This window comes from Thamnophis elegans, chromosome 2, assembly GCF_009769535.1.
Source record: "Thamnophis elegans isolate rThaEle1 chromosome 2, rThaEle1.pri, whole genome shotgun sequence".
In the NCBI taxonomy this organism is placed as follows: Eukaryota; Metazoa; Chordata; class Lepidosauria; order Squamata; family Colubridae; genus Thamnophis; species Thamnophis elegans.
Genome location: NC_045542.1, coordinates 152954150 through 153206393, shown reverse-complemented (window position 1 = coordinate 153206393; position 252244 = coordinate 152954150). Strand labels below are relative to the sequence as shown.

Here is a 252244-nt window from a genome sequence, read left to right as displayed (position 1 = left end):
GATCTAAGCACTCATTGGCCTTTTGTGATACAGGAAACTGCCTTATACTAGACACTGAACAGTAAATGCTTGTTCCTCCCTTTTCAGCAGTGTGAAATTAAGAATTACTGTTATTAGGATTGCTCATTCGTTATACAACTTCATGTGTGCTTCCACTGAGTCACATGTATTGTGCTCGTGTTCATTTTTCCCATCTGGAGAAATCGTTTTAACAGTCTTTGCAGTTTCTAAGATGACCCCACCCTGTGGTTTACTACAATCTAGAAATTTCACCCTATTTCCTCACTCCTAGCCCCAGCATTTTAAGTCAATAATTAGAAAATGTCACCTAAAAAAAAAAAAAAAAACCTTGGGAAGGACACTAAGAACCAGTTATTTAATGCTGTGTTATTTTTTACACTTCAATTTCCTTAGCAATCTCCGGGGGTGGGGGGATCATTGTTTTAAGGCTGGACTGCTAGGTTTCATTATTGATACATCCCCCAATGTCAGGCAATTCATTATGAAACCACATCCTTGTCAAACTTCTCTTTCTCAAAAGAGGATATTAATATCACAGAAAGGAATCTGTCTTCTGCCCGCCGTGTGTCTTTCCACCTCCAAACAGCTGATTCACCCCTTCATCTTTCTGGCTTTTGACAGCCAAAAAATCCCTTTTGTCAATTATTATCTTCCCTTGCCAATCTAAGTTCTTTTTATAGTGTAGGGTTCAGTTTATTGATTTAGTAAAATATCTAGCTCCAGGTATACGAACAAAATCAAAAAGAATTATATTAATCGTATTAATAGGGATTCAACAAAATCTGCAGGACTATAATATAAAGGTTCCCCTTGCATATATGTGCTAGTCGTTCCCGACTCTAGGGGGCAGTGCTCATCTCCGTTTCAAAGCCGAAGAGCCAGCACTATAAGACATCTCCATAGTCATGGCAATGCTAAATGCCAAAGGCGCATGGAATGCTGTTACCTTCCCACCAAAGGTGGTCCCTATTTTTTTACTTGCATTTTTTTTACATGCTTTCAACTGCTAGGTTGGCAGAAGCTTAAGATAAGTAACAGGAGCTCACTCCATTGTGCGGCGCTAGGGATTAAACCGCCAAACTGCCGACCTTTCTGATCAACAAGCTCAGCATCTTAGCCACTGAGCTACCTTCATCATTATAGCAGGACTATAGACATTGCAAAATTCCTAAATGGAGCTCACCAAACCTCCATATTAGGGTTCGAAGTAATAATCCCATAGCAAACAAAACTCCAAGGCAGGTAGATTCCTCAAAGAACAGTTTTATTGGATATAGCATATTGGCACAGTTCTGGTGAAAACTGACACTGAAGGTTCTCCCAGTTTTCACCTAATTAAAAGTAAACGTTTTTCCCCATGTACCAATCACATGGTACAATGAGGTTGCCATCCGGTTGCCTGGTAATGCCCCCTCCTCTCTCTGACAAGGTGAGAGAATGACCTTGGTTCCCAGGAGAACGTATTTTGTTTTGGCTACAAAACACCAGCTATCTCTATTCTCCCGTCCCTATACCTCAACTCCAATGTGGCAACACTGAAGCTTCAAAATGGCTTCGGTCAAGTCAGCTTCAGGATAGACAGGCAGCCCCCCCCCCCTTAATTGAAAAGGACTTCCTGCAAAGAAAAGAAAGCACAGAGAGGTTACTCAAGGTTCAGCCTAACTTCCCCTTCCTCCCCCTTCAGGGTTGCCACTCCATATAGTAGGAGTATAGTAGGCCGAAATCACACAGGTCTCTAAATCCCTAAAATAGCATGGTGTTCCAACCATATATTTTAACATTTCATTTTGGGGACATCGAGCATACTTCGGGCATCTGGAGCTGTGGGTTACAGGACTTTAATATCTTCAGTGCTGGATGGGAGTGGACTACCCCAGATGGACGAGACGTGCCACTTAGGTATTCTCTTGGACTTGAAACTTCTGCCCAGTGAGCAGGTGGCGGTCATGGCTAGGAGAGCCTCTGCAAAAGTTTTATTTTGTGCCAGTTGCATGCTTTCCTAGGTCAGGAGTCCTTTTGCTCAGTCACTCCAGCCCTGGTCTTCTCCCAGTCAGACTACTGGAATGTGCTCTATCTAGAGCGACCCTTGAAGAGTATCTGGAAGCTTCAGATGGCACAATTCTTGGGGCCCCTCCAGTGGTCTATGTTACACTATTGTCCTGCATGCTACACTGGTTGTCAGTTTGTCACAGCCATGGGTAGCTGAGTATCACCAGTGCATTGAAGTGAGTGCCTCTCTGCAGTTGGATGGTCGGGGACTTAAGAAATGAAGAAATGGAGTTCTCCTGTCTTGTGCATAGTTGGGCCAAGGGGCAGCCTAGAGAAATATGGTTAGTAGCTTAAGAGTTTGAGACTAGGGCAGTGTTTCTCAATTTCGGCAACTTGAAAACTTCAGTTCCCAGAGTTCCCTCAACCAGCTCTCATTCCCAAATGAGCCATGGTGGCACAGTGGTTAGAATGCAGTATTGCAGGCTAATTCTGCTGACCGCTGACTGCCAGCAGTTTGGCAGTTCGATTCTCATCAGCTAAAGGTTGACTCAACCTTCCATCCCTCCAAGGTTGGTAAAATGAGGACCCAGATTATTGGTGGGGCAATATATATATGATGACTTTGTAAACTGCTTAGAAAGCACCGTGAGTGGTATATAAGTCTGATTGCTATCGCTATCGCTTCCAAGTTCAATTTAAGATGTTGTTTCTCATCTTTAAAGCCCTTCATGGTGTCAACTCTCTGTGTTGACATTCCACGCATACCGTCGGTGGAGCCGGATCTCAGATTACAGTAGGTGGTTTGAGATGGGTGTATCTATTGGGTAATGTGATTTATGACACAGACTGAGGAGAGGAAAGGAACGGGCAAAGTTCAGAAGCACATAAACAAAGCAAAGTAATGGCTACAAATAAATCTTGCCTAATGAATAATGCCTAATGAAGTTGTTAATAAACCACTGTTTTTTGTATTAAACCATTAGCTAGATTATTATGAATCAATTACGGCATCGTTAGGAAACTTTACAGACAGCCATTTCTGGATCCAGATTATCTGAGGAATTGTCTCACCTTCCTGGGATTACCCTTTCCCACCTGTGTCAGCCGAAGAGGCCCCTGTTTGCCCCTGTCACTCAATTTTATCTGGTGTGGTCAGGGGTGGGTTCCTGTACTGGTTGGTACCGGCTCATGTGGCGCGTACTTTGCTCATGCATGCTCAGTTAACTGAAAATTCTTCTCTGCACACGAAGAAACATGCCGGCAATGGCAGAAGAGACCAGGGAACCGGTTTGGGGGCATGGCCAGCCTGGGTTGCTGCCGGTTCTGCGATCCAGGCCAAATCACCATGAACCGGATTGAACCAGAAGCAACCCACCTCTGGCTGGGGTCCAGGAAGAGTCTTTCCTGCCATGACACTTTCCCTCTGGAACATCGTGCCCCTTGAGGGAAGTTCCATGCCCACCCTTTGACTCTTCCAAAAGAGCCCGAAGATGGCTAGGGGTCCCAATGGGGAAGTGGCAACTTGGAAGTGGTTAATAGATTAGACAGGCTCCCAGCTCTTCCCCGTGCTCACTTCCTCATCATCATCATGGTTAATGGGATTTTTAAATTATAGTTTTATTTATCATTTTAAATGTTCTCATGGTAATTTTATTATAAGACAACCCAGAGTTGTCTCGGTGACATAGGTGGCTTAGATATTTATAAAGAAGACACATAAATACTTATGCTTCAATTTGACACTTGCTCCAGTGCTTAATATCAGTAAGTTTCTTTCTTTGCTTTCATCTCTCTCTGTCTCTCTCTCTCTCTCCCCCACCCTCCCTCCCTCTCTTTTTCCTTTTACTCAAAAGTTGATGGGAGAGAAGAATGCTATTGGGTACTTGTTAGTGGAATCCCAAATGAAGTACTTGTTTGTTGCCTAGTTGGAGTGTTGTTAGTTTATACCCTCAAGGAAGCAAGAAGGAAATGTATAAAGAGAACGCTTTGAAGACCTTGAAAATATAAATACCATCACCCTGACTACACAACTAACAAGAATCTCCTTTGGGATTCCTCAAAGAAACAAAAAAGTGATTTGATGAAATCATGTTTTGGCCACAACAAAACTGAAAGAACCGTAACAGAATAACAGAGTTGGAAGGGACCTTGGTGATGTTCTATTCCAACCCCTCGCTCAAGCAGAAGACCCTGTGCCATTTCAGACAAATGGCTGTCCAATTTCTTCTTGAAAACCTCCAGTGATGGAGCACCCACAACTTCTGAAGGCAAACCATTCCACTGATTATAGACTGAGTTATTTCCATTCATTCATAATGGCAGTGTTCCAATATCTGAGGGCCTGCTATAAAGAAGGGTGGGGGGGTCAACCCATTCTCCAAAGCATCTGAGGGTAGGACAAGAAGCAATGGATGGAAAGAATCAAGGAAAGAAGAACTAAGGAGAAATTTCCTGACAATTAGAACAATTAATCAGTGGAACAACTTGCCTCCAAAAGTTGTGAATGCTCCAACATTGGAGATTTTAAAGAAGAGATTGGACAACCATTTCTCTGAAATGGTGTACAGTCTCCTGCCGGTTCCACCACAAAAGCGCGCCTGACTAAACCGCGGTGTCTAAAGCGCGGTGACAAAACCGTGCGACGAATGAGTGACTAATTAGCCCTAAAGCGCGCCAACAAAAGCGCACCGACAGAAGCGCGCTGTAACGTAACCCTAAACCTAACCCTAAACCTAACCCTAAACCTAACCCTAAACCTAACCCTAAACCTAAATGTAAATCTTACCTTAAATTAAATCGCGCTTCTGTCGGCGCGCTGTTGTCGGCGCGCTTTTGACATCACGGTTTTAGCGCCGCGGTGTTGTCGGTGCGCTTATGACGTTCGCGCTTTTGTCGGGTCACGCTCCTGCCTGATCAGGGAGATGGACTAGAAGACCCCCAAGGGTCCCTTCCAACTCTGTTACAGGTAGTCCTCAACTGGTGACCACAATTGACCCCAAGATTTCTGTTGTTAAGTGAGACACTTATTAAGTGAATTTTGCCCCAATTTACGACCTTTCTTATTAAGTGAATCACTGTGGTTGATAAGTTAGTAATCCAGCTGTTCAGTGAATCTGGCTTCCATTGACTTTGCTTTTCAGAAGGTTGCAGAAGGGGATGGAGTGACCTCGGCACACAGCAACGGTCATAAATATGAACCAGTTGCCAAGCATCTGAATTTTGATCACATAACCATGGGGATGCCGTGAAGGTCAGAACTGTGAAAAATGGTTGTCAGTTGTATTTTTCAGTGCCGTTGTAACTTTGAAAGGTCACTAAAGGAATTGTTGTAAGTTGAGGACTAGCTGTATTCTGTTATTGAAATGAAGAGAAACAAGAAAAAGGGCAGCACCCAGCCAGGATGGATCCTATATGTTAAATATTAAATTTAATTGATCACTTTTTTTCTCCTTTTATGTACACTATTTTTTGTTGTAGTAGTTCAGGTAGTCCTTGATTTAAGACCACAATTGAGCCCAAAATTTATGTTGCTAAGTGAGACATTTGTTATGGGAACTTGCCCCATTTTACAATGTTTCTTGCCACAGTTAAGTGAATCACTCCAGTTGTTAAATTAGTAACGTGGTTGTAAAATGAATCTGGCTTCCCCATTGTCGGCTGTGACCAGGGGGGCCTTTGCCCAGGTTCGCCTGGTGCATCAATTGCGGCCCTATTTGGATCGGGAGGCACTTCAAATGGTTACTCATGCCCTTGTCACCTCAAGGCTGGATTACTGCAACACGCTCTACATGAGGCTACCCTTGAAAAGTGTTCGGAGACTGCAGCTAGTCCAGAATGCAGCCGCGCAAGCGATATTGGGTGTACCGAGGTACACCCACGTTACACCTATCCTCCGCGAGCTGCACTGGCTACCTATTGGTCTCCAGACGCAATTCAAGTGTTGGTCATTACCTTTAAAGCCCTACATGGCTTAGGGCCAGCGTACCTGCGAGACAGTCTACTGCCACATACCTCCCAATGGCCGGTGAGATCCCACAGAGTGGGCCTCCTTCAGATGCCGTCAGCCAGACAATGTCGGCTGGCGGCTCCCCAGAAGAGAGCCTTCGCTGCTCCGACCCTTTGGAATGAGCTACCCCCAGAGATCCGGACCTTACCCACTCTCATGGCCTTCAGAAAAGCCGTTAAAACCTGGCTATTCCGCCAGGCCTGGGGCTGTTGATCTCATTGTTGAGGTCCAGCCCCGATCAGAACGAATGCATATGTTGTGATTTTAAATCTGTCTTTTTATTTTTATTGTTATTATTTCTTTCCTCTTCTTTTTGTAAGCTGCCCGGAGTCCTCCAGGATTGAGTGGCCTATAAATTTTATTAATAAATAAATAATAATAAAATAATAGACTTTGTTTGTCAACAGGTCGCAAAAGGGGATCACGTGATGCCAGGTTTTTGTACTTGTCATTAATGTGAGCCAATTGTCAAGCATTCAAAGGTAAATCAAATGACCATGGGGATACTACCATGGGGATAAGCATGACAAATGTTCGCAAGTCACTTATTTTTTCAGTGCTGTGGTAACTTTGAACTGTTGTAAATTGAGGGCTACCTGTATGAACCAATTGATGCCAGGTTATTATTACACCCATCATAAGTGACAGTCGGCCCTCCAAGGTCTCTTCCAACTCTGCTATTGTATTGTATTGTATTGTATTGTATTGTATTGTATTGTATTGTATTGTATTGTATTGTATTGTATTGTTCTCCAGTGCAGAGAAGAGCAACCAGGGTGGTTAGGGGAATGGAGACTAAAATATATGAAGAACGGTTACAGGAACTGGCCATGGCAGGTCTAGTGAAGAGAAGGACCAGGAGGAACATGATATCAGTGTTCCAATATTTGAGGGGCTGCCACAGAGAGGAGGGAGTCAAGCTATTTTCCAAGGCACCCGAAGACCGGACAAGGAATAATGGATGGAAACTGACCAAGGAGATTCAACCTGGAAATAAAGAGAAGTTTTCTGACAGTGAGAACAATCAACCACTGGAACAGCTTTGCCTCCAAAGGTTGTGGGAGCTTCATCACTGGAGGCTTTCCAGAAGAGACCAGACTGCCGCCTGTCAGAAACAGAATAGGTTCTCCAGCTTGGGCAGGGGGTTGGACTAGATGACCTATAAGGTCCCTTCCAACTCTGTTAATCATCTGTTAGTTGTCTGTCTCCCTGTATTTTATTTTCTATGATGAAACAATACATTTCATCATAGAAACCCATCAATAAATGCCTGAAAAGAGGAAAGGGGCAGGGCCTCGTCCACCCACTCAGATACGGTTTGGAGGACAGGGGAAAAAAAGGAAAAATAGCAGCCAGCACAACAGCAACAGCAGCAGCAGCAGCAGCCTCCTCCTTCCATCGGCCTTGATCGTCACTTCCGCCCAATACACACACAAACACACAGAGAAAGAGAAAGAGAGAGAGAGAGAGAGAGAGAGAGAGAATGAAGGCTGGCTGCGACTTCCCGCCGGGAGCGCCTTCGCGGGGCGGTTCGGGCTCTGCCCGGAGGAGACCCTCCGTTTGGGGGCTCCTGTGCCTGGGGCTGTGCTGGTGCCAGATCTCCGGGATGGTCACTCCGGATCAGGTAACGCCGGCGTGGAGTCGCTCGACTTTGAGGGGGGGGACGGGGACAGATGCCCGCTTTGGGCGCTGGGATCGTCTGAATGAAGAAGTCCCCTTCGGGCTAAGCGAAGCCCCCCCTGACCCAGATGCCTCCTGCGTGCGGGAAAAGGTGGGGTGGGGTGGGGTGGGGAGGTGGCCGGGCAGAGGGGCTGCCTTGGAGGAGCAACCGAAGCCGCGTCCCTTGGCTAAGCTGCAAAAGGACCGAAGGAGACAGGAGGTCGCCCGGGGAAGGGACTCCCGCCACTCGGGTGACTCACAATAGCAGGGCGGTTGTTGTGGTGTCGGTGGTAGTTGAAGTTTAGCCGGCTTGCTTCGCTGCTCCGGATTGTTGGGTGGTTCACACGCGCGCGGCGTGTGTGGACCGGTTCACATCCCAGCCGGCGAAGGAGCAACTTAGGACGCCTTTCGGGGCTGGAAAGGGACCCTGGAGGTCTTCTAGTCCAACCCCTTGCTGAAACAGGAGACCTTGCCCCATTGCAGACAGATGGATGTCCGCTCTCTTCTTCTTTTTTCTTTTTTTTTCCAATTCAAACCGTTATTGTCAGAGTACAACGTGTAAAGAATAGAATAGAACAAGAGTTGGAAGGGACCTTGGGAGGTCTTCTAGCCTAACCCCCTGCTGAGGCAGCAAACCCTACACGGCTTCAGACAAATGGTTAGCCAACATCTTTTTGTGTGTGTGCATTTCCTTGCTCTTTTTTAAAAACACAAATAATGCAAACAATACATATAAAACTGAATTAAAAAAAAAAAGACGGCAAACCGTTACACCAGTTGTTTGTCCTCACTGTCAGAACATTTTCTCCTTATTCTATGTTGCTTCGTTACTTTCCACCTAGTGCTTCTTATCCTGTCTTCAGGTGCTTTGGAGAACAGATTGACACCTTCTTCTTTATGTCTATGGAGATTCTCAGTCATCCAGGTCACGAGTGTGCTTTTTCAAGAGGCAACGGGACTTTCTGTTTTTTTCTTTGAGGACAAAGAAAAAGAAACTTATTGGATGAGAAGTGAAACAACTTCAAAGAAAACCCAGAAAGTCCTGTTGCCTCTTGAAAAAGCATCTTTGGGACCTTCTTCTTTATGGCAACCCCTCAAATATTGGAACACTGCTATTCTGTCACCTCTTCTTTTCACACATACCCCAGTTCCTGCAACTGTTCTTCATATATTTTAGCCTCCGGTCCCCTAATCATCTTGGTTGCTCTTCTCTGCACTCTTTCCAGAGTCTTAACATCTTTATATTGTAGTGACCAAAACTGAATGCAGTATTCCAATGGTGGCATTTCCAAAGCATTATAAAGCAGTACTAACACTTCATTTGCCCCAATTATGGGAGGAAGCTAGCTGCTTCCATTCTCTGTCAATCGGCTCGTCACAAGAGTCCATCACGACAGAAACCCAATATTTTTACTGTTGCCTTTGTTGCACAAATAAAACACACACACACACACACACACACATATACATACATACATACACACACATACATAAACATACATACACACACATACACACACACACACACACACACAACACATACTAGCAGGATACCTGTGCTAACAATGGTCATAAACTATGTGATCAGGCTAAGCAGGAGGGATTTGATTACAGTCCATTGGCTCAGTGGTGATCGGTGATTGAAACATCTAAGGGAATATCGCTCCCACCACCTTGAGTCCGGAAGCAGTTTCATAGGTGGAAGGTGTAGACATTTTGATGAGGTACCGATGTTTAGTACTGTAAGGAGCCCCAGAGCACCCCAGAGTGAAGGAGTGGAACATCTGCCAGTTTGAAGTGAGGTAACGGAAAGTGAGACTTCTTTTCAGGTGGGATGGAGGAGTAGAATGTCTAACTCCTTAGCATCTGAGCATGTTAATATAAGGCAACTGGCAGTTGGAATAGAGTTCTTTTCAGGTGGGGAGGGGGAGTAGAACTCCTTAGCATCAGAGCGTGCTAATTATTTTATAAGAAATATTAATGATCTGATGGTCGTTTCAAAAAAATCCATTCTTAGCGAGCACCTAGAAGCCAAGGGGAACATATGTGCCAAATTTCAAGTTTGTAGGCTTTACGGTTCTGGAGATTTCGTGATCAGTGAGTGAGTGATACCAGTGAATGCATTTGCCATTTTTTATATATCTACAGTAGACTTGAGACAACTCTCTTTCTCCTGAGACTACTGTAAATGATATGATTAGTAAAGAGAATGAATTGAAATTTTGCAGTTGGTAGCTGAGGGAGATCTTGTTTGCTTGTGTTTGTCTATTAAGCTATCCTATTTTGATTGGGCATAATTAGGGCTTATGTATAGGACAGTTTTAAGCAGTTCTCAGACTGGCAGCTTCTGAGCCCTGTGTGGGAGCATAGTACTCGGAATTGTTAGGTTTAAGGTTTGTAAAGCAAAGTTTTACAAATCAATTTGTACATCAGTAAATAAATAATGGGCATTACAACCTCAACACATCTAAGGGACATCAGGCTCAGGATGGCTTTTCTAGGAAATTTAGGTATTTATTAAATGTCTCAGACTGCAAAATTCCATGAAGACCATTCAGGCAGTTCTCAACTTATAACCATTTAGCAACTGTCCAAAGTTACAATTCCCCCCCCCCCTTCAAAAAAAAGCTACTTACAACCTGGTTCTGAAATTCGGACAGCCAGCTGCCCCTCACCCTGCGGTCACGTGACCAAAATTTAAGTGCTCAGTAACCATCTTGAATTTACAATGTCTCACGTTCACATTCTCAATTAAGTTCAATTACAATTATGGCTCAATTAAGTCAAAACATTACCTGTAATTAGCAAGATCGTTTGCATACAGCTAGTCCTTGACTCACAACACTTTGTTTTAGTGACCATTCAAAGTTACCCTGGCACTGAAAAAAGTAACTTATGACCATTTCTCACGCGATCACTGCCTCATTCCTATCGTCGCTTGATCAAAATTCAGACGCTTGGAGACGGATTCATATTTATGACAGTTGCAGTGTCCTTGGGGTCATGCGACCACCCTTTTGCAACCTTCTGACCCTGTTACTAATTTAACAACTGTACTGATTCACTTATCAACTATGATCAGAAAGATCGTAAAATGGGCCAAAATTTAATATCTGTCTCCGTTAGCAACAGAAATTTGAGGCTCAATTGTGATCGTATGTCGAGGACTACTTATATATAATGTCTGAGTGATGGGTCCCTTTTTTGACAATCACAGCTAGGTGTGTGTACAGTTTCTCTTGCAAAATGTTTTACATTCTTTTCTGTGCAGAGCAGTGGTGGGATTCAGCTGGATCGCACCTATTCGGGAGAACTGGTTGTTAACTTTCTAAGCAGCTTGTTAACTTTCTAAGCAGTTTAGAGAACCGGTTGTGGGAGGAAATCTCCTTTTGTTTTTTCCCACTTTGCAGGGCTAATCCTGTAAGGAAGGCAGGAAGGAAACACTCTGGTGTTGTCTCTAGCCTAATTTTATTGCTCTGCTTACAGAAACTGCCTCTCCGGTTAACCCTTATTACATTCTAACAGCTAAGGTGAAGCGCCCATTGACCTGAGCGACATTGAGTTGGCCACGCCCATGCGGTCACATGACCAATGAGCCCCACCTACCCAGATGGTTATTAGGGCAGAGAACCGGTTGTTAGATTTTTTTGAATCCCAACACTAGTGCAGAGCCTAGCAATGTCTGTTGGGCTTGTTTATTTCCCCATCACATTTTTCACTCTTTGGTAATCTCCTTCTTGTCCTGTGCTCTGATCTTTGTACCTTTTGTCCCTGACAGCTGCACTTACCTGCATGTTTCCCATTCTTGAGTGGGCAGAAAAAAAGACTGGGATATTTTTCACTGTCTCTTTGTCAAGTCTTGGTTTGTCTGTGATGAAACCAGAAGGCACTGCTGTTCCTGCTGTCACAATTTTGACACAGGATGAAGTTAAGGAGAAGTTAAGCCTTGTTTGAAATAACTTTGCTCTCCCACTTCCAAAAGGGTGTATGACAACTCACACAACCACAGTCAACTTGCTCCGGCCAACTCACCATGGCTAACTCATCGCAGCCAACTTGTCACGGCCAATTTGCTGTGGCCAACTCTCCACAAGATAACTCACTGTGGGACAAGAATTACACTAACATCAAAGAAATGGTAGAATAGAATCACTAAAGGAAGGATGTAACAGGAGTGACAGAATGAAATGTGAATGACATTTTTTTAAAAAATATTCAATAATTAAATTGAATTATTAAATTGTTCTGGCGTGAGTTGTCCTGCAGTGAGTTAGCCATGTTGAGTTGGCTATGGCGAGTTTGCCGCAGCAAGTTGGCTGTGGCGAATTGTCCTATTCTGATCCCAGAATAGTATTGAATAGTGATGCTTGCAGTGCAAAGGAAAGGTTAGAGTTAGGAAAACAACAGAAACTACCAAGACTTAAAAATATCACTGGGAACTGGATAGATTTCAGCCCTGATTGTATCAATGAGATGCTGTAATATGTAGTGCTAGCTGGATACCCGTGCCTTGCGATAAAACTATGTGATCAGGCAATGCAGGAGAAATCCGGTTCAATCCGTTGGCTCAGTGGTGGTCGGTGATTGAAACACATAAGGGAATATTGCTCCCGCCACCTTGAGTCCGGAAGCAGGTGGAAGGCGTAGACATTTTGGTGAGGTACCGACGTTTAGTACTATAAGGAGCCCCAGACTGCTCCTGAGTGACGGAGTGGATCGTCCGACAATTTGAACTGAGGTAATAGACTGTGAAACAACTGGCAGTTGGAACAGATTTCTTTTCAGGTGGGGAGGGGAGTAGAATGTCTAACTCCTTAGCATCAGAGCCAGGGGTGGGTTGCTGCTGACGTTACTGGTGGTTCGTTTCACGCGCGTGCCTGATACGCACTGCCGCACATGCACAGTTGCCTGTAAAATGTTCTGTGCATGCAAAAGGACAAAAATCCATGCCGGCAATGCCAGCGGCGACCAGTTTGGAGATGTGGCCAGCCTGTGTCGCTGCCAGTTCTGCGACCCAGACCAACAAACCACTACCGATTTGGCTGAACCAGTGAGAACCAGTAGCAACCCACCTCTGATCCGAGCTTGTTAATATAAGGTAACTGGCATTTGGAACAGAGTTCTTTTCAGGTGAGGCAGGGGAGTAGAACTCCTTAGCATCAGAGCGTATTAATTACTGTATAAGAAAAGAAATAATGGCAAGCCACTTCTGAAAAAAACCTTGCCAAGAAAACTGCAGGGATTTGTCTCTACGCAGTCTCTGAGAATTGGACAGGATTGAACGAATGGGCGGGCGGGGGGGAAATAACACCATCCCAAAACTGGTTTTGCTTGAAGATCTTGCATGGATGCTTTCAGAGGGAGTCTGTCCATCAGCTGATAGTAGGGCTGCTTCGGGTATGGGTGTAGGGGGAAGGACAATTCAAGGACAATTTAAAATAATGTTATCAGGTGTGTGTTTACCTTGCTGAGGAGAGAAGGATTAGCTTAAAGTCCCGGGACCAGCTTTTGTGCCAAAGGGAGTGTGATGTCAGCCTAGAAGACAATAAGGAAAAAAAGATAGGATTCCTGCATTGTGCTAACCCAAGATGTGATTTTATTTAGTTTAAGTTTACAACTACATGAATCACTCTCCTTTGTTAAACCCTGGTTTTATTAAGTTATTGCTACATGTAATCGTTTTAAGGGAGAGGGCTGCCTCTGATCTTCGAGTGGGGAGTCTAGGGTTGCAATTCAAGATGTAAGCTAGGCTAAAATATTAAAAGGGGCAGTTTAGTTCACTGGTTAAGATGTTGACCTAGAAATCAGGTGACTGTGAGTTCTGTGAGTGCAGGAAAATGGCTGGGTGACTTTGATCTGTCACACTTAGCCTAGTGTGGGGAAAATAGAAAGTGGAAGGAATATTAGTATATTGGCCACTTTTAGTTGTCTATGAAATGCAAGATAAGAATCTAGAGCAATGTTTCTCAACTTTGGCAACTTGAAGATGTCCGGACTTCAACTCTCAGAATTCCCCAGCCAGCGAATGCTGGCTGGGGAATTCTGGGAGTTGAAGTCCGGACATCTTCAAGTTGCCAAGGTTGAGAAACACTGATCTAGAGAGTTGTTAATTGCAGGAAAAAAAATAATTAACTATAATATAGCAGAGAGCCAGTTAGCTATAAAAGACACAATGAACTCTGAGTTCTAGTCTTCCCTTAGACATGAAACCAGCTTGGGCCACTCCCTCCCTCTCAGCCCCAGGAACGGAAAAATGTGCAAGGCACTTCCAAGCTGGGGAATTTATCCATATATTCACCAAGGGTCAAGACTCAAGATTGACTTCGAGGCACAGGAGGGGAGGAAAAGCTGTACAGGAAGTCCTCAATTTAAAACCAAAATTGAGTCTGGAATTTTGGTCGTAAGTTGTTGCGTTTGTAAGTCAAGTCACCATATGACCGGAGTCATTTTTACAATGGTCATTAAATGTGATATCGTGGCTTTTTTGCAGATTACAGGTCATAAATCCAAATCCAGCTTATCCAATGGGTGTTTTTTTGCCAGAAAATGGCAACAACAATAACAACACAAAATGAAATTATATGACCTCAGGATTCTACAACCTGTTGTAAATACGAGCCAGTTGCCTAGCACCCAAAAGGTGATCATATCACTGCAGGGACAGTACAGCAGTCATAACTTTAAGGAGAAGTCATAAGTAACTTTTTCTTAGTTCATTGTAACTTTGGTCATTAAGCAATTGGTTCGGAAGTCAAGTCTATTAAAAATAACAGTTAAAAATCGATAATTATTTTGGAGGGGCTGCTGACTGCCCGTAAAACTTTGGAGGGCAAAATATTATCTGAAAGGCCTCTTAATGTACACCCTAGTTTACTTTTGAAAAAACATAGTTAATATTTTTTGGGTGGGAAGGAAAGTACAAATCTCCTATGTTTTTAACTCCAAACTCATAATAGAACTAGATGAGGTTTGCGGTCACTGTGAGTGTTTAGGAGTCAATAAATATTCTGCTGTTTGCAAAATGATTCATCTTCACTTCTGATCATGTGCCCAGCAGTTAACAGGAAATGTCAGGGATATGTAAGAAACAATGGAAATTTGTTTGAAGGTTTTGTCCGGTTTATAATATTTAATATCACGCTTTTCCTTCACGGAGCTCAGCATTTGATCCTCTATCCCTTATCTTTTATGAAATCTGAAATGTTATCATTTCTGCAACTACTAACAGAGTGTTAGATTTGCTTTGTTACAGTATATATTTACCTTGAGTGTTTCTGGGTTTTTTCTTTTTATTTGTGACTTCTAAATATGCTTAGTTCTGATTGGGATTTTTGGCAGACTGAAAAGCAGAGCCAACGACGGTGATCAATACAGGTAGTCTTCAACTTACGATCACAATTGAGCCCAAAATGACGGTTGTTAAGTGAGACGTTGAGTTTTGCCCCATTTCACAATCTTTCTTGCCACAGCTGTTAAATGAATCACTGCAGTTGTTAAGTTAGTAACCTAGCTGTTAAATGAAACTGGCTTCCCCATTGACTTTGCTCATCAGAAGGTCGTAAAAGAGGATCCCATGACCTTACGACACGGCACCGGTCATAAATATGAACCAACTGCCAAGCATCTGAATTTTGATCACATGATCATGGGGCTGCAAAGGTTGTAACTGTGAAAAACAGTTGCGTCACTTTTTTCAGTGCTGTTGTAACTTTGAATAGTCACTAAATGAACTGTTGTAAGTCAAAAACTACCTGTAACGAAAAGCAGGTGAGTAGACCAGCTCTTCAGAACTTTTCTGGACCAGGAGAGGACAGGAGATCGCCCACATGAACTCTGAACAGTTGTTACTTTCAAAGAGACCACAAGACTGGTTCCCACTGGGTTTTGACCACTGGGAGACAACAGAAATAACCATCTTGTTCACAACCACAGTCAGCACCTTTTAAAAGCCACTATGTTCGTAAGCTTCCTCTTCCAATCACATTTAGAAATTGTTAACTACTTTTGAGATATTGTCTAAAATACACAGCTAATTAATTGAGAATATAAAATGACACAAACTCTTTTAACATTGAAAATACCAAAGCATATGTGGAGAAATAGAATCCGAAGTTAGTAATGTCCATATCAAAGTTTGCTCCTATGGCTGGACTGTGCCTAAAAAAGATGTTACAAAAGAACCAGCAAATGAGGAACATATTTTATTTGACAAGACAGAGATGGCATCGAAAGTGGATCTGCAAATAGCTGCAAGAATGACATGAAAGAGGATCTTACTGTACATATAAGAGATGATGCTTTAAAAATCTAAGGAGAAATACAAATAATAAACCAAAATTCAGTCACACTTTTGTTGCATATAGCATCAATCTCATGAACTCTCAAGTTTCCTATTTCCGCTACATAGTCAAAATGGATAGTGATTAGTCTGTGGGTGGGTGGGTGCAGATATATCTTTATGTATGTATATAGAACGTGTGCTCAGGGACACAGTGGTTCAGTGGCTAAGACGCTAAGCTTGTCAATTAGAAAGGTCGGCAGTTTGGCGGTTCAAATCCCTAGCGCTTTCTATTCTTTCTCTTAACTATATTCTTTTCTTTTTTTTATATTTTCTGTGCTTATTTTTCTCCACCATTTCCCCTCTCTTTTTTCCGACCTTTGCATTTTCACTTTTCCTTTTCTTTCTTGTTCTTAGTTTGTATGACATTTGACTATTGTAACTGAAATCCTTAATAAAAATTACATTTATTAGAGGGTTTTTTTTTCTTTTTTGCCTTGTGGTTAGGTTGTTACTCTCTTGCACATTTTTGGGTGAAGTTGTTCCCTAAATTTCAAGATTCTGAAAACTAGTTCCCTCTTGGTATTTTCAGTGCTTCTGCTTCAGTTTCTGTCCTACTTGTTCACTCACTTAAGGACGTTCTTACTGCATTCCATCACGATACGGCCTTAAGAATACAACTGTGCAGTTGGAAGAGGGTTAGCTTTGTTGTTGTTAGTCGTGAAGTCGTGTCCAATCCAACATGGCGCCATGGACAACGTTCCTTCAGGCCTTCCTGTCCTCTACCATTTAAGTTCACACTGACTCCATCCAGCCACCTTATTCTCTGTCGTCCCCTTCTTCTTTTGCCCTCCATCTTTCCCAGCATTTGGCTCTTCTCCAGTGAGTCCTTCCTTCTCATTGGGTGGCCAAAGTACTTGAGTTTCATCTTCAGGATCTGGCCTTCTAAAGAATAGTCAGGGTTGATCTCCTTTAGGACTGACCGGTTTGATGGCCTTGCAGTCCAAGGGACTAACAGGAGTCTTCTCCAGCACCAGAGTTCAAAGGCCTCCATTCTTTGGCGCTCGGCCTTCCTTGGCCTTCCAACCTTCACAGCCAAACATTGCAACTGGGAAAACCATAGCCTTGATTGTACGCACTTTTGTTGGCAGGGTAATGTCTCTGCTTTTTAGTATGCTGTCTGGATTTGCCATACCTTTCCTCCCCAGGAGCAAGCGTCTTTTAATTTCTTGGCTGTAGTCCCCATCTGCGGTGATCTTGGAGCCCAGGAAAATAAAATCTGTCACTACCTCCATTATTAGGGGAGAAATGTTATGATACAGGATATAAAAATAGGAGGGATAAGGATAACAACATATATATAGGTATGGGTACAACATAAGGAAACTGGGTGTAAATTCTAAACAGTGATTTGGAAAGGAGGATTAGAAAATTTTGTTACTAAATATTATGGATGTTTAGCTAGAATAGGACATAAGAATTCAGTGTTAATGGGGGATTTTAGAAATAGTAAATGAAAGGCCAGTATGTGGTTATGTATTAAATCTTGGTATACTTTATGATGAAGGACATTTAAATAATTATAGTCAAATGAAAATGGAGATATGATGGTGGTAACATGTATAAATATCTGAGTTAAAATACTGAGTTAATAAGAATTATGTTTGTTGACTGTGGAAGAGATGCACGAGTCTTTTTGTAACCAACTGATACACTTTCTACAGCCTGTAAAGAAGGATGTGTTGTGTTTGTTTTGAAAAATAAAAATAAAAAAAATATTTAAAAAAACAAGGACAGGGGTCAGTGGTGAGATTCAAACATTTTCACTACCGGTTCTGTGGGTGTGGCTTGGTGGGAGTGGCTTGGTGGGCGGGGTGGGGGAAGAATACTGCAAAATCCCCATTCCCTCCTGATCACCTGGGACTCAGGAGGCAGAGAATAGATTGGGGGCGGGGCCAGTCAGCGATGGTATTTACTGGTCCTCCGAACTACTCAAAATTTCCGCTACCGGTTCTCCAGCACTGATCAGAACCTGCTGAATACCACCTCTGGCAGGGGTCCATGTGGAGGCCAAGCCTCATGGATAACAGATAAGCTTATGATTTCTCCACCGCTTCTTTGCAGCCAAGGCCTGATGAACTTCCCCGGTTTGTCTCAGCAGGTGAAGCCTCGTATCGTCATGGAGCAATTGCTCTGGGTCAGTGGCGGCGCAATCGGGGAGGTAAATACGTTCAGGGTCCCTCTCATCACAGCGACACCTTCTGGCACCCTCTTGGCCTTTTCAGAAGCCAGGAAGACATCTGATTCTGACAGCGGAGCTAAATTCATAGCCCTTCGCAGATCAGTAGACAAAGGTTTGTGAGGCTGAAGAAGCAGGAGGGGCGGGAGTAGGCGGTGGTTTCTGTCTCAGGGGGCAGATGTCTCTAGGGCCGCGATGGTGAACCTATGGCACGTATGCCAGAGGTGGCATGCAATACCCTCTCTGATGGCACACGGGCCGTCGCCCCAGTTCAGTTCCACTGCACATATGTGTGTGTCTCCCACCAGCCAGCTGGCCTTGGGTCTCTGCGTGGGGAGCGGGGCGCACAGGGATCTCGCACAAATCTGCAGAAGTGGGGCATGTGCGGGGCGGGGGGGCATGTGGGGGGTTGCATGCACAGTGTGTTCTGACCTAGGCTTCCCCAAAAAGCAGGAAGCAAATTCCTGGTCCCGACAAAACCCCTTTTATTAAATGAATCTGAATTCTTCTCATTCATAATCAGCAAAGGCCTGGTAAACAGTCTTTCCAAGGTGAATGTATGACCACAGACCTTAGCTATATTGGAAAGCTGCCATGTAAATATTTTCCAAACGCAGTGCTGTGCAAGGAAAGACTTGGCACAGAGTCTGTGAGATTCATGGATAGATCTCCACTTTCCTGAAACGAATGAACGAATGCCCACTCCCCTGTTGCTCCTCTTTTATTTCCCATGGGAGGGGCCATTCATCGTCCACCTATGGCCTTACTCCCAAGTCAACCCTGATTTCTTAGCTGCTCTCTTCTTCTGGCAGCTCTGCGCATGCGCACACTGGAAACAGGTTCCTGCTGTTCCTCTGCTTCACTGCTGTCTACCTCCAAAGGCAGCTGAGAACTGCCAGACTGCCTTGGCCCCCTTTCTGCCTCCGATGCAGAGCCCTCATCTGCGCCTTCCCCATCCTCTAGAACTGGCCCATGTTCCTCCCCAACCTCCTCACTATCCGACCCTGCTGACAGCTCCACTGTCCGCTGGCGGGCCACAACACAGCGCAACTCTTGCTAGTAATCCAAGAGGATTACCAGACTGGTATCAGACTGAAAAAGCCGAGCAGAGAAATTTAATCCGTGATCTGTCTGTCCTCCTAGGTGCTAACTGGAGCCCAACTTCATTCATAGTTGATGATGGTTCCCTCACAGACGGTCTCAACCTTGGAGCTGTGGTGATAGATTGGGAAGAGAAGAAGGTGTTCTTGATATATACTCTCTGTGCACACTACCGGGGATGTTCCACTGCCAGCGTCATGATCATTCGCAGCTCGGATGACGGGGTGACATGGAGCCGTCCCCGGAACCTCTCTATGGAAGTTGGCACAACCATGTTTGCCCCTGGACCGGGCTACGGCATCCAGGTAAGCCTACACCTCAAACATAGAGGCGGTAAGAATGATTGCGCTGAATTATTCACTGTTTTTCTTACTTCACACCCTCCCACCACCCACCACCCCCATTTATATGTGTCATGAGGAGGAGGATGTGGGACTGGAACAGAACAAAGCCTGTAGCAAGCATACTAGTGTTGATCCTTATCAACCGCCATTTTTACAAACGAGCAAATTTCTGCCTCTTCCAGGTAAACAAGTCAGCAAATAGGAGCAGATCAGTGGTGGGTTCTGGCCGGTACACCCCGGTTCGGGTGTACCGGTGGCAACTGGGAGCAATGGCTACTGTACCGAAACGGTGCTTTGGTGGGCCCACTCACCCGCCCGAGTTCCTTACCTGTTTTTAAGCCAACCGGGCCATTTGCGCACACACACACGTGCAGCGTACGGCCCCTGCACAACCTCCGCCAAGCAGCTGGAGCATCACTAGGTGGTGGGTGCACATGCATGCGCAGCGTGCATGCCCATGGTAGATGCCCGGCCCCGTCGCAGCGTACCGGTTGCGACGGGATCCGGAACACACCATTGGAGCAGATGAACTAATTCTACTTTATTGTAAGGCTACATTAACAAAATCTGCAAGTCTGAAAATAGAAGCTTTCCACTACTACTTTTAACTGCTTGGAGATCCATTGGGGCAGGTCCGTTCTAAGTTTCTTCCTCTGACCGTTAAGCCATTGCGGCTGCTGCCTCTCTTGTCTGACTGTCTGTAGAGATTCTCAGTCATCCAGCTAATGGTTGTTCCAAAGGAGCTTCTTCTGGAGGCAACTGGACTGCCTTGTTTCACGGTGTTCCAAATCTAAGCAGAGGTAGCATTTTCATGGAAGAATGAAGTGCACCCTCTTGTTCCCTTTTAAGAAAGGGATGGAGGAGAGAAGCAGTGCAGTGCAACGGTGAAGGAAACGACAATTAAGTGCTCACATTTCTAGCTGTCAGACCCAATAAACCAAGAAAAACACCTAGTACTGTTTCCAAGCAGAGTTCTTTATTGTTCCACACCTATAGACAGAATCTTGCCAAACTGGAATACAGTGCTATCTACATCAAGAATCCACTCTGAGAATATTAGTGTCGGAGAGAGACTGGCTGAGCCAGGGGGAGAAATCAAGTGGGGAATTAGTCTGGAATCTCTAGGCACACATGGGCAAGGTCCGACTCTCCCATTGAATGCTGTTGAAACTTATCCAGAGAAGATTCCTGGATTATGGGGATAAGCAACAAAGTAACTAATTGAACTCTTCGTATGTGGATCTGATTGTTCATACCTGAGAATTAAAGAGTTGCTGTCTTCACCTTCACACAACATTCCTGGCAGTGGTGGGTTCCGGGAGGTACGGCCCAGTACCGCTGTACTGGTAGTAGCCAGGAGCAGCGGCCACCATACCAGTACGGTGGCTCGTTTGGCCCACCCGCCTACCCGCATTCCTTACCTGTTTTTGAAGCAACCAGGCCAATTGCGCACGCGCACACAGCGTGCGGTGCCTGCACGGCCTCTACCGAGCAGTTGGATGTCACAAGGCGGTGGTGTGCGCATGCACTTGCGGCGCGCATGCCCAACAAGGACGTCGGCCCCATGTGTAGCGTACTGGTTGCGACGGGAGCTGGAACCCACCACTGATGCTTGGCCTATCTGTTATTCCTCTGAAATGCACTTCCTCCCAACTTACTATATTCCATCACACTAACCAATCTTGTCCTGGTTTGCAGAAACGCTACGAGCCCAAGAAGGGACGCTTGATAGTTTGTGGTCATGGGACTTTAGAGCTGGACGGGATCTCCTGCCTCCTCAGTGATGACCACGGCATGACCTGGTATTATGGGAAACAACCTTTGCATGGCATCCCATATGGACTGCAGAAGAATTACAGTGACTTTACTCCTGACGAATGCCAGGTCAGTACAACTGCGAAGTTCGAACCTTGTCTCTGGAGTTTTACGTCTCAGAAAAAAATCAAAGGAGTCACTGCTTTAGAATGTTATTTGCAGATGAGGGACGTTTATACTTACAATACAATACAATACAATAGCAGAGTTGGAAGGGACCTTGGAGGTCTTCTAGTTCAACCCCCTGCCTAGGCAGGAAACCCTATACCGTTCCAGACAAATGGCTATCCAACATCTTCTTAAAGGTTTATCTGTATTAAAATGTATGACACCCAGGTGTTCATGCATTTATATGTACATGTAAAATAAAATTAAAAACTTGAATATTTTTTTTAAAAAAAAACATGCTGTGTATGGCTTAGCAGGGCTTGGGAACCTAGTCATTGTGATTCACAAACCATGGCAATAGAAAGTGTGAGGTCCTAGCCAAATATAGAGAAAAAGAAAGATTGGAATTGCTTATCCCAAATCTTCTCAGCTTCTCATTGGTCTCCTTTTCGAACAGCCCTATGAACTGCCAGATGGCTCCGTAGTGGTGAATGCCCGGAATGAGAATTTCTACCATTGCCGATGTCGCATCGTGGTTCGCAGTTACGACGGTTGCAATACCCTTCCGCTGGAGAACGTCAGATTTGATGAGGGTTTAGTGGATCCCGCAGTGGCTGCAGGAGCTCTTTTCAAATCCGGCCTGGTTTTCTTCACCAATCCAGCCCATCGCGAGTTGCGTGAGTAAAAATAATTTTTAAAAAGTATGGGATTTTCTCTCTGTTTATATATTTGTACCAGAGGTGGGTTGTTCCCAGTTCGGCCCAAATCGGGCGAACCGGTAGTAGCGGTGGCGGGATGCTCCGCCCACCTGTCCAGACGCTTCTGCACATGTGCAGAAGTGCTGCACATGTGCGGGAGCACACCCAAACCTGTAGTACCAAAAAGTGGCAACCCACCTATGATCTGTACCCAGGCATACAAGTTGCACAATGCTACTGTTTGCTTAACTTTGGTGTATTATTGGTGTATTATTATTATTGTTATTATTATTATTATTATCGCAACAACAGAATTGTATCACAGCGGCCAGTTGTTCCGCCGGATTTGGCATTGATTACTAGTCGGGCCCCACCCAGGGGCCTAGGACGTCGTAATGTATTTTCGTAATATGCGTGCAGATCCAAGCAGTGCGGTTTTTTGCATTTGACTGATGGTGATTTTGTCAATTTTTGTCAATTATTGTTGTTGTTGTTGTTGTGTTGTTATTTGGCCAATTGGCCAAATTCATTCAAATTGCTGGGGGTGGGAATTTTTTTTCCTGATTCTTTTTTTTTGATACACAACTCTCTTCTCCCTACAGACATTGAACAGTCTGCAATTGACACAAGATATTTTTGTGTCCGTAGTACTTCTATTTGTTCTGCACTTTGCTTAAGCTGCCGTTAATTCTGTTAATTTCTCTATTAAATCTTGGAATCAAAATTACAGGTAAAGACTATTATGTATGTGTGCGGAATACAAGCTGGCATGCGCGCACCGGAAACCAGAATTTCATTTCCTGATGCGCGCATGGCCACTTGGCAGATTCTCTTCCAGGTTGCATCCCGATGAGTGCGCACACGCAGTCCCTTTTCGGCACTTGGTGCCGAATAGGTTCGCCATTACTGAAGTACGAGGTACTGCAAAAACTGTCTGGGTAACATTGTTATTTATAACATTTAATGCAGAATGTGCTGCATTAAATACAGCACAGGCTGCAGCAGTTAAAAGATTTTTTTTCCCGATCTTAAAACAGCAGGCTTAACTAGCCAGCCAGCCAGGTGTCACCTAGGATTTCCTGAATTAAATTACCTTGATCACCAGGAAACTAAAGCGTCCTCAGGGTCACCTGAATAGTGCAAATGGATGCAGATCCTTCTTGGAACTGTTGAAAGGACTGTGTTGTAAACAGGAGATAGGTGGTGCCCTATCCCCCCCGCTCCTCTGTGGAGAATGTCCAGAATATGGACTTTCTGTCTTCAAAAGAGTGAAACGTCTTGTTAAAATGTGCAAATATCTCAAAACTGGTTTTTCTCAACCTTGGAAACTTGAAGATACTCGGACTTTTTAACTCTGCTGGTTAATCCTGGGAGTTGAAGTCCACACATATGAATATTTGCAAGTTTAAAAAATTTAGGTGACCCTCAACTTACAACCATTCATTTAGTGACCATTTAAAGTAACCGACTTATACCATATTTTTGGAGTATAAGACGCACCGGAGTATAAGATGCACCATGATTTTGAAGAGGTAAATTTTAAAAAAAGTTTTTACACTCTGCAGGCCTCCCAAAGCCTCTGCACGCCTCATTTTTTTGCAAATAAAATAAAATAAAAATGGACGTGCAGAGGCTTTGAGAGGCTTGTAAAGTCCTCCTGGGACCTGGCGAGGGGCAAAAACGAGCAAAAAACAGACTGTTTTTTGCAACAAAAAAAAAACAACAAAAAGGGCATGCAGAGGCTTTGGGAGGTTTGTAGAGTGCTCCTGGGGGCTGGGAGGGGCAAAAACGGTCTGTTTTTTGCTCATTTTTGCACTCCCCGGCCTCCAGGAGCACTTTGCAAGCCTCCCAAAGCCTCTGCACATCCATTTTTGCAAAGAGGGCAGGGTTTCGGGAAGCCAAAAATTCTGTATTCAATGTATAAGATGTACCCAGATTTTTACCCTCTTTTGAGGCAGAAGATGCGTCTTATAGTCCGAAAAACACGGTAAGTTGCACACTGAATTTTTTTCCTTTCCATTGCAGGGGTCAACCTGACGCTGCGCTGGAGTTTCACCAATGGGTCTTCTTGGTGGAAAGAACCTTTCCTTATCTGGAGAGGTTCCAGTGGCTATTCCTCCATGACTACCCTGGAGGGAAATTCTCTGCGGGACAATCACTGCCTCTTTATCATTTACGAGAAGGGCGAGGTCGATTATACAGAAAGCATCTCCGTGGCCAAGATTAGCCTCAATGGGCAGCTCTGACCCCTCTTTTCCGGGGCATCTTAAACATTCCCCAAGTTTGTCATGGCAAGGAAAGGAAAATGTGTGCTTGAACTGGGGAGAAGCCAAACGAACGTGTTTTGGGGATCTGAAGAATGCAATTGAAGGACATGGGTAGCGAGCTTGGGCATATCCCAGCAGAAGTTGGGGTAGCTAAAGAGGACCACATATTTATTTTTCAATCGTGCCCTGCACTTCTCTTTGTGCCTGCCTAATAGGCAACACACACACACACATGCGCACACAAACCCCTCCTCAAACCTCTCTTATTTCTTTCTGACCTTCTGAGGTTGAATCTGTTTTCCTGTGCTTTTCCTCACATTTATGAATGTGTACAGATTTATAGAATTTGTGGGTAGATCGGGTAAGGATGGGCGGATCCCTGGAACGAAACACAAAGGCAGACTCAGTCAGATTTGTGAAGGATAAATTTATGCACTTTCTACTGACTTTCTGAACAATAAACTGGAATCAAGAGCAGAAGATGTCACCTAAAACCTATGTCGACATGCCTGAGGGAGGACAAGCCAGTTTTTCTTCTGCGTTGCCAACTCCTGTGATTTCAAATGAATGTATTTAAAGCCTGTTTCCCAATTTTTTTGATAGGGCAAGTTGCCTGTACGGCTTATAAAAACGTTGGACCGTGAATTTTAAGAGCACAAAAGAAATGGGGTAGGGGGCAGAGAGGCGAACAAGCAGGGGATAGTTTTGAGATAAAAATACTTACAGAGGTTCTCAGTCATCCAGGTCATGGTTGTCCCCAAAGGTGCTTTTTCAAGAGGTAACAACTGAAGTTTGTTTTTCCTTGAAGACATTTTGCTTCTCATCCAAGAAGTTTCTTCAGTTCTGAACGTCAGTCGAGCGAAACGTCTTCACGGAAAAAAAACAAAGTCCAATTTTGCCTCTTGAAAAAGCAACTCTGGGTTGTAAAAATATTTTTGTAGAAGTCATTGAAACGGCCCCTCTACATCTGCTACTTCTCTGCTGATGTATTTCAGGAATGCAGAATCCATGGGCTCTATTGAGCCCCCCACCCCCCAAAAAAACCCTTAGTTTTTACTCCTCCTGTACCTCAAGATCAGCAAAATGGCTGCATTTTGGTGGCCTGTATTTTAAGGATGGATTGGGGGTGATTTGTACCCCATAGATTTTGTTCCCATTTCTAGCCTTAAGTTTGCCAACCTAAAGCTGCTAAGCTTGAGAAATGCTGCTGTAAACAGTTGGAGTGCTTACCCTGGTTTATATTTTAATGATGACTCTTCGTGGCTGGGTTTCTTTATGCCATAAAGTTGTGGCCCCTTTGGGCTAGAGAGGATAATCTGAACACATTTTGCCTCTTTTCATTCACACATCTCTCTGTTGTTTTTTAGAACTCCAATTATCACATGTCCTCTATAAAGTCCATATTGTGACTGTTTGAACCAGTTTAGCCCTCCAGGGAATTATTGTGCGATCTTGTTTGATGGGCCAAGTTTTGGGAAATTGATTTTTTTTTAAAAATTGTTGCTGTGGCAGTCATTTTATTTTCGACATTTTTTAATTGACTATTATAAAGCATGAAGTCCTTTTCGACGTGGGTGTTAAGGAGTCGAAAACAACTAGATAGCAGATCATCATTCAAGCAATTCTAACACCTTGGTGGGTGGCCAGCTTGCTTCCAGTCTCCGAATTCTTTTCATGCATTTAAAATAAGATAAACCGGTAATTCCTGACCCCAGAACCACCCATACAAGAGTGGATGCAGTCAGTAAAACTACAGAGCTCACCTTGAGCTCCAGGCAACCGTCAGGTAGCATAATTGATATCGTGAAGCTAATTCTTGGAAGAAGAAAAGAGATCTGAGCTCAAGGTCTATATGCCATAGATTTTATGTACGCTTGTCAGAAGCATCATTTTACACACGCTTGTCAGAAGCGTCATGGAATAAAGCTTTAGTGGTTGATAATTCGAGCAAGGTCTTTTTTTTTTTTCATTTTGAACATGACAGATTTAAGTGACGTGTGCTGAAAAACTAAGTTACAGGGTGGGAATGGCCTATTTTGATCCAGGTGTGCTAACCTTTACATATTAACACTACCATGTCCTATGAGGTTTCAAGGCACAACTAATAAAAACAAATCCTTGCAAAATGTCCTCCGAAGAAACTACGACACATCATAACTTGTCTTAAGGAAGAAAAACTCAAAAAGGAGAGGGGAGCGAGCCATTATTTCTACCGTAACCGTTTTGTTTATTTATTTTAATCTTGATTTTTATGTGGTTTGCCTTTTCAATGTTGATTTTTATGAGGAGTGCCTTTATCCAGATGTTGGAAGTAAACTCTCTTCAGTTACTGGAAGATTAATAAACATGAAAACAAAAGATGAATGAAATTAATGAAATGTGATTCCTTTTATTAAATAAGCAGAGGTTTATCTCAGATTTCAGCTTCTTGAGCCATAACTTATATTGTATATATCTGTCTGTGTATAAACCACCCCTTTGAAGAAATTAATTAAAAGGCTTAGTATTTATTTTTTTTTAAACTGTTTTACTGCTGACTGGGAGGCCTTTACAGACTTTTTGGTGAAATGTGAAAAAAATGAACATTCCTTATGGTTTGGATGATTAGGAAAGGTAGATAATAGAAAAGAAAATAAGTTTGTTTTTGTAACCATAAAGTATGAGGTAATTTTGTATGTGTTGTAATAATTGTAAAGAAAATTAGAAACTACTTTTATCTTTTTCTTCTTTCTTTACTTTTGGATTTTCCTCTGTTCTTTTTCCTTTTTACATTACATTAGTTCTTGTTAGTTTTTATCCTCTGTTTAAAATAACTAATTAAAAAAATAATGTGTATTTTTTAAAGCCTAAGTGCATCATTATTCCCACTTGGGTGGAAACTAATCAAGGAGAGAAGCAACCTAAAACTGAGAAGAAATTTCCTGGGGAACAATTAATCAGTGGAACAACTTGTCTCCAGAAGTTGTGAATGCTCCAACACTGGAAGTTTTTAAGACGAGATTGAACAATCATTTGTCTGAAATGCTATAGGGTTTCCTGCCTGAGCAAGGGGTTAGGCTAGAAGACCTCCAAGGTCCCTTCCAACTTTGTTGTTCTACTCCTACCCTATTCTACCCTATTCTAAACTTCAGCCTTTTTCAGGATACAGGCATCCAAGCCCAGATCACCTTCCGTCTTGACTACAACAATGCATTCATACTGGGCTGCACTTGAAAAGTATCCAGAAACTTCAATTAGTTCAAAATGCAGTGGCCCACATGGTTGTGTGCAAGCTTATATTTGCACATGTATCACAACTTTTGAGGGAGCTACATCGGCTGCTGATTTTGTCTCCTGGTCCAATTCAAGGTGTTGGTTGTCACCTTTAAAGCCTTACCCCAGTTATTTGAAAAGCCATCTTTTCCCAATTATATCTGACCCACCAGACCAGAGAGAGGGTATGCTACTTGTCCCCCTTTTTAAGGAGTTCCACCTGGTGGGATCAAGAAAAAGGGCCTTCTCCATGGTAGCCCCTTCCCTGTAGAACATCCCTCCAGAATGTCCCAAGGGTACTTTTTTTCAAAGAGGCAACTGGACTTCCTTGTTTTTCTTTGAAGGTGTTTCGCTTCTCATCCAAGAAGTTTCTTCAGCTCGGACAGGATGATGGGGAATGGAAAGATTTATACTCCTTGCAGACATCTGGTTATTTGCATTTGCTAGAGAGTCGTTGAGGCCACTTGGAGGTTTATCCAGGGCTGTGTAGTAGATGAGATCGATGGCTACTCAAGATAGATGGCGGGTACAGTACATTAAACACAAGTATTCAAAGCCCTAGAGGGAAGCAAATTTGTACAGGTAATCCTCGACTTATAACAGTTCAGTTAGTGACTGTTCAAAGTTACAACGGCACTCAAAAAAGTGACTGATGACCATTTTTCACACTTAACGACCTTTGTAGCAGCGCCATGACCATGTGGTCCAATTTTAGATGCTTGTCAGCTAGTTCATACGTATGACCGTTGCTCTGTCCCCAGGTCACCTGATCGCCTTTTGCAACCTTCTGGCAAGCAAAACCAATGGGGAAGCCAGATTCACTTAACAACCGTGTTAACAACTTCAGTGATTCTCTTTTTTTTAAATAATTCTTTTTATTTAAAACAAAGACAACACATCCTTCTTTACATGCTGTAGAAAGTGTATCAGTTGGTTACAAAAAGACTTTCGTCCATCTCTTCCACAGCCAACAAACATAGTTCATGTTAACTCAGGTGTTTTAACTCAAATATTTATGCATGTCACCATCATCATATCTCCATTTTCATTTGACTATAATTGTTTAAACATCATCATAAAATATACCAAGGTTTAATACATAACCACATACTGGCCTTTCATTTACTATTTCTAAAATCCTCCACTAACACTAAATCCTTATGTCCTATTCTAGCTAAACATCCATAATATTTAATAACAACATTTTCTAATCCTCCTTTCCAAATCACTGTTTAGAATTTACATCCAGTTTCCTTATGTTATACATACATACATACATACATACATACATACATACATACATACATACATACATATATTTAAAGTCACAACCCCTGGTATGCCCAAATATGGGAGGAAGGTCACACTTCCACTCTCTGTCTTCGGCTCGTCACAAGAGACCATCCAGACAGAAACCCAATATTTTTTACTGTTGCCTTTTTGTTACATTATTTATTTATCAGCATAAATATAACATACATACATACATATATATATATATATATATATACATACATACATACATACATACATACATACATATATATATATATATATATATATATATATACGTTGCTATTCTTGTCCCTCCTTTATTTAACTATATCCTGTATCATAACATTTTCCCCCTAATAATCAAAAGTTTAACTGTATCTAACTTAGTTCTTTTTTATTAACTTTTATATATAATCCAAAGGGATTTCTAATCTTCCTTACATTATACTCATCATAACACTACACATTGTATACACTAGTAACATTATCCTCACTTAATCACTTATGAACTTAAGTGAGTCTCTTAACAACTGTGGCAGAAAAAAAACCTGGGTCGCAAAATGGGGCAAAACTCACTTTAACAAATGTCTCGCTTAACAACAGAAATTTTGGGCTCAATTATTTTTGTAAGTCGAGGACTACCTGTAACTTGGCAACCACTAAGCTGCAGAAATGCTGAAGTAGTCAGGCACTAGGACCTTGAAGTGCTTTGCTCAGAAGTGGTACCCACTCTTGCTGGGAGCAGAAGGCATCACCAGAGTCGCTTGCAGCATCGTTGCTACGCATCTATTGCTGCAGAAATATGGCCAGCCAGACCCAGGGAATTCAGCAGCTGCTGCAGGCAGAGAAGAGGGCTGCAGAGAAGGTGGCAGAGGCTCGAAAACGTGAGTTGGAGCTCCCGGTTGTTAGGGAAGATGCTGGAAGTAGGGTGGAGGCTGACATGCAGTGGAGAATGGCAGCATCAAGTGGAGAATGGCAGCATCTCTGGCAGCTTCTTGTGGAGAGGAATGGCGGAGATATTTTTGAGGAATTCTGGGGCCTTGAAAGGTCATTTCTGCCTTGTCCTTGGACTTCTTTGTCTCCACCCCAGGAAAGGCCAGGCGGCTGAAGCAGGCCAAGGAAGAAGCCCAAGCTGAAATTGAGCAATATCGCTTGGAACGGGAGAGAGAATTCCAGCAAAAACAACAGGCGGTGAGATGAAGGGGTTTCAGCTTACTTAGCCTTTTTTGGGGGAGGAGGGTGTTGTTTGATGAAAAACCGATGATGAAACCCAGAGGAAAGGTGGGGAGATGAATAAAAGACGAGAAGGGGATGTGGGTGATGGAGTCGGAGTTTTAAGAAGCCTGATAGGAATTTGGGAGAGGAGGAAGAGAGAAAAGGTGGCACAGGAGTCTGGATAGCTGAAGGCTGCAGTTGGCCTTTACAATTTCCACTGCATTTTAGGATAGTTTAGTTTAGTTTAATGAAATTTGTATGCCGCCCACTCCCATTGGGACTCTGGGCGGCTCACAGGCAAGATAAAAGCATTTTTAAAAAAATTTAAAAAAGAAATACAATATTAAAATTAACACAACATCCATTCCGTCCAAGAAGGGCTGGATATTAATCAACAGCCCCAGGCCTGCCGGAACAGCCAGGTCTTGGTGGCTTTATGGAAGGCCGGGAGAGTAGTGAGGGTCTGGATCTCTACGGGTAGTTCGTTCCACAGGGCCGGCGCAGCTACAGAGAAGGCCCTCCCCCGAGATAGGGAGTTTTGCATCAAGATCAAGGTTTCTGAGACATTTGGTGAGCCCCAAATGTTTTGCTTCTTATTGAAGTCAAGGTATGTAAGACCATAATCTGGCCCCCTTGAAAACAAAATACAAATAAGCCAGGGGTGGGTTACTGCCGGTTCGGTGTGCAAAAATGTTTGCTGTCACCGATGCGGATTTTGGCCAGCAGACATATTCACATTGTGCCCAGAGAGAAAAATATCTGCCTCTACCTAGGATCAAACTCACAGCCTTCTGATTGTGAGGCAAGAGCACCACCTCTAGGCCAACACATCACTCTTTGAACTGTCACTAAATGAATTGTTGATATTCGAGGGCTACTTGTATTAGTGCTTCATTCCTTATTATTTTGGAACAACCTGGATTTTTTTTCCCCGCCCTCTCTAGGCGCTGGGCTCGCAGGGGAATCTGTCCGCAGAGGTGGAGGCTCAGACCCGCAAAAAACTACAAGCTATGCACGGAGGGCAAGCTCGGGGCAAGGACCAGGTTTTGCGCCACCTTCTCACTACTGTATGGAATGTGCAGCCCCAAATTCACCCCAATTACCGCCTGGCTGTCTAAAGGGCCTAGTGCCCCTGCCTGCAGTTGATTGGTGGACTTCTGATGTGCTCCTTATTCTCAACACGATACGCTTTAGATGCCCAAATACCCAAGTCCCCTATTTCCTCCCTATATCTTCACTGAATCCTACAGGTCTCACAAACAGCCTGTTCTCCCTGATGCTTCTCATTCATCCTTTCTCCTTCTCTTATTGTATCTTGGATCAAGGCTGTGAATTGCATCTGATAGTCAGAGTAATCAATCATGCCCAAAAGATGCAAAAGCAAGCAATCAACTTTCTATTCGTTACTGGACACTGACCGCACGCATACATAGAAAGACACACACCAGTTTTCAAAGTACATCTATAGATTATTCTCTATTCCCCAGGATTACAGGTAGTCCTCAATTTACAACCATATTCGAGCCTGCAATTATGGTTATGTAACTGTGATGGGTCATTAAGTAAGTCATTATGTGACCGCTTCTGATTTTTTTTTTTTTTGTGGCGGTCATTATGCAAATGCCATGGTCATAAAGTAAACCCAATATTTGTTATCTCCATTTTTTTTCTGGAAGTAAACTGGAAGTAAATGCCGGTTTCCAACACAAAAAAAACCATAACTCGTGCTTAAGCACCCACAAGCACACTGCAATGAGCTATAAGCAAGCCAGTTGTGAAGCATCCAAAATGCAATCATGTGGCTACAGCTGTGTGTATGTGAACTTTGAATCTGGATTGTCACTTTTTCAGGGTCCGTTGGAATTTTGAACAGTCGTTAAGCAACTGGACGTAAGTTGAGGACTACCTGTAGTTGTTTTGATTTTTGGTTTTTTGGCTTAGTTTTCATTTTTAAAGGGGCTGTAAAATCCAAATAGCTGATCCCTATAAAACAGATCCACTTCCTTTCACAAACCCAGTGCTGGATCTTTCCTTCTGTATTGCACAATCCTATGGCACGGAAAGATATATCCGGAAATGTGAAGGTTGCAAGATTACCCTTGTGTTACTTGCTACGTGCATTTGTGTGCTGACACTGAGAGGTTCTATTTCTACTCTGCTGTACCCTGCTTAATTTGTTTCCCTCCTATGATCAATCATGTTTATCCGCAATTGAACACTTCAATAAAAGTGGCAGGCAGTAAAACGACGGGGGGAAATGTAGTGTTTTGTTTTTCTTTGACAGTTCTGCGGGTACAAATATAGTTTTTAACTTACGACCACAGTGGAGCCCAAAATTTATGTCGTTAAGCGAGAAATTTGTTAATTGAGTTTTGCCCCATTTTACAACTCTTCTTGCAATATTTGTTAAGCGAATCACTGCAATGGTTAAATTAGTAGCACGGTTGTTAAGTGAATCCGGTTTCCCCCTTGGATTTTGCTCGTCAGAAGTTCGCAAAAGGGAGTCACGTAACCCTGGGACACTGCAAACCGTCATGAGCGTGAGTCAGCTGTCAAGCATCCGAACGTAAATCATGTGACCGTGGGGATGCTGCAAACGGTCGTAAGTGTAAAAAATGTTCAGAAGTCACTTTTTTCTGTGCCACTATAACTTTGGTCACTAAACGGACTGTTGAAAGTCGAGAACAACCTGTCGTTGTTGGTTTAAACTTGTGATGGTGAATCTATGGCACAGGTGGCATGCGGAGCCATTTGTCAGGGCACGCGAGGCGATGCCCTGTCAGCGGGCCAGCGCGCATGCTGACTTCGGCCTTCTTTTGAGGGCGTTTTTTGCCCTCCGGAGGCTTCCCTGAAGCTTGCAAAGTGCGAAAAACCGGCCCTACGGGCAAACCGGAAATTCAGGAACACATTTCTGGTTTGCTCATAGGATCGTTTTTTGCCCTCCGGAGCCTTCAGGAAAGCCTCCTGAAGCCCCCTGAAGGCTCCGGAAGTTGAAAATTGGCCCTATGGACAAACTGGAAGTCACTTCCGGTTTGCTCGTAGGGCAGGTTTTTGAGCCCCAGAAAGCCTCTGGAGCCTGGGGAAGGTGAAAAAACCGCAGCAAAAGCGGGGTAGGGGTGTTTGTTGCTGATGCGCGCACACGCATAGCAACCCCCTTGTGCTTCCCACGCTTTTGGCACGGCAGCCAAAAAAGGTTTACCATCACTGGTTCAAACCATGTGAACTCTTAAAAAGAGCCGATGTGGCGCAGTGGTTAGGGTGCAGTACTGCAGGCCACTTCAGCTGACTGTTATCTGCAGTTCAGCGGTTCTAATCTCACCGGCTCAAGGTTGACTCAGCCTTCCATCCTTCAGAGGTGGGTAAAATGAGGACCCAGACTGTGGGGGCGATATGCTGACTCTGTAAACCGCTTAGAGAGGGCTGAAAGCCCTATGAAGCAGTATATAAGTCTAACTGCTATTGCTATTGCTAACTGGCTGCTCCTTCCAACAGTACAAGATTTCTCTTTCCTAATCTGGCATCATCCAAACATTTTTGCAATTCATCTCTCATTGTTTCCTACTAGTATACGTCATGGAGTTGCGCGGCAAATGCGAAGTCAGAGACGCTGACATAAACAGGTGGTTTTATACAAATAAATATGTTTTAAGCCGCTTAGAGAGGGCCGTAAAGCACTGTGAAGCGGTATATAAGTCTTAAGTGCTATGGCTATTTTCCATCAATATGTACAGCAGACATGATAGTTGCGACCATAGAGCATAAAAGGCAATCAAAAGAAAAGGGCGAGAAAAACGGGAATATCTCCCCGTCCACAGAAACCAATTACAATGCAGTTTGCCTCACACAGGAGCCACCCCTTTTCCCACCGATCAAACACAACTGTGTGTTTCGACTCACTGCACAAACCCCCCTTTGCTCCAGCTATTAAATTTAAATATCTCAACAATATTAGATATTCTCTGGGCAATGCAATTTGGGTCACCGGATTAGGGAATTCCGCCACAGACATCTTAGGCAATTGAAAAGCTTTTAAATACCTACACATAAACCAACTGCAAAAAGAAAAAGAAAAAAGGATTAATATAGCCAAACAGAGGAAAAAAAACAATCCAGATGTTACAACAAGGCAGGTTTTTTTTTTTTAATACCCCCAATTAGAATCTGTTTTAAAATGATCCAGCCTGGTAGGAATCCTTCAGACAGAACAAAGGAGGAGGAGGGAAAGGCAACTGTGATGGAAGAATAACAGAATAACAAAGTTGGAAGGGACCCTGGAGGTCTTCAAGTCCAACCCCCTGCTCAAGCAAGAAACCCTATACTATTTCAGATGAATGACTGTCCAATCTCTTCTTAAAAACTTCCAGTGTTGGAGCATTCACAACTTCCGGAGAAAAGTTCTTCCACTGATTAATTGTTCTCACTGTCAGGAAATTTCTCCTTAGTTCTAGGTTGCTTCTCTCCCTGGTTAGTTTCCATCCATTGCTTCTTGTCCTGCCCTCAGGTGCTTAGGAGAATAGGTTGCCACCCCCACTTCTTTGTGGCAGCTCCTCAGATATTGGAATAAAGCTATCATGTTACTTCCAGTCCTTTTTTTTCATTATGTTGGAAGAAATGTCCTCCTGGGTTCAGTTCCAAGTGGGGAAAAAGACACTGGAAACATGGAGGCTGCTTGGAAAGATGGTTTTAATGGTGGACAGGACCGCATGGCTTGAGTTCCTGAACAGAAAAGGGGGATCACATGCTTCCAGATGTCGGGTGAAGAAGAAAGGAGAAAGAAGAACTTGCTGAGAGTTCCTGGGCGTTTTATACTCTCTGTTCGGCCCCACCTGTCTCCTGTTCCTGTGTAAAAAATGTATTCTGATTGGTTGTCAGACTCCCAGGGGTGGGGGTGGGGGGTCTTAGCTAACTCTATAGGTTTTGTGCCTTTTGAGTCCCAAGCTTGGTTGAGTTCCCAGATGTCATGTGATGAGTTTCCATAGGAGGCTAATCCCACCTTTGTTATGTAAAGTAGACTAGCTCAGGCTTTAATAGCTCATTGATAGCGGGGAGGTGCAGGAAGCTGCAAACATGTTTCTCCCTTTTCACATTCAGGGAAACATAATATTCTGCCTTCTTATTATTTTGCAGGATATTTCAGTTTTCAGAGGGGTGGGCTTTTGACTTCCTACAATTAGACATACCCAATTCCTGCAAGATATGCATTTTGTGTATTTGCAGCTGAATTGTGAGCTGAATTCAAGAAGAGTTTGTAGGCTATATTGGGATTGTGTCTTCAGGCAGAAGGAAGGACATAAAGAAAACAACATGTGGGAAGAAATATATTTTGTTGCTAACAGATGAGATTAAATACACACCTGCAAATTAATGGGAAAAGGTAGATAACAGCTGGTTAATTTAAACAAAACTTCCCTCAACTCAGTGCTCTCTGGTGAAATGAACTTGATGAACCTGTTCAGAAATCATTAGAAAAACACAATTTAGAGCCCAGAAGAAGAAAATATTAGGTTGGATCCTTCCTGATTCTTTGGATTGTAAGGAGGGGAATAAATATGCAATTGGGCATACAGGATTTTGTTACTGTAGCCCAGAGATGTGCTGATAAATGTTTAAAAACCGGCTCTGCCAACTTCAGTGCCACCATGGCGCCATGCTGCTAGCTAATGGAACAGCCGATTGGCATATTAAGGATTGTCACTCAGCTCTGCTTTCTTCCAGCTTGCAAAATTCCCAAAATTGTGACCATCTGCTCTTGCAAGAAGATACAGACCAGCTGCAGCACACAATTACTATAGTCTAACTTCACAAAGTATAGTTCTAGTATTCTTCTGTGTTGGTTTCCTACCCTGATTCTTGAAGGGCTGTCAGCTCTCTGGATGTGTAAGACTACCCATAATTTGCAGCTAGCATGCACACTGTTTTTATGACCACATCTCAATACAAGTTATCATGCAAGTCTACATCTAGGAGTCCTTGAGTTGTCAAAGGACCACATAAAGAAGATAAATTAATTTTTAATGGAAAGAGAGAGAGAGAGGGGGAGGGAGAGAGAGAGGGAGAGAGGGAGGTAAGGTAGTTAAGTATGGAATATATTATACAAATACCAGCTCTCTGATATCACATATATAATTTCCAAACATGTGTTTGTAGCTAAGTAGCTGTCCCTATTAACAGAAAATGATAAGAAAATTACCAGTATGGTAACGTGTCCATAGTAGAGATAATTTGAGTCTAGTTATTTGAGTCTCGAGGAAGATTGGATTAATAACTCTACGATTTATTGTTTGGGGCAGAGGTTCAGCATCATGCCGGATTGCTGTACTCCAAAGTCACAGCCAGTGAGAATGGAAATAAAATGCCAATAGGCACTGATAGAAATCCCAAGGGTGCTTTTTCAAAAGGCATTCAGACACTTGTTTTTTTTCCCTTGAAGATATTTTGCTTCTCATCCAAGAAGCTTCTTCAGTTCTTAATGGGGGGGGAGGGGGAGGAAACTGAAGAAGCTTTCTGGATGAGAAGCGAAAGGCCTTCAAGGAAAAAATGAAGAAAAGTCCAGTTTCCTTTTGAAAAAAGCATTTTTGGGACAGCCACAACCTGGATGACAGAGACTCTCCATAGATACCGGTAACTATTATAAATCTTTATATTTTGCTTTAGTTCCCAAGTTCTTGTACCTTGAACAAGCTGCTATTGGAAATACAAAGGGATGAAGTAGAATAAACAATCAATCCATAGATTGAGCCAAATATTTTAGATTTTAGCAAGAAATTTAAGCATCTCTATTCTGATTGACTCGACAGCTACTTGTCAGAAATCCTATAGGGTCACCCGCTTGATTAGGGGGTTGGACTAGATGACCTACAAGACCTCTTCCAATTCTGTTTTTTTAAAAAAAAAATATTATAAGATTAGGGTAGAAATTTAACTGGTGCTTTCTGCAGAACCACCGCCGTTGAGTTATTGGCCATAATAATGTTGCACAAGAATTACGTAATTCTTTTTCTGAGAACCAGCTACTGGTAGAGGACAAACTTTTTCACATGATATAAATACAATGATTTAAAAGTGAACCACATGGTTTTACTGACCAATTGTGAGCCAGCACCAGTTTACTCCCATTGGGAGGACGCCTTCAAAAATCCATCCCAAGAATCCTGTATTAAAATAGGATCGAACGAAAACTCACGAATAATAGCATCATTTACAAATTATTATTTTAAAGTATGATAGATGTAATCGTCTTTTTAAAGTTTATTTTTTATCGGGCACTCAGTTAGACAAAAGGCGCCAAAAAAAAAACACCCCAAGAACCGCGCGGGGTCCTCACCGCAGGTCCCTCCAGTCGCTTCCGGTTACGCCCATCACCTAACGGAAGTGGCTTTCTTTCCGCTGTGATCGCGTCTCGGTATTAACTCGTCGAGCTCCTCCCCTCCGTGTAAGGTAAGCTGCTCTTTGATAATCGCCCGTTTATAGGCGCTGCGGTTAGCCATCCGTCGTATATCGAGGCAGGTAAGGTTCCTTCGGGCATTTGCCTTTCCGATTCTTCTTTTTTGGATGGTCATTTCTTCATCCCCGAGCCCAAATTTTACAATTGGGAGCGTGCGCCGTAGACCCTGTCATTGTAGTAAAAGCCTGAAATTAAAGATGGCGCCTTTTTTTGCGCGTTGGGTGCATTTCTTGGGCCGATCGTAATCGAGAAACATCGGCCACCCGCTATTACTCTCGTCTTTTAGGCCTGGTTCGTTAGATCGAGATATCTCTTGTGCTCCACTCCAGAAAAAAACTAGTCGACAAACTAATCTTATAGACACACACTACGGCAGTTTTTGTAACGCCTTCCCCCTCCATTTTTTTAAAAATGGGCCCTTTATCTGTAAAGGAAGAAAAATCTGAAGTATTGTCTAACGAGGCGAATGCAATGATTTCTAGAGCCTCCCCCAAAAAAACTGACTTTGCAATACATGATTACATATTTTTACTGTAGTAATTAAGAATTGTTGCTAGCCTGAGCATCCTGCAGTTGCTTCCTGTTTATCGTTGGGATTAAATAGCTGCATCTTCTCTTAAAGAACGGAAACATCCTCATGCATTCATATAGATCAAGTGTGCGGTCCAGGGTTAAATGGATGTAAGGAGCTTAATTCATTAGTTTAAAGGTTAAACTCCCTGCAGGATTTCTTCTTGGCTCCAGGAAGTGGTCAGAAAAGACAGGAGATGGTTTTCCCTACTGACCTTGCTTTGATAGCTGATTTCAGAGTGAGATTTAAGGGAGGGGGGATTTGCAGATTGTTCTTGAATCTGCCTGTTTCACGGAAACATGGAAGCTGAGGTGCGCCCCATGCAGCTGAACTGTTGCAGTACAGTACTTCCAACATCTTTGTCATGCTTTTTGCAAATATTAGGACTTCAGGAGTACTTAGACTTGCAAAGGTTGCTTATTGGTTATCCCTGTCTTAAGACAAAGATTGTTACTTAAATCCTATTTGCATAGCGTTTACACTTTCATATGTATTACAACACTTTGATATTTCCTACAAAAGGAACATATAGGCAGTCCTTGACTTACAACTATAATTAAGACCAGAATTTCCATTGCTGAGCAAGGTGATTATTGAGTGAGTTGGATGTTAAGTGAGTTATGCCCAGGTTTACAATCTTTTTGCCATGGTTGGTGTTAAGCAAATAACTGCAGTTAAATTAATCCTGTTATTAAGTGGCTTCCCCCTGTGATTTAGGTTGTTGGAAGCCAGCTGAAAGATAGCAGTTGGTGATCACATAACCCTGGGAAGCTACAATCATCTTAAATACATGCTGTTTGCCAAGTGCCCAGATTTTGATCATGTGACACTGGGATACCGTGGCAGTCAAAAGTGTGAGGACAGATTATAAGTTATTTTTTTCGGTGCCATTGTAACTTTGGACTATCACTGAATGAATGGTTGTAAATCTGTGTACAATAGTAGTACTTATGCCAGCACAGTTATTTGGTATAATAACAATGGATGATTGATAGTCTGCGGCATATTGATTCCATTGTGACTAATCAGATCTTATGTGCAAAATCAGGTAGTTATTGGATGGCAGTAAAATTAAACTGGATCTCACTTCCCTTTGGTGGCTGTCTGGATTTTTGCAGACCAGATCTAGGTTTCCAGCTTACAAGTACTCAACGGATAAACCAGAATTCATTTTTTTTAAAAAAATTATTAATAGCAAAATCAAGTAACAGTTGAATCCTTGTTTGCAAAAATGTTTGCACGTAATGGTAAGCCACGATATAGCTTCCTGCAACCAAAGATAATATATTCCTGAGGTGACCTCAGATACTTTCCTTTGTATTTCACCTGGCTTTTTAAGAGATTCTGGGAATATGAAGATGGCATCAATTGCTGAAATTATTTATTTGCAGGAACAAGTTAACAAAGCTCTATGCAATGGGAGTATATCTTGGTTAAATTTATTTTTGTGGTAGAATGGTTTAATGTGGTAGCCATTTTGTGAATAGGCAAGTCTTTTGTAACAGCCATTGTGTGAGTTTGCTTATCACTTGCTCTCGAAACCCCAAATGTGCCCCTAATCCTTGTGAAATGAACTTAAATCTTGTGCCATAATAACTTGGAGTAGAGTTATACTGCCATGCAATAGAAAGGGCCTTGGGCTAAGTTATGAATGTAGAAGTCTTAGTTTGCAGATGCCTCATAGGATGGTGCTTCAACATGACTGCTCTCTTGAAAGGGTTAGAGATCACTGTGGCTTGTAATGCTTTTTTTATTGGTGCTCTGCAGTATATTGATAATGTTGGGAATTTCCTTTCTAAAACACTTTGGCTCATTTAAGCCTTTATCCCAGTTTTTAGAGAGGGAGGCATCACCATGACCGAGAATGATGTTGACAATGAGCTGCTGGATTATGAAGATGATGAGGTGGAAACCCAAGCAGCTGGAGAAGGGGTAGATGTCCCATCTAAGAAAGACGTCAAGGGATCCTATGTCTCCATCCACAGTTCTGGCTTCCGTGATTTCCTATTAAAACCAGAACTCTTGCGTGCCATTGTTGATTGTGGCTTTGAGCACCCTTCAGAAGGTGAGTTGAGTGACTTGTTCTGTGGAGAATGTAGGCTTCTGCGATCTCAGTGGCACCAGGTATTAATTCTGTCCTTATTCTCAATGCAGTGCAACACGAGTGCATCCCACAGGCAATCTTGGGCATGGATGTCCTGTGCCAGGCCAAGTCTGGCATGGGCAAGACTGCTGTCTTTGTTCTCGCTACACTTCAACAGTTGGAACCAATAACAGGACAGGTATGTCAATGAAATATAGACACCTCCCCCCCACACACATACACGCAGATGCTAGAGGGGCACAGATGTTTGAAGCTTGATCACACAGGTGGGCTAAGAATAATCACAGGTAATAGGAGAAATTACAAATTATTTTTGCCCTCTTTCACAGGTTTCTGTACTGGTGATGTGTCACACGCGTGAACTGGCCTTCCAGATTAGTAAAGAATACGAACGGTTCTCCAAGTACATGCCCAGTGTCAAGGTAAGAGACAGGAAGTTGTTCCTATTCTGAATTGTCAAGATTTTGCTCTTATTTACCATCATGGGAGTGAACAAATCCAGATAATTATTTCTTTGCATATGCCAACTTGTGAGCCTAGGCAGCTCACAAATGCCATATGACATGAATTATTATTATTATTATGCTCATTAAATAAAAAAAAACCACATATAGTGATGTGACCTTAACTTCTTTCCAAAAATATTACAGGGAAAGAGCCATTCTAACCTCAGGAGGGAGGATTAACATTGGGCTGCTCCTAAAAAGGAGCATCTTCCCCTTTAATTTCTCACAGGCTAGAGATTTTGAGCCGCTTCTAGCTGCCATTGTTGAGTGGGAAGACAGAATGTACCTGGGTTAGAAGGTAGCAGTTGCCTTGGTGAGATGGGTGGCATAGAAGTTTGATAATTTTTTAAAAAAGATATGAACCATAGAAAGAACTTAACGGGTGTTAGTGCCTGAAGCTTGGTCCTGCAAAACCAGTGTTGTTGTTCTGTACTATGTTGACTACAGCAAGGGAGCAGCTGTACTCAACGATTGTAGCTTCTGAATTGACTTTGAGAGCAGCCCTCAGCAAAATAGATTGCAGTATCCAAGTTCAAGTTAAGGACACATTACTGATACCATAGTCACCCAGTCTAGAGAAGGCTGCATTGGATAGCAGAAGGGTTTCCCAACCTTTTCTATAACCCGCACCCCTAGAATGCTTCTGATATAGTCCCACACCCCTTACAAAAGTAAAAAAAAATGCATATAATTATGCATATACACTATGATTTTGAAACTTCTAAACCCAAGTTTCTACACCCCCTAGAATAACACCTAGCACCCCCAGCAGGTCCTAGCACCCCCGGTTTGGAACCCCTGGGATAGCATAACTACCATTTACTGTTCCACCAGAGGACATGAGTCCTAAACAATCCAAGTTGTTAACCTGCTATTCTAGTGGTAGTATTAGCTTGTCAAGAGGTAAAGAAGCATTCTGGAAGCTGATGGATTCTAAACAAAACAGCATCTCAATCTTGCTATGATCCATCTTCTTGTCTGTTCCATCTCATCTGTCATCTAGGCCAGTGGTTCTCAACCTGTGGTCCATGGACCTGGGGGGGGGGGTTTCAACGTCGCAGGGGGTCAACAAAGGTTTGAAGAAATGTAATGATTTAAATTTGAGTTAAGTCTTAGCTGTCCGTGGCCGCACAATGCATTTAAAAGGAGTCCATGGTAAAGAAAAGGTTGAGAACCACTGCTCTAGGCACTGGAGAAAGACTTAACATCTCTTTCTTGGCCTGGAGCAAACATATAAAAATAGGAAAGGATTCAAAAATTGTCTTGGGCTGTGTCAGATTTAGCACAATATTCTGCTAGTTGCCACCCCTGAAAACTCAGGTGGTTGATTAAGCCGAAGACAATATTCTTTCATTCTTCCCTCCCATAGGTAGCAGTGTTCTTTGGGGGCCTGTCCATCAAGAAGGATGAAGAGGTTCTGAAGAAGAACTGCCCCCACATTGTGGTGGGGACCCCGGGCCGCATCCTGGCTTTGGCCCGCAACAAGAGCCTTAACCTCAAACATATCAAGCATTTCATCCTGGACGAATGTGACAAAATGCTTGAGCAGCTTGGTGAGTGTTAAGGGTATTGTGGAATAGAAAGAAAAGTCAGCTTTACAGCACTCGGAAATCTACGTTGTGCCCTTTGTAGTTCTATGAAGGCAAGGAAGAATAGGAAGTTTCTCCCTTCTTCTTAGACCTTTGTTACCTTATTATGGGTATTTTATGACTTTGTGTAACTCAATATAATCTGTAGAGAAGATAAAATTTAAAAAATATATATTTTAAGAGCAATAGCATTTAGATTCATATATCGCTCCATAGTGCTTTATAGCAACAACATAGATATATCCATTAATAATAGCAATAGCACTTTGGCTTACCGTATTTTTTGGAGTATAAGACACACTGGAGTATAAGATAAGATTTTGAAGAGGCAAATAAAAAAAATGTTTTTGCACTCTGCAGATCTCCCCAAAATGGTCCATTTTTTTGCCAAAAAATGGGCATGCATAGCCTTTAGGAGGATTGTAGAGTGCTCCTGGGGGCTGGCGGGAGCAAAAAATGGCCCGTTATTCAGTAATTTCTGCCCTCCCCAGCCTCCAGGAGCACTCTGGAAACTTTCTAAAGACTGCACGGCCATTTTTGCAAAGGGGCATGGTTTCGGAAAGCCAAAAATGTATTCAGTGTATAAGACGCACCCAGATTTTCACCCTCTTTTTGAGTGGAAAGGGTGCTTCTTATACTCCGAAAAATATGGTATATACTGCTCCAAAGTGCTTTCACTCTGAGCAGTTGACTATTGTGGGTCTGTTGCCCCAACAATCTTGAGTCCTCTACCTCAGAAGGATAAAAAGCTGAATCAACCTTGAGCTGGTCAGGATCAAACTGCTGGCAGTGGGCAGAATTAGCCTGCAATACTGCATTCTAACCACCACAGCACCAGGGTTTGCAATAGCAATTAGACTTACATACCACTTCACAGCCCCTTCTAAGCGGTTTTACAAAGTCAGCCTATTGCCCCCAACAATCTGGGTCCTCATTTTACTCACCTCGGAAGGATGGAAGGCTGAGTCAACCTTGAGCCGGTCAGGATCGAACTACAGGCGTTGGGCAGACTTAGCCTGCATTCTAAACACTGTTTTTTCAAGGCTTTGAGATATGTTTGTGTAGGTTTAACCCAAGTAGCTATTGTTAACCTGTTGGCCCTTCTTTCCTCCCAGATATGCGTCGAGATGTCCAGGAGATCTTCCGCATGACCCTGCATGAAAAGCAGGTCATGATGTTCAGTGCTACTCTCGGCAAGGAAATCCGCCCCGTGTGCCGCAAATTCATGCAAGACGTAATTAAAACCCTTCTACCTTCTTTACCCACCTGGCCGGTCAGCCTACCTCTCTCCCTCCCTCTCCCCATCCAGGGAAGGAGAAGGGGGCCGGCGCGGAGAACACTACCACTCTTTACAGCTCATTGGGCTGCACCCTTGCTGCCCCTCACCTAGCCAGTTCTGCTAAGGCATCTGTAGGAGACACATATAACTTTCCGGAAGATCATTCGGGTGACGCTAAGAGCCTCCTTTGCACACACGAGCGACAGCACCTTTCCCAATAGGGTCAGAGCAGCACTTCAGCTATGATCTTGATTTTGCCCTTCTGGCACACTTAGCTTAGAGATCATCTACATTGTACTCAGGGCGGATCCGCCCCAGAAGGGATCCTCTTTATGCTTTCCCACCTGGCAAGCGGCGCAACATGGGCAGCACTCCCTTGCTGCCCCAGTTCCCTCCTCTGCGTGGAATTTGCCTGCTTGTGTCAGCACCGTGCACAGAAGATCCTGGCCCACACACGCACCCACGTTCAGAAGATCCTGGCCCACACACACCCAGGCAAGTGGTAGCCTTTTTTTTTCCTCCACCACCCCCACCCTGCCCCCTCGTTGCCCTGCGTTAACCTGATACACACATTACGCACAAGACACAACCGCGGCCTGTGTGTTCCTGATCCCGCCCTTCCTTGCCCCGCCCCTCCCTGCCCACGCATTCTGGAGACCTGCGGCGAAAAGACTCCCCGAGGGATCCGAACAATCGGAGGCAGCCCAGTGGAGCGGACGCCTGGTGACCCGGAGGAGAAGTTTTATCCTTTTTTTGGAACGGGCAAAAAAGCGTTATTTTCTGTAACCCTCTTTTCTCCTTCCTCCCCCTGTGCCATGTGGGAAAGGGATTTATTTCAGAGCCTTCGCAGTAGGGAGGGCAATAATCTGGGCATTTCCCCTAGAGGAGTCCCTAAAATCATGAGGCAGAAAAGTTAACTCTTTAGTGAAGGGGTGGGGAACTCTGGCCCCTTTTATGACTTGCGGACTTCGACTCCCAGAATTCATGCTGGCTCGGGAATTCTGGGAGTTGAAGTCAGGAAGTCATAAAAGGGCCAGCGTTCCCCACTCCTGCTTTTAGGGTGCCTTAATTAAACCTGGAATCAGTTGGCCAGGGGCCTTTTGAGTTCAAAATCAGGCGATTTACTGGTCTGATAGGAGCAGATCAAAAAGGATGTCTTCTCTTAGAAGGAAGGAAAGGAATGGCAGCTCCTTTTCTTTGTTGTCCAGATCTTTCTTATCCCTTTAGGCCAAGCAGGCTAAGATGCAACCCTCTGCATAGTTAAATGTCTTGGAGAAGTGACAGGTGGCAGTTAAGGTAGCTGGAGTATTTCAGTAAACCTTTTTTTCCCCCTATAAGTAGGTGTTCTCCATGTGGTTGTTTTTTTTTAATTTCAGGCAGTGAAAAGGGGGTTATTGAAGCTTTGAATCCCTATTTGGAAAAGGGATTATTTGAAGACCATACAGAGTCCAGATGTGACTCAAAAATTCTTTTAAGACAACAATATTAATGTCTTGTAACAGAGATATATTTTAAAAAGGTGACGTTAGCTTTCATTCACAGAACGTTTTGCAGGATAAACCCTTGGCTGAGAAGGGAGACCGCTGCTTCCCAGTGTACACTGCTTAAGACGCATGCGGGACTTTTTTCTTCTTTTTTTTTTTTTGAATGTTAATTGTTGGAAGGAGTTAGCCAGCCTTTGTTTTCTGGGCCTGTTCTAAGGAACAGGGCCCTTGTGGTAGAGAAAGTTGCTCCCGTGCACATCTGTGCTGCCTGTCCTCCCCCTGTCCCCGCCAAGCCCAGGTCAGTCTTAACCTTGGTCTAACTGGCCCTGGATTTGCTTCTCAGCCTATGGAGATCTTCGTGGATGACGAGACCAAGCTGACGCTGCATGGTCTGCAGCAGTACTATGTCAAACTGAAAGACAACGAGAAGAACCGCAAGCTGTTTGACCTGCTTGATGTGCTGGAGTTCAACCAGGTGCTTTCTGGAAATAAGAGCCTGTCTTGGGGGCTGGTGTGGGGGAAGGGTGGATGCGGGAGGGCCCACAGCTGACTAGACCCAGTACAGGTGGCCGTCGACTAATAACCCGCTTATTTAGCAAGCATTTGAAGCTATAATGAAAGGTGACAAGTGGTCCTTGCTTACAATCATGGTCACATGATCAAAACTCACCAGTAATCAGCATTTTACAGGTCCTTGACAACAGTTCATTGATCAAAATTTAGCAACTGACCCTTGACAGTTGCAGGGTCCCATGATCATGTTTTTGTGACCTGGCAAGCAAATCTGGCCAGAGCCAGATTCATTTAACAACCATGTTACTAACGTAACATCTGCAGTGATCCGCTTTTCACAACAATCATAAAACGAGGCAAACATCACTCAAGAAATGTTTCACTTAGGAAAGTTTGGGCTTAATTGAAAGTCAAGGGCTGTCTGTGTTTATGACAATTGCAGTCCCTAGATCATGCGATCCATTTGGGACCTTCCCAGCCTGCTTCCAACAAGCAAAGTTAGGTGAACCAGTTTGCCTTAATGGCATCATTCTCCTAACAACTTCAGTTGCTTAACTATGGCAAAAAACAAGCTTGATTCACTTAACAGCAGTCTGCTGGGCAAGGAAAATTCTGCTCTGGTTGCGATCAAGAACTAAGTATCCTGTTTCCCCGAAAATGAGACCTATCTGGAAAATAAGCCCCAGCATGTTTTACACATGTGCCTAATATAAGCCCTACCCCCCAAATAAGCCCTTCTTAAGACTTGTCTACACAGCTGCCCATTCCACCTGGTTGCCCACAGTACCATGGCTATCAGGCGAGGCAGTGTGGTGGTGGAACTGCCTCATGTGCCACATACTGACTTCAGGGCTCCTGCAGCTAGGCCACCCATGCCTTGGCACCTGCCTCACGGTGGCAGCACCAACAGCCATTGCAGCAGGAACCCATGTGGCCACTGGCCCACTCCTGCTTGCTCACGGCCGCAACGGAGCAGGAGGTCAAGTGGTGTGTTGCTGCTGTGGCTGCGAGGCAAGGCAGATGTTGGGGCACAGATGGCCTGGTTGCAGGGGCCGTGAGGTAAGTCGGTGCAGAGTGCGTGAGGCAGGTCCCCCACCCCTCAGCGGCAGCACTGGTTTATCACATGGCCTGCCCTGCCGTGAGGAAGCAGAAGACATGGGCTTCCCATACATGGAAGAGGGCGAGGAACAAGATACCCCCTGAAAATAAGCCCTAGAGCTTATTTTGGGGCGCAAAAGAAAATAAGACCCAGCCTTATTTGGGGGGAAAACCACGGGTATCTTCATTTTTAAAGACAGTTTGAGGATCTTAATTGAACTAGGAGTTTACTACTGCTGCTGCAACTGTCGTATCTAAATTTTAGGCAAAAAAGTAGCCTTGTCATACAGGAGTTTTGCTTACGTTGCTCTGAAGAATAAAATCTACCTGCCACTTTTTGACAAACTCCGGAGTTGTCTGAGGAGGCTTCAAAAAAAAAAACCCTAAAGAAGCTTGATTGGTGTTCCTTAGGGTTGACTTTCCTCTTCCTTTGCCCAGGTGGTCATCTTTGTGAAGTCCGTGCAGCGTTGCATAGCTCTGGCTCAGCTTTTGGTGGAGCAGAACTTTCCAGCCATTGCCATCCATAGGGGCATGCCGCAGGAGGAGAGGTGAGGCTGTGGCGGGAAGGGGCTCTGGGTTCAGCTCTGCCTGCGGGGTCCTTTTGCTGTGATGAATTTGCTCAGACTAGAGTCTCTGACTTCTTCAGTGATGATGCTTTTAAGCCCTGAGCAATGGCCCCTGCCGAAACTCTTGTAAATTCTCTTGCCAAAAAAGTTGATTTGTACGAGAAGGTAACTAGACAAAGAAATGGGTATCCCGGGGAGAAAAAGCCTGTTTCTCATTTGAAATGTTCCAAAAAAGATGTGCGCTTTTAGCATTTGTTGCTTTTCACATGCGCATCAAGATGAGCAGTGTTGGATCCTGAATTTTAGGGGTTTGAAACACATTTTTTCAGAAGTCTGGAATGTTGCATTTTCTGCTTTGGGAAACAAGTTTAATGATTCCCAGAAGTAGATTCTCTGAACCAGAAGCAGATTAATGTGTTCCACAAGTAACCTGCTCCTGAGATGAGCGTTTTGTCTGGAATGCCATATCTGGGAAATTTCAGATCACCTCCAGTACATTCATAAATATTGAAGCTTTTCAAAAGAGATTTGAGATATTCCATTCTCAAATTAATGACTTTTAAACACCCCACATTTTGCGTGTGTATAATATGTGTAGAAAGAAGAAAAATCGGGGGGGGGGGGTTAGATCACAGTAATGGGAATTGAACATCTTATGAAGCAAGGGTTCAAAAAGTGTAACCCATGGATGAGGGATCATCAATATCACTTTATAGCCCATGGACAATTTGGGACAAAAAAGTCCCCTATTTTAATTATTTAGTTGGGCGAAGCTTAGGATGCCAATAGGTTTTTTGTGGCTCAGTGGTAAGATGCTGAGCTTGTTGATCAGAAAGAACGGCAGTTCGAATCCCTAGTGCCGTGTAACAGAGTGAGCTCCCGTTACTTGTCCCAGCTTCTGCCAACTTAGCTGTTTGAAAGCATGTAAAAATGCAAGTAGAAAAAATAGGGACCACCTTTGGTGGGAAGGTAACAGCATTCTGTGCACCTTCGGTGTTTAGTCATGCCAGACACATGACTTGTAGAGAATGTCTTCAGACGGCGCTGGCTCTTTAGCTTTAAAACAGATGAGCACTGCCCCATAGAACAGGGAATGACTAGCGTGTATGTGTGAGGCGAACCTTTACCTTTATATATAATATTTACCTTATAAAAGATCTAGCGAATCTTAAATTGGGCTCCTGATTCCACCTTTTCAGGGTGGGCTTTGGAATGTCTGCCAAAGACCAGCATGGCGTTCAAAAACTAAAATAAAAAATAAATAATTTCATGCCTCTGACTGAAGTATGGGTGAAGTTCCATAGTGAAGAACACTACCATATATTTGCTGTCTTGCAGATTGTCGCGGTACCAGCAGTTCAAGGATTTCCAGCGTCGTATCTTGGTAGCCACCAATCTCTTTGGCCGTGGCATGGATATCGAGCGAGTCAACATCGCTTTCAACTACGATATGCCAGAGGATTCGGACACTTATTTGCACCGGGTAAGCTGAGCTGTCTAAAAAGCAACCCCCTAAATTTCCTAGGTTTGGGTGCCCAAATTGAGCACGAGCACGAAAGTCCAAGGTGTAGTTGCAATGATGAGTTGCTCAGACTAGAGTCTCTGACTTGTTTTCTGATGTCTCTTTTCAAGCTCCTGAGTAAGTGCCCTTGGTTGAAAGCACTTTGTTTTTTTAGTCGTGTACTGACCTTTGGCTGGGTTTGAATCCTACTTGGGGCTCCTGTGGGGAAAAAATTCACTCCTATCCTCTCATTTCTGGATTCTAGGTGGCTCGTGCTGGCCGCTTTGGCACAAAGGGCCTGGCAATCACTTTTGTGTCTGATGAGAATGATGCTAAGATCCTAAATGAAGTGCAGGATCGCTTTGAAGTGAACATCAGCGAACTGCCTGACGAAATCGATATCTCCTCCTACAGTGAGTCTGTTTTACCGATTTCTCCTCCACTGACGATCACAACAACAAAAGTTTGTGTTAACTAAGTGAGTTTTACCTATCTAAGCGGCTTTTGCCCCATGTTACAACCTTTCTTGCCTTAGTTGTTAAGTGAATCACTGCAGTTGATAAGTTGGTAACCTGGTTGTTAAGGGAATATGGCTTCCCCGTTGACTTTAATTGTCAGAAGGTCACAAAAGGTAATCCATAGGACCCTGGAATACAGCAACGGTCATAAATATGAACCATTTGCCAAATGTTTGAATTTGAGGTCGTGTGAAAAACAGTCATAAGTCACTTTTTTCAATGCTGTTGTAACTCTGAACAGTCACTAAACGAACTGTTGTAAGTCGGGGATTACCGGTACTATGCTTTAGCCCAGCCCACCGCATCCTCACAAATAGGTATGCCAGAAAGAGGATGTGGGGTGAAACCGATTGCTGATGGCATAATAGTATTGCTCGCTAAACATTTTGCAGAGTAAAGCTTTATACTTTCTAGATGAAAATAAAAAGTTGATGTTAATACATACAATGTAAACATCCCCACTTCGTCTGTATAGAAGAGCCACTTTCAGTATACAGACAGTCCTTGACTTATGACCAAAATGGAATCCAAAATTTGTGTTGCTAAGTGAATTCTGTCTCATTTTACAACCTTTCTTATCACAGTTGAATGAATCATGGCAGTTATTAAGATGGTGGCTGAGTGAATCTGGCTTCCCCGTTTTCTTTATTGGTCAGAAGGTCTCAGAAGCTGATCAGATACCTTGAGACCCGGCAACCATCTTAAATATGAGTCAGTTGTCAAGCGTCTTTAATTTTGATTACATGACCATGGGGATGCTTCAACGGTCACAAGTTAGAAAAAAATGATCATTAGTGACTTTTTTCAGTACTGCTGTAACTTTGAATGATCACCAAACAAAATTGTATGTCAAGGTCTACCTGTAGTCTCCTCAGACCTTGGTTTAAATTATAAGGCTTACTTACATTCTAGTGATTTAATATGGTGACTTAAAGAAGACACCCTTTTTGTGCATTGGTTCTTCCTTAGCTGATTTTTGTTCATTTCCATCTTTATATTTTATCATTTGAATGTTTTATATCAGGGGTGTCAAACTCAATTTCATTGAGGGCCGCATCAGGATTGTGTTTGATCTCAGGGGGCGAGGTGGGTGTAGCCAGCTCAATGTCATCTGTGTTGGGGGGGTGCCTGTGGCGACCTGAGCACTGCTAGCGAAAACGGAAGCTCGGGAGGGGCTTGGGCAGCCCTCCCGAGCTCAATTTTAGGTTCCAGGAGGGCGTTGCAACCGAAAACGGAGCTGCCTTCCTGAGCTCCGTTTTCGCTGGCAGAGGCATCACGGGGCTCTTCCTTCACTGTTTTCACAGCAGCCCTGCAGTCTGGATCTAACCATCCCGCTGGCCGGATCCGGACAACAGGCCTTGAGTTTGACACTCCTGTTTTATATTATGCCTCCCGGGGTTGCTTGATAGATGGGTGGCATATAAATTTAATAAATAAAGAAATGAAATAAAACCAAATTATTATTTCTGAGGAATATAGTTCTTCTTTTTATGGTTTTTATCCACTTTTATTAGCTGGGGGAGCAATGGCATTGGGTTTTGAGTGAATATAAAAGAAGTTGAGATGTAGCTTAAGGGACGACATTGCGAAACGAGTGAACCATAGAAAAGGGATTTTCTGCTCTTCAGTGAGAGTTTAATTTGTTTCGCTATAATGACGTTTTCATTTTAGTCAGGAGGCGTTCACTTGCCCTGTCCTTACCTGACACCTTCTCTCTTTTCAGTTGAACAGACCCGATAAAAGGGGGGGCTCGCCTCTCCATGTTGACCTTGGTTTTAATTCCTGACCTCTGCCACTTTCCTGAAACTTCACATTTAATTTCACCTGATGGAGAAAGAAGTGACTTGACTGTCTGGAATACAAACCCACCCCAGTCCTGTGGCAGGGACAGAAGAGCTTCTGTCACTTAGCTACGTGTAGTAGTGGAAAAAAGGCCGATCACAGCAAACCTCCATTGCTCATTGAGGTTGGAAGCCTCATTGCTCGACCGGCACCCAAGATGAAAGCAGCACCTTCCTGTCGATGCTTTTAATACAAAAAGAGACTTGACTTTCAGTTGGATGTTCACTGCCTGCCTACCAGCAAGGTTTTTTGGGGGGGGGGGATTCCACATGTTGCATTGCTCCTCTCTGTTCTCCAGTCAGCATGTCATCTTCCCCACTGCTCTGACAGGAAGCACAAAAGAAAAGGGGGAGGGAGCTGAGATGGGAGGGTTGCTCTTGTGAATTTGTGGCATTCAAAAATTGTGTTTTGTTTTAAATGGTGTGTCTTCCTCGAATGGGAGAAACTTAAGAAAACAAGCTTCCTTTTATAACGCACTCTCATGCCATTTTAAAATCCGTTTTTAATTTTTTTTCCCCCTCCCCTGTGTATTCCTCATGGCTTTGAACTTTGTCTGCATGTTAACATTACTTCCATCCCTGCTGGTATCTTCTGGCGGGAAACTAGTAGTGAAAGTTAGTCATGTTTTAGCTGTGGCTTGTTCTCTCTTTCTCTCTCTCCCTCCCTTTGAGACCCTCTTATTATTATTTTTGGTAATAAAGGAGCCCAGCTCTTAAGGGTGACTGATTAAACTAGTCTTGTGAATAAACATTTTGCTGGTGTTTCATTTTTTAGGATTATGGCTCCATTGTACCTAACATAACTGTCTTTTTGTTTACTGTAAGCACACTGGCCCACCTTAAAAATGAAATTCTGTTGCGTGCTCTCAAGAGAGTACAGATCTACTGTCATACATAACAGAGATACACGTGCTATATACATAAATAAAATATACCTGCACACACGCATATATATATATATACATACATTAGTACATTTGTGTGTGAGAGAATGTGAGAGAATCACTTCTCTTTTGAATAAATAGTAGAAAGGAAACTTGGGAGTTGATGCTATATGGAGCAAAACTGACTGAATCTGGATGTTCTTCAGATACCTTTGGAGCTGGTTCTGTAGGCGTGGCTTGGTAGGTGTGGCAGGGGAAGGATACTGCAAAATCCCCATTTCCTCCAGATCAGCTGGGACTCAGGAGGCAGAAAATAAAGGGGATGGGGCCAGTCAGGTGGTATTTACAGGTTCTCAGAATATACTCAAAACTTCCACTACTGGTTCTCCAGAACCAATCTGTACCTGCTGAATACCACCTCTGCTGTGAAGTATTCATTCAAGTCGATATAAAGCCAGTAGTAAGAGGACCAAGTTCAAATTTGGATAGTCACTTGTACACAAAGGCCTGAGTGATTACAACTGGCCCTGTAATGGTGAATACCTATTTAATAACAGCTATATGATTTGATGCCTGATGGATTCATCTGGGCCATGTACAAGTAGTCCTTGATTTGTGACTTTAATGGAGCCTGCTTACCGCAGTTGTATTTGCGGCAGTCATTAAGTAAATCATCCCAGTTTGTTAAATGAAGATGGTTATTAAATGAACACTTGCATTAATAAAACCAATGACTTGCTATGAACATTAAGCAAACCAATGGCTATTGCCAAAACCTTGAAGTGCAAGTGTTCGATAAAACATTTGTGAAACATCATGTGACTACAGGACACGAAAATTATAAATGACCATATGCCTGAACTCTGGTCACGTGACCATGAGAGGAGAACAGGACTGGGTCATAAGTAGCCTCAAGGTAGGTGGTTGTAATTTTGAGCTCTTGCTGAGCAAGCAGTGTAAATCAACTCCCTGTAGAAAGTTTAATGGAATGTGTTATTTGACACCTACAATCTTTCCAGAGTTTGGTGAGAACATGGCTTCCTAATAAAGGTGCCTCTTGATTCTCTCTCAATTAAAACTTGTCTGCCACATAAAGAACTACCATATTTTTCAGACTGTAAGACGCACCATGATTTTGAAGAGGTAATTTTTTTAAAAAGGCTTTCCAAACCCTCTGCATGCCTCATTTTTTGCAAAAAAAGGGGGAGCATGCAGAGCTTTGGGAGTTTTGTAGACTGCACCTGGGGGCAAAAATGAGCTTCGAAAGTATCTTGTGTACAGTAAAAGATTAACAAAAGGCAGTGCAGGATTGCAAAAGGCCTCAAGAGATTGGCTGCTGTGATAGCAACAGCTGTGTGTCTTCTCCCTGAATTGTGCCTGTGCAGCAGCTCAATGGCTGTTAAGGCCTTGATTTAAGACCACAACAGCCCAAAATTTCTGTTGTCCAGTGAGACATTAAACTTTTGCTCCATTTTACACCCTTCTTCCCACAGTTATTAAATGAATCACTATAGTTGATAACCCGGTTGTTAAGTGAATCTGGCTCCACCATTGACTTTGCTTGTCAGGTCACAAAAAGGGATCCCATGACCCTGGGACATTGTAACGGTCGTAAGTGTGAACCAGTTGCCAAGCATATGAATATTGATCACATGGGGCTGCTACAAAAGTCATAAGTGAAAAATGGTCATGTCACTTTTTTCAGTGCCGTTGTAACTGGTCACTAAATGAGCTGTTGTAAGTTGAGGACTACCTGCACATTCTTTCCATGCCCTAAACACACAATCTAACCATGATGCAGTTCATTTTTCAGGATTTTCCCCTTTAAGGGACTCTAGGTGAGCTCCAGGCAGGCCTTGGGAAAGGTAATGTAACTTGATTCTCATCCCTACTGATACTTCAAAGACTTGGGAGTTTGATCTGGTAGCCTGATACTCAGCCTGGTAGCAGGTTACCCATACCTGCCTGTTTGCGTTTGGAGATACTTGTAAACCTCAAAGATCTTCCCACATGTGAGAACCATTGTGAGGGATAGGGTCTTTCAGAGCATAGTTTTGTATTTTTTTTTCCAAATTGGCAATTTTAAACAAGATTTCAAACTTCCCCAGTTGGCTGGAGAATTCTGGGAGTTGAAGTCCACCCAGCTTAAAGTCACCAACTTTGAAAAATCTCTCCCATAGGCAGAAACTTAATTTTTGTTGCAATTTTTAAAAAAAACCAGTTAGTAGAGGCGCTGGTCACCAATGCTTCTGACCACGACCAAATTGGGTTCCCGACCAAAAACAAATCACTTTCAATTTTTATTTTTTGCCAATTGCATTTGTATTATTCATCTAGCAACCGTTAAGCCACCATTAATCGGTAACACGTGTCTTGTTTTTCCTGGATTTCAACTTCTAGATTTGAAACGTTGGCAACCCAACGTCATCATAATGGTGCATAGGGCACAGCGTGCCTTACCCTACCTGTCCTAATAATTCCCTTGTATTCGTATTCATTTCATGTATTCATAATCATGTCTATACCTATATCTGTTATTTAATTCATGCTTGACGAAATAGATAAGAATGATAGATTAAGATAGAGAGATAGACAGATCCCCGGGGGGGTGTTGAACCTAAAAAAAAGCAATTCCAACTATTTTAATAACACACTTTCGTTTTCAATCCTGCGGGGGGGAACTCCCCTTCCTTGCGGATACCCCCCCCCCCCCCAATCCCTTTGGTTGGAAGGGGTGATGGTGGCGGTTTAAGCAAGCTCTTTTTGTCTGCTACTCTCCAGAAGTTCGGCCGGGTCAGAAATATTTAATTTTTTTCCCTAAGGAGCCTCGAAAGGAGAGCCCAGCTGGAAGGCAGCGAGAAAAGCAGAGGATAGGGAAAGATCGATGCTGGTTCTTGCACAGCGCGCCTCTCCATCAAGGGCGCAATCCCCAAACGCAGCCATACAAACCCACACACGATTCTCCCCGCCGCCCTCAGGCCGATCTCGCCTCTCCGCTCAACCCAGCTGGCTTCTTCATTCCCTCCCCCGCCTTTCGCTTCTCAACCCCCACAACTGCAAGCAGCGGCCGGTTGGGAACTGCAGCAAACGAGGAGGGGGAGGGATAGAAGTCCGCAAGCCCCTTGTAGAGCCTCCCCCAAGTTGGGTAAAGGCTCTTCTGCCTCTCCGAAGCCAGAGATCCAAGCCTGCTCCCGGGCTTTCCTCTTCGACCTTGCCGGCGTCCTGCGCTGGCTCGGAAACGTGCGATCCCCGAAGCGATCGCGCCCTAGCCCGCCCTGCCAGATCCCCGATCGTTCCAGTTCCTGGGCCGCCCAGATCCAGAGGCTGCCTCCTCCTCCTCCCCGCAAAAGCCTCCACCTCTTCGGGTGGCGCCTCTCCCAATCCGGTCGGGCCAGAAAAGCCAAACAAGGAGGGTAGCTCGCCTTCCTCTCCTCCTCGCGCCTCCCTCTCTGCGTCGAAGGCTGGGCCGCTTCTCCCTCTTTCTTTCCTTTCTCCCCCCCCCCTCTCTCTTTCTTTCTTTCGCTCCTTCCCTTCGGGCTCCCCTCCGTTTTTTCTCTCCTTTGCTTTTTGCTGGCGCTGTTGCTGGAAGCGCCAAGAAAGAGGCGAGATTGCAAATGAAAGCTTCCTCCCGTTCCCACCGCCGCCCCACGTTGGAAAGTGAGGAGTGGGGGGCGCCTCGACCCCTTTGAGAAGCAGAGCGGTCCCGGCGCGTCGAGAACGCGCCTTTTCCGAAAGGAGAAAAGTTGGTCCGGAGACCTTCGCGCGCACTTGCGCGCTCCCGCCCCGGTTGTGTTGTCTGTGCGTTTGTCGATCAGGTGGGTCACAATACCGTGCGGCCTCTTCTAGCTGCGGAAGGAGGGTTGTGGATAGGGAGGAGGGGTCTGCCTATTTGGGGGTGGGGAGTTGGTGATTGGGGGGTTACAGCTTCGTGGGTATCGATCCTTTGATTCGATGCGCGGACGAGGAAAGGGAGGCTGTTCCTTCCAGGTTTGAATTGGGGGGAGGGGAAGGGGGTTGGATTGGAGAAGGGAGGGGGGCTAAAATCGCCCCCCCCCCAGATCGAAGCTTGCTCGGGATGGCCAATTCAGGCCTGAAAAGGCAGTTCCAGCAAGCGCAGGATGCTATAAATAGATCATATAATATCAGTCCGCCAGCACCCCACTCCATTTTTCATTCATTGCTGAGCTCAAAACATTTTCTCCACTTGAAGTTGAGTGTGCAAATTCCAGGTAGGGGTGTTTATTTGTTTTTTTTTAATCTAGTGCTTTGCAGAAACCTGCATATCCAACACAGACATATATATAAACAATGGCAGCAGATTAGATTTTGATTTCCCTCCTTTTGAAAGGCCCACGATAGGAATTGGGGTGTTTTGGCACAGGTTTCATTATGCACCTTCAAGTAAAGTTAAAATGGTAAGGTAAACCTTGTATCTCTGGTTTATTTATTTTATTTATTCCCTCTCTCCAATTTGGTCTCTTTGAAAATTCCTTTCTGTGTGAGGTGGCTCTTAAAAATTCCTTTTTATGTGAGGTTGCTCTAGCAAACCTCTTCTCTGTTGCTAAGGAAGCGGAAAAGCTGAAATTAACAGCTGGAATAGGCCAAAAGAGCTGGCGTGGAAGAGAGCAAAGTTCAAAGAGCCATCACTTTTGGTAGCTTGGCTCTCAAAACATCCTGGTGCCTATCTGATAAGCGATGTTTTGAGATGGTTGTTTGCAGAGGTATAGATATGAAAAACTGTAAACCAGTGAGCCGAAAACTTAGTGAAAGGGTTCCAGGTGAACAGGGAGTTCTATGAATAGGTGAGATGTCCCTTCGGATAAATGTCTGAGGCATTTATCACTACAACATTGACAACTTTAAAATGTGGATTTCAACTCCCATAATTCCCTAACCACTGGGCACTTCAACCCCAGGAATTCTGCAGTCGGCATGCTGGCCGGGGAATTCTGGGAGTTGAAGTCCACATATATTAAACATCCCGAGATTGAGAAACATTGGTTTAAAGAATATTGGCAGTGAGACCCCCAAAGAGTCTTCCCTCTAACTTTAAGGTAAGGATGCATCACAGATTCTCAGTGACAAGGAGAAAAGAATTTGTGTCTGTTTATAGCACTGTTTCTCAACCTTGGAAACCTTAAAATAACTTGTTAGAATAGAATAGAGCTGGAAGGGACCTTGGAGGTCTTCTAGTCAAGCAGGAGATCCTACAATCTGAGACAAGTGACTGTCCAGTCTCTTCTTAAAAGAGTGGGTGCTCTAGTGATGGAACACCCACAATTTCTGAAGACAAACTGTTCCACTGGTTAATTGTCCTCACTGCTAGAAAGCTTCTCCTTAATTGCTTCTCTCTTTGATCAGTTTCCCACCATTATTTTTTGTCCTGCCCTCTGGTGCTTGGGAGAATAATTTGACCCCGCTCTCCTTTGTGGCAGCCCCTCAAATACTGAAGTACTGCTGCTATGTCACCCCTAATTCTTCTTTTCTTTAGACTAGCCGGACCCAAAATCTGCAGCCATTTTCATATGGTTTAATCTCCAGGCCTTTGATCATCTTAGTTGCTCTTCTCTGAACTTTTTCCAAACTTAAAAGACTTCAACTCCCAGAATTCTGGGATCTTGGCTGGCTGGCTGAGGAATTATGGGAATTGAAATCCACAGGGACTTAAGAAGCCCTGGTTTAGAGAAACTGCTTTCATTATTAACTTTTCATGCATTCTCCACCACCACTACCACCAAATTAGAGGTAGCTAAGATATCTAACTATTTCCCTTAGGGCAAAGTCTATTTATCTCAGTGGGAGTTAGTACTTCTGAATAATGATGAGCACTCAAAATTTCACAAGGAGATCTTATAGTTGCTACACTTTGGGAATGGTGTTCTTGCATTTTGAGGATTGAAGAGATGGTTGGGGCAATCCAGTGATGCCACAGCAGGAGAGATATGGCCAAGATAAAAAACAAACAAACAGGTTTTGACTTGATGATTTCTTATGCTGTGAGAATATTCCTTTGTGCTGAGTTTATGCTATTCCAAAAGAGTTGTTCTGTCCCGAATGCAGGCTTTTATGCAGGGAAGAAATATGTTGCAGACATAAAACGGTTTCTGCAATTTTGGAACATCTTGGAAGTGGTGCTGAGTTCCCACATGTGGCTAAATCAGGATTGTTACATTATAATTTCTTGAGCAAGTCATAGTAGCCAAATTTGGTTCAGTGCTAAATCAAAATAGATGGATTCACAGGGTATGTTAAATCAAAATCAAGAACATTAGGATTCAGTGGGAAAGAAGGAGAGCAAATATGCAAAATAAGCAAATCAGGATATAGGTTAAATTGTGAATACATTAAGAGACAGAAAAAAAGAGACAGGAAGACAGACTCTTAATTCCAAATTTAGCCAAATCTCTGCTTTTTCTGTAAAGTGAAAATGCAATTTTGTTCTTTTGGGGGGGAAGGGAGTGAGAATTATGTGTGGGAATATTTGAACACTCTTTCCCACTTCCAATATTTCCTCTATTCAGAGAGTAGGTTAAATAATTATAGAATTACAAGCTGTCCATTTTTCTGTATCTCACTGCATTCAGAAATTCAACTTATAACCTGCATTCTCTAACACATCTCAAGGAACACTAGATCAAATTGAAAACTGACTGAGTAAATTGGATAGAAAAGAATTGGTATGAGATGAGTGAAAATGTATGGATATACAAAATTATATAAAATATATTTGCCCTCACAGCAAACTTTTTGGAGTAAGTCATTATTATTCCTGCTGTTCCAGACACAAAGTAAAATAGGTCACAATAATTGAAGTGAATGGTTATATTTTCACTAATGATCTTCAGAGAACCTGTTGTGCCCACTTACCCTATAACTTTTAAAATGACCAAAAGCCATTTAAGGCTTTCTCTTATATGTTTCTTATAGTTGAGTCCAGTGGTTCTCAACCTTGGTGGACTTAAAGATGGGTGGACCTCAACTCCCAGAATTCCCCAGCTAGTATGGGCTGCTTGTAGAATTCTGGTAGTTGGAGTCCACACATTTTCAAGTTGCCAAGATTGAGAAAGTGTGATCCAGTCCTTGCCGCACCCCAACTTTTCCCCCCTTGCTTGTTCTCTTTTAGGCAATTAGTTCATCAATTTAAAACTGCCTCCTCCATTTCAGAAGGGGGCAAAGGCTGGAATTAGCCTGGTGTGATATTTTGGAGTGCCTGAATGATGGAGAATACCGTACTGTGGCTTCCTTTTCCTATTGAAGCAACAATATGCTTATTTGTAAAAACACGGGAGGGTAAATTCCCACCTCTTCTTTTATCCAGTTTGTCCATGATGCTAGACCCGTGATGGCGAACCTATGGCACGTGTGTCAGAAGTGGCACGCAGAGCCCTCTCTGCTGGCACACATGCCATCTCCCCAGGTCAGATCTCTGTGGCGTTTCTTTCATGAGGTTCTGTTTCCCTGCAAACAATGAAACAGAAGCTCACAAAAGAAAATGATCTCAACTCTTATCGCACTGCCGGTGTTGGGATGCCCTGCCTCCTGCTGTCCAGTTGGTCTTTGGGTCTCTGCTGCGCATGCATGCATGCCCGCGCATGCACGGGCATGTGCGTGTATGTCTTTCAGTTTGGGCATGCGCACACCCGTAGTTTGGGCACCCAGTGTCTAAAAGGTTCGCCATCACTGTGCTAGAAGAAGTTGTATGATGTGGCAGTCAGTTCTACTTGCCCTTACGTAAAGTGCTATCACCATCTCTATTTTCCTGAACAGAGAAAATTATATTCCCCGACAGCCAACGTCCCGAACAACCGTAAGCCTGGATGACCCTTAATTTATGGACAAGCTCAATTGTGGTGTACTTGAAGAATGAGTCAGAAACTTCAGGATTTGAAACACTACTAATCAAGCCAAAAGCAGATGCAGAGAAACCCACCAAGTTAAGCAGCATATTTTGCAGTGGGAATCCTTTTCCGGGGAAAATTTCAGCCGAATTGACTTTTAATCTTCACTTTCCACGACGCTGGTAAAATAGACATCCTGGGCTGGAGGCCTCCTTTGGAGAGAACCAGGATTTATTCCCCGTGAGATGTTCTTAACCAGAGCCAAGTCGTGGCTCCCTAAACTGTCCTGGTGGAGAGGAAAGCAGGACTTCAACCAAGAGGAGCGTTTGAAAGAAAAACCGGAGGTTTCCGTGAAATGCACGGGGCCTCCCAAGGCAAGATGGTGGAATGGCCGCTGGCTTTTGGAAATGATTGGATGGGGCCAAGGCTCAGCGGTGGGAGGGCACTCGCTGTTTGCTGGGATACCTCAATATGTTGCTCCTCACAAACCATCGGTGGAGACTCCCGAGCACTTCCAGATTTGCTTCAACTTCACCCGACATCTCTTTGACCTGTGCGTGGTGACCCTGCTCTGTGCATCCTCTCCAGCTTTCCGGTTGGTTATGGATATCCTGGGATTTGGAGGACCCGTGAAGGTGTGGCTCCATGGCTTGGCCTGTTTCTTGGTCAGCGCCTATGGGATGTACTTGGTTCTTTGGTTGGTCCAGGAGTACCTGTTGCAATTTGCCTGTCTTTATGGGTTTTTACAGACCATGGTTTTGTGGGTCAGCATCCGGGCTGGATCGCCAGAGCCTCCAGAGGACAAACAAATTGCCGGACTCGATGCAGATCAAGAAAGTGAGCAGCCCGCAGCTAATGGATGTAAGCAAGAATCACCACTATGAGGAGAAAAATTGTGTTGACCCACCTTGTTGTGTCAGGGCAGGGACTCAAGCCCAAGAGATTGACTGAAGTGGGCCTTGGAGGATCAAAAGACTAACATTTTATCTTGTATTTAAGATGGCTGGACAGAAATTGGGAGAAGAAAAAGGTAACGAGGAGAAACAGTATTTCTCAAAACGAGCAATGACTTAAAAATAAGGACTACATCCGCAGAACTTTCCCACATCGGTTGTTTTAAATTCCACTTCTCAGTGCAGAAAAGAAACTTAACAGATGGGATCCATCCAGAATTATTATCATCTAGCGGGGCTCAGCCAAAATCACAAGAGGGAAGAGGTGTGAGATTCATCTACCTTAAAGATATAAACCAATCTCAGCCTGGTTTGGGGGTGTTATGGCTACCCCTAGAGGATTCTGGGAACTGTAGTTTTTGAAGGGGAGAGGAGACAGAAATTATTAACTCTCTTTATGGGGTTCTTGATGGGCGTCATCTTTACCTCTGCTTTGAACCTGTAGTGCCCAGGTAAAATATCTTTACAAAAGAAAGCAAATAACATCCACAGTGTAGCCTATTCCTGCATATTTTCAAGGGCCTACGATTTTTCCCTGCTTTGGCCTCCTATTGCTTCCTGGGTGGCAGTGACCTGGTGAAGACCATCAAGAACAGGCAGCTGAAAATAAAAAGTACCTGCTGTTCCTAAATGTATGGTTTAGCCCCTGACGATCTCCCAACTTGGCAATGTAAAGACTTGTGGACTTCCAACTCCCAGAATTCCATGGCTGGCTGAGGAAATCTGGGAGTTGAAGTCCACAAGTCTTAATGTTACCCAGTTTGGAGACTTGTGGTAAGAGCAAATGGTTGCCTTTTAAGATAGGTTGGATGGACTAAAAACAATGGCTCATTTAAACGTTTAGAGAAGAGCCAATAGTTGAATTTCCTGGGGATAAAATCCAGTGTATCCAAAGATCTACCCTCTTTTGCCAAGGAGAAGTAAGAGAAGGCATGATAGTTGTATCCATATCTGCGCCATGGAAGATACGTACCCCAGTGGATGGGAAGGAGAGGTCTACCTTCCAGAGGATTGAGAAGTGGACATCTGAAAGGCAGATGGTTTTAGTGCAGTTGGCAAGAAGGGTAGAAGATTTACAGGAGTCTTAATTTGTGGGTGACAGGGAATCCAGGAAGATTAAATATCTGGCACCCCTTTGCAGAACACCAGCAGAAATAAAACCCCTGAATTCATTCCTGAGCTGGACCTATTGCTGCTTTTTATGTGGGGCGAGTTGACTTTCCCCAGCTAATTCTAGTAGAATTGTTGATGGGTGGGGGACAGACGTTTAGAATAATATTCTGTTTCTTCCACCCCATATCTCAGGGAGAAGCAGTTCTGAGCCTATAGTTTCAATATCCCCAATTGCCCAGGGCTCCCCTTTCACCAGCAACAAGATTTTTACCCAGTTTTGAGAAGCTCCGGCTCTTCTCATTTTCTTGACTCCTTTCTCACTTTGGGGCAATATTTGGATCACTGAACCAGGGTCCACATCTCCTTATGGAAAAGAGCTGTTCTGAGCCAAAGACTTCGTGGCTTAGTTTTATATTGTCCAGGCAAACATACAGAATCGGTGGCTCGCTTATATTTCCCTTTCTGCAGTCTCACCAAGCGTACAGAATGGTGAATGGCAGCTAAGCTGTTTCCAGGATAATGCAGGTCCATCACTGATATGTCTTTGTAATGTGATTTGTTTTTGATTCCTCAATTGCCTTATCTTAAAGCAAGCCGCCCTCGCAAAGGTCATTTCAACTATCCATGCACAGGTTGTCCTTAGAAGCAGGACAAATAGAAAGTACATGTTGGACACCAGGTAGAGGCCAACAGAGAAGTTAGGAGGCTGGTATTTTGGGAAAAATCCAAATATTCTGGGTTTTTTTTTGAGGAAGAATGGTGAGGAAGCTGATTCTGGTAAGGTATGTAGATTCCTAATTGCAGAAGTTTGTTCTTCAATTAAGGTTGGCATGTTTCGTTTCCTTTAAAATGTTTATACCACAGAAAACCTTCCTAGATATTTATGACTCTAATCTCCATGGGATTTGAAATCCAAAAAAAGAATCCAGAAGGAGGGCATTAGATCCCCTGCTCTTGGTCCAGATTCTAGCACAAAGTCTGTGCCTTCATCTAAAACGAAGGGGTCTCCAAATTCGGCAACTTTAAGACTTGTGGACTCCAACTCTCAGAATTGTGGACTTTTAACTCCCAGAAATCCTCCACCAATCATGCTGGCTGAGGACTTCTGGGAGTTGAAGTCCACAAGTCTTAAAGTTGCTAAGTTTGGGATTTCCTGTTCTAGAACAAGGATGGGTCAACCTGTGGCCTCCCATGTGCGAATAAAAATTACCATTCTCAGCCTTTTCCATCACCGTGACCCAAGTTATCAGGCAATGGTGGGGGTGGTCCAGATTCGACATTCCTCTTCTATCAGCAAACCATCCCATGAGAAGGTTCAGCTTACCTTCCTGCAGATCCTTTTTTATGATACATGATGTGTCACTTCCACAGTCCCAGATGCTATGAAGTCTTGACTCAAAATGATCTTGTCATTTGAGCAATGCTCATTGCATTCATTTCCCTAGAGGCATCTACCCCCACTTCCCTCTGCATATGGAATCCAGTGGGGCCCTTCTATTATCCCATGGAGGACATCAGCTGGGGAAACCTCGAGAACCTGGCGGGGTTGAGTATTATTTCAAAGGCAGTGATGCCTCATGCAGTGTGGCGGCTGACAGCCGTGCCGTTTCAAAACTAAATTTGGCACGCAAGAGCTGGGAGAGGGAAGGAGGCCTCATGACACGTCAGCTAACCTTGGGAAAACATAAGTAAGCAAACCCTCTTCCCAGAGGCTCTGGGGCTTTGGCAGCTGACTGTTCCAATGGATTGCCAGAACAGTCGTATCCACAGCGCTTCTGGTGCTGTGCCTTCAGATGACTCATTTTAAAACTCCCCTTTGGCAATACCCTGCAATACAAAAGAGCCTTTCAACTTCTTCCTCTTTTTCTTTTTCTCCACAATGCACATCTGGAGCGCAGGGCAGCCACTCAACCAGCATATCTTCGCTCCTTTTCCCAAATAGCAAAATGGGTGGAACTGTAGCTTCAATGAAAACTACGGGGGCTTTACAACTCTAGGGCAAAAATCACCAGCATCTTCCTCCTCTCCTTGAGCGCAAAGGTTTGTCCTCCCAGCCCCAGCCAAGCCCTCCAAAATTAGGGAACGACTATATTCCATCAACTCCCACTCGCGGGCTGGGGGCTGAGGTGATGTAGTCTAGTCCAGGGGCCTCCAAACTTGGCAATTTTAAGACTGGTGACCTTCAACTCCCATAATTCCTCTATGCCCGTAGTGGCAAACCTTTGGCACATGTATCCAAAGTGGTACATGGAGCCATGTTTCCCGGCACGCACGGCGTCTCCTGTTCCTCTTCCGGGTTTCTGGCGCTCATGCTCACACAGTGATCAGCTGGGCTTTGTGCGTGCGGAAGTGCCGGAAACTAGAAGAGCTGGTCTTCCATTTCCCGGCGTGAGCATGGGTGCCGGCCAGCTGATTGCCACGTTTACATGCTGTGCATGCGCAGCAGTAACTTGCTAGCCGGAAGTTCCAGAAGTTCATTTCCTGGAGCGCGTACATGCCCCTTGGGCAGCTCCTCTTCCTGGTTGTGGCCCAGATAAGCGCGCACGCGAAGTTCTCCCTTTTTGGCACTTGGTCGGTGCCAAAAAGGTTTACCATCACTGCTCTAGGCTATGTTAGCTGAGGAATTTTGGGAGTTAAAAGTCCAGAAGTCCTGGCCTAGTCCAAAGACGGGCCAAGCTGGAAGAAGGAAGGAAGGGAATTAAGATGTATCTTAAGAACACAGTGGCTTTTAATTCTTTTTTTTTTAGTAACCTCTTCCCCTTCCCTCCCCCCTCGTTTTTAATAGAAGAAAGCAGATCAAGACTGTCTCTTCTTGAGAGGGATTTGTATTGGCAGGTGGAGAGAAGATATGTACTTTCCCCCCCCCCAAAAAAAAGTCCTGTTAAAAAGAAATTGGAGCTTGTTTTTCCTGCCTTTCTGATTCTCTCTTAACATGTGTCCTAACCTCACACCCATAGAAGGAAATTACAAGCTTATTTTCTATCTCGATTATTCTCTCTGTACATAGATTATTTTTTTAAAAAATCTTTTTTATAGGCTTTAGAAGTATTGACATGGGAAAACTATGACATCCTCACTCTTTGCCAAACTCCCAAGTACATATGTTTTTTTTGTTATTTATATAAGTAACACCTCCAAAATGGCATGTGTTGAAGGTGTTACAAATTTACTGTGACGTGCCATGCATTAGCCAAAAGGTACTGTGACATTCACACCAAAACATGCCATTATACCAGATCCCTTACAGTACAGTATTGTTATGTTCACCATTGGTGGGCTAGTAGGATTAGACGCATAATGCAATCCTGGATCATTTATTAGGAAAACTGTGAAAAAAGCATTTGCCAGTTGTGGAAGTGCAGAAGGGGGAGATAACACATGTGATGAAAAGGATTCTTCCCATTCCTTTGATTGTGCCACCTCTTACACACGGAGAACTGAACTACACCTCTTCCTGGTTCCTGATGTTATTTTGCACCACTCTAGGAGTCTAGAAGTTCTCTACGGCCTTTTTGAAGGAGAACATTGCTGTCTATGGGGTATAGGATACATGGCTTTTTTTGGAAGAAATGTTTGACGGATAGGGGAAAGATTGCATGGAATAAGGGTGTGTGGATGAGAGAGGTATATGAATTAGCCTGCATATGTTCCAAGCCCTGTTTGTCATTAAATGCTTCTGTTCTGGATCTGGTTATTTTTCCAGTATGTTAAAATATATCTATATATTTAAATAAAAGGAAAATTTTAACGAGTATGGTAGCTTATATCTAGTCACAGCCAGATGAATTCGTTATATCTAACTAGCTGGATACCTGTGCTTCGCTATGAAACTATGTGATCGGGCTTGATAAATTGACACTTAAAGCTTGAAAATTAATGTAGAATGTAGAATGTGGAACATCAGAGCATGTTAATATAAGGCAACTGGCAGTTGGAACAGAGTTCTTTTCAGGTGGGGAGGGGGAGTAGAATGTCTAAGAACCAGAGTGTGTTAATATAATACTATATTAAGAAATACTAATGATCCAATTGTCATTTTGAAAAATCCTTTCTTAACGAGCACCTAGAAGCCAAGAAGAACATACAGTATGTACCAAATTTCAGGTTTGTAGGCTTTACAGTTCTGGAGATTTCATGAAGAGTGAGTGGTATTTGGCATAGGTAGGTAGGTAGGTAGGTAGGTAGGTAGGTAGGTAGGTAGGTAAGTAGATAGATAGATAGATAGATAGATAGATAGATGGATGGATGGATGGATGGATAGATAGATAGATAGATAGATAGATAGATAGATAGATAGATAGATAGATAGATAGATAGATAGATAGATATAGATTACAGACAGATGAATCAATGAACTTTGTGCAGCTAGTCCTCATGACAGTTTGGATAAAGGCTTTGGCATACGGGCAGCTTAAACCATCTTTTCAACATGTCTGAATGAGGGTTCCAGCAGCCAGGATCTTGACTTCTATTGTTGGGGTTGAAATGTGTAATTCTTAAGATCTGCATTGTCATTGTTCCAGAAACTGAGGGAAAAGGAAAGTGAAACTGGGGGAGAGATGTTTAATTTCTGAGTTCTTCCCCGTTCTCTCTTGCAAAATGCCGCCGCAATGCCGCCTGGTAGTTTTCACATTCATTTCTACTCGATCTCTTTTGAGCTGGGAAAAGCAAATTATTTAAAGAGAGTTGAGACAGGAGATGATGAGGCATTTGGAGTGCAGAATTGGCAGATGAGGGAAAGTTTTAACTGCCTTTGGGTTTTGCTCTGGAAAGCCACAAGAAATGTTTCAGAGTCTACTTGAAGACCAACAAAAGTTCTACGACAAGAATAGGGTCCTTTTCATCTATTTCTGGGCTCAGTTCTTCATACCAGTCCTAGCTTCAGGGCCAGCAGTACAGATCGTCCTTGACGTGCGACCACAATTGAGCCCAAAATTTCTGTGGTTAAGTGAGACATGTGTTAAGTGAGTTTGACCCATTTTATGACCTTTCTTGCCACAGTTGTTAAGCGAATCACTGCAGTTGATACGTTAGTACAGTGATGGCAAACCTTTTCGGCACCAAGTCCCCAAGCCGGGAGGTTCGTGCACGTGCGCATATGCTGGAGCCCTGGAAACCTGAAGACTAGCTGGCTGATGCGCATACACGCACTGGCCACCTGGTCTTTGGGTTTGTGGCGCATGCATGCACATTGGCCAGCTGGTATTCAGGTTTCCGGGGCTCCGGCACATTCAAAGACCAGCTGGCATGCACTGAAAACCAGAAGAGCAGCTGGTGATGGCCCACGTGCCCAGAGAGAGTGCTTGGTGTGTCACCTCTGGCACCCATGCCATTAGCTCGCCATCAGAGATTTGTGTTAAGTGAGTCTGGCTTCTTCATTGACTCTGCTTGTCAAGAAGATTGCAAAATGTGATCCTGTGACATAGCCATTGTCACAAGTATGAACCAGTTGCCAAGCATCTGAATTTGGATCACATGATCATGGGAATGCTACAAAGGTCGTTGCTGAAAAATAGTCAAAAGTCATCCCTTTTTTTCAGTGCTGTTGTAACTTTGAATGGTCCCTAAATAAACCGTTGTTAAGTCGAGGACTACTTGTGCTGACTAAAATCGCACAGCTTGATAAGTCAGCCTGTGGCCTGTTTGTTTTTGTCCTATCATGTTATAAACTAACTGTTGCAGTTTATATGTGAAGAATTATGGTGTAGTGGGCAGCTTGAATCCAGCCAAATGCGTTTTTCCCCCCCTAAATCACAATTAAAAATGATCAATTAATGTGAGGTCCCACTCACAAAATCTGCAGTGCTGACCCAATGAGTTCAATGTTGTTTACACCACTTTCCCCAACATGGTGCCCTTCTGATTATCTTGTGTATAGTGTGGATGACAGGTTTTCAAGGCAATGTTTGGCCCCATTTTAGAAGACCGATTTTAGCTTATTGCTGAAATGAAGCTGCTCTTTGGATCTTGCCTTTGGTGGCACATATAGGCTACAGGTAGTCCTCGAGTTATGACCAAAGCTGGGGCAAAAATGTCTATTCCTAAGCACGGTGGTTGTTAAGTCAGTTGCTTCCAACTTTACAACTTTTTTTGTTGCAGTTAAGGGAATTCCTGCAGTTGTTCAGGGAATCGTGTGGTCATTAAGCGAATTTGGCTGCCTTCACTGACTTCGCTTATTGGAAGCTGGCTAGGAAGATCATAGATGGGGGAATTACAGGATTCTGTGATGCTGCAGGCGTCCTAAATACATGCCGGTTGCCAGGGGCCTATAATTCGCTCTCGTGACCATGGGAATGCTGCAACGGTCATAAATGTGAAGACTGGTTCTAAGTCACTTTTTTCAGGGCTGTTGTAACTTGGAATCATCACTAAAGAAATGGTTGTAAGCTGAAGACTTCCTGTTCAGGTCTGTTTCTATCCAATGCAATCCTAAATTGCATTAACAGAGGGATTCAATCAAGATCAAGTGAGGTACTAATACCACTCTACAAAGCCTTAGTAAGACCACACCTAGAGTACTGCATCCAGTTTTGGTCAGTCACCACACTATAAAAAGATGTTGAGACTTTAGAAAAAGTGCAGAGAAGAGCAACTAGGATTAATAGGGGAGTGGAGACTAAAATATATGAAGAACGGTTGCAGGAACTGGGCATGGCTAGTCTTGTGAAGAGAAGGACCAGGGGAGACATGATAGCAGTGTTCCAATATTTGAGGGGCTGCCACAGAGAAGAAGGGGTCAAGCTATTTTCCAAAGCACCTGAAGGCCACACAAGGAATAATGAATGGAAACCGACCATGGAGAGATTCAACCTGGAAATGAGAAATTTTCTGACAGTGAGAGCAATCAACCCATGGAACAGAAGTTGTCTTCAGAAGTTGTGGGAGCTTCATCACTTGAGACTTTCAAGAAGAGACTGGACTGCCACCTGTCAGAAATGGTGTAGATAGGGTCTCCTGCTTGGGTGGGGGCATGGGGGGGTTGCACTCGATGACCTACAAGGTCTCTTCCAACTCTGTTAATCCTTTTATCCTGTGATATTTAAAGAAACACTTAAAATGCTTGAGTGCTTCTTTTGAGATGATTGAAGTGGCCAGAAAAAAAACATCTTTGCAAGAATTGGAGAAATGCAGTGGAGGGATAAGCTGTTATCTGCACATTCCTCTGAGATGGGTGGAATTAATCACTTCACGCTGGAATTTGCAAATACCAAGTTTTTTTCAAATGTCCCGTCTCCTTGATCCCTGCCTCAAATCAGCTTTCCTAGGTCCAAATGTGTTTCAGGCCTCCACATTATACAGATAGTCCTCGACTTACAACCACAATTGAGTCCAAAATTTCTGTTGCTAAGTGAGACATTTGTTAAGTGAGTTTGGCCACATTTTAGGACCTTTCCTGCCACTGTTGTTAAGTGAATGAATGCATTTGTTAAGTTAGTAACACGGTGGTTAAAGGGAATCTGTTTTCCCCATGGACTTTGCTTGTTTGAAGGTTGCAAAAGCGGATCATCTCACCCCAGGTCCTAAACATGAACCAGTTGCCAAGCATCTGAATTTGGATCACGTGACCATGGGGATGTTGAAATGGTCATACATGTGGAGAAATCCTAAGTCACTTTTTCCAGTGCCAATGTAACTTTGAATGGTCACTAAACAAAACTGTTGTAAGACGAGGATTACCTGTAGTTTCATGGGCTTGCTTTGTTTTTAAATAAGGAAGAGCAAGTGTTTTCTCGTTAGAAAATACATTTTATTTAAAACTACAAGCAATTGCTTCTCCAAGCAGATGAGTCACAGTCAGCTTCAAGGGGGTAATTCATTCCTGCTGAGCTGGATGTGAAACTGATGGGAGAAAAAGAACAATGATAAAAAAATAAAAGTTGTCAACTTTTCTGCAACCTTCTGACAAGCAAAATCAATGGAGAAGCCGGATTCCCTTAACAACCATGTTACTTAGTTAACAACTGCAGTGATTCACTGAACAGCTGTGGCAAGAAAGGTCGTAAAATAGGACAAAATTCACTTAACCAGTATCTTAACCACAGATATTTTGGGCTTAGTCGTAACTAGACTACCTGTATAATATGCAAATGTACAGTTTTTGCATAATTTCTTAATTATCTATATATATAAAAATGGAGGTATGTGTGTGTGTTTCAGCATAACTCTGGAATGCCTCGAGCAATTTCAACCAAACTTGGTACACAGATGACTTACCCTCTGGACAAAAATACTTTGGGGGTAAGACACCCCTAACACCCCTCGGGGTGTGTGTTCTGTTAAGATACAGCCTGTTGTGCCATACTGCCTTACTGGCTTCTACTGTATGTACGTACAGCGCAGCGGAGTTGCCATAGTAACGGTTTCACAGTACTCCACAAAGGGGCTCCCTCTGGTAAAGGGGAATATCCAATATTAGAAATTATGTTTGGTCCAGACATTTTCCCCATATAAATGAATACCTGGACAATGCCACGTTATCGGCTAGTTTCTGACAAAGAAGAGAATGGCAGCTAATCATGTTCTCCCAACTAGTTTTTGAGAACTCGCCAATCTCTGCTGTGCATACTCTTTGCAGTCTTAAGGGCTAGAAACCTACTTTTAAAACAAACCAGGCTTTACGGTTGGCAAATTTCTTAGCCTTCAGCAGTTTGCCAGTCAACACCAAGAAGGTTTCCCATTGCCTGTGTCTCCCCTGTGAGTTGCATCTACAGCATCCTTTTTCAATCCTTCGGGGAATTCACGTGTTTGCTAGAAAATGTTTTTTCTTGCTGCAGGACTATTGAAAAAGGTGCTTTATTTTCTTGCGTCATCCTTTTTAATTCTCAATTTTTAAAAATTATTATCCAGGGCTCTTGGCTCCGAAATCTGGGAGTGGCTGGAGCCAGACATAAATTTTCCTATTTTTCTGTCTGGGATCTCATCAATCTTCTCATTCAGACAATACATTTTTTTGTGTTTATAGTTCCCTGTGCTTCTTCCCCTCCCAAAGGTACAGGAGGTATCGCCGGGCAGGCTTCAGAGGTACAACATGAAATTTTGCCCTGTTGAGTCTTCCAATATGTGCAAAGACTTAACGTGAGATTAATTGTACATGGAAATATGAAGTTGAACAGGGTTCGACTAACTCTCATTACACCATATTTTTCTCTTTGTGCCTTTCTCTTTTATCTCACCTTTTATCATTCTCCCTGTTCCTCCGCTTGTTTTCTATCCCATCTGCCCTCTGCCTCTCTCTCTCTCTCTCTCCCCCTCTCTCTTTCATTCCAATCATCTATCTCTTCCCCATCTCCTTTTGCTGGAATAATTTGCAAACATGTTTTTAAAATTAACTAAATGCAAAAACACAAAATTATAAAACAAGAAGGAAAGAAAGAAGAAGAAAAAGAACCTCAAGTCGCATAAAATCAAGCTGACAGCTTGGGAAGGAAGGAAGGATTCTTGTGGTAAATTTGCAAGATACAGATAAATTTACATGACAAAGATAAATTTGCACCATAAAGATAAATTTGCAAGATAAAGATAAAAACCACCAAGTCGTGAACTTGATTTGAAGATAGATTATAGAATGGGTCCTTGATGCTCTCTGAGCTTGGTAGTTTTCTTGCAGATGTTTTATTACCCAAACTAGGTAACATCACCAGTGCTGATGATCTTATCTACTTTGGGTAATGAAACATCTGCATGAAGATCAGAGAGCACCAAGGACACCTCATTTCAACCCCGTGCCACAAATATTCTCCTTTATTGGATAGTAGAGTGTGGTATGGCGTACACTTATATTCTTACTGAAAAATTAGAGGTCAAGTTTCCTGGAATTCACAGGCATCTAAGAGAAAGGACAGAAAGAAATGGTTACTGTTGTGCAAAAGCCTTCTTTCCTTCCTTCCCTCCCACCCACACACTCTCCTTCCCCACTCCCTCCCTAATTCCTTCCCTCCCTCCCTCCCACCCACCCTCCCTAATTCTTTCCTTCCTTCCTTCCTTCCTTCCTTCCTTCCTTCCTTCCTTTCTTCCTTCTGTTGTGATTCTAACCTTTGGAATCCAAAAATGCATTTTGAGTAATGCAGTTAGATTGTCACAAGAGATCAAAACTATCCATAATATGCCAAGCTTTTACATATATCTACACACCACGAGTAACTCCTCTTTAATAAATGATAATCAGTTCTGGGATTTAATCTTTGAGGCCAAAAGATGGAATTTATAGTGGTCCTCAACCATCTGTGCAGAATTGAGTGAAAACATTATAGCATCTGATGCAGAAAATATATTCATAGTAAAATATATATATATGAACAACCACTCTTGCTGGATTACATGAGATTGAAAATAATGCCATAAGAAAGGTTTTCAATGCATTATCAGATGTCCTGTTTTTTGGGGTACAACAGTGAGGATTAGGGGTTATTGTTTTCAGAGTGGGTCAAAGCCACCTTCAACACCTGGATCCCTCTAGCATCCCGACCTGGCCAGGAACAGATGGGACCATTAGAACACCTTACCTCTTCTGCCTACCCTGTGCATATTGTGTTGGCTCTATCATTTTAATTCCCCAGAATGTGTCCAATGTAATACGATTTAGAATATTGTGTGCCCTCAAAATGGTGCTCTTGTTCTATTAGGGAAGAGTCCCAAAATCAGCCAATTTGGATGGCATTTTGGGAAGAGGTCTTAAAAGATGAGTTAGATTAATGTAGAAAAGGACAACCCAATCATCATGGTGGAAAGCGGGAAAGCCCTCGCCCAAAGGACGTTGAATGATTGTCTTCCAGCACAATAGATACAATAGCAGAGTTGGGAGGGACCTTGGAGGTCTTCTAGTCCAACCCCCTGCCTAGGCAGGAAACCCTATACCATTCCAGACAAATGGCTATCCAACATCTTCTTAAAGACTTCCAGTGTTGGGGCATTCACAACTTCTGGAGGCAACTTCTGTTCCACTGATTAATTGTTCTAACTGTCAGGAAATTTCTCCTCAGTTCTATGTTGCTTCTCTCCTGATTAGTTTCCACCCATTGCTTCTTGTTCTACCCTCAGGCGCCTTGGAGAATAGTTTGACTCCCTCTTCTTTGTGGCAACCCCTGAGATATTGGAACACTGCTATCATGTTTCCCCTAGTCCTTCTTTCTATTAAACTAGACATACCCAGTTCCTGTAACCGTTCTTCATATGTTTTAGTCTCCAGTCCCTTAATCATCTTTGTTGCTCTTCTCTGCACTCTGTTCTAGAGTCTCCACATCTTTTCTACATTGTGGTGACCAAAACTGAATGCAGTCTTCCAAGTGTGGCCTTACCAAGGCATTATAAAGTGGTATTAACACTTCACGTTATCTTGATTCTATCCCTCTGTTTATGCAACCTAGAACTGTGTTGGCTTTTTTGGCAGCTGCTGCACATGGATGGCTCATATTTAAATGGTTTAAATGACTTCAAGATCCCTTTCACAGTTACTACTGTTGAGCAAGGTACCACCTATACTGTACCTGTGCATTTTGTTTTTCTTGCCTAAATGTAGAACCTTACTCTTTTCACCATTGAATTTCATTTTATTAGATAGTGCCCAATGTTCATCTTATTTTTCTCTCTTCGCAGGGCGCTCTTTCACATGGCAGCCTAGGCTTCAGTTCTCTCCCCATTTTAGACTTTTTGTAGGATCTAATTGAGTCCTACCACTGCTATGGTGGATAAAGATAGTGCTATAGAGATTGGCACTGAGCACTGACATATGCCAGTTTCTTCCTAGAGTTTTCCTGCAAGTGCAAGAGCAGGTTCCATTGGTTGCAACTGGAACTGATCAGCCAGCTTGTTGCCCAAGCCTGATGCCATGGACTGAGGGAAGGGGACTGGCGAAAAGTCACCCAGTCAGCTTTCATGACTAAGATGGAACTAGAACTCCCAGTCTCCTGTTTTTTAGCCTGATGTTTTAACCGGCTAGCTCAAGGGGTGTCAAACTTGCATCATCACGGTATTGTCACATGACATATTGTTACTTTCCTCCCTTCGCTAAACTGGGCGTGGCAAATGTGTGACTCATCCGGCCCATAGGCCGTGAGTCTGACAGACCTGGGCTAGACCAAACTCACTCCGCTTAAGTTGGACTTTTATCTTCATTAAATTGATGCCAAGCCAGGGAAGCTTCTGCGACGCAAAGGAATTGTCTTAAAGTGTTTGCAATGGACTCGTGCTTGCAATGGACAAGCTGCTAGTTCATAGAGAGGTTCTACCTTGAGTTCTGGGTATAAGGAGGAGTTCGTTCATATCAAGGCAAGCAGCTTTGTTCCAGAAATCAGCAAGGCAGTGTTCTTCAGGATGGAGGATCCGGGCTGGGGAAAAAAGCAAATATCAGTTCAAGATCAAGAAAGAACCTGGATCTCAACCTATGAGTTGGCGAACCTAGTTTCTCAGCAAAAAGGAGAATTGCAGTGAATATCTCTGGTTGGAAATATGAGATTGGAAAGAACCAGGGATGGGGTTCAGCTGGTTTGGGCGAAATGGATGCTAATTTTGCATCCAGTTCACTGAACTAGTTGTTGCAATGGCTGGCTGGCCCCGCCCACCCCTCCCCTCCCAGGAGTCTCCATGCGGCCCATCATCATGCCAGGTAAGTACAGGGCCTGCGCAGAGGCTGTGGGAGGGTGAAAAACGGGCCTACTGGAAGTCTGGAAACGGGCCCATTTCTGGCCTCCAGAGCCTGGGGGAGGCCATTTTCACCCTCCTGGGGGCTCGGGAAAAGCCTCCGAGCCTTGGGGAGGCAAAAAACGGGCTTATCGGAAGTTCGGAAACGGGCCCATTTTGGCTTCCAGAGGGCCTCTGAGGTCCGTGGGAGTCCGTTTTCGCCTTCCCAGAGGCTCGAGGAAAGCCTACAGAGCCTGGGGAGGGTGAAAATACCCCCGCCGTGAGGACGCCGAGGAGGCCATGCCCCCTGTGGCCACGCCCACCCAGCAATCAGCCACAGAACTGGTTGCTAAATGTTTTCAATCCCACCCTTGGAAAGGACCTGCTTTAACTTTAGGGATCAGAGCAAAAGGATCTTACTTACAGTAGAAAAGGATCCTTTGGTAATCCTGATCAGTCTCCTGGACAACAATGGTATTGGGACATTTGGCAGAGAACAATTCTGTCCTCATGTGAGGCCGGCCTGTTGCAGGAAATCCAGAGGGGGGGAAAAAACAGAGAAGGTTAGCATACATATTCAGTAGAATAATATTGGCCAACGAAGCGCTTGATCAGCTTGCCTTCAGAAGGTGAGCGAGAGAATTGCTCCTCTCAATGTATAAAAACACATCCCTGCAGGTAGAAAGCTAGTCTGTCAGGGTGCGCTCTTTATTTTAATCTACGGAGTTCACAGGTAAGCAGTTGTCAACTACCAAAGGTGAATCTACCACTAAATGCAGAGTTGGATGCCGTATGCATTAATATCCAGAAGCTCAAATCCAGTTCCTTGTTTAAGGAAGCAGATAGAGAAACAGAAGGCTACAATTCAGGTACTCCTCGACTTAACAACAGTTCATTTAGTGATCGATTGAAGTTACCATGGCACTGAAAAAAGTGACATGATCATTTTTCACACTTATAACTATTGCAGCATCCCCCATGGTCATATGATCAAAATTCAGGTGCTTGGTAAATGGCTCATATTTATGACCGGGTCATGTGATCCCATTTTGCGACCTTCTGGCAAACAAAGGGGAAGTCAGGTTTGCTTAACCGTGTTACTAACTTAACATCTACAGTGATTCATCTAACAACTGTGGCAAGGAAAGTCATAAAATGGGGCAAAATTGACTGAACAACTGTTTCACTTAGCAACAGTCATTTTGGGGTCAGTTGTGGTCATACGTTGAGGACTATCTGTACATAAATCTGAAACACTTTTAGGAAAACTTTTACATTAAAAAACTGCAATAGCTGTGAGCCACTGGTGTTGCATCTTTTGCTCTCCTAGAAAAAACATAAATGATGTAAAAATATGTATGAAAATGTATGATACGACATTGCTTGGCCAATTAAATTGTTATCTTTTTATTAAAACTTGATTTAAGTTGATGCAGAAGTGATAAATTCAGCCATATATATTGGATACCTATATATTGGATCCGTTTTTATATTCTTGGTTGGTTTTCCGGCTTAAAAATATGCATCAAAATGAATCCACAGCTTTGTTATCTTTAAATTAGGCTTCTTTAACAACTATAATAACAGGTTTTCCCAGATGCTGGAAAGGATTTTGCCTAAGGCGAGGTTCTGTAAGTGCAACTCTTCAGAAATACAAACATATATATTTTTTAAATTATATGGTTACCCAAACCTGCATAGGTGCAGAATAGCTTATAATGCAAAAAAAGCCTGCAGGCGTTCTGCCTTCAAACACTTGTCAAATCCTTTACTGTCACAACAGAGATTAAAAGAGGGTAGGATCGAAAGTGGATTTTTTCATTGGGCAAATAAGGACATTATCAAAATGCAGGCCATTCTCAACTTATGACTTGTTTGTTATCAACTGGTCAAAGTTATGATGGACTCCCCAAAAGGTGCAGTAACGCGACCGATCCCGGAGAAGCCAGCAGGAGCCCTGGGGAGAGTTCACTTGAGGTTCTGACAACCGGGCCTTCCACCACAACCCCATGAACTATATTTGGGGGGCTTGGCAAGCAACCTGTATTTTACGGCACCATCCTCAGACACGGGATCACAACTTGCAATGTTTCCACCCCTTCACACAATGCCCCACAGCAGACAATATGTTTGTAAGGTCTAAAATGTAGTCAAGTCATCAAAGGGCCAAAGAGAGACTTAAGCAGAGGCTTGGAAAAAGTAACCGCTTTTATTTCGACAAAGGAAATAGCTGGGTGGACAGTTCAACACCAGACAGGCAGCAAGAATGCAAGGAAGAGCCACACTTGGAAAGAGTATAAACTACAAATTAACGATGGCAGCGACTTATAGAGAGAACATGTACAAGATGTTCTACAGAAAGGCACCTTACACCAGCGAGAATTGCAAAAATGTTCCCGGAGTGTTCACCTATCTGCTGGAAATGCAACAAACAACATAGAACATACTACCAAAAACCCCTTTTATTAATTTACTATAAATTCTTCTCATTCACATCCAGCAAAGGCTTTCCAGGGAGGATTTACAGTCACAGACCTTATCTGGCTTGGAGAGCTGACAGGCCGATATCTGCAAAACTTGGCAAGGAGCCTCGGAGAGTCATGAACCAATTAAGCGAACTAATCGTCTCCTGCAAACTCCACTCCCCTTTCGCTCCTCTTTTATTTCCTCTGGGATGGACCATTCATCGTCCACCTGTGGCCTTACTCTCCAGTCAACCCCTATTCTTTAGCTGTTCTCTTCTTATGGCAACTTGCACATATGCAGGCTCGGGAACAGGCTCCTGCTGTTCTTCTGCCTCGCTGATATCAGACTCCGGAGGCAGCAAATCATTACCAGTTGGCCTTAGTGCCCTCTCTGCCTCCGACACAGAGCCCTCATCAGAGCCTTCCCCAGACTCCAGGACTGGCCCATGTTCTTCCCCAATCTCCTCACTGTCCGAACCTGCGGCCAGCTCTGCTGGCCACTGGCGGGCCACAACAATCAGTGACAACAGTTTGGTACCAATTCCTGGCACCCTGGCCCATGCCTTCCTCATCTATGAAGCATTCCTTATAGCCATGCATGTCCGTGCTCTCCTCAACAACCTCAACTCATCCCTGGGTAGTTCTTTGTTCTAACCTCCTTGTCTGTTACTGGCGCCAGCGCAGCAAGGAACAGAGGGTTTGAGTGCTTAGCAACACAAGTCTAAAGTGTAGCCAGAGCAATGCCATATTTGCCCGATGTGTAAACCCTGACAGGCGATGACACGCACAGCCTCTTGCTTGAGACATGCATCAGGCACTGGGTTGTACAGAAAAGCAAGATAGCAGAAGTTAGATTAATAGCAGAAGCTTTTCTTACAGACGCAAAATAGCAAAGGTTAAACTAATTCTTACTGCTGTGTCCCTTCAGGTTTACTTAATGACAATGGCATTTGCTATACACACACACACACACACACACAGAGTGAAAAAGGCATGGTTGCTTTAGGAACTACTTCACAACCGTCATGCTCACTCAATTACCTTCATGTCAAGAACTGCCATGTCTACATTAAATGCAATTGTAGGTGAGCCCTCCAGTTCCCACAGATGCCAGTGGGAAATATGAGTGCAGATAAACCTATCTTATTGATTTCAGTAGAAAATTAATTGATATCTTTGCCAAAGCCATGAATTCCTATTTACCTTGCCATGTATTCATTCCCTGCATCTAGGCTTCAGACATTACGAAAACTAAGATCATGGCATCTGGCCATCTCCATTCCTGGCAAATAGGTGGGGAAGAAATGGAGGTAGTGACAGATTTTATTTTCCTGGGCTCCAAGATCAGCGCAGATGGAGACTGCAGCCAAGAAATTAAAAGACGCTTGCTCCTGGGAAGGAAAGATATGGAAAATCTAGACAGCATACTAAAAAGCAGAGACATCACCCTGTTAACAAAAGTGCGTATAGTCAAGGCTATGGTTTTCCCAGTGGCAATGTATGGCTGTGAAAGTTGTACCATAAAGAAGGCTGAGCACTAAAGAATTGAGGCCTTTGAACTCTGGTGCTGGAGAAGACTCCTCCGAGTCCCTTGGACTGCAAGGCCATCAAACCGGGCAATCCTAGAGATCCATCCTGACTGCTCTTTAGAAGGCCAGATCCTGAAGAGGAAACTCAAATACTTTGACCACCTAATGAGAAGGAAAGACTCCCTGGAGAAGAGCCTAATGCTGGGAAAGATGGAGGGCAGAAGAAGAAGGGGATGACAAAGAATGAGGTAGCTGGATGGAGTCACCAAAGCAGTAGGCCTGAGCTTAAATGGACTCCAGAGGATGGAAGAGGACAGGAAGGCCTGGAGGAACGTTGTCTATGGGGTCACGATGTGTTGGACCCGACTTTGCAACTAACAACAAATGCTTCAGAATATTAATCTGGCTATATAACATATATTGCTTTTAAGATCAGCTTTGAAGGTAACATTATCAGCAAAGCTGGCTCGCTTCACAAGGCTGTGAGTTTAATCCTAAGTAGCGGCAGGTATTTCTCTCTCTAAGCACAGTAAGTAAATATCAGCTGCGAACTCTGCATTGGTGACAGGAAGGGCATCCGGCCAGTAAACACTCAGCTCCATTCAGTTGCCAGACTCCACCACAATGCAAGAGATTACAGACGGGTGAAATCCAGCAGGTTCTGACAGGTTCTGGAGAATAGGTAGTGGAAATTTTGAGTAATTCGGAGAACTGGTAGTGGAAATTTTGAGTAATTCAGAGAACCAGTAGCGGAAATTTTGAGTAGTTCAGAGAACCGGTAGTGGAAATTTTGAGTAGTTCGAAGAACCGGTAGTGGAAATTTTGAGTAGTTCAGAGAACTGGTAGTGGAAATTTTGAGTAATTCGGAGAACCAGTAGCGGAAATTTTGAGTAGTTCGGAGAACCAGTAGTGGAAATTTTGAGTAGTTTGGAGAACTGGTAGTGGCAATTTTGAGTCGTTTGGAGAACCGGTAGTGGAAATTTTGAGTAGTTCAGAGAACCGGTAGTGGAAATTTTGTGTAGTTCGGAGAACCGGTAGTGGAATTTTGAGTAGCTTGGAGAACCGGTAGTGGAAATTTTGAGCAGCTTGGAGAACCGGTAGTGGAAATTTTGAGTAGTTCGGAGAACCGGTAGTGAAAATTTTGAGTAGCTTGGAGAACCGGTAGTGGAAATTTTGTGTAGTTCGGAGAACCGGTAGTGGAATTTTGAGTAGCTTGGAGAACCGGTAGTGGAAATTTTGAGCAGCTTGGAGAACCGGTAGTGGAAATTTTGTGTAGTTCGGAGAACCGGTAGTGGAATTTTGAGTAGCTTGGAGAACCGGTAGTGGAAATTTTGAGTAGTTCGAAGAACCGGTAGTGGAAATTTTGAGTAGTTCAGAGAACTGGTAGTGGAAATTTTGAGTAATTCGGAGAACCAGTAGTGGAAATTTTGAGTAGTTCGGAGAACCAGTAGTGGAAATTTTGAGTAGTTTGGAGAACTGGTAGTGGAAATTTTGAGTCGTTTGGAGAACCGGTAGTGGAAATTTTGAGTAGTTCAGAGAACCGGTAGTGGAAATTTTGTGTAGTTCGGAGAACCGGTAGTGAAATTTTGAGTAGCTTGGAGAACCGGCAGTGGAAATTTTGAGCAGCTTGGAGAACCGGCAGTGGAAATTTTGAGTAGTTCGGAGAACCGGTAGTGAAAATTTTGAGTAGCTTGGAGAACCGGTAGTGGAAATTTTGTGTAGTTCGGAGAACCGGTAGTGGAATTTTGAGTAGCTTGGAGAACCGGTAGTGGAAATTTTGAGCAGCTCGGAGAACCGGTAGTGGAAATTTTGTGTAGTTCGGAGAACCGGTAGTGAAAATTTTGAGTAGCTTGGAGAACCGGTAGTGGAAATTTTGAGTAGTCTGGAGAACCGGTAGTGGAAATTTTGAGCAGCTTGGAGAACCGGTAGTGGAAATTTTGAGTAGTTCAGAGAACCGGTAGTGGAAATTTTGTGTAGTTCGGAGAACCGGTAGTGGAATTTTGACTAGCTTGGAGAACCGGTAGTGGAAATTTTGAGCAGCTTGGAGAACCGGTAGTGGAAATTTTGAGTAGTTCGGAGAACCGGTAGTGAAAATTTTGAGTAGCTTGGAGAACCGGTAGTGGAAATTTTGTGTAGTTCGGAGAACCTGTAGTGGAATTTTGAGTAGCTTGGAGAACCGGTAGTGGAAATTTTGAGCAGCTTGGAGAACCGGTAGTGGAAATTTTGTGTAGTTCGGAGAACCGGTAGTGGAATTTTGAGTAGCTTGGAGAACCGGTAGTGGAAATTTTGAGCAGCTTGGAGAACCGGTAGTGGAAATTTTGAGTAGTTCGGAGAACCGGTAGTGAAAATTTTGAGTAGCTTGGAGAACCGGTAGTGGAAATTTTGAGTAGTCTGGAGAACCGGTAGTGGAAATTTTGAGTAGTTCGGACAACTGGTAGTGGAAATTTTGAGTAGTTCGGAGAACTGGCAAATGCCACCTCTGACTGGCCCCAGAGTGGGGTGGGAATGGAGATTTTGCAGAATCCTTCCCCTGCCACCCCACAAGCCACACCCACAGAACATGTGATAAAAAAATTGAATTTCACCGCTGATTACGGGGTCATTAAAAGACAAAACAACAGCAAAAAAATTATCAGCAAAGCTGGCAGGAAAAAAAAGCATGAGCCTTACCTTCGGTAGCCAGATCAGCACTTTCTTCCATAAGCAAATAATTCCACGATTTGGGAATGCACTGGCCGGATTTCCTAAGAAGAACAGAGGCAGGGAGGGCGGGGGAAATATGGGTGAGTTATAAATGGGCAGAAGGACAGACAACTTTCAAATGTGGTTGAAAAAAATCACTGTGACTTGAGAAAGTTGGGGGAAGAAACTGACACATAAAATTCATTTTTTCTTTCAAACGATTCCTGGCTTTTAAAAAAGTCGGTTATTGTAGGAGGGGGTGCATCCGGAAGTGGCATTCAGCAGGTTCTGACCAGTTCTGGACAACTGGTAGTGGAAATTTTGAGTACCGTATTTTTCGGACTATAAGACGCACCGGTGTATAAGATACACCAAGATTTCGAAGAGGTAAGTAAGAAAAAAAGTTTTTGCCCTCCCCCAGCCCCCCGGAGCACTCTGCAGACTTCGGCAGGGCTGGGGGAAGGGAAAAACCATCCCATTTTTGTGAAAAAAAAATGGGTGGAAATAGGCCGTTTTTAGCAAAAACAGAGGTGTTTTTGCTTTCCCCCAGTCCTGCTGAAGCCCGCAGAGTACTTCTGGGGGCTGCGGGAAGGCAAAAACGCCTCCATTTTTCGCCTGTTTTTCACAAAAATGGGATGCAGAAGCAGGGCTTTGGGAGGCCAAAAATGGCTGTATTTGGTGTATAAGATGCACCATTTCCACGCTCTTTTAGGGGTGTGTCTTATACTCCAAAAAATATGGTAGTTCAGAGAACCGGTAAATAGCACCTCTGACTGGCCCCGCCCTATTCTCTGCCTCCCGAGTCCCACTGATTGGGAGGAAATGGGGATTTTGCAGTATCCTTCCCCTGCCACGCCCACCAAGCCACACCCACAGAAACAGTAGTAAAAAATTTTGAATCCCACCACTGGGTGCATCTCTGAGATTGTGGCAAAGCAGCTGTGTGTGATGGTAATAGAAAATGCAAGGTGAAATTCTAAATTTGACTTTTAACGATGACAGGATGGAGATTTTGATATACAGGCAGTCCTCGACTTACAACAGTTCATTTAGTGACTGTTCAAGGTTACAACATCACTGGAAAAAAGTGACCTACGACCATTTTTCACATTTATGACCACTGCAGCATCCCCATGATAAGGTGATCAATACTGAGACGCTTGGCAACTGACTTGTATTTATGACCTTTGCAGTGTCCCAGGGTCACGTGATCCCCTTTTGCGATCTTCCGAGAAGCAAAGTCAATGGGGGGAAGCCAGATTCGCTTAACATCCATGCTACTGACTTAACAACTGCAGTGACTCACGTAACAACGGTGGCAAGGAAGTTCGTAAAACAGGGCAAAACTCACTTAACAAATGTCTCTCTTAGCAATGTAAGTTTTGGGCTCAGTCATGGTCATAAGATGAGGACTACCTGCATATGGCAATGTCTGTAAAAATACAATAGGTGCTGAGCAGTGGCGGGTTTCAAATTTTTTTAGAACCTCTTCTGTAGGTGTGGCCTGCTTTGTGGGAGTGGTTTGCCAGCCATGTGACCGGATGGAAGTGGCTTGCCAGCCATGTGACTGGGTAGGTGTGACCAACTTGTAAACTATGGTGAAACTCACTTAACAACGCTCTTGCTTAGCAACCAAAATGTTGGCTCAGAAACTCTGGCATTTGAAGCACGCAAGTCTTAAAGCTGTCAAGTTACAAGACCTTTGCACCCCTAACCCTTTAGAAAAAAAAACCCCAGGGGTGTTCAAACTTGACAGCTTTAAGACTTGTGGACTTCAACTCCCAGAATTCCTCCTCTCGCTCTTCATCTTGATGATGTGCGGATGGGTGGGGGGGAGGGAGCTGGAACCAGTTCTAAACGGCACTGTAGATTTGTGGAACCTCTTCTATAGAAGAGGTTAGAACTGGCAGGAATCCACCCCTGGTGCTGAGTAACAATGCAGGATATTCAATATGTATATTTATATATATTTATACCGGTATATATAACTTCTCACATCTTCTTTATGTATTTGAAGAACATGATGTGTCTCGCTGTTTGGTGGAAAGTGGTGTGTGTGTGTGTGTGTGTGTGTCTGTGTCTGTGTCTGTGTCTGTGTCTGTGTCTGTGTGTGCGCGCACGTCCGTAATTATTTCCGGAGGAGACAGAGAAGTGCCTCTTTGTGGGAACCGAAAGCACTGTGGTTGTGCAACCCAGCTACTGTTCTATTTTGTTGCTTTACTGTATTGTATTCTACTATTTGATTGCAGATCTGAACAATTGCTCCTCTGTTTTCAGGTATTGGCTTTTTAAAGAATTCGATTTTTCTTGAGTACCAGTCTCTTAAAAGAAGCAGAGAACAAGCACCTCCTTCTCTTGATACAGGTAGTCCTCGACTTACGACTACTTCAGATGGTCACTTACACTGTTGCAAGTCAAGGGCTACCTGTATGTTCTTGGTTCTGTAGTCAATTTCACAATTTAATCTCATCGGAGAACCTCCTTTAATCCATTTCAAAATTTCCCACCCAGTTTCACAATCCTGACATGGGATTCCCTCCCTGCTTATAGAATTGCAGGTATTCGTGACTTAAAACTGTCCGTTTAGGGATTGTTTGAAGTTACGACGACACTGAAAAAAGTTACTTATGACTGTTTTTTTCACACTTAACAACCGTCGCAGCATTATGGGTGGGTTCCGGCAGCCGCTACTGCCGGTTTGCTCATGGGGCTCCGCGCACGCATGCGCAGTAGAATACAAAATTGATCTGCCCGTGCGCAGAACCGAAAAACAAGATGGTGGCATCTACGGCGCCACCCAGAGGACCAGTTCGGGGGCATGGCAGGCCTGGGTTGCTGCCGGTTCCAGCGACCCAGCCGCCAAACCACTACCAGTTCAGCCGAACTGGTAGGACCCCACTACTGATTCAACGCATAAAAGCTAATTATGATGGCAGCCGTGAGTTTGGCAAACTGTAATTTCCTAAAAGATGGAGGAAAAAATACCGTAAGTCACAGAACGCTGGTTGTTTTGAGGAAGAGTTTTGAGGAAAAGAGCAGCAGCCTGAAAAATAGAGCCACATTTGTATGTCTTTATCCATGAGGCAGTTATATTTCACAAATGCTTTTAAGCATTGCTACAGGCACTCCCAGGTTATTTAATGGCCACACCCTCATGCAACACCCTGTTGAGGCATGCAGATCATGTAAGCTTCCCTTGCTTTCTACCTCAGATAGGTGTGTCTAGAATAGACAAGACACACAGTTCCCGGTCAACAGCCCGGAAATTATTAGGGACAGACAGACACACACACACACACACACACACACACACACACACACACACATCACTTTCAACCAACACTGAGACACACCAGGTTTTTTAAATAAGGAAAACGAGGAGATGTGACTTGAAAGTAGCAGCAAAACTTTACTGGTTACACAAAGTACATTTTGCTCTTTCTCACATGCACATACACACTGATCGAGACTTGGATCCTCCTCAACTAGGCTGCCAGGCACTCACTAGCTACTGTACATGGATGGAAGCTACCAATTTTGGATACAGAATAATAGAGGTGGAAGGGACCTTGTAGGTCATCTAGTCCATCCCCCCACCCCACCCAAGCAGGAGACCCTACACCATTTCTGACAGATGGCAGCCCAGCCTCTTCTTGAAAGCTTCTAGTGACGAAGCTCCCACAACTTCTGAAGGCAAAGCTGTTCTATTGGTTGATTGTTCTCACCGTCAGCAAATTTCTCCTTACTTCTAAGTTGAATGTTTCCTCTCTCAGTTTCCATCCATTATTCCTTGTCTGGCCTTCAGGACCCTGGAATGGGCTGGCACCCACCCAAAGTGCTTGTGCTGATGGGATTTGATTTTTCCCATGTGCTCAGACCCAGATTCCTTTGTTTGGTTTAGGTGACATTTTTTCTTTCTTCTTTTTCTTTAAGAACTTGTTTCTTTTTTAATTACCTTCACTGATTTGCATTTATGCCAGGACAAATACCAGCTGAATGCTAGGAAAACCACCCTAACATATAGGATCTCTTCTACGGTGCAACTAATTATCAGGGAAAGGGGAGATCTCTCCCCTTCACTGGAGATCTCACAGCAGAGACCAAGCTGAGCACTGATGATGTTACCTAGTTGGGCAATGAAACGTCTGCCAGAAAACCACCAAGCTCAGAGAGCACCAAGAACCCCACAGTTCAACCTTGAGCTACAAACATTCTCTTTTATTGGCAAAGGCCTTTTGGAGCTGTTCTCTTTTCGGTTCCTGTATCAACGGATGGGTTGGGCGAGATGCCTTAAGGGTGGCTTGTTGTTGTTTTTACAGTTCTGCAATTAAGCTGTCACAAACCAATTGGCCTTTTCAACCCGAGACTGTGAATAAAAGCAACTTCCATTTCTCTCTTCCTATTAGACCTCGGGCTGCATGGAAGGAATCCTAACTATTTTGTGCTTGTGACTACACCTCTTTTTGTTCTGGGTAAGCCCAAGGGCAGTGTTTACATTCGTTCTGTCTTGGGGGCTTCATTGGATTTAATACAGGTGGTCCTCAACCTGCGACCACCACTGAGCCCAAAATTTCTGTTGCTAAGCGAGATATTTGTTAAGTGAGTTTTTCCCCACTTTACAACCTTCCTTGGCACAGTTGTTAAGTGAATCATAATAGTTGTTAAGCTGGTAGCACTGTTGTTCAGTGAATGATTTGGATGAGGGAATAAATGGGGAACTCATCAAATTTGCAGATGACACCAAGCTGGCAGGAATAGCCAACACTCCAGAAGATAGGCTAAAGATACAGAAGGATCTTGACAAACCTGAACATTGGGCACTATCTAATAAAATGAAATTCAATGGTAAAAAGGGTAAGGTTCTACATTTAGGCAAGAAAAACAAAATGCACAGGTACAGTATAGGTGGTACCTTGCTCAACAGTAGTAACTGCGAAAGGGATCTTGGAGTCCTAGTGGACAACCATTTAAATATGAGCCAGCAGTGTGCAGCAGCTGCCAAAAAAGCCAACACAGTTCTAGGTTGCATAAACAGAGGGATAGAACCAAAATCACATGAAATGTTAATACCACTTTAAAATGCCTTGGTAAGGCCACACTTGGAATACTGCATTCAGTTTTGGTCACCACAATGTAGAAAAGATGTGGAGACTCTAGAAAGAATGCAGAGAAGAGCAACAAGGATGATTAAGGGACTGGAGACTAAAATATATGAAGAAAGGTTGCAGGAACTGGGTATGTCTAGTTTAATGAAAAGAAGGACTAGGGGAGACATGATAGCAGTGTTCCAATATCTCAGGGGTTGCCACAAAGAAGAGGGAGTCAAACTATTCTCCAAGGCACCTGAGGGTAGAACAAGAAGCAATGGGTGGAAACTAATCAAGGAGAGAAGCAACTTAGAACTGAAGATAAATTTCCTGACAGTTAGAACAATTAATCAGTGGGACAGCTTGCCTCCAGAAGTTGTGAATGCCCCAACACTGGAAGATGTTGGATAGCCATTTGTCTGAAACGGTACAGGGTTTTCTGCCTAGGCAAGGGGTTGGACTAGAAGACCTCCAAGGTCCTTTCGAACTCTGCTATTGTATTCTATTCTATTGAATCTGGCTTCCTCATTGACTTTGCTTGTCAGAAGGTCAGAAAAGCGGATCATGTGAACCCTGCAACTGTCATAAATATGAGTCAATTGCCAAGCATCCGAATTTTGAACACATGACAATAGGGATGTAAGTTGTAAGTGTGAAATATGACCACACCCTTTTTTCAGTGCTATGGTAACTTTGAATGCTCACTGAGCAAACTGTTGTAAGTCGAGGCCTACCTGTAGCGTGAATAGGTAGTTCACAAGGACAGAGGATTACCATTACTATCAAATCCAACCCCTGCCCTAGCTCAGCACCAGTTAAGCTCCCAATATGCTGACATGGATTTGCATAGCAAAATTATTGAGTCTCTACATTAATGTTTTTCAACCTTTGCAACTTTAAGAAAGACAGGAGTGAAATCCAGCAGCTTCTGACAGGTTCTGGAGAACCAGTAGTGGAAACTTTGAGTAGTTCAGAGAACCGGCAAATCCCACTTCTGGCTGACCCCAGAGTGGGGTGGGAATGGAGATTTTGCAGTATCCTTCCCTTGCCACGCCCACCAAGCCACGCCCACCAAGCCACGCCCAAAGAACCGGTAGTAAAAAATTTTGAATTTCACCACTGCTTTAAGACCTGTGGACTTCAACTCCCAGAATCCCCCAGCCAACATGGAGACATAGTTCTATGCATACTGTGCCCATAAGAGGCCCTTATCTTAATTCAGTGTTTCTCAACCTTGGCGACTTTAAGTCCTATGGACTTCAACTCCCAGAATCCCCCAGCCAGCATAGCTTGCTGGGGAATTCTGGGAGTTGAAGTCCACAGGACTTAAAGTCGCCAAGGTTGAGGAACACTGTCTTAATTAATAATGCAATATGGATGCTCCTCGACATAAGACCACAGTGAAGCTCAAAATTTCAGTTGCTAAGTGATGCATTTGTTCAGTGAGTTTTGCTCCATTTTACAACTTTTCTTGCCACAGCTGTGAAGTGAACCATTGCAGGTGTTTGGGTTGTTAAGTGAAGCTACTTTCCTCACTGACTTTGCTTGTCAGAAAACTACAAAAGGATCACATGACCTCGGGACACTATCACCATCATAAATGTGTCTGAATTTTGATCACATGACCATGGGGATGTGGAAATGGTCGTAAGTGTGAAAAATGGTCATAAGTCACTTTTTCAGTGCCGTTGTAACTTTGAATGGTCGCTAAATGAAAACTGTTGTAAATTGAGGCTTATCTGTATATATTCTAGAGATTCTTGGTTCATACTTTATCTCGGGATAAGTTATAGATCCCGGAGAGCACATCCTGGAGACTGAAGGACTTCATTCTCGGTTAAACAATGTCTTATGTGTGTTAAATTTTGGAAAGTTGAACTTACAGTCGGATGGCAGCCTGTAGTTGCAACCGCTCTGGGGTCTCGCTCTGATTCATACTAAACAGGGTGCTGTCAACGTAGGCAAATTTCTCCAGCGACGACGAGGATGAGGATGCCGCCGCGATGAAAAGCCACCTGCCAAGATACTGCAAAGATGAGAATTTGGTTACTTGGGGTCAAATTAAGAGAACACGCCAGAGGTAGGTTGCTCCCGGTTCAGCCTGGATCGAGCGTGGTAGTGGTGGTAGTGGCAGGAGGCCCCGCCCACTTGCCCGGATGCTTCTGTGCAGGGAACACACAGGTATGGTTCTAAATCCCCAAGCTTTATTCTTAGGCAAAACCTTTACAGGCAGTCCTCAACTCACAACATTGGCTGACCCTTCAAAGTTACAACATCACTGGAAAAAAAAGGTGACTTGTGATTTTCACACTTACAGCCATTGCAGCCTCCCTGTGGTCACTTGATCAAAATTCAGACCGTTGCCAACTGACTCACAGTTATGGCGGTTGAAGTATCCCAAGATCATGTGATCACCTCTTGCAACCTTCTGAGAAGCAAAGTCAATGGGCAAACCGGATTCACTGAACAACCGTTTAAGTTAACAACTGCCATGATTCACTTAACAGCTGTGGCAAGAAAGGTCATAAAATGGGGGTAAAACTCACTTAACACATGTCTTGCTTAGCAACATACATTTTTGGCCTCAATTGTGTTTGTAAGTCAAGAACTACCTGTATTGTGAAAAGGACCAAAGTTCTTTCTCCAGCAATCATGTCTTTCGACACATTGTCAACTCCCAGAATACAAAATATTGTCAGTTCAGGGTTGGAAGAGAAAATAGAAAAGAGTGGGTGAGGAGAGAACTAAGTGTTTCAACAGCTTTTTCGTTACTAAAAGTAGAATTCCGTGTAACTTGGCGAATTGAACGACGGTATGTCAGTGCAACAGAAGGAAATAAGCTAAATAGTCTCTACCCAAAATTGCTTTTTCCCAAAAAGAAATTGACCTATTTGGCCTTCTGCATTTGCTAATTGCAGAGTCGCTCCTTGAACAATAATTTTAAATAGATATTCTCACATGCAGCGTACGTACTGAAGGAGATTCCTATCGAGTAATGTCATAGTTATGTGGAAGGTTCAGCGCATACATAAACATCAAGCCTATATTAAAGAACATAGAATACAGAATTATAGGGCTGAAAGAAACCTTGGAGGTCATCTAGACTGTTGATTCTCTGTGTCATATAATATATGTGGGTATATGAATACGGTAATTTTGTTATATATATTTATATTATTCTGTTGTTTATGGTTACATAGTGTATATTGGAAGTGGGGACCTTTTGAGAGCTGTATGCAATGAAAATTTCATTTTAATGTATGCTGATTAGTGTACATTTGAAGTGATAATAAAGTTATTAATTCTATTCTGTTCTGTTCTGTTCTGTTCCATTCCATTCCATTCCATTCTCTAGTCCAACCGCTTCCTCAAGTTGGGAGGATCTTATACCATCACTGTCAAATGGTTGTCCGGTCTATTCTTGAAAACCTCCAGCAACGTGCGCGCTCCCACCCACTAACAAACTGGTAGTGCAGAAAATAGAATACCATCTCTGATCTTCACACATTGTGATTTAAAGAAACTTCCCAAACTGTGGCTTGAATTGAATTGAATACTTTATTTGGCTGAGTATGATTAGACACACAGGCAATTCGTTTCTGTATTTTCATATTCATTTCCACTTTCCAAATGAGATGGCTTATGTGGGGTGATCAGATCAGTGGTGGGATTCAAATAATTTAACAACCGTTTCCCTGCCCTAATGACCAGCTGGGTAGGCGTGGCTCAGTGATCATGTGACCGTGTGGGCATGGCCAATTCAATGTCACTCACGCCGATGGGCGCTTCATCTTAGCTGTTACAATATAATAAGGGTTAACCGGAGAGGCAGTTTCTGTAAGCAGGGCAATAACACCAGAATGTTTCCTTCCTGCCTTCCTTACAGGATTAGTCCTGTAAAGTGGAAAAAAACAAAATAAGATTTCTTCCAACAACCGGTTCTCTGGACTGCTTAAAAAGTTAACAACCGGTTCTCCCGAATAGGTGCGAACTGGCTGAATTCCACCACTGGATCAGATTGAAGAAAACTGGTATAGATATTTCTGGACCAAACTGTACACTGTGAATGATCAAACAAAAAGCTTTCTAATCATGGACAAGAGTTCCCTGGTCCCAAGGGTAGAACTCAGGATAGACTCTGGTTTATTCATTGCTTTTGTCATAGCAGCTCTGAAAGCAAAAATATTTGGTTTGCTCTGTAGGAAGTTAGCACCCACCCATCTCCTAGAAAAATGAAATATTTTAGGAAATATTAAAAGGGCAGAATATTTCCCCTAAAAGGGAGGCAGAAACTCATCCCCCCCCCACCTTTGTCAATGGGCCATTAAGGCCTGAGCCAGTCTATGCTACATAACGAAGATCTACCTCCTTCAGACAGAGCCATAGTAGGAATTGCCCAAAGCCCTCTCATTTCATCATCACCCAGCAAAGGATCAACCAAGCTTGGGACTCAGGACAGCCTACAGAGTTGCCCCTGCATGGCACCATGGGAATCTGACACTCCATCAGAGTACAAGCTCAAATTCAAAAGCTCAGAGAGGGTATAAAACCAGGACCCTCTCAGCATCTCTTCCCTTTCCCCCCAACATCTTCAAGGCATGATATCCTGCCCACCATTAAAACCACCTTTCCAAACACTCTCCATGTTTCCAGTGTCTTTCCCCCACACTTGGAACTGAACCCAGATGGACATTTCTTCCAACAAGTCTGACTCTGAGGCCATATTATTTTCAACAAGACAGAGGACTTTCCAATAAATTATGGTCTGCATTAGTTAGTAGAAAAGTACATGGGATTTGCAATGTTGACCTCAGGCAGCAAATATCTTGATCTTGACTGGTCTTGCTTCGATTAAAACTGCTTTCATTGGGAACATTCCCCCCCCCCTGCCTCTTTCCAGAATGCCACTCTTGACATTTAAATCATACCAATACTGGGTTGCATTTGCAAAGGATTTTTCTAACCAACATTGAATCCGGTCTCAAAAAGTGGGCTTTCCCGTCACCAGAAAGCTATTTATTTTCAACCCAATTCTTTTTAGTATAACTTTGAATTTATTGAGGATTAGCTAATAACCCAGCGCTGCCCGTGTATTTATTTATCCCAGCCCTCCTTCCATGAACATCGCCACAATTTCTAACATTTGCATTTTCCCCCTTACCAGAGGGAGCCCCACCCCCCTTGTTGGGGTACTGTGAAGCTGTTACCATGACAACTCCACAGCGCTGTACAGTAGAAGCCATGTTAAGGCAGTACGGTAGAAGCCGTTTTAAGACACAACAGGCTGCATCTTAACAGAACACACACCCCAAGAGGTGTTAGGGGTATCTTACCCCCACAGTATTTGTTTCCAGAGGGTAAGTAATCTGTGTACTAAGTTTGGTTGAAATTGCATTTCAGAGTTGTGCTGGAACACATACACACACACAGAGCCATTTTTCTATATATATAGATTGAGGCAGCAGATCAATTGTATAAATACACAGTACATATAAGCAAAACTCTAAGACTAATTTAGTTTGAGCATTGAGATTTATAAAACTTTATAAAAGGCTCACCAACCCTGGTGTTTAAGTCTGAACTCAGTAAAGGGAGATTCTGGTTTAAGACTATTCTTATCCTTAGAAGTTTACTGGGTGATGTGTGCCAGCTATTCGTTCTCATCCCAAATGTACCCCATAGATCAGTTGTGGTGGAAGTGCTATATATGGCTTGAGCGCCTGGAAGAAAGTGTGATAAAAGAATAAAAGCAATAATACACAGTACATTTGTATGCTTTTCCTACATCTCTTTATGAGCCTGCCATTCACCTGATGCACCTGAATTTTGGAAATTGTTGGATTTAGGTTGGTTTTCCCCCAGAACAGCAATTATTAACCATGTCATCCTGTCTGGATTTTTTTAAAATTTTGGGTTACCTGGTCCCGGTTCAGTTCATTAGCGTGCAGCTTCACTGGATTCTCACATAGGAACACGGCATCCAGAAAGAGTCCATAGAGGTAGAGCAGGTAAGTCCATAGTCCCTCCATTGCTTGGAGCTATTGGTGGCTTGCTCTGAGAATCGCTCTCTGGGGGAACATCTTGTACCGTTCACCTTTGCCCTCAGCTTGTTAAATGTTTAGCCCTCCAGGGTCTAGAGTCCGTTGTTGTGTGTTTTAGACTACGAGTGAAAATGAAATCCAGAAAGATCCTACCAAGCAAGGCCGGGGGGGGGGGGGGCTAGGAAGCAGACAAGCCAAGGAGGTGCCTTTATCGAGTCCTATAATGTCCTCTTATAGGTAGGAAGCTAATATTGGGTTAGAAAGGGATTTTTCTTCCGAAGTGGTTTTGCCCACAATAGGCGCTTTGCTCTTTTTTATTTTATTTTGGTTTTCTTCTGCCCTAGGTCATCTGATTTTTTTTTTTTAAGCAATTGGCTAATTTAAAGCAACAGGTACCATTTCCCCGTTGCGAAAGTTTCTTCGTCCTGTTGGAAGAAATGTCCTTCTGGGTTCAGTTCCAAGTGGGGAAAAAGATACTAGAAACATGGAGGCTACTTGGAAAGATGGTTTAATGGTAAACAGGATCATGTGGTTTGAACAGAAAAGGGGGATCACATGATGTTGCAGATGTTGGGTGAAGAAGAAAAAGAGACGGAGATGCTGAAAGTTCCTGGTTTTTTAATGTCCTCTCTGGCCTTTGATCTTGATCTTGTATTCTTGTACTCCCATGGGGCCATGCAGGGGCAACTCTGTAGGCTGAGAGTCCACGTTTGGTTGAGCATTTCTTCTTCCCAGGTACCATGTGGTGAGATGGGTAAAGGGCTAATACTATCATACCTTAATCCCATCACCCTGGACCTGAAAGGGGGAAAGATCTTTGCTATGTAGAATAGACTGGCCCCAGCTTTTTAATGTGCCATTGGCAAAGGTGGGGGCTATTAAGAGTGAGTCTGCTTCCTGCCTAAAAACATGTTTCTCCATTTCTGATCCAGGGAAATATAATATTCTGCCTTTTCAATATTTCCCAGGATATTTCACTTTTCTAGGAGAGGGGTGGGTTTTAACTTCCTACAGTCCCTTTGCTCAGGTTTTCTTCCCCTTTTTGTTAGTATCTCCTGGGCCCAATCCTGCATAGTATATCCAAAACACGAATTTTGCAGACATTTACAGGGACTAATTTACCAGTAAAGTGTAGGAAGTTATCACCGAGCCCTCTCCCAGAAAAAAATGAAATATCCTAAGAAATATTGAAAAGGCAGAATATTTATCTGGATGTGAAAAGGAAGAAACATGTTTTAAAAGAAGAATAGCTGCCTGCAGCTTCCTGCCCATTTGTCAATGAGCCATTAAAGCCTGAGGTAGTCCACTTTACATAATAAAGAGTTCTCTCCTTCAGCTCCAGGGAGATGGGATTAAGGCATGATAATATTGGCCCTTTACCCAACTCGCCACATGGCATCTGAGAACTCAACCAAATCTGGATTCAAAATGCAGCCTAAAGAGTTGCCCCTGCATGGGCCCATGGGAGTCTGACAACCAATCAGAATATAAGGTCAAGGTCAAAGGCCAGAGAGGGCATAAAACCAGGGACTCAGCATCTCAGTCCTTCCTTCTCTTCTTCTCCACCAACATTGAAGCATGTGATCACCTTTTCTGTTCAGGACTCAAGCCATGTGGCCCTGTCCAACAATAAACCATCTTTCCAAGCAGCCTCCATGTCTCCAGTGTCTTTTCCCCCACTTGGAGCCGAACCCAGAAGGACATTTCTTCCAACAAAAGGAGAATATTTGTAGCTCAGGGTTGAAATGAGGGGTCCTTTGTGCTCGCTTGAGTTTGCTTGTTTTCTTGCAGACCTTTCTTTACCCTAATTATGTAACATCATCAGTGCTTCTCAATAAATGGGAATCATTTATTGACTAGGAATAACTTAAACATGACACCTATTGGGAGCCGAATGATAGTGGTTACTAAAGAATATGAGTTGGGGGGCAGAGATGGATTGTTTGTTAAATGTGGTGAAGGGAACTTGGATGTGTGTTGCCCACTCAAAAATACATTTCACCTAGGAATATGGGCAAAGCAAAACTCATTTAAGTGGATAAAGTCTGTTAATAAAGGGAAATCTATGGATTACATTACTCTTTCCCAGATGGGTTTCTTTCTTTAAAGCTTGCAAATGTATTAACTTCGAATACAAGTGTGTTGCAAATGACTTTCAAAATACGCTACTTGTTTAGTGTTGAAGTGACAAGTTCCTGCATACCAAAAGAAATGGCCTTGGCCAAGACAAAAAAAAAACAAAACATATTTTCCGGAAGTCAAAAGGAGGCCTAGATTGCCATGTTCAAAATGCTAATATCACCTTTTAAAATGCTAATAATGAAGCTTAAAATTCCAGGTAAATATATTAGCTTTTTGGCATTGTATCCACATCTGAAGTTTGGGGAAAACATGTTTTCCTTTTCATCAAAGCCATTTCTTCTTTTGATATGTAAGAATTAAACTTTTCTGAAATTAAACAATAGGGAGCATATATTGGAAATCCTGGAAGAGTTAAATTAGCGCATCTTAAGGTTGGCAAGATGGTTTGCCACCTGTGAGCTAACCAGAGTGGTTGAGAAATTGGGTGGCTATGGAAATGTGAATCATAAATTAAACATAAATAAAACTAGTCACTCAAGGAAGTAAGGCTGGAAGGAAATACTTCCTATCCCTATTTCGAACATCCTTCATTACACTGATTGTCAGTATAAAATGCAACAGGCTCAGGCTTTTGCAACAGTTCCCATTGGCCAGTCGTTGCTAAGCGACGAGCGAAAACAAAGATGGCGGCGAAACGATGGCTTCTATCATAGACTAATATAACTCTCTTCCTCCCGTGTCTTCATATTAGAAGGGGAGAAACCCTAAATAAAGATGGCGGACTAAACTTCACTTTCCCGGGCTGCAAACGGGGAGGCGCGGATAAGTTCGGCTAATTTAAATAACATGGCGACCACAAAGGTCCCGCCCACCGCTTTTTCTTAACGGCCCCTTTTACGTCATAGGAATACGTATTATGTCATCTCAACAGCGCGCGGACGTAAAGCTACAATTATTCTCTTGTAGTGATAAAGCTATTTGGCTCCTCCCATCGCGTCCGAGGCTTGGCTAAGGCATTCCTTCGCACGGACTAGCTTAGTTCAGATGCTTAGAATTATTTTAAATAGTATATGAATTGAAGAAGATTTTTTTTAAAAAGCCGAGGAAACTATCACCAGCGCCAGGGATTTTTTTCCTCCACCTTTTTCCATCGACTTTAGGCAACTATGGAACACTCGCAAGTAAAGGGGCTTAGCGAGCTTCAGGCGCATGCGTAGTGACCGAACGGCCGGGAACGCGGCGCTTCGGAAGGCAGGCGCTCGGCTCCAGCCGCGAGGCCGGCGGCTGTTTAGCCCCTCCCGATATCCGTTCCGAAGGAGGATTTCGTGGGGAAAAGGACCCGCGGTGGGAAAATTCTGAAATCGGAGGCCCTCCTTTTTTTTTTTGCCCGTGGCTCAGCGGAGGGAAGCGGAAGCGACGCCATTTTAGAACGTCCGGCAAAATCGCCTCGACGCAAGCGTTAGGTCAGAGAGATAAGCCGTGAGTAAAAATGAAACGAGGAGCCGATATTTCCGGTTATCAAAAACCGTCTCCTTTATTTTATAATCCCGGGCAGAAAGAAAGAAAGAAAGCGTCGTTGGCTTCTTCCATAGGGACTTTTTGAACTCATATCTATCTATCTATCCATCTATCTATCTATCTATCTATCTATCTATCTATCTATCTATCTATCTATCTATCTATATCTATCTATCTATCTATCTATCTATCTCTATATATCTATCTAACTATCTCTATATAATCTATATCTATTTATCTATAATCTATATCTCTACCTATCTACCTACCTACCTACATACAAACATACATAAATACATATAACAACGTATATATAAATAATGACACAAAGTGGCAACGCGAGCCACTCGGTAGGTGTCGCGTTTCAGCCTGAGATGGGCGAAGGGAACCCGGAGGTGTGTGTCGTTTTTCCTTCTCGTTTGCTAACTCTATGGAGCGACGGTTTATATATATATAGAGAGAGAGAGAGAGAGAAAGAGAGATATCTATGGTGTTTTTTTAAAACTCTCATTCTCCCCCCTCCCCTTTTTGGGCAGGAAGTTTTTTCTAGAGGCGGAAGGAGAAGCTTTTTCTGGAAATCGATTCCTGCCTGACGGGAAGTGGAAAGGACGCGGTGGTGGGGCTGCTTCAGGGTAAAAAAAAATTATAGAGGGGGGAGGGGGAGGTTTCGCGTGGCTCTCAACGCCCCCCTCCCCAAGCGCTTCGCCTCTTTACGATAATCGGATCCTGGGAAACACTAACTGTATCGGGTGCGGAGGACGGCGTGGGATCGGGATCGTATCAGCTGGAGGGTGGTATATTGTTGTTGTTAGTTGCGAAGTTGTGTCCAACCCATCGCGACCCCATGGACAACGTTCCTTCAGGTCTTCCTGTCCTCTGCCATCCTCTGGAGTCCATTTAATCTCACACCTGCTTCCATGACTCCATCCATACACCTCATTCCTCAGTTGTCCCTTTCTTCTTTTGCCCTCCATCTTTCCCAGCTTTAGGCTCTTCTCCAGAGAGTCCTTCCTTCTCCTTAGGTGGCCAGAGTATTTTGAGTTTCCTCTTCAGGATCTGGCCTTCTAAAGAGCAGTCAGGGTTGATCTCTAGGACTGGCCGGTCTGATTGCCTTGCAGTCCAAGGGACTCTTCTCCAGCACCAAAGTTCAAAGGCCTCCATTCTTCCTTATGGTCCAACTTTTCACAGCCATTCATTGCAGCTGGGAAAACCATAGCCTTGACTGTACGCACTTTTGTTGGGGGGAGGAGGAGGGTAGATGGGCTGAAGGCTATTGGGAGGGGGGAGAAGAAGAAGCGGGGGAGAAAGACGTGGCTATCAGCAGGTGTTCATCTTTGAGCAGGGTGGTGACGGTGGCTGAATGATCTAGTCCTCCAGAGGTGATGGTGGTGGTGGTTGGGGAACAGGTCCCATCCTCCTTAGATATATATATATAGCGTTGTGCTTAGAGGCTTGTGGGAGGGGGGCGACCTCTGCCTCTCCGGGGAAGAAGGTGGCCATGTGCCCACGTTCAGTAGGATGAGGCTGGCTAGTCCTGTTTCGGAGAGAATTTATGGCCTCTCCCCCCCCTCCCCCAAATATCCCATTTGCAGAATGTTGCTGTGGTTTGACTTGGGAGTGACGTGGATTGGAGACTTGGTGAAGATCTATGGGGATTTTCAATAATCCAGGTCAGGATTGTCCTAAAGAGGCTTTTTTTCCAAAAGGCAACTGGCTTTTCATCATCATCATTGTCATTGCCATCATCTCAAATTATCCAGGTTATGATTGTCCCAAGGGAGCTTTTTCCAAAAGGCAACTGGACTATTATTATTAATTATTATTGTTGTTGTTATTAATTGTTGTTATTAATTGTTATTATTAATTGTCATTATTATTATCCATCATCATCCTTTGAAAAGTTTCACTTCTCATTCAGGAAGAAACCAAAGAAGTTTCTCAGATGAGAAGCAAAATGTTTTTTGGGGAAAAAAATCAAGACAGTCCAATTGCCTTTTCGGGGGAAAACCCGCACCTTTGGGATAATTTGGTGATATTCTTTCTTTTTGTCGGTAGTGAGAAAGGGTCCTTCTTTAGGAGTCTTAAAGGAGTGTATTTTAGGTAGGATGCTACTTAGAGCGTTTCTGCTGCTGATGTACTTACAAGTTGGAGAGGAGAAAACTGTGGTTCTGAACTGAAAAGAGAAAATGCATCCAAGCTTCTTGGATGAGAAGTGAAATGTTTTCAAAAGGAAACAAAAAAATAAAAACAAAAAAAGTCCAATTGCCTTTTGCGGGGGAAAAAGCACTTTTGGGATAGTCTGGTGATGCTTTTTCTTTTTGTCAGTAGTGACAGAGGTTTTTTTGGCTAGGTCGTTCTAGTGTTCCTGCTGATGAAGTTGGAGAGGAGAAATTGTTGTCCTGAACTGAAAAGAGATAATGGGTTAATTCTGCTGCTTGAAGTTGAATGAATCCCCTTTGAATTCTTTTAGATTTTCTCTTGATAACAATATTAGTTAGGCTGGGTGAAATGAGGTTCAGCATCCCTAATCCTAACCACATTTCCTTACTAATAATAACTTATAATTTGGTTTTTGGTTACTTATAAATTAATAGTTAATTGCAGTGTTATTTATAAAGCTTAAGGATACTTATGCTTTATTTGATATTTGAATGTTTATTAAAACGGAGTTTCTTCCAAGGAGTAGGAGTGTAGAAATACCTGTCTTTTTTTTCTTCACATGAGTATTGTTAAGAATCTGGGTTTTTTCCCCCCTCTTGTTTTTCCTCTTAGGGTTTTAGATCGTCTTTTAAATTGCTGCTTGTCGGGTCATTGGAGGTCAGTTAAAATTTTTCAAAGATCATGAAAGCAATGTGGTCCACAAATAAGATTAACCTAAGCCTACGTAGGCTGATGGTTAGACAGTTTCGTGGAGTTATTAGCTTTCTGCCATGAAGAAGGGAGACTGTATATTTAGTCAAATCTTGTTTACCAGACCTTATAGTGTTCATTAGGACTCAGTCTCCAGGATGAATAGAATTTGACCTTTAACTGTTTCTGTTCAAGGCGTGGATGTGGAATGAAACTATGGATATGCAGAATATTCTGTCAGATTTCGGCCTTCAACATTATTATAGAAATGAGACAACCTTGACTGGGTCAGTTTTGGGTTTAGGACATTTTCCAAACTCCTAAATAAAACTCATAATGGGACAGTTCACCTTACTACAGCGTCTATTTCAAACCTTTCAAAATATCTGCCTTTTCTAATGTTTTTGACGCTACTATGGCGTTAGACTCAAATTATAGGCAAACCTGGGAACAAAACAGAAACACTGTTATGTATTCAAGTCCTCAAGAAATACAGTACAGGTAGTTCTTGACTTACGACCAAAACAGCCCCAATTTTCTGTTGTTGAATAATGCGTTTGTTAAGTGAGTTTTGCTCCATTTTACAACTTTTCTTGCAACGGTTGTTAAGTGCATCACTGTAATTCATAGGTTAGTAACCCAGTTGTTAAATGAATTCCTTTTCCTGGTTGACTTTGCTTGTCAAAATGTCGCAAAAGGGGGGAGGCAGGGCTGACGTCACAATGATACAACGTGCGATCTTGAAGCTCCAAGATCGCCGTCGATATCTCTGCCACTGGACGGTCCTTTTGGACCTAAACCGTCCCGCAGAGACGGTGATAGAGAAGGGGGCATCCTGCTGATTCCAGGGACATCGCAAAGTCCCTGGTAGATCCAGGAGAAGCCCTTTTTTCCAGCGACAGAGAAGCAGCCATTAAAGCTGCTGAAAGTTGGGACAGCTCCAGAACGGAAGGAAAGCGGGAGAGAAAATGTGTCGAATTGGTGAGATAAATTTTATTATTAGAGAAGAGAACACCCCCCAAAAAATCAAAAGTAAAGTTAAAATTGAAGACAGAAGAGGTTAAGCGATGAGATTAAGCATGAGTCAAACTTAGTGTGCTGTTTTTCGTTAATCCTTTTATTGATGGAATTTTTACAAATGTTTCTTATTTTTTAAACTGGACTGGGTTTTTTTCTTCTATTTCTCTTTTTTTAGTACTTATTGATTAAGACTTTCTTTCTTTTTCTTTTTTCGATGCTCTATTGCATTGTTTTTTAAGAATTCCCCCCCCCCCCCTTAAGCTTGGAATATAAAGAGGGAAGTAAAAGCAGAGGAAAAGAAGTAACACTGCCACTTAGAGGCTTGGGGACTTGGAAACATTGTTTTTCTTCTTTCCCTTTGAGCATTTGATCTACATTTCAAGGTCTCTGAGCTTGTTTATTGAAAATGATAGTGGGATGAGCACGGATTGTTTATACAGGTGCTCCTCCGGGGTACTATCAGTAGCTGGACTGGAGTGAAAAGAAAGCTTGATTGAAAGAGAGAAGATTGCAGTGAACTTGTTTGGAACTTAATAAAAAAGCCTTGGATTTTATATGGTGGCAGTGATTACTATCTGGAGGAAAAGACCAATACAGATGATGTTCCAAATGAAAAATGAAAAGAAAGTGACTTTGCAGATGATTATGCAAGAAATTCAAAAAATACAAGTGAGAACAGAGGTCATTGAAAAGAGAATGGAGAATATTGAACAACAAATAGGAAAAATAGATGGAAAAATTGAGAATATTTACCAAGTGATGATGAAAAACGAGGACAGATTTCAAAAAATTGAAGAAAATGATGAACAAAGAGATAATAAAATTGGAGATATTGACAGCAGATTGAACGTGGTTGAAAAAGACAAGAGTGGAATATTGGAATGGGAGAGCGACAGATCAGAATTTTATCTCAGATTCCAGACTATAGAGGAAGAAAGGGAGAATCTATGTAAATTGTAAGCAAAGACTGTGGTGAGGGAGCACAAAGGTTTTGTAACCAATCGACACACTGTATGTAACTGGAGGATGGTTTTTCTGTTTCATGTCTGTTTATGTATGTTTGTTTAAAAATATTTTTTTAATTTAAAAATATGTCGCAAAAGGGATCCCATGACTTTGGGGCACAGCAAGCTTGATCATAAGTATGAACCAGTTTGCCCAGCAAATGAATTTTGATCACATGACCGTGGGGAACCTGCAGCGGTCATAAGTGTGGGAAATGATCAGAAGTCACTTTCTTCAGTGCCATTGTGATTTTGAATGGTTGCAAGTCGAGGACTATCTGTAATAATAGTTGACCAATGATTGACAGTAAAAGGAAGAAAACATAAGAGAGGAATCAATTTATTATGACTAGGGTTTGTGGACAAAAGCCCATTTTCTTGGAATGCAGAGATGCATACACTGTTGTTAGTTGCGAAGTCGTGTCTGATTCATGACGATCCCATAGACAATGTTCCTCCAGGCCTTCCTGTCCTCTACCATCCTCTGGAGTCCATTCAAGCTCATGCTGACTGCTTCGGTGACTCCATCCAGCCACCTCATTCTCTGTCGTCCCATTCTTCTCTTGCCCTCAATCGTTCCCAGCATTAGGCTCTTCTCCAGTAAGTTCTTCCTTCTCTTTAGGTGGCCAAAGTATTTGAATTTCCTCTTCAGGATCTGGCCTTCTAAACAGCAGTCAGGGTTGATCTCCTCTAGGACTGACTGGTTGGATCGCCTGGCAGTCCAAGGGACTCGCATGAGTTTTCTCCAGCACCAGAGTTCAAAGGCCTCCATTCTTTGGCGCTCAGCCTTTCTTATGGTCCATCTTTCACAGCCATACATTGCAACTGGGAAAACCATAGTCTTGAATATATGCACTTTGTTGGCAGGGTGATTTCTCTGCTTTTTAATATGCTGTCTAGATTTGCCATATCTTTCCTTCCCAGGAGCAAGCAGCTTTTAATTTCTTGGCTGCAGTCCCCATCTGCAGTGATCTTGGAGCCCAAGAAAATAAAATCTGTAACTACCTCCATTTCTTCCCCATCTATTTGCCAGGAATTGAGAGGGCCGGATGCCATGATGTTCGTTTTGTTAATGTTGAGTTTCAAGCCAGCTTTTGCACCCTCCTTCTTCACCCGCATGAAGAGGCTCTTTAGTTCCTCTTCACTTTCTGCCATTAGAGTGGTATCATCTGCATATCTGAGGTTGTTGATATTTCTCCCGGCAATCTCAATTCCAATTTGTGATTCATCTAGCCCCGCCTTTCTCATGCATACAATACATGTAAGGTATAAAGCTGAAGGAGGTAAAATGCAAAATGAGATTTCTCCAGAGCACCAAAAATACATCGGAAATATACAGAATCACGCTTGGTATCAAAATATTTCCAGGCTTTAAAAAAAAAAACGCTTTATAGTTCTTTTCTTTGTAATTATTACCGTATTTTCACCCATATAACCCGCCCACGCAAATAACCTGCCCACGCGAATAACCCGCAGGTTTTCAAGATCGTGTAAAATATTTTCCATATACCCCGCCCACGTATATAACCCGCGACGAGTACCGTAAGGGAGAAGGGAAACTGCTGAGCCGAAAGCCTCTGCGAGCTGCGGAAGGTTGGGGGAACGGGAAGGAAAGTGAGCCGAAAGCCTCTGCGAGCTGCGGAAGGGTTGGGGGGGGAAGGGGGAAGGAATGGGAGGAACGGGAGACGAAAGCCTGTGCCATTTGCGGAAGGGTTGGAGGAACGGGAGGAACGGGAGACGAAAGCCTGTGCCATTTGCGGAAGGGTTGGAGGAACGGGAGGAACGGGAGACGAAAGCCTATGCCATTTGCGGAAGGGTTGGAGGAACAGGAGACGAAAGCCTGTGCCATTTGCGGAAGGGTTGGAGGAACGGGAGACGAAAGCCTGTGCCATTTGCGGAAGGGTTGGAGGAACGGGAGACGAAAGCCTGTGCCATTTGCGTAAGGGTTGGAGGAACGGGAGGAACGGGAGACGAAAGCCTGTGCCATTTGCGGAAGGGTTGGAGGAATGGGAGGAACGGGAGACGAAAGCCTGTGCCATTTGCGGAAGGGTTAGAGGAACGGGAGGAACGGGAGACGAAAGCCTGTGCCATTTGCGGAAGGGTTGGAGGAACAGGAGGAACGTGAAACGAAAGCCTGTGCCATTTGCGGAAGGGTTGGAGGAACGGGAGGAACGGGAGATGAAAGCCTGTGCCATTTGCGGAAGGGTTGGGGGGGGAAGGAACGTGAGCCCAAAGCCTCTGCCAGCTGCGGAAGGGTTGGAGGAACGGGAAGGAAAGTGAGCCGAAAGCCTCTGCGAGCTGCGGAAGGGTTGGGGGGGGGAAGGAACGTGAGCCCAAAGCCTCTGCCAGCTGCGGAAGGGTTGGGGGAACGGGAAAAAAAGAAAGCACCTCTCATTTCTATTTATGTTTTTCCCATTCAGAACCCGGTAGTTTTTTTTTCTTGTTTGTACATATGTAGAATAAAAAGGAAAATGATTTTTTTTAAAAAGCGAGCTGTCATGGCGTTGGACTGCGGGCTTCCTTCCACAAGCTGTTGCCTCTCGTGCAAACGCAGGCGGAAAAAATACCGGTACTCGCCGCTACCGAATCAACTGGATAGGAGGAGCAAGAAGGGGGCGCAGGGAAGGCTGTGCCCGGCGCGTCTCCGCTCCCTCGTGCCAAATAGCAGCAAAAGATACAAAGAGCAGCAAGTCAGCCCCGCAGGAAGGAAATCTCCCTCGAAAAGTCATTTAAACCGCTTCGAGTCCAGTCGTCTTTTCAGAGCAATTTGTCAAAAAAAAATATGCAGAAGTCAACTCCCCCCCCCCTCCCTCATACACACACACACATCACCTCTCCTTAAAAAAAAAGAAGAAGAAGCCCTGGGTCCTAAACCAAAATTATGCAGCTGGAACAGAGTTGAGGCATGTGAAGCTGAAGCAGCAGACACGTTTGGGGGCGGGGGGGGAAGGAAGGCAAAGCGGGACACCCTCGACAATTCTAAAGCATTCTTTATTCCCTTCCTGCCGGTTGTTCTTTGCCAGGGAATTCAATGCTTTGCCTGCAAGGATCTGAAGGGAGAATCCGGCTTAAAGGGCCAGGAATCCGGCTTAAAGGGCCAGGAAACCAATCGGCAAACAGTACATTCGTGAGGTCGTGAGGTCGGAGAAAATGTAAATAAGGGAGGGGGGGTCTCCGCAAGCCACCTGCTTTTTAAAGCGTGTCGCTAGGTATAAGGGAAGAGCGGGCAAATGGCAGGGCTCCTCAACAAGGTTGGGGAAAGAGCGAGGGGAAGAGACGTTGCCCCTTTGGAAGCGTAGGTTTCTGTTTTGGGGGGTTGGTTGGTTTTCTCCTCCCCATCAGGCCCTTTTCTCCTCCCCATCAGGCCCTTTACACATTTCCCCCTCTGTTTATGGAGCTATTGCCAGCCTAGGGACCTTGAAGTTTCCCCAGAAAAAATCTGCTTTCTATATTAGAGTACCGTACTCCAATGTTATAATGTATTTCTATATCCGCCAAATAGGTCACTATCTCAGCAGTCTTGTTGAGAGAGCAATACGGTAACCCGAAAGATCTGAGGGATATTACAAAGGATTCCCATTCCTTTTGGTAATCACCTTATGGTTTCGATTTCTAGGATATACAAAAAAAAGCTATTGTTTCAACAAGCTCTTGTTACATCATAAAACTTTGTGTGCATGCATGTGTATATTTTTTTCTCCCCAAAGAACGTTTTTAAACATTTCTAAAAGTATTCGGTGTGGGTTAAACATATATCAATTCATTTTCAATCCTTCTGTTTAATCACATGAAGCGATTAATGACTTCTGCATATTTTTTTTTGACAAATTGCTCTGAAAATATCAAACAAAAATGATGATGGCGAGAGTGTGCGAGAGGAGGCAAAAGGGGATCCCTCTCGGTCCCTCCCGCTCTGCGTTCTGCTGGGCGGATTTCGCACCGGTGCGTTTTTACGCATACAGCAATTTCTCTCCAGCTTTTGGCAAATGGAATAGATTGAGGGGTGGGAAGGGGCTGACTTGCTGCTCTTTGTATCTTTTGCTGCTATTTGGCACGAGGGAGCGGAGACGTGGTTCGGATCAAAGGGGCATCGCCTGCGGGCGGAACTGCACAGCCCGAACAGTCAGCTGAAGAGGTGATCAGAAGGAAGAAGGAGAGCCCAACCGTGCCAATCTCCCCCCCCCCCAAAAGACAATTGCTCACCCTTCTCCATACCAACCGGAGCCCAACGCCTCACCCTCCGCTTCTTCACCTCTTGACCACCCCTCTCTCGCCCCGAAAACCCCCCTGCCCGCGCCTGCTAAACGAGAGCGCTCCGCTGCGTTCGCCCTTCGCTAGCAAGGCAGACGGGCAGCGCGCGCGCCTGTGTGTTTTGTGTGTGTGTGTGTGCTTGCGTGTGTGCGTGTGTTTGAACGAGCATGTGTATTACAGCTGGGGGGGGGAGGACGACAAGAAGAAGTCCTGCGGAACGGCACCCCCCCTCTCTCTTTCATTTTTTCTTTCCCGTTTTCTTGCACTTGAACCTTTAAGCTCCATCCATAAACCTCAGAAACGTTTCCTACGATAAAGGAGCCGGATTCTCCCTTCCTGCCGTTTGTTCTTTGCCAGGGAATTCAACGCAAGGATCGTGGGAGAAAAGGGGGATTTTACGGGGAGAGAAAACCGCCCTGGGACTCCTAAGTCCTAAGAATCCAAACTCCGAGATCAGCTCCGTTCTTCTGGAGGGGAGTGGAAGGAAATATTTTTTCCCCAAAGAAGAAAAAATCCATATCCCCAGATATTTGTAAGAGGATTTGAGCGGATTTTCTTGTAAAAGGTTTCGGTGTTATTTAGGAAGGGTGGATGGATGGACGGATAGATGGACAGTATATAAACGCAAGCGGCTCTGGTTCAAGAAGGGCTCTGGTTCATCTCAATGGGCGGAAAGTAAGAGGGAGGGACCCTTCCTCCCTTCCATCTACTTTATTGAACTCCGTGGGAGGAAAAGCTCTCCTAGCCCCGCTCTGAAGTGAAGGAGTATAAACTATGCCATAAGGAAGTATCTTTAATGTCATCGTCACCCAGCTGACTGTACCCCAGTCCTCCTTCTGGGAGTCGCGGGCTTGTGCCTCGTTTCACACGCTTCGCTTTTGGCCGGCCACGTTGGAAACATGGAGGGGTCAATGGGCTGTGGGGTCTCCCGTTCCTCCCGTTCCTCCAACCCTTCCGCAAATGGCACAGGCTTTCGTCTCCCGTTCCTCCAACCCTTCCGTAAATGGCACAGGCTTTCATCTCACGTTCCTCCCGTTCCTCCAACCCTTCCGCAAATGGCACAGGCTTTCGTCTCCTGTTCCTCCAACCCTTCCGCAAATGGCACAGGCTTTCGTCTCACGTTCCTCCCGTTCCTCCAACCCTTCCGCAAATGGCACAGGCTTTCGTTTCACGTTCCTCCCGTTCCTCCAACCCTTCCGCAAATGGCACAGGCTTTCGTCTCCCGTTCCTCCCGTTCCTCCAACCCTTACGCAGCTGGCACAGGCTTTCGTCTCCCGTTCCTCCCGTTCCTCCAACCCTTCCGCAAATGGCACAGGCTTTCGTCTCCCGTTCCGCCCGTTCCTCCAACCCTTACGCAGCTGGCACAGGCTTTCGTTTCACGTTCCTCCCGTTCCTCCAACCCTTCCGCAAATGGCACAGGCTTTCATCTCCCGTTCCTCCCGTTCCTCCAACCCTTCCGCAGCTGGCACAGGCTTTCGTCTCCCGTTCCTCCCGTTCCTCCAACCCTTCCGCAAATGGCACAGGCTTTCGTCTCCCGTTCCTCCCGTTCCTCCAACCCTTCCGCAAATGGCACAGGCTTTCGTCTCCCGTTCCTCCCGTTCCTCCAACCCTTACGCAGCTGGCACAGGCTTTCGTCTCCCGTTCCTCCCGTTCCTCCAACCCTTACGCAGCTGGCACAGGCTTTCGTCTCCCGTTCCTCCCGTTCCTCCAACCCTTCCGCAAATGGCACAGGCTTTTGTCTCCCGTTCCTCCCGTTCCTCCAACCCTTACGCAGCTGGCACAGGCTTTCGTCTCCCGTTCCTCCAACCCTTCCGCAAATGGCACAGGCTTTCGTCTCCCGTTCCTCCAACCCTTACGCAGCTGGCACAGGCTTTCGTCTCCCGTTCCTCCCGCTCCTCCAACCCTTCCGGAAATGGCACAGGCTTTCGTTTCCCGTTCCTCCCGTTCCTCCAACCCTTACGCAGCTCGCACAGGCTTTCGTCTCAGCAGTTTCCCTTCTCCCTTACTCGTGGCGGGTCAATTTACTGTAGTCAATCTGTGTAAAATGCTTTCTGTATACCCCGCCCACTTTTATACCCCGCAGGGGCGTGCTGTGTAAAAACGCGTATAACCCGCGGGTTATATGGGTGAAAATACGGTAATTCTGTTAAGGAAATAGCGGTAGAATGAAATAGGCTGATTTTAGTGATAGGTTTTTTTTTTGTATGATTTTTTTTAATGGACGACACAGTAGTCATCATGAAGTAGAACAGATAACCAGTTTAGAGAGCCAGTTTGGTCTAGTGGTTAAGGTAGAAAGCAGGAAACTGTGAGATCAAGTCCCACTTTAGGTGTGAAAGACCACTGAGTGACTTTGGGCCGGTCACACAATTCTCAGCCCAACCCACCTCACAAGGTTGTGGGGAAAATAGGATGAAGGGGTGTGGCATATGTTCACCACCTTGAGTTATTTTTAAAAATAACAAGGGTGAGATACAAATACCATATTTTTAGGAGTGTAAGACGCACCAGAGTATAAGACGTACCAAGATTTTGAAGAGGCAAATTTTAAAAAAAGTTTTTGCATTCTGCAGACCTCCCAAAAACGGCCTGTTTTTTGTGAAAATGGGCCCATTTTTATATATATATATATATAAAAAGGAATGCATAGCCTTTAGGAGGCTTATAGAGTACTCCTGGGGAGTACTCTATAAAAATTGAGTGCAAAATTGAGCAAAAGAAAAGGCCCTGTTTTTCCCTCATTTGTGCCCTCCCCAGCCCCCAGGAGCACTCTATAAGCCTCCTAAAGGCTCTGGGCCATTTTGGTGAAGAGTGCGGGGTTTCAGGAGGCAAAAAATACTGTATTCAATTTATAAAATGCACCCAGATTTTCAGCCTCTTTTTTTGAGGGAAAAAGGTGTGTCTTATACTTCAAAAAATACGATAAATAAAAATATTTATAGACGGTGAGGCCATCAGAAGACGGAATGAATTGTAATGAAGGTGTTCTGACTTAGGCTTCCTGAGAAAGCATAAATCACAATCTTAATCCCCAAAAACCCGTTAAACAGCTGTAAATTATGGTCATTAACAGTCCACAAGGTTTCATAGTCTGTAAAAGTTCCGACAGATATCTGCTCGAGTTGCCACAGTCTTTCAGGAGAATGTTGAGGAACACCCTACCTTATCTCCCTTGGAATGTTCCCAGTGACCTAATTGCCAAAAGCAGAGCAAGACCAAACTTAGCACAGAGTCAAACAGAACTTTTCCAAGCTTGAACCAGACCAGATGAACTAATTGCTTCCTGTCCCGTTCGCGCCTCTTTTATATCTTATGGAAGGGCCCAATCATCTCCAAGCCTTACTCCCAAGTCTACCCTCTTTTTTAAAGTGTTCTTGCCTTCTGGCAGCTCTGCGCATTTGCACACTGGGAGCAGGCTCCCGCTGTTCTTCTGCCTCACTGATGTCAGACTCCGGAGGCAACAGATCACTACCAGATGGCCTTGGTCCCCTCTCTGCCTCCGACACAGAGCTTTAATCTGAGCCTTACCCAGACTCCAGGACTGGCCTATGTTCCAACCTCACTGTCTGAATTTGCTGCCAGCTCGGCTGGCCACTGGTGGACTACAACAGAAGGAAGTGAAGTTCAAATGTTAGAATTTCTCAACAAATGTGTTTTAAAGAAATTCTAGCAGGTTTTTTTTTCATTGAGTATGATTATTGGCACTAGTATAATTTCTTTTCTAGGAAAGGGGCAGTTTCCATTGCTGATTTTTGGCAGAATTATAGAAGTTTGTCATAATACTAATTCAAATTTCTGGCAGTTGTGAGTTATACTACTGGGATATCTAGATTTTTATCTGGGTAACACTGATAGTGACAAATGGATTTTTCTCCGGAGTCAGTTCAAAGTCAGTGTAAAATGATTTCATATTCACATTATATATGTTATATATTACACAGAAGAATGTGAAATGGTACTTTTTTAAACTTTCAGTTTGATCATATATCCTGTAGTGAATGGCTTTTATGTAACAACTTCCTTAAAATACAGACTCATTTGAAAAGGAATCATTTGGAAAAAATGGCTCTTTTATTTCTCAGATATTTCTTCTTTTTTTCTGGCAATGCTAAACTTACAGTCTCCTTGAATTAAACTTACCAGTTTTCTTCCAAAGGTGCTTTTTTTTCCAAGAGGAAAAAAACTGAATTTTCGTGTTTTTCTTTGAAGACGTTTCGCCTCTCATCCAAGAAGCTTCTTCAGCTCTGATTGGATGGTGTGGAAGTCAAAGCTGAAGAAGCTTCTTGGATGAGAAACAAAACATCTTCAAAGAAAAAATAGGAAGTCCAGTTGCTTCTTGAAAAAGCAGCTTTGGGACCTGAGTGACTGATGACTGAGAATCTCCATAGACATTTACCAGTTTTCTTGTTTCTTACAGAAAAACCCGTAGTTCACCATGGCGGAGCTGGACAACCTTGAGGTGATGATAAAAACCTTGGACTCCCAGACAAGAACATTCACAGTAGAAGGAGAGGTAAGATCCCCTAAATTTGGTTAACAGCAAGAAAGTGGATGGGACTGTCCTTTCTATGCCTGGGGTATCTCAGCATTGTATCGGGGTTGCTTTGCAGAACTCACAGTTACCTGCTTTAAGTTAACAGATTACGAACAGAAGATCCCTGGGCCTATTTGTTAGTCAAGAAGAATTTTTTAAAAAAAAGGATATCTGAGGGAATGGTGTGAATAACAAATGCAATAAACCTGCAGCCCAAAGTCTGAAAGGAGCAGCGGTTAAATATTTAATTTCTCTAGGAAGAAATGATAGTTACAGGTGGTCTTTGCCTTCTGACCACAATTTGGTCCCATAGTTTTGTTGTTAAGCAAGGCAGTTTAATTTTAACTTTTTATGTCTTAACTTACATGTAAGTGTAAGCTTCCCAGAGTTATCTTATGGCCACGATGGTGAACCTATGGCACGTGTGCATGCACTGGCCAGCTGATTTTCAGGTTTTCGGAGGGCTGGGGGTGGCTGTTTTCTCCCTCCCCAGGCTCCGGAGGTTTTCCTGGAACCTGGGGAGGGCAAAAATAGCCTCCCCCAGTTCCCCCCCCCCCGGAGGAGCTGCCTTCCTTGTTTGGCCTTTCCTAGGCAGGTGCCATAGAGGCAGGGGTGAAATCCAGCAGGTTCTGACAGGTTCTGGAGAACCGTTAGCAGACATTTTGAGTAGTTCGGAGAACCGGCAAATGCCACCTCTGGCTGGCCCCAGAGTGAGATTTTGCAGAATCCTTCCCCTGCCACGCCCACCAAGCCATGCCCACAGAACTGGTAGTTAAAAAAAATTGAATTTCACCACTGCATAGAGGGGCCAGGTTCTGATGAAGGAATAGTGGGAAGAGAGTTTCCTCCTGGTGGTTTTTTCCCCCCTTTTTTCTTTTCAGTTTTCCTTTTTCTCCGTAGATCACCGTGAAAGAGTTCAAGGACCACATAGCGGGCTCAGTCAACATTCCCTCCGAAAAACAGCGCCTCATCTACCAAGGGAGAGTGCTACAAGATGACAAGAAGTTGAAAGAATACAGTGAGTTGGGAACCAAGAGAAGGTTGAGGGGTGGTGGTGGGGTTTGAAGTGAACATGGTTTGGGAGACAGGGAGGGGTTCTGACCCAGGATACGGACAAGTGCACCCTGGGAAAAGCCCCCCGAAACGTTAGTGTTCTGCTTCCAATAAAGGCTGGCCAGAATAAAATTCATAGTTTGCATGAGGCGCTCGCCCCGGACTTATTTTGGCAGAGACTCATAACCGCTGGATTATGGTGGAGTGTAAAATTGTTGGCATAAAAGTTTGAAATTGGTCTTGAGACATTCAGGTTGGGAAATAAAGCGGTTACCTCTTTCTTTACCAACTGGTTTCCTGCTTACATGCATACATGTTTGGAAATGTACGTACTGTACATTTCTGGAGTATAAGATGCACCTTTTCCTCTCAAAAAAGAGAGTGAAAATCTGGATGCATCTTATACACTGAATACAGCATTTTTGGCCTCCCGAAACCCCGCCTCCTTTGCCAAAATGGCCATGCAGAGCCTTTAGGAGGCTTATAGAGTGCTGCTGGGGGCTGGGGAGGGCAGAAATGAGAGAAAAATGGGTTGCTTTTTACTCATTTTTGCCCCCCCTGGAAGCCTCCTAAAGGCTATGCGTGCCTTTTTTTGGACACCTTTTTTCGTGAAAAACTGTCCATTTTTTGCTCGTTTTGCTCGTTTCTGCCCCCTCCCCTCAGCCCCCAGGAGCACTCTATAAGCCTCCTAAAGGCTATTCATGCCCTTTTTTTTGACGAAAAACGGGCCGTTTTTGGGAGGACTGCAGAGTGCAAAAACTTTTTTTAAAAATTTGCCTCTTCAAAATCTTGGTGCATATTATACTCCGAAAAATAAAAATAAGGTACATCCTGTACATCTTGTATGTATATATATATTACAATAAAATAATAGTAATATATATTATATTAATTATATTTATTATATTAATTATATATTATATTATATTATATTATATTATATTATATTATATTATATTATATTATATTATATTATATTATATTATATTATATTATATTATATTATATTATATTATATTTATTATATTTATTATATTTATTATATTATATTATATTATATTATATTGTATATGCATACAGATAGTCCTCGACTTAACGACCACAATTGAGCCCAAAATTTAAGTGGGACGTTTGTTTAAGTGAGTTTCCCCCCATTTTTACAGCCTTTCTTGCCATAGTTGTTAAGTGAATCACTGCAGTTGTGAAATTAGTATTTTGTTCAATGCGTATGCACCAAAGACAAATTCCTCGTGTGTCCAATCACACTTGGCCAATAGAGAATTCATTTTTTTTTTTCATTTGTTAAGTGACTCTGGCTTCCCCATTAATTTTGCTTGTCAAAAGATTGTGAAAAGTGGTCACATGACCGCTGGATGCAACGGCTTGCCATAAATCTTGGCAGCCGTCTCCTGAGCAGCAGAGCGGCAGTAGTTGAAACTGGAAGGAAAGTGTGGAGGGAAGATGGCGACTTCAAACAGCTGATCCGCAGTACTTTTATACCTCGGACGCCTCTTCCCTAGCCAGCCTGCTTGAACTTGTTCGCGCTGAAGGACTGGTGAGCCCTGACGAGCCCTAGTGACTGGTGAGCCTGGAGGGTTTTAATTTTAATCAACTTCTCCTCAAAGAAGGAAGCGTTGGAAGCTTATTGAGACCTTAAGCTTTGGCTGTGCTTGCTGCCGCCTCAGACGCCCCCCCCCCCCCCCCTTGGTTCTATCTTGCTCACCTTGCTTTTTCGCTATCTGTCCCTACGGCTTTAGAAAAGACCTGGTCGTTTCGACTGACTGGTGTGCTTGCTAGGGTGGGGAAGAGGACGACCCTCTAAACCCCCTGAACTGAGCCCTGTGTCACTGCGGCCTTCTCCGGACATTGCCCTTTGCCTCCCGCTCTAGCCACTAGGGGAGTAGGATTGTGGCTGAGCTGGTGTGAGAGTAATGGGGGATGGCGACCATGGTGGCAGAGACTGGGCTCCAAAAACATCAGCACTTCCCTCCTCCTCTGCTAAAGTGGCTCAGGCTAGTTCCAAACCTTGGCCCCCTGGATTGGGGCACTTACTCATCGTTAAGACTGCCATCGTTAAAACTGCCATCTATGAATCACTGGACTTTCTACTTTTTACATCTTGCCCTGCCTGCATACGGCCGCCTTGTATATCATCCATTTCTGATCGGGCGGCCAAGGACGTTTCCCCAGGACATAGGAGGGGAGAGAAACGGAGTACCTCTCCCCCCCCCCTTTTCATATTGTTACATATCTAATTGCGCAATTTTTTAAATAGTATGAGGAGTGTATGAGATTGGTTGTGATTGAATGAATGGCCCACTTTTACTATCATATTGTTGTAAATTTTTGTGTTTTTAACTTTTACGTGGGGACTGTTTGGGGGAGTGCATGGGTATGTATGATTCGGAGGACCTGCCGGGAGATGCGGGGGCCATGGGGGTGGTTGAGGGGACCAGAGACACGGGAGAGGGTCGGGGTATTACGGTCGTAACAGGGAGGGGCAGATATGGCGGGGACTTTAGGGCTGGCCATTACCGGGGAAGGAGGGTTCGCTACATCACAGAGATCCCTCCTTCCGGCCCTATGAGTCCCACTCCGAGACCAGATGGCGCAAGTAGTCAGGACCCTGGACTCAGGCTGCTGTCGCTAAATGCCAGGTCTGTGGTACATAAAGCTCCTCTCGTCCGGGACTTAATTTTAGACGAGAGGGCAGACCTGGCATGTATTACTGAGACCTGGCTGGGCCCAGAGGGAGGAGTCCCCCTTGTAGAGCTGTGCCCAGAAGGATTTCAGGTGCTGCACCAGCCGAGAGCCCAGGGAAGGGGTGGGGGTGTGGCCGTTGTTATCCGGGAGTCATTAGTTCCTCGTAGGGTCCCTGCTCCGGAGCTTGTCGGGTGTGAGTCCCTGCTGATAAAGTTGGACCTCAAGGGTCAAGTGGGTCTGCTGTTAACGTACCTGCCTCCCAACAGCGTTGCAGCAGCCCTCCCCTCGCTCCTCAAGTCGGTAGCCGAGCTGGCAATTGAGTTCCCTAGGTTGATGGTCCTGGGGGACTTTAATTTGCCTTCGCTCGGTGAAAACTCTGATGGGGCGCAGGAGTTCATGGCTTCCATGACAGCCATGGGCTTGACCCAAGTAATTCGGGGCCCAACTCATTCGGCGGGTCACATGCTCGACCTCGTATTCCTCTCGGAGCAGTGGATTTGTGATCTTGGTCTGAGGGGTAACGACACCATACCCCTGTCGTGGTCAGACCATTACCTACTGAGGCTCGACTTCCGGAGACCAAACCCCCACTGTAGGGAGGAGGAACCGACCAGGTGGTTCCGCCCCAGGCGACTTATGGAACCGTTAAGGTTCCAGACAGAGCTTGGGGTTATTCCTGATACTTTCACCCACAGTCCGGTAGAGACTCTGGTTGCTGCCTGGCACTCAGCAGCATCGGAGGCCCTCGACCGGATTGCGCCACTACGGCCCCTCCGAGGCGGCGGATCCCGGAGACCCCCTTGGTTCACCGAGGAACTCCGGGAGATGAAGCGCCGGAGGAGATGCCTAGAGCACCGATGGAGGTCCGATAAGTCCGAATCGAACCGAGCAATGGTAACCACCTGCACCAAGGAGTACACCAGGGCACTTAGGGCAGCGAAAAGATCTCACATAGCCACCTTGGTTGCGTCCGCTGAGTCCCGCCCAGCCGCCCTGTTTAAGATAACCCGCTCCCTATTAAATAAAAGGGAAGCGGGGAACCCTTGCAGGGCAGAGCTGAGGATTATGCCCAATTCTTAGCGGACAAAATTGCTCGGTTTCGGTCGGACTTGGACTCCATCCCCGCAGTTCCAGCCGAGGCACAAGAGGATCAGGTAGAACATCTCTGGGTTGAGTTTCAGGATGTTACCCCCGGGGATGTGGACAAGGCCATGAGGGCTGTAAGTGCCTCCACCTGCGTACTGGACCCGTGTCCCTCATGGCTGGTTACTAACAGCAGTGAGGTGACACGAGGCTGGATCCAGGCGGTTGTGACCGCCTCTCTTCGGGAGGGGAACTTCCCCGCCGCACTGAAAGCGGCGGTGGTGAGACCCCTCCTAAAAAAGCCATCTTTGGATCCAGCTGTTCTTAATAACTATCGCCCAGTCTCCAACCTTCCCTTTCTTGGGAAGGTTGTTGAGAAGGTGGTGGCCTTTCAGCTCCAACGGTCCTTGGATGAAGCTAACTATCTCGACCCCTTCCAGTCAGGCTTCAGACCCGGTTACAGCACGGAAACCGCTTTGGTCGCATTGACCGATGATCTCTGGAGAGCCAGAGATGGAGGATACTCCTCCATCCTGGTCCTCCTTGACCTCTCAGCGGCTTTCGATACCATCGACCATGGTATCCTTCTGCGACGACTGCGGGAGGTGGGAGTGGGAGGCACCGTGTTGCGGTGGTTCTCCTCCTACCTCTCGGACAGGTCGCAGTCGGTGTTAGTGGGGGGGCAGAGATCGTCCCCTAGGCCCCTAACTTATGGGGTGCCTCAGGGCTCGGTCTTATCCCCCCTACTATTCAACATCTACATGAAACCGCTGGGAGAGATCATCCGCAGGCACGGGATTAGATACCATCAATATGCGGACGATACTCAACTGTATCTGTCCGCCCCGTGCCAACTCAATGAAGCGGCAGACGTGATGAACCGAGGCCTTGAAGCCGTTATGGACTGGATGAGGGTTAACAAGCTTGTGCTCAACCCAGAAAAGACCGAGTGGCTGTTGTGCTTCCCTCCCAAAGATTCGATCAATATTCCATCACTCAGGCTGGGGGGTCAAATTTTATACCCCTCAGAGAGGGTTCGCAACTTGGGAGTCCTCCTGGACCCACAGCTATCATTTGACCACCACTTAACGGCTGTGACCAGGGGGGCATTCGCCCAGGTTCGCCTGGTGCGCCAGTTGCGACCCTACCTGAATCGGGAGGCTCTCACAACAGTCACCCAGGCCCTCGTGACCTCTAGGCTGGAATACTGCAATGTGCTCTACATGGGGCTGCCCTTGAAGAGCATCCGGCGACTTCAGCTAGTACAGAACGCGGCCGCGCGAGTGATTGTGGGTGCACCTCGGTTCACCCGCATAACACCTATCCTCCGCGAGCTGCGCTGGCTACCTGTCGATCTCCGGATGCGCTTCAAGGTGCTATTAGTCACCCATAAAGCCCTGCATGGTAGTGGATCTGGATACTTGAGAGACCGCCTTCTGCCAATCACATCCCTGCGACCAATAAGATCACATAGATTAGGCCTCCTCCGTATTCCATCGGCCAGCCAGTGTCGGCTGGCAACTACAAGGAGGAGGGCCTTCTCAGTAGTAGCCCCGACCCTTTGGAACGAGCTCCCCGTGGAGATCCGTACCCTCTCCACCGTCCAGGCCTTCCGCACAGCCCTTAAGAACTGGCTAGCCCGTCAGGCCTGGGGACAAGGATAGTTGCCCCTCCCGAATGATGAATGTATGTTGTTTACTATTTTATTATATGTCTCTATGTTAACGTCTGTATTCCCCCTCCCCGATTTTATGTGAGCCGCCCTGAGTCCCCTCAGGGAAAAGGGCGGCCTACAAATATTAATAAAATCTCAAAATCTCAAAAATCTCAAATACGAGTCAGTTGACAAGTGTCGGAATGTTGATCACGTGACCACAGGGATGCTGCAAAGTGTGAAAAACGGTCATAAGTCACTTTTTTCAGGGCTGTTGTAACTTGAAACAGTCACTCAACACTAAACAAATTGTTGAGGACTATCTGTATCATGTACAACCTAATTAAGGATGAATATGTTTTGAGCAAGGGCATGGCTGGTGAGGAAATCTCCCAGCTTCATTAAATTTCCCAAGGATGCAGTTTGGACTTTCCTATATATAGTATATTTGCTAGGCACAGACAAATTCTACAGTTTAAGGATGATTCACTGTACAAATCCAGGTTTATTTCTTCGGATGTTCAGGTCCAGATAAAGCAGGGGTGCCCAAACATGGCTGGCTGGGGAATTCTGGGAGTTGAAGTCCACAAGTCTTAAAATTCCCAAGTTTGGACACCCCCTGAGATGAAGAGATATAGATTTGCAGCAGAAACATCAACGGTTTGGAAATTGGGGAAGTACAGATCAAATCCCACGCGGACGTCCAGTTTTATATTTAAGAAGCAGTGTTGGTCATGCTTGTCAACAATCTGAGGCAATAATATGTAGATTTTATACACTGCTTCACAGGGCTTTTACAGCCTCCTCTAAGCGGTTTACAGAGTCAGCCTATTGCCCCCAACAATCTGGATCCTCATTTTACCCACCTCGGAAGGAGGGAAGGCCGAGTCAACCTTGAGCCTGGTGAGATTCAAACTGTCAAATTGCAGTCAGCTGGCAAATTAGCACAAATAGCCTGCAGTACTGCTGACAACTTCTAAATGACTATGGGCCGAGGCCACATTTACTTAGTTGCCACTCTTTGGGGAGGGGGAAGGGGGGAAGTTGGAAGGAACTGGAATGCGGTATCTGAGTCCACTAGACAAAACATCCATCAGATGCAGCGTAGGAGCCAAGGTCATGGCAACGAACATCTGCTGAGATTGTGGGGTAAGCTATAACATGACATATGAGGGGGTGAGTGGGAAGTTTCTATTCTTTTTATTACTCTGAAGCGTGGGAATTACCCAGAGTTAGCTTTCAACTTTCAGCTTTCTAAGTGCCGATAGAGTTTACTCAATAATAAGGTCTTTCAAGTTTGAATGGGGCTTCTGAGTCCTGATTCATTTGGGTTCATTGCTTGGAACCATAACATCTGCATTCTAACCACTTCACCACTGGGGCTCTGCCAAGAACGGAATGGGGGTAACACAGCGGAATAACAGAGTTGGAAGGGACCTTGGAGGTCTTCTAGTCCAACCCACCTGCTCAGGCAGGAAAGCCTATACCAGCGATGGCGAATCTTTTCGGCATAGAGTGCCAAAAGGGGAGAGGCCACTCGCGCTCGTCGGGGAAGCTGCCCAGGGGACATGCGGATACTGGGAAACGAACTTCCGGTTTCCGGTGCACGAACTTCCGGTTTCTAGCACACATACTTCCAGTTTTCCAGTGCACATGCATGTGTGACGATCAGCTGGCTGGCGGGCATGCACACTCCAGAAAATGGAAGACCCAACTTTTCAGTTTCCGGCACTGCCGCACATGCGAAGGCCAGTTGATTGGCGCGCTCGCATGTGCACCAGAAACCCAGAAGAGGAACAGGCGATACCGCGTGTGCCAGGCGACGGCTCTGCGTGCCACTTTGGGCACGTGTGCCATAGGTTCGCCGTCACAGGCCTATACCATTTCAGACAAACGACTGTCCAATCTCTTCTTAAAAACTTAAGTTTTAGATCTTAGAGCTGAGGGGATGCAGTGGTTAGAGTGCAGTACTGCAGGCTACTTCAGCTGACTGCTAGCTGCAGTTCAGCAGTTCAAATCTCACCAGGCTCAAGGTTGACTCGGCCTTCCATCCTTCCGAGGTGGGTAAAATGAGGACCCAGATTGTTTGGGGGACAATAGGCTGACTCTGTAAACCACCTAGAGAGGGCTCTAAAGGCACTGTGAAGCGGTATATAAGTCTAAGTGCTCTTGCTATTTAAGGCTTCAAGGCTTGGAATGAGAACTCCTTTAAGGAAATCCGATCATGTATCCTGGTTTGTTTCGGTTTTTTGGCAGATGTTGGAGGCAAAGTCATCCACCTGGTGGAACGCGCACCTCCCCAGACCCAGTCGCCCTCAGGAGGGCCTTCAGGAGCAGGCTTGTCCTCCGCCCCTCACAACAACACGGGACCCCGGGGGTCAGGTTCCACTGTCCATGACCGCAACGCCAACAGTTACGTTATGGTGGGAACCTTCAACTTACCAGTAAGCATTATGGACCCACAGCCACCCACACAAGTGAGTTTTAGCCAGAGAGTTGCTCCCCCTGCGGGGCAAGGGGAAGTATTCGGGCTCTCCCTAACTGCTTTCGCCCCTTCCCGTTAATAAAAACATGAAGGGAACTTGCTTGTCTGCGCTGCTACGTGGTAGTGGGGAGCAGGAGGCGGGTTGCTTTGGGTTCCCCCTTTCTGCCTTTGACAGAGCGGGGTCACTGTCAGCTGTTCCTGAACTGTCATTCCTGAGTTGGAGGGGTGTGTTGATACAACCAACATAATACAGCCAGAATAAAGTCTGGCTTGTGCTTCTGTTCTGCCTGTCTTAGCGATTACTGTGTGTGATACGGATAGAGAGGAAGAGGGTTGGAAACGCCTACAGGGCCTTCCTCTTACTTGGGAGATCTAAAAAAGAATAACAGGTAGTCCTCGGCTTACGACTGCAATGGGCCTCAACATTTCTGCGGGTCAGCGAGATGTACGTTAAGGCAGGGGTGAAATCCAGCAGGTTCTGACGGATTCTGGAGAACCAGTAGCGGAAATTTTGATTAGTTCGGAGAACCAGTAAATACCACCCTCTGACTGGCCCCAGAGTGGGGAGGGAATGGAGATTTTGCAGTATCCTTCCCCTGGCATTCCCACCAAGCCACGCCCACCAAGCCACGCCCACAGAACCGGTAGTAAAAAAATTGTATTTCACCAGTAAGCTAAGGGAGTTTTGTCCTGCTTTGTGACTTTCCTTGCCACAGTTGCTAAGCGAATCACTGGCTTCCCCATTGAACTCTACTTGTCGGAAGGTTTGCCAAAGGTGATCGCATGATCCCCCGGCACACTGCCACCGTCATAAAAGTGAGTCAGTTGCCAAGCATCTGGAGTTCGATCACGCGATCGTTGGGGTGAGAAATTTTGTTCAACGGATTTTGAGTTTTTGCCCCATTTTTTATGACTTTCCTCCTCCCGTTTTGTTAATTGAACCGCTGCTGTTGTTAAATGAGTTGCACAGTTGTTAAATGAATCTGGGTTTCCCCGTTGAACTTTACTGCTCAGATGATTAGCAAAAGGGAAATCACCTGATCTCGGGACACTGCCACTGTCATAAATGTGAGTCAGTTGTCAAAACATCTGAATGTAAATCACGTGGACTGTTGGGGATGCGGCAACGGTTGTAAGTGTGAAAAACGGTCCTCAATCATTTCCCCCCCAGTACCGTTGTAACTTCAAAAGGTCACTAAATGAACTGTCATAAACCGAGGACTACTTATATTCAGCCATACTAAGAAATGACAATCTCTTGGGTGGGGGGGATGTACCTTAGTGTGGCTGGTCAGGATCAATCTCCTTCTCTCTTCTCTCTCCCTCTCGTATCTTTCTCTGTATTCCTGACTTGACGATCGTCCAGGTAGCCTGTATCCATCTTTAAACAAGGTTTGGGAAGAGGGCTTATGTTTGAGAACAGAGTGGCAAGCAAAGCGGGTATTGCGAAAGCCTTTTCTGAAATTACACAGCCTGGTGAATATGCTTCGAATAATAAACATTTAGGGATGTTTAGCCTATGAGCCTCCATGCCTGAGGATCCACATTTCTGAGTGTGTCCATTTGGAATTCAACCCCTTTGAAGTCAGTGCAATTTACCGTATTTTTCAGAGTATAAGACACACCTTTTTCTCTGAAAAAAGAGGCTGAAAATCTGGGTGTGTCTTATACGCTAAATACAGCATTTTTTGCCTCCCGAAACCCTGCTCCCTTCACCAAAATGACCGTGCAGAGCCTTTAGAAGGCTTTCAGAGAGCTCCTGGAGAGTGGGGAGGTCAGAAATGAGCAAAAACCGGCTCGTTATTTGCTCAATTTTGCTCCTCAGCTCCCAGGAGCACTCTATAAGCCTCCTAAAGGCTATTCATGCCCTTTTTAAAAAAAAAAACTGGGCCCATTTCCACTAAAAACTGGCATTTTTGGGTGGTTTGCAGAGTGCAAAACCTTTTATTTTTTTTAATTTGCCTTTTCAAAACCTTGGTGCGTCTTATACTCTGAAAAATACGGCACCTCCCATAAAATTCTGCCCCATCTTAAAAAAAACAACGCTGTTTCTAATTCCTTTGTGGTGCATGCGGAATAAAAATAAAAACCGAAACAAGAAGTGGCTAAAGAATTCTAGAAGGCCTCTTTGGAAGTCATTATTTGTTCCTTCCTATAATTATTGAAGGTAAATTAAATAAAGGGATGTGGTGGCTCAGTGACTTAAGATGCTGAGTTTTGTTAATCAGAAAGGACGGAAGTTCGAATCCCGAGCGCCACGTAACGGAGTGAGCTCCCGTTACTTGTCCCAGCCTCTGCCAACGTAGCAGTTCGAAAGCATGCAAAAATGCAAGTAGAAAAAATACGGACCACCTTTGGTGGGAAAGTAACAAAGTTCCATGCGCCTTCAGCCTTTAGTCATACCAGCCACATGACCAAGGAGATGTCTTCGGATAGCACTGCCTTTTTGGCTTTGAAATGGAGATGAACACTGAGGAATGACTAGCACATATGTGCGAGGGGAACCCTTACCTTTATCTTTATAATTAATATTTCTTTTTACTCCTGCACCTGTTTGGGAAGTTATTGGACTCGTGATACATGGTCTTGAATTCACAGGAGCATAAACAAACTCCGAAGAGCGCACATTCATGTCCGAACAGTGTACTAATCGTGATTTGTGACAGAGGGAAAGCCATGAAAATAATAAACCTTGGTATTTGGCCTTATTTCAAGAAAAGTATCTTTCAAGTGATGTGTAATTTCAAGAATCTACCACATTGGGGTGGGAAGCAGCCCTTGGATGATGTTGCAATTTGATCTACTGGGTTGTGTGTGGTTTTATTTTAGTTTTTACCTTCTTTCTGCTCTGTTTTGTTCTTTTCTCCTGCACACACCTACCTCCTTTTTTCTTTTTGGTCCTTTTAATTTTTTTCTCTGTCTATTTCCCACTCCCTGCTTTCCAAAGAACGATGGATCGTCTGTGGACGTTCATATAAATATGGACCAGGCTCCTATTCAGGTACAAGTTGCGTTGGGAAGGACAGAATTTTAATGCTAAAATGGATGGATTTGTTTTAATATGGGGGGCATAACCGGGACTCTTGATTGTAGCAGGATGTAAGGATATCTGGTTGATTAAGAGGCCGCTTAGAATCAGTGTTTCTCAACCTTGGGGACTTTTAAGTCCTGTGGACTTCAACTCCCAGAATTCCCCAGCCAGCTGGCTGGGGGATTCTGGGAGCTGAAGTCCACAGGACTTAAAAGTCGCCAAGGTTGAGAAACGGGCTTAGATTGTTATTTGACTTCTAGAAAAGCCCCCCACCTTTTACTTTTTTTATTTTTACAAAGTTTGTTGATTGAAAAGTTTTGGTCACCATGATAGAAAAAAGATGTTTAGACTCTGGAAAGCTCAATTTAGGAAGACTCTCAATGTGAAAAATATTTGCAATTCTTCAGGGATAGAAGAATTGCCCAGACATATGACCACCTAGCCACGCCCGCCCAGCCAGTCTGCCCCCCCCCAACAGTCTGAGGGACCGTGAATTGGCCCCCTGTTCAAAAAGTCCGAGGACCTCTGCCTTAGATGGAGGAAATTGGGACGTAGAAAGCTTGATGTCTCCTTTACTTAAATGATCTTAGGTTCCCCGTCTGCCTCTTCTGTTAGACAGGGAGGTTTTGTGTTAGTAGCACATAGGGGTTCTTTCTGCCCGAGGGCTTAGCAGAGCCATCATGGCTACAGGAAACAAACCTTGGCTTAAGGGACCAAGTAAGTAGAAAAGCAATACGGGTCAAAACTGAAAAGGAGGCAGGATGATCACAGATTTAGAAAGGGGCTGTGGGGTGAGTCGATTCAACTCGGGGAGGACAAGAGGGCCCAGACATGGCCTTAAGGAAATCAAGAAATGAGAAGAGTTGGTTTTACCCAAGGAGGGATCTAGAGGGCAGGAGGAATTCTGATTCGAGGTCCTCTCAGGCCTTCCAATAACAGGGCGTTTTTTCCTCCTCGCAGAGTGAACCTCGTGTCCGTCTTGTTATGGCCCAGCATATGTTACGGGACATTCAAGGTATCCTGAACCGACTAGAGGTGAGAGCCAGTTTTTAACTCCGGGGAACACAAAGCAGGAATGTAGAATTGCGGCCCGGAAACGCCTTCCAGGGCCTGGAGATCACCTTGTTCCTTTTCTTTAGGGTAACACCAGTGACCATAGTGCTGTGGGATCCGAGGATACACCATCTGCCAGCCCGACTGAAAGGGAGCCAATGACGGGCACCGAATCAGAGCCTCCCCAGGAGCCCACGCCAGCAGAGGAAACGCCGCCCTTTGGGAGTGAGCCTCCCCCAGGGACTGAAGCAGCTGCCCCCAAGTAAGGAGGCTGCCCGCCTGTTGTGGTCCGCTAGTGGCCAGCGGAGCTAGCAGCAGATTCAGATAGTGAGGAGGTTGGGGAGGAACCTGGACCAGTCCTGGAGTCTGGGGACGGCTCAGATGAGGGCTCTGTGTCAGAGGCAGAGGGGAACAAGGCCATCTGGCTTCAGAATCAGACATCAGTGAGGCAGACAAACAGCTGGAGCCTCTTCCCAGTGTGCGCATGCACAGAGTTGCCAGACAAAGGGAACAGCTAAAGAACAGGTTGACTTGGGAGTAAGGCCACAGGTGGACGGTGAATGGCCCCTCCCAGGGGAAATAAAAGAGGAGCAAAAGGGGAATGGAGTTTGCAGGAGACAATTAGTTTGCTTAATTGGTTCGTGACTCTCCAAGACTCCTTGCCAAGTTCTGCAGATATGGGGCTGGCAGCTCTCCAAACCAGATAAGGTCTTTGATCGTAAATCCTCCTTGCCGGCTGTGAATGAGCAGAATTCACAGTAAATTAGTAAAAGAGGTTTTTGCGGGACAAGGAGTTTGTTTCGTGCTCTTGGGAAGCCTCGGTCAGAACGCTGACAAAGAGATGTCAAGAGCTCTCTAGGGTGGGCTACGTGGAGTTCCCTCCCCCCCTTCAAGCCAGCCTGGTGCCAACAGATCAGGGCAGATGAGGAACCTTGGTGGGAACTATAGAGGTGGGCTGTACCAAGTAAGGGTAAAGGGCAGCCTTGAGCTGGAGGGATACGAGCTGTTTCCCAGAGGAGGCAAGGGGCAGTCACTGAGCAAGATGGTGAGGGCCTTTCTCTGTTCCTGTAGCCACCCGTCACCTGGAGAGTATGTGGAGGTTCTGGGCGAGCTTCGTGGGTTGGAGAGCAGACTCCAGCCTTTCCTGCAGAGATACGAGGAGGTCCTGGGAACTGCTGGCACTGCCGACTACAACAACAACGTAAGAGATGTCTGGTTTTAAAAAACCGAAAGTTGAACTTTGACCTGCGAGGCCGCCATTTTACCCCTTATTTCCGCATTTGCTGGGGATCTGAAGCTGGGTCAGTGTCTTTATTTCCATGGAAACCATTTGGTTTGTCGTTAAAAGTATTCTTTCGATGTATGCGCTGGCCTTCAGTCCTTCGGTTGAAGAGGCCTCAGTTCTCGGCTTGGTTCCCCCATCCTGTTTGGGTCTGAGCCGCTGTTTAAAGCGCTTCCGGATTGAAAGGATCAGCTGGTGACATCACCGTTCCCTGCGGGACACCCTGAGGTGGTATTCAGCAACTTCTGACCAGTTCTGGGGAACCGGTAGCTGAAATTTTGAGTAGCTTGGAGAACCGGTAAATACCACCTCTGACTGGCCCCGCCCCCATCAATTCTCTGCCTCCCGAGTCCCAGCTGATCGGGAGGGAATGGGGATTTTGCAGTATCCTTCCCCTGCCATGCCCACCAAGCCATGTCACGCCCACCAAGCTACATCCACAGAACAGGTACACCCATGGAAGGAGCCGAGGTGGCACAGTGGTTAGGGTGCAGTACTGCAGGCCACTTCAGCTGACTGCTATCTGCAGTTCAGCGGTTCAAATCTCACCAGCTCAAGGTTGACTCAGCCTTCCATCCTTCCGAGGTGGGTGAAATGAGGACCCGGACTGTGGGGGCAATAATGCTGACTTGGTAAACTGCTTAGAGAGGGCTGAAAGCCCTATGAAGTGGTATATAAGTCTAACTGCTATTGCTACTGCTATTTTTGTGTCCCCACCAAGAAGCTGGAGCAAGTGACGGGAGCTCACCCTTCCCCTCAGCATTGCTTGGGTCTCGAACGTGGGCTTGCTAGCCTCCAACCCAGCGTCCTAATCACCTGAGCCGCACGCTCCTTTTCTGGGCTCAGAGGTTTTTTTTGATCTCACTCAGCGAGGTTTGGGGGTGATTTTTAGGCTTTCTAAGAAACAATTCCCCTCCTCCCCCGCTTCATTTTATTCAAATCCCCTGCTTTTCTTTTGCCAGACGGAAGGGCGCGAAGAGGACCAACGTATTATCAACCTGGTGGGAGAGTCGCTGCGCCTGCTGGGTAACACCTTTGTCGCCCTCTCGGACTTGCGCTGCAATCTCTCCTGCAGCGCCCCCCGCCACCTCCACGTGGTGCGGCCGATGTCCCATTACACAGCTCCCATGGTCCTGCAGCAAGCCGCCATCCCTATCCAGGTGAGGCCTCAGCCCCTGAAGGCCGGGGTGCCTTTCCTCAAACCGGGAAATGGATGTGGGTCATGGCTCCGGTTTCCCTCGGCTGGGCGAAGAGAGCTCAGCGAGGGAGAGCGCAGAAGACCCCCTGTTTCTTCCTCCCGTGTTCTCGCTTCAGATTAACGTTGGAACCACCGTCACCATGACGGGCAACGGTGGCCGCACCGTCCAGACCAACCTAGAAGGCTCGGCTGCTGCTGCTGCCGCCGCTGCTGCTGCCCAGGCCGCTCCCACAGCTCAGCCTCGCACTTCCAGTCCCGTGGAGTCGACTCAGCCCTCCGAAGGCTCACCTCCTTCCCACTCCCCGGGGGTCACCCCTGTCCCGCCGCAGGCCTCTCAACCCGGCCACCCCCGTGTCATCCGCATTTCACACCAGACAGTCGAGCCTATGGTTATGATGCACATGAACATACAGGGTGAGTTTGGGAGGCCTGATAGAGAGATCAGGGCTGTTTTGGAAGGTTATGCTCAGTAGAAGACAATATTTGTAGCTCAGGGGTGAACTTTGGGGTCTTGGGGGGTTTCTGAGCTTGGTTGTTTTCTTGTAGACATTTCAGTAACTCAATGAGGTTCTGATCTAGGCTTCCTGAGGCAGTGAAAAGCACACGCTTAGTCCCCCAAACCCTCTTTTTGTTTCAACGGCTGTGAATTATGTTCATTCACGGCCCGTAAGGAGTCCCAAATAGTTTGTAAAGAGTCCGATAGAAGTTTGTCACAGTTTTTCCGGAGAAGCACCTATCTTTATCTCCCTTGAAACGCTGCCAAAGACCTAACTGGCAATTACAAGGCCACAAGGAGCACAGAGTCAAAACGGAGTTTCAGAGTTTAAACCGAACAAAACGAACAAAGTTGATTCCTGCATGTACCTTTGTTCCACAGTGTGCGGAGCCTGTGCGCACCCTGACAAGCAGCTGGGTTACTGGGGAGGGGGTGGGAGAAATATTACATGAAGTGAAATCCAGACCATCCAGAGAAAGAGAAATCAGGGGAAAGAAATTGATCTACGATCAATTTTTGAAGTCCACTTCCTTTTCTCCCTCTCTAGACTCCAGCTCCCAGTTGGGCAGTGGCAGTGCCGGTGGAGTGCCATCAATGGGACCCGCTGGTTCAACCGGACACTCCCAAGGGATGGGTAAGGAAAATGGGTCCTGCCGATCTGGGGGGCCGGCTGTGGGTTTGCCCATTTCCGGCCCTGTTGATTTCGCCTCGTGCTCTGCCCTTGCTTCTCTCCAGGTAGCGGTGCCCACATGCCTCTACCCAGCCTCCCACCGGAGTTCATGCAGGCGGTTGCCCACCAGATAACACAACAAGCCATGGCAGCGGCAGCCTCAGCAGCTACAGGTAAGCAGCCAAGGAGGAGAAAGGAAGCATGTAGGTACAGTGGTGGGATTCATAATAATTTAACAACTGGTTGGCCCAGGGTCAGGTTGGCTGTTGTGGGAGGCATGACCCATCCTCGTCCTCCAGTTCTGCCGCACATGGAGGACGAGCCTCCCGCGGCGGCCAACCTGACCCTGGACGAATCAGTTGTTGATCCCGGGCGCTGCACTGCTCTGCAATGGAGAAATGGTCAATGGATCGGCCGGCACGAGAAAAGGAGGAGGAGCAGGGAGAAGAAAGGGAAAGGGGCCTTCACCTTCCCTCGTGCCAGCCGTTCTGTTGCCCGTTTCTCCATTGCAGCGCAGAGCCCAGGATCCACTTTGATAGTGGGAGGTGGGTGGGTAATTTTAACCACCGGTTCACTTGAACCGGCGCGAACCGGCTGAATCCCACCACTGGATAGGTAGCCCTCGACTTAACAAGAGTTCATTTAGTGACTGTTTGAAATTACAACAGCACTGAAAAGTGACAACCATTATTCCCGCTTCCAATCCTTGCAGGCCTCCCCAGGGTTACGTGATCCAAATTCAGACGCTTGGCAACTGACTTATATTTGTGACGGTTGCAGTGTCCTGGAGTCTTGTGATCCCCTTTTGCGACCTTCTGACAAGCAAAAGTCCCTGAGGAAGCGAGAGTCAGTTAACAACCGTGTGACTAACTTTAACAACTGCAGCGGTTCACTTAACAACTGTGGCAAGAAAGGTTGTGACATGCGGCAAAGCTCACTTGACAACTGTCTCACTTAGCAACAGAAATTTTGGGCTCGATTGTGATTGTAAGTCAAGGACTACTTGTAACAAGGGGTGTTCTCCCTGAAATGGGGAGCAGGGCGGATCTGCCAGATCCCTGAGAGCTAAGCCTCCTCCATGGAGTGCCCAAGACCCTGATCTTGATACATAAGTAGTCCTCAACTTACGACCACAATTGAGTCCCAATTTTCTGTTGTTAAGTGAGATGTTTGTTAATTGAGTTTTGCCCCATTTTACAACCTTTCTTGCCACAGTTGTTAAGTGAATCCCTGCGGTTGATAAGTTACTAGTCCGGTTGTTAAGTGAATCTGGCTTCCCCCTTGGCTTTGCTTGCCAGTCTCAAAAGGGGATCTCATAACCTCAAGACACAGCGACGGTCGCAAGTATGAAGCAGTTGCCAAGGGTTCTGAATTTTGATTGCGTAATCCTGGAGAATGCTACCAAAGTCATAACTGTCAAACGGTCACAAGTCACTTCTCCCGTTGCTGTTGTAATTTGAATGGTCACAAAATGAACGTCGTATTTCAAGGACTACCCACGTTCTCTCTTTTTTTTTGTCTGTGTGTGTGCTCTAGGCCAGCAGGTCCCCAGTTTCCCATCGGCTCCGACACGCGTAGTGATTGCCAGGCCTTCTGCTCCTTCGGTGCGGCCCACCCACGCGGGGTCTCCCCAGGGAGTAGGACAAGGGGTGAGACCCGAGGGGTGGGAGATCTTGGTGGGTGATGGGGCGCTTTATCCGTGGTACTTTCCGCCTCTTGAAATAAAACCTCCTCCTTTCCACATAGGGCCCAGGCATGGGTGGCAATGCTTCCTTAGCCCAGATGATCAGCGGATTGGTGGGACAGCTTCTCATGCAGCCTGTGATAGTGGGTAAGTTTCCATGGACAGGGAGCCTGGACGTCCCGGAGTGGGGGCTGAGGAGTTTGAGATGCAGGAATGTTTGTTAATGTTAATGTTTAATAAATTTATATGCCGCCCAATCCCGAAGGACTCCGGGTGGCTTACGTAAAAACAATTAAAAAGAATACTAAAAAGTTTAAAAAGTAGAAGGCAAGGCAGGTTAAAAAAGACACAACATGCACTCAACCTTAGTGGGGCTGGACCTCATTCAAGAGGTCAACAGCCCCAGGCCTGCTGGAAAAGCCAGGTCTTAATAGCCTTGCGGAAGGCCGCGAGAGTGGGGAGGGTCCGGATCTCGGGGGGTAGATCGTTCCATAGGGCCAGGGCAGCTACAGAGAAGGCCCTCCTCCGAGGAGCCGCCAAACGACATTGTCTAGTTGACGGCACCCGGAGAAGGCCCATCCTGTGAGATCTTATCGGAGTGGGTTTATTTAAAACTTATCGTATTTTTTGGAGTATAAGATGCACCCTTTTTCCCTCAAAAAAAGAGGGTGAAAATCTAGATGCGTCTTAATACACCGAATACAGCATTTTTGACCGCCTGAAACGCCACCCCTTCACCAAAATGGCCGTGCATAGCCTTTAGGAGGCTTCCAGAGTGCTCCTGGGGGCTGGGAAGAGCAAAAACGAGCAAAAAGGCCATTTTTTGCTCGTTTTTGCCCCCCAACCCCCAGGAGCACTCTACAAGCCTCCCAAAGCCTATGCATGCCCCCCCTTTTTTTGCAAAAAAAACAGACCCATTTTCGCAAAAATGGGCAGTTTTTGGCTCACTTTTGTTCCCAAATCCCCAGGAGCACTTTGCAGGTCTCTCAAACTCTCTGCGTGCCCCGTTTTCCATACAAAATGAGATGTGCAGAGGGTTTGGGAGGCCTTCAGAGTGCAGAAACGTTTTAAAAAAAATTTACCTCTTCAAAATCTTGGTCCGTCTTATCCTCCGGTGCCTCTTATACTCCGAAAAATATGGTATTTTCAAAAAAGGGAGAAAGAGGGAGGGAGGAAGGCAGGGTAGAAGTACAGGTATTCCTTGACTTAAAAACACAGTGGAGTCCAAACTTTCTGTTGCTAAATAAGTTTTGCTCCGTTTTACAACCTTCCTCGCCACGGCTGTTTAGCAATAGCAATAGCAGTTAGACTTATATACCGCTTCATAGGGCTTTCAGCCCTCTCTAAGCGGTTTACAGAGTCAGCATATTGCCCCCAACAACAATCCGGGTCCTCATTATACCCACCTCGGAAGGATGGAAGGCTGAGTCAACCCTGAGCCGGTGAGATTTGAACAGCCGAACTGCAGCTAACAGTCAGCTGAAGTAGCCTGCAGTGCTGCACTTTAACCACTGCGCCACCTCGGCTCTTATGTTTAGTGAATCACTGCAGTTGTTAAGTTACAAAACGGTTGTTGAATGACTCCTAGCTTCCCCATGGACTTTGCTGGTCCAAAGGTCAGAAAAGGGTATCCTGTGATCCAGGACACTGCAACCGTCATAAATATGAGTCAGTTGCCAAGCGTTCTGAATTTTGATCACACGGTCATGGGGTTACTGCGGTGGTCGTAAGTGAAAAAAACGGTCATCAGTCCTAGTTTTTTTCCCTGGTGTTTTTTCCCTGATCCCTAAATGAACCATCGTAAGTTGAGGGCTACCTGTGTCAAAGCCCAAAATGGGTGGATTTTCTTGAGCTAGAAATTTACTTGGAATGAAGGACCTGGAATGCTTTAAGAATCGGAGAACAGAACAGGAAGTTGTAAGGTCCATTTCTAGTGGTGGATTGTCTTCTTTGGGAAGGGAATTGACAGCAAGGTCACCTAGGAGCCGTTGTGGCGCAGTGGTCAGGAGGCAGTATTGCAGGCTAACTGCCCTCTGCCAGGAGTTCGATCCTGACCAGCTCAAGGTTGACTCAGCCTTCCATCCTTCCGAGGTGGGTAAAATGAGGAGCCAGATTGTTGTGGGTGGGGGCAATAGGCTGACTCTGCAGAAGTGCTTAGAGAGGGCTATAAAGCACCATGAAGCGGTATATAAATCTAAGTGCTGTTGGAAAGTTTGATGGCAGACTAGGCGTCATCCGCCATCGCCTTCTCTTGCTTGATCCAGCGGCCCTCTCTTGTCTTGTATTTCCAGCTCAGGGCAGCGGGGCTTCTTCGTCGACCTCTGTCAGCAGCCACGCTACTTTCAGCACCAGCACCTCTGCCTCCCCTCCCACAGCTTCCGCCAGCGCTGGCACCACCAACACGGCCACGACGGCCGCGGGGGGCAGTTCAGCTGGGGCCCCGGGAGGTCCCATGCCCTCGGGCCAGACTCCTGCGGCTGCCACTGAGCTCCAGTTCTCTCAACTGCTGGGGAACATCCTGGGGGCGGCAGGCTCCAGCATGGCGGGGGTGGCAGGGGTGGGGTCTCCCACCATCACGGTGGCTATGCCCGGCGTGCCTGCTTTTCTGCAAGGCATGACAGACTTCCTTCAGGTGAGTTTCTCTCTCCCTCCCTCCCTCTCCCTCAGCCTCTCCCTCCCCTCTTTTCCTTTCCCTTCCTCTTTCCTATCCCTTCTCTTTTCTCTTTTTCTCTCTCCTTCCCTTCTTTCTCTCCCACCCATCTCTCCCTTCCCCTCTCTTCCCTTCTCTTTCTCTCTGCTCTCTCCCCTCCCCCTCTCTCCTTCCCCTCCCTTCTCTCTCTTTCCCCTCACCCCTCTCCCTTCCCTCGCTTCACTTTCTCTCCTGTCTTTCATTCTCTCTCTCTCTCTCTCATTCTCTCTTCCTTTTCTCCTTCCTCTCTCTTCCTCATTCTCTCTTTCTCTCTCTTCCTTCCTTCCTCCCAAATAGTTGCCTCTCCTTGTTTTAGTTTGGAGAAGGAGTGTTTGAACAAGTACCGTCTGAATGACAGCAGCTTGTCTGTCTGCCCTGCTAGGACAACCTCACCCGAGTCTCTGAGCCAGCACTAAGCCACAAAGCACATGCATTGGGCACCCCAAAATCTGGGGGTTTTTTTGGGGAAGGGGGGAGGTTTGTCTTGTTGGTTCCCTTTTCCTTTTTTCAAATCATGATTGGTCTGAAGATGCTGGGCCCGAATCCAGCTGTGAGAACCTCCATGGGCATCCCATCCTAGGATGGCTTCCTTAGAAATCGTAATGCCAAATTCTCCCGATCTCCATCTGTCTTTCCAGACTCCTTCCTCTGTCAGTCTTCCCTCTCTTTTGAACTGAAAAGAAGCTGGGCCTTGAGGCCTCCCAAATTTCTTGCCGCTCTTTCCGAGCATCCGTCTCTCCCCCTTTTTCCTCCCAGGCGACGCAAATGGGGGGAGGTCCCCCAAACCCTCCCGAGCAGATGGCGCCTCCTCCTCCTCCTCCTCCTCCTCCACAGCCGGCCGCTTCTTCTTCGCTCCATCCTCCCTCGGCCCCCCAAAGTGGACCGGAGGGGTTCTCGGCCAGCCTGGGCAGCGGGGGGCGCGGGGGCGCCTCAGCGGATGCTTTGCCTCCCGAGTTCTTCACCAGCGTGGTCCAGGGGGTGCTGTCCTCCATGATGGGCTCCCTCAGCGCCCAGCAAGGCAGCACGGAGAGCATCGCCGACTTCATCCAGCGCCTCAGCGGCACCAGCAACATCTTTGAGCCAGGCACAGAAGGCGCTCTGGGTAAGGCCTTCTTTGATTATGGGACTTGCTGTATTCTTTACTCTCTCCCCCGTGGCCTCAGTCTCAAAACCATGTTGAGTGGTCAAAAAAAGAAAAAAGGAGGAAATGGTTTATTTTTGAATATTCGGAGACTTTGGTTTGCTGTCTTTGTAACCCTCCCAACGTAGGCATGTTTCCTAGTGCAGATGAGGAGTTCATGTTTAGAGTTCATTTTGATCCACCAGCATCTCATCTGGGCCTGGCATGGGATTAAAAATAGTCCTGTTTAGCTACTCGTTGGCTTCACTGGCTCTTCCAGAGATTCCCCTGTTGTTTTTTCCCCATGGGATGTGCCTAGTCAAGTTATCTGTGCTCCTGCTGCTAAGTCTTCCACCAATCAATTATCCTATTTTTTGGAGTATAAGACACACCAGAGTATAAGATGCACCAAGGTTTTGAAGAGGCAAAAAAATTTTTTTAAAAAGATTTTGCACTTTGCAGACCTTCCAAGAACGCCTGTTTTTCGTGAAAATCAGGCTGGTTTTTTTCCAAAAAAGGGCATGAATAGCCCTTAGAAGGCTTATAGAATGCTGGTGGGGTGGGGTGGAGGGGCCAAAAACAAGCAAAAAAAGGGCATGAATAGCCTTTAGGAAGCTTATAGAGTGCTCGGGGGCTGGGGGGGCAAAATTGAGCAAAAACAGCCCATTTTTAGGCTCATTTCTGCCCTCCCAGCCCCCAGGAGCTCTCTGAAAGCCTTCTATGGGCTCTGCACGGTCATTTTGGTGAAGGGGCGGGGTTTTAGGAGGCAAAAAATGCTGTATTCAGTGTATAAGACGCACCCAGGTTTTCAGCCTCTTTTTTGAGGAAAAAAGGTGCGTTTTATACTCCGAAAAATACGGTAATCAGAATAGAATTGGAAGGGACCTCGGAGGTTTCATAGTCCTGTTCAAGCAGGAAGCCCAATACCATTTCAGACAAGTGGCTGCCCAGTCTTTTCTTCAAAACCTCCAGTGATGGAGCACCCACAACTTCTACTCATACAACGAAATTCACATAACACCCAGAGACCAGGCCCAACACACATGACAATCTCCAAACATAGCCCCACCCACCAAAAATTCCCCGCTGCTAAACCACCCCAAGCATCCACACAACAGACCAAGTAGTGCTGTCCGACAGCTCACCGATGGGTGAAGTTTGAAGTTTGAAGTTTGAAGTTTCATTTTATTTATATGCCGCCCTATTCCCTAAAAGGGACTCAGGGCGGCGAACAACTCCAACGGGAAGGGGAACATGCAATACAAAATAGCCATTTAAAATAACCAACAACCACACTTGTCGAGAGGGAAAGGGAGCTCATCAACCCCAGGCCTGCCGGCACAGCCAGGTCTTAACGGCTTTTCGGAAAGCCGGGAGAGAGGTGAGGGTCCGAATCTCCGCGGGGAGTTCGTTCCAAAGGGCCGGAGCTGCGACAGAGAAGGCCCTCCCCTGGGTCGTAGCCAGATGGCATTGGCTGGTGGATGGAACCCGGAGGAGGGCGACCCTGTGCGATCTAATGGGTCTTTGGGAGGTAATTGGCAGCAGGCGGTCTCTCAAGTGGGGTGGCCCTTTAGTTCATTGCTGAGCTCTGGGATAAAAGCTTATTCAGAAGTCTGAGTTTTAATTGTTCTGTACCTTCTGCCAGAAGGCAACAGTCTAGTTCAGGGGCCAGCAACCAGCGGCTCTGGAGCTGCATGTGGCTCTTTCATCCCTCTGCTGCGGCTCCCTGTCCCTCAAAATATGTGTCACAACCGCCAATGTGCAATGCCCACCGGCACGCAATTTATTGAGCTTTTCAATCCCTGGTAGGTTTTGTGGCTCCCGGTGTTTTCTCTTCTGTGGGAAATGGATCCAAATGGCTCTTTTGAGTGTTTAAGGTTGCTGACCCCTGGTCTAGTGGATTGCAGGTCTAGTTGCTCTTCTCTTGCATTTTTTCCCAACGTCTCAACGTCTTTTTTGTAATTTGGTGACCAAAACCAGATGCGATGTTCCAGGTGTGGCTTCTTACTAAAGTTTTATAAAGCGGTAATAATCCTGCTGGTCTCGACCAGGAACTTTTGTGCTCAACTCACAATTCACCATGTAGACAGGTAACTAACATACAGACTAGCCACCATCCTATACACAGTCTTCTCTCCAAATACTAAGCATATACAGTAACAGTCAGTAACTATCAGGAACAACAGTAGAATCAGTAAAATCAGTAAACTCAGGAAACAGCAGGAGCATCAGGGAGAACTCCGTACAAGTCCCTTCCTCCTTATATGGTTGCTTAAAGCAATAGCATCCAATTACCTCTCTCTTACATTTAAAGTAACAGATACATTTGTTACAATCGTGGCTTATATACATTGTCAAGCCAAGACTAGGGTTACATCCCTAACACCGGTGACACCTCACACCCCCCCCCCCGCCCGCCTCTTTATTTTTTGCTCCTCTTTGTTTTGCAGGCTTCTTTGGAGACCTGCTCTCTTTGATCTGCCAGAACTTCTCCATGGTTGACATGGTGATGCTGCTTCACGGCCAGTTCCAGCCCCTGCAGCGGATTCAGCCCCAGCTCAGCCGCTTCTTCCGGGAAGAGTACTTGCACGGCCAGGAGCCCACCGACCGCAACGTCCAGGTGAGATGGGCTCCTCCTCGCCCGGATCTTCCTTCTTCCACCTCTTTTTTTTTATATAAATATATTTTTTTTATTTTTAAAACCAACAAAAACAAAACAACTCATATAAAAAACTTTCCTCAATTTCGTCAAGCATGTCGTTTGGTTACAAACTTTTGTGCATCAGTTTTTACAATTAAAAATAAGATCACTGATTATCCATCAAACATAACTAAATACATCACTATCATTGAGCATTATGTGTTCAGGTTACCGTTAATATTAATCATCCAGACTATACAATACTTATAGTGTGATATATTCAACTCCAGAAATAGTTTCCCATTGCTAATGCAAGTAGTTATTGAACATTTCAATTCATATGTGTATCAATTATTCATTACATCATCATTAGTCCATTTTACATATAAAAATCTTACCAGTATAATAACATGGTCAATGCTTACAATTATATATAGGATTCAAATCATCCCATTCTTGTACATGGAATACATTATTGTCCTTTGTATGGCATATGATCAAACACTCTATTTCATAGCAAAAAAAGAAAGGAAAAAAAACTTTCATAACAATGACTATAACTTTCTAGTAGTACATTAATAAGCAATTTCATTTCCAGGTTTTTTTATCCAACCATTGGTAAAACAAATCCCGTACCTTATAAAATTGCTCATCCTCCTGTTCTCTAATTTCAAATGTAAGTCTACTCATTTCGGCACATTCCATTATCTTCCGAATAGTTTCCTCCTGTGTTGGTATTTTCTCATTCTTCCAGCTTTTTAACTGCTGCTCAGGTTCAATAATTTGCCCTCTCCTTTGGCTTCTTTCAGATGGCCACCTACAATTTGATCAATGGCTTGGAGGAATACATCCGGGAGAGTTTTGTAAGTCTGATTCCGCTTTTCCTTCCTTTGCTTTGATGGAGCTGAAGGGCTTGGGCTGGGGAATGGGATGTGCAACCAGCCTCTCTGCTTGGGATGAAGGTCTCAGTGGGTTTAGTCAAGTGAAGGGAGTGTTTATTACAGTCAAAGACCAGAGTTAAAAGTTAAAAACATTCCAGCCAATAGACCAGTGATGGCGAACCTGTGGCACATGTGTCTGAAGTGGCACACGGAACCATGTTGCCTGGTATGCGCAGCATTGCCCGTTCCTCTCCTCTTTTGAGTGTCTGGCACCCATGTGCGTGTGACAGTCAGCTGGCCTTCGTGCATACGGCAGTGCCGGAAACTGGAAGAGCTGCTCTTCCCTTTTCCTGACGTGAGCATGCGCAGCGGCCAGATGATGCATCGCCACGCATGCATGCGTGCCAGAAACCTGGAAGACTAGTTGGTCCGGTGCATGTGCGTGTCCCAGAAACCGGGAGTTCATTTTCGGGAGCGTGCCTGTGCCCTGGGCAGCTCTTCTTCCGGATTGCATGTGCTCCCTTTTTGGCACTCGCTGCCGAAAAGGTTCACCATCCCTGCAATACCTAGTTAAAAAATATATATATAGAGCAAAATAATAAATAACAAATACACTCTATATTAAAATCACAAGTTGGCATCCAATTTGTGAGTTGCACTCAAACAAAACCCAGCATGGTCTAGCTATAATATAAAACCAGTCCTTAAACTGTGAGGCGAATGAGTTTAGATCAGGAGTGGGCAATTAATTTTAACCGGGAGGCCACATGGGATGCTGGCACTGTTAAATTGGAGGGCCACTGCTGCTCCCTGGCATTGACTGCTCCCCGCCTCTGATGTTGCCACTGCTGCTCCCTTGACATTGGCAGCTGCCCTGCCCTTCACCGATGCCACCTCTCTTCCACTGATGTGCACTAATGCCCTGCCCCTGACACTGCTGTCGTTCCGCCCCTTATTGCCCACTGCCCCTTATTGCCCACTGCCCCTTATTGCCCACTGCCCACAGGACATAAAATGCCCACATTTAGTTTAGATGGATTCAGGTTAGCAATAGCAGTAGCAGACTTATATACCGCTTCATAGGGCTTTCAGCCCTCTCTAAGCGGTTTACAGAGTCAGCATATCGCCCCCACAGTCTGGGTTCTCATTTCACCCACCTCGGAAGGATGGAAGGCTGAGTCAACCTTGAGCCGGTGAGATTAGAACCGCTGAACTGCAGATAACAGTCAGCTGAAGTGGCCTGCAGTACTGCACCCTAACCACTGTGCCACCTCGGCTCTTGCGTCAAGGTTGCCTCCTTGACATCTGCGACTGCTGAGAAATTTTTGGATATAGAACTCTCATCTTTTATATGCGCATAGAATCCTTGACCTACAATCGGGCAATAGCACTCAGACCTATATACCGCTTTCCAGTGATTTACAATCCTATCTGAATGGTTTACAATTTCAGTCTGTTGCCCCCAACAATCTGGGCTCTCATTTTAAAGGCTGAGTCAACCTTGAGCTGGTCAGGATCGAACTGCTGGCAGAATTAACCTGCAATACTGCATTCTAACCACCGCGCCATGGTGGTTATAATAGCATAGTAATAGCACTTGGACTTACACACTGTTTGACACAGTCAGCCTATTCCCCACCCCCACCCCCAAACAAACAATCTGGATCCTCATTTTACTGACCTCAGACGGCTGGGAGGCTGATTAAACCTTGAGCTGGTTAGGATCGAACTCCAGACTGTGGGAAGAGTTGCGCCCGCATTGTTGCATTCTAACCACTGGGCCACCATGGCATTAAACAACCACTAAAGCTACCAATATGTGAGTGACCTGAAAAAGGGAGTTGTGACCTGGATTCAAAGTTCTGGCTTTCGGACCCTCTCCGTAATCACCTGACTCAACTTCATGCATCCGGCAACATTAGCAGCCATTTGCAGTGTCCCAGGTCACGTGGCTGTGTCTCTTAACTACGGTGTCAGCATTCCAAAGAGCATCCAAAATTAAATCAGAGTCTGAGGCAAAGTATTGCTCAAAGTTCCAATTTATTAAGAGGGTCATGTTGGCACATCTGGGAAAAACTGAATCTGAAAGTTTTCCCCACCCAGTTGAAAGTTTAAGATCTTGCCCCCCACACCCACAAGTCCATCACAATCTCCCATTGCCATGTTTGCAGTTCCACCCAACCAGTTCTGGTCAGATGCAGAGATATAGAAACAAAGATGACCTTGGCTTTCTAGAAAGAATGTTGTTATGGCTATATGCCATCTAATTCCGTACAATCCCCCCTCCCATTTTCCCACAATAGGAACGGCATAATAGAATATTAGAAAGTGTGGCAGGCCAAAGATCCAAAAGAAAAGATGGCTGCAGGCCTGACATCCGGTTTTGCTGCAAACGGGCGCTTTCAGTTTTTTTTTTTAGCAAAAAGCACGTCAATAACGAACCATTGGTTCGGTTCACTTAACAACTGTGCCATGTGTTTGATGACAGACCCCCTTCAGACTGGTGTTAAGTGAATCACCGGTCTTAAGTGTACTTGACATCAAAGTCAATGCTAAATGAATTTTACCAAAAGTTTGTAAAATTAGGTGCGCCATGGGACCAGCCAGACCTAACGACCATAATGGGCAGATCCCATAACAGTTGTATGTCAAGGACTGGCTATAACCAGGGTCAGACCGATATGCTCTTTCCTTTATTCTTTGAAAGCAGAAGTTCTGCTCCAAGAGAAATTGGCTTTTTTTTTCTTCATTTGGAAAAGAAAAAACAACAATAACAATAGCACTTATATACTGCTTCATAGTGCTTTTACTCTCTCTAAGCGATTTACAGAGTCAGCCTATTCCCCCCCAACAATCTGGGTCCTCATTATAGCAATAGCAGTAGACTTATATACCGCTTCATAGGCCTTTCAGGCCTCTCTAAGCGGTTTACAGAGAGTCAGCATATTGCCCCCAACAATCTGGGTCCTCATTTTACCCACCTCGGAAGGATGGAAGGCTGAGTCAACCCTGAGCCGGTGAGATTTGAACCGCTGACCTGCTGATCTAGCAGTAGCCTGCAGTGCTGCATTTAACCACTGCGCCACCTTGGCTCTTTTTACCCACCTCGGAAGATTGTCACACTTGAGCTGGTCAGGATCAAATAGGAAGGAAGGAAGGGAGGGAGGGAGGGAGGGAGGGAGGGAGGGAGGGAGGGAGGGACGGACAAGAGTCAGCCTCTTGCCCCCAACAATCTGGGTCCTCATTTTACCCACCTCGGAAGATTGTGACACTTGAGCTGGTCAGGTTCAAATAGGAAGGAAGGAAGGGCGGAAGGGAGGGAGGGAGGAAGGGAGGGAGGGAGGGACAAGAGTCAGCCTCTTGCCCCCAACAATCTGGGTCCTCATTTTACCCACCTCGGAAGATTGTCACACTTGAGCTGGTCAGGATCAAATAGGAAGGAAGGAAGGAAGGAAGGAAAGAAGAAAGGAAGGAAGGAAAGGAGGGAAGGAGGGAAGGAGGGACAAGAGTCAGCCTCTTGCCCCCAACAATCTGGGTCCTCATTTTACCCACCTCGGAAGATTGTCACACTTGAGCTAGTCAGGATGAAATAGGAAGGGAGGGAGGGAGGGACAAGAGTCAGCCTCTTGCCCCCAACAATCTGGGTCCTCATTTTACCCACCTCGGAAGGATGGAAGGCCGATTCAACCTTGAGGCTGGCGAGATACAAACTGCTAAACTGCAGCTAGCAATCAGCTGAAGTAGCCTGCAGTACTGCCCTCTAACCACTCTTGGTTTGTTACCTGTTGTTGTCATCTCCCCACCCCTCCCTCCTTTTAGGCCTCAGTCCAAGTCCAAGATGGCGTCGACATTACCCGCACCAATCTGGAGTTCCTGCAAGAGCAGTTCAACCGAATTGCCACGCATATCTTGCACTGCACCGGTAGGAAGTCGGGCTGGAGCGGAAGGACTGCTTTCCCCGGAAGGGAGAGAACGATGCGCTGGCTTTTCTAATCACGGTTGCAACTTTTGGTTGTAGATCACACCTTTGGCTACCGACTGCTTGAGCTGTGCAACCAGGGTCTCTTTGAGTGCTTGGCGCTGAACCTTTACTGCCTGCGAGGGGAGCAGACGGCTCTCACCACCGTCATCAATGACCGCATTGTGAGTAACAGGTCGCGCAGTTGCCCTGCTTGAAGGAGGAGGTCCTCTTTCATCAATCAACTAAGACAGGGGCCTCCAACCTTGGCAACTTTAAGACTTCTGGACTCCCAGCAGTTGAAGTCCACAAGTCTTAAAGTTGCCAAGCTTCGAGAGCCCTAAACTAAGATGATTAAAAGCCCTGGAGGCTAAAATATTAGGAGAAGGGTTGCAGGAACTGGTTTTGGCTATAGTCTAGAGCAGCGGCCGCCAACTGGTGGTCCGTGAGAAAATGTTGGTGGTCCACAACAAAATTATTTGCATTTGTTATATTGCACTAAATCAGGGCTCCTCAAACTATGTCCCCTGGGATAGATAGATGGTCAACAATTTCATAACTCAGTCTCTAGGCTAATGTACAAAGTTAACCCATGCTTGGATTCTCCAAGCAGAGCACAGGAAAACAATGTGAAACAAGGAAAATGCTTTTCCTGCTCAACCTGTGAGCCGAGCTTCCACTCACAATTCCTGTGAAAACTGGTATTTGTGTCAACTAGAGCAGCGGTCACGAACTGAGAAAAAATTGGTGATCCACAAAATTATTTGAATTTTTTATATTGCACTAAATCAGGAGTCCTCAAACTACGGCCCTTAGGCTTGATACGTACAATGAATGCTTGTGTTGCTGCAGAGAGTCTCCCCCTTTGGGGCTTTTTTGTGTGGGTCGGAGGGGGACAGAAATTCCGACTTGGGGTCTGCTTCGGCCTCCTGGTGTGGGGCTTAGGGCGAAGGCTGGAGGGATGTGTCGCTGGTGGCGAAGAGCTGGAGGGCCTTGTTCCAGTGGGACTGCATCATGGCCTGCAACTGGCTGACTACCTCAGCCCATTGAGCCTTCAGGCACCAGTACCTGGCCTTGCACTCCCACAGGTGTTCCCTCTGCTTGGAAAGCTTATGCTCGTAGTCCTCAGTGAGGTGTTTCTGCTGAGCCTCCTTCTCGGTCAGATCCAATTTGAACAGAGTTGTTCTGCCAACTCTTAACTGCTTCCTGTTGGCGCCCTAAGGCGGGTGAGGAGTGGCTAGTAGAGGCTGGCAAGGAGCCCCTTGACATGAGTGCCATCGCGTATGACCACCTTGCCACGCCCACCCAGGCAGTCATTATGCAGATCCTATTAGTCGTCCGCAGGATTTAAAATTACGAATTCAGGGGTCCCTGAGCTCTCAAGGGCCTCTGGTCTAGAGCAGTGTTGGCAAACCTTTTCAGTCAGCTGGCCTGGCTGGCGTGCATGCGTGTGCCGGAAGCCATCATTCAGCTTCCCATCGCCCGCTCACGTACTGGGGAGCTGCTCTTCCGGTTCCCATTGCTCCCATAAGCGCGAAGACCAACTGGCCAGCACACATTGGAACCCGGAAGAGCAAAGGGGGGGACAGGCTGGCATGCCCAGAGAGATGCTCTTGCCTGCCACTTCCGCACGTGTGCCAAAGATTTGCCATCATGGGTCTAGAGAAAAGAAGGACTAAAGATAAGCCAGTTGCCAAACATCCCACTATGGCAAAGGTGTCAAACTCGCGTTGTCACAGTGGGACATATCGGGATCCCCCCCCCTTTTTGCTAAACTGGGCGTGGCCAGAACGTGTGGCATCCGGTCCATGGGCTGTAAGTTTAACAGCCCTGGATTATGGGGATACTACAAAGGATATGTATGGAAAATAGTCATAAGTCACTTTTTTCCAGTGCTGGTGTAACTTGCAGAGTTCCGATATCTCAGGGGTTTCCACAAAGAAGAGGGAGTCAAGCTATTCTCCAAAGCACCTGAGGGCAGAACAAGAAGCAATGGGTGGAAACTAATCAAGGAGAGAAGCAACTTAGAACTGAGGAGAAATTTCCTGACAGAATAATAAACTACTGGAACAGTTTTCCTTCAGATGCTTCATCACTGGAGGTTTTTAAGAAGAGACTGGACTGGTGTGAAATGGTATGGAGTCTCCTGCTTGAGCAGGGGGCTGGACTAGAAGACCTCCAAGGTCCCTTCCAACTCTGTTCCGACCGTTCGAAGAACATTTTTGTGTAATCTGGAGGTGGGAGTTGCTGCCTCCCTCTATCACGGAGCGTGCAGGCAAGTGGAGGAGAGGAAATCTTGCATTGGGCTGCTGTGGTGCTTGGCCAGAACGATGTGACAAAAGTCCCATCACTTCTAAAGGCTACACGTGATCCTCGACTTACAACAGTTTGTTTAGTGATCAAAGTTACAACAGCGCTGAAAAAAGCGACCTGTGACCATTTTTCACACGAGCACAGAAGCATCCCCAGGGTCACGTCATCAAATCCCGGCTCTTGGCAACTGGTTCATATTTATGACCTTTGAGATGGCATATGATCTCCTTTTGCGACCTTCTGACAGGCAAAGTCCATGGGGAAGCCTGATTCACTTAGCAACCGTCTTACTAGCTTAACAGCTGCAGTCACTTAACTATGGCAAGAAAGGTCATAAAATGGGGCAAAATTCACTTAACAAACGTCTCACTCAGCAACAGAAATATTGGACTCAGTTGTGGTTGTAACTCAAGGAGTACCTGTATAGTACAGGTAGTCACTTGATGACTCTTCAATATTACAGTGGACTTGGAAAGAATTATTTACAATTTTTCCCCCCCTTCTCCTCTCCACTCCACTCTTCTCCCCCCTCCTCCTCCCTCTCCCATTCCCTCTCCTCTGCCCTCCCTTCCCCTTCTCTGCTCTCCTCTTCCCCCTTCTCTGCTCTCCTCTTCCCCCTTCTCCCTCTTCCCCTCTTCTCTCTTCCCCTCCCTTCCTCTCCCCCTCCCCTCCTGTCCCTTCCCCTCCCCTCTCTCCTCTCCCCCTCCCTCCTCCTCCCATCCCCTTCCCTGTCCCCGTCCCTCTCCCCCTCCCTCCTCTTCTCTCCTCCCCTTCTCTCCTCTTCCCTCTCCTCCCTCCCCCCCTCCCCTCCTCTTCCCCCCTCTCCTCTCCTCCCTCCCCCCTCCCCTCCTCTTCCCCCCTCCCCCCTCCCCTCCTCTTCCCCCCTCTCCTCTCCCCCTGCCCTGTCCTCTCCACCTTCCGTCTCCCCTCCTCTCCTCAGAGGCGGATGTCAGCAGACATGAACCCGTCCTTGGTGAGCTGGCTCACCACCATGATGAGCATGCGCCTGCAAGTCATCCTGGAGCACATGCCCGTCACAGAGGAACAGATCTTGCAATATGTCCGCAGGGTGGGCGACCTCCCACAGGTAAGGGACATGGTGAAATCCATGGGACGAAAGAGCAGGGAAAACACATTCCTAAGGAGCCGAGGTGGCGCAGTGGTTAAATGCAGCACTGCAGGCTACTTCAGCTGACTGCAGTTCAGCAGTTCGGCTGTTCAAATCTCACTGGCTCAGGGTTGACTCAGCCTTCCATCCTTCCGAGGTGGGTAAAATGAGAACCCGGATTGTTGTTGGGGGCAATATGCTGACTGTGTAAACCGCTTAGAGAGGGCTGAAAGCCCTATGAAGCGGTATATAAGTCTAACTGCTATTGCTATTGCTAAGAGCTTTGGGGACTGGCAGTCATGATCGAAGCGGAGCCTATCTTTCAGCTGGCAGGATAAGGCACGGGCATAAGGGAGCTCGGGGGGGGGGGGGGGCTGTATGCGGCAGAGGCACCACGGCCTGGTCCTTCACTGTTTTCAGGGTAGCATCGCGGGCCAGAGTTTGACAACCCTGTCCTATAGCATAGTAGTGCTTTGCCTCTCAGAAGCTGGCTGTGAGCCGAGCAGGGTCGAGAGGAGGAAGACGGCAGGGAAAGGCCCAGAGTGCACTGCAGGGGCTTTGATACCTTCTTTTTCCTTGCCCCTTCTCAGGCTGCTCCCGAAGAGCCCATGGACGTCCAGGTTGCAGAACAGGCTCCAGAGACCGTGCAGGTAATGGAGCGGGAGGGGCTTTTTAGCACACTTCCAGGCCGTCTGTGCGACGGATGTGTTTCTTTCACAAGGACGTGAGATCATGGTAGAGCTTGGAAGGAGTAGGTGATGATTAGCATCTGTTGAGATCTTCAGTTTTTTTTTCCCCCTAATGGGCGCATTACCATCAGGGCGTGGGCACGCCCCTGAAAATGAACTCCCGGTTTCTGATGCGTGCACCTTGCTGCGAGGTGCTGCTTGTACAGTGCAGATGGAAGAATGAGGTTTTCTCATGGCAGTCAATGGGAGTATTGATTTACCACCAGCCTATCAAGTACTTAGAACAGTGGTGGGATGCAGTCTGCTCGGCTCAGAAGACTCTCATCGTTCAACCTTGAGGTGTCGAGATTCTCCCAGGCCACAGATGGAGCACATGAATTCCTCAGTTCCCTCCCAGCCACCCATGCCTTCCAATCACAGTCCTCTTGGCTCCCTAGGGGGCGGGGTTTCTATCCCCCATTCCAATCATGGTTTGGTGATACAGTCAGATTCAAATGGAGCCGAGGTGGGACAGTTTGATACAGATTAGATACAGATTAGCAGAGTTGGAAGGGACCTTGTAGGTCATCTAGTCCAGGGGTCAGCAACCTTAAACACTCAAAAGAGCCATTTGGATCCGTTTCCCACAGGAAAGAAAACAACGGGAGCCACAAAACCCTTCCCGTGCTTGACTATTTCCTGAGCGGCCACAGAACTATCCTATGTAGTTGAATTAAATGTTTTGTTTTCTTCTGAAGGCAGTTGAAAGGCTCAATAAATCGCATGACAGTCGTGACACACATTTTGAGCAATGGAGCCGCAGTAGAGAGATGAAAGAGCCACATGTGGCTCCAGAGCCGCGTTTTGCTGACCCCTGGTCTAGTCCAATACACACACACACACACGCCCATGGACAAAGGAAAGCTGCTTTGGAACGCAGACACCACCATGGCCGAAAAAAGTCCGCTTCTCACCGGGTCTTACTGGATGATATTATTCAATCATAACATGCAACCGTGTCAGACTGTGAGAAGGGTAGAAACTACAGGGAGTCCTAGTTTATTCACCACTCATTTTGTGACCGTTCACAAAATTGTAACGGTACTGAACAAATGGGACTTGTGACCGGTCCTTCACAACTCCTGCCAAGACAGTGAAGCAACCAGCAGAGAAAATTGCAAGTCCTTCCGGCTTCTCTTCCTTGCCCCGACGCCTGGCCTCCTGCACAATCCATAGAGCTTGCGATCTTGTGACATTGTGCTTTACAACATGATTATGTAGCAATGGCAATCACTGTCCCCATCACCGAGGACCACCAATATGGGGGAGGGGGCGTGGGGGGTTCCTGCCAGTTCTAAGCTCTTCTATAGAAGAGGTTCCTCAAATCTACAGTGCCGTTTAGAACCGGTTCCAGCTCCCTCCCCCCCCCCCCGCCTGTCCGCACATCATCAAGATGAAGAGCGAGAGGAAGAATTCTGGGAGTTGAAGTCCACAAGCTGTCAAGTTTGAACACCCCTGGGGGTTTTTTCTCTAAAGGGTTAGGGACGCAAGGGTCTTGTAACTTGACAGCTTTAAGACTTGCGTGCTTCAAATGCTAGAGTTTTGGTTGCTAAGCAAGAGTGTTGTTAAGTGAGTTTCACCATATTTTACAAGTTGGCCACACCCAGCCAGTCACATGACTGATAAGCCACTCCCACCCAGTCATATGGCCGGCAAGTCACTCCCACAAAGCAGGCCACACCTACAGAAGAGGTTCTAAAAAATTTTGAAAACCACCACTGGGTGGGAGGACATGGCTTTATAGTTGATAATTGGCACCTTGAATTGCACCCAGAAGCCCACCGTCAGGCAATGCAGCTTATGAAACTTGAGGTCTCTCGACTGCTCCTGCCACCGCATTGTGGGACAGCTGCAGCTCCTGAATAGACTTCAAGGCAAGCCCCAAGTAGACCATGTTGCAATAGCTCAGTTTGGCTCTCGTGAGGTTCTTCAGTGCATCCCCTGCTCTTTCTTTTGTAGCGAGAGGCTGCGGCCTCCCCGGCCCCAGCCACGACGGCGGAGGAAGCCATGCCCCAACAGCGAGGGGAGCCGGAACGTGAGGAATTGCAGCAGGGGGATTCCCCCGCCCCCGATGCGGAGCCCTGGGCCGCTGCTGTGCCTCCCGTGAGTTTCCTTGGATGGGAAAAGCGGCAAGGGACGGAGGGAGGACCCCGTTTAGTGCAGAGCCCATTGCAGGGCTGAGAGATCCTTGGTGTTCTCTGAGCCTCCTTATTTCCTTGCAGACGTTTCATTACCTAAGCTAGGGAACAGCGCCAGGGTGGCGCAGTGGTTAGAATGCAGTATTGCAAGCTAACTTTGCCGGCTGCCCACAGTTCAGCAGTTAGCTTCTCACCATCTCATGGTTGACTCAGCGTTCCATCTTTCCAAGGTTGGTAAAATGAGGACCCAGATTGTTGGGGGCGATAGGCTGATTCCGTAAACAGCAGTCCCCAAACTTTTCAGCTTCATGGCCAGCCTGGTGGTGGTGCGGGGGGGGGGGGATGTGAGTGGCAGCTGCACAGGTGCATGAGCGCAGCTCCATTTGTGCGAATGGAGGTTTGCGTGTGTGCAGAGGGCGCTCGTGCTCGTGTGAGGAGCTCTGTTTGCGTGAGTGGAGGGCACTTGTGCTTGCGCGTGAAGCTCAATTCCATTTCTCCCACAACCTGATTTCAAACAGGCCGTGGCTCGGTCAGTGAGCTGCTGCATGGAGATTCGGGACCCCTGGCTTAGAGAGGGCACAGTGACGCGATATATACCGTGTTTCCCTGAAAATAAGACCCGATCTCTTTTTTTTTGCCTCCAAAAGGGGTGCCAGGTTTTATTTTGGGGGGATGTCTTACCCGCTTGGACTACTGCAGCCAGGCCATGCCCTGACACCTGTTGCACCACTGCTTGACTTCTTTTATGGCCACTAGTGCCTGGACGCTAGGTAGCTCTTGCGGCAGGAGGTGACCTGGTGTGTTGTGTCATTGTTCATGCGAGTGGCAGCATTGGTGCGATGCGCCACGTGTCCCAACTGTGAGTGACTGCAGAAGAAGTCGAGCAGCGATGCGACGGGTTGGGGCGTGGGATGCCTGGCTGTGGCAGTCCTAAGGTAAGCAGGTGCGGGGTGCGTGACGCAGCTCCACCCCACTACCCCTGCCCTAGCTTGATTTGTTCACATGCGTCTCGCCCCACTTCGTACAATCAGATGGCAGGACAGAGTGGGCTGGGTATTGGGCTTATTTTTGAGATAAGGCTTATATTAGGCACATACGTAAAAATCAAGCTAGCGATCAGATCTGACTCTCTGTCCGCTTTACGAAAGATGCCCTAATTAATTCATGAGCCTCGAGCCAAATTTCAAAAGAAAACTAGTCATTTATTCAGAACACTATTTTGGCAATACCTCATTGCAGTCAGATCTGATCTCATTTTAATTATGGCTGAACTTTACCCCTGTTTCCTCCCTTCCCTCAGTCTGTCTCATAAATCACATTCGCCAAGGAGGTGCACCCCTCCCAAGTCTGCTGTAGTAATCTGAGATCCCACTCTAGCCGAAGGTACGCGGGGCGTGCCCTCCCTCCCCCTTTCCTCACTATGGCAACTTTATGAGTTGATAGCTTATTTTGGGAATAACACAATATGCCTAAGTTCTCTTGCTATTGCTAACACCATCCCCGAGATGCTAGCACTGATGATGTTACCTAGTTGGGTAATGAAACGTCTGCAAGGAAACGATCCAGCTCAGAGAGCACCAAGAACTCTACGGTTCAACCCTGAGCTACACATATTCTCCTTGATTGGTACATTGTGGGGGATGCTAACCAGTTGCTGGAATCTTTGCTCTCCCCTTCTCCTCTGCTAGGAGTGGGTGCCCATCATCCGGGAGGACATCCAGAGCCAGCGCAAGCTCAAGCAACAGCCGCCCCTCAGCGATGCTTACTTGAGCGGTATGCCAGCTAAGCGGCGTAAGGTGAGACCGGGCTCTCTTGCAGGATTGGGCAAGGACTTTCCTTTGCCTGGAGTCTTAAAAGAAAACTGGAGGTTTTAAGAAGAGACTGGACAGCTAATTGTCTAAAATCTGTACAGCTAGTCCTTGACTTAACAACAGTTCACTGTGTGACCATTCAAAGTTTCGACGACACTGGGGAAAAAATGGCTTATGACTATTTTTTCATACTTACGACCATTGCAGCATCCCCATGGTCACGTGCTCAAGATTCAGACACTTGGCAACTGACTCGTATTTATGACGGCTGCAGTGTCCTTCCCAGGGGTCATGTGATCACCTTTTGTGACCTGACAGTCAATGGGGAAGACAGATTCACTTAACAACAAATGTTACTAACTTAACAACTTCAGTGATTTGCTTAACAACCGTGGCAAGAAAAGTTGTAAAACTCACTTAAGAAATCTCAGTTCGTAATGGGAAGTTGTGGCTCATTTGTGATTGTAAGTTAAGGACTACCTATATAGGGTTTTCTGCTTCTGTCTGTCTGTCTGTCTGTCTGTCTATCTATCTATCTATCTATCTATCTATCTATCTATCTATCTATCTATCATCTATATCTATCTCTATCTATCTCTATCTATCTCTATCTATCTCTATCTATCTATCTATCTATCTATCTATCTATCTATCTATCTCTCTCTTTTCATCCATCCATCATCTCTCCCCCCTATCTAATCTTTCTCCCTTTCATCTATCTATATCTGTCTCTGTCTGTCTGTCTATCCCATCCCCTCATATCTGTCTATCCATCCTTCTGTCTGTCTATCATCTATCTATCTATCTATCTATCTATCTATCTATCTATCTATCTATCTATCTATCTATTTTCATCCATCCATCATCTCTCCCCCATCTAATCTTTCTCCCTTCATCTGTCTGTCTATATCTGTCTCTGTCTGTCTGTCTATCCCATCTCATATCTGTCTATCCATGCATGCATGCATGCATCCATCCATCATCTCTGTCTTTCTGTCTGTCTCTCATCTGTCCATCCATTCATCATCTCTGTCTCTCATCTTTCCTTCCATCCATCCATCCATCCATCCATCATCTCTCCCCTATCTAATCTCTTATCTATCTGTCTGTCTGTTGATCATCTACCTACCTACTATCCACCCACCCACCCATCATCTGTCTCTCTCACTGTCTCACTCTGCCTCTCTGTTTCTGTCTCTCTGTCTGTCTGTCTGTCTCTATATATATGTATATGGCTAATGCTTACATGTTTTATTAAAAAAAAAATTGCAGACAATGCAGGGTGATGGCCCCCCATTGCTCCTGTCAGAGGCCGTCAACAAAGCTGCCAGAGTGGTTGGAGTAAAACCTTTGACGAGTGCCGAGAGTCTGAACCGAGACCTTGCTGATTCGGCATTGCAAGATGGCTACCAGCAGCAGGTGGGATGTGTTCCTTGGCTGTGGGACAGAGGGGGCAATGGCAGGTGCCAGAGGTGCTTTCTTACCAGGAAAGGGTAATTGCCATGAAGAGCCGTGGGGTGGCACAGTGGTTAGAATGCAGTATTGCAGGTTGACTCTGCCCACTGCCAGGAGTATGAACCTAACCGGCTCAAGGTTGACTCAGCCTTCCATCCTTCCGAGGTTGGTAAAACGAGGACCCAGATTTTGGGGGGGCAGTATGTTGACTCTGTAAACTCTTAGAGAGGGCTGTAAACCACTATGAAGCAGTATATAAGTCTTAAGTCATCATCATCTTCATTTAACAACCCCATAATCCCCTGCGGGGTGAAGTCCGGGCAACTGAATGGAGCTAGCAGAGTGTTTTAATGGCCAGTTGCCCTTCCTGTTGCCAATGCGGAGTTTTGTTCAGCGTATATATTCTCAGTGTGCCCAGAGAGAGAAATATCTGAAGTGGCTATTGCTAATTGATTCTCTTGCTTTCTTCCTGCCTTTTTCCAGTTGAAATCCGATCTGCAGGAGAGACTTCAGTCCGATCCCAGCTTCACTCCTCAGCGCTTTCCCAGTGCCCAGCAGGCCTTCGTGGCTGAAGACTCCTAAGAAGAGAGGCTGGCCGGAAGCGCCCGAGGCCTGTTCATCAAGGCCAGCCTCACTGTCCACATGCGCGTGATACAGAAGCCCCACTCCTTTCTCAGGCCAAATATTTAAATTCCATTTATTTTCCCCCATGGTTGCAGTGACTTTTCTCCTCCTCCCCCTCTAACCCCTGTGGAGTGTCCGAGCTGCTGCCAAAATCAATAAAGTAAAACCACATGTCCAGGATCCAATTGCGTTTCTTTTTCTCCCACCTCCCACTACTTAACAATCTATTGCGGACTTCATATTTCGTAGCGCCTTTAATTGTCTCGAGTTACTGTATTTTTTGAAGTATAAGACTCACCAAGATTTTGAAGAGGTAAATTTAAAAAAAGTTTTTGCACTCTGCAGACTTCCCCAAAAAGGTAGTTTTTTTGCAAAAATGGGCCCTTTTGTGAAAAAAAGGGCATGCATAGCCTTTAGGAGGCTTGTAGAGTGTTCCTGGGGGCTGGAGGGGGGGGGGGCAAAAATGAGCCAAAAACAGCCTGCTTTCCGTGAAAATGACCGTTGTATTTACCTGAACGGTCGTTCTCGATGTGCTGCGTAAGAGTCCAAAGGAATAGTTAATTTCAGTCTGCTTGCCTTGAGACTGAATTGAAGAAATTTGGCCACGCTTCCTTTTTCACTCGGCTGATCAGTGTTTTCAATGGAAGGCATGGCCGTTTCGAGAGATGGAAAGCACATGAGTGCCCTTCTAACTCGAAACCCGCTAGCCGCCCTTGACTTGTGTATGGATGGGATTGGATTCTCACGCAGTGCACCGAGAACGACCGTTCAGATAAGTACAACTGTTATTCTCCAGTGTGTTAGAGAATCCAAAGGAATGGGATATGCCTAAGCATACTGACCTAAGGGTGGGTAGAAGTCCAGGGATCCAGTGTCCAAGTGAACCGATTGTAAAACCTGGTGTCCGAAGGCAGCTTTGGCTGAAGCATAGCTGTCTAACTTGTAGTGCCTGATGAAGGGTGACGGAGATGACCACGTTGCCGCTCTACAGATTTCCTCGATACAGGCTTGAGTGGCCCAGGCCGTAGTCGTGGCTGCGTTGCGCATTGAGTGGGCCGTGATGTGTCGGGAGGTTGGGCAGCCCTGTACCACATAGGCCTTGGCAATGCAGGCCTTCAGCCATCTTGCAATCATGGTGGATGAGACTTTCTGGCCCATGGAGCCTGGAAGGAAGGCCCAAAGAGCGCCTCTGATTGCCGGAAAGATGCCGTGCGCTTGATGTAGTGTTGAAGGGCTCGTATGTTGAGGTGATGCCATTTCTGCTCGCGGGGGTGCATCGGATGGGGGCAAAAGTCAGGTAACACCAACTCCTGAGCCTGATGGAACCAGGAGTTGATCTTCGTGAGGAAAGATCAAGGCGCAGGACCACTCCATTTGGGTGGAAAATACAGAGGTCGCTGCGCACTGACGGCTGCTAGCTCTGAGATTCTCCGAGCCGAGGTTATCACCACAAGAAAGGCTACTTTCAGAGCCAGTAGACATAGACCAATGGAACGGAGTGGTTCAAACGGTGCAGATGTCAGGGCTTCAAGTACAACTGGAAGCTCCCACGACGGATAACGATGAACCATTGGAGGTCTGAGGCTGGCAGCACCTCTCACAAAGGCTCGAACCCTGGGATGGTGAGTCAGTGAACGACCCGCACCCTCATGGAGTACCATGGCAACCAAAGAAAAAGGCAACCAAAATGGCCAACGCAACAGAGCAACTCGTTTGGCGCCAAAGTAAGCGGCTAAGGACGTTCAGAAGATCAGACTCCTGGTGCCAGCATACAACGGCCGTAACAAAAATCCACCAATGGGAGCGCCAGACGGTCCTCTGCAAGGTCTGTGCCTGTGGAATTCAAAAGACAAGCGGCAAGAGAATGGCGGACCAAGCCTCCAAGCACGCCACCACGGAACTCGAGAATGGCGCACCGATCTCACAGCCGCACCACAAACACACACAGAAAGGGCTGGCCCGAAATGGACAGCTGTGCCCACCATAAGATCACCTCCTCAGAGGGAAAAACAGTGGCGGTTCTAACCGGCAGATCGGGGAAACCAACACGCTTCCTGAAATAAAAAACTGGTGGAATAAAACAAATGAACCAGCAAACACAGAATACCTGCAATGGAAAATCCAAAGGAATAGTGTAAATAACAGGAGAGAAATGTGATTACGTCTTGCTAGGCAGACTGAATTGAAAAAACTGATCAGCCGAGTGAAAAAGGAGGCGTGGTCAAATTTCTTCAATTCAGTCTCAAGGCAAGCAGACTGAAATTAACCTCCTTTGGATTCTCTAAGCAGCGCACTGGAGAACGGGCCTGTTTTTTTGCCAAAGCGGCTTATAGAGTACTCCTGGGGGGCAAAGATGAGGAAACAACGGCCCATTTTCCCCTCATTTTTGCCCTCCCCCAGTCCCCAGGCACATTCTGGAAGCCGCCTAAAGGCTATGCATGGCCATTTTTGCAAAGGGGGCGGGGTTTCAGGAGGCCAAAATGCTGTATTCAGTTTATAAGACACCCAGATTTTCACCTTTTTTGAGGGAAAAAGGTGCATCTTATACTCAGAAAAATACGGTATTTTTCTTTCTGGTTCACATCCAGCTTTTTCTTGGGAAGGCTTAAAGGAAGCACAACGGGCCTCAGCTTTAGTTTAGTCACACATGGTTGCTGTTCAGCATTAAAACCATGAAAAGTGCCTCATGCTTTTTCAAAAGGCAGTTAACTGGACTATTTTTATTATTTTATTATGGGGAATATATATTGCCGCCTAGTCGCACATAGCGACTGAAGGCGGCTTACAGAATATAAAACCTCACATAACATAGTAAAACTAATACAAGAGTCATATAATAAATATAATAAAACCAACCCCCACCCTGGTGACAGCACCTCACACGAGCGATTTAATGGGTTCCATCCCGCTCTGGGTTCCCCAGAACCGCTGGGAGAACCAGGTTTTCAGTGCCTTCTTTACGAGTATTAGAGTGGGGGGCCATTCTAATTTCTGAGAGGATGATGTTTCAGAGAGGGAGCCACCACATAGAAGGCCCTTCTGCGTCCTACCCGAAGCGGCACGTCGCCTGGCACGTGTGGTGTTGCCCACCCCTCTTCCACGTTTCTGGCATGCATGCGCATGCGACAATCAGCTGACCTTTGTGTATGTGTGGCAGTGTCGCAAGATGAAAGACCTGGTCTTGTTTTCCGGCATGAGCATGTGAACCAGCCAGCTGATTGACACATGCGCATGTGTGGTAGTAACCAGAAATTATTTTTTCAGCGCGCGCATGCCCCCTGGGCAGCTCCTCTTCCTGATTGCGGCCCAGATGAACATGAGCATGGGAAGTGCTCCCTTTTCAGCCCTCGCTGCCAAAAAGGTTCGCCATCACTGCCCTAGGAGATAGGACCATTCCCTGCCTCCCTGCTCTTGACGGGTCTGGTAGATGTTATTAGGCTGCTGCTGCTTGCATGGAAAACCCCTTATTCCAGCTCAACCCCAAGTAGCTGTAGGTGCTTGGACTGCCCATCACCTCGTGGCTTGACTACTGCAATGAACTCATGTGGGGCTGTCCTTGAAGACCATTCAGAAGCTTCAGCTGATGTAGAATGCAATGGTACATCTACGATAGTTCTGGGCATCCCTCATAACACCTCCACATCAGAAGCTCAACTGATTGCAAATTTGGTTTTAGATGTGGTTCAAAATGCTAGTCACTGCCTACAAAGCCCTCATGGAGGCTGACTATAGAGGGGCCACCTATCTCCTATTGTATCGGCCCAGACAGTTTTATCCGGCAAGGTTGGTATGCCCTGGGTTCTATGGATTGAATGATTTCATCTTTTGGACCACAAAGTACACCTGTGTAGCATAGGGTGACCAGACGTCCCGCTTTTGGCGGGATAGCCCCGCCTTTTCATGAATTTTCCCGCGTCCCGCACGCTTCTTAAAAACACACGCTTTTTTTGGCGCTCGCAGCTCCCTCGCTCCCCCGCCCATCAGCTGCTAGCTCGCTGGGCTGGCTCACCATTCCGTTCTATCCTACAAATTTAAGCCAGCCCAGCCTGCCGCTCACTGATTGGATTGGCCTGGACTCCAGCCAATCAGTGAGCTGGCTGGGATGGAAAATTTTCAGCACGCCGCGTGCTGAAAATTTTCCATCCCAACCAGTTCACTGATTGGCTGGAGTCCACTTAGCTTAGCACGCCTGCGCGAGTCTCCATTTCATTTCGTCTTTTGGTTGCAGCTGCGCTTACTCACTGGTGAGTAATCATGTTATAGATTGGTACCAGTGGGAATCGGGAGGCGCTATGGGGAGGAGACAGGCCTCCTCTCCTCCTTCTCCCCGTTTGCGGAGTTCATTTCATCTCCTCGCGTCACAGCCAGCCCCTGTGCTGCATCGCCACGGGCGGCAGAAGCTCCGGAACCGAGCGGTTCTCTGCGCGAGCCGCCGCCGCCGCTGCCCGCCCCCACCCATCAGCTGCTAGCTCGCTGGGCTGGCTACTGTAGCGTGTGAGCGGGCGGATGGGCGGGGAACGAGTGAGCCGCTCATTCGTTCCCCTGCCCATCAGCTGCTAGCTCGTTGGGCTGGCTACTGTAGCGTGTGAGCGGGCGGATGGGCGGGGAACGAGTGAGCGGCTCATTTGTTCCCCTGCCCATCAGCTGCTGGCTCGCATGGGCTGGGTAACCTAGTTAGAACTTATTTGGAGTCTGGCAGCGCGTGGCTGTATCGTAAAAGGTCTGAGGGAGAGCTCATTGTCCGTGGGAAAAACGTCGGGGCAAATTCTGTTTACGCGGTGGTTTCAAGATGCGCAGAAGTAGGGAAGGGAGGGAGGGCAGCGCTAATGGATGTTCTTTCTCCGTCGCAATCTCCTCTTTTGATCTGTGACCACGAGCCGTTCCTATTGGCCGTTTCCGTATCTAAGTTAAGAGAGACCGGAGATCGCGGGGTTTCTTGTATGCTGCTAGGAGAGGCAGAAGCCCAGAAGAGCCAGGCCTGCCTTCTCGCTATCCGTCACCGGGGATGGGGACAGCCCTCCGCTAGACTTGTTGCCAAACTGGACGGGGAAAGGGGAAAGCTGTTCCCACCAGCCGAAGTCAGAACCATGCTGTGACCAAAGTTTGGAGAAAAATGGTTTTTGTGTGTGTGTGTGTGTGTTTGATTGAGCGAGGGATCTGGTAAGGGAACTACGCCTATTTAGAAAAGGTAAATTATTGCAAACATGATCAGTCGAAGATAAGTATGGGGACAGGTTGGGTGGTAGAAAGAAAGTGATAAAAGAGTGGGAGAGAGGAAGAAAAAAGAGGGGAGAGAGACAGAAAGAGACAGAGAAGGAGAGAGAATGTGACAGAAGAGTGGGAAAGAAGGAGAGAGAAAGAAAGGGTAAGAGAGAGAGAGAAAGAGACAAAGAGGAGAGAAAAGGGAGAAGGAGAGAAAAAGTGATAGAAGAATGGAAAAGGAGGAGAAAGATAAGAGAGACTGAGAGAAAGAGACAAAGAGGAGAGAGAAGGGAGGAGAGAGAAAGTGACAGAAGAATGGAAAAGGAGAGAGAAAGAGAAGAGAGACAAAGAGAAAGAGGATGAGAGACAGAAAGAGACAAAGAGGAGAGAGAAGGGAGAAAGAAAGAGGGAGTGTATGAGGTTGGGAGATTTCCTAAACCCCATTGAATCCAGAGGAGGGAAGAGAGAAAGAAAGAGGGAGTGTGTGCACAGGAGTGGGGATTTTCTAAAAATTCCATTGAATCCAGAGGAGGGAAGGGAGAAAGAAAGAGGGAGTGTGTGAGGTGGGGGGATTTCCTAAACCCCATTGAATCCAGAGGAGGGAAGAGAGAAAGAAAGAGGGAGTGTGTGCACAGGAGTGGGGATTTTCTAAAAATCCCATTGAATCCAGAGGAGGGGAGAGAGAAAGAAAGAGGGAGTGTGTGCACAGGAGTGGGGATTTTCTAAAAATCCCATTGAATCCAGAGGAGGGGAGAGAGAAAGAAAGAGGGAGTGTGTGCACAGGAGTGGGGATTTTCTAAAAATCCCATTGAATCCAGAGGAGGGGAGAGAGAAAGAAAGAGGGAGTGTGTGCACAGGAGTGGGGATTTTCTAAAAATCCCATTGAATCCAGTGGAGGGAAGAGAGAAAGAAAGAGGGAGTGTGTGCACAGGAGTGGGGATTTCCTAAACCCCATTGAATCCAGAGGAGGGAAGAGAGAAAGAAAGAGGAAGTCTGTGAGGTGGGGGGATTTCCTAAACCCCATTGAATCCAGAGGAGTGTTTGTGTATTTGTGTGTGTGTGTGTGTGTGTGTGTGTGTGTGAGAGAGAGAGAGAGAGAGACTATCACTGTGTTGTAGCTTATGATTCTTGATGAATGTATTGTATTTTATTTTATTTATGTACACCGAAGACAAATTCCTTGTGTGTCCAATCACACTTGGGTAATAAACTATTGTACTCTACTCTACTCTACTCATTTCTATTTCAATTCTAATAAGGAGTTTAGCTTCTCTTTCTTGAAAATGTAAGCTAGCATAATGCAAGGTAGCTTTAGCTTTCAAACAGTTCATTTAGTGACCAAAGTTACAACGGCCGATGACCATTTTTCACACTTAGTGACCATTTTTCACACTTAGCAACCGTTGAAGCATCCTCATGGTCACATGATCAAAATTTTGATGTTTGGCAACAGATTCATATTTATGCTTTCAGTGTCCTGGGGTCATATAATCGCCTTGTGTGACCTTTTGACAAAATATAAAAATTTTAATCAAGCCCCCCCCCCCCCGGGTCAATGGTGTCCCTCTTTACCAATCTGAAAATCTGGTCACCTTAGTGTAGCACCATCTGCCCTCTAGAATGAGGTACCTCCTCACCCACCTACTTACCCAAGATTCAGACAGCTTCCATTCTATTTTGGTTTTGAAGGGCCCTGAAGATGTGGCTCTTGGCCCAAGGCTTTTGACAATAACGACGTGATGCCCTTTTTCTTTCTTTCCTCTTCCCAACCAGATTGCTTTCTCTGCCATGTTTGTACTTGTGCTGACATTTAAAAAAAACATTTTTAACTTGCAAATTGCAGATTTTCTGGGACTCGGGCGTCACATGCTTTTACAATAGAAAATCGAACTATGGTTCTACCCTCAGGTGCCTTGGAAAATAGTTTTGACACCCTCTTCTTTGTGGCAACCCCTGAGATATTGGAATACTGCTATCATGTCTCCCCTAGTCCTTTCTCTTAAACTAAACATACCCAGTTCCTGCAACCGTTCTTCCTATGTTTTAGCCTCCAGTCCCATAATCATCTTGGTTGCTCTTCTCTGCACTCTTTCTAGAGTCTCCACATCTTTTCTACATCGTGGCGACCAAAACTAAATGCAGTATTCCAAGTGTGGCCTTACCAAGGCCTTATAAAGTGGTATTAACACTTCACATGATCTTGATTCTATCTGTCTGTTTACGCAGCCTAGAACTGTGTTGGCTTTTTTGGCAGCTGCTACACACTGCTGGCTCATATTTAAATGGTTGCCCACCAGGACTCCAAGATCCCTTTCACAGTTACTACTGTTGAGCAAGGTACCACCTATACTGTACCTGTGCATTTTGTTTTTCTTGCCTAAATGTAGAACCTTACTCTTTTCACCATTGAATTTCATTTTATTAGTGCTCAATGTTCAGGTTTGTCAAGATCCTTCTGTATCTTCTGCCTATCTTCTGGAGTGTTGGCTATTCCTGCCAGCTTGGTGTCATCTGGAAATTTGATGAGTTCCCCATTTATTCCCTCATTCAAATCATTGATGAAGATGTTGAAAAGTACTAGGCCCAAAACAGAGCCTTGGGATACTCCACTGGATACTTCTCTCCATGTAGATGTAGATCCATTGATGGACAGGTTGAGTGCGGTTGGTCAGCCAGTTACAAATCCATCTGGTGGTGACCCACATTCTTCTACTTTATCTAGTAGTAGGTTATGGTCTACATTATCAAATGCCTTACTGAAATCCATGTAAACTATATGGACGACATTCCTCTGGTTCACTAATTTTGTCACATTATCAAATGCAATAAGATTAGTCTGGCATGATCTGTTTTTGACAAACCCATGTTGGTCTTTGGCTATTACTTTGTTTGCTTCTAGGTGTTTGCTAATTCATTGCTTGATTATCTTTTCCTGAATCTGGGAACAGATCATTCTGGAAAAAAATATCTGGTTGATAGCACAATTAAAGAGGCTTTATTTCAGTATAACACTACTACTTTCTATGGTAGAGAAGCCGCATGCCAGCAGCCTATGATCAGTTAGTTTAGAAGAGTCCAAGAAAAAAAAAAAGTGAATAGAATGCAGAATTGCAGGCTAACTCTGCTGACTGCCAGTAGTTTGATCCTGACTGGTTCAAGGTTGACTCAGCCTTCCATTCTTCTGGAGGTGGGTAAAATGAGGACCCAGATTGTTGGGAGGCAATAGGCTGATTCTGTAAATCACTCAGAGGGGGCTGTAAAAGCACTATGAAGCGGTATTTAAGTCCAAGTGCTATTCCTAATTGCTAACAACTCAATTTATTGCGTGTCAAGATTGATTTCAGGCAATACTGCGAGTAAACACTGCAGGTCATTTTCACGCAGAACTTTTAACTAGAGTTAACTGAAATTAAAGACACTAGGTATTCTCAACAGATTTTAGAATGAAATTCAGGTCATGTCAGTGAACATTAACGACAGGAGGAACTCAACAGATTGATCTTTTTATTTTATTGGTTTTTTTTAAACAACTTTTTTTTGGTTTTATTTATTAAACAAACCAGCTCGACCACCTTTTAAAAACTCAACGCTTCCTATTTCAAACTCAGGGGAGCAGACAGACAGGAGAGGAGGCAGGCTCCCAGGCACGCCTCCCCCTACTCCCATAAATAGAAGAGGGGCGAGGCAAGACCTCACATGTTCATATTTATATATATTTACACTCCACACTTTAGAGCAGCTCCCCCTCCCCCTTGGATCAAGAGACAACTCAGCCCCTCCCAGAAAAATATAAACTCAGGAAATAAGCAAAAATACATTCAGCTGGGAGCCTCCCCAAATCCTGATCCTTGCCCCCCCAAATTACACTCCGAGTATCCCACTAAGAGTCTAAACACCCCTAACAGAGGGGATGAATTCAGTGTGCCCCCCTCCCCACATAAACAGAAAAGGAGTTAAGGAGACACCCCATCTTTAGGATACATCAACCGAGAGGAGGGAGGAGCCCCAGCAAAGAGCCCTCCCCCTCCCCACAAAAAAAATCATTCTGAGGAGAGGATGTCAAAACCAAATCCAAAGGGGAGGGAGGAGTATTCTGGGCTAGTGGTGTCCGGAGAGATTGGGGTCTTGCTTGTCGGTGTGGGAACGGGTGTCCGGCTCAAGGCGGCGGACAGGAGCTCCATCCCGGGGTTGAGGTGCCCGTTCCCAGCAGCGGGGGTTCCACCGAAGGACATCTGACTGTGAGGGCAAGAAGAGGAGTGGAAGGAGGAGGTTGAAGGTTAAGTTTGGCCTAGTCTGCCATCTTATCCCTCGCCTGCCCTTAGTTAGCCCCAGAAGCCAGCCTCACCTGCTGGTAGACCTCAAAGCGCTGGGCACGAAAGAGGCCACCGTAGCCAGATCCGGGAGATTTGAGCCTGGCGCTGAAGCCTCCAGAGAAAGGCCTGCGGGAGAGGAGAAAAAGGCTCAGCCTAAGAAGAGAGACCCTAAGGGCAGCTTTGAGCTGGGCTCTCGGTGCTATCAGGATGCGGTTCTAAGGAAAAGCAGTTCAAATTGTGTGCATTTCTCTTCCTGAGATAATAAAAAAAAAGTTTCTTTGCATCCTGTTTCTCTTTCTAAACAGAAAATCCTGAAAGTTCTTTATTTTCCATAAAGAACGAATTTATATTCTGCTCTTCCCCCACAAAAAAAATCTCTCTACAGGGAGAAGCAAAAAAGCATTATCAATATTTTAATAGCAATGCTTTAAAACCCTCTTTGGAATTCTTCCCTCGTAACATTTGACTTGCTGTTAAATTTAGATCCCATCTTTCTTTCAAGAAGCTCCCAACAGCTTACAGGTAAATCCTTGCCTTACAACTGCATGCTTAGTGACCGTTCAAAGTTACAACAGCACTGAAAAATGTGACTTATGACCCTTTCCTCTGCAGCATCCTCATGGTCATGTGATCAAAATTCAGACGCTTGGCAACTACTTCAGATTTATTGCTGCGTCCCAAGGTCATGTGATCCCCTTTTGCGACCTTCTGACAAGCCAAGTCAATGGGGAAGCCAGATTCACTTAGCAACCGGGTTACTAACTTATCAACTGAAGTGAGTCATTTAATGGTGGCAGGAAAGGTCATAAAATGGAGGAAACTCACTTAACAAATATCTCCCTTAACAACTGAAATTTTGGGCTCAATTGTGGTCGTAAGGCGAGGACTACCTGTACTAGGTTAATCCCTCCACAGGCTTCCCAAGTTTTGTGGGATAAACGGAGGCTGCCCGAGGGGCTGTCTAGGAAAACCCTCTTTCCACGGGCTGTGATTTTTAGATTGTTTGCTTAAAATAGGTAACGTCAGGCCTGGGAGCCATCTTTTGCACTGGGCCTTCCGGACTGCTACATTTTCTGCTGTGGGGAAATGGGAGGGGGGATTATATGGATTATGGGAGATATATAGTCATAACAACATTCCTTTCTCAGAGAGCCAAGGACACCCTGCCCTGCACCTGGAGTGGTGTGACTAAGAGGCATCTCCAGTTGGGACGGTGCCTGATTGGGCCATGTGATGGACATGTGGGTGCTGGGCAGGGATTTGAACTTTCACTTGGGTGGGGAAAAACCTGGAAGCTTTCAGATTCGGGTTTCCCCAGATGTGCCAATATGACATCTCTAATAAAATGGAACTCTAAGGAACCTTAAGCCTCAGAGTCTTTCTTTTGTTGGGGGTGTTACTTGGAACCCTGACAGGTAAATGAAAAACTGAAATGCCACAATGAAAACACTTCCTTTAACATCATCTTTTTTCTTTTCTTTTCTTTACAATAAAGCCTCCAAAGTCCTACAGGCATTCTTCATGGTAAAAGCAATGGGAGGAAACGACTGGCTGAGGAATTATGGAAGTCCACGCACCTCTTAAAATTGCCAGGGTTGAGAAACATGGATTCAAACTAATGGAAGAAACATTCCTCCCCACTTGCAGGAACTCCTTTTTTTCAGTCCATTTCAAAACAAGGAGCTGTAGCTGTGAAGTGGAATCATCCCCCTCACCCCCCCAAGGCAACCAATGTGCTACACCCAGGTGTAATCAAGGGAAAAACCAAATGACAAGGTCGCAGTGACACTTCTTCCTTTAGAACTGTTAGAAATTCTCCTTTTACACCCTGATCATCCCCCGCGTTTCAGAGCCAACAGCTGTTGTGGGCCACAGCGGAGCTTGGCAGCAGATGCAGACAATGAGGAGGTGGGGGGGAACATGGGCCAGTCCTGGAGTCTGGGGAAGGCTCGGTGTTGGACCATCATATACCAGTTATCAGCTGCCTTCAGAGTCAGACATCAGTGAGGCAGACAAACATCTGTGTGTGCATGCAGAGTTGCCAGACGAAGGGAACAGCTAAAGAACAGGGGTCAACTTGGGAGTAAGGCCACAGATGGACGATAAACGGCCCCTTCCAGAGGAAATAAAAGAGGAGCGAAAGGGGAGTGAAGTTTGCAGGAGACAGCTTGATTAATTGGTTTGTGACTCTCTGAGACTCCTTGCCAAGTTTTGCAGATATCAGCCTGGGAGCTCTCCAAGCCAGATAAGGTCAGTGACTGTAAATCCTCCCTTGAGAGACTTTGCTGGATGTGAATGAGAGGAATTCACAGTAAATTAATAAAAGGGTTTTTTTGTCGGGACAAGGAGTTTGCTTCATGCTGTTGGGAAGCCTCGGTCAGAAAAACATATTGAGAGCAGCTCAGGAGAGCTCTTGGGCCAGTAAGGGATATGAGACAGAATCCAATACATTTTCAAAACTTCATCCAGCTGGAAGCACAAATAAGAGTTTGCAGTCTTGGAAATATAAACTTCAACCACAGATCATTTCACCCCACAGAGAGTACTTGCCTGTTCCCAGAAGGGGGCCGGGCACCTACAGACCCCAAACCATTGAGTTTCTGGTAATCTGGCATGGGCTTCATTTCCAGAGCGTGAAGCTGAAGAAAACAAGTCTTGTTAGAAGCTGGCAGTTGGAGGCATCCCTTCCTCCCTTCAGGAAGGCTCCGTTTCCCCAACCCTTCTTTACCTCGTTGTGTCCCACTCCGCCGGGAGGAAAGGCTCGTATGGCCGGAGACACCAGTCGCCCAGCTAGTTGTCCCGGGGGCCGGAGTGCCTGGGCAGCCACAGGAACCAGAGGCATTGGAGGAGGGGGCGGAGGGGGTGGCGGTGGGGCAGAGGCAGCTGGGGGTGCTTGTTGCAAAGAGCCAAAGTTCACCACCGGTGGCAACTGGGGAGACTCCACCACTGGCAAGAGCACCTGGGGCAGAAGCAGAAAGGGAGAGTGAGTGAGTGGCAGATGCTGTGCATTCACAACCTTCCCGGGAAGAATCTGGGGATCTTCAGGGGAAAAAAAGCTCACCCTCACCTGTTGGGCAGGTCCTGTGGCCGTCAGGAAATTGCTCTGGCTGCCTTGGCCCAGTGTGGCTTGGTAGAACTCGGAAGGGGAGGCGAGTTCCTGACGCACCTGTGGAGGAAGGAAGAGCAAGTCAGGGGGGCACCTGGTCCTTGGATGACGACAGCACAGAATCCTGGACATAACTTTTTTTTTGGGGGGGGGGGGGGGTGCCCGGGCAGAACCCAAACTGGGTGTGGGGGGAGTTCTGGCCTGCTGGGACCATAAACTGGGTTACAAAGACGATGGGTTGCTGGGCAAGAACAGGTGCACAGGTAGTTTCCTAGTATGATTTTGATTGCTTATTTAGTAACCTATGACTATCACTAAGTGTTGTTATCTTATGTTTCATGATGAATGTGTATTTATGATGACTATGATTATGGTTTATCACTTACATCTTTTATGTACACTGAGAGCTTATGCACCGAAGGCAAATTCCTTGTGTGTCCAATCACACTTGGCCAATAAAGAATTCTGTTTTCTATTTTTCTATTACAACCGTTCAAGTTACAACGCCACGGGAAAAAGTGACTTATGACCATTTTTCACACTTATGACCATTGCGGCATCCCCATAGTCACGTGATTTACGTTCAGATTGGTTGACAACTGACTCACATTTATGACAGTTGCAGTGTCCTGGGATCATGTGACACATTCTGACAAGCAAAGTCAATGGGGAAGCCGGATTCATTTAACAACCAGGTTGCTAATTTAACAACTGCAGTGATTCACTTAACAAATGTGGCAAGAGAAGTCGTAAAATGAGAGAAAAGTCATTCAACAAATTTCTCTGTTGGCAATGTAAATTTTGGGCTCAACTGTGGTCGTAAGTTGAGGACTACCCGTAATTGACAAGGATAGATAAAAAATGGCTTGAGGTTTCAGGAAACTGAATCCCGTTGGAATCAGGGGGGACTGAGGGATGAACAATAGAAAACGGGAAAATTGATAGAAGACAGACTTTTTATACCATGCAATAAAAACCAATTTAATCCCTTACATGGACCAAAACATCCATACATGGACTACTGGAAGTGGATATTTCAGGTGTGTTAAGCCTTTATGCATGGAATCTTTTGTCCATCTTCAGTAAAAAAAGGAGGCATGTATTTTCCAGAGGATTTAATTCCACTTTGGTTTTGTTGTGCTGCCTGGTCTCCAATTGCTTTTGAAAAGGTATGGAGAGGCTATGGGGAGACACGATATGAACTTCAATGCAGTTGTCAAAAACTTAGCAAGGCATCTTCTTAGCCAGTGACGGAAAGCTCTTCCACTGGTAAGCGTGGCAATATGCTGATAAGTAGTAGTAATCACCCCAATCTCCTTGTACCAAGTTGGGCAGCCTTTGGGTGAGGAATTGGGAAAAATTAGACTTAAAATGCCAGATTTGCATCTCCTGTGTCACGCTCCTATTGATCTAATCACCAAGAACTAGCCTCTGCTTATGCTGCCCCCTCAGAGAATGCTTTGGTAGCACAATCTGGCACGCAAAGGGTTCAAAACTGCACTCAGCACGAGTGTCTTTACAATTGGAAAAGCTTGTTCCCCCCCCCCCCCCCCCCAAACACATGCAGACTGGAAATTTTGTTTGCTGGATCTTTTTGCTCTTCTGCAGTAGAAAACAAATCCATTTCAAACCAGAGCTATAAAGGAGGGCTGGCTCTTTCAAATGTTGATTCCTGCCCTGTTGCCACATTATCCGAGTGCTTTTCTTTAAGCTGCCCAGATTCTTTGGGGTTAGGAAGCATATAAGTGGACTAATGAACCAAGTTCAGCTCCAGAAACTACCTTTGTAGACCCTGTTATTTGAGGAGCATTGCATCACTGAGAAAGTGCTGGCCAAAACGCCTCTAACTCAAAAGTCTGCTTTGATAGGTACGTATTTGGTTTCAGGAGGGCGACTCTGTCCCAATCTGGTTCACCTTTGGAATTCCAGTTCACTGTTAAAATTCTCTTTCTTCAGTAATTTCACCTGATCTTCTCGGTTCGCTGCCCATTACTGGCAGCACTCAATGTACAACTATTTGTTTAGTATGATTATAGCTCTAGAAATTTTTGTTTTGAGTTACGGTAGTGATTTACCATATTTTTTGGAGTATAAAGGTTTTGAAGAGGCAAATTAAAAAAAAAAGTTTTTGCACTCTGCAAACTTTCCAGGCCCATTTTTCGTTAAAAAAGGGCCATGGATAGCCTTTAAGAAGCTTAAAGAGTGCTCCTGGGGCTGGGTGTGTATGTGTAAAATTGAGCAAAAAACGGGCTGTTTTCTGCCCTCCCCAGCCCCCAGGAGCTCTCTAAAAGCTTCTTACAAGCTATGCACGGCCATTTTGGTGAAGAGGCGGGGTACTGGAGGCAAAAGAAAATGGTGTATTCAGTGTATAAGCGCAAGATTTTCAGCCTCTTTTTTGAGGGAAAAAGGTGCATCTTACACTCCGAAAAATACGGCATTACTGGGGACTTACTAGAAGGAAAGCTACGGCAAATCTAGATAACATACTAAAAAGCAGAGGCAACATCCGGCCAACAAAAATGAGTGTAGTCAAGGCTATGGTTTTCCCAGTTGCAATGCATGGCTGTGAAAGTTGGACCATAAGGAAGGCTGAGCGCCAAAGAATGGAGGCCTTTGAACTCTGGTGCTGGACAAGACTCTCTGCGAGTCCCTTGGCAAGGCCATCAAATCGGCCAGTCCTAGAGGAGTTCAACCCTGACTGCTCTTTAGAAAGCCAGATCCTGAAGAGGAAACTCAAATACTTTGGCCACCTAATGTGGAGGAAGGACTCAATGGAGAAGAGCCTAATGCTGGGAAAGATGGAGGGCAAAAGAAGAAGGGGACAACAGAGAATCAGGTGGCTGGATGGAGTCACAGTAGGCCTGAGCTTAAATGGACTCCGGAGGATCGTAAAGGACAGGAAGGCCTGGAGAAACGTTGTCCATGAAGTCGCGATGGGTCAGACATGACTTCGCAATGAACAAAGTGAATTACAATGACTTACATGTGACAAGATATGGAAGTCACACTAAGTGACTTACACTCAGTCCTCGTAGTTACAATCACAGCACAAGTGTTTTATGACCTGAGTGCTTGGAAACTGTCATGCGTTTGTGACAGTTGCGGTGTTCTGCGGTCATGGGATTGCCGTTCGCAATCTTTCCAGCCAGCTTCTGACAAGGAAAGTCAAAGGGGAAGCTGGTAGGGAAGATTGCAAGTGCAGGTCATATTGCCGTGTTGCTTAAGGACCCTAACAAAAAGATCGTAAAATCGGGTGTAGTCACACATGATGCCTCATTTAACGACACATTTTTCCAGTCGTAAGTGATTGTTAGAAGTGGAGGGCCACTTGTCTTCTTGCATTACTTCCCCCGTACCTGAAGCAAGGCCTGTTCAGGAGCCAACTGGCTTCCACAGAAGGCTGAGCTGTAGATGAAGGAGGGAGGCGGTGCCTGGTACAGCATGCCCGTAGCCGGAAGTTTGGGCAGGTCGGCCGCATGCAGAGCTGCTATTTCCACATACTGTCCTTTCAAGGCCATCCCCGAGAGCAAGGCTGAGCTCGGAAGCACTGCGCCCGCTGCCGTCTGAGCTGGAGAAGCAGGGGCCGGGCTGGGCTGGAGGTACAGGTGCTGGGACCTAGGGAGCAAGAATCCGGCTCAGATGGGTGCCAACAGCTGCGTTTGGGACCTCCGGGTCCCCAACGAGGAGGGATCTTGGCTCCATCCTCAACCAGGATCAACCTATCGTCCGCTCCCCCACTGGCCTTGGTACCTGTATGAGTGAACAGAGGGGGTGTTCGGACGGTAGTTGCTGCCAGCACTTGTGTTGTGGAGCTGAGACTCGAGCTGGGCGTTGGGGACCTACAGACAAGAGGACGGATAAAACTCCATCAGAGGACAAGGGCGCAGGATGCCAGCGCAGATGCCCACATCCCCGGCCCACCCTGAACAGCATGCATCATTTTAACTGGTCTCTGCCCAGTGCCCAACCCCCACTTTCTGTTCCAGGAAAGCATCTCCCTCTTCTGCCTCCCACCTGCCAAGATGGCTACCTGGTTCCCATAAAACAGCTCCGGGTACAGCCGTGGCCCCTGGCCCCTCTCACCTGTGGAGAGAAACACCATTAGGTGCCAATCTGCTTTTGAGCCACTTGAGAGTCCCGTCCGTCCCCCAAACCAACCAAATCCCCTTCCCTACCTGAGAACATGGGAGCGTCTGCTGGGAAACCATGCAAACAGGAAGAGGCGGCAACAGCTGGAGCTCCCGGGAAAGATCGGGGCTCGAAGGAACGACTGGGAGGCATCTCGGGGGATGCCCTGTGGCCGGGAGGGGCTGGGGGAAGCAGCTCCCACTCTCGGGGAGCAGAGGCCAGCTGTGGAGAGAGCAGACGGAGAAGCTGTTGGGGGCAGATGGTCACAGTCCAATTCTCCAATTCCTTCTCACCCAAACCAACTGGACTTGTTTTACTTCATTGCTACGTATGCGGACTCAAACACAGGCCTTTAGCAATCTAATTCAAGCTATACATCAGGGAGCAAGCTGCTTGTAAGTCCCGTGGAGCTGCTCTCATCATGTCTGACGGCAGCATAGGCTGCTACCACCACTTACCCCTTCGGTGAGGGCCTGGTGCAGCTCTTCACCTGCTTTGGGGACTTCATTCCCAATGAAGCGAAGGTCAGCGTCCTGCAAGGCCAAAGTCCCCAGTCGAGGTCTGAGCCCAGGGCTTCTCTGGCTCAAAGTCTGCAAAGAGTAGCCTATGGCAAACCTGGGAGGCAGGTAACCCAGGCACTCCTGACTGTCACGCTTACCTTATCGCTGGCACCGAATTGGATGGGTGGGCAGGCTCCTGGGGAGTCCAGCTGGGGGCTCTGTTCAGCCTTCAGAACGCCCAGGCCTTCTGTGCTCTCCTTGGCCTTCTCTGCCCGCTGGGAGCGCTCAGTGCCAATAGCGCCTGGGGGAGGATGGTCTCGGGGCAGGGGCTCTGGGGAGCTGCTCACCTGTTGCAGAGGAGAAGGGAGGAAGCTCATAAGTCAAACCTTTCGAACCTTAGCAGGTCATGCAAATTGCAAGCTATCCTCCCCATTCAGCGAACAGGTGCTGTTTTCAAGCCGTCAAGCAACGTAGGCAATTTGGACAAAGACCCCAGTACAGGTAATCCTCCGTTTATGATCCTTAACTGAGCTCAACATTTCTGTTGCTAAGAGACTGTTGTGGATTTTGCCTGTTTTAAAACCTTCTTGCGACAGTTGTTAAGCGAATCACCACAGTTGAAAAGTTAGTAAACGGTTGTTAAGTGAATTTGTCTTTCCCAATGACTTTGTCAGCAGGTCGCAAAAGGGGATCACACAACATTGCAACAGTTGTAAATATGAGTCAGTTGCCAAGCATTTGAGTTTTGATCAGGTGACCGTGGGGATGCTACAGCTGAAAAACGGTCGTAAGTCACTTTTTTTCAGTGCCACTGTAACTGTGGTAATTAAATGACATGTTGTAAGTCCAAGGACTGCCTGCATTTCCCTCAGAAGTTACCCAAGGGGCACACAGCTGCCCCTCACTTCAAATGAAGGCACCATGATGATCTCCACGCCTTCCATCTCTACTGGAAAAATGATGAAGACAGAAACTGGCTTCAACAAGATCAAGGACAGATTATCCTATGAAATTTCTGATGCTCAGAGATACATTTTTACATCTCTTTACGCTGGACTGAGTTAAAAAACTGAACTACCTCAGTCAGAGGCGTGGTCAACAATTGCATAACTCAGTCTCTAGGCTAATGGACAAAGTTAACCCATGCTTGGATTCCCCAAGCAGCGCACAGGGGAAGGGATCACACCTTGGTCGTCTGGCAGACCAGCTTCCTAAGATCGTCTTTCTTGAAGCCCCGAAGGAGGATCTTGAAGGGGAGGAGAGCTGGCAGGCTGGAGAGCCAGATGGGACACAGAACACTTGTAAAAAGCTCCTTTCAAGTGAACCTGAAGTAAGTCTTACTTCAGGGTTGCAAATATTTGGTAAAAGCAACAGTCAGTCTCCACCGTTATACACTAAGCATCAAATCGCTTTAGTTTTTATCTAGGAAGATGTTTCTATCCTTTAGAATGCAAAGAGGAGCACAAAGAGGTGTTGTAAGGAACTGCCTCTCAGCAAGCAAGACTCTTAATCCATTTAGTTGAATCCAAAGAACTTTTTTGCTGAGAGAGAAGTGACTGCAGGAGAATAAGGCGGAATTAGAAAAAGCCCATGCAAAACAAACAACATTCTTTCCTTTCCCCAAGCCCAACATCAACTTCTCCTCCCCCGCCCCCACCAGTCCAGGAAAGGTTGTTTGGAGAGTCTTTGAGGTGTGAGGAGATAACAGCTCCCTCTCAGGGCATGTTGGCCTTGGAGTCCAGCTGAAAGCGGCTGGGAGAGCGTTTGCTTTGTCTCCAAAGACGCTCCCCCCTCCCTCATTCTGTCTCAGAAGGCGCTCTCCCTCCCTATTTCCCAAGCAGTTACAGCAAAAACAAAAAGCAAGTTAAAAAGGCCAGCAAGTCTCTCCCTCCCCCCACTTCTAACAGAATGGCAGGACACGTTGGTGGGCCTGACAGGTGTGAGGGGATGTCCAGCGATTTGCAAAACTAGAAAAAAGTTTCTAAAAGGAATGTGGAGGGATGCATAGGGCTGAGCACCCTATTTAAAGGTCCTACTTACTGGACTGCAAGAATCTCATAGCAATGAATCATGTTCTGACAGCTTCCCCAGCAGCACAAAGCCCAGTCCTCATCCTGCCACACCCCTTTTATTTGATTGACAGTGAATTCCTCTCCAGCAAAGTCTTTCCTCTCCCACAGTCTTTCAAGATGGTTCACAATTACCGACGTTTATCAGGCTTGGAGAGTGGCCAGGCCAGTATCTTTCAGATGCCTCTGCATACTTGGCAAGAATGCAGGAATGAATTGTCTCCTGCAAACACCCTTCCCCCTCCACTCCTCTTTTGTTCCCTATTCACCATCCACCTGTGGCATTACTCCCAAGTAGACCTTGGTTCCTTAGCTGTTCCCTTCATCTGGCAACTCTGCACATGCACACACTGGGAACAGGCTCCAGCTGTTCGTCTGCCTCACTGATGTCTGACTCTGAAGGCAGCTGATAACTGGCATGTGGCCCTGGCTCCATCTCTGCCTCCAACACAGAGCCCTCATCAGAGCCTTTCCCAGACTCCAGGACTGGCCCATGCTCCTCCTCAATCCCCCCACTGTCTGAATCTGCTGCTAGCTCTGCTGGTGCTGGTGGGCCACACAAATCATGTCCTCCTTACTTGACTAGACAACTGCAATGAAGCCACCCCAGAAAACATACCTGCTGAAAAACGCCTGATTATACCTTTGCTTCAGGCCCTGTATATAAAAACAGAGGATTCGGGTACAATTCGAAGTGCTGGCTTCGATCTATGTAGCTTGGGATCTAGGGACTTGCAAGATCACCTTCTCTTATCACACAGTACCTGAAGCAGCAATGCTGTGTGGTTAGCAAGAGAACAATGTTGCAAACTCATGATCGGAAAGAGGGGCAACTGACGGTTGCTATGACAATATGAACAGATTCCAAAAGTCGTATAATTTGTGATTTTAAGGTATAAAAGATGCGGATGAATAATGGGAGGTTGCCAATTGGTCTCAGCCGGTCCCTTTTGACTGCTTCTCTGATTGACACTCACTGCAATGTGATGTAGGTGCTTGTTGTGGCCCACCACTGGCTAGTGGAGCTAGATTCGGACAGTGAGGATGTTGGGGAGGAACATGGCCCAATCATGGAGTCTGATGAGGGCTCTGTGTCGGAGGCAGAGAGGGGGCCAGGGCTGAATGCCAGTTATCAGCTGCCTTCAGAGTCAGGCATAAGTGGGGCAGACGAACAGCTGGAGCCTGTTCCCAGCGTGTGCATGCGCAGAGTTGCCAGACGAAGGGAACAGCTAAAGAACAGGGGTCGACTTGAGAGTAAGGCCACAAGTGGATGGTGAATGGCCCCTCCCAGAGGAAATAAAAGAGGAGCGAAAGGGGAGTGGAGTTTGCAGGAGACAATTAGTTTGATTAATTGGTTCGTGACTCTCTGAGACTCCTTGCCAAGTTTTGCAGATATCGGCCTGGCAGCTCTCTAAGACAGATAAGGTTGGTGACTGTAAATCCTCCCTTGAAAGACTTTGCTGGATGTGAATGAGAGGAAGTCATAGTAAATTAATAAAAGGGGTTTTTGTTGGGACCAGGAGTTTGCTTCATACTCTTGGGAAGCCTCAGTCAAAAGAAAACCTTAATAGCAAAGGCTTTATGTTTTGCTATGCTTTAAATTCTAATAAACCTCTGAATCCTAAAGTGAGACTTTTGTGGTGTGCTGTCTGTTCCCATTGTTATTAAGAGCAGCTATACTCATGATTTGGTTTTTTTCCTGACAGGTAGAACCATCTGACTCCAAAGATCTGAGCCCTAACTGGGGTTAACTATAACAAGAGTAAAAATAGTGAGAAGAGTCTTCCGAGTCCAATAAGTGTAGCCTAACTGATTGTGTCAGAAAAACACACAAATTTAAGACCTAGATGGCAGAACTTTTTACAAATATAACTGTTGTCAGAAGCCATCAAGATCACAAGAGACAGAACGAAGAGGGAAGTATCAACCATTTGCAAGCTACTCAAGAATAAACGTTGTACCTTCTTGTCCTTGAGCAAACTGGACTCTCTGGTTGGTGGCGGCCTCCTCCTTTGCTCCTTAGTGTCCGTTCCTTCTGGATCAGTGGCCAAGGTGTCATCCTTACTTTTGCCAATGGCTCCACCCCGCTTGGTGGCAGCATCTGGTGTGCCTTTCAGACCCCCATCGGGAGAGCTGCGTTGGCTACAAGTGGCCGAGGAGACCTGGGAGTCACTGCTAAGGTCCACGCCACTGTCAGACAGGCTCATCTGAAAGAGAGGCCAATGGGATTCAGGCTAGGAGAAGTTCAGGATTCAAAGGAAGCCCAAAACAAAGTCTTCCTCACTTGTTAACATCGGTTCCGCTCTCTCACGGACATGCTCCCCCCCCACCCCCTTCCAAAGCAGAGACACACACCAGCTTTCTCACCTCTGTACTCGCAACCTCTTCAAAGGCATTCAGTGGGTCAATCCATGGTTCTACAGAGGCAGGACGGTAGCTTTTCCGAGAAGAGTCTGATTGAATGAAGTACAAGGGCAATTGTGTGGAGCTCTCTACGACTTGTAAGTAGGAGGCCTTCAAGGCTCAACCCTATCTAAATTGAAGACTTGTTCCAGCTCATAAGAAGTGTTTATTTTCAACCCACATGAATTTGCCCTAGGGGCTGCAAACACTCCCTGCCTGTTCCTTGACAAACATCTATCCAAAATGTTCAAAGAACAGCTGACAAAATGGACATTAAAATAAATAAATAACCCCACACCTATTCAGACACACCTTTAGCTGGTATGATCAGGTTTGTTTTGGTCCAAAGGATTGTCTGTCATTGCTAGAGCTGACTGTGTACACTTTAACTCAATCTCAACCCTCCCCTCTTTTCCTTTCCTTCAATCAAATAACTTACTAGAATTCAGACGGTTCCAGATCTGTGGGGCTAGCCCTTCTGACACTGGCACACTCCTGCTGAGAGGCTCCCCTGGTGTCTCTTCTTTGGAGGGTGCAAAACCTGGTCCACTGGGAAAGCTCAGGGGCTCCTGGGAGAGGTGGGGAAAAACGTACCAAAGTTATCGCTAAGTGTTTAAGCCAAATACATGTGTCTTTCCCTCAATTTTGCACTAGGATGAGGGGAAAAAAAACTGCTTACCTGCTGCAGAATATCTTGCTTGCGAGGTCGTTCTCGGCGTTTTGCACCAAAGCCACTTCCTGTGCCAGATTCCTTCAGAGGAGCGCTGCCGGAACGGAGAAGCTGGTTCTTGTCCAGGAAGCAGGAATCTGAACGGAGAGGAGATAGCGATTCCAATCAAGCCAGACAGAATCAGGCAATAACATTAAAGATGATAAACAACTTTATATACACAATACCAGAAGTTGGAAGGGACTTTGGAGGTCTTCTATTACAACCCTGTATATCATTCTATTCCAAGACCTCATCATTCTGGAAAAATGGTTGGGTAACCTTTTCTTGAAAATCCCCAGTCTCGGAGCACTGATTAATTGTTCTAATTGTCAGATTTCTTAATTTTATATAAATTCCGTCCCTCTCTGGAAGACGAAAACATTTTGCTTCTCCAAGCACCTTAGTGGCAATGCAGCAGTCAGGAAAATAAGCCATTCCAGAGACCATTATTAGTAAGGTGCATATTCAAGCTTGCACTGTATGCTTTGGGGAAACCAGATCTGCCATTAAAAAAAACCCCATGAGGTTTTAGAAATTTTACTGTCAAGAGGAAAAGAGATGGGTGCGCCAAAACATTATGGTTTTCCCAGCAACTTCCATTTGAAAGTTAACAAACTAGCAATCTCTGAACTTAACTTTAATAGCTACCATGAACAACTCGTTGTTTTTCCACTGTGTAATCTCATTAATTACAATGGGATTATTAAGCAATAATCATGAAATGACTGTTGACTTACCTGAACGGTCCTTCTATATGCGCTGCAAGGAGAATCCAAGCATGGGTTAACTTTGTCCATTAGCCTAGAGACTAAGTTATGAAATTGTTGACCACGCCTCCTCTGACTGGAAGGGTTCAGTTTTGTATGAAGGCTCAGCCGGATTAAGAGACGTAGTTTTTATTCAGTTCAGATGTAAATGCACATAGAAGGACCAAACAGGTAAGTCAACGGTCGTTCTCCAATGCGCTGCTTAGAGAATCCAAGCATGGGACATGCCAAAGCAATGAATCTCAAGGGCGGGAACTAGGCTGGTCAGGGGCCTGAGAAGCCGTTAGGACCCTCTGAAGGATTCGTCACCCAGTCAGAGGAGGCGTGGTCAACAATTTCATAACTCAGTCTCTAGGCTAATGGACAAAGTTAACCCATGCTTGGATTCTCCAAGCAGAGCACAGGAGAACAATATGAAACAAAGAAAATGCTTTCCCTGCCCAACCTGTGAGGCGAGCTTCCACTCACAATTCCTGTGAAAACTGGTATTTGTGTCAACTAGAGGAGCGGTCACGAACTGGTGGTCCATGAGAAAATTTTGGTGATCCACAAAATTATTTGAATTTTTTATATTGCACTAAATGAGGAGTCCTCAAACTACGGCCCTTAGGCTTGATATGTGCAATGAATGCTTGTGTTGCTGCAGAGAGTCTCCCCCTTCGGGGTCTTTTCGTGTGGGTGGGAGGGGGGCAGAGATTCTGACTTGGGGTCTGCCTCGGCCTCCTGGTGTGGAGCTTTGGGCAAAGGCTGGAGGGAAGTGTTGCTGGTGGCGAAGAGCTGGAGGGCCTTGTTCCAGTGGGACTGCCTCATGGCCTGGAACTTGCTTTACCATTTCAGTCCACTGAGCCTCCAGGTGCCAATACCTGGCCTTGCACTCCCGCAGGTCTTCCCTCTGCTTGCAGAGCCTATGCTCGTAGTCCTCAGTGAGGTGCTTCTACTGAGCCTCCTCCTTGGTCAGATCCAATTTGAACTGAGCTGTTTTGCCAATTCTTTCTCATGGTGACTGTTTAGCTCCAACAATTGCTTCCTCTTGGGGGCCTAAGGAGTCTGGGCGGGGAGGGAAGGAATGGCTGGGAGGGGAGAGGCGCCCCTCGATGTGAGTGATGAGTTGTCCACGCCCACTGGTCACATGACCATCCAGCCATGCCTACCCAGCCGGTCACTAAGCAGATCCGTGGGATTTAAAATTATGAATTTAATGGTCCCGGAGGTCTGAAAGGTTGGTGACCCCTGAACTAGCAAATTAAAAGTCCCAAAGGTGCTTTTCAAAAGGCAACTGGACTTTCTTGGTTGTTTTTTCCCTTCTCATCCAAGAAATTTAATTCCCTTCACTGAAGCAGCTTTTGGGATGAGAAGTGAAATGTTTTCAAAGGAAAAAAACACAAGAACCCGTGTTGCCTCTTAGAAAAAAGCACCTTTGGGACAACCATGACCTGGATGAGTCTGACAATCTCCGTAGACATTTAGGAAATTATAGAACCAATTTCTTTCGAGCTTTGGCCTACAAGAGCTCACCGTTACCTGTACTGCTGCCACTCCTATTCTCAAAGCACCCCAATGGGAGGCCCGAAGCATTTCCACTTCCAGATCCGAGGAAAGGTGGCTGAGCCGGGCCAGGGGAGGCGGGCTTTGTGTGGCGACTGCCCAGTTCAGCTAGAGCCTGCTGGATGCCAGCTGGGTCACTGTGAATGACGCGATCCAAACGATACACTGTACTGGTAGTAGGAGCAGGAGGGAGGCTCAGGCCAGGAGAGTGATCATCTGTGTTTCGGCTGGGGAGCAAATGGGAAATATTACAAAACTGAAGGCAGAAAGGAAGGAGCGGGTGATGATTTCTCCTCCTTCTGTCCATAGTAGGCCACCCTCAAATACCCTCCCTTCCATTTGGGGCCAAAGGCTTTTCTTTCTATGCCTGTAATGGACAAGTTTCTGACCCTTTTGGGTCTTGACTCAAAAAAGGGAGAGGGCTTGTTCTTGATGCAGCTTGTCAGCCAAAGGATTTTATTAACACCCAAAAAAATAGGGTGACAAACTGGCAAATAGCTAAGGATTTTTATGATAAAGTAGCCGATAACCCGGCTTGCCTGGGTATTTATGTATAGGGAGAAAACGTCCAGAGCAAACATAATTTCTAATGTTGGATTTTCCCCCGTACCAGAGGGAGCCCCTTGTGTACTGTGAAGCTGTTACCATGGCAACTCCACTGGCTGCACAGTAGAAGCCATTTTACGGCAGTACAGTAGAAGCCATTTTAAGGCACAACAGGCTGTATCTTAACAGAACACCCCCCAAGGGGTGTTAGGGGTGTCTTACCCCCACAATATTTGTTTCCAGAGAGTAAGTCATCTGTGTACCAAGTTTGGTCGAAATTGCTCGAGGCGTTCAAGAATTATGCTGGAACATACACACAGAGAATAGAATAGAATAGATAGAAGATAGATTTCTTAAAAGAAAAGTGGGGAGTGAGTAGCCTCAGAAGGGCTTTTGGGGGGGGGGGGAGAACATTCAAGCAGAAATGTGATGCTTGTGTTGAAGGCACTGATGAGGACCACCTGGTTACATAAGCTTTCATCCAGAAGATTATACTGAAATTTAAACCAAGATGGAAAGGAATTGAAGAACATGCTTCGTAAAAGCATTCCTAAACAGGCTTTCCAATGTGGCTACTTGAACTGGACATGAATTAGTGTGTGTTATGTCAGCCACCAGGAATAAAGCTGTCCACAGCAGGTAAGGCTGTGGACACTTATAATTACTGTAGGAAGGCTGAACCAGGAGAGACAGGTGGAATATCAAGAGAAAGTGCTTTTCCCACATGATTTGAGGCTTGGCAATCTTGTTGCTTTTTAAATTTCTTTGCTGGGACATTTGTTACATGTTAAAAGATTTTACCCTTCTATATGATGTAACATTTTAAAGATCAAACACTAGTAGAGAAAGTACAAACAAAATTGCAACTGCAGCTGAGTGAGACAGACGACTGATCTCTGCCGATAACCCTTTTCTGCTAAACAGCCAGGTAAGGTTGGACTGCAACTCCCATCATTGCCAACCAGGACAACCAGGCTGCCTGGAAATACGCGGGTATCTTGGTACTAAACTGCTTTGAAACTCATCGAAATTGATACGCAAGGCATTTTGACCCAAACGTTTTTCCCCCTCGACACACACTTATTTGTTTGCTACTCAATGCAAAAGCTAAAATTTGTCGGTGTGGACTGCCTTGTTACTCGCTACCTTATTCCTTATGGGAAAAAAATATGTTTGGTACTCATTGCGCCTCCTGGAACCAATTAACAATGAATACCAAGGTACCACTGTAAGGGGAAACCGTGACACGACACATGCGCACACGACAAAAGCGCGCCAACAAAACCGCGTCGCTAAAACCACGACGTCATCAACACGCCGACAACAGGGCGCCGACAGAAGCGCGATTTAAGTTAAGGTAAGGGTTAGGTTTAGGATTAGATTTAGAGCGTACTTGTGTCGGCACGCTGTTGTCGGCGCGCTTCAGTGCTCATTCGTTTAGAACTCTCGGTTTTGTCACCGTGGTTTAGTTGGGCGCACTTTTGTCAGTGAACCAGGGGAAACGTAGCCCAACAAAACTTAGGAGAACACCTTAGTTGGAAATAATGGTGGAGGCTATGCTAGCTTAAGTCACACTTCAAATCACGTCTTGCCACTTGCCTTGAGTTCTATGCTTTGGCTGTCCTCTCCCTCCCCCCAGCTTCACCTCCCACTCACCCTTCACAAAGTTTACCCCCGGGACTTGCCTGCGATTCTTGGGAGAGGGCCAGTTTCTTTTATCCCCTCCGCTGCGACCACTGTTGCTCCCTCCACGGCCAGCTTTGCCTCCTCCCCCCGAGCCAGGGTTGGAGCGCCGGTTCTGTCGGTCCATGCCAGGCCGTTGGCTGGAGAAGCTGCGTTTGGACATTTCTTTCTTCTGGGCTAAACTGAGCTCGTTGGTAGAGGGACGCCCCCCGACGGAAGGCACGCCAGAGCAACCCCCCTTCAGGAAGGCAGTGGGGGGAGGTCCGCCAGGCGCCGGCTCTTTCTCCCCACCACCGCGGCGCTCTGTGAAGTCACTGCTCTCTGAAGCCGTCTCCCACTCCTCATTTGCCTGGTCAGAGTTCTGGTTGGACAAATCCGGAGACTTTGTGCCAGCCACTCTACGGGCAGTCGTTTCCTCTGGGACGGGAACAGAAGGTGCCGGGGAGAAAGGCTGACCCACCACCCTCTGTTCACCGTTGAGTCGGGCGGCGTTCTCCCGCTCCTGTTTCAGCCTCCGGAATCGAGGTGGTTTGTCCTGTTGCTGAGAACGGCCATGGCGCCGTCGCCGAGGTGGTCGGTCAAAGCCACGATCGGAGTTGGGGCCAAGGGGAGGTTGTTTAGGGGGGGCTTGAAAGCCACCGGTATCCTCTGGGACCATTGGGGGAGGTCCTGGTGGCGCCTTTTCCTTTACTAAAGATTCCAGAACCACTTCTTGTTGCTTTTCGGGTTTCTTGTTAGGTTGGGGCTTAGATGGAGGGCTCCACCCACCAGGGGGAGCACGACCACCTCCTCGGCCACGACGGGAAGGTACGCCCCGGGGAGTGAAGACACGCCCACTACGGGCGCCTGGATCCGAGAGGCGTGGGGGCATCTTGTCAGCAAATCGAGGCAAGCCAGGGTGCTGGGAATGGGGTGGTGCTGTATGAGTCATCGGTGGGCCTCGATTGCGCTGGCTAGGGGCCGGCTCTTTGGTCATCTCCTTGTCTGAATGGGCCACGTCGCTGGCACTCTCATGGGTCTCACTCCCTGTCTCAGACCCCCGCTGACGTCGCCGTTTCGGGATCTCTTCGTACTCGGAGCCTTCACTCCGTGTCTCGCTGGTGTTGCGAGGACGGAAATTGGAACCAGGCCCCATAGATTTACCAGGCCCATCATCAAGCCGATAGAAAGGCTCACGGTAGCTACGGAACTCTCTGCTTCTTCCCCGGCCGCCTCGGCCACGGCCACTGTAAGCACCTCGGAAGCCCCGTCCTCGGGCAAAATACTCTCCTCGCCCCCTCGCCCGACCACGGCCAGCATAGCCACCACGCTCGTAAGGACCTTCTCGTCGCCGCCGGGTTGGCGACAGGTTGCCCTGTTGATGATGTTGCTGCTGCTGTTGCTGCTGTTCTTTGGGTGGCATCACAGTTCCACCATTGACCACTGGCTTGGCTTTGTTCTCCTTGCCCGGTTTTGGAGGCTCTTTGGATAGCTCTGGCTTACTGCTCACTGCTTCTCCACTCTCCTTGGCCTTTCCTCCAGCACGCACATCGTCAGCTTCATCTTTTATCTCCTTAGGAGGGGGCGGTTTCTTAATGGGTCCAGCTCGGCGTGGAATCCTGTCTCCAGAAAGGTCTTCAATTTTCCGGCTGCTGCCAGGACGAGGACCCCAACGTGTCTCCGTTTTGGACTCGCGCCGTGGCTGCTTATGAAATTCATGCTGCTGCCGCTGTGGCTTTTCCACCCGGCGTATTATCTCCTCTTTGACCGGGGTGTCCTCTTTGGGCTGTTCGGAGGGAGGCTTTTTAGCTACTACTGGACGAATGACCAGAGGCTCTACTGATTTGACCTCTTCTGGGAGATCACGATGGAGCAACTGTGGTTCCTCTTCACTTTTGCGTGATGCTTGGATTTGGGGCTCTGGTCGCCCATTTCTGTTCACTTCTGCCGGTGCTGCCAGAGGCATGCTAGCTTGCCAGGGCCCTCCTGGCCGTGGGGGCTCGTCCATTGGGAAGCGATGCAATGGTGCAGGGTTACCATTTTCTGAGAAACCCTGGTAGTTCCCCATGTATGGCTGAGGGGTGACAGCATCACGGAGGCGAACAGGTGGTGTCTCACTCCTGAAAAAAGACATCAAGTTTATATTTTATTACGGAAGTCAGTAAGTGGTTGTTTTCTGCAATAAAAGTAGTATTTAGTAGTACACGATAAGCTGTCCTAAATTCAATTGTAAAAAAAAAAAAAAAATCAATTTCTGTAACATAATTGTCAAAATCTGGAATGTCTTGCCTGAATCAGTTGTCCTAGCCATTAACTTTTCAGAATTTCAACTCTAGCTTAACGTCTATGGATTTCACTCCATATTTAGGAGGTCCCTAAGGGGGCTTGCGTAAGTACACTGGCGTTCCTATCATCTGTCAATGTTTGATTTTCTAATTTTGTTTGTTCAAATTTGTAATTTTCATTTGACGAATTAAAAAAAAATTGAAACCCCAAGCTCTGCCATCTTCCTTCCTCTGTCTTCTCACCAACTCTCCAGTTTCATGCATGAGGCATAAGGAACTGCGAAAATGATGTCTTTGAGGATGAGGCATACAAGTGTGCATTTCCTTCATCATTCAAAAGGACCACTTTCCTCATGTGGTTCCAATAACAAAAACATCAAATTATTGTACAAGACAGGATTGTTCACTTATCTGTCCTCTCATTCCCGCATCCAAGCAACCAAAAAACCTCCTAAAGGTTCCTCACCTTAATCCTTTCTCCTCTTCATCTTGCTGCCGAAGAGATGCTGTCGGAGGCCGTGAGTCAACACCAGAGGGGGCATTGGTGAAGACATCTCCAGCCCAGGCTAGCTTGGGATCAACGGGTGGGGTGCCACGCTCTCGAAGGATGGGAGGATGGCGTTCAAACTGCTCCGAGTTGGAGCCCCCGCTGTCTGATCGCTCACGGGGTAGAAGACCTGAGGGGAGAGAAAGGGCAGCACATGTACAGAAACCAGATCTAATTCCCTGTGGAGTCTTCTAAATCAGCGGTCTCCAATCTTTCCGACTTTGCCGATTGGTGGCCGGGGTGGGTGGGATGGTTTTGTGCTAGTGGTGGGTTAGCGTGCATAGCTCCATTTGCACAAGTGGCAGACAGATGCAGCTCACACAAATGGAGCTGCGTGCACAATTTCACCTGCTGCATGCGCAAGTGGAGCTGCGTGTACGCGCCCCTGCTGCTTCCGGGCCTGGTTGTTTACGGGCCGAGGCCCGATAGTGGGCTATGGCCCAGGGGTTGGGGACCCCTCTTCTAAATCCATCTTCCATCGGATTCAGCTTACCCACAAATCAACATTGGTTTCAACGATACGTACCAGAGGGGTGTACACCAGGAGGATAAAAATCCATAGGGGGCCGGCCCTGCATCATGCGTGGGTCCATGTAAGGCGGAATCATCATCCAGCGAGGGTCAAAGTTTATCTGGGGCATTGGCGGAGGCCGCCCAATAGAGCCCGGGTAGATGCCTTTGGGTGGAGCCTGCTGTGCCTGAGGGGGTGCTGAGGACTGCTGCTGTCCAGGTGGCCCCGCCTGAGGATGAACGTTGCCTGAGGGGCCCAGAGGGGCCAGAGGAACACCTGATGCCTGTTGCTGAGTAGAGGAAGACAATGGAGGCTGGACCTGGCTTTGTTGTTGTTGTTGTTGCTGCTGCTGCTGTTGTTGCTGCTGCTGCCACTGCTGCTGCTGTTTCAGCAATTGCTCCTGGGAGGGTAATGAGAGCATCTTTTATGACACAGTAAATTCAACAACTGCTCCTAACCAGAGCCTGTCAGATCTGCCAACAAACCACTTCAGCCCAGCTTTGCTTTGATGGCAGCCTGCCATAAACTGTGGGGAGGGAGGAATGGGAGGGAGGGGGGAACGATAGGAACCAGAGGTGCAAACCAGAGACAACAGTTGAGAGATCCAAGGACACCAGTCTGGGAAAGAAACGTGAATGCCCACCAAAGAGGAATGCCAAAATGTGGAAAACACCTAGTTTGAACCTTACTGGATACCACCAAGAAGACCAAAGAGAGGCGGACCTGGGAGAAGGGAAAATTACTGGGTTTGTGCAGGAATCCCTCAGATCTGACTTTGCTATGTTGCAATCACTTAGCTTTGGTAAAAATTATAGCTTTCCCTACAAATGGAGTTGTGGGTCTTTCTTTCCTAAATGCCTAAGCTGGGACAAGTCTGACACAGCTCCCACTTGCACAAGCAACTGCTAGATATGTTGTTTCAATAGCTGCGGGGACATCAGCAGGTACCAAATCCTCAATCAGACCTTGACTTAACAAGTTCTACTGGCTGTTTCTTCTCAGACATCTCATACTCTACCTGTTGCTGCCGCTGGAATCGAGGTGGTAAGGACTTCTGATATTTTGAGTAGCCAAGGGTCTGAGCCGGAATTGGCTGGCGAGCTGGGAGAACCGTCTCTCCCTTGGGCTCCACCTTGACAGAGATGGGCACTGCGGGAAGGACGGGTCCCGGTAAGGCTGGTTGCTCTTCCCTCACTTCTGGAACTTCCTTGGGAGGAGGGGGAGGAGGCAGAGGGGGTTCAGCTACTGTGGAACAAGATAGAACAGGAAATTTCCTGAGTGGCAGAGTCCCATGCATCGACCTATAACCGGTGATGGTGAACCTATGGCACACATCATAGGTGACATAACCTGACATGCCAAGCCTCTTGATCCTCTGGAAGTCATGCAGAGTCATGCTCTTGGGTGGTCTCTGGAGCCTCCAAAAAGTACTAGTGAATGGAGTATGCTTTCCTGCTCCTTTTGGAGTTACAAGGTCACTCAAGAGCATTCTCCAGTTTCCAGGTCTCCTGATGCCTTTGAGAGGTATTTTGAAAAATATTTATAATGTATAAGAATTTATTTATGAATTAAAATAATTTAATTCTAGTTGCTATTCTGTTATGAATTGTTTCTCTTTTATTGGAGGTATTGGTGTGACATACTGGCAGAGACAAGCATTTTCTGAATTTTTGGCTGCTGAGCTCAAAAGGTTCATCACTGATGCATCATCTTCTTAGCCATTGTCTATCTATTACAGAATGAAGGCCTCTTCCGCACATTTCCAACCAATGCCACAGATCTACCGTGTTTCCCTGAAAATAAGACAGGGTCTTATTTTCTTTTGACCCCTGAAATAAGTGCTTGGCCTTATTTTCGGGGAAGTCTTATTATTTTTGAGGTGCAGGAGGCAGCAAGTGTAGTCACCTCATGGCTGTTGCTGTGTTGCAATATTTTTGGGGAGGGCTTATTTTAGTGTATGAGCTCAAAAGCCTGATTGGGCTTATTATCTTATTTTCGGGGAAACAGGGTATAAGGTCCTTAAAGCATATCTTCCTGAAAATATCTTTTGCTCTTCACTTAGGCTCTGATGTCCCAAAATCTACCAGGAAGCAACTTTTCAACATACCGTTCTCATTTATTTTTTAAAAAAAGACTTTTTCCTTTTATTGATGTTACAATGAGCTTCCCTACTCCTGCACTGTTATTTATTTACATCTTTCTTGATCATTGAGAGGTTTGCAAAATGACCATTTGATGATATAATTTTAATTCAATACCTTATGATGCAGGATGGTTTATGAGATGTGCAAATTAAGTAAAATATAATCCTGTTCCCTCAGACTGCAACTGCCCAGCATGGCCAGAAATAGGTCACAAATTGGATTTTAGAGGGGTCTTTTTTAAATTTGGGGAGAATTCATATGCAGAAAAGGAGAGTACCAGGAAGAAAAAATAGACTTTTCTCCAGTGCACCTACAATCAAAATCTGAGAAACCTTTCCTATTTTTCTCCATTTCTAAGCAAACAACATAAAAGTTTGATTGATAATGCCTTCTGTTATGTCCTTGACTAACTAGCAGCTCCAAAGCATTGCAAAAGATTCTGAGGGCCTCTTCTACAATAGTCTAACCCAAAACCTCTATGCACATTTAAAAACCAAAAGCATAGTCTTGCTAGCTGAGAATGATGGAGAATGTAGTCTAAAAGATGACCATTTGTGGAATGGCTGTTCTGGAACATGCTTTCAGCTGATGTGGACCAAGGCCTGTTGAGTCCTCTTGCTTATGGGAGTTAACAGAGAATGGGCTGTTGACAGGCACCTGCCTAGCTCTCCTCACCCTGCCTGGATTTTACTTAATGTGAAACTTAAATCAACCCAAATATTCCTAATCTTATTTCTACTGATTCAAATCAGGACTGTTGGACTAAGATCCTTGTTTCCAATATGAAAAAGAACAGGGTTCCCCCCACCCCAAAAGATGGTTAAAATACAAAAAGCCAAAATATTTAAAAAGAAAAGAAAAAAACCCACAAAAAAAGACATTAACAAAAAAAAGTGCCTTTGAAAAAATTGACACATGTACACATAACACCCTCACTAGTTGAAAGCTGATTAGTATAATAGAGCAATGTTGATTTCCAATCCCTTGCCAAACAGGTCAAAAATATGTTTAAACTGTTAAACTACTGAATACTTACCAATTGTTACCCTGTCATCTAGACTATATTAATAACAAAGTGGGTAACAGAAAAAAAGAACAATAATAATGAACATATTATATAAACATATAAAAGTAATACAAATTATGAATGTACAAATTGTGAAAAAGAGAAAGATGGGCTTAAAATCCCCAAATTTCAAAGAGAAGGTTGAAATTCCTTGTTATCCACCCTCCCCCCCGCAATTTTGCACACACTGTATATGACATGGCTGTGGTTTCACTGGCTCTTTGGCTAGCCCCCCAGATATGCTTTTCTAACGCTAATATAAAGAAAAATTTACCAAGAACGGTTGAGTCCAAGTTGCTCCCATTGCTGCTGTTGCTGCTGACACTGACACTGCTGATAATGGCAGCTGCGTTGTGAGGTTTGTTAGCCAAAACCAGCTCCTCTTTTTTCTCTTCTGGGGAGCCTGGGGCAGCCAATGGATTGGGGGGCACTGGGGTGGGAGGGGGAGGAGGAGCAGGGGGCTCTTTGGGAGGTTCCGGCTTCAGACGCTTGTCGGGGGCACCAAATTTCTCGTCCAGTCGCTTGAGCTTCTCGGCGCAGGCGGCTCGCCGTTCCTCTTGCATGCGCCGTTCCTCCTCCTCCCTCCGACGTCGGGCCCGCTCCACCGCAGCAGAAATCTCCGAGGAGGACTGCTTTCGGCGCTGGCGCCAAGCTTCGTCCTCATCCTCAGGAGGAGGTGGCCGCAGTGAGCGGTCCTGGAGGGAAGAAACAGGCTTGGCTCAAAAGCTGCTCCCACAATGGAATTGTATTTTGAGGGAGAAGAAGGGATCATCCTGATTTGAGCACCGCAGTGGGAATTCAAAGGTTGGACATTTTCACATGTGAGTTACTTAAGCCCCCCATCATTCTGTTTATGGGAAAGCAGCCCTCGCTTTGTTGCACAATAAAGTAGCAACAAACTACAAGTGCTCCTCAACATACGACTGGCTGCTTAGTGACTGAAGTTACTGTACATCCCCCAAAACCGGGATTCAAATTTCTGATGGCTCCTCCTCCTCCGGTTACATTTTGGACGCTCAGAAATCGGTCCACAGGTATTGCCCTTTGTAGCTTCCTGTGATCATTTGACTGCAATTTAATTTTTTTGCTGGAAACTGGTGTTTACTTCCAAGTTTCAACAAAAAAAAAGTCCATTGTAATCAATAGGTTCATTTTACAATTGTGGCATTCACTTAATGACCAAGAAGTCCTAAAATTGGACGTGGTCACGTGACAACCCACTTAATAAAGGCATGACTTACAACCACAATTCTAGGCTCAGTTACAGTTGTAAGTCAAGGATTCGGATAGCTTGCTTTCCTTGGTCATCTTCTCATACTTTACACCCTTTGGTTTAAGGAGGAACCATAAACCGCTTTATGTCCTTAAATCCCTAGAGTGGCAATGGCCAAACCCTCCAACGACTCACCGGGAAATCGTTGGGCTGCCCCCAGTTGCCCCTGTTTGGAGGTGGAGGTGGTGGAGGCGGTGGCGGACGGACGGCAGGGGAAGGTGGCGGCACATCTTTGGCGCCCTCTGGGGGACGCGTGTTTTCAGTCCAGGCTGTTTTCACAAGAGATTGTTCCTCTTTGGGAGTCCCAGCCTTCTTTGTCTCAATGCCCGAGGACTGGCTTTCAGGACCAGAAGTTTCATCATTACTACAAAGAGATAAGAGGGAAGAGTAAAAACAAGAGCTTTGCAGATTATGTGCACATCGGGTATGTCTAGTTTAATGAAAAAAAGGACTTAAGGGTGACATGACAGCAGTCTTCCAATATCTCAGGGGCTGCCACAAAGAAGAGGGAGTCAAGCTATTCTCCAAAGCACCTGAGGGTAGGACAAGAAGCAATGGGTGGAAACTAATTAAGGAGAGAAGCAACCTAGATACAGATGGTCCTCACTTAGTGAACTGTTCGAAGTTACAACGGCACTGAAAAGTGTGACCTATGATTATTTTTTTACATTGGTAACATTTGCAGCATCCCCATGATCACGTGATTTGATATTCAGATCTTGACAACTGACTCATATTTATGACAATTGCAGTTTCCCGGGGGCATGTGATCACTTTCTGGGACCTTATAGCGACAAAATCAACAGGGAAGACAGATTTAATTAACAACCATGCTACTTACTAATTTAACAACTGCAGTGATTCACTTGACAAATGGGGCAAGAAAAATTGTAAATTGGGGCAAAACTTTCAGCTTAACAAATGTCTCATATAGCAACATAGATTTTGGGGTCAATTGTGGACATACGTTGAGGACTATCTGTATGGGGAGAAATTTTCGGACAGTGAGGAAACTTAATCAGTGGAACAGCTTTCCTTTGGAAAATGTGAATGCTCCTTTACTGGAGGTTTTTTTAAAAAGAGATTGGACAGCCATTTGTCTGAAATTGTATAGGGTCTCCTGCTTGAGCAGGGGGTTGGACTAGAAGACCTCCAAGATCCCATCCCACTCTTGTTATTCTGCTATTTTGTTTGCAGTTGGGATAACCAGCAATAAGAAGAGTTTTGATTCAAGTATTCTTGAAATGCAGCCACCTGGGAATGATTTTTCTTGGATCTCACATGGCTGAGGACTGCATCTCCAGAGTATCACATAGGAGCAGATGTTATTTAAAAAAAAAAATTCCCACAGAACTGATAGCCCAGGAGCTGAGTTCATGGGAAAACCCATGCAGTAAGTTTCCGCACTGCCCAATTCTTACCGGCTTTCGGTAATATCTTCATCAGACTCTTTCCCGTCTTCTTCATCACTGAATTTTAGCTTTTCAGTGTAGTCCACTTCTTCGTGAGCTCCTGGGGAAGAGAGGAAGGAAGAGATAAGGAGACCGAAATGTCAGCATCCCTGGAGGGCTGGAAAGAAATGGTTGCATAATCCAGCAGGTGATCCTTCCCACCAGTTTACCTGCCCAGCCCTCATCATTTTCCTGGTCCAACTCATCAAATTCTTTTAGGTCGTCCTGCTTGAGGACGGGAGGACGGCTTACAGGTTCCGAGGCACGCAACTGAGGTTGTGCGGGGCGAGGCCCAGGGAGCCGCTGGAACCTGAGGCGGAAAGAAACAGCAAGAGAGTTTAAACGCCACTTCTGCTTTCTCCTCCCGGCTAACCAAGAGACATCTTAATCCCAGGAGAAAGATTAAGGAGTCAATGGGTATCCAAAAATATCTTGAGTTCAGATGTTCTCCAGCCCATGTAGTGGAGAGGCAACCTATATTCATTTCTAGTGATGAGCCACCAGACCATTTGCAGCCAGACTGTGAATAAAACTGTGAATTCTATTGGTTAATCAGCCGTGTAATGCTTTTATCTGAATACTGGGAGCAAACTAAGAAATGAGAGAAGTGTGTTTCCTTAACTCAATCCTGTATTTTCCTAGGACTATGTCGCTGCCACATGAGCCCACGAAAGTGGAAACTCATTTAACGAAGCACCCACAGAGTGAACAGGGGGCCCTGGGCCCCCTCTTAAACACCCCTTTTCACTGTGGATCTCAAGACCTGTAAATCCCTTTCACTTCTCTATTGGCAATCATGTCTAGCTTTCTTCTGTTTAAAAGGTACAAACTCTATCATAATAATATTTCATCTGCCTTAACTATTCCGGAAAGTTAACATAAGTACTTCAATCAAATTGTCTAAACCAGGGGTGTCAAACTCAAGGCTGTCCCACAGGGTGCTTAATTCTCGCCCATGGGGCAGCTGTGAAAATAGTGAAGGACCTGGCCTGCAGTGCCTCTGCCAGCGGAAATGGAGCTTGGGAGGGCCACGTGTGGCCCTTCTAGGCCAGTTTTCAGCCTGGATGGCCTGCAATCCTCTGCCTGTGAAAATGAAGCCTGGGCGGGGGGCACTTCATGTGGCTCCCTCCGGGCTCAGTTTCGCTGGCAGAGGGCTAGCAAAACAAACTAAAAGCAAAACAAGACGAAAGGATAAATGTTTCCCCTATCGCATTTGAGCATCCAAGAAGGGACAGGAAAGGAGAAAGGGAAAGACAAAGAAAAAGAAGAATGGGAAGACAGCAAGGAAGGAAAAAAAAGGAAAGAGGGGGAGGAAGGAGAAGGAAGAGGAAAGGAAAAAAAAGAGAAGGAAGGAAGGAGGCGGCAAGGCTCTTTTGGAAGACAAGGGTTTGGCGCTCTCCCTGGTCTTACTTAACTCCACTGGAGACAATAGATGAGTGATGTCGAGCTGGCCACGCCTCTCACCCTCCCCTGCAGTAAGACACAAGCCTGATGTGGCCCCCAATGAAATTGAGTTTGACACCCCTAGTCTAAACAGTTTCAGATTTCCTTTATTAGACCATAATATTATACCACAAAAATATTCAAGCATTTAACTTTTGCTTCTGCTGGAGAGATGTCCTCCTCCTCAAGCCACATTGGTTGACCACTAATTCAATTCCCTTCGCATACAACCCTCCCAAAATATCTGATTTACCTCTGTGCCTCTGCTGTGGGGTAGCGGTAAGGTCCCTGTGGCCCATACGGAGGTGGGAACGGGAGATATGGGGGATACATCTGCAATTGAGTAAAGAAGAAATTGATTCAGGGGTGGGCTGTTACGGGCTCGCCTGGGTTCAGGCGAAATCCAACCCCTGGCTGCCCCTCCCAGGAGTCTCCAGGCAGCCTGTTTTAAATGCGAGGTAAGTGCAGAGCCCGTGTGGAGGCTCGGGGAGGGGGAAAAATGGGCCTCCCGAAAATTCTGGAAATGGGCCTGGAGGGCCTCTGGAGGCCGGGGGAGGCAGTTTTTGTCTTCCCAGAGGCTCAAGGAAAGTCTCTGGAGCCTGGGAAAAGCGAAAACGCTCCCCCCACTGGCCGCTGTGGTGCAGGAGGCCAACTGGGCCAGACTCACCCAGCAACCAGGGAGAGAACCCGTCGCTGAAATTTTTGAAGCCCACCCCTGAATTCATTACTGGTAAATTGTCCCCCACCCCCAAGCTTTCTAATGAAGCAAAAAAGACTCATCTTCTTCCACGATATACTTACAAATGGCGGCATCATCCCCCGATAGGGAGGGAATTGAGGCGGGATGCTGGGCTGCATGCTGACACCAGCCCGTCCATCCTCAGGCACCAGCTCCCCATCGGTGCCCCGCCCACCTCCATCCCGCCAGCTGGTTGCGTCTGCAAGAGATTTATCAGAGGAAGCAAATAAGGGCGGGAGACTGGGGAAAAGAATCCCTTGAATGGTTTGAGGTAGGATATCACTTACTCTGGGGGCGGAGGTTTGGTCCGGGCCCATACGACGCATCGGTAGTGTCCTTTTCTTTGCCAGCTTTGTCCTGGTCGCCAGCCGCCTGCAGGGTCGGAAATTCCTCGCGAGAGAATCGCGACAGTAGGCTTGATCCCTTTCCACCTTGACATCAAGAGAAAGACGGTGGAAAGTCTTTTGGCAAGATTGCTCCATCTTGCAGGAAAAATGGGGAGTGCTTTAACTTGCAAGAGTTGAGGGGGAGGGGAAGAAAAACTTACCATCTCCTTGTGCTCCATGGGTAACGCTGGCCTGTGCCCAGGACTTTACCCCGCTTGCTACCGTAGGGGGATTCTGAAATAAGGGGACAGGATGAGAAATACTAACTAAAAACAAAATCTTAAGAGCTTCCAATAATCCAGGGGTCTCAACATTGTAGGTAAACCTAAATCCCAGTATCTAGATCAGAGTTCCCCGACTGTTTGCAGACCAGTAGAGTTGGGAGAGAGGGGATGGTTCTGAGAGAGGGGTTGGCAAGCATGTGTACATGCATAGCACTATTTGCACTAGCGGTGTGCCTGCGTGCCCACTGCTCTCGCAAATGGAGCGCACATGCTTGCCTGGTTGGGTTGGGGACCCTTGATCTAGATCATCTTTTCTTAAAATGTGAACTTAATGATGGACATCAATTACCACACACCAGCTAGCATGGGATTTCGAGCATTTAGGATTTATTGGTTGGAAAAAGCCAATCAAGAAGATCAGATTATCTCCTTCAAGACAATACATACATAAATATGAACTAGCTGCCAAGCATCTGAATTTTGGTCACATGACCACATGGACGCTGGATTGTGAATTGTCATTGTGAAAAATGGCCATGTTACTTTTTTTCAGCGCTGCTGTAAATTTGAACAGTCACTAAATGGACTGTAAGTCGAGGACTACTTGTCCTGCCAAACAATTACATGTTCATATAGTCACTGGAAACCAAGGTTACTTGAAAGAGTCTACCTTTACCTTGAAAAAAAATCTTGATATTTTTTCCCCACGTAGAACTATCCCTTACCATTGTTCTGGATTGATTAAAATCCACTTTTCTGAAATTCAGTAGGCAGTTTGGAATACTGAAGTTTTAGTTTCCAGTTAAAATCAAAAGCATCAGCACTTCCCTCACTATCATTACTATCATATCTTTCGGAGTATAAGATGCACCTTTCCCCTCCTAAGAGAGGGTGAAAAATTGGGTGAGTCTTATACAGCGAATGTAGTCCCACCCACTCCCATCCTTTGGCCTCTGTCTCCCAGCAATTTGCCTCCTTGCAACAAACAGCCTGTTTCAATTTCAGCACAGCTTGATTAGCACAAGGAGCTGATTGTCGGTTGGATCGTCCTCCTGATGATCAGCTGTTTAAGGCTGCAGGGATTGCCATTGCCTATTGCCCCCTCTGCGTGCCCCATTTTTGGCCTCCACGTCCCCATTTTCTGCACATTCCGATCCCTGCCACCCAGAATGGGCGGAAAACGGGGCACATGGAGATGGAAAAGGGGCATGCAGAGATTGAAAACGGGATGTGGAGGCTGAATGGGGCAGGCGGAGGTGGCCATAGGCTATGGCAATCCCTACAGCCTGAAACACCTGATCATACCGACAATCAGCTGCTTGTGCTAATCAGGCTGTGCTGAAATTGAAACTGAAACAGGTTGTCTGCTGAAAGGAAGAAAATTTCTGGGAGGCAGAATTTTTTTCTTGTATCCCTCCCCAAAAGCTAGGTGTGTCTTATACTTCGGAGTGTCTTATACTCTGAAAAATATACTTGCTCTTTCCATGATTGTCTTTTTGAAACAGAGCTAAACCATTATTTATTTTTGAAATACTTACAGAAGTTGATGTAGTAGTGTGACTCATGAACTAAGCCATCAGCCAAACGTGCTATGCTATACCATGCCATGCCAAGCCATACTTAATGTTATCCGTATTGGGATTAATATGGTTCAAAAATAAGCTAGTTTAAACTGGAACAATCAGTTTCCATCAGCCTGTCATTCAGTTGGATCAACATTTGTTTCCACTTTACAATATTTACTTCCAGAAATTGCCCTACCTCAGCAATGAGAATAGCATAATGTGGAGCTGATCACATGAACCATAGAGGGAAAACAAATATTGGAGAAATCTTGTTTGCCAGGTTAGGTTCCTCAATCGGTCAGTTTGGTACATTCCTTGCATTGCATTACCTTTCCAGACAGTTATAGCAGAGCTAGCTTTCTTATACAAAAAAGACCTATCCCCTATATATATCTACTATAGGCCCCGAGGGTTGGATAAGAGTTGAAGCCCAAGAAAGAACTGGTGTAAAATTATCACCTAAAGTAGAACACGGATGTGCACGCCTGCCAAAACTTATATTCAGTCTTAAGGGAGGCAGAAGTTGCAGGAACTGCTTTCAATCCAGTCTTGGCCCAAGCCTTTTTTTGTCTCTGACATAACTGCTTCTCGTACAGAGTCGATACAGAGAGTGGGGAGGACAGCCAAGATGATTATAGGACGCTCACTTCCCATTATTCAGGACTGAGCTATGTGCTTAGTGCTCAAAGCATTGTTAGAGACCCCACACACCCAATTTATAGCCTGTTTCTGTTGCTCCCCTCTGGAAAGAAGTTTCGAAGTATTTCTAGCAGGACTACTAGATTCTGTAACAGCTGTCAGGCTTGGAAGCCATTTTTTATATTGGGCCTTCCGGCCTGCCACATTTAATGCTGTGGAAAAAAGGGAGGGGGGATTATATGGAGTATAGGAAATATATAGTCATAACAACATTCTTTTCTTAAGAGAGTCAAGGACATCTTGCCCTGCACCTGGAAGCGTATGACTGGGAGGCATCTCCAGTTGAGACAGTGCCTGATTGGGCCATGTGATGGACATGTGGGTGCTGGGCAGGAACTTCCATTTGGGTGGGAAAAACCTGGAAGCTTTCAGATTTGGGTTTTCCCAGATGTGCCAATATGACATATCTAATAAAATGGGAGTTTTGAGGAATCTTAAGCCTTGGAGTCTTCTTTCATTGGGGGTGTTACTTGGAAGCCTGACAACAACTTTGTTCCCTATGACATCTCTCTGGCAAACTCACGATTCATTTTTCTCACCATGGCACATGTATACATCCGAACTAGATTATGTTCTCCATGTCATATAATGTATGTGGGTTTATGCATAATTTATTTACTTATTTATTTTGTCATGGTTATGTAGTAGTGCATATTGGAGTTGGTGGTCTGCAACAAATTTTCATTTTTAATGCATGCTGATGAGCGTACATTTAAAGTGACAATAATGTTATTCTAAGTCTTCGCAGGGAAGGAAGGGAAGAGTAGTTGCACTGTGGACCAGTGAATGATAAAAAGAGGGGCAGCTGATATGACAAAGATGGACAGAGTAAAGAATATTTAGTAAGAAAGAACAGGCTAGAGCTAGAAATCCCAAATATTTTTTTTTGCCAGATGTAGGTTACAACTAGATAGACACAACTGTCCAGAAAAAAAAGAGATAGTCTGGCTGAGTGCTTCCAGCCTCCCATTCTTGCCACAAATTTACCTCGGGGGCTGTTGGGGGTCGTTTCGGTTGGTTTGAGGCAGACGTCTGTGTAGCCGGCGGTGACTGCGATTCCGGCGGCTGAGCGGTCGAGGCATCGGTACTAGAGGCAATAAAAAAATAAATAATTAAAAAAAAAAAGTTAAAACAGTGTAAGCTTGCAAATGCGCATGGACCCTCCCAATGGTTTCATATGTCTTGCCCTACCTACCTCTTTGGGTCTGGCTGTTCCTGCTTGCTTGCCCATCCTGTCCCGTCTTTCGGCACTAGTGAGACGTTGGGGTCATTGCCTTTGTTCTCTGCTTTTAAGCTTGGCAGATTTGCAGGGGGTGGCATGCGTCGGGCAATGGCAACCTTACCGAGACTCTGCAAGCCATGGCGGGGGGTTACTGTGCAGGAAAGAGGATTTCAAAGGTTAAATGCCACCCAGAGACATCTTTTGAGCAAACTGACTGACCGATTCACACCAATTGTCAACCGGACTTTTTGTCAAATCCCCGGTTAACCGGTTACGATAAGGGACAGCTGCTCAGGGCGCTGCGAGTACCATCAGAGCATCAGAGATAGAGCATTTTCATCATGACAGCTGCCTCCTCTTTTAAGAACGGGGCTTGGAAGAATCAAGCCTGAGACACACTGGCAGTTTTTACCTGTGGGTTTCTGGATCTCTAAGGACTTGCCCTTGTACGTATCAAACAGGTTGAGCGACGAATACTTTTTTCCATCCTTCCCCTTTGCTGTTTGCCCCAAACGATCTGACATTGCGCTGTAAGGTCATTGAGTACGATGGTTCCTCCTGGCTCCCCGCGAAACGTGCCTAGGTTGGACCAGGAAGGAGGAGACTAAGAGGAAGAAAACGCAGCCGTGTTGGTTTTACCTTTCCCCCTTCAATCAGCAGTTATTAAATTTAGTAGCCAGTTGACATAAGCAAAGCCAGCTTTAGGCTAAGGCCAAATTGACACTGGCATAGGACACTCAAAGCTTAAAAAGGGCACCAATGTTGCCCTTTCTTCTGAAATCATTCTAAAATGTAGATCTTCACATCGGTGGGAAATGGTGCCATCAATCAATGTGGCTTAGGGGTGCCATATTCCTTTGAACTGGCGCTGGATAAAAGGTTTTTCCTTATACAACACTGAAGGTAGTCATGACGATGTCCCATTTTGAACAGGACTTGGCGGTATACTATCAACAATTAAAACAATGTCACAACTATTTAAACACTTTAAAAATGAATACTGTGGGAGAACATCCAATCCAAACACAATACAGGTAGTCCTCAACTTACGACTGCAACCCAGCCCAAAATTTCAGTTGCTAAGTGAGACCTTTTTAATAAGTGTGTTTTGCCCCATTTTACAACTTTTCTTGTCACAGCTGTTAAGTGACTCACTGCACTTATTAAATTAGTAATATGGTTGTTAAGCAAATTGGGTTTCCCCTGTTGACTTTGCTTGTCAGAAGGTCACAAAAGGTGATCACATAACCCTGGGACACTGCAACCGTCATAAATTTGAGTCCGTTGTCAAATGTAAATCACATGACCATGGGGATGCTACAACAGTCATAAGTGTGAAAAATGATCATAAGTCACTATTTTCAGTGCCGTTGTAACGTTGAACGGTCACTAAACAAACTGTTGTAAGTTGAAGACTACCCATTCAACCACCATACGGTTCCCCCCATGGGATCCCCCCCCAAGGTTGTTGGAAGAACCATCTTGTGAGGGCTGCCTGAGAGACTAAAAGGGGTGGAGTTAACTACTCCTGGGAAGGGAGAGATGATGGGAAACCCAGCAATAAAGCAGTAGTGAAATTCAATTTTTCCCCCTACCGGGTTCTGTGGGCATGGCTTAGTGGCGGGGTTTTGTGACTGAGTGGGTGTGGGCAACTCAATGTCACTCATGGCCACGCCCTCTCAGTCACATGCCCCACCACCAAGCCACGCCCACAGAACCCGGTAGGGGAAAAAAATGTGTGTATGAGTCCATTCACAGCAGAGCTGCTGCTCCCTTTATGGTCCCCGCTGGCCTTTTCCCGAGAGGCGAAGTGCCTTAAAGGGACAGGCTGCCGCAGCTCTGCTATAAATGGAGGGAGAAATGTTTGGATTGTCTCTGCTGCATTTAATGTTGAATTCTGTGGCAGAGACAATCCGAACATTTCTCTCTCTGTTCACAGTGGAGCTGCTGCTCCCTTTATGGTGCCCCCGCCCACTCCCTCTCTCCGCCTGTCTCTTAAAGGGACAGGCTGCAGCAGTTCTGCTGTGAATGGAGGGAGAAACGTTCAGATTGGGTGGGCGGGTCAAGCGGCCAGAAAATGTGAGCAGCGACAGGTAACCAGATAAGCATGGGCAGGGCCACCAGGGATTTTTCCTACGGGTTTGGAGAACTGATGGCTAACTGTCCCTGCCGGTGTGGCTGAACTGGGCGGATTTCACTCCTACAATAAAGGTACATTGTCTGGGTCCTGCCAGATGGAATCTTTTAGCAGACAAGATCCACAACAAATCCCTCTTGCTGGACCCGATGAGGCAGGTAGAAGTAATTGCCGGTTCTTCAAATAACCTGGGCTTGTAGGGCTTTAAAGGTAAGAACCAGCATCTTGAATTGCACCTGGCAGCATATTGGCAGCCACTGCAGCTCACAGAACATAGGTGTGACTTGTGCCGTCCTAAAGGCACACAACTTGTGCAGCCAGATTCTGCACTAGTTGGAGCTCCTCAATATTCTTCAACGGTAACCACACAAGTGGCTTCCATTACAGCAATTCCCTTTGGAGGTGACTAGGGGGCGAGTGACTGTGAGCAGAACCTCAGGGTCCAGGAATGAGTGAAATTGGTGCACAACATAAAAGTTGCGCCAAGGCCCTCTTGGTCATGACTTGAGCAGGAGTCATAAGCCTAGAAGGACCCCCAGATTGTGCATTAGTTTGTCTGGGATAGTGCCAGCCCATTTAGTATCAAAGATGATAAAGTCTCAGGTCCACAAAGACCAAAAACCCAGAGCCACTTAAGTCTTGCCATGGTTCAGAGGAAGTCTGTTGTCTCAGATTCAGACACCCAGAACCTCCAGGCAGTGGAGTGATGATACCTCACCCCAGGGTGACAAATGAACTCACCCAACGGCTCCATGCAGATGTTAAACAGGAGTAAAGAGAGTACTGAAACCTGCAGCACCCACATGATGAGGCTGCAGGGAGGACTTTTCGCTCACAATCGTCGCTGACTGGTATCAGCCACACAGTAAGAGAACCAGCCCTATATTGCACCACCCACTCCCAACTGATGGAGATTGTCCAGAAGGTACCATGATTGATGAGAGGCACTATTGCTGATCTGCTCCTGCCAGAGATCATTCACAAGCGCAAACAATGCCATTTCTGTCACATGCCCAGGCCTGAATCCTGACTGAAAGGAGTTCAAATGGAGTTGAAAAGGAATTCCGCTTCATCCAGAGCTTGCTGAAGCTGATGTACAACAAATGTCTCCACAACCTTCCTGAAGAACTTACGATACTGATTAAAAAATGTTCAAGTACAGAGGGATCCAGTGACAGCTTCTTGAGGGGGAGTGGCCCGCATCATTAGGTCTTGAAAATTGGGGACCTCTGTGGGGGACTGCTGGCTGGAACCCATGCCCACCTGTGAGGGGGGGGGGGAACCAGAGGTGGCAGCTCCGTGGGCAGGGCTGATCCCAGGGAAGCCATATGTGGGGGGGGGGGATTGCCACCCCTGAGGGAGATCCCAAAGACCTGATGTGTCAATAGGGATCCTTGCTTGCAATGTGGGTGCCTCCCCTGTAGCCCCTTCTGTCCCTGGCCTGGAATGGAGTTAAGGCCACTTGCCTTTTTGTAGAGCTGCTCCAGCTTCCTGTGCCTTCGCCTTCCATACTTAGATGGCTTGGAAGGCTTGTGACCACCCTCTGCCTCCAGCTCCGCCCTGGGGGAAGGTGCTTCTTGTCTCTAGCCTTTGATCCCTCCCCTTCTGGGTAGCCTCTGGGGTGGTCACTAACCTTGGTTGATCCTCTGCCCTTCTGGTGGGGCTGCTAGCTGTTGCTGCAGGTATCTGAGTCCTGCCGGTCTCCTTGTTGCCACTGGGCATCGCCATATTGGAACATGTTGCTCCTCTTGGCTTCAAGATGGTGCCCGTGCCAGGAGACAAAGGGCGCCTCTTTTAAAACTCCTGTTCTGGCGGCTTGTGCTCCGAGGAGCTGCCATGCACCTCTGCTGCCGGTTTTTCCTCTTTCTGGCACCGCTAGAGCTTTGGCTCTGCCCATGGACCCCCTCCAATGAGGTGGGCCACGTGGACAATGGCGCGGGTGCTCCACGGCTTTTGGGAAGCCACGGTTCGCTACTCAACCCATGGGGAGCAGCAGAGCGCTCCGGCACCCGGCAGAGTTCCTGCAGCGAGGCTCATCTTCTGGGCAGGGATCCAGCGCCTCCCTCGCTTGCCGGTGATTCAATTTGCGCCCAGCAGAGCTTGAGGAAGCCGCCGCTCCCCCCTGTTGGGAGTGGCGGAGCACTCTGGTGCCGCTGGTGCCTACGCGGCAGGGCTTGCCTTTGGAAGGCTTGTGCCCTTTGTCTCCTGCTTGCCCGGCAGATTTCTTTTCCGAGTGATGCTTGTCTCAGTCAGAAGTCTGGGCAGCATGCCGCCCCCGGGGGGACTTTTGGCAATCCTTTCGCAGCTCAGGGAGCTTCCAGCTCGCATGCAGCTGCTGCTGTAGGGAGACAATTGATTTTTTTCGCTTTCTTTAAATTTCTTCAAATTTATTGGAGATCCGGAATGGCAAACCGTCCAGTTGAGGGACTGATTCGATAACTGGGCGGTGCCTGGTGGACCAGGGGCGTATACCAAGATCTTATCTGACTCAGTCCAATCAACGAGAGGATAAGACCAACCCATTCTTGATTTTTTTTTATTTAGCATTTTATTTAGCATTCTGGATACTCCTCCCCTCACTATGGAAAACTTCTGAATCTTACTCTTACAGGAGGGCTTGAGTCACTCTAAACAAGGCCAATGGGTGGCTAACAATAGGTAAATGTGGCAAAGCTGCTGATTTGTTACCCTAATCACCCCTAGTTAGACCTTAATAGTGGCTTTCACCCATGTTCAATCGAGTTAATTCCTTGGCCTTCAGGGAGAGGACACTTTTCCCATAAACCAGAGAGTGATGGGATTCACAGGAGATGAGAGGTCACATAGACACGATCCAATCCAAAGCCTCAACTGCCCTCTCATTCCAAGCAATGACCAAGGCTCTAACTGCTGGTGGAGCAGACCAGCAGGAATACGCTCCATTTTTCTCTGGAACCTATTAAGGTCTATTAGTCACAGGTAGTGGAAATCCAATATACCCCATCTCCCGGAGCAGGGGGCAGCACCAGATGTTCTCATGGCAACCAGGGCATGACCTGGCCATCACAGTGGAGTTACAGAGAGCTCTTTCAACTTTGGATTACCTTGCTAGTGTTCCAATAGAAAAATGAGACCAAATGTGTGACCATTGTCCCATGTCAGGTCCTGGATGATCTGGGATAGGGCCTGGGTTATTTATTATGGGGGCCATGAACTTCTGAGCCATCTCGGACCCCAGTTCTAGAAAAGGCAGGTTGGAGTCCCATAGGACTATAAACTTGGAAAATTTCACTGCCAAATTCAAGAGAGCCAAGCAGCTCAGGCAGGGAAGTTACTACCCAACTGGGAGTCTGGTACAGTAGTAACAGTCTCAACGAATCTCTAGAGCCCAACTGAAGTAACAGGATTTGACAGCTGGCAATGCCCCTGAAAGTCATAAGAGATTCCCAGACGGCAACTGGCAAAACTGCTGCCCTTGGAATTTGGCTGATGCCACACCAAAAACCCAACTGGGCATATTTCCGAGAAGCCAGTATCTACTCCGGACCCAGTCAGATCTTGGTAATACAGATAGTTCTCAGCTTACAAGCAAAATGGAGCCCAAAACTTCTGTTGTTAAGTGAGACATTTGGGAATCACTGCAGTTGGTAAATTAGTATAACCTGGTTGTTGAGTAAAACTGGCTGCCCCATTGACTTTGTTTGTCAGAAGGTTACAAAAAGGGGATCAGATGACAACCTCAGGACACAAGCAACAGTCATAAATATAAACATCTACAGTTGCCAAGCATATGAATTTTGATCACGGGGATGCTGCAAAGGTCATAACTGTGAAAAACGTTCCTAAGTCAAAAATGTCCTAAGACATTTTCAATGCCACTGTTCATTTGAATGGTCACCAAGCGAACTGTTGTAAGCTGAGGACTACTTGTACACATCAGATCAAATGGCAGGTCAGGGGAGACTTTATTACCAGTTGACCTGGCGTCAAGCAACAGCTGAAAACCGGAGCCTCTCAACCAACTTGCAATCAACCTACATTAATGCAATTCTCTCCATGGAGAAGTGAACCCAGGTTGGCAAAACAAGCAACCAAGAGGCAAAAGAAACTGACACTGACCTACAGCTCTAGTTATAAATGCCTTCTATCAGCCTGACCCACAGATTTTACAATTTATCAATAACAAAATGTGTGTTAATTGCTTACTCATTTTGGCCATCAGGGTCAAACACTCAAGGAATACCACCCAATAAGGGGCCCCTACATTTTCAATTGCATCAACTGATAGCAAATAATAACAATAATATACATAATCCTCGACTTACAACGTCGATTGGAACCAGAATTTCCATCACTAAGCAATGTAGTTATAGAGTGAGACCATATTATTTAGTGATGGCGATCCCTGCAGTTGTTGTTAACATAGTCATATGGGCAACACCCTGCCAGCTTCCCACAACCAAGTTAGTGGGGAAGCCGGTAGGAAGCTGTGTCAAGTGGTCTGCAACCAGGATGGCAGGCAAATAAATGGTCACTGACAGGTAGAGAAGGGTGTGAAGGAATGTGCAAGGGTGCATGGCAAGGTTCAGGGATGGTATACGTGGGGAAGCCTGGCGGGGGGAATGGCCAGTGCAAGTGCAAAGGGGTTGTGGAAGGATGCGCAGACGGGGGAGGCTTAGGTCAATGATCTTCCCTATTGGCTTCCCTAGTACTTCTGGTCAATGAATAAATGATTTTAACCCAAGGACAACCAGGAATGAACATATCTGTGTCGTAGGATAATGTTGCAGGATCCAATGCATGCGTGGGGGCTGGGGGGGAGCACGCGCATACACCAGGGTGATGGAGCATAGGAGGGGTGTGTGGAGCAACCCCCCCGAAGCCCATTTTTAGCCCCACACCATTCATACACAAAAATCAATTCATCATTATCAATCCTGCTCCCTAACCTTTGAAGTAGACCTATCATTACTACCCAGAATACTGTAGCTACTTTGTTCAGATAAGAGCAATAATGATTTATAAGTTAAACAATTTATTGTACCTGGTAACATTCTTGCCTTCTGATACTTTATTACAATACTTTCCATTGTGGTGGAAGATACTAAGAATATGAAATATTTGGCTGTGCAATTGTCAAATTCAATTGCATATTTGCTAATAACCAATTAAAATGATTAGGTGCTTGTAAATAAACTTTTACTGGCATCCCAAGGCCATTTCAAAATTGTCCTATGGTCCTCCGGGGTTGCGACCCATAAATTCTCATTTTAAACCTCTTTTAACACTATCATGTTAGCAAGAGTTCCTTTACAAAAAAATATTTGCAGAATCTAATTTCTTTCTCCAACTAGACAGTGGTTCAGTATTCAAGTGAGGTTCCATGTACAGAAATTCATGTAAATTCAGAATTACTAAAGATATGACACAAATGATTTGATATTTCATTTAATATCTAATTAAATAGTACCTCCATATAAAGATCTTTAACCTAAACACAGAATATTCTCAATCCCATTCTTTCTTTTAAATCAACTGTAAATCCCAGCTTCTATGAACAGCCCTACATTACAATCCAAAATTTAATATTTAAATCTGCATTTAGAGTTATCATTTATTAAACCTTTAAAATCTAAACTTAAATTACATCAGAAAAACAGTTGTGCAACCCATCTATTCCACAGAGTCCACCCACTGAGAGATAACCAAGCAAAATTTTTGTACCATATTTGATGGTCCATGCAAAAAAGCTGAGCCCAACCTATGGGATGCAGGCAGCGTGCAAAACCATGCCCCCCACTCCGGTCCATGGGAAAAATTCTCACCATGGAACCGGTCCCTATGCTCAAAAGGTTGCAGGCTGCTGGTTCAGCACAACACCCAAATCCAGAAAATATCTCTGGATCTACAGTTTGTCTTATGATAATAAAAGTAATTTCCCTTACAAATATATGATTAATCATGTACTTTGTACAATGTGTGCATTGTATCTGTACGTATGTCCTCCTAAAATTCATGCAATTATTTTTCTGCAATTTATATACTGCTCAGCTCCCTTTTTTGGGCAATATAAATTTAAAAAGACAAAAACTAATAAAATCAATGACTTTTATTCTGTATTTCCTCAAATGATTTCCTCCTCTATCGTTATAAATTAAATCAGCATAGAATTTGGCACAACTATTTTTATTTATCCATATCAATTCCAAATGTTCATTTTAAACAACAAAATTAAAGGTGATGTATATAAGCACATATATACACAATTTAAGCAAAAATAATACAAGCAATACTGATTTGCAGTTATACTATCCCTAACCCACAATATTGGAGGTAGCAAAGCACTAGTATTCCTAAGTTGCTTTTGGCACACTTTAATGGCACACCCTTGGTTAGTTCTCTGATACTAAGATCAGTGGATCTGACTTGAATTGATGGACAAGGGCTCAGTGACAGGTGCAGGACTGAGGTCAAAGGAGGACAAAGGAGTATGTCTGGGACACTAAAACATTTCAACTTTCACTTGGCAGGAAACAGTAATGAAACAAGTCCAACACAACAATATTGCTCAGCAAGATTTCAGCATGGACAATAACAATCTCAGTGAGTAAGAGATAGGGTAGGGACAATTGCCCTATAGATAGTCCTTGACTTATGAAAACAATGGGTATCTGGAATTTTGAATGTAAACTGAGGCCCATATGACCAGATTTGATTTTACAATCATTTTTATAAATCTATTCTTCCAAATGGGCATGTGTTTCTTTTGCTGGAAACTGGCAAAAAACATTACAAATTGCTGTCACATGACTGTAGAATGTTGCAACCAGTTGTAAATGTGAGCCAGGGTTATAAGTAGCTTTTTAACAGTCCATCATAACTCTGAATGATCATAAATTGAGAAGTACCTGTATAGATAGTCCTTGACTTACAACAGTTCACTTAGTGACTGTTCAAAGTTACAATAGCATGGAAAAAAGAGAATTATGGCTATCTTTCACACTTATGACCATTACAATATCCCAGTGGTCACGTGATTTACATTCGGTTGCTGGACAACTGACTCGCATTTAGGATGGTTACAATGTCGTGGGATCATGTAATCCTCTTTTGAACCAAGTTCAACTTCTGCAATTGGCAGTGGCCCTTCCCACTTGCTATTAGGTGAAATTCAGTCCTAATGTAGGATGTTGTTTTGTGGGAGACTAGTACGCAACCAGTTCCCTAGCTCAGGAATGATTACTGTCCAGGGCACCTGATCAGAGGCAGAGGTCATTTCAGCTTACAATCTCTTAGATAAGGGGATCGTATAGGGATGTAAACAGGTTCTTTGTCAATGAGCTGTCATCGTATTTCTGCAAGGGTGATGAAGGTAGAGAGAGCTGCTTCAGAAATCCAGCGTACCAGGAAGGAGACACCCAGGGAAGAGTTGGCAGTACCCAAATCAGCTGACCAATGAACGTAGCTCAGAAGCCTGGGGGCAGCTACTATATATCAAGTTACAGACTTCCTCCAAATTTAAGAGGGATGTAATCTGATAGATTGGACATACTCTTAATTTTGCAATTGAAAAAGAAAATAAACAAACCTACTCCCCAAAAGAAATACATTGTTAATCAATGTGAAAGCATCCTCACATTAGCAACTACACTTGGTAGTCACAAGATGAGGTAATTATGGCAGCGCTAAATGTATGGAATACGAGATAATTTCTGGCTTGAGAAGATTCAAAGGATTTCACATAGAATGCAGCTATATACCATGGGTGCTAATAAACTTAAGAGCTGTTGTTCTTCCTGTAGTTGAAAATTTTTCCTCCTAGATTTCCCATATGAAAAGCTGAATTTCTTCAAATGTTCAATCTTTATTATATAAGTAACTTATTAGTACTCATGGCGATTGGACAGTTTGAAAATAATCACTTCAGCTTCATGAAGCTCCTCCTTTTTCAACGTCCTTTACATTCTCTTTAATTTGCTCTATTTTGGCTGCTGTTATAGGAATGAACTCAAATATTCCACACATTAGGCAAACTGCATATGCTTGGGAATGTTCATTCTTATTATTGCATCCTGTAAATAGCACAAATTAACTTTTTATTCATACACCACCTGTTAATTTGATGGTGATGGGGTTAGCTCATCTTCCGGCAAATAAAAGTAATGTTATAAATGAATTGGTGTGTGTGTGTTGTTAAAGCAGCATATTGTGAAGCACTACTGCAAAATAAATATTGGAAAGATAAAGCATAGGTGGACTGGTATGAGATTACTTTTTTGAAGATGCACAACTGTGTAAAATATATGTGTGGGTGGACAGATGAAACAAAGTAATTTTAATATTCTTACAGGACATCTCAAATACTAGGGTTTCTGACTGTCATTCGAATATCACAAGCAAATATACCCCTATTGGATCAGAACAAACCTGAAAACTTTTTTAAAAAGTAAAACTATTTAATCCAGCATTTGTTCTGGTATTCTCCTCATCACAAAGAGTGCAAGAACATTAATTTATGCTCTGTAGCAACTCAAATGAGATTTCTATGGCTTCTAATACTGGAGATACTACACAAATACCATCTGTAGCCCAACCCTTCTGGATCTTGATACCTTTTAAAAACTATCTTAAGTTGTTGGTCCTCATTCTTTGTGCAGAAAAAAAATACTTCCTTTTCATCTGTTCCAAATCTACCAATTACCCTCATGGTTTTGAGTATACAGATAGTCCTCGACTTACAACAGTTCATTTAGTGACGTTACAACGGCACTGAAAAAAAATGACATGAGCATTTTCCACACATATGGCCATTGCAGCATCCCCATGGTCACGTGATTAACATTCAGACAATTGACAGCTGGTGTGTATTTATGACGGTTGCAGTGCCCTGGGGACATGTGATCCCCTTTTGCGACCTTCTGATAAACAAAGTCAATGGGGAAGCCAGATTCACTTAACAATCACGTTACTAATTTAACAACTACATTGATTCACTTAACAAATGTGGCAAGAAGTCGTAAAATGAGGCAAAACTCACTTAACAAAATTCTCACTTAAGCAACATAAATTCTGAGCCCAATTGTGGTTGTAAATTGAGAACTATCTGTACATTTTTTCCAACTCAATAATATCCTGTCTAAGATATGACTTCAGTATTGTTTGCAATATTCAAAGTATGTTTGCTTGTACCCATTACTTCCTCTGAGAGCATTATTATATTGGCAGCTTTATTTAACATTTGTTTTCTGAAGGCTTTTTGGAACTTGTTTTTCTCCTAATTGTCACATACACTGAATCATTTTTCAATCCAGAAATCTGTCTTAACTTCAATATTTTTCTCCCTAAGCAGTCTCTGTTATCTTAGATTTCTTTCAGAATATCTGCATTAAAGAGTTACTTTTTTGAAGGGGGGGGGGGAGATGACGGAAATGTGTATTTTATTTTTGCTTTTATTGAAATATAGGCACTATTTTAGAGATGTATTATTTCATTTAATATATTTTTTTTGCTTACAACAAAATTTATAAAAGTCATAAAAGAGACAGAAAATTAGAAATGTAAAAAAAAGCACATTTTTTTCCAATTTTTAGATTTGTATTCATCCTTCAAGTAGGACAGCTCCTTTTGGTTCCATCCACCAATAATTATTTGGGATTTTCAGCAAAAGTCTCTCCTTAAGAGATCTTATATTACCGTATTTTTCGGAGTATAAGATGCACCTTTTTCCCCTCAAAAAAGAGGGTGAAAATCTGGGTGCGTCTTATATACTGAATACAGCATTTTTGGCCTACTGAAACCCTGCCCCTTTAGCAAAAATGGACATGCAAAGGGTTTGGGAGGCTTGCAAAGTGCTCCTGGGGACTGGGGAGGGCAAAAAATGGGCTGTTTTTGCCCCCTCAGTCCTCAGGAGTACTCTACAAGCCTCCCAAAGCCACTGCATGCCTTTTTTTTTTTTTTTGCCAAAAACGGGTCATTTTTTGCTTGTTTTTGCCCCCCCCCACCACACAGCACTCTAAGAGGCTCCCCAAGCTCTGTATGTTTCCCTCCCCTTTTTTTGCAAAATAACAAGGTGTGCAGAGCTTTTGGGAGGCCTGCAGAGTGCAGAAACCTTTTTAAAAAACTTTTCCTGTTCAAAATCATGGTGTGTCTTATAGTCCAAAAATACGCTATTTAAATTCTACAGGTAGTTCTTGACTTTTAACAGTGTAGTGACTGTTCGAAGTTACAAAGGCACTGAAAAAAGTGACTTATGACTATTGTTCACACAGCCATTGTCATATGACCATGGGAATGACTATAACCCCCCATGTCATGTGATTAAAATTTGTATGTGTGATTAAAATTTGTATGCTTGACAACTAGTTCATATTTATCACGATTGCAGTGTCTTGGGGCAACCTTCTGATGAGCAAAGTCAATGGGGAGGTCAGATTTATTTATTTATTAGACTTATATACCACTTCATAGGGCTTTCAGCCCTCTCTAAGCCGTTTACAGATTTTTAGCAAATTGAGTCAGCAAATTGCCCCCACAGTCTGGGTCCTCATTTCACCCACCTCGGAAGGATGGAAGGCTGAGTCAACCTTGAGCCGGTGAGATTTGAACCTCTGAACTGCAGATAGCAGTCAGCTGAAGTGGCTTGCAGTACTGCACCCTAACTACTGCGCCACCTCGGCTCATTTAACAACTGTGTTACTAGCTTAACAACTGCAGTGATTCACTTAACTGTGGCAAGAAAGATTGTAAAATTGGGCAAAACTCACTGAACAAATGTTTTGCTTAGCCACAGAAATTCTGCACTCAATTGTGGTTGAGGACTCCTTGACTAATTTATTGGCTCTTAAGAAAATATATTTTTAATACAATACAATACAATAGCAGAGTTGGAAGGGACCTTGGAGGTCTTCTAGTCCAACCCCCTGCCCAGGCAGGAAACCCTACACCATTTCAGACAAATGGCTATCCAACATCTTCCTAAAGATTTCCAGTGTTGGGGCTTTCACAACTTCTGGAGGCAAGCTGTTCCACTGTTTTATCTTTCATCTGCTGAGTTTATAGTAGATATGTAAGGGGCGTCTATCAAAAGCATTTGGAAAGTTGTGTTTGCTAGATCACCCAGCCTATCTGATATTTTCCTGGGGAATCACATTTAATTATGCTGAGGTAATTGTGCCAATGTTTGGTTACATTTTAACTGTGATACAAACTAGACTCAATCCTGAAAGATGCAAAAACTACAATATTTCACAGAATATGTCATTTTCAAATCAGATTTTATATTATTACTAATTTTAAATCAAAACTTTAGATTTTAATTGAAAACATGTAGCTACACTTATTCCAGAATCATTCCACACTGAACCTAAGCCACAGGAGTTAGGGTTCCCTTATGTTGCCCTCCTTGGACATGCAATGAAAGTTTGCAAAATCTTGCCACAACTTAGCAAACTTCAAGTTTTTATTTTTAATGCAATCTGTCCACAAGCCAAGGCCAAAAATGTAGTCCTACATATCGGAGTACTGCAAATAGTAGTAGTAGTAGTAGTAATAATGATTTTATAGAAGCAATGCCAAGAGAAATTGCGTACAGAGTCAGCATCTATGTCTCATCTGATTTCCTTTTATATTAGGAAAAATAGGGCTTTTTGCTATATAGCTCATCCACATTTAGGAACCACAAATGGGACTGGCAACTCAGCCGTTAAGTGAAACAGTCACTAAGTGAAACCCAACTGTGCTCATTGTCTTCAGGTTTCCTTTGCTTTACAGACTTGCAGAAGCTCTACGTGTAAGGATTGGTCATAAAACTGCTTTTTCACTACTGTTATAACTATAACAGCTGTTAAAGGAGGCAGTCACTGAATGAGGACTACCTGTGTTTCTGTCCCATCAATTCTCAAAGCTCACATATTTGTTTTTAGCAGAATGAGAAATAGCATTACTTTTCCTCTCAATTAAAAAAAAGCAAAATTAAATTACAGCATAGTGCAGACCATTAAATTAAACTCAGCCACTGCAGATCATAAAACAATGGCATAACATTTTATCATCCATTGCTAATCATTCTGCTGCTGTATTTCATACCAACTGGGTTGCGTTTGTGTTCCATACTGCAATTTTTAAAAAAAATGATGCTGGGGTAAAATGAATATAGATCACTCACATTTATATCTCACATTTCAAAACTTCTGTTTGGATCATAGAATCAAAATATAAGAATGCCGAAATTTTACATTGCTGGATCAATTTATTCTAACTAAAATGTTCCAGTTTTAAATAAGAGTTTTATTATTATTACTAAATTTATTTCCCCAAGTTTGAGGTGACTCTGAGTGGCTAAGAAGCTGGCATAAAATATCTGATTTTGACAGAACTTCTGCATGTGTAGAACTGTATCCAGTGTACAACAAAACACAATTGCATAGGTCTTTCACACAAAACTAGGCACAAAAAAACTACTACTATTTCAGGGAGAAAAAAAAAGGTACAATTGCTTTTGCATGTGGCAGCACTATAAAAGTATATATAGTACTCCTTATCAGTACTAAATTAAAGCAGTTCCCACACAGCAAGGTCTGAAAGCTAGCTAAATGGGACCACACACAAAGCTTCCCTGGCCATCATATATCTAAGCTACTGCCAAAAATTAACTATACTGGTGGTATCATTGACAAATTGTTTCAACATCCAAACTGTTGCCTATCACATCTTCCTGTGCAACAGTAAACTACATGAAATTTGTTCCTCAACCAAATTTCATAGGGTAGGAATCTGGCAGTGAACTTTAACCTCTTCAAATACCAAACTTCAAAATATAATTAAGTTATTGCAAAGTGAGATGGAAAAGAGAAACAGAACCAAGTCTTTCACTTTAGGTTAATTAATATATAGCAGAAGAATTTGGTGGTGATTAATCCAATATCAAGGAACATATCACAGTCAAGGCCTCTAACATCTAAATCCCAATTATATATTTGAGCGTACTTCTAAAGTGTTGCTATAGTGATAGATAGCTAAAGAATACTCTATGATCAAAATACCATCCTAAGCACTATTAATTACCAGTGGTATAGTCTAGGTCACCAACATTCAAATTAATTAATAAATATTATTTAGGATTCTAAGATATTTTGAGACGCCTCTTTTCAACAAAAATAGATCTAAACAAGATGAAAGCCAAATATAAAAATAGATCCAATATAGAATGAAATGTTTTAAAGGGTGCTCTATTCCTCTCTTCACATATGATGTTTAATATCATTTACCTTATTTAATAACATTAGGTTTTATTACCCCAAAGTTTTTATTATGCACTCAAGTAATTGTCAATAGCACCGATTTAATGGGAAACAAGGAATCTAAAGACAGCCCTCCTTCTGAGATAGAGTTGACCACCATTATTGCTAATATCTATCTACAGTTGGATTAAACCTTGAAGTGCTGTAGAGCAGCTTTTGACTGTGGAGATACAAAATCTACCAGGGCAATTGTTTGCAAATGATTTAACATGCAGATTAATATTATATTAACTCACTATGCAAAGTACAGAATATATGTATTATGAAATGCATCTCCTGGAAATTATTTCAGCTATTTCTTTATGCCAAAAGCAGTTTTGCATTTCAGCCATAAGAAATAAGTATTGTTTCTTCTTTTAGCAGGATTCTAAAGGTAATATTACATTTATGTTTCAACAAGATTGTGTCATGCTGCTTAATCTTCTGAAAGGATATCTAATACCACAGCCCTCATTGTGTTTTCACTACATAATGCATAGCTAAAATGTTCAATTCCCCCAGCACTGCACAACCAGATATAATGGCACCTGAGTGAAAACAAGCCAATGGAGTTTTAAAAATAGCACTCCTACTAGTAGCAGCTGATAATTTTTTATCCATTATTCATGCAGCATTTCTGGAATATAATTTTCCCATACTATTCAACTTTGTGCCCTGTCTTTTAGAATACTGGCTAGTTTTGTATCATAAATGAGTTGGATATTCATTTATTAGAAAACTACTATTTAGGCAAGTTTATAAATCTGGACATTTAATAATTCAAGTGATAAAAAACTTAAATTATATTTTAACTGTGTTGAAAGGAGAAAAAAATATTGTTTCAAAGGTACCCTGATACCGAATCAGCTATCATTAATTATTAATATATTCAATTTATCTGCAGAATCTCAAAACTGCATTAGTGGAATGTTTTAAAGAAACCCTTCACTAGCACCATGCTAACAAATACTTAATAGCACCTCCCTCTACAATAAATAAAAAATAATCCCAGATCTGAAAGTAGATGCAATTTCAACAAAAAAGCAATAATCTAAATTCCACTTCTAGAATAGAAAAGCATTGGATAAAAATGTCTTTCTGAAACAACCATTTTGCTTATGAACCAAACAGAGAAACAAATAGCCACCGCCTCATTTTAAACCCTTCCTTTGCATTTAATTCCAAAACATGTGTAAATATTGAAATTCAAGACTACCAAGAAAAGGGGAGTGAGAAACAGAACACAATCTTACTCTTCCTCACAACTAGCATCAGAAACTGTTTGAAATTCAGAGATATGCAAATCATATCAAATCCCAGTTGCCCCAAATGCAAGATTTGTATGTCTCATTTTCAAATATTTCACTGAAATCATGTATTTTAATCTTCTGAGCACAGTAAACCTAACAAGGATTTTCAAGGCATTAATCAAAAAGCTACGTTAGGCTTAACCATAGTCCAATTTTTTGGGAGACACCCTTCTTGTTTCACAAATGCACCCTTTATTTTGGAAAACACCTCATTCAAGAGAATCACAGTTCAAAAATGTAAGGAAGCCATATTAGCTCTTTTTGTGTCAGAATACACCCTCGAATTACCATCACCCACCCTCTAGCCACACTGATGGGAAATTCAAATTTAGCATTTAAGCTAAATTAATTCTGGCTGTGGCACTAAAAAAAAGCCCTCCAAATGGAACACACATACCACAAGGACCCATTAATATTTACTAACCACAGATGACAAGGGAATTCTCCCCCTCAAACAATTGATTTTGTGTTTAGAAAGCAATAAAAAACGGAAGACTTAGATTAACTAGCCACTCTCTTTCCCCAAAGGCACACCCCTCATTTAAGTTCTGTCCCCCCACAAAGTGATACATTTATCCTCTCTAAACAGATTCTCCATTAACTAGATTTAAGAAAATATATACTTGCATTCCAATACTAACATGCTGCTGCTTAGTGTCACCCCAGTACAGCACAAGGAATTGTAGCACCTGGTTTTAAAACGGGATTTGGATTTTTAACTGCAATAAAGCAGCCTTTTATGTAAACCCAACAGCCCATCTCACAATTAACATGGCTGTAACTTCACTATTATCTCAAGACTACCTTCCGATTAAGAGGACCACCGTTCCTGAACAAACTGAAAAGCACCCCCACCCCCACATACATTTACAGCTATATTAAAGCAGGCAGTGGAAAAGCTGGACGGTTGATCTCGTCAAATATTAGCCCTGCCTAATCATTATTAAAACACCTGCCACACCTCCTCCTTTCCCATTCCTCCATATTTTAAACGTTAAGACCGAAATATCAGATTGAAAAGAAATAAACAATTTAGCCCGCATCCTGCAGGGGAACTGCAATGATCAAGCTTTTTAAAAAACAAAACAAGGGGAGCAGTTTTTTTTTTAAAAAAAATCCAACTATCCTTCCCATTCAGTTATCTGGATTTTCTAGCAGCTTCTGATTATTATTATTTTGCTTCTTCTTTGAAGAAAATAGCAAAGGCCCCAGTTGATTCCCTCCCCTGTTAACAGCAGCATCTCAGCTCCTGAATGTCACCACTACACTGTAAAATATGCTTTTTTTGGAGGGTGGGGGAGGCGTAGAAGGGATTGCTCTCTCTCTCTCTTTTTGATCCCCCACCCAGGGGTATTTTGGATTTCAAAATCCAAAATCCTCCACTCCTCCTTTTTCCCCCCCTCCTGCAAAAATGGTTTGTGGAAATAATGGCGAGGTTACAAAGGGGAGCCCCAAGCACATCCTCAAACGCCAGCAGGACAGAAACACCCACATCTTTTCCAGCTTCCTTCAGAAATAAAAAGCAAAGCATTTTTTTTAAAAAAAGCCTTTCTCTGTCTCTTTCTCCCACCCCCCCCCTTAAAAAAAAAACCCTCAAACCCAGCTCTGTTTTCAGGGCTTTGGCCAGGAGGAGTCTTTCGTCAAATTATACTAAAACCAGCCAGGGGTTTTTTTGGGGGGGGAGAAAAATCCTAAAAGACATCTTTGGGCTTGTCCTTTCCTTCCATTCCAGAGGCCCGACCTTGTTGCCCCCTCCCCCCAAATTTTAAAAAGCCCCTCAGGGACTCAACAAATGATGGCTACTGGACTATTATGGGGTGCATGTGTGTGGGGGGTGTTCTCCAAACAGCTGGGGAGACCTTGGGGCTTCTCTCCCTCCCCACCTATACCCCTGTCACACCTTCTTCAAAGCCCCCCCATCCCAGAATTACCTGCCGTGTGGTAAAATGGAGCAGGGAGTGAGGGAGGGGGTTGTCTTAAAACTGGGTCATAACTGAACTCTGAAGCTGTTTAAAAAAAAAATAGGCCTGCGGGTCGGCCTTTCTGAGCGACGCCCCGGCGCCCACCCGCGGATTTTCGCCCGAGGGGGGGGGGAAGAAACCACTTGAGAGGTGGGTTGAGAGAAGGCCTGGTGGAAGACCTTTCTCTCTCTCTCTCTCTCTCCCTTTTTGCAAGCATCCTTTCTTCTCCCTTCGGAGGTTACTCCGTCGGGGAGAGCAAGTACGCGCCCAGCTGCCCTCGGCCGGGGGGCCAAATACCCACCAGCAGCAACAAGGGGCAACGCTCCGGGAAGGGCAAGGCCGGTTCAGGAGAAAGGAGAGCCGGGCCCGAGAGGCGGATGGCTGCGGATTCGGTTTGGTTCGAGCTATCGAAAAGGATGAAGCAGGGGACAAGATGGCGGAGGCCTGAACGTTCTACCGGCTCAACCCGACCTATTCTCCCATCTCGCACCAATACCGCTTTCTTAAGAGCTGGAAAAAACAGGCTTGCTGAGAACGAGCCAGGCCGATACCCACCTCGTCGGATCGGGCTCGGTCCGCTCTTTCCGGATACGAGCTTCCCGGGGGCGGAAGGGAGTCCAAGGCGGAGGATGGAGGCAGATTACGCTAACCCCCTCCCCCGGCTTTGTAATTTGTCCAAGGCCCGATGTGGCAGCCTCGGCGTCTAAGCACCGACTAAACGGCCATCCGGGTCTCAGGCCCCGGCGGCGGCGTGAAGCCACGCCCCTTACGCTGTTGTAAGAGGAGGGGCTAAGGGGAGAAAACCCGGAGGAAAGGAATGGAGAAGCAGATTGTGGAGTTGTCTCGAGTTGTGGACCTGGGTTAAATAGCGTGACAAGATCCGTGTCAGAACGTAACAGCCTGCGGCGCACGCAAGGTTCTTTTCATTCTCGATTGCAAAAAAAATTAAAAAAAAATACTTTGCAAACTAAATTTAATGGCGGACATTATGAGAGACGTGTTAGTGTCTATGGTGGCAAGAGAAAAAAATCGGGAGTAATCTAGAACAAGGGTCGCCAACCTTTCGGACCTCAGGGACCCCTAAATTCATAATTTTAAATCCTGCGGATCACTAATAGTTTTTTTTTTAAAAGATCAATAGTATTTAGTGCAATATGAAAAATGCAAATAATTTTTCGGCGGACCTCTAAAATTTTCTCGTGGACTACCAATGTGCCAAGGACCACCGATTGGCCACCACTGGTCTAGAAGCCCCTTTTTTTGACTACATGTAGTCTTCGACTTACAACCACAATTGACCCCCCCCCCCAATATTTCTGTTGTTAAGCAAGACAGTTCTTAGGTGAATTTTGCCCCCTTTTTTATGAGCTTTCTTGCTACGTGTTGTAAAGTGAATCACTGCAGTCGTTCAGTAACACGGTTGTTAAGTGAACCTGGCTTCCCCATTGAGTTTGCTGGTCAGATGGTTGCAAAAGGGGATCACTTGAGCCCCAGGACCCTGCGACCGCCAGTTGCCAAGTGTGTGAATGTTGATGACAAGACTATGGGGGTGCTGCGATGGTCGTAAGTGTGGAAAAATGGTCATAAGTCCCTTTTTTCAATGCCGTTGTAAATTTGAACTATCATTCAATGAATTGTAAGTGGAGGACTCCCTGTATAATGTACCACTTTATTAAAAGACATACATTTATCATCCCTCGACAGCTTGTCTTTTGATAGGGGTTAGTTGGAAAAGTTGCTACCAGACTGCTGATTTTTTTTAACCTAACAGGATAGTGCCCCCCCCATTCCACCCTTTTGGCCCGGTTCTGTGGATAAAGGTTTTCCCGTGAACCAGAGGGTGAATGGTTTTGTGTGCTGCCTGCATCCCATGGAGGCAGCCCAATGCCAGGCCAGGGATCAGGAGTTGGGCACCCTGTGCAATAGGAGATGACTTAAATCCCAGCTGATATGGAGCTGACTATCTACTGCAGATAAGCATATACTTTGAGGGGGAAAATTATTCACAAAGTATTTTCTTTCTATTGTTGTCAGTTGCGAAGTCGTGTCTGTTGTTCCATGGACAACTGTTGAAAGAAATGTGCTTCTGGGTTCGGCTCCAAGTGGGGAAGAAGACACTGGAGACATGGAGGCTGCTTGGAAAGATGGTTTATTGTTGGACAGGGCCACATGGCTTGAGCCCTGAACAGAAAAGGTGATCACATGCTTTAATGTTGGTGGAGAAGAAGAAGAGAAGGACTGAGGAAGGGCTTGCTAGGCTTTTTTATACCCTGTTTAGTCCCACCTCTCTGTTTCCTGTTCCTGTGTAAGAAATGTATTCTGATTGGTTGTCAGACTCCCATGGTGCCATGCAGGGGGATACTCTCTAGGCTGTTTTGAATCGAGGTATTGATGAGTTCTCAGATGCCATGTGGAGAGTTGAGTAATATTCCTTCCCCCTGCAGCTGCAGTGGAGAAGTCTTTATTATGTAAAGTAGGCTAGCCTGGTCTTCTCAATGGCCTATTGACAAAGTGTGAATGGGCAGGAAGCTACAGGCAACTATTCTGTCTTTTAAAGCATGTTTCTTTCTTTTCACATCCAGAGAAATATTCTGCCTTTTCAATATTTCCTAGGATATTTCATTTTTCTGGGAGAGGGCTGGATGATAACTTCCCACACAACGTTCCTCCAGGCCTTCCTGTCCTCTACCGTCCTCTGGAGTCCATCTAAGCTCACGCCTACTGCTTTGGTGACTCAATCCAGCTACCTCATTCTCTGTCGTCCCCTTCTTCTTTTGCCCTCAATCTTTCCCAGCATGAGGCTCTTCTCCAGTGAGTCCTTCCTTCTTGTTAGGTGGCCAAAGTATTTGAGTTTCCTCTTCAGGATCTGGCCTTCTAAAGAGCAGTCAGGGTTGATCTCCTCTAGGACTGACCGGTTTGATCGCCTTGCAGTCCAAGGGACTCGCAGGAGTCTTCTCCAGCACCACAGTTCAAAGGCCTCCATTCTTTGATGCTCAGCCTTCCTTTATGATCCAACTTTCACAGCCGTACATTGCAACTGGGAAAACCTCTTTCTATTAGTGTATTCTATTGCTAAAAGAAGGAGGGGGGGTGTTTTCATGTGATTGGGCCATCCGAGGCAGGGTTAGACATCTGAAATGATTAGATAGCTTTCATATGTTTCTTCCAAAGCAGTGAAAGGAATCAATTCGGCATCTCCACAAGCAAACAAGCAAGCTCTGAGAGCACCAAGGACTCCATGGTTAATATTCAACCCGAAGTGATATTTCAATAATTTGGTTTCTAATATACTTCTATTCACCTGGGCAATGTTGACAACAATGTCAACAATAACTCTGTTTGCTCAGGCCGGGTTCCTGCCATAGTTAGTGGAAGGGGTTCAAATGGCTTCAGAAAAAAGTTTTAAATTCTGAATAAAGATATTAACGGTTGTAGGAAGTCAGCACCCACCCCTCTCCTAAGAAAACGAACTATTTTAGGAAATATTAAAAGGGCAGAATATGTCTCCCTAAAAGGGAGGCAGAAACTCAGCCCCCCCCCCCACCTCACACTTTTGTCAATGGGCCATTAAGGCCTGAGCCAGTCTATTCTACATGACAAAGATCTACCTCCTTCAGGCAGAGCTGTTGGAGGAATTGCCCAAAGCTCTTTCATTACATTATCACCCAGCAAGAGTCAACCATGCCTGGCACTCAAAAGACAACATACAAAGTTACCCCCGCATGGTTCCATGGGAGTCTGACAACCAACCAGAACACAAGCTCAAATTCAAAGCCCAACAGAGGGCATAAAACCAGGATATTCTCAGCATCTCTTCTCTTTTCCCCCCCCAGGATCTCAAGCCATGTGATCCTGTCATTAATCAATAAACCTTCTTTCCAAGCAACTTCCATGAATCCAGTGTCTTTTCCCACACTTGGAACTGAACCCAGAAGGACGTTTCTTCCAACATGGTGTTGTCTCATTGAAGAGAGTATGATTGGAAATAATAGTAGTGCGTGAATTTGTTATCTGTGCAAGCCAAGTTTAAAATCCCTGGTTTGCTTTATGTGTGGACCCCGAATAATGCTCCTGGGTGTCAATTTTACATGACCTGGGCTGTGCAAACTAGTCAGTCTATAGAAAAGAAGGGCTGGGGCGACATGATAGCAGTATGCCACTATTTGAGAAGCTGCCACAAAGAGGAGGGGGCGTTAATTTATATTCCAAAGCACCAGAAGGCAGGACAAGAAACAATGGATGGAAACTAATCAAGGAGAGAAGCAACCTGGAATAAAGGAGAAACTTCCTAATCGTGAGGACAATTTGCCATTTGCATTCAGAAAGTTGGCTTCATCACTGGAGGCCTTTAGGAAGAGACTGTCTGAAATGGTATAGGGCAGCCACTTGTCTGAAATGGTATAGGGCAGGGGTGTCAAAAACCCGATTCATTGAGGGCCACATCAGGGTTGTGTTTGATCTCGGAGGGCCAGGGTCAGTGTGGTGGGTGTGGTCATTGTGGGCGTGGTCAGGGTGGATGTGGGCGTGGTCAGGGTGGGTGATTGATACAGGCTCAAGATGCATTTTTTTCTCCCTTTGCAAGACAAAACAGCTATTTCAGACAAAGGGAGATTTACTTTTGGGCACATTCCATAAAGTAGAGATTAAAGACATGTAGAGTCCCCAGCTGCTATGGGGCTTGACTCTTTTGTATAGGAGCAGATCTGAATATGTGCACAATATTGGCAGAACAGAGATGTTCCAAAGCCTAATGTGAGTCAAGACAACCTAAACTACATCCAGGGTATTCTATTTCTACTTACTGGGTTGAATGATTAATGAACATTTAGAATCTTAAAATACTTTTAAACAGAACCGTTCATTTCCCTCTCATTCATCCATATCTCCTTTTTTGTCTTATTGATGTATCTGCCTTATTCATGGCATTTCTCCATTCCCAAATAACAAAATTGTACGTTCTTTGTTATTGCTTGGGCAATATCAACCTGGCTTTCCCTTTTCCCCGTTGAATCTGTCCTTTGAAATATTAATTAACTCTATGTAGAATACTTTAGCTGCAGTGGTGGTATTCTGCCAGTTTTTACTGGTTTGAGCGAACCAATAGCGGTGGCTGCTGGAGGCTCTGCCCACCGGCCGCGACGTAATGTGCGACCTTCTGTGCATGCGCAGAAGGTGGCATGTTTGAAAGTAGAGACCACACTCGCATTTGCGAATCGGTAACGAAGGTCAGTGAATCCCACCACTATTTAGCTGACACTCCCATTTTTCATTTTTTAATAGAGTTCTTCGAAAACATTAACATTTTATTCCTGATATCCATTGTAAAGTGGAACACTGTACAACACAACAAAATCATCCCAATATATTGCTAAATGTCTAGAAAGGTTCAGAAAATATGCATGCTGTGTGGAAACATTCCCAGTTCCATTTGGACTACAACTGGATACACAATTAAAATCTCACTGACTTCACTGCGTTGTATGCATACCTGACAAAAGCTGCCTTCTCTTTGCCACATTGGCACACTATCCAGTCATAATATGATTTGATTTTGACTCTGTATGTTCTGGTAAATTCAGCCGGTTGTGCTTTACACAGTAAATCACAATGTAGAAACAACTGCTTTCACATGACATCTGCATTAAAAAAAAATCTTATAGCTTGTGCAAACTCTTTGCAGTTCTTAGGCCTGTTCCATATTTTTTTAAAATTGGATGAAACCAAGAATCGTGTGTAAAGCAGCCAACAGGAAGGAAGATAGACTGCATGGGGCTGAGAAAGAAACATATAAAACGTGCCACTCCCACAGCAGCCCATTTTCGGAAGCCAGACTGCTTCAGTGGGCCATTGGGGTTGAAAATGTCCCCTGTGACTCATTATTGGTGGCTAGACTGCTGTAGGAGGCCGTGGGGGCCAAAAATGGCCACCGTGCAGCCCCCATGGCCCATTTTGCCCAGCAGAAGCATCGTGGGCCGGTCCTTTGTTATTTCCAGGCTGAGATTTAAGCACCCGATAGGCCTTGAGTTTGACACCCCTTGGTATAGGGGTGCTTGAGCAGGGGGTTGGACTAGAAGACCTCCAAGGTCCCTTCCAGCTCTATTCTGATTGATAGCCAACCACATGGTTACTAGGTACAAGTTCAAAAAGTTAATTGGTTCATTTAATAGGAATAGATTAATTGGGCTGTGGATAATATGCTCTGCATTATGAGTGAATTTAGCGTGGAGTTACCCAGGTTGGCATCCTTCAATGTCTTAGCTTTCAATACAGGTGTAGGAGATGACCAGGCTGAGCCCGAAGGAGGGGTCAAATGTGTCATCAGTCTTTTTTTTTTTGAAAAAACTATTTTTATTTTCATACACGTAAGAAAATCAGTCTTGAATCTCTTTGTGCCCACAAGAGATCTAATTGCAGCCCACCTTAAATCCCACTGACTTTTACCTAATGCTAATTTGCTTCGACTGTTAGTAGTTCAGATTTTTGTAGGGAGCTTAAAATTACAATAAACCTTTACGTGCATTTGAAGAGCCGAGGTGGTGCAGTGGTTAGAGTGCAGTACTGCAGGCCACTTCAGCTGACTGTGATCTGCAGTTCAGCGGTTCAAATCTCACCGGCTCAAGGTCGACTCAGCCTTCCATCCTTCCGAGGTAGGTGAAATGAGGCCCAAGACTGTGGGGGCAAGTTGCTGACTCAATTTGCGAAAAAAATCTGTAAACCGCTTAGAGAGGGCTGAAAGCCCTATGAAGCGGTATATAAGTCTAATTAATAAAATAAATAAATAAATAAATAAATAAACTGCCTGAATTTCCTGATTTTCCCAGCTCTTGATAATAGGAGTCCTTGTTTACAACCACTAATTGAACCTGGAATTTTGGCCATAAGATGTGGCCATTGTTAAGTAGGTTACCCTGTGACTTGACTTGATTTTATGACCATTTTTATTGAATCTCCATAGTCAGTAAGCCATTCATAAGGTGTTAAGTGAAGCAGGTGGTCATTAAGCGAACACAGCAATGTCGGGCTTCTTTTTTTGTTATTTTCTGCGGGATGCCACAACCGGTCATAAATGCAAGCCAGTTGTTGAAGTGCAGGAAATGTGATGATGTAACTATGGGGGGAGGGAGGCACAGTCATCTGATGTAACTTTTCTCACAGGTGCTTTTCCAAAAGGCAATTGGACTTTCTTGGGTTTTTTTCCTTGAATACATTTCGCTTCTTACCCAAGAAGCTTCTTCAGTTCTTGGGTAAGAAGCAAAACGTTTTTAGGTCTGGGTGGGGGGAGGGGAACCAGTCCCGTTGCCTTTTGGAAAAGCATCTTTGGGACAACCATCACCTGGGTGATTGAAAATCTAATAGAATAACCAAGTTGGAAGGGACCTTTGAGGTCGTCTAGTCCAACCCCCTCCGCCCCCCATTCAAGCAGGAAACCCTATACCCGTGATGGCGAACCTATGGCATGCAGGCCACCTGTGGCACACAGACACCTCTGCGGGCACACAAGCCGTCGTTCACACATGCTCTATCGCGCATGTGCATGCGCCTCTCCCTGGCCAGCTGATTTTTGGGTCTCTGCCAGGCATACAGGAGACTTCAGGGAGGCCTGCTAGGCCCAAAATGGGCCACAGGAAGGGTGTGGTACCCCCCCTCCCCGTGGCCCATTTTTGATCTCAGGAGGCTTCAGGGCGGCCTGCTAGGCCCAAAATGGTGGCCACAGGAGGGATGTGGTACCCCCCCCCTCCATGGCCTATTTTTGGTCTCAGGAGGCTTCAGGGAGGCCTGCTAGGCCCAAAATGGTGGCCACAGGAGGGATGTGGTACCCCCCCCCCTCCATGGCCTATTTTTGGTCTCAGGAGGCTTCAGGGAGGCCTGCTAGGCCCAAAATGGTGGCCACAGGAGGGATGTGGTACCCCCCCCTCCATGGCCTATTTTTGGTCTCAGGAGGCTTCAGGGAGGCCTGCTAGGCCCAAAATGGTGGCCACAGGAGGGATGTGGTACCCCCCCCTCCATGGCCTATTTTTGGTCTCAGGAGGCTTCAGGGAGGCCTGCTAGGCCCAAAATGGTGGCCACAGGAGGGATGTGGTACCCCCCCCTCCATGGCCTATTTTTGGTCTCAGGAGGCTTCAGGGAGGCCTGCTAGGCCCAAAATGGTGGCCACAGGAGGGATGTGGTACCCCCTCCATGGCCTATTTTTGGTCTCAGGAGGCTTCAGGGAGGCCTGCTAGGCCCAAAATGGGTTGCGGGGAGGACATGCATGCGTGGATGGAACGGGGAGCGTGGAGGGTCACACACATGCACAGGGGGTCGAGGAAAGCATGGGGGGTCACGCATGCGCAGGGGAAGGGTGCATTGCATCTGTGACCCGACAAAAGGGCGCCCGTCAAAAACGCGCCCATCTAAACCGCGTCGCTGACGACATCAATGCAGCGACAACAGCCAGCGTGGAGAAAGAAGGGCGCTTTACAATAGCGCGTCAAAAGAAAGCCGATTTAACTTAAGGTAAGGGTTAGGTTTAGGGTTAGGTTTAGGGTTAGGTTTAGGGTTAGGTTAAGGGTTAGGTTTAGGGTTAGGTTAAGGGTTAGGTTTAGGGTTAGGTTTAGGTTTAGGGTTAGGGTTACGGTTAGGGTTAGGGTTAGGGTTAGGGTTAGGTTTAGGATTAGATTAAGGGTTTGGTTTAGGATTAGGTTTAGGGTTAGGTTTAGGGTTAGGGTTAGGGTTAGGTTTAGGGTTAGGGTTAGGTTTAGGGTTAGGTTTAGGATTGGGTTTAGGGTTAGGGTTAGGGTTAGGGTTAGGTTTAGGGTTACTTTTACAGCACGCTCCTGTCCCTGCGCTGTTGTCGCCCTGTTGATGACGTCAGCGACGTGGTTTAGTCAGGCGCGGTTTTGTCGTTCGCCCTTTTGTCGGTGAACCCATTGCATCATGGGTATGGGCATTGTTGAGTTAATTGTTGTAACTCTCAGGAAATTTCTCCTTAGTTTTAGGTTGCTTCTCTCCTTGATCCAGCTGTCTCCATAGACATCTGTTACAACTTTGAACTGGTTTTAAGTTGAAGACTAACTGGAAACGGAACTTACTGGGGAAACTGAAGTCTAATAAATGTCACAGGTACTAGGCTGGGAAAGACTTTGATGAATTAGACAATAAGAGAAAGTTTATTCCCCTGGCATCAGAATGGGGAACTTAGTCAAAAAGGAAAAAAAAAAAACCACTGGGCTGGTTAGTAGAGAAAAGGAACAAAGCTTTGCTTTGTCCGAAGAGAAAAAAAAGGCAACGTTAGAGACATTATTTATTTTTAAAATGTGCAATTATTGCATTTACCTCCCTTCTCCAGACCTGTGCTGGAACATTGGTAATCCTTAACTTAATGACCACGACCGAGCCCAACATTTCTGTTGCTAAGCGAGACATTTGTTAAGTGAATTTTGCCGCATTCTTGCCACATTTCTTGCCACAGTTGTTAAGCAAATCACTCCAGTTGTTAAGCTAGTTAACATGGTTGTTAAGTGAATCTGGCTTCCCCATGGACTTTGCTTGTCAGAAGGTCACAAAAGGAGATCGCATGACACTGCAACCGTCATAACTATGAGTCCAGGGCCAAGCATGTGAATTTTGATCACATGACCATGGAGATGCTGCAATGATGAAGGACGATCATAAGACACTTTTCCAGTGCTGTTGTAACTTCAAATGGTCACTAAATGAACTGTTGTAAGTCGAGGACTACCTGTATACTCTGTGTTTGGGTGTGTCTGTGAGAGAGAGGAAGGGGGTTATAGAGAGGGAGGGAGAGAGGGAGTGAGGGGGAGAGAGTGGAAGGGGGAGAGAGAGGAAGGAAGAGAGAGAGAGGAAGGATTATAGAGAGGGAGAGAGAGAGGGAAGGGGAGGGAAAAGGAGGGAGAGGGAGAGGGAGGGAGAAGGAGGGAAGAAGGGAGAGAGAGGGACGAGAGAGGGAGAGAGAGGAAGGGAGAGAGAGAGGGACGGGAAGGAGAGAGGGAGGGAGAAGGAGGGAGAGAGAGGAAGGGAGAGAGAGAGGAAGGTGGTTATAGAGAGGGAGAGAGAGGGGGGGAGGGAGAAGGAGGGAGAGGAAGGGAGAGGGAGAGGGACAGAGGAAGGAGAGAAGAAGGGAGAGAGAGAGGGACAGGGGAGGGAGGGAGGGAGAGAGGGGAAGGGAGAGTGTGGGAGTGGGAGTGATGAAGGGAGAGAGAGAGGGACGGGAGGGGGAGAGAGAAGAAGGGAGAGGGGGAAGGGGGAGGCAGAAGGAGGGAGAGAGAGGAAGGGAGAGAGAGAGGGATGGGAGAGGGAGAGAGAGGGGGAGGGAGGGAGGGGAGGGAGAAGGAGGGAGGGAGAGAGGAAGGGAGAGGGGGAGGGAGAGAGAGGAAGGGAGAAAGAGAGGGAGGGGGAGGGAGAGGGGGAGGGGGGAAGAGAGAGACGGAGACAATATGATTCTTCTATTCCTGGGGAATGGTTAAGGAAGGTCTGCCACTGTTTTCTTTGGAGCAGGCCCTTTTGGAAGCTCTTCCTTCTCTTTCATGCTTTCGTACATCAAAATTCTGCAGGAAAAAAAATAGGAATTCACAGAAGGTTCTTTTCATTTTCCCTGAGTCTCTTCCTCTTCGAAATGAAAAGTTGTTACAACTTTATTACAAAAGGAATAGTAGAGGTTGTGTGTGTGTGTGTGTGCGCGCGCGTTTGTGTGTGTGTTTAAATAACTAGCGTCAGAGAATCATTGCTAACCTGTTCGCCTCAGAGATCCCTCCACAGATTCCCAACTTCTGCAGAGACCCCTACTTTCTGCCAGTTCAAATGCTAGCCTGGTAGGAATCATGGCAACTTGAGAAATGACTGGGCTGCCCAACTACAACTGCCACCAGTCCTAGTCCTCATGATCCACTGTGAGGGATAATAACAGAATAACAGAGTTGGGACATTGGAGATCTACTCCAATCCCCTGCTCAAGCAGGAGACCCTATACCAGTGTTGGCGAACCTTTTCGGCACTGAGTGCCGAAACAGGAGTGGTGTGTGTGTGTGTGTGTGTGTGTGTGTGTGTGTGAAGATCTTCCAGTTTCCGGCAAGCGCCTGTGCGCCAGCCACCTGGTCTTCCGGTTTCTGGCATGCGCATGCCGGAAACTAGAATATCCTCTTCCCGGTGTGCGTGTGCGCGGACTGTGCAGCTGCTCTGGTTTCGTTAAGGACTTCACATTGAGTGTGGTTTGTCAGCCAGTTATAAATCCATCTGGTGGTGATGCTGTCTATTCCACATTTTTCTAACTTAATAAGAATTAGGCTGTAGCCTACTTGGCCAAATGCCTTACTGAAATCGAAATATACAGTGTTCGTACCACCTCTCTGGTCCACCAGCTTATGCGTTATTGTAAACCGCCCAGAGTTACCTTGTGGTAAAATGAGCGGTTAATAGATTTAATAAATAAATACTTACATTTTAAGGATAGCTGATCGCTTTCCCAGCATCATAGCGACAAAGTCACGGTAGTTGATGGTTTCTCTCATCCCTCCTGTGACTTCAGTGATCATTTTTTTCAGTTCTAGGTGGGTCTTGGCTGCACCCAACTTTTCCAACATCCGCTTCAGAGCCATGATATCTTCAAGGAACAGGAGGGACAAGAATGAACCACAGTAAAAAGGAAGATAATAGGTATACAAAACACACCAGCTTCTAAAAAAAGAAAAGATAGGATAGGATGCACTAGAAGTTATTTGGCCAAGTGTAATTAGACACATAAGGTATTTGTCTCAGGTGCAGAAGCTCCCACTGTACATACAAAGCAACAGAGTAATAATAATGATTATTATTTATAATAATGATAATAATAATCAATGACACCAATAAGGGGATAGCAGAGAAGATGAAAAGGATAACAACAACAACAACAACAACAACAAGGGCCGCGGTGGATGTTGGGGTCCCTAGACCAGTGTTTCTCAACCTTGGTGACTTGAAGATGCCCGGACTTCAACTCCCAGAATTCCCCAGCCAGCGAATGCTGGCTGGGGAATTCTGGGAGTTGAAGTCCGGACATCTTCAAGTCGCCAAGGTTGAGAAACACTGCCCTAGACATCCGTCGACAAGTGGGCTACAAGTGGACCAGCCAACAAAACGACAAAAATATAGTGCAGATGAAAATCGTGCCATAATGGCCTGTTATTACAACTCATAGCCAGAAAAAAGAGGCTGTTTAAAGCGAATGTATGGATTATGGAAACAACAATATCCAGATTCAAATGTTAGTGAACAACAACTAGCAGATCAAAGGTGATTTATTATACGGAATAAATAGCAATAGCAGTTAGACTTATATACCGCTTCATAGGGCTTTCAGCCCTCTCTAAGCGGTTTACAGAGCCAGCATATTGCCCCCAACAACAATCCGGGTCCTCATTTTACCCACCTCGGAAGGATGGAAGGCTGAGTCAACCCTGAGCCGGTGAGATTTGAACAGCCGAACTGCAGAACTGCAGTCAGCTGAAGTAGTCTGCAGTGCTGCATTTAACCACTGCGCCACCTCGGCTGAATAAAGTGTTTAGTGAAGTTGAACTTGAGGAAATTCAGGCAATTTGCAAAAATAAAAAACAAGCAGAAACAACCAATATTCAAGACACAATTAAAGACATTGTAGTAGAACTCCCAGAAGAAAATGTCGGGGAGGAAATAACAACACTACCACTAGAACCAGATATCATTGAACCAACTGATGAACTAAATCAAAAACAAAAAGAATTGAAGGACAAAATCATGGAGCATTTTCTGTCTAATGAGGAAAGGCAACGTTTACCATCATTAAAAACTGTGCCTAAGAAAATTTTGGCCCCTATTATGAAAACAGTTAATGCAGTGCTTTCAACAATCAAACCAGGATCCATCTTGGAAACGAATCAGTTAATGTACAGTGCAGCTGTAATAGTCATTAAAGAACTAGACATTAAAATCAAAGCACCTAGTCACACAACGGAAAAAGCATCAAAGCCAAAGTGGAAAATCCGATTAGAACAAAAAGTCAAAAAATTAAGGGCAGATGCTAGTAACTTAAAGAACAGGCATGAGCAACGGCTTAAAAACAACAAAATCATAGATCAGCTAATCAGAAGATATAGATTGGATACAAGAAACATCAATGAAGCTGTAGAGATTGTAAAACAGCAGATAACAGCAACACCTAGAAAAATTGAAAGATATGAGGCACGAATCATCCAATATAAACAAAATCAGCAATTTCGATCAGACCAACGGCGTTTTTATCAAAGTCTTAATGTGAATGGTGACACCAAAAGTGAAAAACCAGAAAAGCAGGCCACAGTTGAATTCTGGAAAGAACTGTGGGAAAATGCAAAGGACTACAATAAGGAAGCAAAGTGGATACATGACTTTGAGAAAAGCATTGGCAACAAACAAATGCAAGTATTAGAAATAACAACTGAGATGGTCAAAAATCGAGTAAAAAAGGTAAAGAATTGGACATCACCTGGAAAGGACCAATTACATGGTTTCTGGCTCAAATATCTGACCAGTTTACATGCAATATTGGCCAGGCAACTGAATGAAATTTTACAAAAGGGCCAAATTGATGAATGGTTGACAACTGGAAAAACATACTTGATTCAGAAAGATGCAACTAAAGGAACAACACCTGAAAACTACAGACCAATAACATGCTTGCCAACAACCTTCAAATTACTCACAGGCATTATTGCAGATAACATGATGGATTATTTGGAAACAAACAACATCTTGCCAGTAGAGCAGAAAGGCAACAAAAGAAGGAGCAGGGGCACAAAAGATCAGCTCCTAAGTGATAAAATGATATTAGAAAATTGTAAGAACAGAAAAACGAACTTGAATATGGTCTGGATTGATTACAAAAAGGCATTCAACTCATTGCCACATAGTTGGATCATAAAATGCTTAGAAACAACTGGCATTAGCAAAAATATTACATCCTTTACTGAAAAGGCGATGAAACAATGGAGAACTGAGTTGGCAGTAGGGAATGAGATCTACGGAATGGTTAATATCAAGCGAGGAATTTTCCAGGGTGATTCACTTTCACCTCTTCTCTTCATCATCACAATGATCCCACTATCAGTAATCTTTAAAAAAATGAAATTAGGCTACCAAACAGCCAAAGAACCTGAAAAAAAATTCACATTTATTATATATGGATGATTTAAAACTCTATGGAAAGTCAGAAATAGAAATCCAATCACTGACAAACACAGTCTGAGTATTCAGCACCGATATTTCAATGCAGTTTGGCATGGAAAAATGCGCCACTGTATCCATAAAAAGGGCAAAATAACTACATGTGAGGGGTTTGAAATGCCCAATGGCCAACTAATTAAATGCAGCGGAAATGAAGCCTACAAAATACTTAGGCATTCTGTAGTTGGATAATATCAAGCATGGAGAAGTAAAAACTATTGTCAGGGGAGAGTACACCAACAGAGTTAGGAAAATTTTGAAATCTAAATTGAATGGTGGAAATACAATCAAGGCCATAAATACCTGGGCAATACCAGTTATAAGATACACAGCTGGCATAGTTAACTGGACACAAGCTGATTTGGACATTTTGGACCGAAAAACCAGGAAACTAATGACAATGCACTACAGTTTACATCCACGTGGTGATACTGATAGACTATACCTGCCCCGAAAATCAGGTGGCAGAGGATTATTGCAAATGAAGCAAATAGTTGAAGAAGAAAAACATGCACTGGCTAATTATTTAAAAGAAAGTCAAGAACATCTATTAATCGAAGTAAAGAACAAAAATCTATTGAAAGTCCAATAGACGAAACAAGAATACAGAAAAGATATGATAAAATCAAGAATGGAGAGTTGGCAGAACAAAGCATTGCATGGCCAATTTCTGGAAAAAATAAAAGATAAAGTGGACAGTGAAAAAACTTGGTTATGGTTAACAGCAGGTACATTAAAGAAAGAAACAGAGTCACTAATCCTGGCTGTGCAAGAACAAGCTATCCGCACAAATGCCATTAAGGCCAAAATCGAAAAATCCTCTGATGATGCCAAATGCAGACTTTGCAAAGAAGCTGATGAAACTGTTGATCACATACTCAGCTGCTGTAAAAAAATTGTGCAGACTGATTATAAATTGTGGCACAATTCAGTAGCACAAATGATCCATTGGAATTTGTGTAAAAATTATAATATTAAAACAGCAACAAACTAGTGGGAACATAAGCCTGAAAAAGTCACCGAAAATCAGAAGGTCAAGATCTTGTGGGATTTTCGCATACAAACGGACAAAATACTGGCGCATAATACACCAGACATCACACTGGTTGAGAAAAATAAGGTTACAATCATAGACATCGCAATACCAGGTGATAGCAGGGTCGATGAGAAGGAATATGAAAAAATCGCAAAATACCAGGACTTAAAAATCGAAATTCAATGATTATGGCACAAACCAGCAGTGGTAATTCCAGTGGTAATTGGCACACTGGGTGCTATTCCAAAAGCACTGGAATTACATTTAAAACAGTTAAAAATGGACAAAATCCGCACTGCTCGGATCTGCACGCATATTACGAAAATACATTACGACGTCCTGGCCCCTGGGTGGGGCCTGACTAGTAATCAATGCCAAATCCAGCGAAATAACTGGCCGCTGTGATACAATTCTGTTGTTGCGAATAATAATAATAATAAAAAACAGTCAGACAAAATAGATGAATAAACTTAAATATAAGACAGTACTGTGAGGATTAAGTGTTCATCAGAATGATGGCATGTGAGCAAAATACTGCTCTTGTGTACAGTTGTTTTGGCATATAATACCCTATAGTGGAGGGGGGACTTAGTGGCTCACATGGTGAGATGCTGCCTCTGCGCACTGCCGAGGTTGGCAGCTTGATTCCTGTGAGCAAAGAAACTGGGTAGGGGCAAGAAAGGAGCCTCCCCCTACTGCCTACTGGCATTCAGGCATCCTGCGGGTAAAAGGTAACATCGCCGGGAAAAAATGCCTATCACAGAGTAAGCCAGCCACCTCAATGATCCCAGGCTAACATGTGCCATACACTAAAACAACAACAACAACAATCCTATAGCGGCATTCCGAGGGGAGGAGTTGAAACAGGTTATGTCCAGGACCATGGTTTATGTCCATGACTATGGTGAGTCACTTAACGACCACAGCAAAAAAAGTCATAAAATTGGGTCAGACACGTGACGATCCAGTTAACAATCAGCAAGACTTAACAACCGTAATTCTGGGCTTAGTTACCATCATAAGCCAAGGACAATTGGTAAGTGTTACAAACTGGTTGAACTACTGTGTATCCCCGAAAATAAGACAGGGTCTTATTTTGTTTTGACCCCTGAAATAAGCACTTGACCTTATTTACAGAGAGGTCTTATTATTTTTGAGGTGCAGGAGGCAGTGAGCGCGGTCACCTGCAATATTTTCGGAGAGGGCTTATTTTCAGAGGAGGGCTTAATTTAGCACATCTGTTCAAAAGCCCTGATTGGGCTTATTATCCGGGGAGGGCTTATTTTGGGGGAAAGAGGGTAATATTCAAGCTCCACCTAGATCAGGGGTGTCAAACTAAAGGCTTAGATCTGGCCTGCGGGACTTCTTTGGAAAAAGCGAAGGACCAGCCCGCCGTGCCTCTGCCAGCAGAAACAGAAGTTGGAGGGTTGCAGGAGGCCATCCCAGCCAAAAACAGAGCTGGTAATGGCCACGTGTGCCCCCCGAGCTCCGTTTTCACTGGCAAAGGGTTGCAGGAGGCCATACCAGCCGAAAACAGAGCTCAGGAGCTTGTTTTTGCTGGCAAAGTGCTCAGGCCGCCAGGGATGCCCCTGACACGAGTGATCTCAAGCTGGCCACGCCCACCTTGGCCACCCCCCCCCACTCCTCCAAGGTCAAACACAACCCTGATGCAGCCCTCAATGAAATCAATTTTGACACTCCTGACCTAGAGCAATTGAGTCCAGAAGGCAGCTTGGTTTCCCAACACAGCCTGTGTTTTCAAACATTTTCATCCAAATGAGGGCTAAAAAGAATGGCAAATTAAGTCCCAACTCTCACGAATCAATAAAATGTGGCTAGGCCAGAAGGCAAGCAAGAATTGCGTTCATTGATTTCCGGTGTGGGGAACACATGCAAGGGAAGCTGTTTATTCAGCACCCTGGAGAATGAAGTTAGTTAAATTCATGTATATATTTGTTTAGGAACCATAGTTACGACCGCACTGAAAAAAAGTAATTTATGACCGTTTTTCACATTTACAACCATCGTGGCATCCCCATGGCCATGTGATCAAAATTCAGACACCAGTAACTGGCCTGCACCTATGGCGGTTGTAGTGTCATGGTGTTAACCCTGCAACGCTTTGACCAGAAAAGTCAACCTTTGGAATACCGTATTTTTGGAGTATAATGGGCACCTTCCCCACCCCAAATTGGGTGAAAATTTACCATATTCTTTGGGGTATAAGATGCACCAATGTTTTGAAGAGGCAAATTAAAAAAAAAGTTTTTGTACTCTGCAAACCTCCCAAAAATGGCCCTTTCCCCACGAAAACGGCCCCATTCCCCCCCCCAAAAGGCATGAATAGCCTTTAGGAGGATTGCAGAGTGATCGGGGGGGGTGCACCCCCAAAATGGGCAAAAAATTGCCCATTTTTGTGAAAACGGGCCCATTTTCTGTCAAAAAAAAATGGCATGCATAGCCTTTAGGAGGCTTATAAAGTACTCCTGGGGGCTGGGGAGGCAAAATTCAGCAAAAAACAGCCTTATTTTACTGTGGCACTTTATTATTAACAAGAATGATGGATAAAGCAGGATATCTGAGGACTTCATTCTTTTAATTTTTTAAAGATAAACTTCATTAGAATTTTGAAAACAAAATTTAAAAAAAACCTAACAAGAAGTAATGCTTAGAATAAAAATAGTGGGGGGGGGGGGGAAGGAAACAGAGAATAAAGACAAAAATGCAAAAATCAAAGAAAAGAAAGATTATAAAGAAATGACTTCCATTTTTTTACAACAGTTATATAAGTATAAATATAAATTAGCCCATTGTTTTAAAAATGTGATAGAAATGGATTTGAGCCAACCTCTATTTCCTGAATTAAGTTTTGGATTAGAATACAGCATTCTAATTCTGCACCTCCAGATTTAGTAACACAGCACCCCATTCAACACGCAGACCAAAATGCCTATTCATACATATTTTTTTTAATGAGTTTAGAAGTGTTTACTTTAAGAGGACATATGTTTGACTATGCTTTAAATATTTAAAAACTGAAGATGTAAGGGCTGTTTTTACAAAACAGCAGATAGATGAAGAAATAATATCAAATGGAAACTGAAAAGATTGACCAGTTCGTTTTTACACTAAATTTCTAAATCTATATTTTTGTAGATGAGGTGGCAATTTCATTTTTAAAATGGTGATTAACTTTAAATATCTTGGCTGAGAACTGGAGGAGTTGTTAGGGGGTATAGGCGAGAAAACAATCTTAACATATTTCTGTGCGGCTATTTATGGTCTGTATCATTCACGGAGTAGAAAGATTATGGTGTAGATAGAAAAATATTTCTGCCTTGATTAGTGTGAATCTCATCTGTCGGTAACACTTACCTATATCACCTTGTGCATTGAGATCAAATTCCATGTACTTCTCTGAAAAAGAAAGAAGGTCAAGAGCATATTATAAATTTATCCAAACCATCATAAATTCCAATTTTGGGCAATTGGGGTAACATAAGAACATAAGAACAAAAGTGTTGTGAGTTTATTCCATTTTATCTATACATAAGAATCTGATCTACTAACAACCAGTGCAAAATAGCACCCAATAAGAGTCAACTGACATTGGGGAGTGGGGCTCGATTTAGGTCACTTTCAGGGGCAGAAACATTTTAGCAGACTTCCGGGAAGCCCGTTTTTGTCCCTTCCAGAGCCTCCGCACAGGCCCTGCACTTACCTGGCATCCAAAATGGGCCACGTGGAGATTCCTGGGAGAGGTGGGGCGTGGCCAGCCAGTCCTTGCAACTACCGCTTCGGCAAACCAGATATAAAATTAGCATCCGGTTCATCTGAACTGATCCGAACTGGCTGAATCCCACCCCTGGGCATAAGGACTCCAGACTGATGATGCATTTGACACACACACACACACACACAGACACACACACACAGACCTTGGGCATAGCCTGTTCATTTCCTTTATGGGGAGTACCTCAAAAATGCTTTTCTAAAAGGCCACTGGGTTTTCTTGAGTTTTTTTTGTTTGAAAAGTTTTGCTTCTCATCCAAGAAGCTGCTTCAGTTCTAACTGAATGACGGGGAATGGAAGGATTTATATTCTTTGCAGTCATCTGGTGGTGAGTTCTCTCAGAGGCATTGAGGCCATTGGAGGTTTATCTATATCCTCAGAGTCCCCTGAACCAGAGTGTGTAAAATGAGTGTGGAGCCTTCTTGGGGCTTGTCAGCCTCTACTTTGCTTGCTTGTTATCGGCTGCCATAGTAACGGGGGAGGGTGGGGCCTCGTGGCATTTGCTAGGTGCTGGAGGAGTTATCGTGAAGGGAGTTTTGTTCTCACCATCTTCTGCACATGCTGATGGCTCGTGTTTGGGCCTGGTCAAGGTCAACCGTCTCTGCATATCAGCTGAATGAGGCCACTTGAAAATGCACCCCACATGACACCTTTGGGAGTTGCAGATTGGACATTGGGTTGAGGTAACTAGGGGGAGGGTCCTGGGTAAACAATTGATAGGTACACGTTCGCGCTTTTTCACCTCAGATCTTGCTTCACTTTAGCTGCTTTCATTTCGTGTCCAGTAAAAATACCTTTATCTCTATCCAAATAGAGCTGGGATTTTTCTTTCTTGGATACTGAATGAGGCATGCCTGACAGTACTGCTGAAAGGACTGTGTTGTAGACAGTTTTAGCATAGATGGCCTCTTGGGCCCCTCTTACTGACCCTCTTATCATTTAGGAGTAGATCTGTTCTACTCTGCCAAGCTGCAATATTCCATTCCACCCTTTCCATTACTTCAGGTCCGCCACCAATGGCACTCACTTTTAAATAGTTCCAGTTTTTCAGCAAGGTCTTCATCTGTGCTGTATTTTGGGCTCTCCAAGAATTCCTGTAGAAGGCCAGAGAGAAAAAAAAAGTAGTTTAGTGTGGAGTACAACACAAAGAGGCAGTTTGAGGGTGAGAATAGCTGTCAGGCCTACAATTATATTCCTTTTAGAATTTTGGCCTGCCACACTTTCTCTTTATTTCATTATGCTTTTTCATTAGTAGTTGGGAGGGGGGAATAGAAAGAAGTAGGATTGTGGAATGTATTGTTGTCATTCTTTTCTAGAAGCCAAGGTCATCTTTTGTCTCTGCACTTTTACACTTGACCGGAAGCAGCTGGGTGGAGATGACAGCGTGGAAGAAGAAGATTGGACCATGTGATGGATTTGTGGGTGTGGGGACAAGATCATGAACTTTTAACTGGGTGGGATTCTGATGTAATTTCAAGAATTGGGATTCCACAGCAATGTGCTAAGATCTCTGCTTCATTAAATTGGTACTTTAAGGATCGTTTTGCCTTGGACTCTGATTTAATTCTACATGATAATTGGAACACTGACAATAGCATTCAATATGTCCTAATGGGAAAATGATGCCCTATCTTAAGACTCAACAATGCAAAGAGGCAGTTTGAGGGTGAGAATAGCATCCAATATGTCCTAATGGGAAAATGATGGCCTATCTTAAGACCCATCCAGTATTTGAGGGGCTGCCACAAAAAGGAGGGGGTAATCGTATTCTCCAAAGCACGAGAGGGCCAGACAAGAAACAATGGATGGAAACTAATCAAGGAGAGAAACAGCCTGGAATTAAGGAGAAACTTCCTAACAGTAAGGACAATTATAGCCAATGGAACAGCTTTGCCTTCATATGTTATGGGTGCTTCATCACTGGAGGTTTTTGAGAAGAGACTGAACAGCCACTTGTCTGAAACGGTATAGGGTCTCCTGCTTGAGCAGGAGTTGGAATAGAAGACCTCCATGGTTCCTTCCAGCTCTATTCTCATTTATTGAACGTGTTAAGACCATTGAGACCCAATTCCATTCATACTTAATTGGGAGTAATTTTGCTTGAACTCTGAAGACAGTGTTTCTCAACTTTGGCAGCTTTAAGCTATGTGGATTTCAACGCCCAGAATTCCCCAGCCAGCATGACTCCCAGAATTCTGGGAATTGATAACCACAAAGCTTAAAGCTGCCAAGGTTGAGAAATGTTGCTTTAGTAGATGCAAAGATATGGTGGCTTGGATATGGTTCTTAGCCAAAACCACCCTCTTTGCATTCTGAATGAAGTTGAATAAATACTGAATAAAAACGGAACATGGCTCTGGTAGTAGAGTTGTAACATGGTGATTTAAATGTGTATTTCTGCCCAGGGTGAAATTCAGCCGGTTCGGACCAGTTCGGGGGAACCAGATGCTAATTTTACATCTAGTTTGCCGAAACAGTACTTACAAGGACTGGCTGGCCCTGCCCGCGCTGCCCCACCCCTCCCAGGAGCCTCCACGCAGCCCATTTTGAATGCCAGGTAAGTACAGGGCTTGTGTGGAGGGCAAAAAATGTGCCTCCTGGAAGTTCCAGAAGTCTGGAAATGGGCTTGGTGCCTGGGGAGAGGCAGTTTTCACCCACCCGGAGACTCGAGGAAAGCCTCTGGAGCCTGGGGAGGGTGCAAATGCCTCCCTGCTCTGGTGCAGGAGGCCAAGTAGGCTATGCCCGCTGTGACCACACCCACCCACCCAGCCGTGGCACAACAAAACCGCGGTCCACTAAAGCGCGTCCGATTAAAGCGCGGCGTTGACGTCATCAGTAGCGCGACAACAGCGACCACGAAGAAAAAAGGGCGCTTTAAAAAGCACTTTGAAAGCAAGCCAATTCACGTTAAGGTAAGGGTTAGGTTTAGGTTTAGGGTTAGGGTTAGGGTTAGGGTTAGGTTAAGGGTTAGGGTTAGGTTTAGGGTTAGGTTAAGCGTTAGGGTTAGGTTTAGGGTTAGGTTAAGGGTTAGCGTTACGTTTAGCGTTAGGTTAAGGGTTAGGTTTAGGGTTAGGTTTAGGGTTAGGTTTAGGGTTAGGTTTAGGGTTAGGTTTAGGGTTAGGTTTAGGGTTAGGTTTCGGGTTAGGTTTCGGGGGGTTAGGTTTAGGTTTAGGGGTTAATTTTAGCTTTAGCGCTCACAGCGTGCTTTTTTCATCGCACTGTGATGACGTCAGGTACGTGGTTTCGTCGAGCGCGCTTTAGTCGACCGCAGTTTTGTGGTGGAACCCCACCCAGCAACCAGGCAGAGAACGGGTTGCTAATTTTTTTGAATCCAACCCCTGTTTCTGCCCCAAAATGACATGGATTCCTTTTAATTTAACTCAGATGAAGGCTGAATGATGGTCTTCCAGATTTTCAAAGATATCGGGTGTCTATATTTTGACGTTTGAAATTTCTTTGAATGTTAATAGCTCAGATTGATATTTATGTTGTTGGTTTGAGCTCCCAGTTTGGCGATTTGGTTGCAAACAATCCAAAGCGCACTGAAGATGTTTCCTCGAATGGGGACAAACACATTTGCAACCAAATCGCTAAGCTCGGAGCTCAATCCAACAACATACTTTGACTTTTATTATTAAGCAGAACAGGAGTAATTTTGACTACCCACTGGTAGGGGTTTAGCTAAGAAAGCTATTATTTGATTCATTTGAAAAATACGGCGTGCTTGGCTTTAATTTCATTCAGTTATTTTTCTTGATTTTATTGCAGCAAGATATATTGGAAAGACTTTGGGGTTAAGGCTTAAATTTGATCCCAATTCCCATCCTGATCCTTTTTGATTACAGTAATTTAAGACTTTTTGGGGGAGAACCTAGGCAGGAAAAAGATATTAATATTTAACTCAACTAGTCATTAAAAATTCTTTTAAAGTTTTGAGAGGCTTCAGAAAAAAAATTGGATTGCCTAAAAATGGTCAGTCGCACTATATCCAATTCAATGGTGGGATTCAAATAATTTAACAACCGGTTCTCTGTCCTAATGACCAGCTGGGTAGGCGTGGCTTGGTGGTCATGTGACTGGGTGGGCGTGGCCAACTCAAGGTCACTCAGGTTGATGGGTTCTCTGCCTTAGCTGTTGCAATGTAATAAGGGTTAACCGGAGAGGCAGTTTCTGTAAGCAGGGCAATAAAGATTAGGCTAGAAACAACACTAGAATGTTTCCTTCCTGCCTTCCTTACAGGATTAGCCCTGTAAAGTGGAAAAAAACCAAAGGAGATTTCTTCCAACAACCGGTTCTCTGAACTACTTAGAAAGTTACCAATCGATTCTCCCGAATAGGTGCAAACTGGCTGAATCCCACCACTGATCCAATTAAAACGTTGTTGATATTCCAATGCAGCTGGCTGCATTGCCAGCTGCTGAAATCACTAGCTGTGTTACAAAAGGTCTTGCTTGTATTTCAAAGTATAGGGAGAGGAGGGAGGGTCTAGGACAACTCATCGTGGTCAACTCACCAGGGGACTAAAGTTACTTTCATATCGAAGAATTGGTGGAATAAAATCACTAAAGAAAGGATGCAAAAGGAAGGATAGAATGAAATGCGAACGGCAAACATTAAAGTTGTTTAATTATTTTTAATATTTAAATTGAATTGTTGAACTGTCTTGCAGTATATTGTCCGGGGTGGGTTGGCTACGGAGGCTTGTCCCATTCCGGAGGCAGGGAGTTCAAAGAAGTAAAGATGGGCAGTATGATCATATAATGAAAGCCTTGGGGTCTGGATCATGTGGTCACAGCTGCTGCCTTAATATTAGACCTCTTCAAATATAAAATTGCATTATTATATAAATTGAGATGTATTGTTCCATTTAACTTTAATCTCTCTCTCCCTCCCTCCCTCTACCTCCCTCCCCTATTATTCTATCCAGACTAAGCAGGGGTTTGGACCAGAAGACCTCCAAGGTCCTTTCCAACGCTGTTATTCTATTCTATTCTATTCTATTCTATTCTATTCTATTCTATTCTATTCTATTCTATTCTATTCTATTCTAGCCATTTATCCATCCATCCATCCATCCATTCATACATCCACCTACCTACCAGTGGTGGGATTCAAAATTTCTTACTATTGATTCTATGGGCGTGGCTTTGTGGGCATGGCAGGTGAAGGATACTGCAAAATCCCCATTCCCTCCCCATTCTACTAACCTGCTTTCCAGCTCTGTTCTCCTGTGCAGGGCAACAAAAGAAGATCTGCTGGGAGGCAGCAGGGGCGGGGCCAGCCTATTTCCCAGTTCTCTAAACTACTCAAAATTTCCGCTACCAGTTCTCCAGAACCTGTCGGAACTGGCTGAATACTACCTCTACTACCTACCTACATCTATCCATTCACCTACCTACCAGCCACAATCTACCTACCTTCCTACCTACCTATCTATCCATCCCTCTATCTATCTAATTCATCTCTTTGATCCTCTCCCTTGTACTTTAGCAAGTGAAACAATCAAAATATTATTAGGAAATCAGATTGAAGAGGGCTGTCATGACAAAATTATTTTTACTCTTTTTAACAAGTATGCCGGAGCGATCGTTGCTATTTTCTGGTGATGTTCTTGGTGGTGGTGAACATAGATGAGCTATTTTCAAGGCAGATGCATTTCTGAATATATCCCAACTTTTCCAGTGAAAGCTGTTCTTCTGTCCTTGTTGAAGGCAGTGAGGAATCTGGTAAGGCAAACTCTCTGAAATGATGACCCAATATCTCATGGGTTGCCCAGTGTTATAATCTATGTTAGCCACTAGGGGGCAGCTAAACTATAAGGTTAGATGGGGCCAGGGACAAAACTAGAATTTCAACAGTGTTGGTGGGTGCATTCACAATATAGTCATGGTTTATATCATCACTTTGAGGTGAAGAATCCAAGCCTGGTTTTTAGAAATGTAACATATCTTCCAGAAATTTCAGATGTACAGCAGGAGATTCAGCTGCATCCCTTACAATCAGGAGGAGTTAACAGACAGATATAATCAAGACTGTGTGAAGTGTTAGTACCACTTTATAATGCCTTGATAGGATCACACTTGGAATATTGCATCCAGTTTTGGTTGCCATGATAATAAAAACAAGATGTTGAGACTCTAGAAAGAATGCAGAGAAGAGCAACAAAGATGAAGTTGAAGTTTGTTTTATTTATATGCCGCCCTATTCCGGGAGGGACTCAGGGCGGCGAACAACTCAGAGGGGGAAAGGGGACACAAATTACAATACAAGTAATTAAAACAACCAAGAATCACACAGCCACACAAGTCAAGTGGGGAAGGGAACTCATCAACCCCAGGCCTGCCGGCACAGCCAGGTTTTGACGGCTTTTCAGAAGGCCTGGAGAGAGGTGAGGGTCCGAATCTCTGCGGGGAGTTCGTTCCAAAGGGACGGAGCTGCCACAGAGAAGGCCCTCCCCCGAGTCATAGCCAGATGGCATTGGCTGGTAGACGGAACCCGGAGGAGGCCTACCCTGTGTGATCTAATGGGTCTTTGGGAGGTAGTAGGCAGCAGGCGGTCTCTCAAGTACCCAGGTCCAATACCATGAAGGACTTTATAAGTTATGACTAGCACTTTGAAGCGTATCCGGAGACCGATCGGTAGCCAGTGCAGCTCGCGGAGGATAGGTGTAACGTGGGTGTACCGAGGTGCACCCACAATCGCTCGCACGGCTGCATTCTGGACGAGTTGAAGTCTCCGAATACTTTTTAAAGGCTGCCCCATGTAGAGCGCATTGCAGGAGATTGGAAACTAGAACACATGAACAGCACAGGAATTGGGTATGTCTAGTTTAATGAAAAGAAGGATCAGGGATGACATGATAGCAGTATTCCAATATCTCAGGGGTTGCCACAAAGAAGAGGGAGTCAAGCTATTCTCCAACGCACCTGAGGGCAGAACAAGAAGCAATGGATGGAAACTAACCAAGGAGAGAAGCAACCTAGAACTGAGGAGAAATTTCCCGACAGTTAGAACAATTAGTCAGTGGATCAACTTGCCTCCAGAAGTTATGAATGCCCCAACACTGCAAGTCTTTAAGAAGAGATGGGTCAACTATTTGTCTGAAATAGTGTAGAGTCTCCTGCTTAAGCAGGGGGCTGGACTAGAAGACCTCCAAGGTCCCTTCCGTCATTCTGAGTTTTGTAGTTTTCCTAGCTTATCAAATTTTATTTGCACGGCAAGTTTTTCTGATCTACAGCTCATTTCACAAAGTGACATGGAGCTCATGTGGCATTTAAACTGGGATGGAATTTGGGGTGGAGGGTGGAAGAGGGGAAGACAGAAAGTAACCATCTTATAAAAAAAAAAATTCAGCAACACAACTGAGTGTGAACTTGCCATCAAAAGATTTCAAGCTGTTTCAAAAGAACTTAACAAATACAACGGGCCTTATCAGTTTTCAGTGGGTAAGGAACTTGGAATCAGTTTCATAGAGGGTGACCAGTTATCCAACAAAAAGAGGACATCTCCTTTTTGTCTTCTTTCTGGTAAGCACAGCCTTAAAATCAAATAATATCTGGCTGTGGGGTGTCTTGAATTATTTTTGGGGTGTGTGTGCTGTTTTCACAACAGTAGTCATTAGAGTTTACATGTATTGTGACTTGTAAATTGTCTGCTTCTTTCTTTCTCTTGTCGATCAACATTCCAACTGCCTAGAGTTGAATGTAGTTATTTAATGTAAATTAAACAATTTACATTATTTAATTTATTTCCTGATTCTAGCAATTATCCTCAATCCAGCCTCTTCACTGTAGATCACATGATTCCTTATACTTTTCTGTGGTGAGACTTGGTTTCATTGCTAGCATATGTCTTTAAAAATAAAAAAAATTACTTATTTATTTTATGGAAAAATGTGACAGGTCAAGAGCCACTCTTTCTAATGCTGAAGAAAGACATTTCGTAGACACATAGGTCTAAGAGTACATCTTTTGTTGTAGTTTTTCGCTCTAATAACTGCTCAAAACAGTTAAACGGTATGTCCTTCTTTCCCTCCTTAGTTGTCCTTCCCAATTGTCCATATCTGTTCTGACCTAGGTTTCCCCAGCAGCATGAAGCTGAGTCCTTGTCCCGATAAACCTCTTTTATTTAATTTGCGGCGAATTCCTCTCCAGCAAAGTCTTTCCTCTCCCACAGTCTTTCAAGATAGTTCACAATTACCGACCTTTATCAGGCTTGGAGAGTGGCCAGGTCGATATCTTTCAGATGCCGCAATACTTGGCAAGAATGCAGGAATGAACTAATTGTCTCCTGCAAACTCCCCTCCCCTTTCCCTCCTCTTCTATTCCCTATGGGAGGGGCCATTCACTGTCCACCTGTGGCCTTACTCCCAAGTCGACACTTGTTCCTTAGCTGTTCCCTTCGTTTGGCAACTTTGCACATGTGCACACTGGGAACAGGCTCCAGCTGTTCTTCTGCCCCACTGATGTCCGATTCTGAAAGCAGCTGATAATTGTCAGACGGCCCTGGCCCCATCTCTGCCTCAGATGCAGAGTCCTCATCAGATCGTTCCCCAGACTTCAGGACTAGCCCATGTTTCTCCACAATCTCCTCACTGTCCGAATCTGCTGCCAGCTCTGTTGGCGGGCCACAACATATCCTCCTTCACCTGTTCAGATATCTGGTAGTTCTAATCTCATCTGTGACCTGTAGCTGCAAAACCCACTTTGTCCCAAAGGATCTTTTTCAAAAGCCAACTGGACTTTGTTTTTCCTCTGAGACGTTTCGCTTCTCATCCAAGAAGCTTCTTCAGTTCTTATTGAAGCTTCTTGGATGAGAAATGAAATGTCTTCAAGAAAAACAAAGTGTCGGGACTGCAGCCATATTTCTCTTGTATCTTTGGCCTGCCACACTTTCTATTATTCTACTATGCCTTTTTCTATTGTGGGAAAATGGGAGGGGGAATTGTATGGAGTTAGATGCTATGTAGCCGAAACAAAATTCCTTCTAGAAAGCCATGGTCATCCTTTGTCTCTGCACTTGACTGGAACTGGATGGGGGGAACTGCCAGAATGGCAATGGGACATTGGACCATGTGATGGACTTGTGGGTGTCGGGAGAAGATATTGAACTTTCAACTAGGTGAGGAAAACCTGGAAGCTTTCAGATTCGAGTTTTCCCAGATGTGCCAACATGGCTCTCTTAATAAATTGGAACTTTGAGCAATACTTTGCCTCAGACTCTGATTTAATTTTGGATGCTATTTGGAACTCTGACACAAAGTCCAGTTGCCTTTTGAAAAAGCACCTTTAGGACAACCATAATCTGGACCACTGAGAATCACCAACTTGTTATTCACCATCTTATTCCAGTTTAAATCCTCCATCATTCTGACTCGTTGGAAAAGCTGTTGCCAGATTCCTCTGATTTTCAGCTCCCATGGGCTACTGTACCACTGCTCTTTCCCTACAATGTTCTTAACATTACAGAAAAATCTACGGTACCATTCATGCTGTAAAATGAAACCTGGTAATGGCAAGATGGTTGATAAGGCGCTTTATATGCTGATCATTGTGGACTGTGGAAGTTGAGATTTTAAGCAACAGAGTTTCTTACTTTGCAATCTGTGATTTGAATCTCTCTGCTCATGTATTTACTAATGGGATTATTTCACCAGTAATTGAAATGCAATATGGGACCTAAGGATGACCTTCATTTCCCCTCCGTTTTAATCCAAGGCTGCAACTTTTGACATAAGATAACCGGATGAAATCCACAGTATCTGGTTTGCTGAAATTTAGAAAAAAAAGCTTATCTCCAGATTATATTATGTGCATTTGTGCGTAAATAAACAAATAAATATAAAACTGGTATAAGAATCTGTACCTGAGTTTGCTGAAGCAATATAGCGATGTGGTAAATATTCAGAGACACAATAAATCGTGAGTAAGTCAAATATAATGCCGATTGGCGAAAAGGTTCTGATAGAGGTAGGTTAAAACTTTTCTTTTTGTTTATTGATTGAAATTTCTTAATTATGACCCGGTTTAGTGGATAAGAACACTTCAATACATATCTCCGGGATAAAACGGAGTGTTAAAAGATGGATGAAAATAATCTTAAATTTGTGGGGAAGAACTAATGTAATAAAAATGAATTTTGCATCAAGACTCATATGTATTTCTTTGAGGAACTGAATCTGTTTGGATTGGGCCAAAGTCTTCCAGGGAGCTTCAGTGACTGGGTGAGGGGGAAGAAGTGGTATTCAGCAGGTTCTGACCAGTTCTGGAGAACCAGCAGCAGAAATTTTGAGTAGTTTGGAGAACCGATAAATACCACCTCTGACTGGCCCTGCCTCCATCTATTCTCTGCCTCCTGTGTCCCAGTTGATCGGGAGGGAATGGGGATTTTGCAGTATCCTTCCTCTGCCATGCCCACCAATTTACGCCCACAGAACCGGTAGTAAAATTTTTTGAATCCCACCACTGACGAGGGGAATAGAACTCAGACCTTCTCATTTCTAGTGCAACACCTTCACCACTAGACCTTGGGCCAATCCCGTCTTGGGCCAAAAATCACTTTCATGACTGAAGATAGACTTGAACCTGGTCTGACTCACAATTCCTGTGTTTGCGGCCTACTTCACCATTGTTAATGAAGGATATTACTCAATTAGCTCCATTTCCTGGGTTCAAAAACATGAATTGTTCAGGCAAGGTGAGCATCTCTCACGAGGTTCGAAATCAGTGTTTCTCAACCTTGGCAAATGTCTATGGAGGTTCTCAGTCATCCAGGTCACGGTTGTCCCAAAGGTTTTTTTTTTTCCAAGAGGCAACTGGACTTTCTTGGTTTTTTTCTTTGAAGAGGTTTCGCTTCTTATCCAAGAAGCTTCTTCAGCTCTGACTGGATGGTGGATAAATCCTTCCATTCCCCACCATCCAATCAGAGCTGAAGAAGCTTCTTAGATGAGAAGCGACACCAGGGGTTGTTAGGAATATAATTCTAATGGTTGGGTTGACAATATATAACTCATATAACAATGTTGTACCTGTTGCTTTAAACCAGTGATGGCGAACCTATGACACGCGTGTCAGTGCTGACACGCGTAGCCATTTGGGGTGACACGCACAGGATTTCATGCGATTCATCCTCGGCTCCTGCACGGCCGCCGAGGATGAAAGAATCTGTGCTGGAGGAACGGGGGTGGGGGTGGGATGTGTGATCTCCCCCGCCCACACTCACTTACTGTATCGCCGCCGCCCCTTTCTGAGCGCAGGGGCTGCTGGTAAGGCGTGCGTGCCGTGCGCACACACGTCATCAGCGCGGCGAGGGAGGACCCACAGGAGAGGAGCGCGCGAACAGTGCGCGCCTCTCTCCAGTCAGGCCGGCACAGAGAGTCTACTCCTGGGACTGTCGGTTACGACCGCACCACAGCAGGGAACAGCGGAGTGCCAACGGGAACTGTGAGCGCCATTAGCAGCAACTATTGGGGTGCCATGGACTTGTAATTGCCCACAATAACTGAGATAAGTGAGGGGGAGGTTGTGTTAGCTTGTTAGGCTAGTTAACCCCTAATTGGCTATCTATAATTCTATCTGCTGTCACTGGCCCACTGATGGAGCACCCAAAGGTTAAGTAAAGGGAGTGGTAGTGGCAGTGGCCGACCCTTTCAAGAGACATGGAGCGAGATGTATGGCATTATAGAAAAAAATGGCAGATCATTTTGCGTTCTATGTACTGAAACGGTAGTAAACAGAACGTGGAATATAAATAGACATTTTGAAACTAATCATTCCCAGCTCTTGGAAAAAAGTGAGGATGAAAGGAGGGAATACATTTCCAAGAAGCTACACCTTTATAAGAGCCAATCTAACTCCATCCTTAAATTTATGAAAGGCTCTACAAATTTAAACTCTGCAAGTTTGAGCATTGCTCACTCCATAGCTCAGCATGCAAAAGCGCTTAACAAAGAAGTTACTAAGCAGGTATGTTAAATAATTTGTTTTTGGTTTATTAAATACAATTATATATTGCAATTATACATTTTTGTAGTTTAAACTATAAATTGCGCAAAATTATGTTTTTGTCGAAGTGACACACAACGCGAGTTATGCTCGATTTTTTGCCGATTTTTGACACACCACGCCAAAAAGGTTGCCCATCACTGCTTTAAACATACTGTAAAATGTGTTTGAGTGCTGTTTTCCTCAATTGGCCATAAGAGGGAGCCAGAATGACTGTTAGCTCTCTCTGTTTGTTAGATGCTGGGCTGATCCGGAAGTGCCGTGAGCTATTGTAGGTTTTGCAACTGTTAGCAAACTTTGAATACTGAACTGATTATATGATACTGGACTATGTTATTTGGATTATCCCTTTACTGAAAGACATTGATGACTGACTGACTTATCCGTGTATGACTTGGATTGTTTGATGGACTCTGATACCTCTATTTCCACAAAAGTAAAAGCTTATTAAAACTGCAGTGTCTCTGCTGGTTTGTGTGTTCTCCAACACAACTCTCACAACACTTGGTTGAACGTACTAGCTCTACCAAAGGGGAGCTTACCTAACAGAGGTGGTATTCAGCCAGTTCTGACCGGTTCTGGAGAACCGGTAGCGGAAAATTTGAGCAGTTCGGAGAACCAGCAAATACCACTTCTGGTTGGCCCCGCCCCCATCGATTCGCTGCGCAGCTGATCGGCTGCCCTGGAGTGGGGTGGAAATGGAGACTTTACAGTTTCCTTCCCACAGCAGTGGGGAGGGAAAGGGGATTTTTCAGTATCCTTCCCCTGCCACGTCCACCAAGCCACTCTCACTAAGCCATGCCACGCCCACAGAACCAGTAAAAATCTTTAAAATCCCACCACTAAGCGTAACGTCTTCAAAGAAAAACCAGAAAGTCCAGTTGCCTTTTGAAAAAAAAAACACCTTTGGGTCAACCTTGGCAACTTTAAGATGTGTGGACTTCAACTCCCAGAATTCTGGGAGTTGAAGTCCACACATCTTAAAGTTGTCAACATTGAGAAACACTGCTGAGAAATGATTGGTTGATAGTGTGTGGTGTAAACACAAACTTGAGCCTTACCTTGTTGAGGGAATCTAACAACTCCTCTTGCTGAACCTTCAACGCCCCATAGGCCTTTCCTCCTAAGGGAAGGAGAAAACATTTAACAGCCATATAAAGTTGTCCACAAGTCTTTGCCTTTCTTCCCACATGTTCCTCTGGGCCTTATCCAGTGTTTACAGTTCCCCTTTTCGTGGCAGTTTCTTGATGAGAAACGGGGCGAGCTGTTCCTCTCCTTGGGTTTTGGTTTGCTGTAAATCTTGGGCAATCAAAGAGGAACTAAACCAAATATTCTGACTCAGTGTTTTTTTCCGTCGATTCTCCCCACTCCCTCACCCCCCAACAGCAAAGAGGAAAAGGGAAAGCTGTAAACAGCCACAGGTCGTCCTCAACTTACGGCCACATTTTTTGTCGTTAATTGAGACATTTGTTCATTAGGTTTTTGTCACATTTTACAAAATGTCTTGCCCCAGTTATTAAGTGAATCAGTTCTTCAGTTAATAACATAAAAACTTCCAACACTAGACGTTTTTAGGAAGATGTTGGCTGATCATTTGTCTGAAGTGGTGTAGGCTTTCCTGCTTAGGCAGGGGGCTTGACTAGAAGACCTCCAAGGTCCCTTCCAACTATGTTTCTGTTCTATTCAACATGATTGTTAAGTGAATCTGGTTTTCCCCATTGACTTTGCTTGTCAGAAGGTTGCAAAAGGGGGGGAGGGTGTTACATGACCAAGGGGCTAAGCAACCAACATAAATACAAACCAGTTGCCAAGCATCTGAAATTTTTTTTGGAAATTTTTTTATTGGTTTTATTAAAGAAAAAAACACAAAAAAAGAAGAATCATCTTTCATTACCTCTTGTAGAAAGCGTATCCATTGGTTACAAGTACATTTCGTGCGTTCCTTCCTTAATCACATGTATTTCATTCAGTTTAAATTGTATATTTTAGAATTTATATATTTTACTATCACTATACCACCATTTTCATTTAATTAAGATTTTAAGGACACAGCCACCTGCTGGCATTTTTCCCCCCAGTCTCAATCAATCTGCCATATCATTATATCTTTATAACATATTCTAAAAGAAAGACGATTAATAGGATATCTAACATTTCCTCTTCCTAACATTTCTTTATTATTATTATAGTTAGCTAGAGGTTATTTACTATCTTTCTCACCTCTCCTCTCCACAGGCCCCAAAAAGCTTTACCTTTATAAACATCTCTAAACAACAATCTATTAATATGTGTTAACAAAATGACCATTTAAAATCTAAAACAATCTAAGAGATGTTGACATTTCTAGTTGATAATCACCAAAAGTATGCATTAACATTCCCTTTTTGTTACAAACATCTGAATTTTGATCACATGACCACATGGATGGCGCAAAGGTTGTTAATTGTGAACTTTCAATTGACGTTGCTTCTCTGGGCTCAGGTGTCTCATCTGATTGTTGCCTAGTTTGCTCCTCCCTCCGTCCCTCCCTCCCTCCCTCTCTCTCTCACACACACATTCTCACAGATCATTACAGTGATTGTCCATTGAGCCCTTGAGAATATCCAGATTGTTTAGGGGTGGAATGAGAAAACTCGCCCTACTAAATTGCAGCCACCTCTCCACGGCCAACTCGCTGTAGCCAACTCATCATGGCCAACTCGCTGTGGGACAACTCGCCCCAGCTAACTGGCTGCAGAACAAAATCACAGCGGACAATTTAACAATTCACTGTAATGATTTATAAATAAATTTTAAAACGTTTTAATTTTTGTCATTTACATTTCATTTTGTCCCTCCTTTCGCACCTGTTATTTAATGACACTCTTCCATCGCTCCTTTGATATTAGTGTAACTCTTGCAAGTTGGCAAGTTGGTTGTGGCGAGTTGACCAGGGTAAGTTGGCCGTGGCAAATTGTCCCACCGTTTAAGGGTAGCTTTAAATCAATTGGTGATCCTTAAAGGCAGAGGTAAGCAACCTGGTGCAGGTACTCCTTGACTTACAACTATTTATTTAGTGACCGTTCAAACTTACAATGGCACTGAAAAAAGTGACTTATGACTTTTTCACACGGCCTTTGCAGCAGCCCCATGGCTACGTGATCAAAATTCAGATGCTTAATATCTTCTTGTTGTTAAATAATCTTAATAAGGGAATAATTGAAAATTGGTATATATATATGTAGCGACTATTCAGAATATTTTGTTGAAAAATGAAGGAATAAGATTTCTGTCTGAATGTATGATATACAAGGATAATAATGAACATAAGTATACCTGATAGTGGATTGGTGGAATTATGCATAATTGAAAATAGTGATATACAAATATAAATGGTTGGTAAAAAAAAAAATCACATGGGGATTATATAAAGGTATACTGTTATCAAATAGACAATCAAGAATGTAAGGGAATTATGATTTATTGGGGAAAAAATAATACTAATTGTAATTGAACATATACTGTACAATGAAAGTGAGATATTTAGTTATACTAGATGAAAAATCTGTGATGGTAAATGTTATTCGAGAATATGGATGTAAAAACACTTGTAACCAAACGACATGCTGTATGTGATGATGCTTTTTTTTGGTCTTTTTTTGTTTTTTGTTTTTATTGTTTTGTGTGTGTGTTGTCTGTTTAATAAAAATAAAAATTTATATAAAAAAAAATTCAGATGCTTGGCAACTGGTTCATATTTATGGCAGTTGCAGTGTCCCAAGGTCATGTGATCCCCTTTTGCGACTTGTCGAGCAAGAGTCAATGGGAAAGCCAGGTTCACTTAACAATCGTCTTACTAACTTGACACCTGCAGTGATTCACTTAACAACCGTGGCAAGAAAGGTCGTAAAATGGTGCAAAGCTCACTGAACAATTGCCTCGCTTAGCAACAGGAATTTTGGGCTCAACTGTAGGTTATAGGACTATCAGTCTCCTTCCTTGAGCTACGGGAAAACAAAATAAAAAAGGTCCGTCCTTCCTTCCTTCCTTCCTTCCTTCCTTCCTTCCTTCCTTCCTTCCTTCCTTCCTTCCTTCCTTCCTTCCTTCCTTCCTTCCTTCCTTCCTCACTCCACTCCACTCCACTCCACTCCACTCCACTCCACTCCACTCCACTCCACTCCACTCCACTGAGGCGCTGTGCATTGGACTTCTTCATGCTATCCTGAGCAAATTATGGAAGTGCTGACTTTTATGTTTCATAACTTGAATGTGAACTTAAATGCTGACAATCAGATTATTGCTTTTATTTTCAGTTTAGCTCAACATTTCAAATATTTTTTTATTAAAAGTTTTAAAAGTTTTTACAAATATATACCTTCCCTCCCCCCCCCAAAACCCCACATCCCCCCCCCAACATCCCAGAGCAAATACAGGGTATAAACATTTAACAACCATATTCTAAAATAAACCAACTTTAGGATCATTCCTCGCTTGTACTTTAACTCCCCTTTTGTAAAGCTAACTTTAAACCAGTTGTAACATTCCTTGCTCATTCTCTCATAAGCTATCTGGAGTTTCTTAGTCCCATATTTATTTTGAATATAGACAATCCATCTTCTCCATTCCAGCTTGTATTTCTCATCTGAATGCTCCTTGAGATATGCTGATATTTTAGCCATCTCTGCTAAATGTGTTACTTTTAGTGTCCATTCTTGAATAGTAGGCAAACATTTCAAATATTTAAATTCAAGTTTGACCTCTGGACGCTGGTGACACCAGCAGGGCCATCGCTGCTATTTTCCTTCCTTTTCACTGTGTCAAACCTGTTTCAGAACATCGGCTACTTTAGGGCAGAATATTCATTTTCAGCAATTGCCCCACTAACCCTTGGTGATACGTTCAAAGGAAACCTTGAGCCCCCAGAAGGAAGCTTGGAGAAAACACGATCTCTTTAGAGTGATGTCTTGGCCATCCACCCCGTACAAACAATAAAAGGGAGATAGCAAAAGCTAGAAAGTCAGAAACACGAGTTTTGCGCTAAAGGCAGAGACAGAAATTACACAACCCGCAATCTGCAGGTAGAGAACTGGAAGTTGTGGGGTGTCCCTCTTTGGAGATTGGCAGACTTTATCATTTTCTACTTTCTGTGGGAAATGATTCGACACATAAAGCGCAAAGAGAGAATGAAATCTAAAAATAAGTTAATATGCGCAAAATTAAGTTTCATCCTTGTCCTTGACCGCACGTATTAGCTGACCAGCCATACAACAGGCAGTGCTGGGTTAACAAATTAACAGATTAACAGAGTTGGAAGGGACTTTATAGGTCATCTAGTCTAACCCCTGCTCAAGCAGGAGACCCTACACCACTCCTGACAAATGGCAGTCCAGTCTCTTCTTCAAAGTCTCAAGTGATGAAGCTCCCACAACTTCCGAAGGCAACTTCTGTTCCATTGGTCGATTGTTCTCACTGTCAGAAAGTTCCTCCTTATTTCTAGGTTGAATCTCTCCTTGATCAGTTTTCATCCATTATTCCTTGTCTGGCCTTCAGGTGCTTTGGAGAATAGCTTGACCCCCTCCTCTCTGTGGCAGCCCCTCAAATATTGGAACGTTGCTATCATTTTTCCCCTGGTCCTTCTCTTCACTAGATTAGCCATGCCCAGTTCCTACAACCATTCTTCATATGTTTTAGTCTCCAGTGACATTCCCCTAATCATTCTGGTGGCTCTTCTCTGCACTTTTTCTAGATTCTCAACTCTAGAAACACTTTGTATAGTGTGGTGACCAAAACTGGATGCAGTACTCTAGGTGTGGTCTTACTAGGGCTTTATAGAGTGGTATTAGTACCTCATGTGATCTTGATTGTATCCCTCTGTTAATGTAATTTAGGATTGCACTGGCTTTTTTGGCGACTTCAAATACTTCAGCCCCCTGATTGTAAGACTTCCTTACAATCCTTACTACTCAAATGAGTCAAGTTGACAACCATTGAAGCTCTGTCGGCTGACATGTTAACTTTTTTGACCACATCCTGCAGATCTCCCTGTTTCCTGCTTTTGAAGCTGGGACTCTTGCGGTGTCTCGGTCAGGAGACTTTTGACCAGTAGCTTGTTCTAACATGATGTCATTGTTGGCTTATCGGCTGAGTTCCCAGCAAAGATTTAAAGATTCAGAATAAAGCTGGAAGGAAGCTCTTCCAGTCCAACCCCCTGGTCAAGCAAGAGACCCTATATCATTTCAAACAAATGGCTGTTCTTCTTAAAAACCTCCAATGATTGAGCACCCACAACTTCTGAAGGCAAGCCCTTCCACCGGTCGATTATCTTCACTTAGGATATCCTCCTTAGAAGTTTTTCCTAAATTCCTGGTTGCTCCCCTCCTTGTTTAGTTTCCATCCCTTGCTTCCTGTCCTACCCTCAGGTGCTTTGGAAAAATAAGTTGACCCCCGCTTCTTTGTGGCAGCCCCTCAAATACTGGAATACTGCTATCATGTCCTCCCTAATTACAAAACTCTTGCAACCATTCTTCGTATGATTTAGTCTTCGGGCTTGCAAAAAATATCTGTTCATCAGATCAAGGAGTTGATAAGAAATCCAGCCCTTGCTCAGCTCAAGTTCTGCAGGCCATCTGGAAACCCTCCTGACCTGGAAAGCCTTTGGGGGTCTCCTGTTAGCCTCCTTTCACAACCCAAAGTTGTCTCCTCCCCTGGTCCTACTTGGGAAAAGCTATCTAAATTCTCTTTTCACCCTCTCTTCGATGCCTTCCACTCCCTCCTTCTCCCCTTGGGTCCCTCTGGTTCTCTTTCCCCCGTGGCTAATTTCCCAACGCTACTCTCTTTCTCAACTCCGAGTTGCAAGAGGCTGCGCGCGCGTTGCTTCCCTAAAGCCACGATCCCAAACAGCTGGGTACCTTGTGGATTCATTGGCTCTCTCGCTCCACGCCTTTGCCTTGTCTTCCAAGTGATCCCCTCCGGATTCCGACACGCAGCTCTCTTCAGCACTGCCACTCCGTGCTCCCCTTCTCAAGCGTCCCTCTTTGTATAGACAGCACAGTACGTAAGCATGTATATATGAAGTGGCCACTTCCTTTTTTTCTGCTCAGCGAAACCACAGTTCACTGGCGTGCACCCGTTGCATGGGTAGAAGAAGGCTTAATGTTTCAGGAACCCTCCGTGTGTGTGTGTGTGTGTGTGTGTTGAGGTGGGGGGAGATGGTGGAAATGACAGGCCCACCCTTTGTGCAGAGAGAGCAGGTGGAAACTCGAGGCCAGGCTGGGGTGAAGGAGGGTTGAGGGAGGGATGAAGAGCGGGGGCATGTTCCCAGCAGCTGCCAAGCTTAACGGATATCTTCCGATTTGCAGCATCTCAAGTTATTATGCTGTGGAAATATGCACTGGCTCATTTCTTAGTGGGGAGAACTGCATTGGATGTTTTGAGGTTAGAGTTCATTGCTCACCCCCTCCCCACCCAAATGGCCCAATGGAGCTCTGCCAGAGCATGATGACAAATTAATGCGTTTTCAGCTGTTTTTGAGTTTCACATCATTCTAAAGTGGATTGGAATAGTTTTAAGTACGGGAAAGGGAGCCGAAGGCCTCACGGGGGCAAGATACAGGTAGTCCTCGACTTACAACAGCCCCTTTAGTGACCGTTCGAAGTTACATCTTAGTCAAAAGTGACTTATGACCAGTTTTCATACTTACGACCATTGCAGCATCCCCATGGTCACATGATCAAAACTTGGATGCTTGACAAACTGGTTCATATTTATGACGGGTGTGGTGTCCCAAGCTCATGGGATCACCTTTTGTGACCTTCTGATGGGAAAAGTCAACGGGGAAGCCGGATTCACTTAACAACCATGTTGCTAACAACTGCAGTGATTCTCTTTTGCAACTGGAAAGGTTGCGAGATGGGGCAAAATTCACTTAGCAACTGTCTTGCTTAGCGACAGATGTTTCGGGAGCGATTGTGACCTAAGCTGAGGATTCGCATTTTCCTAACCCAGCTCCCATTTATTTATGGACTAATTAAATTTATATGGCTGTCCGTCTCACAGAAAGTGAATCTGGACAGGGTACAACAATCCAATAAAACAGTAGAAAAATAAAACAATTGTTAGCTCAAATGATTGTAAATAATTATTACAAAATTAAGAACTACGGGATAAAAGCAGATCTAAACAAGAGAAGAAAAATAATAGAAGTCAATAATAATGGAGCCAACCTCTCATGAGTCCACTTGTCTCTTGGGGCCCCCACAACATCTGGATCTTCGGGGATCTTCAAAAGCTCAGAAGTGACTTGGGGGGAGGGGGAAGAGAAGAATCTAGAATGTGGACGCCACAGCAGAAAAGACCTACCCCCTAAAGCCCACCAAATGTATCTCCCTAGACTATGGAACTCACACCACTTTCCCCTAAAACAATGTGTTCTCACTCTTCTAACAATATTGCTGCACTAATTGATTGGTCCATTGGCTAATCAAGTCGGTGTGTTCCAGTGGTGGGTTGCAAATATTGTTACTACCAGTTCGGGCGCATTCGTGCTCACTTGCGCAATGCTTCTGTGCATGCACAAAAGGATCCGCCTCTACTACCCATTTGGCCAAACCAGGCTGAACTGGGAGCAACCCACCATTGGTGTGTTCCCACCTGGCTTAATGCGGGGGGACAACAATTTTTCCCCAGGTCAGGTGCCATATTTGCCTTTGGACAAGTATGTAATGCAATAGCACTTAAACTTATATATCGCTTCACAGTGCTTTACAGCTCTCTCTAAAATGGTTTACAGAGTCAGCTTATTGGCCCCCCAACCATCTGGGTCCTCCTTTTACCGACTTAAAAGGATGGAAGGCTGAGTCAACCTTGAGCCAGTCAGGATCGAACTGCCAAATTTCTGGCAGTCGGCAGGCAGCAGTTAGTCTGCAATACTGCATTCTAATCACTGAGCCACCCACGTCTCAAAGCCGTGGTATGATGTAGAACAGGGGTGTCAAACTCAATTTCATTGAGGGCTGCATCAGGGTTATGTTTGACCTCGGATTGCGGGTGGGCATGGTGGACATGGCCAGGGGGTGGGCATGGTGGGCATGGCTGGCGTGGGTGGGTTGGTGTAATCATGGTGGGTATTTGACACAGGCTCGCTTTTTCCCTTCTCTTTTTCTTTCAACAGTACTCCCCAGCCTCCAGCAACACTTTGCTGGCCAAAAATGGGCTGCGCGAAGGCCTCCGTACAGCCCATTTTTGGCCAGCAAGTGCTTCTGGAGACTGGGAAGGCCAAAAATGGGCCATGGAAGGGGGCACATGGGTCCCCGCAGCCCATTTTGGCCAGCAGAGGCTGGTCTTTTGATATTTCCCGGGCGGCCCCATAGGCCAGATTTAAGCACCCCATGGGCCTGTGGTTGACACTCCTGATGTAGAAGATGACATCATGAAAATAAGTAAATATGATTTCATTTTTGAAATGTATTTGAATGTTTTGAAAGCCCATATCAATTTGCATCACATAAGAAGATATCTAAAGGCCAGTCTTTGGACAGACGAGTACAACTCAAAAGCGCACTGACGATGTCTCTTCGAATTGTGATGAAACGTTTGCAACCAAATTGCCAAGCTCGGAGCTCAGACCAACCGTCCATGATTTCATTTTGTTTACACTTACATTCCCCGCCCCCCACATTGACATTCCAGTAATGCGCTGTTTCCTACCCACCCAAGTGGTAACTATTTATCTACTCACATTCTCAGGCTTTTGAACTGCTAGTTTGGCAAGAGCTGGGGTGAGGACAGGAGCTCACCTCATCGTGTGGCGCTTGGGTCTTGAACCTTGGCTGCTGGCTTTATCTATCTATCTATAAACAGTGTTTATTCAAGCATCTGAACTGGGTTTTTGATAATTTCATCAAAATATGGTTAATTCATCGCCTTGTGAGTGGAAGAATTTGACTGGTTCCCTTGACTAATGAGAAGACATTTTGGCTTCGTAGCCAATGAATGGATTTGAGTCCCAGTATTACAGGCTTCTATATCTATTGTTATTTTTATGAACTGTGGTTCTACTGTTTTATTGCAATATGGGCAATATATTTCAACTCTCTAAGTGAGTTGGGATGTAAAGGGCAACGATTGGGGCAGCTCAGAAGCCCAATAAAAGAAATAAAAAGAATTGAGTAAAGAAAAAAAAATCATTTTGAAAGCCATTCCAAAGGCCTCCGAGATACTCATGAAGTTTTGGACTGGCCATTTGTGGTTTGCTTACTAAATAGTCCTAAAGTTAGCTGTGTTTGGATAGATCCTGAAACAGCTCAAGGCTTGGGAGTGAGGTTTTGACCCAGGGGTGTGTGGTGGATTTTCGCCCACTGTCTAGGGACAGTGGACTTTTGCTTCATTTCCAGTTTGTAGAAATCAAAACTCCACGTTTGCTGTTGCCAATCTTTTCCTTTCAGGT

At 45.0% G+C, this 252244-nt stretch overlaps 7 protein-coding genes and 1 non-coding gene across 18 annotated transcripts; 5 read left to right on the top strand and 3 right to left on the bottom strand.

Moving 5' to 3' along the window:
* Positions 1 to 7448: 7448 nt before the first annotated feature.
* Positions 7449 to 26620, top strand: NEU1 (neuraminidase 1). Of its 2 annotated transcripts, none has more exons than XM_032211023.1 (6): positions 7449 to 7640; positions 18112 to 18307; positions 19336 to 19598; positions 21336 to 21521; positions 22018 to 22237; positions 24284 to 26620. In XM_032211023.1, exons 1-6 carry the CDS (start codon positions 7500 to 7502, stop codon positions 24502 to 24504), a joined length of 1227 nt encoding a protein of 408 aa, XP_032066914.1. In that variant the 5' UTR covers positions 7449 to 7499; the 3' UTR covers positions 24505 to 26620. The 2 variants fall into 2 exon arrangements, with proteins under 2 accessions (XP_032066914.1, XP_032066916.1); XM_032211025.1 differs by having other exon boundaries at positions 7450 to 7640; positions 18115 to 18307.
* Positions 26621 to 29799: 3179 nt separating this feature from the next.
* ATP6V1G2 (ATPase H+ transporting V1 subunit G2) lies at positions 29800 to 31509 on the top strand. The gene is made up of 3 exons (XM_032212046.1): positions 29800 to 29936; positions 30143 to 30243; positions 31212 to 31509. The coding sequence occupies exons 1-3, from the start codon at positions 29855 to 29857 to the stop codon at positions 31383 to 31385; spliced, it is 357 nt and encodes a 118-aa protein (XP_032067937.1). The 5' UTR covers positions 29800 to 29854; the 3' UTR covers positions 31386 to 31509.
* A 6088-nt stretch (positions 31510 to 37597) lies between these two features.
* On the top strand, positions 37598 to 52032 carry DDX39B (DExD-box helicase 39B). 3 transcript variants are annotated; one of them, XM_032209896.1, is made up of 11 exons: positions 37598 to 37704; positions 40114 to 40347; positions 40437 to 40564; positions 40716 to 40808; positions 42262 to 42445; positions 43597 to 43715; positions 45588 to 45719; positions 47294 to 47403; positions 48760 to 48904; positions 49188 to 49335; positions 51164 to 52032. In XM_032209896.1, exons 2-11 carry the CDS (start codon positions 40137 to 40139, stop codon positions 51178 to 51180), a joined length of 1287 nt encoding a protein of 428 aa, XP_032065787.1. In that variant the 5' UTR covers positions 37598 to 37704; positions 40114 to 40136; the 3' UTR covers positions 51181 to 52032. The 3 variants fall into 3 exon arrangements, with proteins under 3 accessions (XP_032065787.1, XP_032065785.1, XP_032065786.1); XM_032209894.1 differs by having other exon boundaries at positions 49188 to 49400; XM_032209895.1 differs by having other exon boundaries at positions 37674 to 37773; positions 49188 to 49400.
* Positions 48994 to 49063, top strand: LOC116505123. Its single transcript, XR_004254905.1, has one exon. It is a non-coding gene; the product is annotated as a small nucleolar RNA SNORD52 (small nucleolar RNA).
* A 17762-nt stretch (positions 52033 to 69794) lies between the features above and the next one.
* On the bottom strand, positions 69795 to 92568 carry APOM (apolipoprotein M). Of its 2 annotated transcripts, none has more exons than XM_032210113.1 (7): positions 92366 to 92568; positions 88331 to 88473; positions 81349 to 81422; positions 75109 to 75207; positions 74294 to 74392; positions 71842 to 71895; positions 69795 to 69908 (listed from the first exon to the last, which is right to left on the bottom strand). In XM_032210113.1, exons 1-6 carry the CDS (start codon positions 92474 to 92476, stop codon positions 71870 to 71872), a joined length of 552 nt encoding a protein of 183 aa, XP_032066004.1. In that variant the 5' UTR covers positions 92477 to 92568; the 3' UTR covers positions 69795 to 69908; positions 71842 to 71869. The 2 variants fall into 2 exon arrangements, with proteins under 2 accessions (XP_032066004.1, XP_032066003.1); XM_032210112.1 differs by having other exon boundaries at positions 71856 to 71895; positions 92366 to 92567.
* Positions 92569 to 95479: 2911 nt separating this feature from the next.
* BAG6 (BAG cochaperone 6) lies at positions 95480 to 149785 on the top strand. 4 transcript variants are annotated; one of them, XM_032209314.1, is made up of 26 exons: positions 95480 to 96033; positions 109631 to 109726; positions 110648 to 110765; positions 118497 to 118717; positions 121673 to 121726; positions 122717 to 122791; positions 122896 to 123071; positions 123881 to 124010; positions 125054 to 125251; positions 125406 to 125703; positions 126333 to 126419; positions 126521 to 126628; positions 127992 to 128104; positions 128202 to 128286; positions 130431 to 130771; positions 131585 to 131930; positions 134399 to 134568; positions 135399 to 135452; positions 139290 to 139392; positions 139489 to 139613; positions 142682 to 142828; positions 143440 to 143499; positions 145537 to 145680; positions 147404 to 147511; positions 148799 to 148945; positions 149465 to 149785. In XM_032209314.1, the coding sequence occupies exons 2-26, from the start codon at positions 109649 to 109651 to the stop codon at positions 149561 to 149563; spliced, it is 3585 nt and encodes a 1194-aa protein (XP_032065205.1). In that variant the 5' UTR covers positions 95480 to 96033; positions 109631 to 109648; the 3' UTR covers positions 149564 to 149785. The 4 variants fall into 4 exon arrangements, with proteins under 4 accessions (XP_032065205.1, XP_032065204.1, XP_032065206.1 ...); XM_032209313.1 differs by having other exon boundaries at positions 95481 to 96049; XM_032209315.1 differs by lacking the exon at positions 95480 to 96033 and adding an exon at positions 96587 to 96720 and having other exon boundaries at positions 118497 to 118684.
* An 8509-nt stretch (positions 149786 to 158294) lies between these two features.
* On the bottom strand, positions 158295 to 211534 carry PRRC2A (proline rich coiled-coil 2A). 4 transcript variants are annotated; one of them, XM_032208764.1, is made up of 32 exons: positions 211333 to 211534; positions 192526 to 192717; positions 192087 to 192264; positions 191879 to 191978; positions 188565 to 188637; positions 188305 to 188448; positions 188080 to 188216; positions 187532 to 187611; positions 186006 to 186145; positions 185806 to 185896; positions 184520 to 184748; positions 183386 to 183806; positions 180920 to 181146; positions 179917 to 180301; positions 179310 to 179520; positions 176582 to 178678; positions 174327 to 174577; positions 172006 to 172133; positions 171766 to 171895; positions 171291 to 171376; positions 170885 to 171130; positions 167013 to 167201; positions 166813 to 166887; positions 166402 to 166576; positions 166257 to 166309; positions 165977 to 166065; positions 165583 to 165841; positions 162182 to 162286; positions 161849 to 162079; positions 161671 to 161759; positions 159153 to 159246; positions 158295 to 159043 (listed from the first exon to the last, which is right to left on the bottom strand). In XM_032208764.1, exons 2-32 carry the CDS (start codon positions 192635 to 192637, stop codon positions 158906 to 158908), a joined length of 6963 nt encoding a protein of 2320 aa, XP_032064655.1. In that variant the 5' UTR covers positions 192638 to 192717; positions 211333 to 211534; the 3' UTR covers positions 158295 to 158905. The 4 variants fall into 4 exon arrangements, with proteins under 4 accessions (XP_032064655.1, XP_032064657.1, XP_032064656.1 ...); XM_032208766.1 differs by having other exon boundaries at positions 162188 to 162286; XM_032208765.1 differs by having other exon boundaries at positions 192526 to 192692.
* A 9694-nt stretch (positions 211535 to 221228) lies between these two features.
* On the bottom strand, positions 221229 to 248911 carry AIF1 (allograft inflammatory factor 1). The gene is made up of 6 exons (XM_032208620.1): positions 248709 to 248911; positions 242883 to 242944; positions 230847 to 230913; positions 229403 to 229444; positions 222214 to 222376; positions 221229 to 221324 (listed from the first exon to the last, which is right to left on the bottom strand). Exons 1-6 carry the CDS (start codon positions 248719 to 248721, stop codon positions 221240 to 221242), a joined length of 432 nt encoding a protein of 143 aa, XP_032064511.1. The 5' UTR covers positions 248722 to 248911; the 3' UTR covers positions 221229 to 221239.
* Between the last annotated feature and the right edge of the window lie 3333 nt (positions 248912 to 252244).

Bases quoted from the DNA above. Each gene is read 5' to 3' on its own strand.
- DDX39B (XM_032209894.1), top strand. From the start codon at position 40,137: ATGACCGAGAATGATGTTGACAATGAGCTGCTGGATTATGAAGATGAT. The intron at 40,348-40,436 runs GTGAGTTGAGTG...TTCTCAATGCAG, and splicing joins CTTTGAGCACCCTTCAGAAG to TGCAACACGAGTGCATCCCA. The intron at 40,565-40,715 runs GTATGTCAATGA...CCTCTTTCACAG, and splicing joins TGGAACCAATAACAGGACAG to GTTTCTGTACTGGTGATGTG.
- ATP6V1G2 (XM_032212046.1), top strand. From the start codon at position 29,855: ATGGCCAGCCAGACCCAGGGAATTCAGCAGCTGCTGCAGGCAGAGAAG. The intron at 29,937-30,142 runs GTGAGTTGGAGC...TCTCCACCCCAG, and splicing joins GGTGGCAGAGGCTCGAAAAC to GAAAGGCCAGGCGGCTGAAG. The intron at 30,244-31,211 runs GTGAGATGAAGG...CGCCCTCTCTAG, and splicing joins TCCAGCAAAAACAACAGGCG to GCGCTGGGCTCGCAGGGGAA.
- APOM (XM_032210113.1), bottom strand. From the start codon at position 92,476: ATGGAGGGACTATGGACTTACCTGCTCTACCTCTATGGACTCTTTCTG. The intron at 74,393-75,108 runs GTAAGTAAGATC...TTTTTTCCCCAG, and splicing joins CCAAAGGATCCTTTTCTACT to CCCGGATCCTCCATCCTGAA. The intron at 71,896-74,293 runs GTAGAACCTCTC...CCTTTCTCTTAG, and splicing joins CCTTATACCCAGAACTCAAG to ATGCCTGTGAATTCCAGGAA.
- BAG6 (XM_032209314.1), top strand. From the start codon at position 109,649: ATGGCGGAGCTGGACAACCTTGAGGTGATGATAAAAACCTTGGACTCC. The intron at 123,072-123,880 runs GTAAGGAGGCTG...CTGTTCCTGTAG, and splicing joins ACTGAAGCAGCTGCCCCCAA to CCACCCGTCACCTGGAGAGT. The intron at 128,287-130,430 runs GTAAGTTTCCAT...TTGTATTTCCAG, and splicing joins CATGCAGCCTGTGATAGTGG to CTCAGGGCAGCGGGGCTTCT.
- NEU1 (XM_032211023.1), top strand. From the start codon at position 7,500: ATGAAGGCTGGCTGCGACTTCCCGCCGGGAGCGCCTTCGCGGGGCGGT. The intron at 18,308-19,335 runs GTTTGTGAGGCT...CTGTCCTCCTAG, and splicing joins TCGCAGATCAGTAGACAAAG to GTGCTAACTGGAGCCCAACT. The intron at 21,522-22,017 runs GTCAGTACAACT...CTTTTCGAACAG, and splicing joins TTACTCCTGACGAATGCCAG to CCCTATGAACTGCCAGATGG.
- AIF1 (XM_032208620.1), bottom strand. The intron at 230,914-242,882 runs GTAAGGCTCAAG...GGCCTTCTACAG, and splicing joins TGTTAGATTCCCTCAACAAG to GAATTCTTGGAGAGCCCAAA. The intron at 229,445-230,846 runs GTGAGTGCCATT...TTTCTTTTTCAG, and splicing joins AAAACTGGAACTATTTAAAA to AGAAGTACATGGAATTTGAT.
- PRRC2A (XM_032208764.1), bottom strand. From the start codon at position 192,637: ATGTCAGATCGTTTGGGGCAAACAGCAAAGGGGAAGGATGGAAAAAAG. The intron at 188,638-191,878 runs GTAAATTTGTGG...CCCTTATTTCAG, and splicing joins GACCCCCAACAGCCCCCGAG to AATCCCCCTACGGTAGCAAG. The intron at 185,897-186,005 runs GTAAACTGGTGG...TCTCTTCCCCAG, and splicing joins AAATGATGAGGGCTGGGCAG to GAGCTCACGAAGAAGTGGAC.